At 38.9% G+C, this 288,358-nt stretch overlaps 2 protein-coding genes across 5 annotated transcripts; one reads left to right on the top strand and one right to left on the bottom strand.

Moving 5' to 3' along the window:
• Positions 1 to 68,158: 68,158 nt before the first annotated feature.
• On the top strand, positions 68,159 to 201,651 carry PDE7A (phosphodiesterase 7A). 4 transcript variants are annotated; one of them, XM_064267758.1, is made up of 14 exons: positions 68,159 to 68,334; positions 83,340 to 83,393; positions 148,204 to 148,264; positions 151,571 to 151,654; positions 174,699 to 174,850; positions 176,593 to 176,656; positions 181,487 to 181,582; positions 183,455 to 183,555; positions 186,229 to 186,360; positions 186,560 to 186,651; positions 191,538 to 191,682; positions 192,287 to 192,383; positions 193,411 to 193,491; positions 198,884 to 201,651. In XM_064267758.1, exons 1-14 carry the CDS (start codon positions 68,197 to 68,199, stop codon positions 199,090 to 199,092), a joined length of 1,506 nt encoding a protein of 501 aa, XP_064123828.1. In that variant the 5' UTR covers positions 68,159 to 68,196; the 3' UTR covers positions 199,093 to 201,651. The 4 variants fall into 4 exon arrangements, with proteins under 4 accessions (XP_064123828.1, XP_064123829.1, XP_064123830.1 ...); XM_064267760.1 differs by lacking the exon at positions 68,159 to 68,334 and adding an exon at positions 86,109 to 86,179 and having other exon boundaries at positions 83,312 to 83,393; positions 198,884 to 201,650; XM_064267759.1 differs by lacking the exon at positions 83,340 to 83,393 and having other exon boundaries at positions 68,160 to 68,334; positions 198,884 to 201,649.
• A 426-nt stretch (positions 201,652 to 202,077) lies between these two features.
• MTFR1 (mitochondrial fission regulator 1) lies at positions 202,078 to 283,217 on the bottom strand. The gene is made up of 8 exons (XM_064267762.1): positions 282,548 to 283,217; positions 254,987 to 255,129; positions 230,858 to 230,956; positions 220,377 to 220,492; positions 216,017 to 216,252; positions 213,954 to 214,194; positions 213,187 to 213,343; positions 202,078 to 211,977 (listed from the first exon to the last, which is right to left on the bottom strand). The coding sequence occupies exons 2-8, from the start codon at positions 255,050 to 255,052 to the stop codon at positions 211,909 to 211,911; spliced, it is 984 nt and encodes a 327-aa protein (XP_064123832.1). The 5' UTR covers positions 255,053 to 255,129; positions 282,548 to 283,217; the 3' UTR covers positions 202,078 to 211,908.
• Positions 283,218 to 288,358: the final 5,141 nt, after the last annotated feature.

The raw sequence follows: 288,358 nt of genomic DNA, 5'->3' as shown, positions 1-288,358 counted from the left end.
TCTCTTTATCTTTGGTTTTGGCAAGCTTGATTATAATATGTCTTGGTGACTTTCTTTTAACATCTACCTTATGTGGAGTTCGATGAGCATCTTGGATAGATATCTTCTCATCTTTCACAATATCAGGGAAGTTTTCTGCCAACAAATCTTCAACAATTTCCTCTGTATTTTCTGTTATCCCTCCCTGTTCTGGTACTCCAATCACTCATAGGTTATTTCTCTTGATAGATTTCCACATGATTCTTAAGGTTTCTTCCTTTTTTAAAATTCTTTTATCTGATTTTTCTTCAAATATATTAGTGCCAAGTGATTTATCTTCGAGTTCAGAAATTCTAGCTTCTACTTGCTCGATTCTGCTCCTCTTTAACTTTCTATTGAGTTGTCTAATTCTGTAATTTTATTGTTAATCTTCTGAATTTCTGATTGCTGTCTGTCTATGGATTTTTCCAGCTTATTAAACTTTTCATTATGTTCCTGAATAATCTTTCTGAGTTCTTCAGTTGCTTTATCTGTGTGTTCCTTGGCTTGTTCTGTGTATTGCCTCATTTCCTTCCTGATGTCTTGAAGGGTTCTGTATATTAAACTTTTGTATTCTGCATCTGGTAATTCCAGGAATCCACTTTCATCTAGAAGATCCCTGGATTCTTTGTTTTGAGAGCCTGTTGAGGTGATCATGGCCTGTTTCTTTATGTGACTTGATATTGACTGTTGTCTATGAGCCATCTATAAGTTATTGTATTAGTTTATGCTTGCTTACTGTGTTGTAGCTGCTTGTTTTGTTTTGTTTTGGCATACTCCTATGGGTTGCTTGAGTGAGCTAGCTTGATTATTTTCACCTTTGGAGCTCTGTTGTCCTGTCCTTAGCTGGCTAGAGCTGTTATCAGGTCTATCAGTCTAGGAGTCCATTCAGTTTTCTTGTATGAATTTCGCCCAGTTTTCCAGGTAGCTGATCATTCAGTGTGTGGTACAGGCTCTGTCCTACAGTCTTAGAGGGGCAGAGGTGATTGGCGTATATACTGGTACCTGATTGCAGCCGGGGGTCATGCTCTGAACAAGGCAGGGGGCTGAGAACCAACCCCCAAGTGTCTCTGAGGAAAATATCATCTCTGTTCCCTAGAGCATGCTGGTGGGTGGGTTCTGCAGAGGGACCATGGGCACCCAAAGTTTTTGGTTGTAAGGACTGGGAGGTACCAGTTATCTTTGGATCCCTGTCATGGGTGCCTGGGTGACCTGAGTGGAGCTACCAGTCCTGAGGTCCCTGATGCAGGTAAGTGGGGACCTTGTTTAATAGGCAAAGGAATGTCAAACATCAAACACCCAGGAGACTCTCTGGTTTGAGTGTGAATCTCTTAGGATTGACCCATCTTTCTTGTGGGCAAGAAGTCAGGTGAGGAACTTAGAGCCTTCCCACCTAGTTAGGATTCCTGTCACAGTTGAATGAAATCTCTGCCTGTCTTTGCTGGGTTAACTCAGGCCCTTCAAATGCATATCATATTAAACCACCAAATGGGCCTTGTTAGACTCACTAATTAAATTTTTTTTAATGCATATATAGAAATCCATTATTTAGTGTTCAACATAAAACCAGTTAAACCAAACTCATTGCCGTGGAGTTGATGCCAACTCATAGCAACCCTATAGGACAGAGTAGAACTGCCCCACTGGATTTCCAAGGCTGTAATCTTTACAGAAGCAGACTGCCACATCTTTCTCCTGTGGAGCGGTGGGAGGGTTCAAACCACCAACATTTCAGTTAGCAGCCAAGCACTTAACCACTGTACCAACAAGGTTCCTGTATTCAACATACCCATTGCCATCAAGTTGATTCCAATTCATAGTGACCCTACAGGACAGAGTAAAACTGCTCCATAGGGTTCCAAGGAGCACCTGGTGGATTCGAACTGCTGACCATTTGGCTAGCAGCCGTAGCTCTTAGCCACTATGCCACCATAGTGAACATAAAAATAAATTTTGAGTAATCAGAGCACAAATAATGACAACAGGAGTACTATTGGTATAAAACTTTACAAAAATATTTTCACATACATTAAAAACACATTATTGAAATCTATTGTCTTACTCAACAAAAGTTTATTGAAAAAAATTTTTTTTTTTTTTTTTTTTATTGTATGTTAGGCATGTGTCCTAGGAGGGACTATATAAAATATAACATGGTTCTTGTTTTCTCAGAGCTTACTGTTCAGTGGGGGATGTTATACCTTAAAGAAATGATTACTCAGATAACTAATGAAATACAATTGTGATAAGTGCTGTGTTGGAGACTGTCTTAGGCTGGGTTCTCTAGAGAAGCAAAAACAGTAAAGCATATAAATATGTAGAGAGAGAGATTTATAGCAAGGAAATGGCTCATTCAGGCTGGAATGTCCCAAGTCCGTGGATCAGGATAGAGGCTTCCCCTGATTCACGTAGCCTCAGGGGCTGGTGAACCCAAGATCAGCATGTCGGAGAGCAGGGCTGTTGCTCACAGGCTGTGAAGATCGATGAATCCCAAAATCAGCAGGCAAGACTGCAAGAAAGCTGCTAGCTCAAATCCCAAGAACCGGAGGTCAGGCAAACAGGAGATAGCTGCAGGATCCAGTGAGTAACAGCCCTTGAGCCTTGCCAGAATATCCACTTACATTCAGTGCAGGCCACATGGTGAAGGAAACTGATTGGCTACTCATAGCAGACCCCATCAGGTAGGTGATCATATTATATCAAATCTCATCACGGAAGTGATAACAACATCATACAACTGCCAAATCACTGAGAATCATGGCCCAGCCAAGTTGACATACAGGGGATTATAAGAGTGTCCAACAGGGGAGCCTGACAGGGGTTAGGGAATGTTTCCTGAGGAAGTGAAATAAGATTGAGACTTGACGAAGGAATGAATACATGTTAGCCAAGCAAAAAAAAGAGTGAGCACTAGAGGCTAAAGAAACAGACCATGTAAAGGACCTGGGATGGCACAGCATATTCAAGGAAATGATGAGAGAATGCCAGGGTAGCTGAGCACTCAGAGGTAGGAGACAAGATGCATAAGATGAGGGAGAATAGGCAAGGAAACCTAGGGTCATAACATTAGACTTGTAGACTACACTCTCCTAAGGATTTGGTCACCAAAAAAAAAAAAAAAAATCCAAACCTGTTGCCGTCAAGTCAATTGCAACTCATAGCGACCCTATAGGACAGAGTAGGACTGCCCCATAGGGTTTCCAAGGAGTGGCTGGTGGATTTGAACTGCAAACCTTTTTGTTGGTAGCTGAGCTCTTAACCACTACACTATCAGGGCTCCAAGGATTTGATCACAGGCCCTCAAAAATTAGTAAGTATTGGTGGATAGCAACCAAAAAATCAAACCCAGTGGGATAGTGTGGGCCAAACCAAAATCCCAAACCCACTGCCATCAAGTCAATTTCAACTCCTAGCGAGCCTATAGGACAGAGTAGAGCTGCTCCATAGGGTTTCCAAGGAGCAGCCAGTGGATTCGAACTGCAGACCTTTTAGTTAGCAGCGAAACTCTTAACCACTGCGCCATCAGGGCTAGTGTGGGCCAAAGCTGGCCATAACGCAGTAGAATGAGTGATCCATTTGCTTTCACCATTCGTTGGGCTCATTTAGGGGTATTAATAAGAGCTGAATGCCCCAAATACCAACCCAGCTGGCTCCAAACTACAACAGCCATCAGAAGTAAAAGAAACACCTTCACTCTCTAGGTATATAAATGACTTCAGAGAGTAGTCCATTCGAGTATTGGCAGTTAACAGTTAAGTGTTCTCGCCTTAATTCCAATTCTGACTCACTGCTTTAACACTGCAGGCAAACCTTTAGCTACTCTGAGCTCCAACTTCTTTATTTATAGAATGGAGATAAATTTTGCCTCACCTGGTTATTGCAAAGATTAACAAAGGAAAGCACTTTGCAAAGATAAAATAAATTGCCAGTGTTGGTAGTTTTATGGTTTTAAGTCCTGCCATGTTTTCCTCAGTGAAATTCTTAAGTAATTCTTCATTCTAAAATCCACCAGGTGCTCCTTGGAAACCATATGGGGCAGTTCTACTCTGTCCTACAGGGTCACTTTGAGCCAGAATCGACTTGATGGCAATGGGTTTGGTTTGGTACAAGTTTTTAGAATGCTTTCTTTCATTTGTTTAAAAGGTGGTTCAGTGTAATACAGAAAGCTTTGGAGTTGGAAAGACCTAAAGTCAAATGCCTAGCTAGGTGACAATAGGACAGTTGCGTCTCAGTTTCTCCATCTGTTAAATGGGGACTAATTTACACCTAAATTGTTATTTTAACTATTAAATGAGATAACATTGATGAGACTCATGCTATAGTGTCTATTACATTGCAAATCTGCAGTAAATGTTTGTTAACTTCTCGGAGCTCTCTTCCTCCAGGGAGAATAAAATTCTATGTTGCGCTTAAAAAATTAGTGTAGATCAATGCTTCACAGACTTCAATGTGCTTAGGCAAAACCTGGGAATTTGTTAAAATACAGATTCTGATTCAGTATGTCTGGGACAGGCCCCAAATTAAGCATTTTTAACAAGCTCCCAGCCAATGGCATCACAGCTGGTCCATGACCACACTTTAAGTAGCAGGGGTCTAGATGATCTAGAAAAAGATGATCTAGCTAGCTTTAATGATATCATCATTGGAATGAGAGCAAATATTGGAACGTATCTCAGTAGGCTCCCTGTGTCCTGGAAGGATATAAAATCTAGCACTTCTTACAGTTTGATTTCATTTTGTATTTCTTGACCTGGAAATTAGGAGTATATTCCAACCATAAAAAAGCTAGTAAGAATTATTCTTAATATAGAGATTTTGATAATCATACATTACAGGGTCTTACAAGAATGCTAAGAAAAACTAAAAACGAATAAGAACAAAAGCCTGCCTATTGCAAGGAAAAAGCAAAGTTTCTCTTGCTTTTCAAGTAGAACAGTGATTACAGAGGCCAAGAAAAAAAAAAAAAAAACCCATTGCCGTAAGAGGCCAAGAAGTAACTCTAAATGTGGCATAGAAGGCAACATTGGTCAAAAATTCCCGTCTTAAAAGGAGAAAAATCATGTTTTGCAATAAACGATCATTTTTTTTTTATATAACTTTTATTAAGCTTCAAGTGAACGTCTACAAATCCAATCAGTCTGTCACATATAAGTTTACATACATCTCACTCCCTACTCCCACTTGCTCTCCCCTTCTTGAGTCAGCCCTTTCAGTCTCTCCTTTCGTGACATTTTTGCCGGCTTCTCTCTCTCTCTATCCTCCCATCCCCGCTCCAGACAAGAGTTGCCAACACAATCTCAAGTGTCCACCTGATATAATTAGCTCACTCTTCATCAGCGTCTCTCTCCCACCCGCTGACCAGTCCCTTTCATGTCTGATGAGTTGTCTTCGGGGATGGTTCCTGTCCTGTGCCAACAGAAGGTCTGGGGACCATGGCCGCCGGGATTCCTCTAGTCTCAGTCAGACCATTAAGTTTGGTCTTTTTATGAGAATTTGGGGTCTGTATCCCACTGATCTCCTGCTCCCTCAGGGGTCCTCTGCTGTGCTCCCTGTCAGGGCAGTCATCGATTGTGGCCGGGCACCAACTAGTTCTTCTGGTCTCAGGATGATGTAGGTCTCTGGTTCATGTGGCCCTTTCTGTCTCTTGGGCTCTTAGTTGTCGTGTGGCCTTGGTGAATAAACGATCATTTAAGAAAAAAGAGCCCTGGTGGTGCAGTGGTTTAGTACTCAGCTGCTAACCTAAAGGTGGCTGGTTTGAACCCACCAGAGGCTCTGTGGGAGAAAGATGTGGCAGTCTGCTTCCATAAAGATTACAGTCTTGGAAACCCTATGGGACAGTTCTACTCTGTCCTATAGGGATGCTATGAGTCAGAATCAACTTGATGGCAACGGAATTAATCATTTAAGAAAGATGCTATGAGATCGCAACTCCTTCCAAAGTTAGGCCACATTTTGGGGGCTCTAATATTTTTTTTTTTTTAATAAGATAAATGAGTTGGTTTTATGAGTCATTGAGTGCCACATAAAAAAAACTCAAAACCAAACCCACTGCCGTCGAGTCGATTCCAACTCATAGCAACCTATAGGACAGAGTAGAACTGCCCCATATGGTTTCCAAGGAGCAGCTGGTGGAATCAAACTGCCAACCTTTTGGTTAGCTGTCGTAGCTCTTAACCACTACACCACCAGAGTTTCCAAGTATCACATAAAACCAAAAAAGACCAAACCCACTGCTGTCGAGTCGATTCCGACTCATAGCGACCCTATAGAACAGAGTAGAACTGCCCCATAGAGTTTCCAAGGAGCGCCTGGCAGATTCGAACTGCTGACCGCTAGGTTAGCAGCTGTAGCACTTAACCACTATACCACCAGGGTTTCCAAGTATCACATACTTCCCTTAAATTCCTCTTTTGTTGTTGATGGTCTTTTGAAAGAGCCTCTAGACAAGGAAGAGGTTAGCATGCTATGGTAGAAAGAGCAAGGCATTTTAAGTTGTAGATCAGAAAGATTTGAGGCCATAAAATAGGAGTTCTATTCCTGGCTTGGCCTCTAGCCATCCAATTAGTCACTAAACCCCTCTTGGTTTCCTTAGCTGTGACCTAGGAACAATAGAAATGCCCTCCTTACTGATAAAAAGACCAAATGAGATAATACACGTCATCGGTTGTCGTTAGGAACACTGAGAGAGAATTCCTAGGACAGCACTCCCAGCTGCTCCCCCCCCCGCCCCCCACACACCAGCCCTCAGCAGAGCAGCTCCACTTTTGTTTTATGTATTAGGCTTCCCTGTAAGATTTGGTTTGAAGAAACAGCACTCTAGCTAACAGAGTTTGAAAGCTGCTGAAACGTGCAGAACTTGCTTCCTCTCGTATTTCTTTCTCATTTAGAAACTGTGACCTTTTTTGCTCTCTCCTGGCCGTCTTCATATATCAAGTTTCCTCTCTAAAAGCGGGGGAGAGAAACAAGGCAACTCTTCTTTTAACACCTGCTGCCCTTGCCAAATAACCAAGTATTTTTCTACCTTCTTTCATTATTAACTTCATATAACCCCATTCTCTCTTTTCCTTCCACTGCTCTCCTTTTATCCAGTTGTTGAGCCAACTCTGACTCATCATGACCCCATGTGTGTCAGAGTAGGACTGTGCTCCATAGGGTTTTCAATGGCTAATTTTTCAGAAGTAGATCACCAGGCATTTCTTCTGAAGCGCCTCTAGTAGACTTGAACCTCCATCCTTTTGGTTAGCAGTCGAGCATGTTAACCATCTGCACCACCCAGGGACTCCTTTTAGCCCCCCTGAATTCTGGCCCCAGGACTCCATTGTAACTATGTACCTGAAATCACCTTTTCAGTAAATCCAGTGACCCTTTTTCATTTCCCACTCCCATTGTCTCAGTAGGTTTTGAAATGGTTTACTCCCCCTTTTTCTTCCCTGAAATATTTTTCTTTGTGGTGTTCATAAATCAAAAGTGTACCATTAAGTGGGTTTTAATATAGTCACAAGATTTTGGACAATCATCACCACTATCTAATTACAGAACATTTTCATTACCCCAAAAGAAGCCCCATATCCATTAGTAGTCACTCCCCATTCCCTTCTTCCCCAGCCCTGGGAACCATCAATCTGCTTTCTTCTGTATGGATTTTCCTGTTCTGGAAAGTTCACATAGATAGAACTTACACGTAATTCCACATATGAGGAAGTATCTGACTCCTTTTACTTAGCATAATGTTTTCCAGGCTCATCCATGTTATAGCATGTATCATTACTTCATTCCTTTTTACGGCTAAATAATGTTCCATTGTATGCATATACCATATCATATTTATCCATCTACCAGTTGATGGACATTTGGGTTGTTTCTACTTGTTGGACATCATGAATAATGCTGCTATGAACATTCATGTATACATTTTGGTGTGGATGTATGTTTTCATTTCTCTTGGTTATATACCAGGAGTGGGATTGCTGGGTCATACAGTAACTCTATGTTTAACCTTTTGAGGAACTGCCAAACTATTTTCCAAATTGATTGCACCATTTTACATTCCCACTAGCAATGTATAAGTGTTTCGAGTTGTCCAAATCTTTGTCAACATTTGTTACAGTCTGTCTGTATTTTAGCCATCTCAGTGGGTTAGAAATGATATCTCATTGTAGTTTTGAATCATCTTTATTTTTTCCAAGAAGAAACTGAGGGCCTTGAGTCTCATGCTCTATGTCCAAGCTAGCCATGGGCAAAATCTGAACTACAGAGCTGTTTTGTTTTAGAGAAAGACGTGAGAGGATATTTAACTGTTACCCTTGGTTACTTGAGTCAGAGGAGGGATGGGAAAGGAGGAAACTATCAACTTTTTTCCTTATATTCATCTATTGTTAAAATGAGCAGTGTATGTGTGCATTACTTTAATAATTAAAACAAAAATATCAGAAAACAAAATTAGAAAATTCATGTTTTTTAGTAATCCTTTGGGTTAAAATATTTTTGTAAATAAGAAATATATATAGTTTATAGCATATATTTAGAATATTATACATATATAAAAATTTATATATAAAGTACTAGCAAGGTTAAACCCAGCCAAATAGAACTGAGTGTTCTGTGCCTAGTGTTACTCTATGGCCAATGATTTGCTGGAATGTTTGAATGAAAGCGTTACACTATAGTATTTTCAGATTAGGGAGCATTTGGCTGGAAGAAACTTGTTCTTCTGTGATCAAAATGCAATAAAGATATGGGTCAAATTTTCCTCACAATGCTTCTACCTGTTGCCATTGAGTTGATGGCGACTCATAGCCACCCTAAAGGACAGAGTGGAACTGCCCCCACAGGGTTTCTGAGGAGCAGCTGATGGATTCGAACTGCCGACCTTTTGGCTAGCAGCTGAGCTCTCATCCACTACGCTTATGACTGGATACGCTGAAGTAAGCACCAGGTTGTGACATTTGTCAGATATGCAGCCGTGCTTCTGGGGAGCGAGTCTTCTGATCTGGTATGACGTTTAGTCTATAGGAGATCATTAATCCTGGCTTACCAGTTCAGAATCCTCTATTGAGTCATTCTTCCAACACAAAGAACACAATTGATTTAAGCAATTTCAAATAATGACAATACTGGACTCCCTGGGTGGCACAGTTAAGTGCTCTACTGTTAGCTGAAAGTTTGATGGTTCAAACCCACCCAGATCACCTCGAAGACAGGCCTGGTGATCTGCTTCTGAAAGGTCACAGCCTTGAAAGCCTATGGACCAGTTCTACGCTGCACACATGGAGTTGCCATGAGCCAAAATCAACTTGATGGCAACTAACAACAGTGGCAATACTAACATTTGGATTAAATACAGCCCTTACAATGGATAAAATTTACAAAATGTTTAAAAAATGAAGTCCAATACATTTTCATGTATCTTCTCAAAACTTCTTGGATATAACATTTATTATACACATGTTGGAACTCTGGTGCCACATTAGTTAAGAGCTTGGCTGCTAACCAAAAAGTCAGCAGTTCAAATCCACCAGCCACTCCTTGGAAACTTTTTGGGGCAGTTCTACTCTGCCCTATAGGGTTGCTATGAGTCAGGATCGCCTCGATCATAATGGGTATACACACACGTTGCATTAGGATACGCAGAAAACATTGGAGATACAATCTTTGCTTTCCATAATTTAATTTGCTAAGGAGTATGCCATGTGTCTTTACAATATGAATAAAAATTTTTGAGCATAAAACCAAAAACTAAACCCACTGCTGTCAAGTCGATTCTGACTCATAGCGACCCTATAGGACAGAGCAGAACTGCCCCCATAGAGTTTCCAAGGAGCGCCTGGCGGATTCAAACTGCTGACCCCTTGGTTAGCAGCATAACACTTAACCACTACGCGGCCAGGGTTTCTGTTTTGAGCATAGCTCAAATTAAAAAAAAAGAAAAAAAAAAAACTGAAGCAGCAGACAGACCAAGATTTTAAAGGTCTCTCTATCCAAATATGGGGGCCCTGATGGCACAGTGGTTAAGCGCTTGGCTGCCAATCAAAAAGTCTGCAGTTCGCATCCACCAGCTGCTCCTTAGAAACCCTGTGGGGCAGCTCTACTCTGTCCTATCGGGTTGCTATGAGTCGGAATCTGCTTGACAGCAACGAGTTTGCTGTTAACGAGGGTGCTGTTAACTGAGGGTGGCTAAAACGTCTTATGAAAATTTTATAATAACTCAGGACATGTGAACACATGGCTAAGGCCCTTCACCAGCTTCAGTAAACCTGTTCCCAGTCTCACCTTGTTTCACTTACTGAATGCCTGCTATGTTGTAACACTGGGCTAGAAGTATATACATCTTCACACAGAAAGAAATCTTGTGATGGAAAGGGAGTTAGGTCTGCTTCTCCAGAAAAATAAAAATAAAAAACAAAACGCAGCAACAACAAAAACAACTTTTTGCTTCCTACTGTCGCTTCCTACACTTTACAGTAAGAGCTGTATTTCTCTGAATCTCTAGGAATCCTCAAAAAAATTGTCTGGAGATCAGTAAAAATGCCATGGAAATGAATCCCAGGCTCAGTCCGTCAGCGAGAAAGTACCGAGTTCCTGCTCCGCTGGCAGGCTTTGAGCGTTAGCACCGGGCTGCTGTCACGTGTGTGGGGCCACCAGGCAGCAGGTAGGGCCTGGAAGGAAGAGAGGCCTCAAAAGGGGAAATGGCAAACATAAAAGATAAACTGTGCTATCTTTACAGTTTATGCCTAGAAGGACAGATCTCACCAGGTGCCCTAAAATAAATCTAGATGTAGAATCTGAGCTGAGCCCAGTAAATTGTATTTACGCAACTAAAAGAAAAACAGGCACTATTAGAAAAGTTTTTAGCTCCCTGTATCAAATTTGTCCATCTGGATTATATTAAGACTTGTTTGTACCAGAAGGCAGAAGGAGCAAATAAATGACTTCTTAAGGTATTAATCACCCATCTATGATATAATACAAGAAAAGTTTGAAACTATATTCTTAGAGAAAGATTACTGACAAATTTTGCAGATTTGAGGACTATTCTTTTTATGCTTTCTGTAAATCATGTAGGCTATATAAAGCCTTTCAATATTAATATGTCATAGTTTTCTACTCATGTGAGATGTGTCTTAAAAAAGAACATAGAAAAATCCCCAAAATATTAAATAATTACCTGATATATTTTCTAATACATTCTCTTGAGTAATTTTTCCATTTGAATAAAATATGACAGAATTTTACACTAATGTACATTTGAGTAACATACAAAATCTGAATTCATAACAGTCAATTAAGCTAGGAAAACCAAAACTTTCTTTGCAGCAATCTCTAAATGCAAATTACAGATTTACTGACCCTTAAAACATGAAATGAGAAAAGTCACGGGACTTCAACTGTACCTAATACTTTCTTTTCCTAGGGTGTTCTACCTCCCGGTAAGTTAAAGTTTTCCTTTGCCTTTTAGCTCTCCTTTGTAAATGTGATGCTTCAGACAATTTTCATGCATTCATTGTCCTAGTGATGTCATACCTTCCATGGCAACACTTGCCAGTCTATTGTAAATAAGCTAATGTAATTCCTGGTTGCCTTTTCAAAAAAAAAAAAAAAAAAAGATTACATAGCTCCTTAAAAAGTCAGATGTTATATCTATTTATGTTTCCATGAAAATTGAATGAAATATTTTGGGGGAGGATATCTTAAAACACAAGCATAAAATGAAATTTAGGTCAGTCTGGGAAGGTCAGAAAATATTCTAGAGATTCTAGTAATCAGTGCCAAGATTATGTGATAACAAGGCCTTCACACAATGCTTATGAACTCAGGCTTAGTTAAAAGTCACCTGCAGAAGTACATTGTAAGAGTAGCCTTTGCAAGAGCAGCTTTCAAATTATTATTTTAAGAAAGAGGATCTGAAAATAAAACTACGTAAAAATGTATTTACCTACGCATAAGGACTGAAAAGTAATATGTAGAAGTGAAGAGCTAGAGTGCTTTGAAGTGAGATGTTGTTTTTTTGTTTTCTTTTTACAAAAGTTTTTAATATTGTTTTCTTAGCATATCAATAAAAAGATTTGAAAATGTGCATCATCTGGTTAGAAAAGGAAAGTCATGTAGTAACTCTTCTGGGAGGGGACTCACAGTGACAGTAAAATTTAGGAATTTATTTCAGTAGTTCATTATGAAGGAAAAAGCACCAGAAATAATTTCATAAGCTCAGCATCTCTTAAGTTAGAGGGCTAGAGGATAAATAGCTGAGTCTTTTCCCCCTCAACCCTCCCCAGAGGTTCCTTTTACTTGCTAGCCCTGAAGGAGAAGACAGTGACTGTTGTCTAAGACAGAGGCTCCATGCACCTTAAATGCAAGTGCTAGAGAGTCCTTGACAAGCCTTGGGAGTTGTGAGACTTTGGTAAAATAATAAATTATCAATTTCATTCTTCAAAGCTTAGAAAAGCAAGAACAGCACTGAAGAAGTAAAAATGGTATTTTTAGGGCAGTGAAACTATTCTGTAAAATACTGTAATGGTGGATACCAGACATTAAGCATTTGCCAAAACCCACAGAAGAATGGGAATTCCAGAACACTTAACTTGCACTCATAAAGAAACTGTACATGGATCAAGGGGCAGTCGTTTGAGCAGAACAAGGGGATACTGCGTGGTTTAAAGTCAGGAAAGGTGTATGTCAGGGATGTATCCTTTCACCATATTTATTCGCTCTGTATGCACAGCAAATAATCTGAGAAGCTGGACTGTATCAAGAAGAACGCGGCATCAGGATTGGAGGAAGACTCTTAACCTGCATTATGCAGATGGCACAACCTCGCTTTCTGAAAGTGAAGAAGACTTGAAGCACTCACTAATGAAGATCAAAGACCACAGCCTTCAGTATGGATTGCACTTCAACATAAAGAAAACAAAAATTCTCACAACTGGACCAATAAGTAACATCATGATGATCGTAGGAAGGACTGAAGTTGTCAAAGGTTTCATTTTACTTGGATCCACAATCAACATCCACTGAAGCAGCAGTCAAGAAATCAAAAGATGCATTGCATTGGGCAAATCTACTGCAAAAGACCTACTTAAAGTGCTGAAAAGCAAAGGTATCACCTTGAAGACTAAGGTGCGCCTGACCCAAGCCATGGTGTTTTCAGTCATATGCATGTGAAAGCTGGGCAATGAATAAGGAAGACCGAAGAATAATTGACACCTTTGAATTGTGGTATTGACAAAGAATATTGAGTATACGATGAACCGCCAGAAGAACGAATAAATCTGTCTTGGAAGAACAACCAGAATGCTCCTTAGAAGCAAGAATGGCGAGACAACATCTCACATACTCTGGACATGTTATCAGGAGGGATCAGTCCCGGCAGGACATCATGCTTGGTAAGGTAGAGGGCCAGCAAAAAAGAAGAAGATTCTTAATGAGATGGATTGGCACAGTGGCTGCAACAGCGGGCTCAAGCGTAATGATTGTGAGGATGGTACAGGACCAAGTAATGTTTCATTCTGTTGTACATAGTCGCTATGATTTGGAACTGAATCGAGGGCACTTAACAACAATAACACAGAATTGTACAACACAAAAAGTGAACTCTAATTAATAAGAATGTATCAATATTGGTTCATCAGTTGTAACAAATACACCACACAAATGCAAGATGTTAGTAATAGCGGAAACCGTGGGCAGGGAGAGAGGGAGTATTTGGGAACTCTTTGTACTTTCTGCTAAAACCTAAAACTGCTCTAACAAATAAAGTCTATTTTTAAAAAGTGAAAAATTGTATTTTACCACTTTACAAAATTATTAGTTTAATTGTGAATTTAAGAAATATAGTGTTATTGTGTCTAAATGCTTAGTGGTATTAATCAAGAGTTAAGACTTGGCACATGGGAATAATATCTGAGTTTAAAACATACTTTATGAATGAATAGAAACTTGACCTCACAAAAAACTCATAGCAGTGTTTGTAGTTTGCCTTCAAAGGCTGGAGTCCAGTTTCTGGAACTGGTCTAACGGTTTTATCTCCGGTTAAAATGATACACTGAATGCAGCAGCACAATCCTTGGATTCCTGTCTCTATTTATGTATTTATCTATCTATCTGCCTGTCTACCTGCCTGCCTGCCTGCCTACCTGCCTGTCTGCCTGCCTGTCTGCCCGCCTGCCCGTCCGCCCGTCCGCCCGTCCGTCCTTCCGTCCGTCCATCTATCACCTACCTACCTACCTACCTACCTACCTACCTACCTACCTACCTACCTACCTACCTACCCAACTTACCTACCTACCTACCATTTTCCCAAATCTTCTCTGAGGGACCAGAAAACCAGTAATGCTATGGCCATGTTAGGGGTTAAAGTCTATGACAGAGAGAAACTGTAATTAAACCCAAGAATTCTCAGATCTGACTTTAATCCAGACCCCACACAAGAACAACCACAACATAGTGATGCTAACTGACACTAGCTCTCCCAAAGATCTTCTAGACCAGGATGCTCGGTCAGAACTTCATTATGTACATAAGGGGAAATATATGAAAAGGTTTTTAGTTCCATATAACAAAAAAATCAAATAAATAAAAGATTGGAATTTCTTTTAATTTATCACTCTTAGATATTCAGTATTCTAGTCTAAGTAATCAATCTCCTGTCTCCTTTACTTGTATAAGCAACAAAAAGAAACTTAAGCAGCCCAAAGATTTCAATCTAGCATGCACTCCTGAACATAATATATATATAATTATTCTACACTGTCTAATTTATGAGTAAGGTAATGAACTAGAAAGAAAAAATGTAAGGAATTTTTGAGATTGATAAATTAGAGACTTGAAAGAAAACTTGAAGAACAGACTGTGAGAAAGGGCCTCAGGGGGAAAAAAATAGGGTAAAAATTAGGTGACAGAATAAATCCTCTATAGGGTGAGGGTGAGGAATAAAAAGTTGCTGAAAGGGAAAAATAAAGAAAAGATGATGTCCAAACAATTGAGGACTGATTAGCCATATGGGAAAAGTCCTTGAAAAGAAGCCAATTATAGCTTAATCCTGAGAAAAACAGCATCTATACATGCAGTGAAGTCCTTGGGTGATCAAACGGTTAAGCACTAGACTACTAACACAAAGGTTGGTGGTTCAAACCCACACAAAGGCACCTTGGGAGAGTGGCCTGTTGATCTGCTTGTGAAAAGTTACAACCCTGAAAACCCTATGAAGCACAGTTCTATTCTGCAACAAATGGGGTTGCCATAAGTCAAAATCGACTCCACAACAAATAGTTTGGTTGTTGGTTTATATGCATAATACTCAATAGATTCTCTTTCATGGAATTATCTTGTTGTAACTTGAAATATCCTAATTTTCCTTAGGATGATAACTTTTTAAAGGCAGGTTAACAGGCGGAACAATTTCAATAGTTTTTTTCCCATTAAAATAATTAATTTTTTGGCATTGAATCCTACTTGAAAAGAAACATCCCTAAATTGTTCAAATACCACTTCCAATGGATAATTAAAAAAAAAGGGGAGGGGACTTCTTCCAACACCTCCACAACAAAAAACAAGTAATCCAATTAAAAGCTGAGCAAAGGAAATGAACAGACACTTCACCGAAGAAGACATTCAGCTGGCTAACAGACACTTGAGGAAATACTCTTGATCACTTGCCATTAGAGAAATGCAAATCAAAACCACAATGAGATACCATCTCACTCCAGCATTACTGGAATGAATTAAAATATGTATATATAACAAAATAACAAATATTGGAGAGGCTGTGGGGAGATTGGAACTCTTAAGCACTGCTGGTAGGAATGCAAAATGGTACAACTCTTTTGGAAAATGACATGGTGCTTCCTTAGAAAACTGGAAATAGAAATACCATATGATACAGCAATCCCACTTCTAGGAATATATCCTAGAAAAATAAGAGCTGTCACTCAAATAGACATATGCACACCCATGTTCACTGTAGCATAGTTCACCATAGCAAAAAGATGGAAACAACCTAGATGCCCATCAACAGATGAATGGATAAACAAACTATGGTACATACACACAGTGGAGTACTATGTGATGATAAATAAAGAACAAGGATGAATTTCACAATATGGATGAATCTGGAGGGCATTATCCTGAATGAAATAAATAAGTCAATCACAATACAACAAATATTATACAAGATCACTGCTATAAAAACTCATGAAAAGGTTTACACGCAAAAAGAAACAGTCTTTGATGGCTGTCATCGATTGAATTGGGTCCCCCCCAAAATATCTGTCAACTTGGTTAGAACATGATTCCCAGTATTGTGTGATTGTCCACCATTTTGTCACTTGATGAGATTTTCCTATCTGTTATAAATCCTATGAGTAGGATGCTAATAAGATGGATTAACAGCAGTTATATTGATGTGATCTACAAGATTAGATAGCACCTTAAGGCAACCTCTTTCGAAATATAAAAGAGAAAAGCGAGCAGAGAGACAGGGGGACCTCATACCACCAAGAAAGCAGCTCTGGGAGCAGAGTTCTTTGTATCCAGGGTTCCTGCCCTGGGAAACAGCTGGTCCAGGGGAAGATTGATTAGAAGGCCCTTCCTCCAGAGCCCACAGACAGAGAAAGCCTTCCCCTGGAGCTGACGCTCTGAATTTGGAATTCTAGCCTACTAGACTGTGAAAAAATTAATTTCTCTTGTTAAAGCCATCCACTTGTGGTATTTCTGTTACAGCAGCACTAGATGATCAAGACAATGGTTATGAGGGAGGGAAGGGGTGGGGGTAGAAAAACGCTAAATAGACAATAGATAAGTGCTAACTTTGGTGAAGGGGAAGACAGTACACAATACTAGGGAAGCCAGCACAACTTGTACAAGGCAAGGTCAAGGAAGCTCCATAGATACATCCGAACTCCCTGAAGGACTGAATTGCTGGACTGAGGGCTTTGGGAACCATGGTCTCAGGGAACATCTAGCTCAATTGGCATAACACAGTTTATAAAGAAAATGTTCTACATTCTACTTTGGTGAGTGGCATCTGGGGTCTTAAAAGCCTGTGAGTGGCCATCTAAGATACTCCACGGGTCTCACCCCTTCGGGAGCAAGGGAGAATGAAGAAACCTAAAGACACAAGGGAAAGATTAATGAACCACAACTGCCATGGCCTCCGCCAGACTGAGTCCACTACAACTAGATGCCTGGTTACCACCACCGACTGCTCTGACAGAGATTGAAATAGAGGGTCCTGGACAGAGCTGGAGAAAAATGTAGAACAAAATTGTAATTCACAAAAAAAGGCTAGACTTACTGGCCTGACAGAGATTGGAGAAACCCTGAGAATCTGGAAACCCTGGTGGCGTAGTGGTTAAGTGCTACAGCTGCTAACCAAAAGGTCAGCAGTTTGAATCCACCAGGTGCTCCTTGGAAACTCCATGGAGTAGTTCTACTCTGTCCTGTAGGGTTGCTATGAGTTGGAGTCGACTTGACGGCAACGGGTTTGGTTTTTTTTTTTTTTTTCTGAGCATATAGCCTCCGACACACTTTAAGCTCAGTAATGAAGTCACTCCCGAGGTTCACCCTTCAGCCAAAGATTAGACGGGTCCATAAAACAAAATGAGACTAAAGGGGTACAACAGCCAGGGACAAGGACTAGAAAGCAGGAGGGGACAGGAAAGCTGGTAATAGGGAACCCAAGGTCAAGAAGGGAGAGTGTTGACATGTCGTGGGGTTGTAAACCAATGTCATAAAACAGTATGTGTACTGTTTAATAAGAAGCTAATTCTATAAACCTTCATCTGAAGTACAGTAAAATTAAAAAAAGGAACTTCTGCCAAAAATATCTTAACTGGCCAAAATGTAAATGAAATCAGGAAAGTAAAACTCGTAAAATCAAAACAAAGTTCATTTTATAAACAGAGAACAGAAACAATAACCATTTCCCACCAAAAGCAGAACGAAAACCTCTTTGACAGAAACTTTATGTTGAAGACCACTAAAACATGGGTTCTGGCAAATTAGCAATTGGAATGAATTCCCAAGGATAGAGAGGAGATGACGCTTGAGAATTTTGCTGTGCCATTTCTAGAAGGTTCCATCTTGGAAGACAGTGTCTAAAGTATATCAGTCTTCATTGCTCTACAGGAATTTAGATTTAAAGGCAGTCTGATGAAAACAGGTGCTGTGATCTGCCATAATAACCTTAATGATTATCGTTAGCAATACAGCAACTCTTTCCTTGAAGCAAAAAGGAAACCAGTTAGGTTTGTAGTGCAGGTCTTAGGGATATCTTATGGTCATTATTGGACTCTGCAAGGTCAAATTAAGGTAGCCAGATGTGTTTTTAAGCAGCCTAGCTTAGAAAAATGGCCAGTATTTGCAGCGTTTTATGTCTAATTTAAATAATATTAGGGAATCGTGGCCTTGGGCAATTTACTAAATCTCTTTGAGGCTTGTTTTCTCATCTGTAAAATGTGAATAAAAATACCTGCCTCACTGTGTGGTTATGAGAACTAAATGAGATAATGTTTACAAAGCACTTAGCAAAGTATCGAGCACGTATAACGGGTTTCAGTGAATGAATGACTATATTATGTGAACAATCAAACTTGGCTTCTCTCTGTCTTGCTCAGCCTGTTCTCTGAAGACAGTTTTTCAACTGTAGACTGCTCTAGGTCAGGAAGGGAATTTGCAAGAGCAGATCTAGGAAATTACTCGCAAGGTGAAAGGTCCGAATGGAATGATATAGTAGAGGAGAAAGAAAAAGGTGATGAATATTTTCAGAGCTCACACCTACATTTTGCTAAGGGATGCTGGCATAGTCTGGATTTTGATTACAGGTTTCAGACTTTTAAAGCTGACAGGGAACTTAAAGGGTAATTTATACGATCTTATTTTACAGGTGAGGAAACTGAGAGCTGGAGAGAGGAAAGAACTTTTCTAAAGCTACATGATTTGTTAGCAACAAACATGGGAGTAAGAACTGCTGAGTTCTATCCTAGTGTTTTTTCCATGACCTGACATCCTCTGTCACACAACAGTGTGCATGGCTTCAAGAGAGGTGTAGAAATGAGCAAAGAAATGCTTACTATTAGAAAAGGAGCGAGAAAGAAGAGCAGAAGCCTGGAAAATAGTAAGAGTTCACGTAGGCCCTAGTTCATTTCTCTATTTTTATGTTAGTGGAAAGTGCAGGGCAAAGCATTTCCAAGGGAAGGTCCCAGTGATAGCCAGATATATATATAAAAGGAGATGCACACTTGGTATATGTGATGGATTTACAAGGATAACTTTGTAATAATTTCAGTTCAAGAGGAATATGTAAATTTGCATAAATTTCAGAAGGAATTCAATACACAAAACACTTTGGAATAATTATCAGACAGACCTGAAAAATACTAAACAATAGGGAATTTGCTTGTTAGGAACTGGGAGTGGAAGCAACTTTGGAGAAAAAAATCTTAAATTCTATTTTTTATTACTTCAAATTGACTTCCAATCTTTTTCACCTTACAGGATTCATTTGTATGGCTACAATATGCTAACGTACTATTTAATATTATTTTCCCCTTAAATATTTTTTATATGTAGATTTCCCTGAATCAACCTAACCTATATACTTGTTAGTTTTAGTCCATCATATCCATCATATTGGTAGAGCACAATGTGTTTATCTTGTCCCCTATTGTTTCCAATTTTCCATTATTATTAATAGTGCTAATATAAATGCTTTTATTTTAATGCCTCCTCCCTCCTCAGACTTATTTCATTGTGGTTTATTCTTTGTGCAGAACCAGTGAGAATTACTGGGTCAAAACAATATGATTAATAATGAAAAAACAAAACCAGTTGCCATTGAGTCAATTTTGATTAATGGTTAACTGAGTGTTTCAGAGAAGAACTGAGCTCCATAGGGTTTTCAGAGTAGATTGGCAGACCTTTCTTCCGAGGCACCTCTGAGTGGATTCAACCTGCCAACCTCTCCATTAGTAGCCAAGCCCTTAACTGCTTGAGCTACCCAGGGACACCGTGAATAATAATAATATAATAGCTACTACTTATTATGTTCCTTCTATATGCCAGGCATTGTACTAGGTACTCCAGATATTATCACATTTATCTTAAAACCAACCCTATGAGGTTGTTACTATTATTATCCCATTTTGTCTACAAGGCAATGGAGGCTGAGGGAAGTTAAGCAGCTTCCCCAAAGTGATAGAGAAAATAAGTGCTATGCTAGAGCTAGAATTCAAAGACCACACTCATTCCACAACACTAGTTGTTCTTGAAAATTTTAACCTCAGGATCCCTTTGTGCTCTTAAAAATTTTTGAGAAAAAAAGAAACGAGGCCTAGAGAAAAAGGGAAAAAAGCCAAGTAATAACATGACTTTAAAAAAATCATGTTCAATTACAAAAAAAGGTAATAATACCTCAAAGAGCTTTTGTTTACATGAGTTATACCTATTAATACTTACCATATTAGAAATTGAAACTGAGAAATTTTTATTTACTTAAAAATAACTATAATAAATCTGTTACATAAAAAAAAAGTTACATGGTCACATATTTTTATGAAAAAGAACCATATTTTCAAAACAAAAAAAAAAACTAGTGAAAAAAGCAGCATTGTTTTACATTTTTGCAAATCTCTTTAATATCTGACTTAATAGAAGAAAGCTGGATTCTTTTATCTATGCATTCGGACTATTGCAATATGTTGTTCTGGTTGAAGTATATGAAGAAAATCTGATCTCACATACATATGCAGTTGAAAAAGGGATAAGTAATTTAACAGCCTTTTCATATAATTATGGATATTCTTTAACATAACTGGTAGCTTTTTAAATGTTAGTTGCAATGTGGAATTAGAAATCTCATCAATGAACTTTTCTTGCTTTGTACATTAAAATCCACTGGACAATCCTAAAGACCGAATGGATTTTTTTACCCTTGCATATTTTTGTAAATCATGCATTACAATGCCAGTCGAGTTGATTCCAACAAATAGCAACCCTATAGAATAAAGTAGAACTGCCCCATAGAGTTTCGAAGGAGCAGTTGGTGGATTTCAACTGCCGACCTTTTGGTTAGCAGCCATATCACTTAACCACTGCGCCACCAGGGCTCCTAAATCTTGCATTAGTCATTTGAAAAATATCGGTTCATTGTGTTATGCAGATTTTCCACATGATTTACGTATTTCATTATAAAATATACATCTATATAAAAATTACATTCATTAATATCACTACTGATCTCACCAGAAAAGTCTTTAAGGATTAAGCTCACAGGGGTGGATCAAGTTTTCCAAAATTCTAATATTCTTCCAAAAGCTTGAACTTAATCATCAACAAATACTGCCAATTGTTTTCCTTGAAGTAGCAGGCTCGCTTAGTTCATTGTAGAAAAAGGTCTGCCAGATACCCAAATCTTCATCATCATAGTTTGTCAGTGCAAATAATGGCACCAGTGTTTTTCCTGAGATAACCATCATACTTTGGAATGCCCCATAAGTGCTTATGCACACTACCAAACTCATCACACGGTGCGTTAAGTAGATGTGTACTCAAGGGTTGAGATTTGATGAAATTAATAACTTTTACTGCTTCAAGGACATGCTTCAAACTCACATTTTTATAATGGCAGCACATCGCAGTGAGGAGCACAATGACGAATAGCACAGTTGGCTTTGTGCTGAGGTGCCAGAAGTTAGACTGTTTCTTTCACATCGTCATTGCACATGTCAAAACAGTGAAAAAGGCAAATAACATTTTTCTATTTTTTTGTTTTAATTTTTATTGTGCTTTAAGTGAAAGTTTACCAATCAAGTCGGACTCCCATACAAAAATTTATACACACCTTGCTATATATACTCCTAATTGCCCTCCCCCTAATGAGACAGCACACTCCTTCTCTCCACTCTCTCTTTTCGTGTCCATTCGGCCAGCTTCTGACCCTCTCTACCCTCTCATCTCCCCTCCAGACAGGAGATGCCAACATAGTCTCATGTGTCTACTTGATCCAAGAAGCTCGTTCTTCACCAGTATCATTGTCTCTGCCATAGTCCAGTCCAATCACTGTCTGAAGAGTTGGCTTTGGGAATGGTTCCTGTCTTGGGCTAACTGAAGGTCTGGGGACCATGACCTCCAAGGTCATTCTTGTCAGTCAGACCATTAAGTCTGGTGTTTTTACGAGAATTTGAGGTCTGCATCCCACTGCTCTCCTGCTCCCTCAGGGGTTCTCTCTTGTGTTCTCTGTCAGGGTAGTCATCGGTTGTGGCCAGGCACCATCTAGTTCTTCTGGTCTCAGGCTAATTCTTCAGTCTCTGCTTTATGTGGCCCTTTCTGCCTTTGGGCTCATAATTACCTTGTGTCTTTGGTGTTCTTCATTCTCCTTTGCTCCAGGTAGGTTGAGACCAATTGATGCATCTTAGATGCCCACTTGCTAGTGTTTAAGAGCACAGATGCCATTGTCCAAAGTGGGATGCAGAATGTTTTCTTAATAGATTTTATTATGCCAATTGACTTAGATGTCCCCTGAAACCATGGTCCTCAAACTCCTGTCCCTACTACACTGGCCTTCAAAGCATTCAGTTTACTCAGGAAACTTCTTTGCTTTGGGCTTAGTCCAGTTGTGCTGACCTCTCCTGTATTGTGTGTTGTCTTTCCCTTCATCTAACATAGTTCTTATCTACTATCTAATTAGTGAAAATCGCTCTCCCTCCCTCCCCCCTCTTGTAACCAACAAAGAATATTCTCTTCTCTGTTTAAACTATTTCTCCAGTTCTTATAGTAGTGGTCTTATACAATATTTGTCCTTTTGCAGCTCACTAATTTCACTCAGCATAATGCCTTCCAGATTCCTCCATGTTATGAAATGTTTCACGGATTCATCATTGGTTTTTATCAATGCATAATATTCCATTGTGTGAATATACCATAATTTCTTTATCCATTCATCTGTTGATGAGCACCTTAGTGGCTTCTGTCTTTTTGCTATTATAAACAGTGCTGCAGTGAACATCAGTGTGCATATATCTGTTCGTGTAAAGGCTCTTATTTCTCTTGGATATATTCCGAGAAGTGGGATTGCTGGATCATATGGTAGTTCTATTTCTAGTTTTTAGGAAGGGCCAAATCGATTTCCAAAGTGATTGTGCCATTTTACATTCCCACCAGCAGTGTATAAGTGTTCCAGTCTTTCCACAACCTCTCCAACATTTATTATTTTGTGTTTTTTGGATTAATGCCAACCTTGTTGGAGTGAGATGGAATCTCAGTGTAGTTTTGATTTGCATTTCTCTAATGGCGATGATCTTGAGCATTTCCTCAAGAATCTATTAGCTACCTGAATGTCTTCTTTAGTGAAGTGTCTGTTCATATCCTTTGCGCATTTTTTAGTTGGGTTATTTGTCTTTTTGTAGTTGAGTTTTTGCAGTATCATGTAGATTTTAGAGATCAGATGCTGATCAGAAATGTCATAGCTAAAAACTTTTCCCAGTCTGTAGGTAATCTTTTTACTCTTTGGTGAAGTCTTTGGATGAGCATAGGTGTTTGATTTTTAGGAGCTCCCGGTTATCTGGTTTCTCTTCTGCACTGTTAGTAATGTTTTGTATACTGTTTATGCCATGTATTAGGGCTCCTAGCATTGTCCCTATTTTTTCTTCCATGATCTTTATCATTTTATATTTTATATTTAGGTCTTTGAGCCATTTTTAGTTAGTTTTTGTGCATGGTGTGAGGTATGGGTCTTGTTTCATTTTTTTGCAGATGTATATCCAGTTATGCCAGCACCATTTGTTAAAAAGACTGTCTTTTTCCCATTTAACTGACTTTGGGCCTTTGCCAAATATCAACTGCTCATATGTGGATGGATTTATGTTTGAATTCTCAGTTCTGTTCCATTGGTCTCTGCATCTGTTGTTGTACCAGAACCAGGCTGTTTTGACTACTGTGGTGGTGTAATAGGTTCTAAAGTCAGGTAGAGTGAGGCCTCCCATTTTGTTCTTCTTTTTCAGTAATGCTTTACTTATCCAGGGTCTCTTGCCCTGCCATAGGAAGTTGGTGATTTGTTTCTCCATCTCATTAAAAAATGCCTTTGGAATTTAGATCAGAATTGCATTGTATTTACAGATTGCTTTTCGTGGAATAGACATTTTTACAACGTTAAGTCTTCCTATCCATGAGCAAGGTAAGTTTTTCCACTTTTGAGGTCTCTTTTGGTTTCTTGCAGTAGTGTCTTGTAGTTTTCTCTGTATAGGTCTTTTACATCTCTGGTAAGATTTATTCCTAAGTATTTTATCTTCTTGGAGGCTACCGTAAATTGTATTGATTTGGTGATTACCTCTTCAAGGTTCTTTTTGTTGGTGTAGAAGAATCCAAATGATTTTCATATACTTATCTTGTACCCTGATACTCTGCTGAACTCTTCTATTAGTTTCAGTAGTTTTCTGGAGGATTCTTTAGGGTTTTCTGTGTATAAGATCATGTCATCTGCAAATAGAGATACTTTTACTTCTTCCTTACCAATCTTGATGCCCTTTATTTCTTTATCTAGCCCAATTGCTCTGGCTAGGACCTCCAGCACAATGTTGAATAAGAATGGTGATAAAGGGCATCCTTGTCTGGTTCTCATTCTCAAGGGGAATGCTTTCAGGCTCTCTCCATTTTGGATGATGTTGGCTGTTGGCTTTGTATAAATACCCTTTATCATGTTGAGGAATTTTCCTTCTGTTCCTATTTTGCTGAGAGTTTTTATCATCAGTTGGTGTCAAACTTTGTCAAATGCCTTTTCTGCATCGATTGATAAAATCAGGTGGTTCTTGTCTTTTGTTTTATTTATACGATGCATTACATTAATTTTTAATGTTGAACCATTTCTGCATACCAGGTATGAATCCCACTTGGTCACGGTGAATTATTTTTTTGATATATTGTTGAATTCTATTAGCTAGAATTTTGTTGAGGATTTTTGCATCTAAGTTCCTAAGGTACATACATCTGTATTTTCTTTTTTTGTGGTGTCTTTTTTGGGGTTACCTGGTTTTGGTACATTTCTGTATTCTTATGAAATTGTTTTGACCTCATAGGCACCTGGAAAGGGTCTCCAGGACTCCCTGAGGTCTGTGGACCACACTCTGAGAGTCCTAGCACTGCACTGTATTAATGAGGATAGCATAAATATAATTGTCACCATTGATGTACTCGATGCAATCATACCTCTAATTTCCGAAGATGTACTATTTCTTCTTTTTTATTGTACTTTAGATGAAGGCTTACTGAACAAACTAGTTTCTCATTAAACAGTACACATATTGCTTTATGACATTGGTTAACAACCCCATGACCTGTCAACACCCTCCTTTTTGACCTTGGGTTCCCTACTACTAGCTTTCCTGTCCCCTCCTGCCTTCTAGTCCTTGCCCTTGGCTGTGGTACCCCTTTAGTCTCACTTTGTTTTATGGGCCTGTCTCATCTTTGGCTGAAGGGTGAACCTCGGGAGTGACTTCATTACTGAGCTAAAAGGGTGTTCGGGGGCCTTACTCTTGGGGTTTCTGCAGTCTCTGTCAGGCAAGTAAGTCTAGTCTTTTTTTTTTTTTTTGAGTTACAATTTTGCTCTACATTTTTCCCCAGCTCTGTCCAGGACTTTCTATTGTGATGCCTGTCAGAGCAGTCAGTGGTGGTAGCTGGGCACCATCTAGTTGTATGAGACTCAGTCTGGCAGAAGCCATGGTAGATGTGGTCCACCAGTTCTTTGGACTTATCTTTTCCTTTTATGTATAGTGTTCTTCATTCTTCCTTGTTCCCAAAGGGGTGAAACCAGTGGAGTATCCTAGATGGCCGCTCACAGGCTTTTAAGACCCAGGACGCCACTCACCAAAGTAGAATGTAGAACATTTTCTTTATAAACTATGTTATCCCATTTCAGCTAGATGTTCCCCGAGACCATGGTCTCCACACCCTCAGCTCAGTAATTTGTTCCCTTCGGGAGTTTGGATGTGTCTATGGAGCTTCCATGACCCTGCCTTGTACAAGTTGTGCTGGCTTCCCCAGTATTGTGTACTGTCTTACACTTCACCAGAATTACTACTTATTTATTGTCTACTTAGTGTTTTCCCATCCCCACCCTTCCCCTCCCTCGTAAGCATCAAAAATTGTTCCTTTTTGTGTGTAATCTTTTCATGAGTTTTTACAGTAGTGGTCTCATACAGTATTTGTCCTTTTGTGATTGACTTATTTCACTCAGCATAATGCCCTCCAGATTCATCCATGTTATGAGATGCTTCACAGATTCATCATTGTTCTTTATCGCTGAGTAATTCTCCATTGTGTGTATGCTCCCATCTGGGACTTTGAATCTTGAGCAAGTGATGCAAAGATGAAGGATGGTGAGAAGAGACTATTTATTGGTCTCTGGTTTGTTTATCCATTCATCTGTTGACGGGCATCTAGGTTGTACCATAGTTTGTTTATCCATTCATCTGTTGATGTGCATCTAGGTTGTTTCCACTGAAGGCGTACTATTTCTTTCTGACCAATTTGTTCAACACATATTTTTTGTGTGTATGCTGAGTATTCAACGAACCCAGGGAATAGTCTCTGCGCATAAGTAGCATAGAAGCTGCTGAAGAAGTCATAAGTTTAAAGAAAACTTCAGAAATGTGATAAATTTAAAAATTTTAAGGTATTATAGGGTAGTTTTTGGAGGCCTAGTGGCACAATGGTTAACAGCTCGGATGCTAACCAAAAGGTCAGCAATTCAAATCCACCACCTGCTCCTTGGAAACCCTAGGGGCAGTTCTGCTATGTTCTATAGGGTCACGATGACTCAGAATCAACTTGATGGCAATGGGTTTGGGTTTTTTTTTATTTTTATAGAGTAGTTTAAACTAAAAAACTTTAAAACAAGATGGATATGATAAAGTAATTAGAAAGGAGTGCTTTTGACAAGGAGATGTGAGAAATTAAATGAAGCACCATATAGCTGGAGAGATTGATGTTTTCATTGCTAGTTATTTTATGTATTAAATGGAAATTTGATGTGAGAAAAATTATAGAGTTGCTTGGAGTGTAGAACTGAGGGGAGATAATAAAGATTTATGGTTACGTGGGGGAATTGAAACTGTATCTTTCAAGAACAGAATTTGAAAGTTTTATGCTTTTATAATTATATTAAATACTACAGTGGAAAAAGCTAATAGCCTGGTGAGAAATGAATGAGATAATATATGTAAAACATGGTGGCTTCTTGGCTTAAGAAAAGGCATCATTTATTCTTTTACTTGACAAATATTTATCAGAACTTTAAAGAATAAATCAGGAATTTTAAAAGTATGAAAATTTTAAAGTGGCATGGAGCAGCTTAAACTAGAAACTTTAAACAAGATAGATATGATAAAGGAATTAGAAAGGAGCCCTCCGAATAAGGTGAAGCACAAAGTGCCTTTCTAGGAACTGCAGTAGATAAAAAAATGTGTCAGACATAAATTCTGCCTTCATGGGAATCAGAGTCTTGTAGAAAAGTGAAGATATGGTCATTGGAGTATAACAGAATGTGTTGCTTTATTTTGGCTGCCCACCGTCTGAACCCTCTTGCAAATATTAGAGAATTTCCCATGATATGAATCTGTGTGAGACGCAGAATCTTACCACCTGTAAGGCAAGTCAAGGAGTCAGGGATTCCCTGTCCTTGGCCCCTGACATTTAGACTATGGGCATAGCCCAGGATTAGCCAAATGTATACTCCCACTTGGGACTTTGAATCTTGAGCAAGTGATGAAAAGATGAAGGATGGTGAGAAGAGATTGTATTGGTCTGTAGATCCAGTTACAACAGTGAGGCATGGTGCTAATAAAGGCGGTAGTATTCTTGTCAAATGTTTCTGTTTAGCCTATGGATTACCCTGTTCATTTTTCAGCATTCTGTAAGTCTCCGTTACATATGTTTGATAAATCCTTTTTGTTTTGATCTTTTTGTTTAAAATAATCAGAGTTGGCTACTGTTGTTTGCAATCAAGGACCCTGACTAATACAGAAATGTGAAATCTGAAATTTGCCCCTGTAGGAAAATTTCATGGAGGGTCTAGAATTTGGGTTGTCCAAGGATATTCCATGAGCAAAGACATTGGGGTGGGGAATTCACTAATTTACCCATTCATTATTTTAATTCATATTTATCGATTTTCCAGTCTAGGTAAGGCACCATTCTAGTTAATATAGGTACAGTGGTGGACAAGACAAATAATGTCCCTAGCCTCATGAAGTTTAAATTCTAGTTGTAGGGAATGAAACAAACAAAAAACAAACAAGTACATATAATTTCAAGTAGTAATAAATATCATGAAGAATTCTGAGTATAGGGGCGGAGCCAAGATGGCGGACTAGGCAGACGCTACCTCGGATCCCTCTTACAACAAAGACACGGAAAAACAAGTGAATCGATCACATACATAACAATCTACGAACCCTGAACAACAAACACAGATTTAGAGACGGAGAACAAACTAATACGGGGAAGCAGCAATTGTTTCCAGAGCCTGGAGCCAGCGTACCAGTCAGGTATGGCACAAGCACAGAGACCTGCTCCACCCTCCTGAACTAACCCCGGGAGGGGGACCAGCCGGTTCCACGGGCGGCGTGGGACGCAGCTGATAGGAGAAGTCCCCAGGAGGCAGTGACTGGTCTTGGAGCAGAAAGAGCAGCATCCGAGCCGGGGAACCGTATCGCAGGGATTTGGACTGGACGCAGGTACGCCATAAACACGGAGAGTTGCTCCACCCCCCTGAACTAACCCCGGGAAGGGGACCAGCCGGGTCGCACGGGCGGCGTGGGACGCAGCCGGTAGAAGTCCCCGGGAGGCAGCGACTGGTATTGGAGCGGGGAGAACAGCGTCCCAGCCGGGACACTCGGTCACGGCACAAGCACGGGGAGCTGCTCCACCCATCTGAACTAGCCCCAGGAGGAGGCCCAACTGGTTCTCGAAGGCGGCACGGCCACGCGACTGGAGGGACGAGAAGTCCCCGGGAGGCAGCGACTGATTTTGGAGTCGAGAGTGCACTGTCCCAGTAGGGGAGCCTTGACGCTGGGCGTGGGGCTGGAAGCGGAGGATCTGACTGTGACTCTAGCAGGCCAGACCCCCCGGGGGCAATCTCCACACAACCAGCACACATAGGCGACTCGCCCGCGGGAATCTCAGATATAATAGTCATTCCAAGCAAGACAAGCAACTCTGGCTATATTCTGAGGTGCTACTCTCCTATGTCTCTGTTCCCTCCCCCACCCTCCCCAGGCGGCTTCATTAACATCTGAATAGCCTGAGCCAGAGGGAGAACTCTGATAGGGATCTGACTGCATTTTTTTTTTAGCGGATTTTCTGGAAAAACTAGTTTCCCAGTGATGGCTCGGAGACAACAATCCATATCAAACCACTTAAAGAAGCAGACCATGACAGCTTCTCCAACCCCCCAAACAAAAGAATCAAAACCTTTCCCAAATGAAGATACAATCTTGGAATTATCAGATACAGAATATAAAAAACTAATTTACAGAATGCTTAATGATATCACAAATGAAATTAGGGTATCTGCAGAAAAAGCCAAGGAACACACTGATAAAACTGTTGAAGAACTCAAAAACATTATTCAAGAACATAGTGGAAAAATTAATAAGTTGCAAGAATCCATAGAGAGACAACATGTAGAAATCCAAAAGATTAACAATAAAATAACAGAATTAGACAACACACTAGGAAGTCAGAGGAGCAGACTCGAGCAATTAGAATGCAGACTGGGACATCTGGAGGACCAGGGAATCAACGCCAACATAGCTGAAAAAAAATCGGATAAAATAATTAAAAAAAATGAAGAAACCCTAAGAATTATGTGGGACTCTATCAAGAAGGATAACCTGCTGGTGATTGGAGTCCCAGAACAGGGAGGGGGGACAGAAAACACAGAGAAAATAGTTGAAGAACTCCTGACAGAAAACTTCCCTGACATCATGAAAGACGAAAGAATATCTATCCAAGATGCTCAACGAACCCCATTTAAGATTGATCCAAAAAGAAAAACACCAAGACGTATTATCATCAAACTCACCAAAACCAAAGATAAACAGAAAATTTTAAAAGCAGCCAGGGAGAAAAGAAAGGTTTCCTTCAAGGGAGAATCAATACGAATATGTTCTGACTACTCAGCAGAAACCATGCAGGCAAGAAGGGAATATGGACGACATATACAGAACACTGAAGGAGAAAAACTGCCAGCCAAGGATCATATATCCAGCAAAACTCTCTCTGAAATATGAAGGCGAAATTAAGATATTTACAGACAAACACAAGTTTAGAGAATTTGCAAAAACCAAACCAAAGCTATAAGAAATAGAAAAGGATATTGTTTGGTCAGAGAACCAATAATATCAGATATCAGCACAACACAAGGTCACAAAACAGAACGTCCTGATATCAACTCAAATAGGGAAATCACAAAAACAAACAAATTAAGATTAATTAAAAAAAAAAATACACATAACAGGGAATCATGGAAGTCAATAGGTAAAAGATCACAATAATCAAAAAGAGGGACTAAATACAGGAGACACTGAACTGCCATATGGAGAGTGATACAAGGCGATATAGAACAATACAAGTTAGGTTTTTACTTAAAAAAATAGGGGTAAATAATAAGGTAACCACAAAAAGGTATAACAACTCTATAACTCAAGATAAAAGCCAAGAAAAATGTAACAACTCAACTAACATAAAGTCAAGCACTATGAAAATGAGGATCTCACAATTTACTAAGAAAAACGCCTCAGCACAAAAAAGTATGTGGAAAAATGAAATTGTCAACAACACACATAAAAAGGCATCAAAATGACAGCACTAAAAACTTATTTATCTATAATTACCCTGAATGTAAATGGACTAAATGCACCAATAAAGAGACAGAGAGTCACAGACTGGATAAAGAAACACGATCCATCTATATGCTGCCTACAAGAGACACACCTTAGACTTAGAGACACAAACAAACTAAAACTCAAAGGATGGAAAAAAGTATATCAAGCAAACAATAAGCAAAAAAGAAGAGGAGTAGCAATATTAATTTCTGACAAAATAGACTTTAGACTTAAATCCACCACAAAGGATAAAGAAGGACACTATATAATGATAAAAGGGACAATTGATCAGGAAGACATAACCATATTAAATATTGACGCACCCAATGACAGGGCTGCAAGATACATAAATCAAATTTTAACAGAATTGAAAAGCGAGATAGATACCTCCACAATTATAGTAGGAGACTTCAACACACCACTTTCGGAGAAGGACAGGACATCCAGTAAGAAGCTCAACAGAGATACGGAAGATCTAATTACAACAATCAACCAACTTGACCTCATTGACTTATACAGAACTCTCCACCCAACTGCTGCAAAATATACTTTTTTTTCTAGCGCACATGGAACATTCTCTAGAATAGACCACATATTAGGTCATAAAACAAACCTTTGCAGAGTCCAAAACATCGAAATATTACAAAGCATCTTCTCAGACCACAAGGCAATAAAACTAGAGATCAATAACAGAAAAACTAGGGAAAAGAAATCAAATACTTGGAAAATGAACAATACCCTCCTGAAAAAAGACTGGGTTATAGAAGACATCAAGGAGGGAATAAGGAAATTCATAGAAAGCAACGAGAATGAAAATACTTCCTATCAAAACCTCTGGGACACAGCAAAAGCAGTGCTCAGAGGCCAATTTATATCAATAAATGCACACATACAAAAAGAAGAAAGAGCCAAAATCAGAGAACTGTCCCTACAACTTGAACAAATAGAAAGTGAGCAACAAAAGAATCCATCAGGCACCAGAAGAAAACAAATAATAAAAATTAGAGCTGAACTAAATGAATTAGAGAACAGAAAAACAATCGAAAGAATTAACAAAGCCAAAAGCTGGTTCTTTGAAAAAATTAACAAAATTGATAAACCATTGGCTAGACTGACTAAAGAAATACAGGAAAGGAAACAAATAACCCGAATACGAAATGAGAAGGACCACATCACAACAGAACCAAATGAAATTAAAAGAATCATTTCAGATTATTATGAAAAATTGTACTCTAACAAATTTGAAAACCTACAAGAAATGGATGAATTCCTGGAAAAACACTACCTACCTAAACTAACACATTCAGAAGTAGAACAACTAAATAGACCCATAACAAAAAAAGAGATTGAAACGGTAATCAAAAAACTTCCAACAAAAAAAAGCCCTGGCCCGGACGGCTTCACTGCAGAGTTCTACCAAACTTTCAGAGAAGAGTTAACACCACTACTACTAAAGGTATTCCAAAGCATAGAAAATGACGGAATACTACCCAACTCATTCTATGAAGCCACCATCTCCCTGATACCAAAACCAGGTAAAGACATTACAAAAAAAGAAAATTATAGACCTATATCCCTCATGAACATTGATGCAAAAATCCTGAACAAAATTCTAGCCAATAGAATCCAACAACACAGCAAAAAAATAATTCACCCTGATCAAGTGGGATTTATACCAGGTATGCAAGGCTGGTTTAATATCAGAAAAACCATTAATGTAATCTATCACATAAATAAAACAAAAGACAAAAACCACATGATCTTATCAATTGATGCAGAAAAGGCATTTGACAAAGTCCAACACCCATTCATGATAAAAACTCTTACCAAAATAGGAATTGAAGGAAAATTCCTCAACATAATAAAGGGCATCTATGCAAAGCCAAGAGCCAATATCACTCTAAATGGAGAGAACCTGAAAGCATTTCCCTTGAGAACGGGAACCAGACAAGGATGCCCTTTATCACCGCTCTTATTCAACATCATGTTGGAAGTCTTAGCCAGGGCAATTAGGCTAGACAACGAAATAAAAGGTATCCGGATTGGCAAGGAAGAAGTAAAGTTATCACTATTTGCAGATGACATGATTATATACACAGAAAACCCTAAGGAATCCTCCAGAAAACACTACTGAAACTAATAGAAGAGTTTGGCAGAGTCTCAGGTTATAAAATAAACATACAAAAATCACTTGGATTCCTCTACATCAACAAAAAGAACACCGAAGAGGAAATAACCAAATCAATACCATTCACAGTAGCCCCCAAGAAGATAAGATACTTAGGAATAAATCTTATCAAGGATGTAAAAGACCTGTACAAAGAAAACTACAAAGCTCTACTACAAGAAATTCAAAAGGACATACTTAAGTGGAAAAACATACCGTGCTCATGGATAGGAAGACTTAACATAGTAAAAATGTCTATTCTACCAAAAGCCATCTATACATTTAACGCACTTCCGATCCAAATTCCAATGTCATATTTTAAGGGGATAGAGAAACAAATCACCAATTTCATATGGAAGGGAAAGAAGCCCCAGATAAGCAAAGCACTACTGAAAAAGAAGAAGAAAGTGGGAGGCCTCACCTTACCTGACTTCAGAACCTATTATACAGCCACAGTAGTCAAAACAGCCTGGTACTGGTACAACAACAGACACATAGACCAATGGAACAGAATTGAGAACCCAGACATAGATCCATCCACGTATGAGCAGCTGATATTTGACAAAGGACCAGTGTCAATTAACTGGGGAAAAGATAGCCTTTTTAACAAATGGTGCTGGCATAACTGGATATCCCTTTGCAAAAAAATGAAACAGGACCCATACCTCACACCATGCACAAAAACTAACTCCAAGTGGATCAAAGACCTAAACATAAAGACTAAAACGATAAAGATCATGGAAGAAAAAATACGGACAACCCTAGGAGCCCTAATACAAGGTATAAACAGAATACAAAACATTACCAAAAATGATGAAGAGAAACCCGATAACTGGGAGCTCCTAAAAATCAAACACCTATGCTCATCTAAAGACTTCACCAAAAGAGTAAAAAGACCACCTAGAGATTGGGAAAGAATTTTCAGCTATGACATCTCCGACCAGCGCCTGATCTCTAAAATCTACATGATTCTGTCAAAACTCAACCAGAAAAAGACAAACAACCCAATCAAGAAGTGGGCAAAGGATATGAACACACATTTCACTAAAGAAGATATTCAGGCAGCCAACAGATACATGAGAAAATGCTCTCGATCATTAGCCATTAGAGAAATGCAAATTAAAACTACGATGAGATTCCATCTCACACCAGCAAGGCTGGCATTAATCCAAAAAACACAAAATAATAAATGTTGGAGAGGCTGCAGAGAGATTGGAACTCTCATACACTGCTGGTGGGAATGTAAAATGGTACAACCACTTTGGAAATCTATCTGGCGTTATCTTAAACAGTTAGAAATAGAACTACCATACAACCCAGAAATCCCACTCCTAGGAATATACCCTAGAGATACAAGAGCCTTCATACAAACAGATATATGCACACCCATGTTTCTTGCAGCTCTGTTTACAATAGCAAAAAGTTGGAAGCAACCAAGGTGTCCATCAACGGATGAATGGTTAAATAAATTGTGGTATATTCACACAATGGAATACTACGCATCGATAAAGAACAGTGATGAATCTCTGAAACATTTCATAACATGGAGGAACCTGGAAGGCATTATGCTGAGCGAAATTAGTCAGAGGCAAAAGGACAAATATTGTATAAGACCACTATTATAAGATCTTGAGAAATAGTAAACCTGAGAAGAACACATACTTTTGTGGTTATGAGGGGGGGAGGGAGGGAGGGTGGGAGAGGGTTTTTTTATTGATTAATCAGTAGATAAGAACTGCTTTAGGTGAAGGGAAAGACAACACTCAATACATGGAAGGTCAGCTCAATTGGACTGGACCAAAAGCAAAGAAGTTTCTGGGATAAAATGAATGCTTCAAAGCTCAGTGGAGCAAGCGCGGGGGTCTGGGGAACATGGTTTGCGGGGACTTCTAAGTCAATTGGCAAAATAATTCTATTATGAAATCATTCTGCATCCCACTTTGAAATGTGGCGTCTGGGGTCTTAAATGCTAACAAGCGGCCATCTAAGATGCAGCAATTGGTCTCAACCCACCTGGAGCAAAGGAAAATGAAGAACACCAAGGCCACACGACAACTAAGAGCCCAAGAGACAGAAAGGGCCACATGAACCAGAGACCTACATCATCCTGAGACCTGAAGAACTAGTTGGTGCCCGGCCACAATCGATGACTGCCCTGACAGGGAGCACAGCAGAGGACCCCTGAGGGAGCAGGAGATCAGTGGGATGCAGACCCCAAATTCTCATGAAAAGACCAAACTTAATGGTCTGACTGAGACTAGAGGAATCCCGGCGGCCATGGTCCCCAGACCTTCTGTTGGCACAGGACAGGAACCATCCCCGAAGACAACTCATCAGAAATGAAAGGGACTGGTCAGCGGGTGGGAGAGAGACGCTGATGAAGAGTGAGCTAATTATATCAGGTGGACACTTGAGATTGTGTTGGCAACTCTTGTCTGGAGGGGGGATGGGAGGATAGAGAGAGAGGGAAGCCGGCAAAATTGTCAAGAAAGGAGAGACAGAAAGGGCTGACTCAAGAGGGGGAGAGTAAGTGGGAGTAGGGAGTGAGATGTATGTAAACTTATATGTGACAGACTGATTGGATTTGTAGACGTTCACTTGAAGCTTAATAAAAGTTATTAAAAAAAAAAAAGAATTCTGAGTATAGAACTACCATTTCAGTATGCAAGTGTATCACTGAAATATTCCCACTAGCTGAAGTTCATGGTACAGGAAGGTGAGAAGTGGGAAGTAAGTTTAGGTTGAATCTACATCAGGTAGAGCCTTGAATGTCAGATCATAAAGCTGGAACTCTACTCACTAGCCAAAATGGAGTTATTAACAGCCTCTGATCTGAAGAGCGATGTAATCGAGGAAGGTTTCCACAAAGAGTCACCTGGCTTCAGTGGGTAAGATGAATTGGAAAGTGAAAAACTATGATGCAGGCTGTAGAAATACAACCTATCATGGTATGATGCTATTGGGTCCAATGCTATCTTTAGCCACCTCATCCTCTCCCCATGAAATCATGAAGAAAGTTTTATAAACTAGAGAAAGAAACTAAAGAAGGAAAAAGAAAAATAGAAGAAATTTATTAGCTGAGGCTTTATCTCCAAATCCAGTGCTGAACTGTATAATGCTAGGTGAGGCCGTAGGAAGAGTTCTTTATTCTAAGTGTGTCAACCTAAATCAAAGCAAGCTTCAAGGCAAATTGATTGCAAAAATGGCTTCAATTATTCAAGTGTCTCCTGTAAAGTGACTTTGCAACTGCTCCCATCAAAAGATGAAGTCTCTTTCCCTAGTCCTTAAATTTGAGCTGATCTAGTGGCTTTCTCATCCAATAAACTGTGGTCAATATCAGATATGTGAAGTTGGTCATCCCAGAGCAGTCAGTCCCCAGCCAATCCACCAACAGACTGTAGTCACATGAGAAAACCAGCCAAAATCAACTAAGTCTGGCCCAGATTAGCAGAACCTCCTAGCTACTGTATTTCAGGGAAGTTGGTTATACAGCAATAGCTGCTCAACTTTATTTGCACCGCTATCCAAACTGTATTTGGAACACTATGCATGTTTCATGTATTAGGAGGCTATTGTCAAAGTCCAGCTAAAGATGGGAGCCTAAATAAAATAGCAGTTGGATGGTGAGCTAAAGAGCCCCAGAAACCTGGGTTAAAAGAGTTAGTTAACAGAGAATAAAAATGTTTTGCCCCAATGACCAGTGCCAATCTGACCTAGGCTATTCATTCCAGGCCTTTTCAGCCCTGCACAGTCTAGATCTGGCTACTGTGTGGGAATACAAGAGTAGGAAGGAAAGAATTAGCTGGACCTGTTTTAAGGTAATTGAACTCAGGTCATCTTAATACTTAGACCTTACTACTTAAAATTAGACCAGGTAAAATTATCTGAGAAAGAAAAGATCTGTGTGTCAACCAGGCAAAATGGCACCACCTGCTAGGTTAGTAGCAGAGCTTCAAACTGGTTCTTCCCGGTTCAATCATAGCTTAATCTTCCTCTTAGAAAACAAGGGCAGCGCACATGTTGCATAGCAATCAAATCTTTTGCTCGTCAGATTTTGAGCAGAGTCAAAACAGCAGTGCCCTGCTCAAAAATGGCAGCCAACTGCACTGCTTCGAATGTGTGTCACTCTCCTCAATCCTGGCAAAAATCCAATATCACAATCAGGCTCCTGAAAGGGTCTGCTACGCCCTTTCTGAGTCTCCTGTTCCAGGGCTTTCACCCCTAATTTTTCCTGTTCCAGTTATGGTTCTGGACCACCTAAATTTTTTTAAATTTGAGTCTGTTCTGGTGTTGCTTCATCAGCTATGACTGAATCAGTTCAAATCAGTTCGAAGCCCTGGTTAATAGCCATCATTATGGTTTTTAGTTGCTGTGGAGTCGAATCTGACTCATGGTGGGTGACCCCATGTGTGCAGCGTAAAACCGTTTCATAGAGTTTCCAAGGCTATGATATTTGGAAGCAGATGGCCAGACCTGTCTTCCAAGAAGCCTCTGGATAGATTTGAACCACCATCTTTTGGCTAGCAGTCAAGCACTTAACCATTTACACCACCCATTAGTGTAAACTAAATAAACCAAATCACTACTTTCCCCATTGTGTCTACAGTAAATGATGAAGCAGTGAGAGGCAAGGAAAGGATATCTGTTTCCTGGAGGACAAAATAAGGAGAGTTAGTTTCATGTGACAGGGGTTATTGCCAAAATCCAGTTGAAGATGGGAGCCTAAATAAGATAGCAGTAGCAGTTGAGAGAGAGAGAGGTTGAGAAATGACTGAAATTACAGTGTTACAGAAATGAAATTGGCAGGGGTTTTTAACTGATTGGATGTTGGCAGTGAGGATGGTGAGGGGTTTTACACCCAGGTGACCAGGAAAGCAGTGGTGTCATTAACATAAAGGAAAACAGAGAAAGAAAATTGGGCAAGAAAGATGATTTCCGTTGCAGACTTAGTGAGTTTGTAGTATAAAGGGACAGCTTGGTGCTGAAGTCTAGCAGGCAGTCAAAAACAAGGAAATTTGAGAGAACCATAGGATTGAAGACTTAAATAAAGACTTTGGAGTCATGTTCATGGAGGTAATATACCATTAAATGAGATTGTGGAACAGTAGGGAGCATGGTCCTGGCAGAGGTGTGTGTGTGTGTGTTTGCGTGTAATGTACACTGACAAAAGAAGAGAGCCCAGCATTGATCTTTGGAGAACACCTGAATTCATGGGTGAAGAAAGATCATACATGTATATAAATAAACACAGTATAACACAGAAAAGAACGTGCCTGAAGAGAAGTACAGGTTAGTCACAGGGGACTTCATAAGAGAGATTGCTTCCAGCTAAGTAGTTCAGGAAAGGCTTCATTGAGGATGTAACATTTAAACTGGGGGATTTAGGCTTGGGGTTCTTAGGTGGGAAGAAATTGGTGTTCACTTTAGAGGGAACAGCATGAACAAAGACTTGGAGACTTAAGAGCAAGGCATTGTGGAAGTAGATTTTTTTAGGAAGTTTAATATGCCAAAAAAGGGCTTTTAGGATCCAAGTAACTCCAGAAGACTCTGGTATTAGATTAGTTTTCAAAAGCCAGAGCCTTCTCTTCTCCCGTTGCCATCTCTTTTTTATTATTATTATTATTTTTAATTGTGCTTTAGGTGAAACTTTATGGAGCAAATTAGTTTCTCATTAAACAATGAATACACACATTATTTGTGACATTGGTTACCAACCCGCAACATGTCAACATTCTCCCCTTCTCGTCCTTGGGTTCCCAATTTCCATTCATCCACCTTTCCTGTCCTCTCCCGCTTTCTCGTCTTTGTCTCTGGGCCGGTGTGCCCCTTTAGTTTCGTATACACGGTTGAGCTATGTGTGTTATTGTTTGTTTTATGAGCCTGTCTAATCTTTGGCTGAAGGGTGAAACTCAGGAGTGACTTCAGTACTGAGTAAAAAGGTGTTCAGGGCCATACTCTCGGAGTTTCTCCAGTCTCCGTCAGACCAGTAAGTCTGGTCTTGTTTTTGTGAGTTAGAATTTTCTTTTACATTTTTCTACAGCTCTGTCTGGGATCCTCTATTGTGATCCCTGTCAGAGCAGTTGGTGGTGGTAGCCCGGCACCATCTAGTTGTACTGGACTCAGTCTGGTGGCGGCTGTGGTTGTTGTGGTCCATTAGTCCTTTGGACTAATTTTTCCCTTGTGTCTTTGGTTTTCTTCATTCTCCCTTGCTCCAGATGGGGTGGGACTAGTAAACCTATCTTAGATGGCCACTCACAAGCTTTTAAGACCTCAGACACTACTCATCAAAGTAGGATGTAGAACACTTTCTTTATAAACTGTGTTCTTCCAATTGAGCTAGATGTGCCCCTAGAACATGGTCCCCAGTCCTCAGTCCAGTAACTCAGTCCCTCAAGGTGTTTGGATGTGTCTATGAAGTTGGAAACCCTGGTGGCGTAATGGCTAAGTGCTACAGCTGTTAGCCAAGAGGCTGGCAGTTGGAATCCACCAGGTATTCCTTGGAAACTCTATGGGGCAGTTCTACTCTGTCCTATAGGGTGGCTATGAGTCGGAATCAACTCGACGGCAGTGGATTTTTTTTTTTTTTTTTAATGAAGCTCGAATGACTTTGCTTTGTCAAGTTGTGCTGACTTCCCCAGTGTTGTTTACTGTCTTACCCTTCACCAAAGGTGCCATTTATCTATTGTCTAGTCAGTGTTTTTCTCTCCCACCTTTCCCTTTCCTTGTAACTACCAAAGATTGTTTCTTTCTGTATGTAGACCTTTTTGTGAGTTTTTATAATAGTGATCTCATACAGTATTTGTCCTTTTGTGATTGACTTATTTCACTTAGCATAATGCCTTCTAGATTCATCCACGGTGTGAGATGTTTTGCAGATTCATCATTGTTTTTTATCCTTTTGTAGCATTCCATTATGTATATGTACCATAGTTTGTTTATCCATTCATCTGTTGATGGGCATCTAGGTTGTTTCCATCTTTTTGCTATAGTGAATAATGCTGCAACGAACATGGATGTGCATATATCTATTCATGTGATGGTTCTTATTTCTCTAGGATATATTCCTAGGAGTGGGATTGCTGGATCATATGGTATTTCTATTTCTAGCTTTTTAAGGAAGTGCGATATTGTTCTCCAGAATGGTTGTAACATTTTTCATTCCTACCAGTAGTGCATAAGAATACCAATCTCCCCATAGCCTCTCCATCATTTGCTATTTTCCATATTTTTGATTCGTGCCAGTAATGTCAGGGTGAGATGGTATCTCATTATGGTTTTGATTTGCATTTCTCTAATGGCTCGTGATGGGGAACCTTTTCGCGTATGTCTGTTAGCTGCCTGAAGGTGAGGTGCCTGTTCATATCCTTTGCCCATTTTTTAATTGGATTTATTTGTCTCTCCATTGTAGAGGTGTTGGATTTTCCTGTAGATTTTAGAGATTATAATTTTGTTGGATATGTCAAATCCCAAACTTTTTCCCAGTCTGTAGGTCCTCTTTTTACTCTTTTGGTGAAGTCTTTTGATGATCATAAGTGTTTAATTTTTTAGGAGACCCCACTTATCTAGCTTGTCTTCTGGTGTTCATGTATTGCTAGTTATGGTTTGTATCCTATTTATGCCATGTATTAGGGTTTCCAGCATTGATCTTACTTTGTCTTCTATGATCTTTATAGTTTTGAGTTTTGGGTTTAGGCCTTTGATCCATGTAGAATTAGTTTTTGTGTATGGTGTGAGGTATGGGTCCTGTTTCATTTTTTAACAGATGTTCGGTTTTGCGAGCATCATTTGTTAAAAAGACTGTCTTCTCCCCATTTGATGGACTTTGGGCCTTTGTCAAAGATTAGGTAACCCTAAAAGGAGGATAGATTTACATCTGGGTTCTTAGTTCTGTTCCATTGGTCAATGTGTCTGTCGTTGTACCACTACCAGGCTATTCTGACTAACAAGCTGTATACTAGGTTCTAAGGGCAGGTAGTATGAGGCCTCCTACTTCCTTCTTCTTCTTCAATAGTGCTTTACATATCTGGGACCTCTTTCATTTCCATATAAAGTTAATGATTAGTTTTTCCATCTCATTGAAGAATGCTGTTGGTATTTGGATCAGGATTGCATTCTATTTGTAGATTGCTTTGGGTAGAACTGACATTTTCACAATGTTGAGTTGACCTATCCATGAACGTAGTATGCTCTTCCATTTATGTAGGTCTCTTTTGGTTTCTTGCAGTAGTGTTTTGTAGTTTTCTTTTTATAGGTCTTTTACATCCCCAGTTAGATTTTTTCCTAAATTCATTTTTTGTTTGTTTTGTTTTTTAGGGGCTATTATAAATGGTATTGCTTTTCTGATTTCCTTTTCACAGTTCCCTTTATTGGTGTAAAGGAATCCAACTTATTTTTATACATTTATCTTGTATCCTGCTGCTCAGCTGAATCTTTCTATTAGCTCCAATAGTTTTCTTGTAGAGTCCTTTGGGTTCTTTACGTAGAGCATCATATCATCTGCAAATGGGGATAGTTTTACTTCTTCCTTACCAATTCGGATACCCTTTATTTCTTTTTCTTGCCTTGTTGATCTAGCTAGGACTTCCAGCACAATGTTAAACAGGAGTAGTGATAAACGGCATCCTTGTCTTGTTCCTCTTCTCAGGGGGAATGTTTGCAGTCTCCCTCCATTAAGAATGATGTTGGCTGTTGGTTCTGGATATCCATAAAAAAAAAAAAAACATTGCTGTTGAGTCGATTCCGAACCATAGCAACCCTATAGGACAGAGTAGAACTGCTCCATAAGGCTTCCAAGGAGCAGCTGGTGAATTAAAATTGCCGACGTTTTGGTTAGCCACTGTACCATCTGGCTCTGTAAGAGATGCCCTTTATTATGAAGTGAAATTTCCCTTTTATACCTATTGTATTGAGAGTTTTTATCAGGAATGGGTGTTGAGCTTTGTCGAATGCCTTTTCTGCATTGATTGAGATGCTAATGTGATTCTTTTACTTTATTTATGCAGTGGATTACACTGATTGATTTTCTAGTGTTGAGCCATCCATGCATAAAAAAAATACCTGGTATGAATTCCACTTGGTAGTGGTGTATTACTTTTTTTTTTAATTAATTTTTATTGTGCTTTAAGTGAAAGTTTACAAATCAGGTCAGTCTCTCATACAAAAATTAACATACACCTTCCTATACACTCCTAATTGCTCTCCCTCTAATGAGATAGCACAGTTCTTCCCTCCACTTTCTCTCCTTGTGTCCATTCCGGTAGCTTCTGGCCTCCTCTGGCCTCTCATCTACCCTCCAGACAGGAGATGCCAATATAGTCTCATGTGTCTACTTGATCCAAGAAGCTCGTTCTTCACCAGTATCATTTTCCATCCCATATTCCAGTCCAAACCCTGTCTGACAAGTTTTCTTTGGGAATGGTTCCTGTCTTGGGCTAACAAGGGTCTGGGGACCATGACCTCTGGGGTCCTTCTAGTCCCAGTCTGACCATTAAGTCTGGTCTTTTTATGAGAATTTGGGATCTGCATCCCACTGCTCTTCTGCTCCCTCAGGGGTTCTCTGCTTTGTTCCCTGTCAGGGCAGTAATCAGTTGTGGCGGGGCACCATCTAGTTCTGATCTCAGGCTGATGTAGTCTCTTGTTTATGTGGTCCTTTCCGTCTCTTAGGCTCATAATTACCTTGTACCTTTGGTGTTTTTCATTCTTCCTTGCTCCAGGTGGGTCAAGACAAATTGGTGCATCTTAGATGGCCACTCGCTAGTGTTTAAGACCCCAGACGCCACTCTCCAAAGTGAGATGCAGAATGTTTTCTTAAAGATTTTATTATGCCAGTTGACTTAGATGTCCCCTGAAACCATGGTCCTTAAATGCCCACCCCTGCTACACTGGCTTTTGAAGCATTCAGTTTATTCAGGAAACTGCTTTTGGTTTACTCCAGTTGTGTTCACCTCTCCTGTATTGTGTATTGTCTTTCCCTTCACCTAAAATAAAACTTATGTACTATCTAATTACAGAATACCCCTTTTCCTCCCTCCCTCCCCTCCTCATAACCATCAAATAATATTTTGTTCGCTGTTTAAACTATTTCTCCAGTTCTTGTAATAGTGGTCTTATACAATATTTGTCCTTTTGCAACTGACTAATTTCACTCAGCATAATGCCTTCCAGATTTCTCCATGTTATGAAATGTATCATGGATTCATCATTGTTCTTTATCAATGCGTAGTACTCCATTGTGTGAATATACCATAATTTATCCTTTCATCTGTTGATGGTCACCTTGGTGACTTCCAAATTTTTGCTATTGTAAACAGTGCTGCAGTGAACATGGGTGGGCATATACCTGTTCATGTAAAGGCTCTTATTTCCCTAGGATATATCCCGAGGAGTGGGATTGCTGGATTGTATGGTAGTTCTATCTCTAGTTTTTTTAAAGGAAGCACCAAATCAATTTCTAAAGTGGTTGTACCATTTTACATTCCCACCAGCAGTATAAAAGTGTTCCAGTCTCTCCACAACCTCTCCAACATTTATTATTTTGTGTTTTTGAATTAATGCCAGCCTTGTTGGAGTGAGATGAAATCTCATTGTAGTTTTGATTTGCATTTCTCTAATGGCTAATGATCATGAGCATTTCCTCATTTATCTGTTAGTGGCCTGAATGTCTTCTTTAGTGAAGTGCCTGTTCATATCCTTTGCCCATGTGTAAATTGGGTTATTTGTCTTTTTGCGGTTGAGTTTTAGCAGAATCATGTAGATTTTAGAGATCAGGCACTGATCGGAAATGTCATAGCTAAAAACTTCTTCCCAGTCTGTAGGTAGTCTTTTTATTCTTTTGGTGAAGTCTTTGGTTTAGCATAGGTGTTTGATTTTTAGGAGCTCCCAGATATCTGGTTTCTCTTCTGCATTTTTAGTAATGTTTTATATACTGTTTATGCCATGTATTAGGGCTCCTAATGTCCCAATTTTTTGTTCCATGACCTTTATCATTTTAGATTTTATGTTTAGGTCTTTGGTCCATTTTTAGTTAGTTTTTGTGCATGGTGTGAGGTATGGGTCTTGTTTCATTTTTTCACAGATGGATATCGAGTTATGCCAGCACCATTTGTTAAAAAGACTGTCTTTTCCCCATTTAACTGACTTTGGGCCTTTGTCAAATATCAACTGCTCATATGTGGATGGATTTATGTCTGGATTCTCAGTTCTGTTCCATTAGTCCATGTATCTGTTGCTGTACCAGTACCAGGGTGTTTTGACTACTGTGGTGGTGTAATAGGTTCTAAAATCAGGTAGAGTGAGGCCTCCCATTTTGTTCTTTTTCAGTAATGCTTTACTTATCTGGGGTCTCTTGTCCTGCCACAGGAAGTTGGTGATTTGTTTCTCCATCTCATTAAAAAATGTCATTGGAATTTGGATCAGAATTGCATTGTATCTATAGATGGCTTTTGGTAGAACAGACATTTTTACAATGTCAAGTCTTCCTATCCATGAGCAAGGTAAGTTTTTCCACTTTTGAGGTCTCTTTTGGTTTCTTGCAGTAGTGTCTTGTAGTTTTCTCTGTATAGGTCTTTTACATTTCTGGTAAGATTTATCCCTAAGTATTTTATCTTCTTGGGGACTACTGTAAACGGTATTGATTTGGTGATTTCCTCTTCAAGGTTCTTTTTGTTGGTGTAGAGGAATCCAAATGATTTTCGTATATTTATCTTGTACCCTGATACTCTGCTGAAATCTTCTATTAGTTCAAGTAGTTTTTTGAGGATTCTTTAGGGTTTTCTGTGTATAAGATCATGTCATCTGCAAATAGAGATACTTTTACTTCTTCCTTACCAATCTTGATGCCCTTTATTTCTTTATCTAGCCCAATTGCTCTGGCTAGGACCTCCAGCACAAGATTGAGTAAGAGTGGCAATGAGGGGCATCCTTGTCTGGTTCTCATTCTCAAGGGGAATGCTTTCAGAATCTCTCCATTTTGGATGATGTTGGCTGTTGGCTTTGCATAAATGCCCTTTATTATATTGAGGAATTTTTCTTCTATTCCTATTTTGCTGAGAATTTTTATCATGAATGGGTGTTGGACTTTGTCAAATGACCTTTCTCCAACAATTGATAAATTCATGTGGTTCTTGTCTTTTGTTTTATATATATGGTAGATTATATTGTTTTTCTAATGTTGAATCATCCCTGCATACCTGGTATGAATCCCACTTGGTCACGATGAATTATTTTTTTGATATGTTGTTGAATTCTATTGGCTAGAATTTTGTTGAGGATTTTTGCATCTATGTTCATGAGGGATATAGGTCTGTAATTTTCTTTTTTTGTGGTGTCTTTTTTTTTTTTCTTTTTTTAGCTAGTTTTAGTATTAGGGATATGATGGCTTCATAGAATGAGTTAGGGAGTATTCCATCCTTTTCTATGCTCTGAAATACCTTCAGTAGTAGTGGTGTTACCTCTTCTCTGGAAGTCTGGTAGAACTCTGCAGTGAAGCTGTCAGGGCCAGGGCTTTTTTTTGTTGGGAGTTTTTTTTTTTTTTATTACCTTTTCAATCTCTTTTTTGTTATGGGTCTATTTAGTTGTTCTACCTCTGTTTGTGCTAATTTAGGTAGCTAGTGTGTTTCTAGGAATTCATCCATTTCTTCTAGATTTTCAAATTTGTTTTAGTATAGTTTTTCTTAGTAATCTGATTCTTTTAATTTCAGTTGGGTCTGTTGTAATATCGCCCATCTTATTTCTTATTTGGGTTATTTGCTTCCTCTCCTGTTTTTCTTTTGTCAGTTTGGCCAATGGTTTATCAATTTTATTGATTTTTTCAAAAAAACCAGCTTTTGGTCTTGTTAACTCTTTCAATTGTTTTTCTGTTCTCTAATTCTGCTCTAATTTTTATTGTTTGTTTTCTTCTGGTGCCTGAGGGTTTCTTTTGTTGATCTCTTTCTATTTGTTCAAGTTGTAGGGACAGTTCTTTGATGTTGGCCCTTTCTTCTTTTTGTATGTGTGCATTTATTGATACAAATTGACCTCTGAGCACCGCTTTTGCTGTGTCCCAAAGGTTCTGATAGGAAGTGATTTCATTCTCATTGGATTCTATGAATTTCTTTATTCCATCCTTAATGTCTTCTATAATCCAGACTTTTTTGACCAGGGTATTGTTCAGTTTCCAAGTGTTTGATTTCTCTTCCCTGCTTTTCCTGTTACTGATTTCCACTTTTATGGCCTTAAGGTCAGAGAAGATGCTTTGTAATATTTCAATGTTTTGAATTCTGCTAACCCTTGCTTTATGACCTAACATGTGGTCTATTCTAGAGAATGTTCCATGTGCACTAGCAAAGAAAGTGTACTTTGCAGCTGTTGGGTGGAGTGTTCTGTACATGTCTATGAGGTCAAGTTGGTTGACTGTGGCATTTAGATCTTCCGTGTCTTTATTGAGCTTCTTTCTGGATGGCCTGCCCTTCACCGGAAATGGTGTGTTGAAGTCTCCTACTATAATTGTGGAGTTGTCTATCTCACTTTTCAATGCTGTTAGAGTTTGTTTTATATATCTTGCAGCCCTGTCATTGGGTGCATAAATATTTCATATGGTTATATCTTCCTGGTAAGTTGTCCCTTTAATCATTATATAGTGTTCCTCTTTATCCTTTGTGGTGGATTTAACTTTAAAGTATATTTTGTCAGAAATTAATATTGCCACTCCTGCTTGTTTTTGATTGTTGTTTGCTTGATATATATTTTTTCCATCCTTCGAGTTTTAGTTTGTTTGTGTCTCTAAGTCTAAGGTGTGTCTCTTGTAGGCAGCATACAGCTGGATTATTTTTTTTATCCAATGTGCATCTCTCTGTCTCTTTATTGGTGCATTTAGTCCATTTACATTCAGCATAATTATATATGGGTATGAGTTTAGTGCTGTCATTTTGATGCCTTTCTTTGTGTGTTGTTGACCATTTCATTTTTCCACTTTTTTGTGCAAGTTTTTCTTTGTAAATTGTGTGTTCCTCTCTTTCATTGCAGTTGAATTTGTTTTTGCTGAGTCTTTATGTTTATCTTGGTTTTTATTTTGTAGTATGGGGCTGTTAGTCTTCTTTGTGGTTACCTTAATATCTACCCCTATTTTTCTAAGTATAAACCTAACTCATATCTCCCTATATCACCTTGATTTCTCTCCATATGGAAGATCTATGCCTCCTGTATTTAGTCCCTCTTTATTGATTATTGTCATCTTTTACATAATGATATCAGTGATTCCCTGTTTTGAGCATTTTTTTTTAATTAATCTTATTTTATTTTTGTGGCTTCCCTATCTGAGTTGATATCAGAATGCTCTGTTCTGTGTCCTTGTGTTGTGCTGATATCTGATATTATTGATTTTCTGACCAAAGAATTTCCTTTAGTAATTCTTGTAGCTTTGGTTTGGTTTTTTTGCAAATTCTCTAAGCTTGTGTTTATCTGTAAATGACTTAATTTTGCCTTCATATTTGAGAGGGTGTTTTGCTGGATATATAATTCTTGGCTCGCAATTTTTCTCCTTCAGTGCTCTATATATGTCATCCCATTGCCTTCTTGCCTGAATGGTTTCTGCTGAGTAGTCCGAACTTATTGATTCTCCTTTGTAGGTGACTTTTTGTTAATCCCTGGCTGCTTTTAAAACTTGCACTTTATCTTTGGTTTTGGCAAGTTTGATGATAATATGTCTTGGTGATTTTCTTTTGGGACCTACCTTGTATGAAGTTCTTTGAGCATCTTGGATAGATATCCTTTCATATTTCATGATGTCAGGGAAGTTTTCTGCCAACAAATCTTCAACAATTTCATTTTTTGTTATCCCTCCCTGTTCTGGAATTCCAATCACATCTAAGTTATTCTTCTTGATAGAGTCCCACAATTCTTTGGTGTATTCATTGTTTTAAATTCTTTTATCTGATTTTTCTTGAAGTATATTGGTGCCAATTGCCGTATACTCCATCTCCCCAATTTACCTTCCAATTCCTCAATTCTGCTCCTCTGAATTCCTATTGAGTTGTCTAGTTCTGTAATTTTATTGTTAATCTTCTGAATTTCTGAATGCTGTCTCTCCATGGATTCTTGCAGCTTATTAAATTTTTCATTATGCTCTTGAATAATCTTAATTTCTTCGACTGCTTTATCTGTGTGTTCCTTGGCTTTTTCTGTACATTGCCTGATTTCATTTCTGGTGTAGTCCCTGATGTCTTGAAGCATTCTGTATATTAATCTTTTGTATTCTACATCTGGCAATTCCAGGGATATATCTTCATCTAGGAGAGATCTCGATTCCCTGTTTTGGGGGTTTGTAGAAGCAATTATGGTCTGCTTCTTTATGTCATTGATATTGACTGCTCTCTCTGAGCCATCTATAAGTTATTGTAATAATTTATTGTATATTTGCTCATTGAGTCCTATCTTGTTTTGTTTTGTTTCAATATACCAAGATGGGCTACTTGATTATTGGAGTCTTTGAAGCACTAATATCCTGTTACCAGATGGTTAGAGCTGTTACCAAGTATATGAACCTATAAGTCCATTCACTATTTTGGAATAGAATCAGCTCCAATGTCCTGATAGTCGGTCACCTAGTGTGTTGTGTAGGCTCTCAACTACTATCTTAGTGGTGATGGTTGTATGCACTGGTTTCTGGTAGCAGCAGGGGGTCACACTCGGAGGAGGACAGGGTGCTCACAGCCTTCCCCCAGGTGCCAGTGAGGAAGGAGCATCTCTGTTCTCTAGAGCACTCTGGTGGGTGGGCTCTGCAGCTGTACCTTAGGCACCCAGTGCTTAAACCTGTAAAGACTGGTAGGCACCACTATCCTCAGACCACTTTCGTGGGTGGCTAGGTGGTGTGGATGGAGCCTCAGCCCTCAGATCCCTGTTGTGGGTAGGTGAGGGCCCTGTTTAATAGGTAGAGTGGTATCAGACCTCCAAAACCTACTTCTCCACTGCTCAGCTGAAACAATTTCAGTCAGACCTCTAACAGATTTGCCTTTGCATTATAATAGCCACCTGGTTCCACGTAGGAGTGAAAGCCAAAGTCTGTGGATTTCTTATGCCTGGACCGGAGCTGCTTCTGCTCTGATCTCCCAGTTTAGGAGAGTCGGGAAAGTATTCTTCCCCTGGTTGTTAATTTTCTGTTTTTCCCAGGCCAGGAGAATGGGTCAGAAAAAAGTAGGGCACTTCTATATCAGGCCCAGGGAATTCAAATGTTAATGAAGCCGGCTGGGGCACGGAGGGGAGGGATCAGATAGGTAGGAGAGAGTAGCATGGTAAAACAGACTAAATCACTTTTCTTGTATGGAGAGCGCGCTGTTTCATCTGATGTTCCAGAGGCGTTTGTAGCCTGTGTGCGCTGGCTGGGTCCCTGCTGAGATTGCCCCAGGGGTTAGGGCTGTGTCCCATGCTTGCTGTGTCTCAGGAAACTACCATCAGCCCCACCACATTTGTGCCAAAGAACAGCACCAAGGAATCGGAATTGGGGCATTGCACAGGCTCGGCAACTAGTCACTGCTTCTGCACGGTCTCTCGCTCCCCTGCCTCTGAGGTTGATTCTTTAGTACCGTGTTTCATGGTCAGGTTTCGTAGATTGTCATATATGTAATCGATTCACTTGTTTTTTGGGGGGTCTTTGTTGCAAGAGGGTTCAGTAGAAACTTCTGCCTAGTCAGCCATCTTGGCCCCACCCACTGGGTATTACTTTTTGATATGATGCTGAATTCTATTGACTAGAATTTTGTTGAGAATTTTTGCATCTATATTCATGAGAGATATTGGTCTGTAATTTTCTTTTTTTGTGGTGTCTTTGCCTGGTTTTGGTATCAGGGTTATGCTGGCTTCTTAGAATTAATTTGGAAGTATCCTTCCTTTTGTGTGTTCTGAAATAGTTTGAGTAGTACTGGTGTGAGCTCTTCTCTGAATATTTGGTAGAATTCTCCAATGAAGCCATCTGGGCCAGGGCTTTTTGCTGTTGGGAGGTTTTTTTTTGTTTTGTTTTGTTTTTTTTTTACTTACCTTTTCAATCTCTTCTCTTGTTATGGGGCTGTTCAGATTTTCGACCTCAGTTAGTGTTAATTTATTTAGGTAGTGTGTTCCTAGAAATTTGTTCATTTCCTCTAGGTTTTCAAATTTGTTGGAGAATAGTTTTTCATAGTACTCAGTTATGATTCTTTTTATTTCAGGTTGGATCTGTTGTAATATCCCCCATTTTATTTCTTATTTGGGTTATTTGCATCCTCTTCTGTTTTTCTTGTGTCAATTTGGTCAATGGTTTGTTGCTTTTGTTGATCCTTTCAAAGAACCAACTTTTTTTTTTTTTATATTTTAGATGAAGGTTTACAGAACAAACTGGCTTCTCATTAAACAGTACACATATTGTTTTATGATATTGGTTAACAACCCCACGATATGTCAACACTCTCCCTTCTGAAACTTGGGTTCCCTATTACCAGTTTTCTTGTCCCTCCCTGCCTTCTAGTCCTTGTCCCTGAGATGGTGTGCCCCTTTAGTCTTGTTTTGTTTTATGGGCCTATCTAATCTTTGGCTGAAGGATGAACCTTGGGAGTGACTTCATTACTGAGCTAAAAAAAGGTGCCTGGGAGCCATACTATCAGGATTTCTCCAGTCTCTGTCAGGCCAGTAAATCTGGTTTCAAAGAACCAACTTTTGGTTTTGTTGATTGTTTCTATTGTTTTTCTAGTTTCTATTTCATTTATTTCTGCTCTGATCTTTATTATTTCCTTTCTTCTGGTGGATGTGGGCTTCTTTGCTCTTTTTTCTATTTGTTTGAGTTACAAAGCTAACATTTTGATTTTATCCCTTTTTTCTTTTTTAATGTGTGCACACCTGAGTTAACCTCTGAGCAGTGCCTTTGCTGTGTCTCAAAGGTTTTAGTATGATGTGTTTTCATTCTCAATTGATTTTATGAATTTTTTAATTCCATCTTTGATTTCTTCTATTACTCAGTGGTTTTTAAGCAAGATATGATTCAGTTTCCATGTTTTTTTTTTTCTTGTTCTTCCTGTTATTAACTTGTACTTTGATAGCGTTGTGATCAGAGAAAATGCTTTGTATTATCTCAGTGTTTTGAATATTGTGGGGAGTTGCTTTGTGTCCTAAGATGTTGTCTACTCTGGAGTACATTTCATGTACGTTGGAAAAGAATAGATACTTTGCTGCTATTGGGTGGAGTGTTCCATATATGTTTATGAGGTCAAATTGATTAATCGTGGCCATTAGATCTTTGTTGAGTTTCTTTCTAGATGTTCTGTCCTTTACCGAGAGTGGTGTGTTGAAGTCTCCTACTACTCCTACTGTTATTGTGGAATTATCAATTTCTCTTTTCAGTGCTGTTTGAGTTTGTTTTATGTATTTTGGAGCCCTGTCATTGGGTGTGTAGATATTTATTATGGTTAAGTCATCATGGTGGACTGTCCCTTTAATCATTATATAATGTCCTTCCTCGTGTTTTATGGTGAATTTTGTCTTAAAGTCTATTTTATCTGAGATTAGTATTGCCACTTCTGCTCTTTTTGGTTGCTGTTTGTGTGATATATTTTTTTCCATCCTTTGATATTTAATATACATACGCTTTTGTTGTTGAGGTGTGTATCTTGTTTACAGTATATTGATGGGTCTTGTTTTTTTTTAATCCATTCTGTCACTCTCTGTCTCTTTATGGGTGCATTTAAGCCCCTTACATTCAGCGTGATTATTGATAGGTGTGAGTTTATTGCTGTCATTTTGTAGTGCTTTTTTGTGGTACTCATGTTTTCTTTGTTCCCTTTACTCTCTTGTCCTGCTGCCATTTCTGGTCATTATTTTCAAATAAATTGGTATGCTTCTTCATTAATAACTTTTATCCATGTATGTGAAGACTTTTTGACTTCTATTTCTTTGCGAAATTTTACTACTGTTGAATTTACAATAGGTCTAACAGTGTTGATGATTTTGTTTAAATTTGATGGAGTGAAGGAGGGTCATCTGAGGATTATTTGGCAGATAAAATTCTCCACAGATTAAGAAAACCTTTTTTTTCAGTTATCTCTTTCAAGTGACTGCACTCTATCTAAAGTTAAAGCAAATTTTTTTTATGGCTTTGCTCCAGAGGGTTTTTTTAAAAATATATATATGTACATTTATTTTAATAAATCTATTTGCAAAGTATTCATTTGGTTTAAATCTCTTAAAACTAATTTTGTTTGCTTTGTGGTTTTTTTTTTTAATCCGTTCCTTTGTACCCCTATGTGTGTACTATAATTTTACTTGTGCTGCTGACTTGTAGGTTTATGATAGCTGCTAACAGTATACATTGCAATTATATTATTTTGCCTGCTGTGGTTGGATAGATTGTTCAAACCAAGGCAAGATATACAAAAATTGAGTTGTCAGGACATATTGTTGCCTGCAAAGTGTTTAGGCTCTATTGACAACACTCAAATCACCTACAATAGACCCAATCTGAATTAAAGACTCAACATATGGAAACATGTTACAGAAAGTCATAAGTGTACAAAAAATTTTGGTTAATGACTCAATCTTTTTGGTTAACTCTGATAATATTTTAAATGAAAAGAGAAATTAAATGTCACAGAATACCTGAAAGGCTTTTTTCAAAGCTTTCTGGAAAAACAGTCGAGGATAAAAAAAATGTATCATAAGAATTCTGATAAGATATGTCAAGGGCTCTGGTACATTTCTGAGACTGCAGCCTCTGGGAGCCCTGGAAGGTGATGACATGCCTCATAGGAGTTTTATTCTAGAGCTTAGAGAGTGGGTGGCCACAGCAATGAACTCTCATAGCATATGTCTTATCTCTAGCACATCTACATCTCCTGGGAAAACTTTTCAAAGTTTTGACCTTGGATATTAGTTATTCAGTTTTCTAAAGCCAATGGCCAATATTATTAATTATATTGATTTATTCCCAAATGAACAAATGTCACTTTAAACTTAAATGGATTTTTAATTTTGACTTCTTCTACTCTAAGAATTGTGAACTTTTACTATTTCTTAGACAATGTTGAAATTCCTAAATACTATAGGTAGAATAATTATATTAAAAAAATTTGATACTGCTAATATTGACTACATCTAGTAAAACTTTGGTAGTATTACATAAGCCATTTACCTAAAAAATAAATTCATTCTAAGATTTTTCAATATTAATTTCATTTCTCTCCCCTCCCCCCAACTTTGGGGTTATTTTAAATTTTTGTTTTTGAGCTGTGACTAGATATTAACTGGTTTATTCAGAAACTCCTACCAGTTTCTAATCTAAAGAAGATCAGGGGATGTGGAAGCACTTTATGGCTGTTATTTTAATTTGAAAAGGGGATGATATTTGTAGGCTCAGATTGTTATCTGCAAATTTGCTGTATACAAATTTGCGTAGCACTACCTCCAAAGATATCAGCTTGCTGGAAGGCATCACCATCTCTCTTGCAGCCTATTTAAAAAAGCCTTTCAACTGATCTCCTTGCTCCTCACATCCTAGAAACAATTGTCCACACAGCACCAGAGACATGTTTAAAAATTATAAACCAGATAATCTTAGTTGACTGATTAAAAAAACAAAACAAAAGCAAGCAAACAAACAAAAGAACACTTTTCTAATGGCTTCCCATCATACTTAGAATAAAATCCAGATCCTTAACCAGGACCTCACTGATTTGGCCTCATCTCCTATCACTTCTCCTCAAATGCTAATCTCCAGCTTTACTGGCCTTACTCATGCACAGGGCATTTGTCCTTGTTCCCTTTACCAGGAAAGCTCTCTCCGCCAGTCTTTGTCTAGCTCACTTCTTCATTTCCTTTAGGTCTCTGCTCAAATATCTTCTTCTCAAAGAGGCCTTCCCTCATCACTGTACCCACTTCCTAACACATTACTCTGTTTTATTTTTCTTCATAGCACCTAACACACTAGCTTATTTTATGTCGTTATGTGCCATATTATGTTGTGTTGTATGTTAAATGTAATGTTATGTTACATTGTGCTGTGTAGTGATGTGATATATTTATTTGTTTATTGCCACTCTCCTCCAACAGTATTTAACTCCCTTTTTTAAGGCAGGGAATTTTCTCTATCTTATTTTATCTCCAGTGCCTAGCAAAGTGCCCAGCACGTAGTGGTCACTCAACAAATATTTCATGAATAAATAAATTTTCAATGGAAAAAATGAAATTAAAAAAAAATGTTAAGGACATTTTCTTCCCAGGTGTCTTAATATTGATAAAAAAAAAATCTGTAGCCAGTTTCCTTAAGATCTTAAGTATCTCAACACTTGAGATATTAAAGTGTATTTTGACCCTAAGATAAGGCACTAGAATAAAAAACGTAGGAAATGCAAATAATATAGGTACTTTCTTTAAACTGTTACTATTTAATGTGAACATAGACAGTTAAAAAGCTCAGAGATTTAAACTGTTACTATTTAATATGAACATAGACAGTTAAAAAGCTCAGAGATGCTTGTTATTGAGCAAAAGTGTTCAGGAATCAGCTTTCAGGTCCACTGGAAAAGACTTTGCTGTTCTAAGTAATATTCATTTTGTTCAACATTTTACATTGTTATTGTGTTCAGTGTGAGGGGAGGGGACCCTTGCTTCCTATAACTACTCTACTTCAGAGATAGTATGAAAGAACAGTGTTTTTAAAAACAGAAAGTACAGATGGGCATACATTTAGGTATCTATAACTAGGGGCTAAAATATGTGATTTCATATTTGCTAGTCCCCTATGGGTGCACTGGTGGCGCAGTGGTTAAGAGCTCGGCTGACTGGAATGTGAAAGTTAGAACCAAAGAAGAAGGAACAGTAGTTGGGAAATATGGCCTTGGTGACAGAAATGACGCCAGATATTGCATAACAGAATTTTGCAAGACCAACAACTTCTTCATTGCAAATGTCTTTTTTGAACAACATGAACAGTGACTGTACATGTGGATCTCACCAGATGGTCAACACAGGAATCAAATTGACTACATCTGTGGAAAGGGATGATGGAAAAGCTCAACATCATCAGTCAGAACAAGGCCAGGGGATGACTGTGGAACAGACTATCAATTACTCATATGCAAGTATAATTTGAGGTTGAAGAAAATTAGAACAAGCCCATGAGAACCAAAGTACAACTTTGAGTATATCCCACCTGAATTTAGAGACCATTTCAAGAACATATTTGACACACTAAACACCTGATGCATTGTGGAACGACATCAAGGGCATCATACATGAAGACCGCAAAAGATCATTAAAAAGACAGTAAAGGAAAAGACCAAAATAGATGTCAGGAGAGACTCTGAAACTTGCCCATGAATGTAGATTAGCTAATGAGAAAAGAAGAAATGATGAAGTAAAAGAGCTGAACAGAATATTTCAAAGGGCAGCTTGAGAAGACAAATAAAGTATTATAATGACATTTGCAAAGACCTGGAAATAGAAAACCAAAAGGGAAGAACATGCTCGGCATTTCTTAAGCTAAATGAACTAAAGAAAAGATTCAAGCCTCAAGTTGCAATATTGAAGGATTCTACAGGGAAAATACTAAATGACACAGGAAGCATCAAACGAAGATGGAAAGAATATGGAGTCTCTGTACCAAAAAGAACTGGTTAACGTGCAGCCATTTCAGGAGGTAGCATATGATCAAGAATTGATGGTACTGAAGGAAGAGGTTTAAGCTGCACTGAAGACAACGGGAAAAACAAGGTTCCAGGAATTGACAGAATACCTACTGAGATGTTTCAACAAATGAATGCAATGCTGGAAGCACTCACTTGTCTATGCCAAGAAATTTAGAAGACAGCTACCTGGCCAACCAACTGGAAGAGACCCGTATGTGTATCCATTCCAAAGAAAGCTTATCCAAAAGAACACGGAAATTATCAAACAATATCATTAATATCACACACCAGTAAAATTTTTCTGAAGATCATTCAAAATAAGTTGCGGCACTACATTGACAGAAAGCTTCCAGAAATTCAAGCCAGATTCAAAAGAGGACATAGAAGGAGGGATATCATTGCTGACGTCAGAGGGATATTGGCTGAAAGCAGAGAATATCAGAAAGATGTTTCAATGTGTTTTATTGGCATTCGACTGTGTGGATCATAACAAATTATGGATAACATTGCAAAGAATGGGAATTTCAGAACACTGAATTGTGCTCATGAGGAACCTGTACATAGACCAAGAGGCAGTCATTCGAACAGAGCAAGGGGATACTGCATGGTTTAAAGCCAGGAACGGTGTGTGTCAGGGTTGTATCCTTTCACCATACTTATTCAATCTGTATGCTGAGCAAATAATCCCAGAAGATTGATTATATGAAGAAGATCTTGGCCTTAGGATTGGAGGAAGACTCATTAACAACCTGCATTATGCAGATGACACAACCTTGCTTGCTGAAAGTGAAGAGGATTTGAAGCACTTACTGATGATGATCAAAGACCACAGCCTCCAGTATGGATTGTACCTCAACATAAAGAAAACCTAAATTCTTGCAACTGGACCAATAAGCAATATCATGATAAACAGAGAAAATATTGAAGCTGTCGAAGATTTCATTTTACTTGGATCCACAATCAATGCCCATGGAAGCAGCAGTCAAGGAATCAAATGACATTTTGCATTAGGCAAATACGCTACAAAAAGACCTCTTTAAAGTGTTAAAAAGCAAAGATATCACTTTGAGGACTAAGGTGGACCTGACTCAAGCCATGGTATTTTCAATAGCCTCATATGCATGGGAAAGCTGAGCAATGAATAAGGAAGACCAAAGAAGACTTCATGTCTTTGAATTGTGGTGTTGACAAAGAATAATTGAATATACCATGGACTGCCAGAAGAACAAACAAATCTGTCTTGGAAGAAGTACAGCCAGAATGCTCCTTAGAAGGGAGGATGGTGAGATTTCATCTTACATACTTTGGACATGTTATCAGGAGGGACCAGTCCCTGAAGAAGGACATCATGCTTGGTAAAGTAGAGGGTCAGTGAAAAGAGAAAGACCCTCAACAAGATGGATTGACACAGTGGCTGCAACAATGAGCTCAAGCATAACAATGGTTGTGAGGACTGTGCAGGACCAGGCAGTGTTTTGTTCTGTTGTACATAATTTTCATTTCCCCTCCTTTTCTCGTTGTTCTTCTGGGTTTATGCTTTTTTCTTCTTTCAGTGTCATTTAGTAGAGTTTGAGGAGGAAATAAGAGATGATTCTATGTCTATATACAATTGCTGTGTTTAACCAGAAGTCTTCTGACTATAAATATTAGTGTTCTACCCCGGAAGTTGCTTGTTGATAAGTGTTGGATTATTAAATAACGTATGGAATGGACCCGACGGCACACAACAATCATAGCAACTAACCCTCAGATGAAATTTTCCTTCATTACCCTTTTCTTCATTAAACAACCTCCACTGCACTGTAGGGGCCCTGGTGGCACAGTGGTTAATAACTTGGCTGCTAACCAAAAGGTTGGCCATTCAAATCCATCAGCCGTTCCTTAGAAACCCTATGGGGCAGTTCTAAACTGTCCTATCGGGTCACTATGAATTGGAATTGACTCGACAGCAATGGGTTTGGTTTTTTGGTTATTGCATTGTAAACATTTTTAAAATCACAGTTTATATATTTAAAAATAACTTTTTATTATAAAATAAATATACATTTATCTTAGAACATTTGGCAAACAGAACTCATCAAGAAAATATTTTAAAAGAAAAACCACAATCCCACTACCTCTAACATTTTGGAGATATAACTTGGAGACTATTTTCTTGGGACATTTAAAGCTTACTTTATAAGGTTTATCAAGTAAAGAAATTGAGTTAGTAACTAAAAACCTTCCCACGAAGAAAATTCCAGGTGCAGAGAGTTTCACCTGTGAATTCTATTGGACATTTAAGAAAGAATCGTACCACTCATACACAAACTCTTTCAGAAAATAGAGGAGGAAGAATTACTTCCTAACTCTTTTTATGAGGCCAGTATTACACTGATACCAAAGCCAGACAAGGACAACACAAGAAAACTACAAATTCTCCCTTATGAACAGAAATCCAAAAATTCTCAATAAGGTACTAATAAACTGAATCCAGTAACATACAAAAGGATCATATTTTATGACCAAGTGGAGTTTATCCAATAAATGCAATGTTGGTTTGACACCCCAAAGTAAAATAATGTATAAAACCCCCAAACCAAACCCAGGGCCGTCGAGTTGATTCCAACTCATAGCGACCCTATAGGACAGAGTAGAACTGCTCCATAGAGTTTCCAAGGAACACCTGGTGGATTCGAACTGCTGACCTTTTGGGTAGCAGCTGTAGCACTTAACCACTATGCCAGCAGGGTTTCCAAATTAATGTATACACCATATTAATTGACTAAATGCCCATCTCAAGAGATACAGAAAAAAGCTTTTGACAAAATCCAACGCTCATTCATGCTCAGTCAAAACACTCAGCAAACTAGGAATAGAAGAGAACTTCCTCAATCTGATAAAGGCATCTATTAAAATCTTCGGCAACATGATACTTCATAGTAAAAAAATGAATAATTTCCTTCTGGATTGGGAATAAGGCAAGGATGTCTTTTCTCACCTCTTTTATTCAACATTGTACTAGAGGTACAATAAGAGTAGTAAAACTGTCTTTATTCACATTCTGTGGAATGTATTAAAAAAGTACTAGAATTAATCATTGAGTTTAGTATGTTGCAGGATATAAGATAAATATACAAGAATCAATTGTATTTCTATATATTAGCAACGAATCATCTAAAAGTAAAATTAAGAGAACAAATCTATTGATAACAACATCAAAAGAGTAAAATCCTTAGGACTAAATCTAACAAAATAAATGTAAAACATATATACTGAAAACAATAAAACATTGCTGAAAGAAATTAAAGAAGACCTAAATAAACATAAAAATATATTCATGGATTGGAAGAAACAATATTATTAAGATAACAATTCTTTCCCAATCGATCAATAGATTCAATGCAATTTCTGTAAGATTTCCATCAGGTTTTATAGAAATTAAGAAGAAAATCCTAACATTTATATAGAAATGTAAAGGACCTACAGGAGCCAATTTTTTTTTAAAAGAATAACAAAGGTGAAGGATTTACACAACTTGATTTTAAAAGTTACTACAAAGCTATAATAATCTAAACAGTGTGATATTAGAGTAAGAAGAGACAGAGAGATCAACGGAACAAAATCAAGGGTCCAAAAATAGAGCCTTACATATATGGGCAATTGTGTTTTATCAAAGGTGTCAAAGTAATTCAGTGGGAAAGGGTAGTCTTTTCAATAAATGGGGCTGGAACAACTGCACAACCGCAACCAAACAAAAAACAAAAACTCCACCTCAACCTTACCTCACACTATACACAAAGTTTAACTCTAAATGGATCATAGGCTTAAATGTAACAGCTAAACTATTAAACTTTTAGAAGATAACCTAGGAGAAAATTTTTGTAATCTTGCATTTGTTATTAAAAAAAAATAAAAAAATATTTTAATTTTTTTATAAGGACCTATTAAATTTGAGAAGGAAAAAAAAACACGAACAATGAAAGAAAAAAAATGATAAACTGGACTTCACTAAGACTAAAAATCATTGCTCTCCAAAATACTCTGTTACGAAACAAAAACACATGTTATAGACTTGGAGAAATATTTGCAAGACAGGTATCTGATAAAAGACTTGCATCCATAACATACACAGAACTCTCACAACTGAATAAGAAGAAGACAAAAAACACAATTTAAAAAATGGGCAAAAGGTTTTAATAGACACTTCACAAAGAAGATATACAATGGCAAATAAGCACATGAAAAGTTGCTCAACATCACTAGTCACTAGAAGAATACATGATTAGCTACCACATGACACCCACTAGAATGGCTAAAATTATAAAGAATGGCAACAGCAAGCGTTGGTGAAAATGTAGAAAAAGTGGATCCCTCATATACTGCTAGTGAGAATGTAATATGGCACAACCACTTTGCAAAACAGTTTATCACTTTCCTAAAAAGTTAAACACACACTTAGCATACAACCCAGCAATCCAAATCATTGGTCTCTACTTAAGAGAAACAAAAACATGTCCATACAAACACCTGTAAACAAATGTAAAAGTAGCATTATTCTTAACAGTCAAAAACTGTAAATAATCTAAGTGTCCATCAACTGGTGAAGGAAGAAACAAAATGTGGTATATCCACAATACACAGCAATAAAAAGGAATGAAATTCTCATACACGCAATAATATATATCCGTCTGAAAAATCTGATGCTAACTTAATCCAGACTTAAAAGAATACATATGATTCCATGTACATGGAATTTCTAGAAAAGACAAAACCTTACAGACAAAAAGCAAATCAGTGGTGGTTTGGAACTAGGGTGGGAGTGGAACTTGATTACAAATGGACATGAGGGAACTTTGGGAGGTGTTTGAAATGTTCTTGGTGATGGCTGCATAACTATATAAATTTACTAAAACTCATCGTACTGTGCACTTAAAATGGTAAATTTTATGGCATGTAAATTATACTTCAATATAAGTCTTTTTAAAAACGCTTTGCATTTATATTAACAGAAACCCCAAGATCTTGCATGAGAATGGCTCCTATAGATGTTGGATCAGGATGAAGAGATATAACACAGGATTGGGCGGAATTTGAGTTGATATGGGTGCATTAGGCGGAGATTCTGTACAACATGTTAGTTTTAGTGGCTGGGAGTGGCTCTAAAAGTTTGACTGGTTAGCTGACTGAAACCTGGACCCAAAGGTAGCTTACACTTGTGTGAAGTTGAAATGCTAGATCTTGATATACTGTAGAGGTCAATATTAAAAGGCTTAGAAAGATTAGAATGCTGTGGTGGATCTATTGCACAAAACTTGCATACCTACTTTGAGTATGCCCCCCAAGAGGACCAGTGGACCAAGGCTTTGAGAAATATATATTGAGGAGAACTTTGGCATTTCAGAAAATGTTTGTGGTGGTTATTCTCTGGCAGTAAGGAATGACAGTGGGAATTACTGCTATCAAACTGGGTTCCCTGAACTCAATAGGGATGATGCAATCTTGGAGTGGCAGAGGCCAAATGGCAGCACTTACTGGATAAAGACAAGGTAGTGTGGGCAGTGAAGTCCAAGCAGTATGTAATGAAAATGGTTCGATTCACAGCTGTTCCTGGTATCCCTAGAACTGAAATATGAAATATATCAGCATCTTACTAAAGTCTTGATTTGTGTAAACAGAAAAGCTCCAAATCTGGTGAATAGAAATCTGACTTGAACCACATTCAAGCGTGATTAGAGAGTTCCAAAAAACCAAACCAAACCCATTGCTGTCGAATTGATTCTAACTCAAGCGACCCTATAGGCAGGGCACAACTGCCCCATAGGCTTTCCAAGGCTGTAAATCTTGACAGGAGCAGACTGCAACATCTTTCTCCCTCAGAGCCACTGGTGGGTTCAAACTGCCAACCTTTCAGTTAGCAGCCCAGCGCTTAACCACTGCGCCCACCACCCCCCCCCCCGCCCCGGGCTCCTTGATTAGAGAGTTATAGTCCCTCAATCAATTCCCAGATTTGAGGCAGTTCATAGACCCAGAGGAGCCTGAGCTGCCTGGGCCAAAACTCTGCTTCATAGACAAAACATTTATCCTGCGATTGTTTCTCTAGGCTCCCCCAAAGGGAACTGAGGCCATTTACCAGGGTGATTGTGAGTTTACCAGAGGATTACTGGACACTGGCTCTGCAATGACATCAACTCCTGGAGACCCAAGATGCCACTGAGGTATAGTAGAAAGGGCTTAAAGAGATCAGATGATCAGAGTTTTAGCTTAATTGCATCTCATGGTGGACTTAAACAAAAAAGAAGAACCAAACCCATTGCCGTTGATTCTCACTCATAGCAACCCTTTAGAACTGCCCCCATAGTGTTTCCAAGGCGCGGCTGGTGGATTCGAACTGCTGACCTTTTGGTTAGCAGCCGTAACTCTTAACCACTGTACCACCGGAGCTCCATAGTAGGCTTAGTGGGTCTCTAAACTTATCCTGTGGTTATTTTCCCAGTGCCAGAATGCGTAGTTGGAATAGACAGTCAGCGTCTGGCAGAATTGCCCACACTGGTTCCCTTATTTGTGGAGGACCAGTTATGGTAGGAAGGAGCCCTGGTGGCACAGTAATTAAAGCATCCAGTTGCTAACCAAAAAGTTGGCAGTTCGAATACAACCACTCCCCTGGAGAAAGATGTGGCAGTCTGCTTCTGTAAAGATTTATAGCCTTGGAAACCCTATGCAGGGGTGGCAGTTCTACTCCATTCTGTAGGGTCACTATGAGTCGGAAATGACTCAACAGTAGTGGGTTTGGTTTGGATTTATAGTAGGAAAGATCAAGTGGAAGCCACTAGAACTGCCTGTACCTACCAAAATAATAAACCAAAAGCTATACTATAGTCCTGGAAGGAATGCAGAGATTAGGTCCACCATCAAGGACTAGAAGGATGCAGGGTGGTTATTCTTACTACATCCCCATTCAGCTTGCCTATTTGACCTCTGCAGAAGATATGGGGATTACGAGAATGACAACAGATTAGCGTAAATTTAGTCACATGTAACTCCAATTGCAACTTCTGTTCCAGACGTGGTTTCACTTCTGGAGTAAATCAATACAATCCCTGACACCCGATGAAGCTGTCGAATTGATGAATGTCTTCTGCTTTATACCTGTTGGTAAAAACCACCAGAAGCAGTTTATTTTCAAGGCCAGCAACATACCCCCACTGTCCTATCTCAGGGCTCTATCCACTCTTCAGCTGTAGTCTGCAGGGTGATTGATCACCTCTACATTCCACAGAATATTACATTGGCTCATCACATTGATGATATCATGCTGATTGACCTAGTGAGTAACCAAAAAAAACCCAAACCCACTGCCATCGATTCTGACTCATAACGACCCTATAAGACAGGGTAGAACTGCCCCGTAGAGTTCCCAAGGAGTGCCTGGCAGATTCGAACTGCCTAGCCTTTTGGTTAGCAGCCACAGCACTTAACCACTACACCACCAGGGTTTCCACCTGGTGAGTAGGAAGGAGGAATTTCTCTAAACACCTTTGAAAGAGCACAGCATGCCAGAGGGTGAGAAATAAATCCCACAAAAATTCAGGGGCCTGCCACATCAGTAAAGTTTTCGGGGATCCAGTGATCTGGACATGTTGAGATATCCCTTCCAGAATGAAACCAAGTGGCTGCAACTGGCTCTTTCTACCATTTAGAAAGAGATACAATGCCTAGTGGTTCTTTAGGAATTTTGGAGGTAAACTATACCCTATCTGGGTGTGCTACTCTGATCCATTTACCAAGTAAATTGAAAGGCTGCTAGGTTAGAGTGGGGGCTCAGAATAAGAGAAGGCTCTGTAACAAAACCAGTCTACATGCAAGCTGCTCTGTTATTTGGGCCATATGATACAGCAGATGTGGTGCTGAAATGTCTGTGGTAGATAGGGGTACTATATGGAACATTTGGCAGGCCCTTATAGGTGAATCTGTGCAAGCTTTTAGGACTTTGGACAAAGATATGCTATCTTCTATAGATTACTACTCTCCTTTTAAGAACTTGTTTCTGGAAATCCCCTTCTGGCAATCCCCTTAAAGGGATATCCCTGAGCCCTAGTAGAAACTGAACACTTGACCATTAGCCATCAAGTTACCATGTGACCTGAGCTACCCATAATATACTGATACATTCTGACCCTCTAAATCATAATGTTGGTTGTGCCCAACAACACTCCATCCTTAAGTGGAAGTGGTATATATGAGATCAGGATTAAGCAAGTCTTTGAAGGCACAAGTTTTATGAATAAGTGGTCCAGATTGCCTCCTCCCTCAGTTCACATGTAGGGCCTCATGGGAAGCTCCCTATGACAAGCTGACTAAGGGGAAAAAACATTTATGCATGTTACGCTGCAGAAAGTGGATGGCTATAGTCCGTCTCAGGGGTGTTCCTAAACAGAAATACTCCTAGGGAGGAGAACTTGGAGCCATTCACCTCATTTTTCATTTTGCTTGAAAAGAGAGATAGTCAGATGTGTGGAACTATACTGATTCATGGGCAGTGTCTGACTGTTTAGCTAAATGGTCTGGGACATGGAAGGAATATGAGAAAATTAGTGACAAAAGAGGTCTAGAAAGAGGTATGTGGACAGATTTCCCTTAATGGGCACAGAATGAGAAGATATTTGCACCCCATGAGATGATTCAAAAAGAGCATCCTTGGCAGAGGATGAAAATAATCAGGTAGATAAGATGACCCCTGTGGATGTCATTTAGCCTCTTTCCTTTGCTACCCCTGTCCTTGTCCAATGGGCTGGTGAACAAAGTTGTCACGATGGAAGGATGGAGGTTAGGCATGGGCTCAGCAGCATAAACATTCACTGAAGAAGGACAATCTGGTTACAGCTGTTGCTGAATGCCCATCTTGCCAGTAGAGGGGACCAAGACTAAGCCTCCATTCTCTGGAGGTATCAGTCAGCCATCAGGTAGCTTATATTGGGCCACTTCTATTATGAAAGGGGTGGGGTAGCACTTTTTTCTCAATGAGTAGATACTTATTTTGGAAATAAATTTCCTGCTTGCAATACTTCTGCCAAAACCACCATCCACAGATGTACCAAATGCTTTATTCACCATTATATTCTACCACAAAGCATTACTTTAACCACAGAACTCATTTTAGAACAAATAAAGGGCAGCAATGGGTGCCTGCTCATGGAATTCACTGGTTTTATCTTGTTGCCCATTACCTTCAAGTAGTTAGCCTGATAGAATGTTGGAAAGACCTTTTGAAGATTCGATAATGGTGCTAGCTAGGTGATGTCACCGTCTATCATTGGGTAGTGTCCTTTGAGATTTGAGAACATATAGCCATCGTCCAAGAATGAGGTAGTGGGATTGGGAATGGATCCTCTCACTTTCACCCCTAGTGAACCACATGAAACTTTTTGCTTCCCATCCATGCAACTTTGGGATTTCTTGGTCCAGAGGTCCTCCACCAAGGGAAACAGTAATTTTCAATTAAATGTTGAGACTGTGACCCCACCACTTTGGGCTCCTTATGCCATTTAACCAACATGAAAGGGGGTTACTCAACTCACTGAGATGACGGATCCTGACTTAAAAAACCAACCAAGCCCACTGCCGTCAAGTCAGTTCTGACTCTTAGCGACCCTATAGGACAGAGTAGAACTGCCCCACAGGGTTTCCAAGGAGCACCTGGCAGATTCGAACTGCTGACCTTTTGGCTAGCAGCCATAGCACTTAACCACTACGCCACCAGGGTTTCCTGATCCTGACTATCCAGCAGAAATTGAGTTGCTACTACACAGTGGAAGGAGGGAATACGCCTAGAATGTAAGAGATTCTCTTAGTCCTCTCATGCTCTGTGATATGAGTTAATGAAAACCCAATATAACTGCTAATGGCCAATGGCCTAAACCCTTCAGGAATGAAGATTTAGGTCACTCCATTAGGCAGTATCAGTCAGTGTGCTTGCTGAGGATAAAAGCAATCTGGGAAGAGTAATGGAAGAGAAAGAAGGTAGTTTTAAGTACTAGCTACAATCATGCTACCAGTGTAGAAACAAGGATTGGAACAGTTATGAGTAATTCCTCATTTTGATATGAATATATTGGCACACATATTAACAACTTTTTACCCCTCTCTTATTCCCCTAAAATACATTGATAATGAGTAACCTTATATCTCAGTATTTAAATTACAGGATTAGAAGGAATAATGTGAATATCATGCAAAGAAAATCTGTACTTTTGGGGAGAGGATGAGTGTGTTTTTGGTTTATCAGGGATAGTTGCAACATGATGTGTAAAAATGTGATTTTACTATCATCTTTATTTGACAATTGTTGCTAGCTGCCACTGACTCGGCTCCAACTGATGGAGACCCCTGTGTATAACAAAAAAAATTGCCTGGTCCTCCATCATTCTGACGATCATTGGTGTGCTCTGTATATTCTAAGTGTCTTCCAACCCAGGGGTCTCATCTTCCAGCACTGTATCTGACAATATTTGGTTGTGATCCATAGGGTTTTCAGTGAATCGGAAGTACACTGGCAGGCTTCCCATGGAAGCTCCACTGAAACATGTCCACTACGGGTGACCCTGGCGGTATTTTAAGTACCAGTGGCATATCTCCCAGCATCAGAGCAACATGCAAGCCACCACAGTATGACAAATTGGCAGACAGGTGGTGGGTTTTGAAATTAAATATGGTTAAAAGAGGTGTGTATGGATATCAAGTTGACAAAGGCTGGAGTGTGGTGGTTTTGTAACTGTGTCAGCTTAGCAAAGTCAGAACCATATTTCCCTGAAGTCCCTTCGTTTATGGTTCTGTGTCAGGTTATCTACAACAGAAATTTGCAAAAGATTTGGTTGGCAAAAGTAAACCCCCATATTTTTAGAAAGTCAATGCGGGGTCTCAAGCACCACTGCAACTTGTATACATTGTTACTGACCTGCTGAGTCACCTCATTGGCAAGGGGCAGCAGCAGGGCCTGCAGCTTCTCCGAGCTCTGGGCCAAAGGAACAATTTTGCCAGCAGAGGGGAACTTGCTCAGGCTGACTTCTCAGGGGCTGCAATGCTTAGAAATGAGCTGCAGCTAAAAAGATTTGACAATTTGGGCGAATGTTACAAAACGAACAAGAAAGCCACATGCCCAGTTTACAAAACAGGTCATATACTCTTTACTTTCTCCTCTTTCTGAGAAACAAGTCAACAAACTTGTTACGGGGCAGGCAGTCTTTTTTTTCCCCTCCCTTTGTCTTTTCAACAGCATCCTTTCTTTCTCATTTTCTCCACTGCATACCCGCATTTCTTCCTCGGTCTCGTTTTTTCCCCCAATTCACTGCCGAATTCAACCCCTGTCTCTGCTCCTCTGGGTTCTCTGCTCCCCGGGCCGGGTATAGCGCCGGACCGCACCTGCCAGGCAGCGCGCGAGCCGCAGGCCGCCAAGGAGCAGGCGGTGACGTAGCGGGGAGGACGGTGCCCACGCGGCCTGCTGACGTCATTACCGCAGCGATCCCGAGCGAAGCCCAAAAATGAGGATTCAAGTTGGCAAAAACGTTGGTGACCCCGCGGTCAGGGCTGAGCGTTGGAGCGCCCCGAGCGCCTTGGGTTTTGGGGGTCAGAGGGCGGTAATCGCACCTCTCCTGCAGGCTGAGCCCACCCCACACCGTCGGTGCGCTAGAACGCAACAGTTGAGCAATGAGGGGGAAAATGTCCCCAACGGTGGGAACCTCCTGCGCACGCGCCTGAGGGGGCACTGGAGGGGACCGGGGAGCTGCGGGATGAGGTTGGTGAGGAGGAGGGCTGTGTGTGGCGGGAGGGGACTGTGCAAGAGCTGCCAGGCTGCAGCCCAGGAGCACGGACGCTCGCCCCCTCTCCGCTGGCCAGTCCCCCGGGCGCTGCGGCGGCGGGGACAGCGGCGCGGGGCGCGGGGCCTGCGGCGCGGCGTCGTGACGTCACGGTGGCGGCGGCCGTGGTTGGCGCAGGGTCCGCGGCTGCAAAGTGTGAATTACGCCGGGCTCGCGCCGGCGGCGGAGTGAAGTCAGGCTCAAGGGGAGGGGAGGGGCAGGACTCAGGCGGCGGCTGCGGCCCGAGCTGGTGGCCGGTCCCGAGCCCCGCGCGCCCTGGGTCTCGCCGCTGGCTCCAGCCGTCTTTTCTTGCCACCGGTTTGCTCCATCCCTACTCCGCTCCTGCTCTGCTCTCCCCCGGACCCGTTCCTCCCGGCCGAGGAGCCCTGGGGCGGCGGGGTTCCCCATCCGACTTTGCCTGTGGTGACCCCGCTTGCACCCCGTTCCCCCGTGCCCGGAGCGGGCGCGCGCCGGTCCTCGTTAACTGTCGCTGCGGCCGCCGCAGCGCCTTCCCGCCGGCGGCCGGGGCGAAGGAGCGGGTGGGGGAGGCGTGAGCGCGGCGTCCCGGCCCGGGGTCGGCACCCCGCCCTGCCCTCGCCTGGGCCCGGCGCCCCTGAGCCGCGGCCCCCTCGCAGCGCAGGGGCCGGCGGCCGCGGCAGGGCGGGCGCCGCGCGGGGGCAGGGCGGGCGTATTCAATGGAAGTATGTTACCAGCTGCCGGTGCTGCCCCTGGACAGGCCGGTCCCCCAGCACGTCCTCAGCCGCCGAGGAGCCATCAGCTTCAGCTCCAGCTCGGCGCTCTTCGGCTGCCCCAATCCCCGGCAGCTCTCACAGGTAATCGCCCCGCCGCCGCGGCCGGGGCCCACACTTGGGGGCTTCTCTTTTGTTTCCTTCTGCCCACCCCGCTTCACCTCCGTGACGCTCCGTGTTCTCGCTGTTTACCCCAGACCCAGCCTTGCCCATTGTTGGCGGGTTTTTAGGTTGCTTCTTCTGTTCGAGACCCTTTTCTCCTAGCGGCGGTCCGCCCTCAATCCCCCGGCCTCCTCAGACCCTTCCCAGGCCTGTCACCCTCTGCTCCCAGCGGCTTGAGCCTCACGGAATGACAGTTTTCCGCCTTTCCTCGTCATAGACCTCGGGCCCCTCTTCCTTGGCAGTGGCCCTCGGGCACACCTGTCCCCCGTTCGCGCCTCGCCTCCCCGCTCTCCGGCGCGCCTCGCGGTGCTCGGACGGTCCGGCGGCTCCCGGGACAATAGGCCGAGATGCCCCGCTGCAGTCTTCTCCCGACCCCTTGATTTCTGTGGGATGGGCATTAAGCGGGATCAGAGAAACAAGTATGGGGAGTGCCTCCCTGAAGCTTGTTTCTGCAAAGTTGGTAGCCAAGAATCAGTTTTGTTTTTAATTTGATAAAGAGGTTTTAGGAGACAAACTACTGATGAGCACTCACAGGAAGATATTGTTTTGAACGGTCCAATACCAGTTGCTCCTGAGATTTTTTTTTTCTTTTTCTCACGGTGATGCTGTTGGCCCAATTCCTTAGTTCTGGCTGATTTTGATTGCCAGTTTTAAAATAAAAAAAAAAAGGGAGGCAAAAAGAATCTGAACGTGTACAGCTGAACTGAGTGCCCTTTTTGCTGCAAATGTTACATGTCCATGATCAGTTTTTTATTTTTTCTCTTAGTGGTTAATATAGTCTGTTGTTACAAGCACCTTGAACTAGGTCTGTATTTTTTTTTCCCCCAGATCGTGTGGACAGCACCTAGTCAGAGATTTTGCTTGTGATAGTTGCCCCGTAAATATTTGTCATTTGTTTCTTTTTCCCTACATTGTAGAGAGAGCAAGAGCCTATATTTGGGTTTCGCTCTGAATCCTTTTTATTTAAAATCAAACTTCTTTCCAAAGCACAAAGTGGTATGCTTATGAGATCAGAGCAGGCTTGGAAAAATTGCTATAATATTAAGTAAGATTTTAAATAATATTACTTATTTTGAAAATTAGAGCTGTGACCTGCCTTAATATTACCACCTGAAGCATTTTCAGTTTCAAAACTAATGTTTAAGAGATATTAATACACTTCTGAAAGAGGTTTTTTAATGGTAGCAATCAAAGGTTTCTAATGGCAGTAACTTTTTTCACTTCTAAATAGTATTTTCCTTCCGCAGATCAGCAGGTGTATGACTAACACCCGTTTCCAGTTCAGTCTGTGTGATAAGGCAGTCACTGATCGTTTATAAAATATGAGTAAAGTTACTTGTGCTCCCTGAGGAGAAGATGAGTGAGGGGGGAGAGTCCAAGGGAATTGAAACAAGTTGATGCCAGAGTTTTTACCTGATGTCCTAATTAATCCACAGAGAACAGTTTTAAGCCCCAGTCCTTCTTGACTCATTTCCTAGCCTCCATTTGGGTGATGGAATTTTGAAGATATAATTGTGGCAGAAAAAGCAAATGTTAAGAGTTGTACCATATTTTATTAACTCAGAATCTTTTTTAAAAGTTTCTAAATCCCAAACTGAAGTAGATAGGAACTTCTGAAAATTCGGACAGAAATTTGCCTGAATTAACCCTTTTTTTCCTAATCAACATTGCTTAATATTAAAATGATGGGAGACTTAACTGTGGTGCTGAGATGGGGGAGTTTTTATCATTATCAAGACTCTGAGTTTCGTTTTATAACAAGGCATATGTTGATAGTGATTTTTTGAGGGCCAGATGGGGATTTGTAATGGAAAAAAGCAGGTAGAAAATCATAGGATCTTATTCAGAGCTCTATAAAATAAATGCCTGACTAAATCAAAAACTTTATTTACTTTTGAATTTTCAATTCCTAAGCCTGGTGATGCAGTGGTTAAAGCACTTGACTGTTAACTTTAAGGTCGGTGATTCAAACCCATCAGCTGCTCCGTGAGAGAAAGATGTGACATTCAGCTTCTGTAAAGATTTACAGCTTTAGAAGCCCTGTGGGTTCTATTCTGTCCTGTAGGTTGCTATAAGTTGAAATCAACTTGATAGGCAGTGGTTGTTTGGTTTGGTTTAAGCTTAAAAGTGCAGAAATTATAAAAAATGTAGGTTATTTTGTAGTTTCATTCAAAAGACTTAAAATTTTTTTAAGGTGTTAAGCAGAACAGTTACTTTTATTGGTTAGATTTTTCTCTATTTTAAAGTATGTTCAAAGCAATCTTTTCAATTCTTTATTTTCACCATAATCTAGGAGTCTAGTTCATAGTAGGCACTTAGTAAATATTTGTTGAATAAATGACTAGGTAGTGAAATTATCTCTCTGAGCATCAGTTCTAAACATGAAGACAATGCAGGGACTTCCGTGAGGTAGAACAACGGTAACTCTTTTATCCAGAACTTGGTTTGGAACTTGGAGGTACAGACTGTAACATCCAGGAAATAAGCTGAAAAGACTCTTAAGAATAGATTTGGAGGTCCTTTCAAGCCTGTATGTTTTAAACAAATTCTGACACATTTGTTTTCCAAGTAGCAGCAAATTTGAAAGGGAATGGGAGGCAGCCAGAGTGAGGTTCACACTGATAGCCCCGAAAGTTGACAGCTGACACACTAGAAGCCAGGCATCAGAAGGAAAAACTGTTTGAAGCCAGCAACTTTAAAAAAGGTACCCTGGGGACATGTAGGTTACATAAGGCTTGAATGTTGTACAACACAGTATTAGTCAAAATAAGTTTAATAGAGTATGCTTCAAAGTTGAAAGATTTGTACTTTTTTCTTTTGTAAAGATGTTCATGCCAAACAGTTCAAGTGTTGATGCCTAAGTGGACAAGTTGAATTATCTGGAAAATTCATTTAAGTGGAACGCTAGCTCTCCGAAGGGCGCCAAATAAATGAAATATTAACTTTTAAAAAAAGCCAGGGCATGTAGTACTTTTTCAGATGATTAATATGAGCTGATATGAGTAATAAGGATTATACAAAAAGTCTGTTTTTCCCGTTTTGGGATATCTAAGTCTTGTAGAAGAAAGTATTTATCTGGAAAAAAAAATTATTGTGAAGGCAGAAATTGTTAATCTTGTTCACCGGGGTGCTTTGCATACGTAGGTAGGTACTCAGTAAATATGAAAGTTGAGTTAGTGTTTAGAATTGGTAGTTAAAGAAAAAAAATTACATGTAACTCTGCCAACTGAACTAAAATTTTTTTATATGCGTTGCCTTCCTTATACATACACACTTTTCGGCAGTAGTCATACTTTCTTGTGATCAACAGCACTTCTTTTTTTTTTTTTTTTTTCACTTAGTATATGACAAATTATCAAGGTCCTATATGTGCCAGGGAAACCTTGGTGGCATAGGGGTTAAGAGCTAGGGCAGCTAATCAAAAGGTCGGCAGTTCGAATCCGCCAGGCGCTTCTTGGAAACCCTATGGGGCAGTTCTGCTCTGTCCTGTAGGGTTGCTATGAGTTGGAATCTACTCAACAGCAACGGGTTTGATTTTTGGTTTGTATGTGCCAGAGCAGTTCAGAGCCCCTTGGATAAAAGTTGGTTCCGCTTTGAAGAAGCTTACAGGTTTGTGGTGAGAAAAAAAGATATGATTATATAATGGTGTAATTACTGTATTAGAGTTGCCATGGTGTAATGAGAATATATGGAAGGAATACCCAGGGAAAGACCCACCTAGTAGTTGAGGCTTAGGCTAAGGCCTGAGGGTTAAATAGATGTTTCTAGATGAATAGGTACATGCGGGGAGAGGAGGAGAGAGGATGGCCCAAGTACATCATCACTGACTGGTAGAAGTTCCTGTGATGAGGAAGTGTTTTCTGCACTACCCAATATGATAGCCACCAGCCGCACATAGCTTAGTGAGCACTTTAAATGGGGCTGCAGTGACTAGCTAAAATTTTAACTTAAGTAACTACATATGGCCGCTGTGAGTCAGAATCCACTCTATGGCAATGGGGTTTTTTTTTTTTTTTTCCTTCATATGGCTAGTGGCTACTGTATTGGACAGAGCAGATGTAGCTAGTGTTATTTGATTCATGTTCATCTCTTCTCCAAATGTTAAACATTTGTGTTACTTCCAGGATTTTGCTGTTGTATGTAAAGCTTCATTTAATATCTTCATACATGTTTGATAAAGTTCTTAGGATAAAATTACTAGCTTGGGCAAAAAGGTAAGAGCATTATTTTGGCTTTTTTAAAAGGTTCTATCATTTTGTAACACCAAGATGAGTAATATGATTGTATCACTTATTAGATACTATTTTATAAACTTTTTGCTGTTTTTAGTAGATGCAGTGCTGTGCCCTGAGTTTGTTTGAACTTGCAGTAAGCAAGGGTGTATGCTTTCTGTGATTTTTTTTTTTTTTGATACTGTTTGCATTTCTTCTTTTTGTGAAATTTCATTTGCATATCCTGTGCTTGTTTACAAGGGCTTTTAGATATCCAGCATTAGTTTGTAAATTTGCATCATTTCAAGTTATTGTTACTCTAGTAGTTGCCTCTTCAGGAATCTCTGTGGAAACTGACACAAGGCACAGGGTGGACAGTGGTAGCGGATACCCCAGTGGGGGTGGTTTTGTTCCTGAGACCTTACCTGCCCACTTCCAAAATACTTATTTTATTGGGACCTTGATTTCATTTTTGTTTTCAGAAATACTTCATACTTTGATTTAAATTTAATGCTACAATGTTTTGTTTTAACTTTCACTTTGGAACTAATGTATATTTATATTTCAGATATGTGCTCAAAACAATGTTAATATAAATTTACAGTGTATTTGGAGTGTAATTCTGATTGAGTAATGGGGTTTCAAATTGCTAGTTTATACGTTGTTTTCAGAAAAAGGTACAGTGTATAGGATGTGGTTTGAAAAGTTTTCATATGTACCTGTTGGCCCCTGGGTGGTGTGTACAGTTAAACACTCGAGTGCTAGCTGAAAGGTGGGCAACTCAAACCTACTCAGAGGTACCCCTGAAGACAGGTCTGGCGATCTGCTTCCAAAAGGTGACACCCTTGAATGTACCCCAGATTTTACTGTTTTGTTCCTATGCCTAGAGTACCTTCAGTTGTATGTGCTGCCTACTGCGGATTCTTTTTAAAATGCAAATGTCCTGCAAGAAGTGAAATATTAAACCCTTGACAGGAGTTAAAGATTAGGGCCCTCACTTTGGGTGGAAAGAAGGAAGGTGCCATTTGTTCTTTTAGAGGCAATTTGATAAGACTTCTGCTAACACTTCTCAGAGTGAGTTTTAACTTTTTAAAAAAAAAAAATACAAAAAGGACTAGAACAGCTTTAGAGAATTGAATTCTTTTCTGGAGATGGACATAGGGACAAGTTTAGGAAGTGTCTTAGTTACCTAGCTATAGCAGAAATACCGCAAGTGGATGGCTTTAACAAAGAGAAATTTATTTTCTCACAGTCTAGTAGGCTAGAAGTCCAAGGTCAGGATGTCTGCTCCTGGGGAAGGCTCTCTCTATTGGCTTTGGTGGAAGATCCTTGTCATCAACCTTCCCCGGGACTAGGCGCTTCTCTGCACAGGAACCCCAGGTCCAAAGGATGTGCTCTGCTTCCTGTGTTGCTTTCTTGGTGGTATGAGGTCCCCCATCTTTCTACTCACTTCTCTCTCTTATATCTCAAAAGAAATTGGCTTAAAACACAATCTAATCTTGTAGATCTCATCAATATAACTGCTGCTAATCCATTTCATTAACATCGTAGTAATAGGATTTACAACACGTAGGAAAATCACATCAGATGACAGACAAAATGGTAGACAGTCACGCAATACTGGGAATCATGGCCAGCCAAATTGATACATGTGTTTTTCGGGCAAACAGTTCAATCCATGACGGGAAGAGAAGAGGTGAAGAAGTGGACAAAGCTTATCTTAATTGAGATTTTTGTCTACTATTAATAGTCATTTAATTGGACTAAAAAATCTAGTTATTTTAGATCATAAAGAAGCCTCATTGCATGCAGATTTTCTTAAGGATCCTTCTTAAGGAATTAAAAAAAATTTTTTTTTAATATGAAACACTGTGTGTAGCACAGTTTTTTATGTTCGTATGTGAGTTTATGGAAACCCTGGTTGCACAGTGGTTAATGCTACGGCTGCTAACCAAAGGGTCGGCAGTTTAAACCTGCCAGACGCTCCTTGGAAACTCTGTGGGGCAATTCTACTCTGTCCTGTAGGGTCGCTATGAGTCGGAATCAACTCGACAGCAACGGGTTCTCTTGGTATGTGAGTTTATATAAAATGTATTTCTAATTTTACTAGAAGTCTCTTGACTAAAAGTCTTTTTCAGATCCGAATATTCTTAAATTCCCTTTAGGCTACCCCAAGAAAATCTCAAAAAGTTCAAAACTCCTTTATTCTGGTTTGGAATTGCTCATATTTTATTAAATTGAATTGAGAGAAAACACAGGGTTTTATTCTCTTCCACATTTAAGCGGCCAGTTCTTGCCTAAAAGTAACATAAACTTTGTTGATTTTTATATTGTCAAAAAATGCCTTTCAAAGTGTTAATTACAAACAAGTGATACTTTTGCATGTTTGCATTCAGGTTTAAGTTCTTGTGATCAGCATTTGAAGAAAGGAACAAAATCTAGGCTTGTAGATGAGCATTCTAAGCTTGCAGGGATTTATTTTGGCTGCTGGCAGTTTCCCTTCGTAAGGGTCCTGTCACACTGGTTTTGTGGTTGACATCAAGAGCATCTCCTGCTTATAATTTTGAGTAGGAATTTTGGATCACTGCTCTGTGTCTCCATCTGCTGGTAAGGATGGCTCTTTTATTTTCTGAGGAGAGGGAGCAGAAAAGGAGGCAGAATTTGGTGAAGAAAATAATCATTAATGGATTAACAAAGTTTCAGCAAAGTTGGCTCTTTTACTAGGAATTTTGAGTAGTTCATACTAGCTCAGGACCACGTAAAGTACTTGGCAAATGGTGCTTAATAAAGTTGCTAGTTATCTTGCTTCAGTAATAATTATAATTATTGGTATCCATTTTTATTGAGCACCTCCTACATGCCAGATACAGTAAGTGATGCTTTAAATCTTTACAAAAACTCTGTGAGATAAGTAGTATTACCCCTGTTTTTGCCAGGGAGGAAACTGAGCTTTTAGAGATGTTAAATCACTTGCCTGAGGCATCACAGGAATTTAGTCAAGGGCAGAGTTCAAGCCCAAGCCTGTCAGGTTCCACCTCGCCTTCACTTTTAATTCGGCCTGCCTCTTTGGTGAAGGTGAATGGAATATAGTTAGGTTTATGTTATTTAATTTGTTGGCTCATGGATAGAATGTGGATAAGGAAAACAAATTTGACTGATTATTGGAGGTTGTAACCTGTTGCTCTGGTTTTTTCAAATCACACCTGGAGTATTTTGTTCTAGATACGTTTTAGGAGGACCTGCCTAAATTAAATCATACTCTGAAGAGAATGGCCAGAGCGTAGGGGGATTTGAAACCACATTGTTTGATAAGTGACTAAAGAAATTAGAGATGGTTAGTCTGGAGAAAAGAAGATTCAGGATAGGAAGAGTAGTTGACGGTACTGGGTTTTACTGGGTTAGGAAGAGAAGAGGAGGCCTTCCTTGGTGGGAGAACCCTGCTGTCTTTCCGTATTTGAAGGATACCCTGTGAATGAGAGGAAGAAGAGAATTTAAATAGAGATTTTGATTGGTTGTCTGTTCTGCATTGCTGTGCTCTGTTCCTACCTTGTGTCAGGCATTATGAGGTGAGTGGTTTACCTTAATTTACAGAAGATACAAACTTAAAATTGTCATCTATCCAAGGTAACACAACTAGGTAGTAGAAATAGGTTAAACTGCGGGGCATTCTGACTCAGAAGGCAGTGCATCCTCTTCTACTTCCTCTTACCGTGTGAGAAAAGGATGTTACCTCAGAGGTTAGAACAAGAAGCAATAGGTAGAAACGATAGGAAATAGAAAGGGAGAATGTATGTTTAACCACACTTAGAATCAAATACATACTGAAACAATGTGATAGCGTTGTTGTTGTTGTTGTTTTACCTGTCAAATTGGCGAATTTAAATTTTAAAGAGTGAGTGTATGGGTAGCTCACTTATGCAATGCTAATAGGATTATTAAATTGTTAAAAGTTTTCTGAAAAGTAATTTGTCAATTGAATCAAGAAATTAATACTTAGAAAATTAATACTTTTGTTTTATAAGTTACTTTTGGGACTCTTATTGTGAGGATTAATACTCAAGGATATTAATCTTATTACTTATCATTGTGAAAAATTAGAAGCAACAAGTAATTTACAAAAGGTTAAGTAAATTATAGTATTTCTGAATTATGGAGTGTAGTGTTTATTATTTCTATATGATGTAACCAATAAAATGCTCTAAGAACTTGAAGTAATGACATAAATTACAAATGGCTAATTATAATATTTCTGTATTATGTAACTACTAAAATACTTTAAAGAATTGAAGAATATTTAACAGCATGATGAAATGATTACAGCATAATTAAATGGAAAAACAAAAACAACCCGGGTTCCTATAGATTATCTCAATTTTGTTTAAAAATAAATCACACAGGTATATCCATATTTACACACTGTGCATACTTTCAAAAAAAAAGCAAGAGCTAGACCTATCCCCAAATAAAAAGGAGCCATGGTGGCACAGTGGTTAGAGCACTTGGCTGCTAACTGAAAGATTGGCTATTCAGACCTACCCAACAGCTAGCTCCGTGGGAGAAAAGACCTGGCAGTTGCTTCTATAAAGATTAAAAAAAAAAAAAAAAAAAAAAATTTTACCTAGCAAACCCTATGGGGTAGTTCTACTCTGTCCTAAAAGATTACTTTGAGTCAAAATCTGTTTGACGGCAACATCCCCAGACGGCAACATCCCCAAACAACAACTTCCCAAAATGCTAGCAATAGCTATCTCTGGATGATGGAATTGTAAGTAATTCTTAATTTAGGATTTTTTGTAATTTTACCAGTGTTAATCCTATTAATGTGAATTTCCTTTTTAACCAAACAATTTAGGAAGAAAAAATCACACAAATTGTATTTGGGCTGAGGTCTTTAGCAGAGCTGGCCAGATAGAGTAGGCTGCTTCAGAGATAATAAATTCCCTATCAGCGAGTTTGAGACAGCCATTTGAAAGATACTTGGATAAGGATATTGTCTATTGATTCTTGTGGTTTCTTCCAACTTTTTGATTCTGTAATTCTGTAATTATAATTCTTTGTAACTCATTTATATGCATAACAGGCATATAGCTCTGATAATTACAGTTTTCATCCTTTGTGGGAGGTGCTGGGAGGTAAAGCTAAGTATAAACTTCTTGTTTTGAAGGAGAGCTATTTGATGGCAGCGGATGAAGAGATCTTGAACAGTGGCAGTAATGGAAGGAATAGAGATATTGGAGTTAGGTCCTAGGAACAATTTAATTTGGGAGGTAAAAGAAAATTCTCACTTTTTTGGTTTGTGAGACCAGGTATATCATGAAGTTAGTATCAAAAACAAAGCAGAAAGAGGAGGCAGATTTTGTTTTGTGTATGTATGTGGGGTGGGGGTGGGAGGGCATAGATAATAACTTTATTTTGAGTATGTTGAGTTGGAGTGCCGAGAGCATCCAGTGGGGATGTTCAGAAGGCATTATCTCAGGAGGAAGGTTAGGACCGATGGTGTATTCTGACCTTTTACTACCGCGGTTTTCAAACATTTTTGCTCACATACCTCAAAGAATTTGAAAAACAAGCAGACAGAAAACCTCACACATCTAAAATTGTTCATCTGAGTTTCAGTATTTGTAAATGATGTTATTTCTGGTGTATTGTTTAAATCACGTTTTTAGATGTATCCAAACCAAAAAACCATACCCGTTGCCATCGAGTCATGGCAACTCATAGCGACCCCATAGGACAGAGTAGAACTGCCCCAGAGGGTTTCCAAGGAGTGGCTGGTGCATTCAAACTGCTGACCTTTTGCATACCAGCTGTAGCTCCCAACCACTGCGCCACCACGGCTCCAGATGTATCCAAGGGAATGTTAATGAGTTGATAATCCTCAGCGTCCATTAAAAAAAAGTATTATGAACAAACTCCTAATTTTAACGGTCAAAAATTTTATACTCCTTTTTTTCTCTTTGAACTCCTTTTTCTATTTTACTTACTTTACATATTATTATCCTAATCTTTTATACTTGAAATATTTTATCAATCACCTTATTGTTACTTTCTGCAACAAAAGTAAATTCGTTCACAAATTTAGTAGATGGAAATAAAAAGTGCTTTTGTTTTAGCAGCGTCATGCAGTTCTTCTGAGTCCTTTGCAAATAACAATTACAATTAAAAACTTAAAATTTCCTGTGTCCTTAAGGCTCTGTGTTAAATTTATCCTGGACTGAGTTATCAATACAATAATGTTCAGGAGATAGTTGGTCACAACACCCGAGAATTACAGATTTTAATAAATATCAAAGAAAAAAATTTTTTTTATTGAGAATATATTTTCAGTGGCATGGTTGGAGATGATTTTTTAAAAATCAGTTCATCTATATATTTATAAATATCTTAATAAAAAAGATAGGTTCTGCCTTGATTCTGTTCCTTTTTTACTTTAATAGTAAAACTATTGAGAAACCTCATTTATGAATTCAGTAGATGGTAACAAAAAGTGCTTTGTATTAGTAGTGCCACGCGTTCTTCTGAGTTTTATGTATAAAACCACAAAGTGATTCGAAATCAATTATTTTTAATGTTTTGTCGGGTAACATCTGGATTTAGTTCTGTTTTCTTGGAAACAAAAATCAGTGACACCTTGACTTCTAGAGGATTTCATACCCAGTCTTTAGAGTAATTAGCTTTCTCAACACTAATATTTTGAACTATCCTTTTGGCTCCCCAGATGTTGATCGAGCCCAGGATGTTGTCCACAGTGTTAGGTGTAAGAGTTAGGATTTTCTTTTAGGAAGGGTAATTGATGGGGGAAGAAGTAAAGGAGAATTGGCCTGCCTTATCAGCAGAATGGTTCTAGAAAACTGTACGTATGGAAATTGAAAACTTAGAAATCTATTCCCTTGAAATTCCCCATGTTCGTGTGTACCTTCAGGGGTATGTATAACCCAGTTTGTAGACCCCTGGTTTACTATAGTCTACCTTGTCATTACCTTGTTCCTGTATTTTACCATTCTTCCTCAAAACCGAACCAAATCCATTGCCATTGAGTTGATTCCAACTCAACAACAACCCTGTAGGACAGAGTAGAACTGCCCCATAGGGTTTCAAGGAGTGACTGGTGAATTCGAGCTGCCAACGTTTTGGTTAGCAGCTGAGCTCTTAACCATTGCACCACTAGGGCTGCATTCTTCATAGCAGTACAGAAAGAAGACCTACACATCTATCTTTGTTTTTTTCTTCTTCTTTTTTGATTGCTCCTAGCCCTGGGTCTCCATACTTCATCACCGTAGGCCACCTTTGAGAATTGAATCAGAATACTAATGCTTGAAAGGGATCTTCTAAGTAACTTATTTCATCTGCTACGTTGTAAACATTTGGCAGCTGAGACTCAGAATGTTTAAGTACTTTGTCCAGGATCACACAGTAGAAAGTGGAGGAGTGAGTGAGGGCTGTAAGCTTCAGTCTTCCAACTTTTAATCTATTGCTTTTCTCACCGTACTCTCCGCTTCTGTATAAAAGGATCTGTAGGATTTCTTTAAATAGCAACCTTTAATTAATATTCCTTTGAGTAGCAGGTCTTTTTTTTTATTATTTTTATTGTGCTTTAAGTGAAAGTTTACAAATCAAGTCAATGTATCATGTGAAAACTGATATACACCTTGCTATTTTTTATATATATACTCCTAATTGCTCTCCCCCCATGAGACAGCACACTCCTTCCGCCCACTCTCTAGCAGGTCTTCTTTAATAAAACAAATCATCTGTTTATAGGCCAGTGATTATTTGAAAAAGTTAGAGGGCAAACACAGTCCTGAAAATATCTGTGTTCATTCTCATTAAAGTATAATCAGAGATAAAGCAAAACCATTACTGAAAGTATAATGGGCTAGTGGAGAGATACAATTTGTTCCATTGTGATTTATGTGCAATTTAACAGGAATAACCTTTAATAAAGAATGGTGTATCTCACTGGTTCTCTAACAATTAACTTATGAATGAAGCCTTTTATCCCTTGGGGAAAAAAGTTAATATTCCTAATATTTTCGTTAGAAAATATTAGCCTTTTATGTGTATACCATGTATGGAATGGTGGGTGGTGTAATTATCGGTAATTTATTTCATTTCCTTTTTGTTTGAATTTTTTATAATGAACATGTATTTTGAGAAGAGCAATAAAGTTATTCCAAAAAAAAAAAAAAAGAAAAAAGATTATTTACTCTTAACAAAGACAATGTAAATCAAATCTATAAGAAAAATAAGACGTGGAAATTTGGCAGAAGACTTAAGCAGTTCCAAGAAGAAATACAAATGTATGAAAAAACTTTCAGCTTCACTAGTAATAAAGGAAATGCAGATAAAAGGTTTTTGGGGAGGGAATGCTTTCATATTGGCAAAGACTGACAAAACTCAATCTTGGCAAAGTGTGGGAAAATGAGTATTCTTATGCATGGAGTGGGAGTGTCATTTGATTCAGCCTTTTGCAAGGACTGCAGGTCTGTACTCTGTGAATCAATATTTTAAATATGAGTAATATCCTTTCTCTCTACAGTTCTGAAATTTGTCCAAAAGGGCAGTTAGGAAAATTTAAGTAATAATGTGCAACATATTTAATCATGGTCATTTAGATTATTTCAGTGTTTATCAGTAGGAGAATGGTTAAATTATGGTATCTTAACAGAAGGTTCTGTATCCAATAAAATTATGCCATAGATCCACAGTTTTCATGGAAAGGATTCCATAAATATTCAAATGGGAAAAAAATTAGCTGTAAAATGACATGTATGAGTCTATTAATGTAAATTTCAACATAACATTTGTATTAGTGACTAAAACATGCAAGGTATTATATTCACAAATGTACGAATACTTATAAGCCTGGAAAGTTGCTCAGTACAGTGTTAACAGTGGCTATCTTTAGGTATGGGATTTCTGGTAATTTTTACAAACGATTTTTTTAGCAATGAAAATGTATCATTTTTGTAATCAGAGGAATCAATAAAGCTTTTTTTGAAACCTTTTTATTAAAAACTTTGTGTTTCTTAACCAGCCAACCAACCAGCCAACCAACCTGTTGCCGTTGAGTTGATTCCGACTCATAGCGACCCTGTAGGACAGAGTAGAACTGCCCGATAGGGTTTCCAAGGAGCGACTGGTAGATTCAAAGTGCCATCCTTTTGGTTAGCAGCCGTGCTTTTAACCACTGTGCCACCACGGCTTGTGTGCCTGTTAGGTAGCCTGTTATTTAAGTAGAGTTTTAAAATATTGAAGACACTGAAGTCTGATTAGTTAGTAATTTAATAAGTACAAGTAGGTAGTCAGAAGTGGATTATTCACTGCTGTAATCATGTGCCTGGTGTAAATCAAATATAGGTGTTCACAGTAGTTTATTAAAAAGTGTTTTAACGTATGGGGGAATACACTGCATTTTCAATCGAAAAATGAAGATAAATTGAAGTGAATGGTGGTGGAGGATAGTCTATGAAAAAAAAATTTTTTTTGACTATTTCAAAGCTGAAGCAATAAATAGCTTTCAGCTATAATTTCATTTACTGAAATATTTGAGGGTCTCTATATCACCCATGCATGCACACACACACCACATATAGAAAATGTAAAAAATTCTCAAGAAAATTTATGATGCAGAATCAGAACAGTAGTGGTAGATAAGACTGTAGTGGTCTGTCTCTCTTTAACATCACATGTAGATGAGCAAAAAGAAGCCAGAGAGGCAACATAGAAATCCTTTCTGTTGAACATCCTGATTTTGACGGTTCAGACTTTGCTTAAACATTTTTGGATTGATATTTCACAAGGCAGTCTGTTGTGGTGTTGAATAGCTTTGCTTGTTTTAAATTGATTTGTTCGTTCTTTCAATGAGCAGACATTTATGGAGCACTTTTTATGTGCCAGGCACTCTACTAGGTGTTACAAAGATAAATAAGACATAGTTCCTGCCTTATTCTTGAGTTTGGCCCAGTAGGAAAAACAGCCTTGTAAATACATAATTGCACTACACCTTGATACGTGTTCTGGTTAGGATAATGTATGAAGTTCAGTGGGGGTACAGCTCTGCATGGAGCTGGAGAACCAGGGAAACTGCACAGAGTCTTTGACCTTGGTTTGAAAGACAGAGCTGAAATCAACTACCTTGTGAATTGTATTCTTCTATCTCTAGTGGTGTCAAACCTAGTCCATGCCATGATCAACTCTTGTTTGATCTAATGCAGTGGTCTCCTGCCACTAGAATTCCACAGATCAGTTGAAGTAATTTTTTTCAAATGCAGTCAGGTCATGTCACTTGGCTGAAAACATCAGTGGGTTCTCATCATAGTTAAAATTCAAACTCCTTGTCAAGATACCACCCCATGTAATCTGATGCCTGCTACCTTTTTAATCTCATCTCCTTCCACAGTAGTGTTGCTGTCTGTGAACATGCAAAGTTTATTCCCATCTTTGGCTTTGCCCTTGCTCTTCCATCAGACTCAGGATTTTCCCACGGCTCCTTATTGTTCAAGTCACAGCTCAGTCTTTGCAGAGGAACCTCCCTAGATGACCCTGTTTAAAGTAGCACCTCCCCCCCACCCCCTGAATCTGTTCTATTAACCTTGTTTTGTTTTATGCATTTTTTTTTTTTTTTTTTTTTGTAGTGCATACCACTAACTTGATTTGTTTGTCTCTGCCTGGCCTCCACCCCCCACCTCTGCCACCATGGAATGTATGGTCCAGGAAACAGATCTTATTTACCTTATTCACTCCTGTGTCCCCAGTGTACAACACACAGTAAGTGTTCAATATAGAACAATGAAGGAAACTTAGCTTTTAGTCTCATGCTTATTGCATCGGATCACATGTCTCAATAACTCTGTTTGGGATGAATCTGAAATTCTTAAAATTTCATTTTATAATTTCACCACTTCCTCCCTCCCCCCGCAAAAAAAAAAAAACCTCACCTTTTTATATCCCTTCTGAACTGCCATCTGTGAAATTGAAGCTGTCTGAATTTCTAGACATATGGAAGTCTTATTTAAGAATTCATTGAGGTTTAGAAAAGTAAGTTGCCTGGAGTAACATGGCTGTAAGTGGTGTTTCTAGGATTTGATTGCTGACTAGAGCTCCTCTCTGCTCTGTGGTGTGGGGGCTGGTGTTAGTGTTGAGTGGGAGGTATAAATCCAGAATTAGAATAGGGGCCTTGTCCATTTGGAATAGAAATAGCAAACACTATATAATAGTTTCTATAAGAAGAACTGGGTGACATTTGTTAAAAGGAACTTTAAAAACTCATTTTTTTTTTCTGACTAAACTGAGTGCATGCTTTTTATAATTGGAATGTACTAAAAAATAGAAGAAAGTAAACACCCATAATCCTCATAAAAAATACTCAGATATAATTAACATTTCAGAATGTTTTCTTTCAATATTTTTTCTGTACATAAATAAAATATTGTGATGGCCATTTTCATACATAAATCTTTAACTTTTAAAATCATTTCCTAGTAGGATTATAGATCAAAGCATATTGTCAAATTTCTTTACAGAAAAGTGGTACCAATTTACATCGCCATGAGCAGCATGTGAGTGCCTTTTCATGCCTTGCTAGAATTTTTAGTTTCCATTCCATGGATTTTTTTTTTGATACTAAACTTGTAATATATGTTTATTATTGTCTGCTATCTATTTTCTGTGAGATGTATTTCTTGCCTATTTTTCTGTTGGCAACTGCGTATTTTTTAAATCAGTTTTTGAATTAGTATTAATAATGAATGTTTTATTCTTGTGGCAAACTTCCAGCTTTTTCCCTGCTTTTTAATAAAGTGCTGTTCTATCTATAGTGCCAAACTTTTATCTAGTCAGCTTTAAGTTTATTTAATGATGTAGTCATGGGAGTAAAATTAATATTAATGAAAGTTTTCAGTATTTTAAATTCTTCCACATGTAAACATTTCAACATACTAATTTGATAAAAATCTTTTAATGTATGATTGGCTGTTCACACTGTTTTTAATATTCAGTAAAAGGAAAGGTAAAGGACTGAGTGTGGAATTGGAGAAAAAAAATTTATGCTTGGTAACGACTGTCGAGAATGAATGAGTGAGAGCTGGATGCACAACACGAGCGCCTCACTGCTAAAGCAGCTGGGACGCCATTTCTCCCCCCAAGCTAATATTTTTAATTTTGTGGTAATACCTCCAATTTTATAGTAAGAAAAATAGAAAATAGGACCCATTGTATATAGGCAGCTTTTCTAAAATCTTTATTTTTAAAGATAATTTATATCTTACATTTTAAAGGAGTTTTAATGGCTTATGCTATTAACATAGAAGAGGATGATTTGAAGATAAAATGCAGAGCACAGAAATGTGTAGAACCAAGATTCTAGTTTGATCTTTTCCTGTCTCTTTATGAAAATGCTTCAAATTAATTTTCAGAGAAAAACTTTCTGAAAGTGACCTGAAGGATTTTTTTTGGTGGCCTTTGCCCATTTTCATTTGAAGTATAGTTCTGATAACTTTGAAGAGGTTCTCCACCCTTTTTTCCCCCATGAGCAAGTGCTTTTTAATTGCTTTTAATGTTAGAACACTTTACAGCAGGGTTCAAGTGGGCTATATGAGAAGATCCACTGAGATAGGAAAATATTCAGACATCTGTATTTATTTTTAACCTTATCATTTTTTAAACTTTAATCTTATATATGATACATAGAGTACGTAATTAAAAAACCAAAACCAAACCTGTTGCAGTCGACTCGATTCTGACTCATCATGACCCTATAGGACAGAGTAGAATTGCCCCATAGGGTTTCCAAGGAGCGCAAGGTGGATTTGAACTGCCGACCTTTTGGTTAGCAGCTGTACTCTTTATCACTGTGCTACCAGGGCTCCGGAGTACATAATAGTATGTGTATATGATTTATAAATAAATATATTAACAGTTTGGAGACCACTGCCTCAGAATCTTTTGAATGTTCCATGCCATGGACTTTCACCACACACACAAAAAAAATTCAGAAATGTACGTAGCATTGCAGAGTTCTTGGAGTCCATTTTTCGTACTCCTAGAGTGCTTGGATTCTCATTTATTTATAACTTTCCTTGTTTCCTGAGTCCAGTGAGCCTCAGATTTTTGTCTACTGATTCATATGCCTTTATTAACCAATTTTGATTTTAGTCCTTAAGGTTGTAGCCCAAGACTAACTCTTAGAATGGCTGACCTTGTACTCTGATCTGCCCTGACTTCAGTATGTTTTATTAGACTGTGAACTTCTGAGGAGTAAAAAGGAGTAGACACTGTTTATTTAGCTCTGTTCAGCCCAGTGCTAGGTACAAAGTAGACCTTCAGCAAGTGTGAAACAAACATCAAACCTTTCTTAAGTCCCTTCAGTGATGCAGTCCTACTGAGAATCCAGCTTTCTTCTCTACCTGCTCTCCTCCTTTCCCCTTCTGGCAGTGCTGCGACAGGGGCTATGGTGGATGGCGTCAAGTCATTTCTGTGTTTCAGGATCTTACGCTGTCTCAAGATGGGCACAACTGATTCTTAAAATGCTGACTAGAAGATTTCTGGAGAGCCTTGTAAGTTAATAGTATTCACATTCGTTCATATAAAACTAGTAGATGACATGGTCAGAATGAGAGGTTCCCAGCCTTTAAGGAATTTATAAAAAGCTTCAATTTTTCCTGGGGCCTTGGTTGTCTTAATAAGTTGGACTCTGCTGTTGAGTAACCAGGTGACTGTAGACAGCCCTTATCTTCGATACCCTGTGTGACATAACACCAGGTCAACAAACCCTCTTTTCAGCATAAGATTATGGAGTTAGAGATTAAACTTTTCTGTAGCCACATTTTAAAAAGATGAAATTAATTTCAGTATATTTTACTTAATCCATTAAAAATATTAATTTAACATAATCAATATTTAAAATGATTAATGACATATTTTACATTTTGTAGGGGTACTGAGTCTGCAAAACCGAGTGTGTATTTCACACTTACAGCACATCTCAATTTCATGTGTTTTATAGCCACATGTGCCTAGTGATTCTCTCATTGGATAACGCAGCTCTATAAATAGTGACTTTTTTATGGTGCATGTTATAGGGAATCAGGGTACCTCCTTTTTCTGTAATTAGACAGATTCGTGGATGTGTAGGGTTCTGCACTTCTCCAAGTCCTGAATTTAATCACTAGGAGGCTTGGATCAAGATACTGTATAAATTATATTTTTAGAGAGATAATGTAGTTTCAGATATGAGAGAACAACAAAGATTTAAACAGCTTTATTTGGGCTGGACTGTTGGTTTCTCTATTTGGGGGAATAATTACATGAAATTGCTGTTTTATGAGAAGCTATGCTTTTCATGGTGGGGCTAGCTCTTATAATTTCTAAGAGTTGTAGAATAAGGGAAGTTGCTGAGTGAGAAAAGGTATCAAGCTTCTTGATGGGTCAGGTTCTGATATATCCTTTTGCTTTTAGGCTCTGTTTTCTCTAACAAATAGAAAAAATAGAGTAAAAAAAAATTATTATTTTCAAAGTGTTAGGTGCGGTTGAGTCAATTCCAACTCATAACGACCGTAAGTACAACAGAAGGTCCTGCACCATCATAACAATCGTTGCTATGTTTGAGCCCATTGTTGCAGCCACTGTGTCAGTCCATCTTGTTGAGGCTTGTCCTCTTTTTTGATGATCCTCTAACTTACTAATCATGATGTCCTTCTCCAGGGACTGGCCCCTCCTGATAACACATCCAAAGTACATGACATGAAATCTCACCATCTTCCCTTCTAGGGAGCATTCTGGCTGTACTTCTACCAAGACAGATTTGTTCCTTGTACAGGCAGTCCATGGTGTATTCAATATTCTTTGCAAAAACCATAATTCAAAGACATCAATTCTTTTTCAGTTTTCCTTATTCCTTGTTTAGCTTTGGCATGTGTATGAGATGACTGAAAATACCATGGCTTGGGCCAGGGCCGCCTTAGTCTTCAAGGTGACAACTTTGCTTTTTTAACACGTCAAAGAGGTCTTTTGCAGCAGATTTGCCCAGTGCAATGCATCTTTTGATTTCTTGACTGCTGCCTCCAGTGGCTGTTGATTGTGGATTCAAGTAAAATGAAATCCTTGACAACTTCAGTTTTTTCTCTGTTTGTCATGATGTTGCTTATTGGCCCATTTGATAAGGTTTTTGTTATCTTTATGTTAAAGTGCAGTTCGTACTGAAGGCTGTAGTCTTTGATCTTCATCAGTAAGTGCTTCAAGTCCTTTTTTAGCAAGCAACGTTATGTCGTCTGCATATCACAGGTTGTTAATGAGTCTTCCTCCAACCCTGATGCCACATTCTTCTTATAGCCCAGCTTCTCGGATTATTTGCTTGGCATACAGATTGATTAAGTATGGTGAAAGGATACAGCCCAGACACACACCTTTCCTGATTTTAAACTACCCAGACCCCTTGTTCTGTTCAAAACAATGCCTCTTAGTCTATGTACAGCTTCTGCATGAGCACAATTAAGTGTTCTGGAATTACCATTCTTCGCAATGTTATCTGTGATTTGTTGTGATCCACACAGTCGAATGTCTTTGCATAGTCAATAAAACAGGGTAACCGTTTTGAATGATCTTCAGCAAAATTTTACTTGTGTGTGATATCAATGATACTGTTCTATAACCTCTGCATTCTGTTGTATCACCTTTCTTTGGAATGGGCACAAATATGGATCTCTTCCAGTAGGTTGGCCTGGCAGCTGTCCTCCAAATTTCTTGGCATAGATGACTGAGCATCTTCAGTGCTGCATCTGTTTGTTGCAGTGTCTCAGTTGGTATTCTTTCAGTTCCTGGAGCCTTGTTTTTTGACAGTGCCTTCAGTGCAGCTCGAGCTTCTTCCTTCAGTGCCTTCAGTTCTTGATCATATGCTACCTCCTGAAATGGCTGAACATGGATGGACCAGTTCTTTTTCTTACACTGACTCGGTGTATTTCTTCCATCTTCTTTTGAAGCTTCCTGCATTGTTCAACTTTTTGCCCATAGAATCCTTCAGTATTGTAACTTGAATTTTACAGTTTTTCCTTCAGTTCTTTCAGCTTGAGAAATGCTGAGTGTGTAGTTCCCTTAGGTTTTCTAACTCCAGGTCTTTGCATGTTTCGTTGTAATACTTTGTCTTCTCTAGCTGCCCTTTGAAATATTCTGTTCTGCTCTCTTTTGCTTTATCATTTCTTCCTTTCGCCTTAGCTGCAGAGTCCCTTTTGATATCCACTTATTTACAAAGTAGAGAGTGTTTATTTCCTTACATGGAAAACACTCTTATTTGGCTATTGCTGCTAGCTAGAGGAACATGGGAAACCCTGGTGGCATAGTGGTTAAGTGCTACGGTTGCTAACCAAAGGGTCAGCAGTTCAAATCTCCCAGGTGCTCCTTGGAAACTCTTTGTGGCAGTTCTACTCTGTCCTATAGGGTCGCTATGAGTTGGAATTGACGGCACTGGGTTTGCTGGGTTTTTTTTTGTTTGTTTGTTTAGAGGAATATGAGTAGATACTTCTTAATTTATTAAAGAAAGAACACAAATAGCTAGATTGCAGTCTAAGCGCCCTAGATTTGTAACAGTTGCTAGAGGATTCCATGTTGGATAGGATAAAAATTCCTTAAGCCTATTTTGAAACTGCGTTTCACTGTTTTAAGAATTGCACCTCCGTTTTAATTCAACAGTTTCAATTTTTTAAATTATCAAAGTAATTTAACAATATTTTCAAAAGTTTTTTTAAAAAATTATTCCTAATCCCACAACTATAATGTTTTGTGTATTTGCCATGTTTGTATCTGTATATTTTGAGATATTTGTGATCAATAATGAAACCAGAAACCAAACCTATTGCTGTCGAGTCGATTCCGACTTACAGCAACCCTATAGAACAGAGTAGAACTGCCCCATAGGGTTTCCAAGGAGCGGCTGGTGGATTTAAACTGCCGACCTTTTTGGTTAGCTCTTGACCACTGTACCACCTGGGCTGATACTTATAACTGTGTAGCTTTTTGAAATGTGCTTTTTTAAATTATGAATTTGCAATGGTAGTCTTTAAAATAACATTTTGCTGTCATGTAACAGCCTGGAAATAGGTATAGGCTGATGAGGTGATTCTGTCCCACTTGTCATGGTTGTCTGTGAGTCACTACCAATCCACACACCAGCCTGTGGGAGGGAAAAGAGAGAGGAAGTTCAGGGCAGTTTACCAGTGAGGAGGTGAGCAGGAAATTGTGCCATCTCTCCTGCTCACGTTGCGTTCGTGATAGCGTAGTCACATGGCTACATCTACCATAAGGGAAGCAAGAAAATGGAGCCTTGCTCCATTTTAGGGGGCAACTAGTAGTCTGTGACAAGTACATAAGTCTTAGCAACCATCGTCTAAAAGACGAATTAGTCAGAAGCTTGAAGTGGAGTAATTTTTGTAATTTTAACTTCTAAGATTGTATAATTCTTCATATATATCCACCATAGTTTAACTAATATCCAATATACGGTTATTTAGATGGCTTTAAAATTTTGCTTTTAGGAAAAAAAAAACATTCTAAGAACGTGCTATGCACAGCTTCCTCCATATTTTGGAATTTTTTTTTAGGATTCTTTTTTTTGGGGGGGTAAAAGTATACAACAAAAAGTTTTCTGTTTTAACCATTTTTAAGTGTACGAGTCAGTGACATTAATTGTGCATTCATCATGTTGTGCTCTTCATTTCCAAAAGTTTTCACCACTCCAAACAGAAACCCAGGACCCCTTTAGCAATAACTGCCCATCTTCCCCTCCCCTAGCCCCTGCTAACCACTAATAAACTTTTGTTTCTATACATTTGCCTAATCTAGCTATTTTTATGTAAGTAGGATCATATAATATTTGTTCTTTTGTGTCTCATGTTTCACTCAGCATGGTGTTTTACGGCTCATCCATGTCATAGGGTATATCAGGATTTAATTTCCATTAATCTGGATAATATGCCATTGTATGTATATACCACATTTTGGTTTTTCATTGATTTAGGATGGTTTTTGTAAAAGTGGGATTACTGGCCCAGAAAGTTTGAGCATGTTTATAGAATTTGGATATGCACTTCTAGAATACTTTTCTAAGACATACTGCTCCGTCACCAACATCATGTGACTAGTTTTCCCACCCCTTCTGTACGTTGGGTATCATGATTACTATTTTACTACATCACTTCTTATTTTCTTTGCTTGTTGTTGGGTGTTACTGAGTCAATTTTGACCCATAGAAACCCTACAGGGCAGAGTAGAACAGCCCCGTATAGTTTCCTAGGCCATAATCTTTACGGGAACAGATCTCCAGGTCATCTCCCACGGAGCCACTGGTTGGATTTGAACTGCCAAACTTTTTAGTCAGCAGCTGAGTGGCTAACCATTGTGATCAACCAGCGCGATTTAGCAGTTTTGCCAAGTTTGATCACTAGTAGTGGTTTCTCTTTTGTACATTATTGCTCTTGTTCTTTGCTCATTTATCTGTTTAGAAAGGGCTTGGTCACTTTTTATAAAATTCATCTAAGAACTTTTTTGGTAATATCTTAATCTGTTTTGATGTTTTTAAAATATTTTCTCTGATCCTTTTTCCTTTAACTTTTTTTTGGGGGGGATGCATCTTAGTTATCTAGCGCTGCTGTAACAGAAATACCACAGCTGAATAGCTGTAGCAAATGGAAATTTATTTTCCTACAGTTTAGGAAGCTAAAAGCCCTAATTCAAGGCAGACTCCAGGGGAAGGCTTTCACTGTCTGTAGGCTCTGGGAGAAGGTCCTTGTTCCTTGGTTCCCTGGTGATCTTCACGTACTGTGGCATCTCTCTTCCCCCATCTCTGCTTGCTTCTCTGTCTAATCTGTCCTTTTTATATCTCAAAGGTGACTGGCTTAAAACACACCCTATACTGATACAACCTCTTACCAAAGAAAACCCATTCCCAAATGGGATCATAACCACAGATATAGGGATCAGGATTTACAACACATTCTGGGGGGACGTAATTCAGTCCATAAAAGGGGTATCTGGAAGTTTTCAAATTTTCACTTAGTAACATTTGTAGTCCCTGACTTACAACCTATTTGAGTTACAATGCAGAGGCACCGGTCTTATCCTTAGTGATATACTGCATACAATGTTGCAGTGCATAATTTGCTTATGTTATCATTCTCAGATGTAATGTTTCTAACCCCCAAAGACAATTAAGATTGGATTTATGAAGATACTGATAATAAAAGGCAATAATAGCGAAAACTAAAAAAAAAGTGCTATTCAGTTTATGTCAGTACCAATTTATGACGGAGCAGTCTTCAGAATGGAGCCCTGTTGTAAGTTGGGGACTACCTGTATATTCTTTCTTTCATGAATTAATGACTTTCATGTTTAGACAATTATCTCTGAAGCAATGTGTTAAATTATAACTTCAAGAGTTTGATATTTCTAATTAACAGATTTGGCTGGTCTCACCATCTGAAATTTTTAATACCTCTGGTATCAGAGAATAAGGAGCCCTGGTGGCAGTGGTTAAGTGCTTTGCTATCAATTGAAGGGTTGGCTGTTTGAAACCACCAGCTGCTCTTCAGGAGAAAGATGTGACAGTCTGCTTCCATAAAGATTACAGCCTTGGAAACCCCATGGGGCAGTTTTACTCTGTCCTCTTGGGCTGCTATGAGTTGGAATTGACTCAATGGCAATTGGTTTGGTTTTGGTGTTGGATTGGTAGCAGAGAGACTGTTATTTTTTCCAGCACAGTTATTTTGAATAGTTTAATATGAAATACTTCATATTTACCCACTATTCCACTTAATAAATAAAACATTTGCCGGTATCTTTGAAACCCACTCTGTGTTCTTCCCAGGTTCCATCTTTTGTCCTCTGCCAGAGGGGACGCTGTTGTATTTTTATGCAGATAACTCGCACCTTCTATGTTTGTTTGGCAGCCACTCCCTCCCCCCATCCCAGGTATTTTAAAAGCGTGCTATGCTGATTTTTTTTTACAGCAACATGTTACTTGCTTTAAAAGGCAGTATTATGAATTTGTCTTTATAATTGAGAATTTTTCCTTTTTTAAAATTTTAAACCTAAATCAAATCGTTCCTGATCTTTGCTTTCTTTTATAGAAATAAAACATTAGACATGAAGTTGAAGTTCCCTGTGTTCCTGTCCCCAACTTTATTTATTCCTTCTTTTCTGTCACGATATAACCACTGTCGAGAATTGGGTGTATATCTGTGTTTTCATTCTTTTATGACACATATGCCTTCATAAACAGTATACAGAGTTCCGTGTACACCTACTCTAACTTATCAACTATCTTGTTATCTGGTATTTTTGTATTTACAACAATAGTAAAAAATCTACTACCTGACTTTTGCACATTAACAACGTATGTCTGGCAGTAATGAACATTGAGGTGCAAGGTGAGAGTAACACTGGCTGTGATAGTTAAGATTATGGGTCAACCTGGCTGGGCCATGAATCCCAGTAGTTTGGCAGTTACGTAATGATGTAATTTGACAGTTATGTAATGATGTAGTCATCCTTCATTTTTTATGATCTGATGTTGTCATCCTCCATTTTTGCACAATGCCAATTTTCACTTAATGACCTGGTCTTTGAAACCTAACCATGTTGGTAAGTGAGGAGCAAGTATACTAATATTTTTACATAAATAATATCGTCATGTATACAACATTCTAAAGCTTGCTTTTATTCATGCAATGGTACATTCTTGAGGCTTCTCCAAAAGCTGCCTGTCTTCAGTTACAAAGTCAGGAAAAGAGAGACAGTTTAGAAGTAATTCTAAATTAGAAGATGTGATTTTTGAGAAACTGCATTTTATTTCGAGGTACTGGAATACTAAATGCTTTTGAAGTATTTTTATAAGTGAACAATTCAAGGTTCTACCTTTAAAAAATAAGCATGACTGATGATGGAAGCATTGAGTTGTTTTATTGACAAAGATCAATAGAATGTCCACAACAGTATGTAAAGTGAGCGTGCACATGCAGATGTTTGTTGGATTTGATAAAACAGTACTAATCACAGAGTCTGGATCCTTGGCGTGGAATCAAAATGGCTAATAGAGTAAGCCAGTTGTGCAAAGTTTTATATTTTAATCATTCATTCATTTTAAAAGGCTTAATTAGATAAGGCCCTAGAAATGGCAAAACTTGAAGAAGTTAATAGTAGAAATATGGACATTTTGTTGGACACTAAATAATAATTTCGTGAAAAATTCAAATTCTGTAAAATACAGTTAATATGTTCATTTTATAGTTAGATAAATACTACTTATATATTTTCTTTCTTCAGGTATTACTAGAAAACCATTGAATTCAGAGGGTAGATTTCTACCTATGATGGAATGAGTAGATTAGCAATCTTCTTAAAAAGCAGCTATATAGCTGGGCAAAAGTGAAAAAAAAACAACCCTGCCAGTGGAAATTGACCAGAGGCCAGTTGAAAAGTGTTACGCTGCTGAGCTTGGGATAAGAACAATGGAAATTTCTGGAATTCTAGAATGGTGCTGCTCACATTCCATCTCCTCTGCCCCAGCTTGGTTGACATGGAGATTCTGACAGGGAGAAGCAGTCATAAGGACCTCAGTTGAAGGGGGCCTACAACACATGGAGCGATGATGATACCCAGTGGCCTTATCTGTGGGTATGAATTTTTAGAGGTGCAGGGGAGGTCTAGTGCCTCATCTCAAATAGCCTGAGGTTGTGGTAGTGTTAGGGACAAGAATATTCCTGAATGAGGCTGTGCACGTACACGGGAAAAACCTGAGAGGGCCCAAGCTATTCACATACTTTCAGCTGACCTGAAGCTGCATGCCTGTGCTTAGGAGACTTGAAAGGGCCCTATAGAAAGTTAAACCCAGTGTAAACCTGGAAATGGACTGAACTTTGAATTTGTTCCCCTACCCACACACATATCTATCAGCACACACTGGAAACCTTACTGGCTTCTGTTTGCTCAGTACCTCTGTCCAATCACTGATGGACCACTAAGTTACACAGACAGAGGGGCAAGTCCTAGGAAAGTGGACTTAAAAAGAGAGATCAGTGAGTCCATATCACAGGGGAGACAGATTTTACATATTGTGCCCAGGCAGCTACCAAACAGACACAAAACAGTAACAACAGCATCCTTCAGGGAGAAGAAATTAGAATCCAGAGTTTCTACAATATATTACCTAAAATGCCTAATTTCAACAACAGAAAAATTACAAAACATACATAGAAACAGGGAGCATGGCCCATACACAGGGAAAAAATTCAGTCAATAGAAATGGTCTGTGAGTGTCCTTGAACACTGGAATTAGTAAAGACTAAAAAAGTTTTTTTTTTTTTTCAAGAACTAAGAGAAACCATGTTTAAAGAATTAAAGGAAAGTATGACAATAAACCAAGAAATGGAGATTCTCAATAAGGATATAGGAATTTGTTATACAAAAAAAAAAAAAAAAAAAAAGACTCCTTCATATAATGCAATGAGAAGAGCACTTGACCTTTGTAGTGTTGGTCTCCAGAGTCCATAACCTCAGTCTAATGATGAGAAAACAACAGACAAAGCCAAATTCCATGTTATTCTACAAGATTGCCTAACAAGTACTCTCTAAAACTGTCAAGGTCATGAAAAACAAGTAAAGACTGAGAAACTGTTACAGATCAAGGGGTCTAAGGAGTCATGATAATTAAATGCAATCTGATATCCTGTATTGCATCTTGGGGCAGAAAAGGGGCATTAGTGGAAAAACTGATGAAATTTGAATAAAGTCTGTATTTTAGTTAATTTTTTTTTAAAACCAGTGTTTTCTTGCTTTTGACAAATGTATCACGGTTATGTAAGTTGCATTAACAGAGCCTGAATAAAGTATATACAGGAACTCTCTGTACTATATTTACAACTTTTCTATAATTTAAATTTATTCCAAAGTAAAAACTTAGAAAAAAAAGCATCAAATGAAATTCTAAAGTTGAAGAATATAATAACTGAACTGAAATATTCAGGAGAATAGCTCAGTAGAAGATTCAAGGAGCCAGAAAAAGAAACTATCCAGTCTCAAAAACAGGGAGGAAAATAAAGAAAAACGAACAGAGCTTCAGAGATCTGTGGGAAACATCAAGTGTACAGCCTATGTATGATGTGAATCCCAAAATGCCAGGAGAAAAAAACAGTCTTTTGGAAAGGTTTCCAAATATGAAAAACATTAAACCACACATCAAGAAGCTCAGTGAACTCCAAGTAGAATAAATACAAAGAAACCTACACCTTTGTTGTTGTTAGGTGCCGTCAAGTTGGTTCCAACTTACAGTGACCCTGTACATAACAGAAAGAAACACTGCACGGTCCTGAGCCATCCTTACAATCGTTGTTATACTTGAGCTCATTGCTGCAGCCACTGTGTCAGTCCACCTCATTGAGGGTCTTCCTGTTTTCCGCTGACCCTGTACTCTGCCAAGCATGATGTCCTTCTCCAGGGACTGATCCGTCCTGACAACATGTCCAAAGTATGTAAGATGCAGTCTGGCCATCCTTGCTTCTAAGGAGCATTCTGGTTGTACTTCTTCCAAGACAGATTTGTTCATTCTTTTGGCAGTCCGTGGTATATTCAATATTCTTTGCCAACACCGCAATTCAAAGGCATCAATTCTTCGGTCTTGCTTATTCGTTGTCCAGCTTTCACATGTGTATGATGCGATTGAAAATACCATGGCTTGCGTCAGGCGCACCTTAGTCTTCAAGGTGGTATCTTTACCCTTCAACACTTTCAAGAGGTCCTTTGCAGCAGATTTACCCAATGCAATGCATCTTTTGATTTCTCGACTGCTGCTTCCATGGCTGTTGATTGTGGATCCAAGTAAAATGATATCCTTGACAACTTCAGTCTTTTCTCCATTTATCGTGATGTTGCTCGTTGGTCCAGTTGTGAGGATTTTTGTTTTCTTTCTGTTGAGGTGCAATCCATACTGAAGGCTGTGGTCTTTGATCTTCATTAGTAAGTCCTTCACCTAGATACAGCATAGTCAATCTGTTGAAAGACAGAGAAAATCTTGGAAGCAGCAAGAGAGAAACAGCTTATCATATACAGAGGAGCATCAATACAATTAATGGCTGACATATCAGAAACAGTTGAGGCCAGAAGGCAGTGAAATGACATATTCAATTGTTGAAAGAAAAAAAAGTCCATAAACGATTATGTATTTAACAAAGCTATCTGTTCTGGGTTATCCTTCAAAAATCAAGGAGAAATAAAGACATTACTGTACAAAGATTGAGAGTATTTGTAGCTAACAGACTGATCTTAGAAGAAATAATAAAAGAAGTCTTTCAAGCTGAGAGTAAATGGCACCTGATGGTAACTCAAATCTATAAAATGGAATGAAGAGCACTGGAAATGTAAATATGTAGGTTTATATATATAAAAGACTATACTTTTTTAAAATATCTTTTCTTCTTTAAAAAACATTGAATTCTATTTAAAAACATTTAGTAGTGGTAACATTTCATGCTCCCCGAGCTCTGGTGGCACAGTGGTTAAGCACCTGACTGCTAAAAACTGAAAAGTCAGCAGTTTGAACCCACCAGCTGCTCTGTGGGAGAAAGATGTGGCAGTCTGTTTCCATAAAGATGTACAGCCATTACAAAATGCTCCTGCAGTGGAGTCTGCTCCCATAGTCAGCATTCTACCTGCCTCCGTGTGCACCTCACAGCTCTGGCCTCTGAAACCAACAGGACATACCTGTCCAGCGGACAATTAGGTTTAGCCTGCCCCCACTTCTGGTATGTGCTGGGGACTGCTGACTGAGGCTTACATGTGCCAGGAAACAGGAGCCTTGAGTGGAGGCTGCACTCACAGCCAACAGTGTATCGGGGGACTCTCTGACAGCAACAAGACAGACCTCAATGAGGATCTGACCAGAGCATGACACCCCCCTCCCACTTGGTAATTGTTGGTTTCCAGGCTGTTGCAGACTGCTACAGAAGGCCCCTGAAATAGAATCTGTTCCCATAGTCAGCACTCTACCGGCCTCCCTGTGTACGCCATAACTCAGGCTTCTGAAACAAACAGGACAGACCTTTCTAGGGATCAATTTGGGTCTGTCTATTCACTTTTTTTTTTTTTTAATTCACCTTTCAGTTGGCACTGAAGACTGCTGACTGAGGCTGTTATGTGCTAGGAAGGAGACATCCTTAGTGGAAGCTACACCCACAGCCACCGTACTACAGGGGGGCTCTGATAGCAACAAGGCAGACCTCCCTGGGGGTCCATTCAAAGTGTGTGACAACCCCTCCCCAACCAGTATCTTTTGGCTACTGGACTGATACGGACTTCTGCAGAAAGTTCCCTTCAGTGGAATCAGGAGGTAGGTCATCTAAGTGGAGACTGCTCCCAACCACCCCAGGGCCAATTAGCTCTGAAATCAACAAGACAGATCTCTTGGAGGTCCTTCTGGGAAGTCGCAGCCTCTCCATCTCCTGCAACAGAGGAAAATTGGCCTGTGCTGCTTCTTTATGCCAGCTCAGATATAAGCAGCCCCCACAGAACAGGGAAGGAAGCCTTGGGCAAAACCAGAGGAAAACACCCAGCCCTGAAGGGGGCTCACTGGGTATGGGTTTTCTGACTGAAAACACGGTTGCAGAAACAGAGAGGAATGGAATAATAATCAGAAAGAGAGGTCTGTGTCCCCTGGTGGACAGATTGGTTAGTACACGATACCTTGCCAGAGTGGTGTTGCCTACTAGTGAACAGATTGACTACAGCGTGTTCTGTTCTCTGTTATGTGTGGGAGAGATTGAAAGTTGAAAACCGAAATCTGGAACTTTCAAATCCTAATTAAACCAGTGAGGGAGAAGGAGCTATCACAGAAATGGACAGGAAATGGTAAGTTAAAGGTGAAGGTTCTGGTTGCCTAAGAGTATTTTTGCAGAACATAGTGTAAGCAAAAACACCGTATACTAGGGAAAACTGAGAACGTTAACACTTGTAAATTCCAGTGCCTCAACAAAAAATCACAAGACACACAAAGAACAGAGAAATAATGGCTCATTCAAATGAACATGATAAAGGGAGTAGTAGCACATCTAGGGATGAAAAGTAATGAAAAAGAGAAAGAATATAATACAGCAACACTAAACATAATTGAAGAACTAAGGGAAAATATACTACGTGCTGTTATCGTTGAGTCAATTCTGACTCATAGCAACCCTGTAGACAGAGTAGAACTGCCCCCTCTGGTTTCCAAGGAGTGGCGGGTGAATTGGAACTATTGACTTTTTGGCCAACCTTTTGGTTAGCAGCTGTCTTAGTCATCTAGTGCTGCTGTAACAGAAATACTACAAGTATGGCTTTAACAAAGAGAAGTTTGTTATAGTCTAGTAGGGTAGAAGTCCGAATTCAGGGCATCAGCTCCAGGGGAAGGCTTTCTCTCTTCCAGCTCTGGAGGAAGGTCCTTGTCATCAGTCTTCCCCTGGTCTAAGAGCTTCTCAGGCACAGGGGCCCTGAGTCCAAAGGATGTGTTCTGCTCCTGGCACTGCCTTCTTGCTGGTATGAGGTCCCCATGTTTCTCTGCTCACTTCTGTCTTTCATATCTCAAAGGAGATTGATTTAAGGCAAAATCTAATCTTGTAGATTAAGTCCTGTCTCATCAACATAACTGGCACTAATCCTATCTCATTAACATCATAGTGATAGAATTTACAACACATAAGAAAATCACATCAGATGACAAAATGGTGGACAATCACACAATACTGGGAATCGTGACCTAGCCAAATTGATAAACATGTTTTTGTGGGGCACAATTCAATCCATGACAGCAGCTGGGCTCTTAACCACTAAGTCACCAGGGCTCAGGGAAAATATAGACAGAGCTAAAAAGGAATAAGTAAAACAATGCATGAGCTTAATGAGGATCTAAAGAGATATTGCAACTGAAAGGGACTATAGCTGGAATGAGAAACACAGAAGGATTTAGCAACATTTTTAATCAGGCAGAAGAAAGAATCAGCAAATTAGAGGGTAAGATAGTTAAAATTACTGACACTGAAGAGCAGCAAGAATGGAGGCTCAAGAAGACTGAACAGAGTTTAATGAAATTACAGGACAACCACAAGAGACCTAATATATGCATCATGAGAATTCCAGAAGGATATGAGAGAGAGAAAGGAACAAAGAATATTTAAAGAAATATTGACAGAAAACTTCCTCAGTTTAACAAAGAACATCAATTTACAAATCCAAGAAGCTCAAAGTACCCCAGGCTGTATAAACCCAAAGAGCTCTACACAAAGACACATCATAGTTAGGCTCTCAAAAAGTAGAGAATCCTGAAAGCAGTGAGAGAGAAGCAAACAGTCAGATACAGTCTTATCATCAATGAGACTAAGTGTCGATTTCTCCTTCAAAACATCAGAGGCCAGAAGTCAGTGGAGTGAAATATTTAAAGTCCTGGAAGAAAAAGGTAAAAAAAGGAAAACAAACAAACAAAAAAAAACACTGTCAACCAAGAATACTATACCCAGCGAAACTACCCTTCAAGAATGAGGGTGAAATTTAAAACATTCCTAGATAAACATACTGAGAGAGTTCTTACCCACCAGACCAGCCCTCCAAAAAGTACTAATGGGAGTTCTGTAGATGGAAGTGAAAATACATTAGAAAGTGATTCAAAGCTATACATGAAAAGAAAGATCTTTGGTAAAGGGAAATGAATAAACAAGTATAAGGCCTAGTAATAAGGTATTCATTGATAATTCTGAATGTTTTGTCCTTCATTTAACAGAACACAATTTAGTAGCAAATATATAAAAAGCAAGGATAAAATTGTTAACAGAGCACAAGAAATCTGAAGACATAATTAGTGATAACAACAACAAAAGAAGGGGGAGAGAGGAATGGCATGGATATAGGATTTCTTGCACGTTACTGAATCTAAATTGGTACCAACTTACCCTAGAATGTTATAAATACAAGCTGTTAAATGTAATCATTGGAATCACTAAGAAAGTATATTTAAAAACATACATGAGAGGAGAAGGGAAGTAAAAAAGCTCACTACAATAAACTAACAAACCACAAAAGCAAGCAGTAGTAAAGAACAAAGAAAGCATAAGACACACAAAAAAGGCACAAGCAAATCACTTCTTATCAGTAATTATAGTGACTTGAAAATAGGTTGAGGACCTAAATGGGCATACTAAAACCATAAAATTCTTAGAAGGAAAAGCAGTGGCAACGTTTTCAGGCCAAGATTTTAACGATGGATTACCTAATAATAAAAGCACACACAGCAAAAGACAAATGAGACCGCATGAAAATTAAAGACTTGCGTTCATCTAAAGACTTTACCAAAAAAAGTGAAAAGACAAGCTACCGACTGGGAGAATATCTTTGGAAAGCATATATCCAGAAAGAATCTAGTAACCAAAATATATGTATAAAACTTTGACAACAAGAAGACAAATAACCCAATCATAAAATGGGCAAAGGACTTGAATAGACATTTCACTGAAGAAGACATTCAAATGGCCACCAAATACATGAAAAGATGCCGAGTGTCATTAACCAACAGGGATGCAAATCAAAACCACATTGAAATACCATTTTGCTCCCACTAGGGTGGCTAAATTTAAAAAAAATAATGTTGGCAAGGATATGGGGTAGTTGGAACTCTTACTCATTGCTGGTGGGAATACAGCATGGTACAGCTGTTGTGGAAAACAGTGTGGTAGTTCCTCAAAAAACTAAAAATAGAACTACCATATGACCTAGCAATTCCACTCCTAGGTATACACTTGAAAGACTTGGAAGCAGAAACTCAGAGACTTGTACACCAATTGTCATTGCAGCACTGTTTACAATAGCCAAAATGTGACAACAACCTAAATGCCCATCAGCAGATGAATGGATAAACAAAATGTGGTATGCACATACATTGGGATACTATTCATCCAGTACCAGAAATGAAGTCTTGGTACATGCTACAGTATGGATGGAGCTTTAAGACATTATGCTGAGCGAAATAAGCCAATCACAAAAGGACGAATATTGTATGACCTTACTTACATAAAAAACAAGAAAAGGCAAATGTATAGAGACTAAAGTTTATTAGTGGTTACCGGGGACGGAAGGGAGAGGGAAAGGGGGAGCTTAATAGTGATGGAAATATCGTGTTGTTTAAGGGTAGGGTTGCACAGCTGATTATTGTAATTGCTGTCAGTAAGTTATACACCTGTAAAAGGTTGAATTGTCAAAAGTGTGTGATATATTTACAACAACAACCAAAAACAAAAAAAAAATAGCTGCTGAGGCTGCTTATTTACAACCAAATATCTCATGGAATTTTGTTCCTTGGTTTGGAGGTTTAGGGCCATGGTTTCATGGGACATGCCAGTTAATAGGACTGATAACATGTTTAGTGCTTCTATTCTATCTCCTAGTCTGTTGCATAGTGCCTGGAGTCTTAAAAGCTTACAATTGGCCATGCAAGGCCCAACAATTGATCTCTGTTCACCTGGAAAAACAGGAAGAAAGAGAGTCAGGAATAGGTGGAGGATATGTAATGTTGACTAATTGCCTCCTTTGCCATGAAACAAGAAGTGGATGGTGCCTGGCTACCATTACTGAACATTTTGATCAAAGATTCCGTAGAAGAATCCTACTGAAAAGAGGGAAAATGCAGAACAGAATTTCAAAAGCTCATGAACTCCAGACATACTGAAACCATGAAGGTTATATGAACTCCTGAAACTATTGCCCTGAAATAATCTTTAAACATTAAACTGAAAATATCATCTTAAAACTGAACAGTAGCTTAGCTTGACTAGTAAAAAAATCTCTGCCTTGAGAATTATGCTCTTTTAAAAATTAACTATTTTTTTGAAAATAATGTGCCCATATAAATGAAACACCCACATATATAATGCACATAGCACGCCTAGGAAAATAATACGCGAGGGGGTTGCATGGTTGGCAGAAAACATATAATGCATGTGTTATTCATGTAAAAATATGGCATCTACATGGGATCAAATTGACAACAGCAACTTGAAAGATCAGATAAGAACCTCAGGGGGGCAGTGGATTTTTGTTAATGAGGTAGGAACAACTCAGAGAAGGAGGGTGAGAATACTCAATTCGAAGAATGTAATCAGTGCCACTAAATGGTACATGCAGAAACTGTTGAATTGGTGTATGTTTTGCTGTGTATATCCTCAACAACAGCAACAATAAGTTATGTAAAAGGAAAAAAAAAAAAAAAAGATTTTCTGTGGTTTCCAAACCAGTCCCATAGGGTTATCAGGAGTCGAAATGGACTAGAGAGCAATGAGTTTGGGTTTTTGTTTGTTTTTGGTCTATGTCCCAGCTGTTTACGAATTGTTTCCACCTGTTTGTCTTTTGGTCTTTAGGATAGACTGTGATGATAGTTCTCAAAATTGTTGATTTCAGCACCCCTTTCCACTTTTAAATAGTATTGAGGACTCCAAAGAGCTTTTATTTATGTGGGTTTTATGGATTGATATTTACTGTATTATAAATTAAAACAAAAATTTTAAGTATTATTCATTAAAAAAAATACTGATTACATGTTAACATAAACGTCTTTTAAATGAAAAATAACATTTTCCGAAGCAAAATAAAAAGAGAATGGCATTGTTTTACATTTTTCAAGTCTCATTAGTGTGTGGTTTAATAGAAGACAGCTGAATTTCTATATCTGCTTTTTCATTGAACTTGTTGTCATTTGTTGCTTTGGTTGAAGTGTACAAAGAAAATCCAGCCCCACTTAGATGTAGTTGGAAAAAAGGGGTGGGGGTCCTTAGTAGCCTTTTCATGTAATTGGGGATATTTTTTGATTTAACACCCAAACTCAGGCAGTAGTAGTTTTGTAAAGGTTAGTTGCATTGTGTAATCAAAAAATTATATTTATATAATTTCACTTTTTTGTACTTTATTACATTAAATTCCATTGTCCTATCTTGCAATTTCAATGGCTCTTTTAACAACTGCATAATTTTGTCTCTTGAACCTCAAGATAGGCTCTTGGTTGCCTGGACCATGCTTTGAGAATTGCAAAACCATTTTATCATTTTAATTTTACTGGAATATTAGTCTGAAATGATATATCTTCTTTTAAATAAAAAGGTTTGGAACACTTTAAATTGCATCTGTCAGAAGAGGTTTTTTTTCGTGTCATAATTGTGAGTTACTTTTGCTACCTTGTGCCTATTTCTTTCTTAAATCTTATTTTGCGACTTGGTAATCAAGTTTATCTCTAAAGGATAGTGGGGTAAACAAAGGCCCTCTGTCTGAAGTAATTGCATTTGTGAAAATTGGTGCAAAGAATGTCTGTTGAAAAGGCTTTTAGTTAATTAGAATTTGAGATTTCTAAACTTAATACCTCTTGTAACGTAGAGCTTAATTTAAACTGAAAGATGGAATCACCAATTTTTTGTTATTATTATGCAATTGATATAAAACCTATCTATATCATCATTATCATTGTAAAAATCATACTTCCATATCAAATAATTTGAAATACTTCCAAATCAAATAATTCCAGAGGACATAAAGTAGAGTTAAAGACACCTCTCCTTGCCAATTCCTTAGAGGTATACAATGTTCATAGTTTCTCATATGCTTTTCCTGAAAATTCACCTGTAAAGATAGATGTCTTGAGATGTGTTATATATGTGCATGTGTGTATACATATATGCTGTATCTGTGTATATATATGTATGCCATATACATATGAACATCTCTTTTGAGCAAACAAAATCACTGTAGATTGTTCTGTAAATATGTAAATCTTGAATGTTTTCACATCAATAGAATTGACATGTCATTTTAAAAACATTTTATTATACAAAAAGAAATGTAAAATTTGTTGTTTTAAATTTTTAAATGATTTTTAAACGTAAAAACCGGAGGCATTAATTACATTCACTATGTTGTGCAACCATCACCACCATGTGTTTTGAAATGTTTTTCTTGACCCTCAGTGGAAACTCAATACCTCTTAAGTAAAAACTCCCCATTTCCCTTTCTTTCCAGGTCCTGGTGACCACTAATAAACTTTTGTCTCTACCCATTTGCCTAACCTAGATACTTCATCTAAGTGGGATCATGTAATATTTGACCTTTTTTGTCTGAGCTTATTTGACTCAGTATGTTTTTCAGGTTCATCAATGTTGTAGCATGTATCAGAATTTCATTTCTCTGTGTACCTGAATAATAATCTGTTGTATGCATATACCACATTTTGTTTATCCATTCATTCATCTGTTGATGGACATTGGACTGTTTTACCTTTTGGCTGTTGTGATAATGGTGCAATGAACATCGATGTACAAGTATCTGTTTGAGTCCCTGCTTTCAGCTCTCTTGGGTATAAACTAAGGAGTAGAATTGCTAGGTCATATGGTAATTCTTTGTTTAAGTTTTTGAGGAAATGCCAAATTGCTTTGCACAGCAGTTGCATCATTTTACAATTCCACCAGCAATCCATGGGGTACCAATTTCTATGCATCCTTGCCAACACTTGTTATTTTCCATATATGTTTTTAAAATAATAGCCATCCTAGTATAGTGAAGTGGTTATCTCATGGTGGCTTGGATTTCGACTTGATGGCAGTGGGTTTTTTTTTTTTTTTCTTAAATGACTAATGACATTGAACATCTTTTCATGTGCTTATTAGCAGTTTGTGTATCTTCTTTGGAGAAGTGTCTATTCAAGTTCTTTGTCCATTTTTTTAATTTAGTTGTGTGTCTTTTTGTTGTTGAGTTGTAGGAGTTCTTTATATTCTGGATATTAAACCCTTAATCAGATATATGATTTCCAAATATTTTCTCCCATACTGTAGGTTGTCTTTATTTTCTTGGTAGTGTCCTTGATGCACATTAGCTTTTAATCTTGACAAAGCCCAATTTATCTTTTGTTGCTCGTGTGTTTGGTGCTATCCTGTGTTTTCTAGGAATTTATGGTTTTAGCTCTTATATTTAGTCTGTTCATTCATTTTGAGTTAATTTTTCGATATGGTGTGAGGTGGGGGTCCAACTTCATTCTTCTGCATGTGGAAATCCAGTTGTCCCAGCACCGTTTGTTGAAGAGTCTGTGCCATTCATTTTTAGTGGATGCTTATTGTCTGTCTTACTAGGTTGGTTATAAAAGCAAAAGATCCTCAGTGGAAGAAAAAAATTCACAATGAAGCACTGCTTTTAAAACTAGTTCCCATTGCTTGCTAATCCTTTTATTAACATTTTTATTGGTCCAATACAATAAAAGGAGTTGCAAAGTGAAATTGTTAATTTTACAAAGTGTTCAGGTTTTTATGAAGTTCATGGGTGTGATATTACAGAACTCAAAGTTGTTGACAAAGTGTGATCTCAGAGACTGAGTTGAAGAAGAGAAAATTATGAAAGCTGATGATGATGTAATAGATGCTATGTGAACTTTGATTTGGTTATCAAATGATTAAAGAGATTTTTGCAAAAAGATCTTTGTGATTATTCCAAAAGAGAAAAACATGAAAGGTGTCGTATTGTGCTATCATACAATTTTGTTGCAAAGATTATACCACAAAATAAAGTCAATGCTTGACTTATTCTTTGTTCATTCTAAAAATTTGTGAATAGTTGAAATTATAACTTAAATTTTGTTAAATATGAGAAAACTTAAACACTTTTTTTCATATTTTATTTTTATTTTTCAAGTCAAGATTTTGAAAATCAGATACCATTTTCAATAACTATACTTAAGTTGTGGTTCCTATTCTGAGGGGTTTCACTAAGTGGTCTTTTCTCAGTACCAGTCATCTCTGGAAAATGAGGATCTCATGAATTCCACTGTATACAGTAATTTAATCAAGTCCCTATTGATCAAGACATTTAGACTGTTAACAGTATTTTTGTGGCTCATAAATAATAATGAAACAGATATCCTTGTGCATGCATCTTTACATTCCCAAGGAGTATATCCACGGTACGCCTTTCTAGAAGTAGAAGAATTTGGGTCAAAAGTTATGTGCACTTACAATTTTTTATATTTCTAAAAGGGTTACATCACTTTACATTCTTATTCACAGGCATCCTTGCTTGATTTTCCAAGCCTTTTCTCTTCTTGAATTAGCACAGTGAGAGTTTGTATAGTGTATTCGGATAGTGAGGGATAATGGTATTATCCAAATCTCTTTAATTCCTGAAAACCGGATAGTGACAGTAGGGACAGTCCAGATCATGAGGGATTCATTTGAAAACTTACCCTACTCTACTTAGTTCCTGAGTTGGATAATGAGAGTTTGAATAATGAAGGGATATCTTTAATTTTAAGTGAGGTTGTGCACATTTTTATGTTAATGATGTGTATTTTTAAAAATGTGGTGTACCTTCCAATGATCTTTTTTCTTATTGTATTGCAAGAGTAATATTGCAATAATAGGGAATAAGGCTTTGTTCCAGTATTACTAATATTTTTTGTAATTTCTTGTCTGTCCTTTGACCTTTTTATGGTAATTCTTTTCTGTTTAGCAGTTTTATATTTAGTCAAGTGTGTAATTCCACCCCCCTCCCTTTAAGGCTTCTGGTTCTATATTATACTTAGATTATCTTCTCTGACTCGAGATAACAAATATATTCACTTTTGTATTCTTCTACAATGCTTTTTGCATTATTCTTTTTAATGATCCATTTCCGCAGTTCATTCTTCATGTGTCAATATTTGCTCCATCTGGAATTTATTGCAGTGTAAGGAATATTGCAGCGATCTAGCTTTTTTCATTTTTTTGGTCTAGTTACTAGCCCAAACAAAAAAAAAACAAACCCATTGCCATTGAGTTGATTCCTACTCATGGCAACCCCATGTGTTACAGAGTAGAACTGTTCCATAGGGTTTTCTTGGCTGTAATCTTATGGAGGCAGATCACCAGGCTTTTATTCCGTGGCATTGCTAGGTGGGTTTGAACTGCCAACCTTTCGGATAATAGTTGAGTGCAAACCATTTGCACCACCCAGGGACCTTAGTTTCTAGCCATTTTCTCCTAAATCATTTATTTAATAACGTATCTTTCCCCCCACTTATTTGAAGTACGATAGCCTAATAATACATTTTAATATTTTGTAGGGCTTGTGCCTTCCTTTTTTTCTACCTGATATTCTAGTAGTAGTTTTTTATTGTGTGTCAAAACTTCCCCTTCCCTCCAACTGCCCACAAAGTAATCCTATTGGTATTTTTACCATGATCGTTTGAATTTATAGCTTGGAGAAAATTGGTATTGTGAAACCACATGAGAATTGAATGAATTAATTCAAGTGCTGAGACCAGTACCCTGCAGAGAGTAAATATTCAAACTGGCTGCTGTGCTGGATATTCTTTTTGTGCCTTCAGATTTATTCTCCACTTTTCTCCATCCTGCTCTCTGCCTCAGGCATCTGATGTCTGTGTGCATCTGTCCCCTGGGCACTCTTGCTGGATTTGGCCAATGGGAGATCCAAGATGGGAGGGTGGGAGGAAAGAGAGGTCAGGATATACTTTCCAGGCTTTCTCCCTGTAGGGCTGTGTTTCTCTACCTAAGGCCACACTTCCTGTCAGATGGCCTTTTTCCCATACTGAGAGTCCTCACGGGGTCCAGTAGTAACAGCGGTAACAGCTTCTTGTTTCCTAACCCCTGGGTGCTTCACTGTTTCTTGATGGAGTCCCTTAACCTACCCCGATCTTTGTAAATAGTCCCTTTACAAATTTCTCTTCAGTTACCCTCTGAGTGTGCCGTCAGTGCCCTGCTGGGACCCTGACGGATAGACCTGTTTTGCCCCTCCTCCTCATTGTAGTTGTCATCATCTTTGTCCTTACCACTAATATTGACTCTGACTATTCCAGTTTTATTTGAGATCCTTCAATAGAGATTGAAGTTTTCTTTAGATTCCTTTAAATCTTTAATGTTTTTAACCAGGTTTACCTCTATTTGGTTGTGAGTGTAAATGTAATCTTTTCTCATGTTTTCTAACTAGTTACTGTTTGCATGTAGGCAACTATTGATTTTCGTATGTTAATTTGGTAGTTTTTCAGTACCTTTTCTTTTTTCATAATCACCTGCAAATAATGCATTACCTGTAAATAATGATAATTTTTCTTTTTTCTCTTTGCTTCTTTAGGAGTATTTATTTTGCAAAGCCCGGGTTTTGCAATGGCTGATTATTTTATTCAGATGCATTTTTGGACATCTGTTGAGATGCCTCAAGTTTTTCACCTTTGACCTATTAATACGGTAAATTATTTTAGTAGACTGTGCTCCATAGGGCTTTCAATGGCTGATTTTTCAGAAGTAGTCCACCAGGATTTTCTTCCAAGGTGCCTCTGGGTGGACTGAAACTTCCAGCCTTTCAGTTAGCAGCTAAGCATGTTAACTATATGCACAGTTTTACTCTTGACACACGTGGGGACACTGTGAGTCAGAACTAACTCAACAGCCAGTAGTGGTTATCTTGGTAGATATCCTAATATTAACCTATCCTTCCATTCTTAGAATGATTCTTATTTCGTTAGGGTATATTATTCTTTTAATGGTTCTACTTGCTAATATTTTATTTAGGACTTTCGCAGCAATATTCACTATTGAAATTAATCTGTAACTTTCCTCTCCCCATCCAGTGTCATGTTGTGGTAATCATACTCTGTTGATATACTTAACTTTTTTTTTAAGGTAAATTAAAGGGTATAAAACCAGTAAAGGAAACAGTTTTTTTTTTCCTTTTTTTTTTTGAATACAAAGGTCTTTAAAGCAGTGAAGACGTTAACTTGTTACCAAGGAAACTGGCATCTACTTTGCTGGTTATAAAGCTGTCTTTTGTATTAAAGTGGAACAAAGTACAATTGTTAGGAGAGTTAAGATGTGTATTTAATGAAGTAAGGACATAAAATACCATCTTTCACTTGCTAGTTCTTTCACCTACTTTATCTCATCCTGTGAAGAGGAATGGGATGGTATTATTAGCTCCATTTAACAAATGAGAAGGTTTAGGTGTAGAGGGATTGCTTTTTGCTAGAAGTCACAGGCTAAATAATAAATAAGGCTTAGCTCTAGAACTAGAACCCAAATCTGACTTATGGTTCAGTGGCCCTTTATTTTAATACACCGTCTTTAGGAATAGAGTTAATGCAATTTCACATGTGTATTTCAAATAGGAAAGACCTTGGCTCAGATTTTATTTTCAAGGTGATTATGTGTGAAGAATTCAGCACTCTTCTTATAACTGCCGTCAAGTTGATTCCAACTCATAGTGACCCCGTAGGATTTCCAAGGCTATAAATCTTTGGAAGTAGACCGCCATATCTTCCTCCTGTGTAAGCCACTGGTGGTTTTGAACTGCCACCCTTTTGGTTAGCAGTTGAGCACATTAACCACTGTGCCACCAGGGCTCCTTCTTATAATGCAGAGTCTAATTAAATTTATGTCTGTAACATCTTTTTGAGGTGGTCATAGAACAGGCTTATAACTTTGTACTGTAGATAGCAACACTGAATCCTCCAGTTTGAAAACAAGTTACCTTTCTACCTGCAAAGGATTATGTACATAGTACCTAGACACAAATGGAAGAAAAATTAGTATCATCTTATTCTCATGAACAAAAGCCGTTATATTTCTTCCTTTTAGAAATACGTATTTTTCTTTAGTACTGTCTTAGTTATCTAGTGCTGCTATAATAGAAATACCACAAGTGGGTGGCTTTAACAAAGAGGTATTTATTCTCTCACAGTCTAGTAGGCTACAAGTCTGAATTCAGGGTACCAGCTTCAGGGCAAGGCTTTCTCTTTCTGTGGGCTCTGGGGGAAAATCCTTGGCATCAATCTTCCCCAATCAAGGAGCTTCTCAGCTCAGGGGCCCCAGGTCCAAAGGATGAGCTGTTTTTCAGGCTCTTGTTTCTTGGTAGTATGAGGTCCCCATGTCTCTCTGCTTGCCTCTCTCTTTTACATCTCAGAAGAGATTGGCTCAAGACACAATTCAATCTTGTAGGTTGAATCCTGCCTCATTAGCCTAAAAAAAAAAACCCAGTGCCATCGAGTTGATTCCGACTCATAGCAACCCTAGTACCACTAATCACATCTCATCAACATCGTAGAGATAGGATTTACAACACATAGGAAAACCATATCATGTGACAAAATGGTGGACAATCACACAATACTGGGAATCACGGCCCAGCCAAATTGATACACATATTTTTGGGGGACACAATTCAATCCAAGACAATTACTAAATTAGTACGTACTCATTGTGAAAACTTTAGGTGGAAAAACATGCAAAAATATAAGAATCACCTGTAATCTTACCACCCAGGGATAACAGTGTGAGCATACTGATATTTATCCCAACAATTCTAAAACCTATACATCTCAGCTCATTCTCTCTGTGTGTCTCTTACTATGTATAAAGTTTTATAATCATTTTTTTAAATTAACAGTATATTGTCAGTAAATTTCTATATTATTAAGTACTCTTTTATAGCAATGTTTCAGACACTAAAGCCTTACGAGAAGCCCAAATAGTCTGTCTCTTGGTGTGCATTGTTTTACAATCAGTTTTTTTACAATTGACAATATATTGTCCGTAAATGTCCATAATATTAAGATCTTTTATAGCTGTGTTTCAGATACTAGAGAGTTTTTCTTAAAGTTTTACAAGAAACCCACATGTATTATATACAGTATTTTATTGATACAGTTTCCACTTTACTAATTTGTAACTTTAGGAACAATAAGATCAGTGTGATGACCAATAAAATCAATTTGATGAACAATAAGATCAGTTTGAGGAACAGGAAAATGCGAAATTGGGTTCTGTCCATTGATGGGCTGGTAAATGTTTTAACAGCTGATCTCTGAAGGAAAACAAAAAGAAACCATGATCTGTACGGTTTGCCAATTTCTGTGGTGTACATACTCTCACTCTGGCTGATTTCAGGCTACCAGTGGGATGGCACTGACTGAGGAGAAGAGATGTATATATAGAGTTGGCTCTCGTGAGCCAGTGTGAACAGGCACCAGCACACCAGTGGTTTTATCAGCTAGAGTATTTTTAATTGCAAGTAGCAAAAAACTTATTCCAAATTGCTTAAACAATAAATCTTTAACAAAATAGTCAATGCTGAGTGACCCCCAGATTTGGTTAATTCAGCATCTTGGCATTATCATCATCAATGACCTGGTTCTTTCCATTGCTCTTCACTGTGTTGGCCTTGTCCTCAAACTAGCTCCCATCATGGTTGCAAAGTGGCTTTTATGTTTCCATGCATCCAGATATGACAACTTCCAGAGGAAGCGAGGCCTGTCTTTTTGCTTTTGTATCATTTTAAGTTCAAAGAAACCTATCCTAGAGGTTCCCCCAGGAGACTTCCTGTCACACCTGATTCACATGGCCATTTCTAAACCGTTGCTGGCAAGAGGGATGGAATGGTGATGATTGAATTGAACCAACCAGAGCCTGCTCTCCAAGACGGAGGCTGTAGCCAGACCCTCCTGAGGCACATGGCTGCCCAGATACCTGGAAACAATTTTCCTTCTTTTAGGAAGGGGAAAGTCTGGGGTGGCTGTTTATTATGCACAGCGTTTGGGGATAACACAATTTTATTATCAACTTCAATATTTAACTTATTCTTCCATTTTATTTTGATTGGTAAAAAATTCCATTCATTCAGAAAAATTTCAATGTTAACAGTGTTTAAAAGCTTTTTATGCAGTTTCAGGATACACTTAAATTAGTAATTCAGAAGCTTGAAGGAGTACTAGTTGGAAAATTTTGTTTCACCATATAATGAATAATAATACCTACAATGCTGTTCATCTTGTTTATCATAAACAGAAAAGTCTCAGAAAAGTATCTCAAAGTTGTTGTTAGGTGCTGTGGAGTCAGTTCCGACTCATAGCAACCCTCTGTACAACAGAAAGGAACACCACCTGATCCTGAGCCATCTTTCACAATCATTGTGCTTGAGCCCATTGTTGGAACCACTGCGTCAGTCCATCTCATTGAAGGTCTTCCTCTCTTCCACTGGCCATCTACTTTACCAAGCGTGATGTCCTTCTCCAGGGACTAGCCCCTCCTGATAACATGTCCAAAGTAAGTGAGGTAAAGTCTCACCATGCTCACTTCAAAGGAGCATTCTGGCCATACTTCTTCCAAGACAGATTTATTCATTCTTCTAGCAGTCCACGGTATATTTAGTATTCTTTACCAACACTGTAATTCAAAGGCATCAATTTTCTTCAGTCTTTCTTATTCATTTGTCTAGCTTTTGCATGCATATGAGGTGATTGCAAATACCATAGCTTGGGTCAGGTATTCTTTAGTCCTCCTTTGCTTTTTAATGCTTTAAAAAGATTTTTGCAGCAGATTTGCCCGATGCAATACATTGTTTGTATTCTTCACTGCTGTTTCCATAGGCATTGATTGTGGGTCCAAGTAAAATGAAATCCATGACAACTTCAGTCTTTTCTCTGTTTATCATGATGTCGCTTATTGATTTAATTACGAGGGTTTTTGTTTTCTTTATCTGAGGTGTAATCCATACTGAAGGCTGTAGTCTTTGACCTTCATCAGGAAGTGCTTCAAGTCCTCTTCACTTTGAGCAAGCAAGGTTGTGTCATCTGCATATTGTAGATTATTAATGAGTGTTCCTCCAATCCTGATGCAATGTTTCTCTTCATATAGTCCAGCTTCTTGGATTATTTGCTCAGCATACAGATTGAATAAGTATGGTACAAGGATACAACCCTGATGACACGTTTCCTGACTTTAAACCACACAGTATCCCCTTTTTCTGTTTGAATGATGGCCTCTTGGTTTATGTACAGGTTCCACATTAGTACAAATCAGTGTTGTGGAATTTCCATTCTTTGCAGTGTTATCCATGATTTTTTGTGATCCACAGAGTTTAATGCTTTCGCATTGTCGATAAAAGACAAACTTTTTTTTTTTTTTTTTTGGTATTCTGTGGCTTCATTCAAAGATCCATCTAACATCACCAATGATAGCCCTTGTTCCATGTCCTTTTCTGAATCCGACTTGAATTTCTGGCAGTTCTGTCGGTGTACTGCTGCAACCTGTTCTAGATTATCTTTAGCAAAATTTCATTTGCATGTGGTATTAACAATATTGTTCGATAATTTCTTCATTCTATTGGATCATCTTTCTTTGGAATGGGTGCAAATGTGGATCTCTTCCAGCCGGTTGGCCAAGTTTCTTGGCATAGATGAGTGAGCACCTCCAGTGTTACACCTGTTTGTTGAAACATCTCAATTGGTATTTTTTCAATTCCCAGAGCCTTGTATTTTGCCAGTGCCTTCAATTCAGCTTGGATTTCTTCCTTCAACACCATTCGTTCTTGGTCATATGCTGCATCCTGAAATGGTTGAACGTTAACCAATTCTTTTTGGTACAGTGACTCTGTGTATTCCTTCCATCTTCTTTTGATGTTTACTGTATCATTCATTATTTTGCCCATAGAATGCTTCAGTATTGCAACTCGAGGCTTGAATTTTTTCTTCAGTTCTTTCAAATTGAGAAATGCCAAGTGTGTTCTTCCCTTTTGGTTTTCTAACTCCAGGTCTTTGCACATGTCATTATAATACTTTGTCTTTTTGAGCCGCCCTTTGAAATCTGCTATTCAGTCCTTTTACTTCATAATTTCTTCCATTTGCTTCAGGTGCTCTGCATTCAAGAACAAGCTTCAGAGTCTCTTCTGACATCCATTTTGGTCTTTTCTTTCTTTCCTCTCTTTTAGATGACCTTTGCTTTCTTCATGTCTGATGTCCTTGATGTCATTCCACAACTCCTCTGGTTTTCAGTGATTAGTGCTTAATGCGTCAAATCTGTTCTTGAGATGGTCTCTCAATTCAGGTGGAATATACTCAAGGTTGTACTTTGGCTCTTGTGGACTTGTTTTAATTTTCTTCAGCTTTAGCTTGAACTTGCATAGGAGCAATTGATAGTCTGTTCACAGTCGGCCCCTGGCCTTGTTCTGACTGATATTGAGCTTCTCTATCATCTCTTTCCACAGATTTAGTCAATTTGATTCCCAAGTATTCTACCCAGTGAGTTTCACGTGTATAGTCACCATTTATGTTGTTGAAAAAGGTATTTGCAATGAATAAGTCAGTCTTGCAAAATTTTATCTTGCAATCTCTGGCATCTTTTCTATCACCAAGGACATATTTTTCAACTCCGGATCCTTCTTTGTTTCCAACTTTCGCATTTCAATCATCACTAATTATCAATGTGTCTTGATTGCATGTTTAATCAATTTCAGACTGCAGAAGCTGGTAAAACTCTTCAATTTCTTCATCTTTGGCATTAGTGGTTGGTGTGTAAATTTGAATAATAGTCATATTAACTGACCTTCCTTGTAGGTGTATGGATATCATGCTATCACTGACAGCAGTGTACTTAAGGTTAGATCTTGAAATGTTCTTTTTTATAATGAACGTGATGCCGTTTCTCTTCAATTTGTCATCATTTCTGGCATAGTAGACTATATGTTTGTCTTATTCAAAATGGCCAATATCAGTCCATTTTACCTCACTAATGCCTAAGACATCAATGTTTATGCATTCCATTTCATTTTGGATGACTTCCAATATTTCTAGATTCAAATTTCATACATTCCACGTTCTGATTATTAATGGATGTTTGCAGCTGTTTCTCATTTTGAGTCATGCCACATCAGCAAATGAAGGCCCTGAAAGCTTGACTCCATCCACGTCATTGAGGTTGACTCTACTTTGTGGAGGCAGTTCTTCCCCAGTCGTATTTTGAGTGCCTTCCAACCTGAGGGACTCATCTTCTGGCACTGTATCAGACAGTGTTGCACTGCTGTTTGTAAGGTTTTCACTGGCCAGTTTTTTCAGAAGTAGACCACTAGGTCCTTCTTCATAGTCTGTCTTATTCTCAAAGCTCAGCTGAAACCTGTCCACCATGGGTGACCCTGCTGGTATTTGAAATACTGGTGGCATAGCTTCCAGTATCACAGCAACAGGCAAGCCACCACAATAGGACAAACTGACCAGTGAGTGGTAAACTTCAAACTTACAACATAAAAATTATAATATACGATCTTAATGCATTCTTACGTATTCCTGTGTTAGTATCCAAACTGCTTTGTTTGATGAAAGAATGTGCTAAACAGATGATGATTTCAGTTTATTGAGTACTCAGTGTACTTTTATGTTGTCTGTACCATAATAGTAACATATGGATCTGACCTCCCTGGGTTCTCAGCAACCTTCAGATTTAATCCTCAATCCGTAGTCAGTTTGTGCTGATTTTCCAGTGTGATGTGGCCTATAATTTGTCTTTCTTAATCTGCTTCAAGAGCCCAGTTTTCAACAAGCAGTAACTCCTGGGTCATTCCTCCAGGAACTACTGAAAATGGCTAATGGAAAGAATACTGAATGGAAAGTAGATTTGGTTTTTAATACTAGTGGTGACACAAACTAGCATAGTGACTTTGGTCAACCCATTTGATCTTTCAGTGCCTCATTTTCCCCATTTATAACATGAGGAGGGTGTTAAGCAAAATAATCTCTAAAGTCAAAGGCATGAAACAGGGTGGAGAAGGATGGAGTGACTGAGATTACCGAGCCCTGATAGCATGTTTTTGGTGTTAGTAAACATTACTTAAGTTAAAAAAAAATGTATTTATTTACATGCATTAGATGAAAAGCCAGCCTGACTGCTGGTGCTCAGAGAGCTGCAACTTTCCATGATATTCTCAAAACTGGTGGGGAGATGTGAGGAGAAGCAGTGGGGAGTGGGGGAGAAAGGAGGGCCTGCGCTGGTATTTCCCACTTTTTTCACCTGTGTTTTTAATTGTAACTTATTTTGAGTAGGAATTTTTTTAAGGGCATGCTGTATTTTAAGGGTCTTTCTGAAACTATAAGTTGTTAGCCCCAAGAATACACTATGAATTTTGCAGTGAAATGAGTAGTGAGAATTATGGCTTCTATGCTTAAATGTACTTTAAAGCAAATATAGTCAGCATAAGTGGGCAATAGCAAGTTACCAATAAAAACTTAGATATTAAGGATTTCTAAGAGAAAAAAATACATTTCATTTAAGTGTTGAAAGTTAAAAAAATATATTTATTTTGTTTTTTTTTAATTTTTTTATGCTGTGTATTGAAATAATTATTCATTTTACTCATGATTTAAAAAATTTTGTTGGTAAGCCTATTTCTGTAATTTTGGATATACACGTTTATATGTGTAATTTTAAAAATGCCCAGGATCTGTGAATTTGTGTTTAAAAGTAATGATCTTATTTTAAAATGTGACTAGAAGCTCCACGAGGACAGTGACTGCATCTCTGTCACTCTGCTGGATCAGCAGCACTTAGCTTAGTTCCTGGCGTAGAATAAAAAAAAAAAAAGAATAAAACAAGTGGAAAATTAAGTAAGGAAGTAATCAGTATATTGAGTGGACTTACTCTGCATAACTAAGTTTTAGAAGCCATGATGAGTGTAACAAAAACATAAACTTAATCAGCTGTGTATTTGCTGGAGATAGATTGTGAGGACGATCTCCATTGCACCTACAGATGCTTACCCAGTTATGGCGAAAGACACTCCTATGGGGCAGGCACTCAGTAGACTCCACCGTGATCTGATGGTCTGGATGAAATGTCTTTTGATATAATTGAATGTTGGACAAAAAATATCTAGGTCACTGAGTCAGTGTATTGGCATTCAGGTTCATATATCAGTTTCTTCTGTACTGGGTTCTTGTGAGTAAATGAGGCTAGCTGATAACTACAGGGTTGCAATGAGTTTGAACCGACTCAGTGGCAATGGGTTCGGTTTGGGTTTCAATAACTATGGTTGCAAGAGAAAATCAAGTGTCTAGGTGTATAGCCTTTGGACCTTGGCCCACTATCAGATCAACTCCCAGTTTATTGCCTCACTGTGAGGATCTTACTAGGCAGCAAGCTGGGTCCATAACATCTTTGATAGTCTCTCTCTAACTCTACCATTAGCCTTTAAGGAATGCAATAAATTTGTATGTAGAAGGACATTTTGGAATAAGGGTGAGTGCCTGCATTTTTTTTCTCTTGGTCAGTTTATTTTTTTACCCCGAGGAATTCATGAAAGGTATAATTGATTGAGATTATTTTCCATCCTTCTGGCCAATTACATTTTTAACCCAAAACTCAAATGTTTCATTCCTTTTTTTCCTTGTAGGAAACTTATATTCCTAGTTCTAAACAAGGAACTCTTTAAATATATGGTATTCATAAGTGGTGAACTGCCAGTACTGTATCCAACTGGCTCTTAATTGTCAATAGAATTAAAATTTTCAGTTTATCAAATTACTATTTTAGCTTTTTTTTTTTTTTCAGTGTCTTGAAATAAGAAATCCTCATGGCCGAGAATAGTGAATTTTATTTTTTTCTTTATAGTCACATGCTGGAGGTGTTAAAGTTGGCATGACTCTCCTGGAAGGCAGGGAGGGAATTCATTCTAGATTGAGGAATGAAATGGGTAAAACTGTGGCAGCGGTAGTGCCCAGGTTGTGTTCAGGAACTTGCCAGTATTTATTTGTCTGGAAGTAGGGTAAGAATAGCATGAAAATGAGATAATAGGGTTAAATCTGTGCTATAAGAGATACTTTTTATATCTTCTTGGTAATAGAAAATGTCATGTTGTAAGGTCTGGAAGGATGTATGGTAAGATGCTATAGATAAAGTTTAATGAGAGGGTTAAATATTTCCTGCTCTTTGGTTGTCCCCAAATAGACAAACTATATGGAAAAATCCATATAGGTTTTTATCATATCAGTTTTTCTTATATCTGCTTTTTTTCAGAGATATGATGGTGTACTTAATGGTATGTATATTTTCAAGAATTGTGTGTTTGTGTGTCTGTGTGTGAGAGAGAGGAAAAAAAAGAAAGATTGAGCAAGAGAGTACAAACATGCCTTGCTTTAGCCAGAAACCTAAACATACTCTGGCCAGTGGTTCCCAACTGATGGCTGCAAATCCCAAGAGAATCTGGGGATCTGGCAAGGGATTCATGAGTTTATGTGTATTTCAAACGGTAAACTTAAAAAGAATAAATTTTATACATGTAACTACTGTTGTTGTTAGGTGCCATCAAGTTGATTCCGACTTATATGACCCTATGTACAACAGAAAGAAACACTGCCTGGTCCTGTGCCATCCTCACAATCGTTGTTATTCTTGAGCCCATCGTTGTACCCATTGTGTCAATCCATCTCATTGAGGGTCTTCTCTTCCACTGGCCCTCTACATTACCAAGGATGATGTCCTTCTCCAGGGACTGGTCCCTCCTGATAACATGTCCAAAGTACTTGAGATGAAGTCTCGCTATCCTCATTTCTTAAGGGCGTTCTGGCTGTACTTCTTCCAAGACAGATTTATTCGTTCTTCTGGCAGTGCATGATATATTCAGTATTCTTTGACAACACCATGATTCAAAGGCATCAATTCTTCAGTCTTCATTATTTGCTGTTTAGCTTTCGCATGCATATGAGGTGATTGAAAATACCATGACTTGGGCCAAGCACACCTTAATCCTCAAAGTGACATCTTTGCTTTTGAACACTTTAAAAAGATCTTTTGTAGCAGATTTGCCCAGTGCAATGCATCATTTGATTTCTTGACTGCTGCTTCCATGGGCATTGATTGTGGATCCAAGTAAAATGAAATCCATGACTTCAGTCTTTTCTCCATTTATCGTGATGTTGCTTATTGGTCCAGTTGTGAGGATTTTAGTTTTGTTTATGTTAGGTGTAATCCATACTGAAGGCTGTGGTCTTTGATCTTAATCAGTAAGTGCTTCAAGTCCTCTTTGCTTTCAGCAAGCAAGGTTGTATCATCTGCATATCACAGGTTGTTAACGGGTCTTCCTCCCATCATGATGCCCTGTCCTTCTTCATATAGTCCAGCTTTTTGGATTATTTGCTGAGCATACAGATTGAATAAATAGAGTAAAAGGATACAACTCTGATACACACCTTTGCTGATTTTAAACCATCCAGTATCCCCTTGTTCTGTTCAAATGACTGCCTCTTAGTCTATGTACAGGTTCCTCATGAGCACAATTAAGTGTTCTGGAATTCCCATTCTTCACGATGTTATCCATAATTTGTTGAGATCCACACAGTCAATTGCCATTTTGTAGCCAATAAAACACAGGTAAACATCTTCCTGGTGTTCTCTGCTTTCAGCCAAGATCCATCTGACAGCAGCAATGATATCCCTGTTTCATGTCCTCTTCTGAATTCGGCTTGAATTCTGGCTGTTCCCTGTTGATGTACTGCTGCAGCCACTTTTGAATGATCTTCAGTAAAATTTTACTTGTGTATGATATTAATGGTATTGTTCGATAATTTCTGCATTCTGTTGGATCATCTTTCTTTGGAATGGGCACAGATATGGATCTCTTCCAGTTGGTTGGTCGGATAGCTGTCTTCCAAATTTCTCGGCATAGGCAAGTGAGCCCTTGCAGCCTTGCATGGTTTGAGACATCTCAGTTGGTATTCCATCAATTACTAAGTACTAGCGTTTTTCAAATGTATGTAGATATTGTTGTGGTTAACTAATTAAATTTCACTTAAGCATAACTACTGACTTCACAATGTTGTTAGCTGCCGTCAGGTTGGCCCCTAATTCATGGTAACCTTTTGCACAACGGAACCAATCACTTCCTATCTGGCACCATCCCAGTGATCCTCTTTTGATCCATAGGGTTTCCATTGGCTGATTTTTGGAAGGAGATCACTGGGCCTTTCTTCCTAGTCCCTCTTAGTCTGAAAGCACCGCTAAAACCTGTTCAGCATAATGTTATGATATTTCGTATTTTCTTAATCAGTCAGTACCAGAAGAATAACTCCTATTGTGTGGAAGTGCACAAACTATTTTAAAATTAAAAAGGTTTTGTCATTCTTCAAAGGATTTAACATCACCCACGATAGTCATGTCTGATGTCCTAGAAGAGTAAGATGCAGATTCGGACTCTTAGCCACTTGGGCAAATTTCTGCCTGGTTTAACATTAAATGCAAGCCTAATTATTGATGCAGATGGCAGAAGATTGGCTCTTACCATTGGGTACCCTGGGAACTGGCTGACAAATACATGAAAAGAGGAGCCTCGTGATCAAACTTCTGCAAAATGATGAGCCTTGGTTTGGAAATTCCATGGTTTATCTCAAATTGTTGTTTAGAGAATCTGATAATTTAAATAGGAGCAAGGGAGATTAATTATTTCTGTTGTGTAGAGAGGGAGAAAAGCATTTTAAATAATTTGGATCGAGGCTTTGCTGTGCCCAAAGCTTTCATTAAAGGGCATTAGATAAGTTTTAATTTTTATAATTTTTAGTTAAGGACCTCATTTGGAATATGCGGGACAATTTAATTGTAATCTTAGTTACGCTCCTTCGTTGTGTTTATGCTTCCATCACTATCTCTTTTAATCCTTAGGACAACTCTGTGTGTTAGTACTTTCCCCTTATCCAGGTGGAGCAAACTGGCGTTTTTAGAATATAAATTGTACCAAGGCTACATGACGTGTAGTTTTGGGATTTGAATCCTTGAGCAGATGATCTAAAGTCTATGCTCCCTTGGTCCAATTTGAAGAGGATGTTTGTTTGCATGAATTTCAGGCTTAAGAGAACTTCAAACTTTAAGGAATTAGGTGAAAATATTTTTTTATGAAAGTTTTGTTGATGTTAAGTGATGTAGATTAAGTTTTAAAATTTCTCTTACTGTCTTGATTATAAATGCATTTCTTTTGAACAAGAAGTACCATGTACTTCAAGGTAAATTAAAAATTATTTTTGCCTTCTTAATTCTTTCTCTATTCTGTTTTAAACAAAGCATTATAATTATATCTGCTAAACACAGAAGCTCAGTGTTCTCTTCATTTTCTTAAATGTAAACAAATGATGTTAATTTATGAGAAAATAGTTTTCTTTTTTGAATTTACCAAGCTGCTTTTTGTGCATTATTCTAGTTAGAGCTTCAAAAGAGAACATTACAGTCAATTTTAATCGACTTTGCAATAAAGTTCATTAAAATGGTAGCAACCTTAGTTAGCTTGGTTAAGAAATCCAAGAGATGGCCATCTTTTTGCCAACCAGCAATAATTTGTATCATGTTCTAGCCAGTGGTTGTCAAATTGCACGTGATTTGATTCAAACTTTTTTTTTTTAATGAGTATAGAATGCAATTATTGCTCATTTTATTTCATTAGTAGTAGTTACTGGAATGTTCTCTGTACCTTGGGCAGAGAACATTCCAGTTCTTTGTTCCATTTACTTTGTCTTTTGTTCCATATACTCGTGTGGTTGTGAAAGCCAGCTTTAGTACTCTGCTTGCCTCCTTGCATTCCTGCCTTTACTTAGTTTTTGGCCTGAATATTGCTTGTATTCTTACCAACATATGGTTTCATTTCAGAAGATTTCTCTATGTTTTCCAGCATTTTTTGTTTTTTTCCAGTGGTAAAAAAAAAAAAAAAAATTTTTTTTTTAGGGTCAGGTCTCCTAACTAGTCCACTATTGGAAATAGAAGTAATCTCAAATACATATCTAAGCAGGTTCATTTACCCTGCTATAAAAAAAAAAAAAAAAAAAAAAAAAATTTTTTATAGTACACAATAATAATAGGAACACAGATTTTTGTGTTGGTTAGCCAAAATTTATTCTTGGCTTCTTCCAAATCAGTATCCATTGCAGAGCTGGATGGAAGAATTTTAAATTTTCGCTCCTATTTCTTGTTTTTGTCTTCTGAAGGAATGAAAGGGCTGTCAGTGGTGTGTGTTGGGGTGGAAGTAGAGAGGGTGGAACCCAAAGCCCTTCATTCTCTAGCCTAGGACTGGAAGAAAGTTTAACCCCTAAAAGGAGATTTAGTTTGATATTTGCTGAACAGTGACATTCTTGTCACTTTTTTTTGGTGGGCTTTTTGCATTGTTTTTTTTGCATTGTATTCAAAGCTGCTTCTTTCCTACGTTTAACATTACTGAGGTGTGAGAGGAAACGGAATGTTATTTGTGTACGTGTGTGAGAGAGAGAAAACAAATAGGTTGTATAAGGGTGGGGAGTGCCCTCCCACCCCCCATAAGCTCCTGTTTATGATCCTAAAAGTTTTGACTTTCCCCATCTTCTCTCCTTGGATAGTCTTACCATAGATTAGTAGAGGATTCTCAAATCGCCTCTTCAGCTCAGCTTTCTTTGAAGACCTTTAGACCCGTATGTCCAGCTACCAATTGGACATTTCCGTTTAGTTGTCCTTGGGACACTTAACTGTCTCCTGAAACATTTAAGCAAATCCATCCCTTGAATCTCACCACTTTTCTCCATTCCCATGACTACTGTGCTCATCTAGGCCATCATCTCCTTCTGGATTAAAGCAGCAGCCTCCTAACAGATCTCCTAACAGACTGAAGTGCACACACTGCAACCAAAATATTTTTTCTAAAATGCAATTTATGTATCACTGTCCTGTATAAAGTCTTCCAGTGGTTTCCATTTGTCCTTTGTGTACAATTCAGACTCCTTAATACAATTGACAGTCTTCTAATATCTCACTCCAACTCTATTAAACTTCCTTTGGGGGGAGGTTAGATTTTTAAAATTCTATTTACTGAGGCATGATTTATACACAGTTTGATGCATTTTAGCAAATATATATACCCATGTAACCAACACCACAATTAAGATATTGTATCGTATCACTACAAAAAACTTCCTTTGCATCAGTCTCCCCCAGTCCCAGGCAATCACTGGTCTGATTTCTATCACTATTGATTAGTATCGTCTATTCTAGAATTTTATATAAGTGGAATCATACCACATGTACTCTCTTGTATCTGACTCAAGATTTATCCATGTCGTTGCATTGTATTGGTAGTTGTTCCATTTTATGGCTAAGTAATATTCCATTGTATGGGTATAATGTTATTTATCCATTCATTAATTGGATACTTGTGTTGTTACCTGCTTTATTAAGAATAAAAAAAAAAAAGAATAAAGCTGCTATGAATTCATGGTCAAGCCTTTTTTTGGACATAAGTTTTCTTGTGAATGAGAGTCCCACTTGTTCTACATCATTGCCAACCAGCACTTGGTATATTCAATCTTTTTAATTTTAACCATTTCTGTGGGTAGGTAGTGGTATCTCATTTTGGCTTCAATTTGCATTTCTGTAATGTTTAAACATTTTGAGCACCCTTTCATATGTGTATTGGCAATTTGTATTTCTTCTATTGTGACTTGTCTGTTCAAATCTTTAGCCCATATTTTTACTTGTATTTTTGTCTTCATAATATTGAGTTAGAGTAGTGTGTGTATATTTTTTTTTTAGGCATCCGTGGGTGGTGCAAATGGTAACGGTTAAGCTCTTGGCATTCGAGTCTACCCAGAGGTGCCTTGGAAGAAGGGCTTGGTGACCTACTTCCAAAAACTCAGCCATTGAAAACCCTATGAAGCATAGTCCCCCTCAACACACATGGGGTCTCCATGAGTTGGTACTGACTTGACAACAACTGGTTTGGTTTTTTAGATAGAAATCCTTTGTCAGATTCATGCACTGCAGATACTTCTTTGAATTTGTGATTTACCTTTTCATTTCTTAACATTTTTTTGAACAGCAGAAGTTTTAATTTTGATGAAGTCCAGTTTTAATTCATTGTTCTTTTATGGTTACTGCTTTCTGTGTCCTGTCTAGAAATCTTTGCTTACCCCAAGGCTATGAAGATATTCTTACATATTTTCGTAGAAATTTTATTATTGTAGCCTTTATGTTTAGATCTGTGAGCCATTTTGAGTTAATTTTTATGTGGTGTGAGGTAGGAGGTTGAGGTTCATTTTTTTTCTCATATGTTTATCCAGTTTTTCCAATACCATTTGTTGAAAAGACTGCACTTTTCCTTGAATTACCTAACCTTTGTCAAACATCAATTGACCAAATGTGGGTTTATTTCTGGACTTTTTATTTAGTTTAATTGATCTATGTGTCTGTCTTTACGTCAATACCGTACTGTCTTGAATAACTTGTACGTTTATAAACCAAAACCCCTTGCTGTCTAGTCGATTCTGACTCATAACGACCCTGTAGAACAGAGTTGAACTGCCCCATAGGGTTTCTGAGCGGCAGCTGGTGGATTTGAACTGCCAACCTTTTAGTTAGCAGCTGAGCTCTTAACCACTGTGCCAGCAGGGCTAACGCTTGAAATCAGGTTGTGTAAGTCCTATAATCTTTTTCTTTTTTATCTCAAAATTTTTTGGCTATTTTAGGTCTTTTATGTTTCTGTATAAATTTTGGAATTAGCTTGTCAATTTCTACAAAAAAGACTGCTGGAATTTTGATTGGGATTACATTGAATCTATAGGTTGACATTTTTAACCATACCGAACTTCAAATCCATAAACATGGTCTATTTTTCCATATATTTAGATTTTCTGTATCTCAGAGTGTTTTGTAGCTTTCATTGTACAGATCTTGCATATATATTCTGTGAAGTTTATTCTTAAGTATTTTATGTTTGTTGATGCTTATTGTAAATGGTATTTTTAAAGTTTCATTTTTCATTTGTTTTTTTCTAGTATATAGCAATCTATTGATTTTTTTGTATTGACCTTGTGTGCTGTAACCTTGCTAAATTTTATTAGGTCCTGTTGCTCTTTTTTAGAATCCTTAGCATTTTTTACATAGATAGCCTTCCTTTCCAACCTATGCCTTATGTTTCTTTTTCTTGTCTTGTGTTGGCTCTAACTTTGAATACCATGATGAATTAAAGTGGTAGAGCAGACATTCTTACCTTGTTTCTGATCTTTGGGCAAAAGCATTTAGTCCTTAATTACTTAGTTTGATATTAGCTGTAGGTTTTCATAGATACCCTTTATCAGATGAGAAAGTTTCCTTTTATTCTTAGTTTAGTAAGAGTTTTTGTCATAAATCGATACAGGATTTTGTCAAGTGCTTTTTCTCTATCAATTGCCATGATCATATAGTTTTTATTTTATTAATATTTGAATTACATTTATGGATTTTTCTAAAGTTAAACCAATTTTGCATGCCTGGTATAATCTCCACTTTGTCATAATATATTTTCCTTTTTATTTATTGTTGATTTAATTTATTAATATTTTCTTAAAGATTTTTGCATCTATGTTCATGAGGAATATTGGTCTCTGGTTCCCTTTTCTTGTAATGTCTTTGTCTAGTTTTAGTATCCTTGGTTTTCAGTAGTTTGATTGTGATATAACTTGATGTGGTTTTCTTTGTGTTTTTCCTACTTGGGGTTTATTGAGCTTCTTCCATGTGTAGATTGATAGTTTTCATCAAATTTGGAAACTTTTTGGCTATTTTTGTTTCAAGTATATTTTTTGCCTTTTACCTTTGTTTCGGTAGTCTTGATTACTTGGTTAGACCACTTTTTAGAAAAATAATTTATTTTATTATTTTGTTGTTGTTGAAAATATGCACAGCAGAATATACACCAGTTCAACAACTTCTGGAGGTATGATTCAGTGACATTGATTAAATTCTTCAAGTTGTGCAGCCCTTCTCATCCTCCCTTTCTGAATTACTCCTGCCCCATTAACATAAACTAACTGCCCCCGAAGCTTCTTATCTAACCTTTCAAATTACTGTTCTCAGTTTGATCCCATAGAGATAGTTCACTCTGTTAGATCACTTAATATTATCCTACAGGTTCACTTTTTTTCCAGGGAGCGCTTAGTGGATTCGAGCTGCTGACCATTTGGCTAAAAGCTGTAGCTCTTAACCACTACGCCACCAGCGTTTCTTTTTGTGCATTAGTTTAGGTAATTTTTATTGATCTTTTTTCTGCAGTGCTTAGTCTGCTGCTTACCTGTTTTTTTTATTTTAAATATTTTATTTTTCTTTACCAGATGATCCATTTTTTTAAACTTTCAGTTTCTTTTCTCATTATGTGCATGTTATCCTTTGAATCTTTGAACTTATTTACAATAACAATTTTAAAGTCTTTGTCTACTAATTCTGTTATTACTGCCATTTTTGGATTTGTTTATATTAACTATTTTTTCCCCTGTTTTGGGGTCATATGTTCTTATTAATTTTTATGATCTGTAATTTTTGCTTTGTCATCCTTGAAAGAGTATTGAGTTTTGGTTTTGGCAGGCAATTAGGTTACTTGAGTATCAACATGATCCTTCTGGGCTTATTGAAAACTTTGTTAGAGTGAATCTAGAAGAGTGCTTTCCAATAGGACTTCCCGCATTGGTGTGTTTTTTAGGCCTCCTCCTAAGGCATGGGTTTTCTGGGGACTTTATTGAATGTCTTGAGTGTTTCTGTCTCTTCACTGTGGTTGGTTGGGACTTAAATGTCTGTCAACTCTGGACAATCTCTGATAGTTGTTTAGTTTACAACCCCCTTGTAGTTGTTCTTTCCCAGGTATTTGCTCTTTTTCCGTGGAGTCCTACCTGGTCAGTTTACGATAATCCACTGTTATTCTCCAAGATCCATCTGTTTTTTTTTTGCACAGGTCAAATAGGCAAGTTGAATGGGAATGTGGTGATAATCACCACCCTTGCATCCTGCAAGTCTGTGATGGTGGAAGTAATCTCTGCAATCCCTACAGGAATGCAGTATTGCTTTTGGTTTACTATTTTCCTAGGTAGGGGCAGTTCCAGTGGCTTCCACTTGGCTTTTCCTACCATGATAGCCCTTAACTGTACTTGTCAGGAATCCAGTGTGGGATTCTGCCATTGCTAATTATATCTATTCCAATTATGCGTTCTAGAACTGGGGAAATCACTAGAGGATGGGTTCAGGGACCCACTGGACCCACCGTGACATGAACCTGAGCTAAGACTCCATTTGTAACCTGACCTCTGTATGCCCCCACTCTGATTGGTGGGCCTCAGTGACATTTTGGGTCTCCTGGAATTACTGGCAGTTCACAGCCAGTATCCAGTAACCTCTAAAAAGTCTGATTATTTCCTTTTCCCCAATGAACATTCATTCTTGTAAAAGGCTGTAATTCCCTTTGAGGAAAGCTGCAAGAAAAATTAACAGTATGAATTTTTGGCAATGTAGTGGGGTTCTTCCTCAAGGGAACCAGCCTCCCCTTCATTCAAGGAGTTGTCAGTCTGGTCTGTAAACTGGCTCAATTTTGGGAACTGATTGAGGGGCTGTGACTCTCTATTCTGGTGATTTGAGTTATATTGCCATTCACTTGACCTAGAATTCTTCTGCTTGTATAGATGAAAAAAAAAAAAATAAATGAAGTAAATATTTAATAGACTTTCCATCTGGTTCACTCTTAGGGACACCATGACTAAGAAGCCAGCACTGTAAGTCCATATGAGTTAGACTTTCTGATTACTGCTTTGACTCTGCTGTCTATTAGAGTAACCATGTCCATCTTCTTTTGTTAATTGAGTACTGCCACTTGGCCCCTACCATTACAGGGTCCAGTCAACCCCATTGTAGTTAGGTGTCTTAATTCAGTTAGGGCCATTCTTACTGTTAAATCTGATTTCTATAAAGTAGCGGAAACCCTAGTGGCATAATGGTTAAGTGCTATGGCTGCTAACCAAAGGGTCGGCAGTTCAAATCCACCAGGCGCTCCTTTGAAACTCTATGGGGCAGTTCTACTCTGTCCTATATGGTCGCTATGAGTTGGAATCGACTCAACGGCACTGGGTTTGGTTTTGGTTTTATAAAGTAGCAAATAAAGCAGTCTTCAAGGATACTAGGGCTCCCTTCACAAATTTGTTCCTCACCGTTGTGGTAAAAAGTGTGTCCTCTGGGCACTCCATGTATAGGTCTTTGGGTCTAACCTCATAAATCCCCTGTAATATGCCAATTTGCCAAAGCTTTTGGTACTTTACCTTGATTTAGTGTAGGCCACTGCATAATCCGTGCTTCATTGAACCAACCGAATAAAGTATTAGAGCCTTTTCTGACCTCTCGAGCTGAAAAATTGAATGATGAATCTGTGCTTTGTAGGCCCATATCAATAAACTCAGACTGATCTAACTTTACATTCCTAGCAGCATTATCCTGCCCCCTTAATAGCCATTCACACACACATTTCCTCTGGTTTTTGTTTGTACATACTAGAAAAGTCAAGCAGTTCTTTTGGGGTGTAGTGTTCCTCCTCCTGGGTCACACTTTGTAATTCACCTTTTGGAACTTGCTGGGACTTAAACCTAGTTACAGGTCCAGAAGCAAAAATGGGTGGTAAGGGTTGGTTCTCGTAGCATCTGGCAATGTCTTGAAAGGCATCTCCCTTAGGCAATGACCCACACAAAGTCTCTTCAGACGAAGCTGGGTTAATCTCATCAGATGGGGTTAGAGGGGATAATGGTTTTACCTGGGAGGGTGGCTTCTCAGACAAATGTGGAGTAATCTGTTCAGATGGGCCTGTGAGGGTTTCTTCTGTTGGCAAGAGTGATGCAGTGGAATTTAAGGGCTCAGTGTCCCCAGCTTCCTGATTATCTGCCCATATGTCCTCATCCCAAGTTTCAGGATCCCTTTTCTTCCCAATCAATGCCCTCACTTTAACTTCAGACACTACTCGAGATTGGGAATTCATTAGTGTTCTAATTTAGCCACTCTTACTGTAAGACACTGGGTTTGGTTTTTGGCAGTATCAGTACTGTTAGCACAAGAAATAAGGCTTTCTTTCAGGGCACTAATGGCAGTTTTGAGGATTTTATATATGTCACTTGAGCTGTGATTCTGAAGCCCTGAACTGATGCCTGTCTTTTATCACTTTGTCTAGTGAAAGTAGGACCAACCAACCAGCTTCCCTATACTTCTCATTTTGTCAAAATTTTAGAAAAGTATCAAACATGCTGTCACTTGGAGCCTCGCTTCTCACCAGTACTTTATCTATTTTTGGTGATATTTTGGGTATTGGTATTGCCACCTCATGCCATGCATTGGTGACGCCCTCTTTACTACTGGAGGCAGAGTCATCAGCGCCTTTAATACTAGTCAGAGTTGAGAACCAACACTTGCTACCAAATATCTTAGGCTGGATTTTCTAGAGAAGCAAAATCAGTGAAGTATATATATATATATATATATGTATTCGTATATGTATGTATATGTTTGTGTATATATTATGTATGTATGTGTTTGTGTGTGTATGCGTATATATACATATGCACACACACACACACACAAACACACAGAGGCTGATGAACCCAAGATTAGCAGGTCAGATGGCAGGTTGCTGGATCACAGGCTGCAGAGGCCGACAAATCCTAAGATCAGCTCACAGGTTGTGGAGGCTGACGAATCCCAAAATCAGCAGGCAGTACTTCGGGCTGCTGGCTCAAGGCCTAAGAACCAGAGAGGTCAGATGATGACAAGCCAGAGGCAGAGTTTAGAGCATGTGAATGAGCTTTGCCAGATCATCCATGTGTATATTGGATGCAGGCCACACCCCTGAGGAAAGTCCCCTTACTGATCACATCATATCACATCTGAGGATGACTAACTGCCAAATTATGTAGTGTATTATTACATAAATGCCAAACCTCTGAGAATCATGGCTCAGCCAAGTTGACACACAACCTTACCCATCATAACCACCCAGGGACTTCTATGTACAAATAGATCTCACTAAATATATATATATATATATACATATATATATACATATATATATACATATATATATACATATATATATGTATATATATATATATATATGTATCGTAGGTTTGAGGAGGTCAGTATGGTTGGGTCTTGTGTGGGCTGTTGTGGTAGATGTACTATCCCATTGAAACTATAACCCACTGCTGTTGAGTCAGTTCCGACTCACAACAGCCCTATAGGACAGAGCAGAATTGTCCTATAGGGTTTCCAGGGAGCAGCTGGCGGATTCAAACTGCCGACCTTTAAGTTAGCAACCAAGTCCTTCACTACTGTGCCACCAGGGCTCCATTCCAATGAAGAGAATTGAAAAGGCCTCTTTCCCAGAAAGCTTTTCTTTGATTGTTAGATGTAAAAAGATGTGTTCATGGTCTTATAACCTTATTTATTTTTTGTTTATAGGAAAAGAATCTTTCCATTTCACTAAGTTGTGACTGATTGCATTTTGTTTCTAGACTGCTGGTAGAAGAAAAATTGTGTATTTGATTCAAGTTCTCTTTAGTTTAAAGTTAAAATTGTTGATCCACAAGCAAATTTTAGTATTGCAGAATCTTAGAATTGGCAAAGACATTAGAAGTTATTTGTTAGCTTCCCACACAGCCTTCTTGACAGGCCACTTTCAGGCAACACCTTCCATTTTACATGGCTGAAATTGTAGAAGGTTCTTAGAAAGTCATTTTGAGACATTCTGTTTTCCATAAACTTTTTCTCATTTGTATTAATTTCGGTGAATAAAACTAAACTTCTCCCAGGTTCAGCATCCCCCACCCCCTTTTCCTTTCTTTGCCTAAAGCATTCAGGTTCTAAAACCATTCCTCATATAGTATTCCTATCTGTGTTTTAAAATGTATTATATTCAGCTTCCACCGTGCCATTGGAAAGTGAATTCAGGCTTATACATGTGGCTTGTATTCAGGATAGTGGCACATTCTTGATTTAAGCACTTCTGTGACTCTGAATGCCTCCCAAGATAATCTACACCTATCATCCCTTATTAAAATTTATATTTCCTGCATTTTTAAAAAAAATTTAATATATATATATAGTGCTTTAGCTGAAAGTTTACAGAGCAAATTAATTTCTCATTCAATGATTAATACACATATTCCTTTGTGACATTGGTTACCGGCCCCACAATGTGTCAACACTCTCCCGTTTTCAACCTTGGGTTCCCAATTTCCGTTCGCCCAGCTTTCCTATCTCCTCCTGCCTTCTTGTCCCTATGCCTGGGCTGGTGTGCCCATTTAGTCTCATATACGTGGTTGAACTATGTGTGTTATTGTTTGTTTTATAGGCCTGTCTAATCTTTAGCTGAAGGGTAAACCTCAGGAGTGACTTCAGTACTGAGTTAAAACGGTGTACAGGAGTTTGAATTTTGTTTTACATTTTTCTCCAGCTCTGTCTGGGAGGGACCTTCTGTTGTGATCCCTGTCAGAGCAGTTGGTGGTGGTAGCCGAGTACCGTTTAGTTGTGCTGGACTCAGTCTGGTGGAGGCTGTGGTAGTTGTGGTCCATTAGTCCTTTGGACTAATCTTTGCCTTGTGTCTTTGGTTTTCTTCATTTTTCCTTGTTCCAGACAGGTGGGACCAGTGGAGTATTTAGATGGCTGCTCACAAGTGACCCCAGAAGCTACTCACCAGAGTAGAATATTTTCTTTATAAACTGTGTTATGCCCATTAAGCTAGATGTCTCCCAAGACCACGGTCCCCTGCCCTCAGCCCAGTAATTTGGTCCCTCAGGGAGTTTGGATGTGTCTGTGAATCCTCTAGGACTTTGCCTTGGTCAGGTTGTGGTGATTTCCCTGGTATTGTATACTGTTTTACCCTGTGGCTGGAATTTTTATGAGAATGTTTGCATCTATATTCATGAGAGAGATTCGTAGTTTTGTTTTCTTGTGGAGTCTTTGCCTAGTTTTAGTATCAGGATTATGCTTGCTTCATAGATTGAATTCAGGAAGTATCCCTTTCTTTTCTATGTTTTGAAATAGTTTGAGTAGTACTGGTATGAGCTTTTCTCTGAATGTTTGGTAGAATTCTCCAGTAAAGCCACCTGGGCCAGCACTTAATTTTGTTGGGAGTTTTTTAAAATTACCTTTTCAATCTCTTCTCTTGTTATAGGTCTGTTCAGATTTTCAACCTCAGTTTGTGTTAGTTTAGGTAGATAGTGTGTTTCTAGAAATTTGTTCATTTCTTCTACATATTCAAATTTGTTGTAGAACAGTTTTGCATAGTATTCTGTTATGATCCTTTTTATTTCAGTTGGGTCGGTTGTAATGTTCCCTGTTTCATTTCTAATTTGGGTTATTTGCATTCTCTCCTGTTTTTCTTTTTTCACTTTGGCCAGTGGTTTGTCGATTTTGTCGATCCTTTCAAAGAACCAACTTTTGGTTTTGTTGATTCTTTGTTTTTTTATATTTTATTTATTTATGCTCTAATCTTTATTATTTTCTTTCTTCTGATGGCTGTGGTCTTCTTTTGCTGTTTTCTTTCTATTCTAGTTGTAGAGCTAAAATTTCAATTTTATACCTTCTTTTTTTGATATGGCAAGTATTGCTATAAATTAACCTCTGAGCACAGCCTTTGCTGTGTCCCAAAGGTTTTGGTATGAAGTGTTTTCATTCTCCGTTAATTCTAGGAATTTTTTGATTCCGTGTTTGATTTCTTCTAATTACCAAATAGTTTTTAAGCAAAGTGTTATTCAATTTCCATTTTTTTCCATTGCTCTTCCTGTTATTAAGTTCTGCTTTTACAGGGTTGTGATCAGAGAATATGCTTTGTATTATCTCTGTTTTGGATTTTGTTGAGGGTTGCTTTGTGCCCAAAGATGTGGTCTATTCTGGAGAATGTTCTATGTGCGTTGGAAAAGAAAGTGTACTTTGCAGCTGTTGGGTGGAGTGTTCTATATATGTGTATGAGGTCAAGTTGGCTGATTGTGCCCTTTAGCTCTTCTGTATCTTTGCTGAGTTTCTTTCTAGATGTTCTGTCCTTTACTGAGAGTGGTGTGTTGGAGTCTCCTATTATTACTGTGGAACTGTCGGTTTCTCTTTTCAGTGCCATTAGTTTGTTTTATGTATTCTGGAGCCCTGTCACTGGGTGCATAGATGTTTATTATGGTTAAGTCTTCAGGTTGGATTGTCCCTTTAATCATTATATAGTGCCCTTCTTTGTCTTTCGTGGTGGATTTTGTTTTAAAGTCTATTTTATCTGAGATTAGTATTGCCACTCTTGCTCTTTTTTTGGTAGTTATTTGCTTGATATATTTTTCCATCTTTTGATTTTTAATATCTTTATGTCTTTCTTTTTAAGGCGTGTCTATTTTTTTTTTATTGTAGATAGCATATTGATGTGTCTTTTTTTTTTTTTTTTTATCTGTTCGGTCACTGTCTCTTTATGGGTACATTTAAGCTATTTATGTTCAGTGTAATTATTGATAGGTGTGCGTTTATTGCTATCACTTATTTTCTTCATTTATTGATTGTAGGTTTGTTTGTTTCACCATGGTTTTTTGTTTTATTTGGTTATGTCTGGGTGGCTGGGCTAAGCACGTTTTGTTGCTTGCTCATCTGTGGGCACGATAGTTCTCACCACCTTGTCCAGGTGGGCAGGACCGGTCACTCTATTATGGTTGGGGTGGGGGGTCGTTTGCAGCATTAACTGGGGTTGGTGGGTCGGGTTCCCTAGGGTGTATCAGTCCCACACATGGGCATTGCTCTGCAGTTGTGGCGAGGGGCAGCATAGGGTCCCGGTGTCCGAACCAGCCTTGCACAAGGATTGGTGCTTGGTGGGGGGAGCCATGGGGTGGGGCAGGGCAGGGTTCGGGGGTCCAGGGGTCCATGCCGGTGCTGCTCAGAGGTGCAGTGCTCAGCAGGGCAGGGCCAGAGGTCAGCATGGAGCAAGTCCTGGGGTCCAGAGGTCCATGCAAGTGCTGCTTGGGGGCAAGGTCTTCTATGCACTGTGCAGATGTAGGAGGGGGTCCCGGTGTCCGAACCAGCCTTGCATAAGGATTGGTGCTTGGTCGGGGGAGCCATGGGGTGGGGCAGGGCAGGGTTCGGGGGTCCAGGGGTCCATGCCGGTGCTGCTCAGAGGTGCAGTGCTCAGCAGGGCAGGGCCAGAGGTCAGCATGGAGCAAGTCCTGGGGTCCAGAGGTCCATGCAAGTGCTGCTTGGGGGCAAGGTCTTCTATGCACTGTGCAGATGTAGGAGGGAAGGGAGAGGGTGTGATATGTGGAGCTAAGTGGGAGAAAAAATAGAGAGAAAGAGAAGCAGAAATAATGAAGAAAAGTAAATGATAATATAAATAAATTAAATGGCGACGTGGTTGGAGTCAGCTGATGAGTGTGGGGCAGACCTGGGGAGTACATGTGCCTGCTGGCAGCTTTCTATCCAAGTGGTGCGGCACAGCTTGTCTAGAGGGGATGGGGCGGTGCAGGGGGCTAGGTGAGCTGAAGAAAAGAAAGGAAGGGAAAGACAGAAGAAACAAAAACAAATCAAAACATCACCGCCACGACCAACAAAATGACACTGAAGGAACTGGCTGTTGGGGGTGGGGTGGAACTGGGATGGTAGCGAACTGTTGACTCTCTCACTGGGCAGCACAGCACGGCCCACCAGTAAGGGGCAGAGGCACTGCAGGTCCTATGTGGGAGGAAGATGGAAAAGAAACGGAAAGAGAAAGAAAAATAAAAAACATGGTGCTGAGTGAGCTGGCTGGTGGGGGCGGGATAGACCTGGGGAGGCGATGTGCTTGTGGTTCTCTAGTCCAGCGACGTGGCATGGCCCATCCAGAAGGGGTGGAGGCAGTGCATGGGGCTAGGTGGGTGGGAGAAGACAAAGGAAGGCAGGGAGAGAGACAGAAGAAACAAAAGAAAAACAATATGGCACCGAAGGAATTTGCAGTTGGGGGTAGGACAGAACTGGGGTAGCGGCGAGCTAGTATCTCTCTCACTGGGTGCTGCAAGATGACCTGTCAGGAAGGGGCAAAGGCAGAACAGGGCCTAGGTAGAAGGAAGAAGGAAAAGGGAGAAAGGAAAAGATAAAGACAAAAAATATGGCACCAAGGGAGCCAGCTGGTAGGCACGGTGCAGACCTGGGGAGGCCATGTGCTGGTGGCTCCCCAGCCAAGTGGTTCGGTATGGCCCATCAAGAAGGGGTGGAGGCCGTGCACGTGGAGCTAGGTAGGCAGGAGAAAAAAAAGCAAGAAAAGGAAAGAGAGAGAAGAAAAAAAAAAGAAACACAAAGTATGGTGCTGACAGAACTGGCTGTTGGGGATGGGGCAGACCCGGGGCAGCAGTGCATCAGTGTCTTTCTGGCTGAACGACTGTGGCCCATTGGAAAGCGATGAAAGCAGTGAATAGGGTAGAAAGGTAGGGGGTGGGAAAGCGTGTATCTCTGGTTCCCAGGTGCTCTGTCTCCTGTTGGGAACTCCATGAAGTTGCCTTCCCATACTCCCTGTCCAGGGTTGTTGGCAGTGCTCCAAGATGACAAATCCACCCCACATTAGCTGGCAGGGGACCTCCACTCTGTAGCCCTTCTCATTCTCTGTTTTATGTCAGTTTCTTCTTCTTTTGGTGCTTGATCTAGTTCTTTACCCCTTCATCTGATGCTTGGGGTTCCAGGATTGACGTTTGTATCTGTTTAACTTAGTTTTTCTGGTCTTTGCTGCAGAGAAATGCTCGCGGTACATCTGTCTGTAGTGCCATGTTGGCTCTGCTGCCTCCCTGCATTTTTTTTTTTTTTTAAGATTTCTGTTGTTCTATACCCATGCAATTTATTTTTTATATCAAAATGCAGAAGTTACCTTTTCTTTAATTTGGTCATTGAGCATGCTGATTCACTCTTTGAGTTTTATTTGCAGATTCGATATGCATTTGTCTGATCAGCACCCAAATAAATGTGGAACAGGACAAGTTCAAATGTAGAATTCTATTATTTGCCTCTAGAAATCTTCCACTAGGTTGCTATCAAGTAGTTACTTAATCTTTCTATGTACGTTTGTTCAGTTAGCGGGGAGTCTGCCTGTCATATAGAACTCACATTGCTCTGTCTTGTTCTTAATATCGCCAGAGACTTTGTGTGCAGCCTTGGTGAAATCCAGGTGTCCAGTGTCTGTTACATTCTCTTGGTCTAACATAGTAGTAACCTTGTGCTTAAAGTAAACCCATTGTGTTCTCCTTTTCCAAGTATAAACTCTCCAGTTGTCAGGTTTACAAGACTGGTTTGTTCCTTTTGGAAGCTGAGGCAACGTTTGCCAGTGTTTTGTGACCGCTTTTTACTTCTCCATGATTTTTAAGTATTATGAACAGATAAACAGATAAAAGTTCATTTAGTATCATAGGATGTAGTTTTCTGGACTGGAAGACTTGAATGTTTGTAAAATGTCAAGGTGTTTTCATTGCTTCCTTCTTAACAGGAAGAATCACATGTCCATTGTCGTCAAACACTGGTATACTATATTTCAGAAAACTTAACTGAGAGTTATAAATCTGTGACAGAAAGGTCTTAATTGATGGTAGAACTCTACCATAAATTTTTTAATAGCTTTTGTTAGTTCCAAAAGCTTAATTTTAGTTTTATATCTCTTGAAATTCACACATTTGAAAAATAATAAGCCCTGGTATATGGTTTTTAATAAAATGAACAACAAAAACCAACAAAACTCTGACTTATTATTAAAATTGACTGGAATTCAGAACTATAAGAGCACAGTTGGAGGGTTTTCATTATGGTGTTTGTTTTTTCTGCCATAGATTTTATTATAGTTTCCTCCAGGCACTTCATTTGTATAAAGAACTCAGTGATACGCTATTTCTGTCCATGGGATTCGAAAATTATAGACACTGATGTCAATGCAGATGAGGTTAGCCTAATTTGGTCAAGAGAGGGACATGTTGACTCTCTGTATGGATAGCTAAAGGCTATTGCCAAGACTGACAGGTGTCCTGTGGGTGGCAGAGAGCCCCAGGGATAAAATTTGCTCTTCGGTTATTTCCCTAAGAAACAGTGATCACAGTCATACCTTTTCTTTCTATTGATTATACTCATAAAATTACAGCACTTGATTTTAATTTACTTTTTCAGATATTAGCCTTATAAAGCCCAGAAAGGTAAAATTTTTATACATTCTTATAATATCAACTTCTGTTTTCAAAAGTTTGTGTGTATTCTGTGCATTGTTTTTTTTAGTTAACTGATCTCTTGCTACCTGGCCATGTTTCACTAAAGACTTCAGACAGCTGAGAAAATGGTTAATGAAAAGAATGTATTTGTTAATGTAAAAGAGGCCACTATTTCCTTGTAGAACAATAAATTATAATAAATCTGAAAAGATTAATTTTTAGGGTACTTTTCTAAGAAATAAGCGTAAGGCTATAAAGGAGAATTCATAGTACTTTGACAATAGCCTTTGTTTTTATTTCATCGTATTGAATTTTTTTTTTTATTTTTAGGAGAAATCTTGCAGTTTATCAAGATGAAGTAGTACTAAATATGTCATATTTCAAAATAAGAAAAAAGTTTTAAAGCCATTAGGTTCACACCATTAAGAAAGTTGAGTGTAAAATGTTTATCAGGAATTTAATTTTTTGAGATATTTTCTGTTATCTTTTCCTTAAGATTTCAAAGGGAAATCTGTGGAACACCAAAAAATATCTTTAATTAATTAGTGGAAGATTTTTTTACAGTTTGGGCAGTAGATAGATTTTGGGAGGTGATCTTTGAACATTATGAAAAAGTGTGAAATATGAAATAGCATTCCAAATACAAGTACTGCTTCAAGAAAAACTAGATTGCCTGAGATTTTATAAGTTTTGAGTGATATAAATGTGTCATTAGTAATGAAGGCTTTGTGATTTTAGGCGTAAGCTCAATAACTATATCTATTCAAATAGAACATTTTCTGATCCAGGAGGATTGTGTCTTGATTATCTCTGTATTTCAGTATCAGACGTATAGTAGAAGTTTAAGAAGTAGATGCCAGGGGAAACTATTTTAAGGAGCCCAACCTATTAGCTGGTATGAAAATGAAAACCAAGGCCCTAGCCCTATTATGGGGCAGAGAAGGCTTCTCTAGGGCACTTGGCAAGCAGTGGTGCCAGGTTGTCTCCTGGACAGTTGTGATTTCAGGTAAGCCTGGAGTTAAGGGGAAGAGTGCTTAGGGCATGGCGTTATCATCCTAGGTCTTAAATATTTCATTCCAATCCAGCTAAAATTTATCGAGAGCTTACTGTGAGCTAGGTATTCTTTTATACATATCATTTAACTCCAGTGAAGGAGAGGAAAATAAGGTGGTGGCTTACCCAGGGTCACTCAGCTCACGGCGGTAAAGCTTGGAAATAAACCCAGGTTCTTGTCTCCAAGCACGATAAAGTTTGGAGACGGTGGAAGTAGTCTTGACACAAAATCACTTAAATGAGTGAGCTCTTTTTCTCACTGTCTCTGTTTTTTTGTGTGTGTCTCAGGTCTGGTTCTTCCAGTCCCTCTCTTTTAGGTTAAAGGAAAACACAGATTCTAGAGTTCACCATTACCCAAAAGGACATTTATTAAAAATATTTAAGTACTGTACCAAAAATAGCAGTCTTGTATTTGTCTCTCAAAACTTGACTTTTTTTGAGCAGCTGATTGGAAGGGAAATGTGAAGATGAAATGAAGGGAAGTGTTCTGGGCTAAGCAGGTGGTGGTGGGCTAATAATTTGGAGAGCACAACTCAATCCAGAGCAGCAGATAATGACCAAAGGCCGGCATCAGCCACCAGCCCAGGCTGCCTGGCCTCTTACAGGTGACTGCCGGCATTTCTCCTGCTCCTCTCTTGCTTCTGCTCTGTCCCATTCCTGGGCATTCTTCAAGTTTGGTTGCTAGAACTTTACTGGATTTCCAAGAATAAATAAAGACCCGATACTCTGAGGCTGCGCCTAGTCCCACGACAAAATAAAGACGTTACCTCCACTAGTGCAGAGATTGTCGTTGCAGTGGTACACACAGCTTGTTGGTGCAGTAGGGATGGGGAGGTCCATAACTTATATGTTGTGGGGTGGCAATTTTTGGCCATGTTTTATGAATGATTTCAGTTTAGAAAAATTTTTATTTAGACCTGTATCTTTAATTTATGCTTTGTTTTGATAGGTCTAGAATTAACTTGGAAAAAATCATAAACTCTTTGTACCAAGGATTGGCTAATGAAAATAATATAAATATTTAAAGTATTTGGCCCATTTTCCAATATTTAGGACCTTCATTTGTGTGCCATTGATGTGGAGATGACATTGCCTTGCCAGGGACTGCCATACTTTGCACAGTCCTGTCGCCCCCTAAGTTTCTGCTCAGTCAGTCCATTATCTTCATCTCCACCACTGCCATCCCAGTCCAGGCCACCTAACCTCTCCGCTGGACCCTGCAGTGGCCTCTGCAGTACCATCCAGCCCCTACACCGCAGTCTGTACTTGACCAAAGTGGTTTTCTTAATATACAAAATCTGCTAAAATTCTTTAGGAAGTTGGGATTAATTTAATAAACTTTTTTTTTTTTTAGAGCAGTTTTAGGTTTACAGACGAATTATGCAGAAAGCACAGAGCTTTCCTTTTTGCCCCTTTCTCCCCCCTCAGTTTCCCCATTATTAGGATTAACTTTTAGGATGAAGACAGAACTCTGTCACATGGCCTCCAGAGAGGCTCCTATGTGGCCTGGCCTCTTCCTTTGCACCCCCCAGCCTCATCTGGCCCCTCTCTGACTTGCCCACCTTCCTGCACTGTAGCTTCCTATCTTTTTTCCATCTCTTCTCCTTTTGTCTTGTTCCTTGGCATGTCTTATTCTGTCTGTGCGGGTGTCGTGGATTGAATTATGTGAATTATGTCCCCCCAAAAAATGTGCGTATCAATTTGGCTGGGCCATGATTCCTGGTATTGTGTGATTTTCCTATATATTGTAAATTCAGCCTCTGTGATGTTAATGAGAGGGGATGGGCAGCAGTTGTGTTAGTGAGGCAGGACTCAATCTACAAGATTGGATTGTGTTTTAAGACAATCTCATTTGAGATTTAAAAGAGAGAAGCTGTCAGGGGGACCTCATACCACCAAAAAAGCAGTGCTGAGAGCAGAGCACATCCTTTGGACCTGGGGTTCCTGTGCAAAGAAGCTCCTAGTCCCCGGGAAGATTGATGAGAAGGCTGACAGAGAGAGAAAGCTTTCCCCTGGACCTGATGCCCTGAATTTGGACTTTTAGCCTACTTGACTGTGAGGAAATAAACTTCTCTTTGTAAAAGCCATCCACTTGTGGTATTTCTGTTATAGCAGCACTAGATGACTAAGACAGTGGGTCACTCATCTTTATGTTCTTGCCCCTTAACATTGCAGCTCAGGGACATTTCAGGGGTTCTGGGAGGCGGGGGTCCCTCAACTCTTGACTAGGTCGGACTCAGGCTACATCCGCACCTCCTATCCCTGCTTCATCCCACTTGTGACAGTTGCAATTTTGTATTTGTTTGCATAATTATTTGACTAATGCAGACTCCTTAAACTATGAGCTTCACAATAGCAGGAGCCATGTCTGTTTTTACTCAACAGTTGTATCCCTGGCACATTGTAGCAGCTTAATAAATAGCTGCTGAATACGTGAATGAAAGTTTCCTGAAAGGATTTTCCTCAGCAGTACTACCTGCAACCTGCTGGCTGCTAGGAGAGGTCATAAAGGTGATGAATACAGGCACACTTAGCTCTTAAGAGAGCGTACTCATAGTCAAGAGACGTGTAACAAGAAATGATAGTGTAAGTTAGATCGCAGTTGGGGCTTGAAAACAGTATACTTTTAATTACTTGAAAATGTACTGCTAGACTGTCCTTTTGTCAGTAAATTCACAGTGAATGAATTACAATGTTAAGTAGCTCAGACCTTATTTATGGCAGCCTCTAACGTTCATAAAGTAATCCTAGCTCTAAAGGAAATAGAAAGTTGAACAAATTAAAAGGTTATATTTGAAAAGGTAGAATAAAATATATTAATGTTTATAAATGCTACGACATTATGCCTGTGAAGCCCTGGTGTATGTGAAAAGAATGAGTAAATTTTTAGTACTGCCAACATTTTTTGGAAGTTGGTTCAAAGCAATCTGCTAGTATTAAGATTGTAGAAGTGATTTGGGCTAGTCAGAAACCTCTTTAGTCTACATACTGTGAGACTGTTAGGTCAGCCCTCTGAGGTTTTTTTTTTCTTCCAACTTCACTTACGTTGTTTCACCCCAACCCTGGTGTCATGATGTGAAGCCAGTGCTCGGCAAAAAGGCTGGCTGGGCCATGCATTCTCAGAGAAGTCAGGTGGTTGTTGTATGAAGGCAGCTGCTGGAGGTTCAAATCAGTCAGTGTCCCCTCTCTGCCTCCAGACGGCTGGTGATTTACCAAACTTCTCAGAAGTTCTTGCTCGCTGCTGGAGGGAAGGGATTATGTAACGGGTTTTTGGTTGATCCAATGGGAATTGCATTGATCTGGTGTCTGGCCTTGGTTCTTATCAAGTGGATCGCCTCTAAGGTAGGCCATCTTTATTTTTAGGACTGTGACGTTAATCATGTGTTTATGAATTTGATAGGAATAAAATAGTTCTTTTCTCCTTTTACTTCGGTTTTTATTTCTTTAATTAAAAGACCTTAGGTTTGCCTATCAGCGGAAAAGCTTAAAATTACTAGTTTTAATTTTTATTCTTATTGACCTCTTTCCTCCTTAAGGGCTTTTTGTGGTATCATTTTTTGATTTTGAAGTAGCTTTTTCCTCAGTATTTTTTTTATTTTAAAGATTATAAAATAAGTAGACTTCAGGATATACATATTTTAAACATTCTCTTTTGGAGAAAAAAATTTTTAATGCTTAAAGTAGGAAATATTTAAGATTATACTATTTGAAGTTATATTTTCTGTACTTGTATAAAAATTATCTTTCATCCAGCCACACTATACTAAGAAATTGAATAGTCTTAATTTAAAATTTATAAAGCCATCACTATTTGCTGAGCAGCACAAAGCTTCTAAAAAGTTAATTTTCTTCTTCAAGCAAGATTTTAATCCCTGATATGTAATTTTTCACATTTAAGCGTAACATTTTAAGCAGCATTGTCTCTGCTTGAAGTGGCCCTCTGTGAATAACTGAAGAGGCTCTTAAAGAAAAACAATGTTTTCCACATTTAAAAAAATCCTTGTGTTTAATAAGAATAAATTTTATGCTGACAGCTTTTATTTATATTACTCATTGTTTTTAAAGGGTCAGCTTGCCAAGTTATTGAATGAAGGTCAAGTTAATGTTAATAATGCATTATTGAATATGTGAATGTTTTCAGACTTTATTTTTTTCCTAACCCCCAAAAATTTAAATTAAGTTTTTAATTTAAATGCAAATATTTTTACTTTGTGATTTTTTTTTTTTTACGAATAAAAAAGCCTATTGTGTGCATAGGAAAGGACAGGATGCTATTCCATGAAACGATGCAGTATTGAAATACTTTTGGCACCCAAACACAAGTGAGTCTTTGTGTAGCATATGTAAGACGACTACATTCTGAAAAGACTTGTTTTGCTATATTAGAGAAAACTGCTTTCCAAACTTAGGCAAGGCTTCAGTTTTTGCTGATATGTTATCATTTTTTGGTACTGTTACCAAACATTTATTTAGTTCTGTGTATATGCTCTCTGACCACCAGTTTACTGATCTGCAAAATGGGGCCAGTAAGACCTATCTGAAAGAGGTGTTATGCGGATTAAGTGAGATTATGTGAGAGATCCCCTGGAACGTGTTCTGGCACAGAGTAAGAGCTCAACAAGTGTTAGCTAATATATATTACTTCATGCTCTTACACATACGTCATTTAGTGGAAAAACTTGGAAGATAGAAACAAGGGCACTTTAAAAATCTTCACTCAGCTTTAAAACATGGCTGTTTTTTAATAACGGGAACAACTATTATATCCTTTGTCATTTACCTTGTAAGTAAAATCAGTTGTTGAAGAGTGACTCACCCTGATTCAAGATGAATGAGGAGTATCATACCAGAGTGCTCAAAACCCTATTAGTGTGGCTGCCGATCCTTTGGAGTCCTACAATTTAACTTGTTTATGCTGTGGCAGTCAGTTTCTGATTAGCTCAGCCTCGCCCATGTTTTGACCTATACTGGTTTGCTTTACAAGCTGTTCCCAGGATAGCTAAATTAGAAAAGTCACGAGTAGAAGCTACTTAGTTATTTCCATTCACTGGTGAGGTGAGGTGGGAATGTGTTTTGTGACTAACGGTGTGACGCAGGATTTTGATTAAATTCGTTGTACTGTTTTTATTAAAAATGGAATCCTAATATATGGGTTTTTTAAATGATTATCTTTAAAAAATATATATTAAACCCATGCAGCACTCTTGGTGGGTAAAACACATATAACTATTTTTGAAAATAACGTTTCTAACATGAAGGTCAAGTTTTCATAGTTGCAATTCATAATTTTTTTTAGTGTGTTTTTTGAAAATGAGTTATTTTAGATTATTCCACCTAGATTGTTTAGTGGGAAAGTTAATATTCATTTTTAATCAGTACTTAGGATAGAGGAATGAATTATTTTGTTGTTGATGGAGTCAAATATATTTTTAAAAGTTCGTTCTTTAAAGAAATATTTTTTTGCTTCATTCAGATTTATTTCATAAAGTTATATTCTTGTAACTGGGTATAGCATTAAAGCTAAGAATTTGTAGACCAGAATTAGTTAAATTAGTACTTTATAATGAAGCGCTTGAGTATTCTGCCTGTCTCTAAGTAATTTATTCATATATATTTAGAATTAAACTCTACCTTTTTGCCAAGTTTTTTAAAGTTAACTAATAACAGACTGTACCATTTTACTATTTAAATTAGTGCCTCTATGAATAACTAATATAATTGATTACTTTGAAATAAATTAGTGTGTCCTGGGTTCTGGGTAGTTATAAACTAATCTATATTATGTTCGTTACCCAGTTTTTTACTTAATACTGTTTTACTTAACAGAGAACTAATGTTACTCTTTCTCAGTCCTTAAGATGTGAAGTGGTAAATTAGATTTTACCCTTCTAATAAATGACCATTTTAGTAATACCCTTTCTACATTAAAAGAAAAAAAAAAAAATTATGCCAGCCACTTTCCTAACGAAGACTGTTAGAGATAACAGGTTAAAAACTGTTTTAAGAAGCTCTTTATCCAAGTTGTTATTGGCCAATAACAGGTTGATAGATGTCAGCTGCAACAAACTGCTACATAATGATATCTGTGTTTTCATTAATACAACTTGACTGATAGAAATACTCCTTTCCACATATGTGCTCTCTAGGCTACAAGGTTTTCCCCTAATATGGTAGTATTAAGGGGATGTTTGTAATCCAGTAGGAGCCCTGGTGGCACAGTGGTTAAAAGCGCTTGGCTGCTAACCAAAAAGTCAGTAGTTTGAGCCCACTAGCTGTTCTACGGGAGGAAGATGTGACAGTCTGCTTCCGTAAAGACTTACAGCCTTGGAAACCCTATAGGCAGCTCAACTCTGCCCTACAGGTTCACTGTGAGTTGGAATTGACTCGACGGCAGTGGTTTTGGTTTGGTTTTTGGTTGTGATCTAATAAACTAAACATCCTCGGCTGGGGCTTGGGACAGCAGGTGTGAGCGCTGCCTGGTAACCACAGAGCGATTGCAGTGGTGGTTTGCTGCAGAATAGTTTACTCTGAAACGCTGTAGCTTACCTCCTTAGGATAGTCTACCGGTGGGAGAGACTCCAAGGGTGATGGCAGGAGTGTGTTCTGTAGGGTTTAGTCCTTTGGGATTTGAGATCATGCTTTTCTTTGTAGTAGATTTTTACTTTAATTTGATTTATTTTGTGAGTATATAATAACTACACATGCCACGAAATTGAAAAGGTACAAAGAATACCAAACCTGTTTTTGTCAAGTCGATTCTGACTCATAGCGACCCTGTAGGACAGGAGTAGAATTGTCCCATATAGTTTCCAGGGAGCGGCTGGTGGATTCGAACTGATGACCCTTTTGGTTAGCAGCTGAGTGCTTTAACCATTGCATTACCAGGGCTCCTGTGTAGCTATACCACATTTTATTTATCCACTTACCAGTTGGTGGACATTTGGGTTGTTTCTTCTTTTGACTGTTATGAATAATGCTGCTATAAGATATATTTTTAAATTTGTTCTTTTTCAAAATGAGCCAAATTTTTGTTTTATACATTCAGCATCATCTCAGTTCTCTTTGAGTGCACTAATTAACCCATTGCCATGGAGTTAATTCCGACTCGTAAGCTCTCTTATTTCTTGCTAACCTCTAGGGCATTTGGTTTTTCATTTGTTCTGTTTTTTTCTAGTTACTGGGTTTCTTCAAATGTCTGATTCTTGCTTATCTGCTTATTCATTCAAGTTTAAATGAAAGGAATAGTAAAGTGAGTGGAACATACAACTTCCTTAGTTGTACAGGTCTGCTTCTGCAGAAGGCCTCTCCCCAAGTGGGCTCATAATTTTCTGTGAATTATTTTAGATTTTCCAGGTTTGTGATCACACCATTTTAGTAGATTGCTCATTCATCTCTATTGTCTTTCCTTTTCCAATCTATCCCTCATATTGCCACCAAAGTTAACTTGCTAAATATTTCACCTGCATTTAAAAATCTCTTATGGCTTCTTATTGCCTACATGATATGGTTTAAATATCCTTCCGTGCCTCCTCCTTGCTCTTTTGCTCCAGAAAACCAGATGACTTAGCAGTCTGTAACACATTTGGGCTTCTTGGCTGTACTTTTGCTATTTGTTTTACATGGATTGCCCTTTTCCTTGCTTTTCAATTTGGCCAACTCCTATTAGTCCTTTAAGAGTCAACTCAAATGTCATCCAAACAAACCTTTTCTGTCTTACTGAGAGCAGATTAAGTTCATACCTAAGGCATGTTCCTCGCTTTGTATCCACTTTTATGATAGTACTTAACCATATTGTACTGCAATTATTTCCTTCCCCCCATCTAGGGATTCCAAGAGCAAATTAGTTGTTATATGCTGTCAATTCTAACTCACAGTGACCCTATATACAACAGAACGAAACTGCTGCCCCGTCCTGCGCCATCCTCACAATTGTTGCTGCGTTTGAGCCCATTTTTGCAGCCAGTGTGTCAGTCCATCTCGTTGATGGTCTTCCTCTTTTTTGCGGACTCTCTACCTTACCAAGCATGATGTCCTTCTCCAGGGACTGGTCCTGCCTGATAACATGTCCAAATAAAGCCTTGCCATCCCTGCTTCTAAGGAGCGTTCTGACTGTAATTCTTCCGGGACAGATTTGTTCGTTCTTCTGGCAGTCCATGGTATGTATTCAATATTCTTCACCAACACCATAATTCAAAGGCATCAGTTCTTCTTTGGTCTTCCTTATTCACTGTCCAGCTTTTGCATGCATATGAGGTGTTTGAAAGTACCATGACTTGGGTCAGGTGCACCTTAGTCCTCAAGGTGACGTCTTTGCTTTTTAACACTTTAAAGAGGCCTTTTGCAGCAAATTTGCCCAATGCAATGTGTCATTTGAATTCTTGACTGCTGTTTCCATGGACGTTGATTGTGGATCCATGAAATCCTTGACAAATTCCGTCATTTCTCTGTGTATCATGATGTTGCTTCAATCTCTTCCAGTTGTGAGGATTTTAGTTTTCTTTATGCTGAGGTATAATCCATACTGAAGTCCTCTTTGCTTTCTGCAAGCAAGGTTGTGTCATCTGCATATTGCACGTTGTTAATGAGCCATCCTCCAATCCTGATACTGCTTTCTTTCTCATATAGTCCAGCTTCTCAAATTATTTGCTCAGCAGACAGATTGAATTAGTGAGAGGATACAACCCTAACGCACTCCTTTCCTGATTTTAAACCACACAGTATCCCCTGGTTCTGTTCGAACAACTGCGTCTTAGCCTATGTACAGGTTCCTCATGAGCACAGTGAGGTGTTCTGGAATTCCCATACTTCACAATGTGATCCATAATTTGTTATGATCCACACAGTTGAATGCTTTTGCATAGTCAATAAAACACAGGTAAACATCTTTCTGGTATTCTCTGCTTTCAGCCAAGATCTATCTGACATCAGCATGATATCCCTTGTCCACGTCCTCTTCTGAATTCAGCTTGAATTTCTGGAAGTTCCCTGTCACTATACTGCTGCAACCATTTTTGAAGTATCTTCAGTAAAATTTTACTGATGTGTGATATAATGATATTGTCTAATAATTTCCACATTCTGTTGGATCACCTTTCTTTGGAATGGGCACAGATATGAATCTCTTCCAGCTGGTTGGTAAGGTGGCTGTCTTCTGTATTTCTTGGCAGAAATGCGTAAGCACTTCCAGCATTGCATCTTTTTGTTGAAACATCTGTTTTGGCATTCTGTCAATTCCTGGAGCCTTATTTTTCATCTGTGCCTTCAGTGCAGCTTGGACTTCTTCCTTCAGTGCCATCAGTTCTTAACCGTATGCTACCACCTGAAATGGTTGACCGTAGATCATCTTCTTTTGATGCTCCCTGCATTGTTTAATATTTTCCCCGTACAATCCTTCACTGTCGCAACTCGAGGCTTGAATTTTTTCTTCAGTTCTTTCAGCTCGCGAAATGCTGAGCATGTTCTTCGCTTTTGGTTTCCTAACTCCAGGTCTTTGCATACTTCATTTTAATATTTTACTTTGTCTTTTCGAGCCTCCCTTTGAAATCTTCTGTTTAGCTCTTTTTACTTCATCATTTCTTCCATTTGCTTTAGCTACTCTATGTTCAAGAGCAGGTATCATATTTAATATCATTTATATATCCAGTTTCTCTTGCACAGTGCTGTACAAATAATAAATGATAAATAATAAGTACATATTGAATTTTACATCGAATGTAATTGTTCTGTATTAAAATGCATGTGTCTTGTTTTTATTTCTAGAGGCGTGGAGCGATCTCCTATGACAGTTCTGATCAGACTGCATTGTACATTCGTATGCTAGGTAAGCATTGTTTATTTTGTACCAGTGTTAGTTAATTTTGCTATCGTATATTGTTATTTGAAGCAGAATTATCTTTTATAAGGTAGCTTTTCATGACTGTTTGTAGCAGAAATAATCTATTACATTGAAGTTTGGAGTCTGGAAACCAGTATTAATGTGAGATGAATACAGAGGCGTATTTAGAGTTTTACGTAATTGAGACCTGTGTGGCTTAATAACTGGAACACATTCATTAGTACACGTTTTTAAGTTGCATCTTGAGGATTCTTCATAGAAAATAAAGAGCTTTCCTTCTCGGAGTTATTAAATATGAAAGAAATGATTACGAACATGGACAAAGATGAGACTGTGAAATAACTGATCAACTCATCCTATCACTGGGTGTATTTTGTTCTCATTTGGCTGGTAAGGAAGACCGTTGTCTTCCTCTAGTGTTGGTACTTATTAGTGATATTTTACTCAATTCTACATGGTAAAATGACTTTGGCTGTGTATATATGTGTATAGTTTTTTCCCTCTCTTCCTCTGTTTGTTGCCAGATTATCTCTCTATTCACACACTCTTTAATCCCTTCCATAGTATTGATAGTATTGAAAATGTCCTATTAAACTTTCAGCAGACAAATTTACTCATCTTTTTTTTAGCTGTGTCTTCCATGACTACCCTCCTCATGTTCAGAATTTCTCCTTCACCTTCTATGATATTGAGCCGTCCTTATTCTTCACCTACTTCTGTTTTTTTCTTTGCCTCCTTCAGTAATTCCTTTTCCTGTCCTTAAGCCTAAGTGTTCCCCAAGGCCCTGTCTTTGTTCTTCTTCATTCTCAACCCCCCCGCCCCTTTAATTTACCTTGTGCATTTTATCTGCCTTTGCAAGGTCAACCCTCAATTCTGCTCAGTACCATTATATATTTTCCCCATGTCTGTTCACCCTTTTCCTCTTCATTGTCTTCGTTTCTCTCTTCAGACATGTTCAGGATTCCCCTCTCTTTAAAACAGAGCTTCATACTCTTATTTTTAACTCTGTAGAATATCTCTGGAGCCCTGGTGGTGCAGTGGTTAAGAGCTCAGCTGCTAACCAAAAGTTCGGCAGTTCAAATCCACCAGCCACTCCTTAGAAACCCTATGGGGCAGTTCTGTTCTGTCTTGTAGGGTTGCAATGAGTCTAAATCCACTTGACGGCCATAGGTTTGGTTTTGGTTTTTAGAATATCTCCACCTGGGTGTTTTATGGCCCCCTCAAACTTAACATGACTAAAAACTAAAGTCTGATTTTGTTCCCAAATATGTTCATTTTATAGTTTTTTGTTGTCTCAGAGAATATAACTCCATTCTTCTAGCTGTCAGGTCAAAAACTTTAGAGTTACCCTTGACTCCTGTTTCTTACACATGCCATGTCTAATTCTTCAGCGAGTCCTATTGACTGATAACTTCAAAATACATCCAGAAACTCACTACTTATACTGTTACCACCCCGAATGAGGCAGCAGTGTTTGCCATTTATTGTAGTCGCCCCTCAGAGTCTCTCTTTGTCTTCCTGTGTGCCTCTCCACTATTCTGGTCAATGCAGGAGGGTGAACCTTTTCAAACATAAATTATATCATCTCATTCCTCTGTTGAGAATTCTCCAGTGGTTTTCCATGTGACTCAGAGTACAATTTAAAGTTATTACAATGGCCCACAAAGGCCCAGTCTGATCTGGCCCTACCACCTCTCTTGCCTCACTTCCCACCAGTTTCCCTCACCTCAGTCTAGCCTTGCTGGCCCCTTTGTTTGTGCTTGAATGTGCCAAGCATGTTCCTGTCTCAGACTATTTATGCTTGCTCGTCCTCGTGCCTGGAAACTTCTTCCTCCCAATACCCGAATGGCGCACTCCTCACTTCCTTCAGGACCCTACTCACATGCTGCCTTTTCAGTGAAGCTTGCCTTGAACACACTAATGAAAAACAGGTCACCCCTCCCTCATGCCTCACTCCTCTTACCTAGCTTTGTTTTTCTTGGTGTCATTTACTATTATCTTATATAGAATGAAATTATTTGTTTATTATTTGTCTCATCCAACAAAAAGATAAGCTTCATGAGGACAGGGACTTGATGTATTTTGTTCACTGCCATATTTCCAGTGCCGGACATGTAGTGGGTGCTCAGTCAGTATTCACTGTGGTGTAAAGAAATTACCACCTGCGAGAGGTGATTAATCTTTGTGGGATACAGTCATGGTAAATGAAACCAGCCTTGAAGGAGATGATGGCCTTGCCTAAAAGGTAAGTAGGAGAGTTTTCTGGGCAAGAAGAATTGTAAGAGCACAGGGCCAGGCACTGAAGACTTAAAGGTTATAAACTTGGAGACTTGGGAAGTATATGGGAAAAGCACTGAGCTTGGAGCCCAGAGAGCTAGGTTTGAATCCTGGCTCATTCCTTACACTAAGTTTGTGACACGGGGCATATAACCTAACTCCTCAGAGCCTCAATTTTTGCATCTGTAAAATGGGAATTAAGAAAGAGTAAAAAAAATAATTCCTATAAGGCACTTGAAGGAGTGGTTGTTACATGGTTGCTGTGGTTATGTTGCTGTTTAGAGAAATAGATCTGAAAGTCATGTGGGTACAAGTAAGGACATATTGAGCTTCTATCTGTAAAGAACAAATTTTAAGAACCAACTGAAGGTCTTGAGTATAATGAGAAAAAAAATTGATCAAGTTAAACCCTTAGGGCAAAACATTTAACATTTTATTTAATTTTCTACTCACTTATGAAATCATAAACTGCATGAGAACAGGTAAAGTATTTTCTATTTCCCCATATCCCTTATAGCCCCTAGTATAGTGCTAGCCACAGATCAGACACCTAATAAATATTTGCGTCTTGTGGTGGCTTTAAAATTTTTTGCACTGGGGATTTTCTGTCTTGTGTAAGATAGATTTTATTTCCCAGTGGCTTTTTTTTTTTTTTTTTAATTCCATGTGAGTAATAAGATGTTAAATTGATTTATCATACACTTTCGTAATCTTTCAGGTGCTAACTTTAAAGTATATATTATAATTCTTCTTATTATTGTTGGGGACGATTAAAAAAACCTCCTTGTCCAGCCTTACCACTCAGTAGTGAACATTTGTAAATCTCTTCAAATTTTATGCTAATGTAGCTTATACTTGTAAGCAACATAAATCAGCTCTTAACTACCTGTCCCATATATATTGTTAGTGGGCCATGACTTCTGAGTATGATACCCATAGATTTTTGTTGCAAATGGAAGCTTCTTCCAAAATGATAGCTCTCTAAACGTATGTTTTATTCTTGATTCTGCCCAGGAGATGTACGTGTAAGGAGTCGAGCAGGATTTGAATCAGAAAGAAGAGGTTCTCATCCATATATTGATTTTCGTATTTTTCACTGTAAGTGTTGCAAACACAGTACTTCTCTCAGACTTCCACTAAACTTCAAATCTTCATAAAGTAATATAGTTTTCCAAAGGAAAAAAATAACATGAAAAAATTATATATTTGGAATGTTTTTAAGAAAATAACTGGGTTGTGATAAAATGATATTTTATTCCTAGATAAAGTTTGTAAGTGTTTAGATATAATTAAAAGAGAAGGACATTAAAGCATGAAAACTTATGTAGTTTTCATTCTCCTAATTGAAATGTGAAATTACTTTTGTGTTTTTTTCTTCTTTAAAAATATTTTAAAATTTTGTTTTATTCCAAATGCTTTGCACTACTACCGACAATTTTTTTGGTAAATGGTATTTCATAAAGGTATTTCTTAGTCTAATAAATCGTTATACTTTTAGTTTATTTGAAAATGCAGATCATCTTTAAAGATGATTGGTGGAATGCATATACCAAAAACCAAAAACAAACCTAGTGCCGTCAAGTTGATTCCAACTCATAGTGACCATATAGAACAAAGTAGAACTGCCCCATAGAGTTTCCAAGGAGTGCCTGGCGGATTTGAACTGCCAACCCTTTGGTTTGCAGCCATAGCACTTAACCACTACGCCACCAGGGTTTCCACAGGAATGCATATAGTGAATGCATAATGGAGCAAAAAGGAAAACAAAAAACAAAACCTTTAAAACTCTTAAACATATTAAATCTGTTTTTGGAGAAGTTCCATTTCTGGTAATGCTGAGTAAAGTAATTTGGTTAACACTCCAACTGAAAAGAATTAGAAAAACTGGACAAAGTGTACGAGACATATTCTTGAATGTATCAGAATGCTATTAAGGCAGAGAGATGAGCCCACATTTCGGGCCACTTTTACCCTCATAGCATCTACTGATTTTGGGAAAGGTAGATGAGAATCTGAGCAGAGCTTTTAGCTGACTCTTAAGGTTAGAAAAAGAAAAACAGGCATTCAGAGCCCACCAAGGTTGGGGGCTTGGTACTGCTTAACCTTTCATGCTTAACTTTTAGCCCCAAAGTGCCGTACTTTAAGAAATAAATCCCAACTTTGTAATAGCTCAATCACTGATTGGATTAAGAGGTCTATGGCTTTAGTACCTTGAGCCACATGCTAGAAGTAAATATAAATACTCCTTTGGAGGAAGGTGACATTATCCTAAGTCTCAAATTTTTTATATGCATTGTCAAGCACTCATTTAGAAAACAAAAAGGCAGAAGGAGACAAGATGATGTGACCAAAAATGAAGAGAAACAAGAGACAATAGAAACAGATCCATGGAGGATCTTGATAATGCAGTTATTGTACAGGGGCTTTAAAATAATGAAACAGCTATGTTCATGGGAGAAAAAAAAGACAGGATACAGAATTGCAACAGAGAACTGGAAACCAAAAAAAAAAAAAAAAAAGAATCAAATGGAAATTCTAAAACTGAAAAATATCATACCTTAAATAAGAACTCAATGGAAAAAAAAATTAACAGCAAATTAGAAATAAATGGAGAATTAGTGAACTGGAATATAGATAAGAAAATACTTAGAATGAAACACAAAAAGGCAAAAGGATGGAAAATGCAAAAATGACCTATGGAATATGTTCTGATTATTTATTGACATACCTTTGAAGAATTTTGAAGGATCTGGGATTTTATTCTTTTTGCAAGCTAATATGTTAGCCTATCAATGCTTCTGATGCTTGCAGAGGACACAAGACTCCTGGGTCAGAGACAAGAGACTTTATTATTCATGGCAAAGCAAGCAGCATGGGCATCATATTGTGTCAGTTCCCCTTGCCCTTTAGGCCCTACAGCAGCAACACCCGGGGGTCCAGGTGGATGCTGTGCACACAGTGAGCTTTTATTGCAGCTGAGGAACAACAAGCTTGGGGAGTTTACTCCTTCTATAGTAAGTCTACTCTTTGTTCCAGACAGAGATGTTTCCTTACCTCTCGAGGTTGCTAGCTCCAAACACAGCATTAAGAAATGGTTCAGGTAAACAGCAATCAGGGTCTTGCATTCTAGGCACACCCAGCAAGAATGTACAGGACACTCAGGGCCTATACCTATATGGCAGATTAATGTTCCCAATAATAACAATCGATCCTAAAACTTAACTGGCATAAAACAGCAACTTTTTTAAAAAAACGCTCATAATTCTGAGAGTCAGGAATTCTGTCAGGGCATATCAGCTCTGGCTTGTCTGTGCTCCACAGTGTCTCAAACCTAAGGGCTTAAACAGCTGGGGATATCTGGAATGGCTCAACTGGGGCCATATATCTGGAGCCTTTGTTCTTTTCCACATGTCATCTCCTGGGGCTGTGATACCCAAGATGGCTCCTGCACTCACATGTTTGGTGCCAGGGCTGGGGTGGTTGGACTTTCTGGGCTGGCAGCATTTGTCTCAAGGTAGCTGGGCATTTTAGATGTAGCTACCTCCCCCCCAGAGCAAGTATATTCCTAGAGAGAATGTTCCAGAGACAGGAATTGTAAGAGCTTCTAGTCTCTTAAGGTCTGAGCTTGGAAACATGCACCGTCTCTATATTCTTTTGACTAGTTATACTACACAGCTTGCTTAGATTTAGGGAGAGAAAACATAGCCCCCACCTATCAAGGAAATGTTGTTGTTAATTGCAGTCAAGTTGATTCCAACTCATGGTGACCTCATGTATACAGAGTAGGACTCCATCCTTGTTTCATAGAAACTATAGGAACAGTTAGCGTAGTTAGTTTAAGAACAGAAAGCCAAGGATGTTTCAATATTTATGTGTTTCCTGTAACAGTGCAGTAGAAACTGATAACATTGGTTGCTTCCAGAAACTGGATGGCGCCATAGGTGGGAAGGAGCCTTTGTTGTATACCTTTTGAATTTTGATTCATGTCAATATATTACTTTTTGAAAAGTTTAAATAATATAAAATTTTTTAATATTGTAACACATTAGGATTGGCTGTGAGTAGGGAAATCAGTAAAAGAGTTAGGTCTGAATATTGGTATTAATGTAAAGAAAAGCATAACTGTATTTGGATTCTGTAGTATACACCTGTCTTTTGCTGAATTAAGTGAAATAGAAGATTTGTAAAGTACTGTTAAATAGGGAGACATAATGGTGCCTTTTGGTTGGGTAGGGGAGTTGGAAATAATCATATTGCTGGAAGTAATCTCTGTTGTTGTTTGTCGATGCTGAGTCAACTCCAGCTCAGGGAGACCTTATGTGTAACAGAACGAAATGTTGCCCAGTCATGCGCCATCTCCATGACTTTTGTTTAATATGTCTGACCCCATTGTTGAGGCTGTTGTGTCTGTCCATCTCATTGAGGGTTTGACCCTCTACCAAATGTGGTGTCCCTTTCTAGCAATTGGTCATTCTTGATAATGGCGTCCAAAGTACACAAGACAAAGTCTTGCTATCCTTGCTTCTAAGGTACATTCTGTTGTATTTCTTCTAAGACTGATTTGCCCGCATCTAATTGAGTTAAAATAGGATGTATACCTTCTAGATCATTAGGAAGCCAGGAGCAAACAATATAAAATCTAAAGGACAAGATGGAAACCCTGGTAGCGTAGTGGTTAAGTGCTACGGCTGCTAACCAAGAGGTCAGCAGTTTGAATCCGCCAGGTGCTCCTTAGAAACTCTATGGGGCAGTTCTACTCTGTTCTATAGGGTTGCTGTGAGTCAGCTTCGACTCGACGGCAGTGGGTTTTTTTTTTTGGGAAAGGACAAGATGATAGAAAACCAAACATACCATGATAGTAATAAAGATTATATGGGTTAAATATTCCTTCTAAGAGATAAAGATGCTTGGATTGGATAAAAAATGAAATTTAGTCAGAAAGAATGGTTGAATATAACATGAAAAAGTACCAGGCTTGAGCGTCTGGGGACCTCCACTTACTTCCTGATCCACCAGTGTGGATCCTTTGTAGTACCTTCTGTAAGAACAGTGGAGGCAACTCAGCTGTGAGAACAGCGGACAGTGCTGTCTGCCTCACGGAGCTGACTGTTTATGAAAGGTGAGAAAAGCCTAAGACTCTTAAGTTGTAGTTGGAAATTGACTGTCACTGTATAATTGTTCCTATAGTTACCATGAAACACTAATATCTCTCTTCAAGCCAAGGCAGTAATAAAATTGATAGTTGTTTTTAATAGACAAAAAAATGATTCTTTTTTCCTCATGGTATAATAAGTTCTGTTTATGAGACTGCTCAGAATTCTTAAAAGAAAATGGTTTAATATAGCGTGTCTTGTGAGATGTGATCTACTCATCGAGTGAACATGTGTTCCTCCTGTGACTAAAGGTCCTGTGAGCCATCTTCAAGCCTCCTCTTCTTCAGCCGCCTTCTCGGATTGTCCTACCCTGCCTGAACTTGCTCTCTGCAGGAGTCAGCTTATAAAGCTTGTCTTTAATTTAACCTGAGGCTTGACTTTATACTGTAAAGAGTGAGCTGCCAGGGACTTATGACCAGCAGGACTGTAACTTCTTTCCAGCTATGAGTCTCAAGGCTTCCTGCTATTGAGCATTTCATTTCCCCTTGAATTAGTTGAGGCTATAAGGACTTCATTTAGGTGAAGAGTAAGGTTGTTCTTCTGTACCCCTACTTTCCCACAGAGTGCCTTTGGATTAGGAGGCTTTGTGACTCATGCCACAAACTCATTCACCTCCTATAACATCTGATTTGGCAAAGGCACCCGTACTTACACAACTCGACAGGATGGGTTTAAACTCCAGGGACACTGAAGCATTGAAAAGATTATTATGTGTCCTTTCCCTTGTATATAATTCAAAATAAGGTTTTATTTTTCATAATGACACCAAACTTACATGCATGCAGAAATTAAGATAGCGCTTTCTAGATTTTCTGATGGTAAATCTGAGTAAAGGGGATATGGGGAAGAGCTAGGTAGTGCCCGGCTACAACTGATGACTGCCCTGACAGGGAACACAACAAAGGATCCCTGATGGAGCAGGAGAACAGTGGGACACAGATCCCAAATTCCTGTAAAAAGACCAGGCTTAATGGTCTGAGACTAGAGGGACCCTGGAGGCCATGGTCCCTGGACCCTTCGTTAGCCCAAGACTGGAACCATTTCCAAAGCCAACTCTTCAGACGGGATTGGACTGGACTATAAGACAGAAAATGATACTGGTGAGTAGTGAGCTTCTTGGCTCAAGTAGACACATGAGACTATGTGGGCAGCTCCTGTCTGGAGGCGAGATGAGAAGGCAGAGGGGGAGAGGAGCTGGTTGAATGGACACAAGGAATACAGGGTAGAGAGGAGGAGTGTGCTGTCTCATTAGGGGGAGAGCAGCTAGGAGTACATAGCAAGGTGTGTGTAACTTTGTATATGAGAGACTGACTTCCTTTGTAAACTTTCACTTAAACCACAATAAATAAATTTAAAAAACATCAGCTCATATGCATGCAAAAGCTGGAGAATGAAAAAGGAAGGCAGAAGAAATGCGTTTGCATTGTGGTGCTAGCGAAGAATGTTGACTATAAACATGGACTTCCAGAAGAATGAACGAATTCATCTTGAAGGAAGTATGGCCAGGATGCTTGTAAGAAGTGAGGATGGTGAGACTTCATCTTGCTTACTTTAGACAAATCAGCAGGGAAGAGCAGTCGTTAGAGAAGGACATCACGTTTGTTAAAGCATAGGGTCAGCGAAAATGGGAGAACTCTCAATGAGATGAGTTGACATAACAGTCACAATAATGGGCTCAGACATATCAAAGATCATGGAAATGGCGCAGGATCTGGTGACATTTCGTTCTGTCATATGTAAGATTGTGTGAGTCAGAGCCTAGTCAAAGGCAAAAAATGACAGCAACATTCATAAACACAGAGTGAAAATGTCAACTGGATCAAAATGGTGTGATTAAAATATCTTGCACAACCTTTCTAAAAATAAAGGGAAGTAAATAAAAAAAAAAGGTATATGGGTGTTCTTGTATCATTTTTATTTTTGCAACTTTTTATAAATTTGAAATCCTCCAAATAAAAATTTTAAAAGTATGGTATTATTAAATTATGCACTTATTAAAAATCATGGGTTTGTGTCCAGATCACTTATTTGCTAACAAACTGGTTGTTTATACAGAACTGAGTTCAAACTTTGGGAAGACATTTTGAAACTTGTATTTGCGTTACAGAGGGTGGAGGGATTTTGATGATTGTCAATTCTTTTTGCCAAGAAGTGTCTCTCAAAGATCTGGTATAAATCTGCAGTCAGGGTTAGTCTGGCAGGTGAGTTGCAAGGACTCTGGTTTAATCAATAAATTCTGTAATTTTTTAAAATTAAATCTTTCCTGAAATGATATGTAGACACTTTCCATTCTTAACTAGCTTTTTGTGTCTCTCTGATATTTTTAGTAGACTGTCATGCTGATCTCTTTTGAATTTAGCTTTATCTTGACTCTGTGGGACAAGAAATTAAAGAATTTCCCCAGATATTCTTTCTTACAAAAGAAGTTTCCTAAAACATTCTTTTTATCTTTGTATTCTTATTGGATTGACCATATATTTTGTATTATAGTGCAAAGGATAATATTTATCATACATATTTATATAGTTTATGAATTTGAGGAAGGGATTTTTCACATAAGACAGTCATGTGGACATCCTCAAAGGATGCCATATTTCATTTTAGGATGATCAGAAAAATTCCTTGGGGTGTAGTTTCAAAATAGTGTTTTTTCTCTCTGGGGAATGTTCTGTTTTGTGACTTAAATAGAATATACATATCAGTAGCAGTTCTTACAATCAATCTTTATTTATATGTTTTCTGTAGGTTAATAATATGAGGGGCTTGTGTTTATTAAGAAATTTGGGAGATAGTAGTACTGCTAATTGTACTGCTGAAATTTTCAGATGCTCACATGACATTTTTATTCAACCTGAATAAAGTACTGTGATTGCTTATTGAACAGAAAGTATGGTTTCTGGTCATGCAGTTGAAAAGTGTCACAACTAATCCATAAGTACTTACACTGTGCTGGTCATTGATGATTTATTTTGGTAATAAAAATCTAAGATCATGTTCCATGTTTAACTGCTTAGACTTTTGTCTGTGCCCCAGAGCCATACATGGAACCAGAGGGCCACAGTATTGGCAGCAAATCAAGTAGCTAACTCTTCTAAGCATGTGATCATTTTATATACATTATTTTTTTTTTAAAGCGTTGGTCAGACTTTAGTTTTACAGTTTTTATGTGGATAGGTGGTTAGTTTCTGACAAATATTTAAACTGAAAATTTTGGCATTAACACTTCGACTCTTAAGACCTGCTGAGAAACTTCTTCAACTCTTACTGCCTTTTCAAAAGATTCCTAGCCCTCAGACCTGCCCTCTGTCTGGTTGTATTACTAACAGTAAGCGACAGATTTCTGGTCCTGCATTTAATAAACTGATTCTTGATGGTCTTCATTGAACTGATTTTAGCCTATTTAATCTCCTGACCATATGCTGTGAAAATGCTGGTACAGTTTCAGACACCTAATAGCGATGAGCAACCTAGCGCTAACAAATTTAGAGGAAAAGGTAAGAAAGGGAGAGAAGAGAAAGGGAAAGAGAGAGGAGGTGACTGATTAGAGAGAGTGAGAAACTGACAGATGCTAGGCTTACCCCAGCTTATACCGGTGTAGAGTGGCTTGTACCCAAAGGTGACCTAGAGCCTGTGTCTCCCTGTTTGCTTCTGAGCATCAGTCCTAAATGTGACAGCTGCTCCTCGCCGTGCATTCTCACGCTTCTGCTTTCACTTTGCTCTATAGAGATAACCAGGAGACTCCCTCATTCCAATTTCCCTCTTTGGAGTAACTTGGCTTACTTTTCAGCCAGCTGAATTAAGACCCCCAAATATTCGTGCAAAAATTTCTGTCTGTTCAATTGGCTGTATACATGGTCTCTTGAAATGAAAGATTTTGAGTGTTACATTGTACTTGATGAGATGTTGTCAAACTTGTCAAAAATTCACCTCTTGTTTACTCTAAATTTATATCCTCAAGTTTAATAAAGCATTCTTTCACTTACTATTTTTAGCTTATAGAAATAACAAATATTAATATCTTTAAACACGAAATAAAATTATAATTCTACTCCACATGTCCATTTAGAAAATCTGATGTGTTCTATTGAAAGAGTCTGGCAGCTTATTAAAAAGTAGTGAAAGCTGTCAGCTTGACAGTTAATTCTGTTCATGGAATTTGCCAGAGCGTGTTGACATCAGTCAGACTGGAGGGCACCATTTTTCTGCCAACCCAGGACAAGATATAATACAAGAAGTATATTTCTTTACAATATTTTTCATGTCTACACAAATACAGTTTTTTCCATTTCTTTTCCTTCTGGCACATGGTAATGTTCCATTCCACATAAATGTGTTTTGCCCATTACCTTGAGCTTGTTATTCATTTTAGCATTTCACTCCACCCCATGCTAATGCAGCAAGGAACTCTTTCAGGATATTTATATTGGAGCCTAAAAGCTCTCAATCTTAGGCATTTTGTCCTGTTTTTTTTTTTTTTTTTAATTCCTCAGCTCTGGCAGCCTGTGGTTCATGGTAGAGATTTAATATATTCTTCTTGCATTGAATTGAATAAAGCTGTATATTTTCTACCAGTTTGATTTTGTAGGGTCCCATTTGTAGTTCTCTAAATATAATCTGTATTAACTGTCAGCTAACCTCAGGATGGTTGCTTCCCTTCTGTCAAGTTTCTCACGCCGTCTTTATTATAATGACCCACTGTGAGACCATTCAAAACTCTCCCTAAATTTCTCCTTAGATCCTCTTCCTAAAAGGACTGTGTTGAAATTGGATCACTGGTTTCATGCTTAGTTATATGACCAGAAAAGAAATCTGTTTGCATATTTTGAGTTTAAAAGCTCATGCCATACTGGTTTTATTGTGTTGGCTTATGTCAGTCTTTAATATATAGTAACTCTCACACAAGGTGTCTTAGTCATCTAGTGCTGCCGTAACAAAATACCACAAGTGTGATGGCTCTGACAAAGAGAAATTTATTTTCTCACAGTCTAGTAGGTTACAAGTCCAAATTCAGGGCGTTGGCTCCAGGGAAAGGCCTTCTCTCTCTGTTGGCTCTGGAGGAAGGCTTCCTTAGGTCGAGGAGCTTCTCAGGCACAGGGACCCCGTGTCCAAAGGACACGCTCTGCTCCTGGTGCTGCTTTCTTGGTGGTGTGACATCCCCAACTCTCTGTTTGCTTCCCTTTCCTTTTCTCTCTTAAGAGATAAAAGGTGGTACAGGCCACACCCCAGGGAAACTCCCTTTACCTTCGATGAGGGGATAGGGAGGTGATCTGGTGAGGGTGGTGTTACAATCCCACCCTAATCCTCTCAACATAAAATTACAATCACAAAATGGAGGACAGCCATACAACACTGGGAATCATGGCCTAACCAAGTTGATGCACACATTTTTGGGGGGACATAATTCAATCCATGATGCATGGGTTGTTGTTGTTGTTAGGTGCCATATAGTTGATTTCGACTCATAGAGACCCCATGTGTCATAGTAGATTCTATTATATCATGAAGCTTTTAGTGCTTTTCTTCTTCACTTGAGTAGGAAGAACACTTGCTTGAAATCTCCTCCAGCTATACAATTTTCTTTTTTACGATGTTTTCTTCTTAACTTGCCTACTTGGCCTGATCATTACTTTCCTATTTTCAAGCGTACTTCATTTCAGCCATTATTTGTTTGGTCTACTTAAGTGACTGTCCATCATTTGTAATTTAGTCATTTGTTCAAACTTGAGCATGCCAGCCTGCACTTAGAGCTGTGGTATTACAGATTAAAGTCATACTCTGTCTGGAGTTTCTATTACATTTTAGTTTGTTCCCAATCATTCTTTTTGTCTTGGAATAATTTCTGGTTGTTTCAAAACAACATTTATTTAATAGTTCATGTAGCTATCACAATGCAAAATTCGCATGTCCTTTTCCCCCGTCTTCTCCATTGCCTGTGCTCCCACTGCCTTCCTGTAACATCCCCTTAAAGCTGGCAAAGATTAGCATTGCTGTGTAGAATCCCACTAGAAAAGAGCATCCCCTCTGCCCCCAGCTATGTGTATTGAAAAAAAAATTTAATTTCCAGGTGATTCTGAAACTTTTACACTTGAAAACCACTGATTTTTGTTTCTTTTTTTGCCCCAAAGTTGGAAGAATAGAATATTCTATCAGCTCTCTGTCTTTTATAACATACATTAGGGACTGGTACAGATTGGACCTTAATCTTAATACAAGTTTTTGTTGTACATGTTAGTTGCAGCTGAGTTGATTCTGACTCATGGCGACCCATGTGTTACAGAGTAGAACTGCCCAATGGGGTTATCTTAGCTGCTGGGAATCTTAACAGAAGCAGACTGACAGGCCTTTTCTTCTGTGATACGTTTGGGTGCGCTCAAACCACCATCCTTTAAGTTAACGGTGGTTTAATACCATCTGGAATGGACTTGACAGCAATGGGTTTCGCGCTTTGTAAAACTGGAGAATTGGAACCTTGTTGAGATTTAACATAAGGTTCAATTTTGTATGTAAACTTTTGAAGGAAGTGCTGCATTACGGCCTTGTGTACTTTCTTTTCCTTCTTTTTCAGTTCACTTATAGGGGAATTAAGAATTTAATGAATAAGGAGCTATGTTCAAATCCTGTCTTTAAGCATAAGTGGGATCCAACATATCCCAGCTCTGAAGAGTGGAAATGCCTAATCCATAACAGTAATTAGAATACCAAAACCAGAACAAACCATTGCTGTGGAGTTGAATCCGACTCGTAGCTACCCTGTAGGACAGAGTAGAACTGCCCCATAGGGCTTCCAGGATGCAGCTGGTGGATTTGAACTGCTGACATTTTGGTTAGCAGCTGAGCTCTTAATCATTGTGCCCGCAGTGGTCCATAATTAGAATAGACTTTTTAAAAGGCTTTTACATCTCTCTGTCTCCTTTTCTAAAAAAATACTTCATTGTGTTTTAGGTGAAAATTTACACAGAAAATTAGGTTCCCATCTAACAATTTTTATACAAATTGTTCCTTGACATTGGTTACAGTTTTCACAATGTGTCAGCATTCTCTTTTCCATTCTGTTTGTCCTATTTCCATTGATCTAGTTTCCCTGCCCCTCCTTGGCTTCTCATCTTTGCTCTGGGAGATTTTGTTTATTTTATAAGCCAATCTATTACTTGGCTGAAAGGTGACGTCCAGAAGTGGCTTCAGTTCCAAGTGCATAGGGTATCTTCGGGCGATAGTCTTGGCGGTTCGTCTAGCCTGTAGGTCCAGTAAGTGTGGCCTTTTTTAGGAATGTATATTTTATTCTACATTTTTTTCCCCATTTTCTCCAGGAACTTCTATTTGTCCCTGGTCAGAATGGTCAGTAGTGGTAGCTGGGCATTAGCTAATTCTGGTCTCAGGCTACGTACATCTCTTATTTTTTCAAATTCTGTCAAAATAAATACTAACTTCTGCAAACTAAGGTTGTAAGAATTGCTTGAGGGAAAATTGGTCATACATTTTATTCTATTAACATTGGTCTAATCTTAAATGAAAAATAGCTCTTTAATTTTTTGTTTTATAAGAAACTTTGGACTATTTATATATTCATTTTAAGATAATGGGACTTTGTATACATATTAATTTTGAAGTCTTCTAGATATGTGTGATTATTTCTACAGTATCAAGTCAGTGGTTTTCACTATGAAGTTAGGCTGTCATAAAAAATAAATCTGATTTTATTAAAATAGTACATACTATTTAGTCACTATTATAGTCAGCCATGTGTTTAAAAATATTTGATATCTATAATAATAACTGCAGCCATTAATTTTAAGTGCTTATTCTTTGCCCAAAATTGTGCAAAGATATGCTACATGTATTATCTTATTTTCTCTTTACGACAGTCCTATTAGGCCTATGTCTAAGACTGGGTTCTCTAGAGAAGCAAAACCAATAAAAGTGTATAAATACATAGAGATTTATGTAAAGAAAACTGCTCACGTGGTTGTAGAGGCTGGAACGTCCCAAGTCCGTGGATCAGGCTGGAGGCTTCTCCCGATTCATGTAGCCACAGGGGCTGGTGAACCCAAGATCAGCAAGTGAGACAGCTGGGCTCTGGCTCACAGGCTGTGAAAACCGGTGAACCCCAAGATCAGCAGGCAAGACGGCAGGCAGACTGCTAGCTCAAGTCCTAAGAGCTGGAGGTCAGACGAACAGGAGCCAAGCTGCGGAATCCAGGGCAGACAAAAGCCCACGAGTTTTGTTAGACTGTCCACTTATATTGGATGCAGGCTGTAACCCCAAGGAAACTCCCTTTCAGCTGATTGGCTACTTGCAGCAGATTCCATCATGGAGGTGATCACAGTATATCAAATCTAATGGAGGTGATCACATCATTATATGACTGCCAAACTACGTCATAACTGCCAAACCACTGAGAGTCATGGCCCAGCCAAGTTGACACACAACCTTAACTGTCATGGCCTGTTTTACAGATGAGGGAATCGAGGATCAGAGACCTTAAGTTACTTGCCTAATGTCACACAGCTTGTGAAAGAGGCAGAGCTGGGACTCAGTCTCGTGTGTCTAACTCAAAGCCCAGTTTTTAAGCATTCTGCTATACTGCCTCTGTGTATCAGCACATGCTACTCTACTAAAGACCATTACTCTAAGCACCTAATTTTTTTACTACCCATGCACGCTAGATGTGAAAAGTCTTCCAAGAAAGCTTGTCCATAGACGTAGAATAAATTTAATTACTTAGTGTTAGCAATAAGCCTTTAGATAGGGCTCTCAAACCTTTTTTGAGGGAAACTGGGAAAAAGAAGAGGTATTGGTGGTTCAGTAGTAGAATCCTCTCCTTCCACGTGGGAAACCTGGCTGCGATTCTTGGCCGGTGCTCCTCGAGTGCAGCCACCACTGGTCTGTCAGTGGAGGCTTGCATGTTGATATGATGCTGAACAAGTTTCAGGAGAGCTTCCAGACTAAGATGCGCCAGGAAGAAAAAGCTTCGTGATCTACTTCCAAAAATCAGCTAGTAAAAACCCTGTGGATTACAATGGTTCAATCCCTTCCACTGTGCTTGGGGTCGCCATGAGTCAGGGGCAGATTTGAAGGCAGCTAACAACAGGAGAGAAAGGGAGGCTTATTAAGAAGAATTAACAGAGTATAGAATGTCTGCAGGTTTTTTATTTCATTACCATTCAACATGACCTTTCCTTATACTAGTGGTAAACCTTAGAGCACTGAATTAAAAAAAAAAAAAAAGAAAAGAAAATTAACCTACAAGGGAAATTCATGATTATATGCCCCTGTATTACTTCTATGGCGCTATGTGGCGGATACAGTGGCTGCAGGGCTCCCTCTTGTGGACTGTTAAAGCCAGTGGTGGTCAGAGCCGAAGATTCAAAGACTTTTCTGTTAAAGACCTTTTGCCTATTAACTAAATATCAGTGAAATCTTTTGTGCCATTTGGATGATAAGAGAGAAGCAAGTTTGTGAGAGACTTGGGACTACTACTGCTCAAGGTGTGATGACTGCACCCCTTTTGTTTTCTTAACCTGGAACCCACTTGCTAAAATGAGGAGGAAAAAGCAAGAGAAAAGCATTGCTTCTAAGTCCTCCTGCTATTACACAGGTTTTTGGGTCAGAGGAACCAAGAATGGATAACCGGAATAATGTTACGAGAAATAATTTCTGCGTTCATTAAGTTACAACATTGACTTGATTTTGGTGGAGACTGATGAGCTTGTTCATGGTCACACAGTGAGGTAATGTGGTATTTTAGAAAAGAACCAGCAGTGCGAGCAGCTCTTTAATAGTAACTTGATTAATTCGCTGAGCCATGTTGGCTTTCTAAGCTGGATTGGAATGTAGGTAACCATGTAAACTAGAACTAGCCTGGGACTTAAACAGTATGAGCCTGACAGAAGCTGGGTGTTACTAAAGACGAGTTTAATCTATTGTATATTATGCTATAAAGTAAATAATAGTGTGCTTCGTGTTGTAGAATGAGCTCATGAGAAAATGGATAATAGGGTCAGACTGCGACATTTTTAGTAGTTGTCTAAATGAAAGTACTTGTAAAATTCTCAGAGTCACTTTTTACTCCTCCCAGTCCCCTGTACATCCAAATGAAACTAGGAGTCCCTGGGTGGTACAAATGGTTAACACTTGGCTGCTAACCAAAAGGTTGGAAATACAAGTCCACTCAGAGGCACCTCCAAAGAAGGACCTGGAGATCTGCTTCAGAAAAACCAGCCACCGAAAACCCTACGGGGTGCAGTTCTGCTCTGACACACATGGGGTCTCCATGAGTTGGAATCAACTCCGCGGCAACCGATACTGGTAAATGGTCCTGATTATTACCCCGGATCTCCTTTCCTCTCTCTACTTGCTTCCATTAGTTTCCTTTACTCAGGTTCCGTTCTGACCAGGCTGACTGAAAATTTGGGGGAAGCCTTCCCAGCTGTACCCTTTGTTGTCCCAGAAAATAAGTCTATAGACTTTTTCTTTTAAAAATTTAAATTTTAATCACTGTAGGGAAGCAGTGGAGAGAAAACGCAAACTAAATGAAGAAGCTCAAAATTTCCAGCAATTTAAAATGATCTCATCATGCTTTATCCTTGATTTATAGTTTCTGATCTGTTTTGCTAGATCATATGTGGGAAGCTATTCTAAGACAGTTCTGGAAATTTCTCTAGTTTTCTCTTAGAATACTACTACTCTAGTTGGGCAGTGTGCTTTAGAAGCCATTGGTATGTGTTTCAGTTAATTGTTCTGTCCCTGAGAATTTATTTTAAGGGAATCAGGATGTATGTAAAGGTTTAGTTACAAGGATGTTTATTACAGAATTACTTGTAAGAAAAATAAAATTTAGGAACAGTCTAACAGCAAAAAGGTGAAGTACATTATGATAATTGCATACCTTAGGATATAACATGGCTGGTCAAAATGATGCTGCATAAGTGTATTTATTGACATGAAAAGATGGTCACAAACTCCTAAGTGAGAAAAACATATTGTGAACTTTCTTGGATAAAAGAAAAACTGTATGTACACCCTAGGATGTAGTTGTTGTTAGCCGCCGTTGACTTGGCCCCTGACTCACGGAGACCCCATGTACAAAGGAACAAAATGGTGCCCAATTCTGCACCATCCCCACGATCAGTTATGAATCAGGCATTTGTGATCAAAGGGTTTCACTTTTTGAAGTAGGTAGTCAGGCCGGACTCCCTGCTATGTATAAAAATTATGTATGTATACATATATAAAATAATTCATAGGGAGCTAACGATGGTTGTTTCTAGACAAATAAGCCCTCTTATGCTACTTCTCTCCATTCTCAGCCCTGGATTGAGCAGAAGAGAAGGCTTGGAGCTGCTAATCCCAGAGGAGTTAATATATCAGATAATTTAATCAAGCAAAGCAATGGGAGAGAGCTGCAGAACTTATCCATGATTGAAGTGCACTGAAGAGAAAAATGGTGCCTTGGAACTGATGAAAATTGTGACCAAATTTTTCTCCCACTCATTTAAAAAACGAAATAAAGCAACAGCTTCTCCACAAAGCACAAATTCAAAAACTCAAGGAAGGCATAATCAGACGAGACAACAAGTCGAAACATATACACTCAGAATTAGGAAATAGTAGAGGTAAATTTCAAATATATCACAGAAATGAAGACAGATTTGTAAGGGGCACATGATAGGATGTACACTGCAGTAAACAGTAGGAACACAGTGGATAGAAATGAAAAAAGCCAACAAAATAAATAGTTAAAAAGGATTCAAGAGAAAGTGAGATAAAGGAGTTTCAACACTGGCAGTTTGAAGTCTTTGAATAAGAAAGCTAATAGAGTAAAAAAAAGTAGAACAGGGTAAATATTTGAAGATGTAATTCAAGAAAGCTTTTCAGAAATAACAGAAAATTTGGATTTATGTATTGAACTAGCACACCATGTACCAGGAGAAAAACAACTCAGAGTGGTTAACACTAAGCTGTGTCTTAGTAAAGTCACTGGACTTTATAGATACAGATAATTTGGTGGGTGTCCATGTTAAAAAAAAAAAAAAAAAAACCAAGTCACTTATAAAGGGGCATCTGTCTATCAGATTTGCCTCAGATTTTGCAGATCTCAGTGCCAGAAGTCAATGAACCGATACCTTCAGTAAGCTCAAGGAAGGAAAATGAGAGTCAGACAAGCTGTCCTTCGTGTACAAAGACTATGGAAAAAAGTTTTGAACATTTAAGAACCGAATATATATTCTTTTCATGAACCTTTCTAGAGAAAACTACAAGAGGGCGAACCTAATCAAACCAGATGATAACTGAGGAACCCGTGGTAAAAGGATTTGCAGTATTGAATATATTTAATTCTAGAAATAAATCTAAAATGAAAGTGGGTGTAGGGTGAGAGTTAAAAATGTGAATGTTACATGCTCTGACAAATAACAAAAATTGGAGGAGGAAAAGAGATTGAGTGATTTCCTTGTGTGTAATAACTAAAAATTAAAGGATAGTATTTAATGGTGGCAGATCAGGTAGTAGAAATATGAGCATTTTGACAAAGTACAGTTTTTTTGTGGTAAATATATGTGTAACAAAACAGGCATTTCAACATTTTCTATATATCTACAATTCAGTGGCATTAATTACATTCATCATGTTGTTCAGACTTCACCATTATCCCTTTTCCAGATTTTTCCATCACTCTTAACAAAAGCTTATTGTCTCCTAAGCATCGAGTCTCCCTTTCCTTCTCCCTCCTGCCTGCCCCTGGTAGCCACTATTAATCTTTGGTCTCTATACACTTGCTCAGTCTAGTATTTCAAAGCAGTAGGGTCATACAATATTTTTATCTTTATGACAGACTTATATCATTGTATCATTTCCATACTTATTCAGTCTGTATGCTGAGCAAATAATCCGAGAAGCTGGTATATATGAAGAAGAACGTGGCATCAGGACTGGAGGAAGACTCATTAACAAACTGTGATACACAGATGACACAACCTTACTTGCTGAGAGCACCTGAAGCACTTAGTGATGAAGATCACAGACTTCAGGATGGATTGCACCGCAACATAAAGAAAACAAAAATCGTTGCAACTGGACCAATAAGCAACGTCACGATAAACAGAGAAAAGATTGAAGTTGTCAAGGATTTCATTTTACTTGGATCCACAATCAACTCCCATGGAAGCAGCAGTCAAGAAATCAAAGGACGTTTTGCATTAGGCAAATCTGCTACAAAAGACTTCTTTAAAGTGTTAAAAAGCAAAGGTGTCACTTTGAGGACTAAGGTGGTTGAGGACTAAGATGGGCCTGACTCAAGCCATGGTGTTTTCAGTAGCCTCATATCCACGGGAAGGCTGGGCAGTGAATAAGGAAGACAGACCAAGGAAGAATCAGTACCTTTGAACATGGTATCATGGACTGCCAGACAAACGAACAAATCTGTCTTGGAAGAAGTACAACTAGGATGCCCCTTATAAGTGAAGATAGCAAGACTTTGTCTCAGGTACTTTGGACATATTATCAGGAGGGGCCAGTCCCTGGAGAAGGACATCATGCTTGGTAAAGTAGAGGGTCAACAAAAAAGAGGAAGACCCTCAACAAGATGGCTTGACACAGTGGCTGCAACAGTGAGCTCAAACATAGCAACTATTGTGATGATGGCACGGGATTGGGCAGTGTTTCGTTCTGTTGTACCTAGGGTCACTATGAGTTGGAACTGACTCTACGGCACCTAATAACAACAACTAATGATGTTTAGCATCTATTCATGTGCTCAACTTTTCATGGCCATTTGTATTTCTTATTTCGTGAAATGCCTATTCAGGTCTTTTGCCCATTTTTTGATTGTCTTTTTGCTGTTATACGAGTTCTTTATATATTTTGTATGTTAAGCCCTTATCACATATATAGTTCCCAAAATTTTTCTCCTAGTCTGTAGGTTGTCTTTTCACTTGGTTTATAAAGTCCTTTGATGAACAAAAGTTTTTTTTTTTTTCATTTACTCATCCTTTTGTTTATTCAACTTTTTTTTTTATAATTTTTATTGTGCTTTAAGTGAAAGTTCGAAAGTTTTTAATGTTGATCAAGTCCCATTTATCTATTTGTCTTTTGGCACTTGTGCTTTCGGTGTTATATAAGGATCCAGTGTTAAAAACTAAGTCCTGAAGTATTACCGTTGTGTTTTCCTCCAAAAATTTTATGATATTAATTCTGATATTTATGTCTTTGATTCATTTTGAGTTTTTGTTTGATGTGAGGTATGGGTCCACATTCATTCTTTTGTTTTTGGAAATCCAGTTGTCCCAGTACCATTTATTAAAGGGACTATTCTTTTCCCATTGGATAGACTCAGCACCTTTGTCGAAAATAAGAGAAGTGTTTTTTGCACACTGTGAAATTGTAGCACATGTTCTTTAGAAAGAAGCTGGTTAAATAGATTATGGTTCATCTATATGATGAAATACTTCACAATCTAGTAAAGGAATGAGGAAGCTCTTTATGTACCAATAGGGAAAGAGCTCCAAGATAAATTAAAGAGCAAGATACAGAGCTGGTTTTATAGCATGCTACCATTTATGTATATGAAGTAGAAAAATAATACATAGTATTATTTTCATTTTTGAATTGTGTGAATGAATACATTATCTATTAAAAAATTAGATTAATGAGAAAAAAAATCAAACTAGTCCTCCCCCTCACCCCAAGTTCTGGTCCTGTATTAGGTCTTCAGCAACGCTTTGAGGTAGTTTTAGTTGGCATATCTGTAAAGTCTTAGGGGATTTTCAGTCTTTTCCAGAATATAGTCTTCTTAGGTATAGTTTCCCCATATGAGGTCCTGGGTAAAGGAAACACTTCTCTCTGGGTAATTTATTGTTTCCTCTAGATAGGTTCTCTGCCTTTCTTAGTTTGTCTGAAATATCCAGTTTTGTTAAGGCATCTGTCATTAAGTAAAGGCTTACTTTGTTTCTTATGTTGTATAGGTTTCTATATGGAGTTAGTCTCACTGGGAGACGTTTGGCTTCTATGATGAGTGAGCATTTTCCCCTTGTTTCCGTGTCTTATATTCATCGCAATATGGTCAAAACAGAACTCTTGATAATGAGTTTCAACTTCAGTACTCTGTAAAAACAGGAAAAAGACATGAACTATTGTTAACATTTTCCATTAACGAAAATGAGATATTGAGGGGTTGTGCCTTATGAACAGTCACCAAGAAAATAGGAGTAAGACGGGGGAGAATACATGCACTCTGTGGAGGCCCTGGCTCACAGACAGTGCCAACAGGCTTAAACACTGACTGCCCGGTGGACATAAGGACTTAGCATAGTAGATCAAATTGTTGAGTTTTCCTGCCTCAAATGGGCCTAGTTCATTTTTTGGGGCCTTATGCACTTGCCCTCCCAAAGAAATTCTCAAATTTACTTTAAGGCTGCATTAGTTTGGACTTACCATTTGAAAGCAGTGATTCTACTATTAGTATGTATTCATACACATAGACACACACTGCAATGTACTTACCAGTGCCAAAATTGTTACCTTTTGTGTGTGGTGTAAGATAAATTGAAAGAATGCTCATGAAGCCATGCTCGTGACTTTGAACTCTTTTTTAGGTAACTTTTCCATAATGAAGAGAGAACATGCATTCTGCAACATTTTTTAGAAGTGTTTTAAGTGCCTTAGCTCTAATACTTTAATTGTATTGCATTTCTACCTTCCTTTCTAAGGTTATGTTTGTAAAATAGGGATGGTAATCCTCACTGTCTTCACAGGTTGTGATCACCAAATAGGATTGTGGATGTGAACTTGCATTTGTAAAATGATAAAGAACCTTACAAGTACAGGGATGGAGGTGCTAGTATTATATTAATTCAGTTTCATGTCCTCCCCACATATCTGTGCATTCCACACTGTGCCTTCCAGATATTTCTTTTCTAGGAGTAAGGCTGTAAGGGTCGTGTAATGTTCTTATATTCCTGTACATTAGCATCTTTCCCCTGTTTCCTTTTGTGCATACCTTCATCTGAAGTAAGGACTTTTGAATAATGGTATACACAGAATGTTTATAATAAGCAGTAAATAAATGATATTGTAGAGAAACTGTAAAAAACATATGAGTAATAGCGTGCACATAGGCTTTGTAAACGGGGTTATCTGTGTTTTAGAATCCTGGTGTCACTCTGTATAGATATATGTCTTTGGAGAAGTTACTTAATCTCTTTTCGACTTAGTGTTGTAGTGTGTAAAATGGGGGATAATAATATTTATCTTTTGAGATTGTCGAGGACTAAATGAGCTGTTTTTTTTTTTCTTTCTTTCGCAAAGCACTCGAAACATTGCTTTCATGGAATTGTAGTCTACCCTCGTTTCTTCAAACACCTAGTTCAGAAGTTATCACTTGAGATTAATGAGTTTACCATCCTGGTTCTAGTCTTTTTTATATAAGTTACATTGGTAAAGATCAGAAAGTTAATCCCACAATTGTTCTAGATATTTTGTACTTTAGACGCACTGGTACAAAAAATGAGGGACGTAAACCACTTAACAGTGTACATTATTTTACTTCTAGTTTTTCTGAATCAAAACTCATCAGGTATTTCAAAAGCAGTATGCATTTATTCAATAAATTTTACAAGTACTTGACATTTACCTGGAGTCCCTGGATGATGCAATTGATTAATGCATTTAGCTGCGAACCAGAAGTTGGAGATTTGAGTCCACTCATAGGTGCCTCGGAAGAAAGGCCTAGAGGTCCACTTCCAAAAACCTGGCCACTGAAAACCCTGCAGAAACAGTTCTGCTCTGACACACATGAGGACACCATGAGTTGCGGTCAACTTGATGGCAACTAGTACCGGTAAAATATTAACTTGGCACTGTGTTCGGCTTTGGAGTACAGAGATGAAAATAAGTAGTTCATGCCTGTACTGGAGGTCATCCTCTGTGGAAGGAGACAGAAAAATAAGCAATTATAATAAAATGTCAGAAGTAGTATAATAGATACATGTGCAGGGAGCTTTGGGAACCCAGAGGAGGTGCCTTCCAACTCTCCCGGATGGGAAGTGTGTGAGGACATTCACTTGTGCTTCCCGGGAAAGGTGACACCTGAGTCAAGTCTGGAAAGAGGCAGAAACTGGAACATGAAGCTTTCTCTTCCAGGCTAAGGAGGTGGATTTTATTTTTTAAGATGGTGAGGAGCCACTGAATGCCTTTATTTAGAGCAACGTGAGCAGATTTGGAATTTAGAGTAATTACCTGGAAGCAAATCTCCAAGCAGTGGGATCAGCATCAATTCCATCATCACCTACATTGTTACTGTTTATTTAAATACCTACTATGCATCTTTTTTTTTTTTTTTACTATGCATCAGACTCTTGTATCCATTATTTTATTTAATCCAGCACCTGTTGAATTAGGTACTATCACCCCCATTTTATAGATAAGGAAACAAAAGGTACTAGAGGTTAAGCAGAAGAATGAGTGAGTAGATACATGAGAGAGAATATGTTCAATTACCTATCATTCTACTTGGTGATTATAAGTTAATGCAAGTCAATGAAGGTAAAAGATGGTGATTTGTTGATCCTTAGTCTTTTAAGTTTTATGTGTCTTATAGTGTGAACATTTCACTGAGCTTACTTGGATTCTAGAATTTAAAGATAGGTATTTTCCTTGTAAGTTAGCTCTTAACCTAAGTTTATGATTTCCTCTGGTGCTCAATCAAAGAAACTTCAGTTTATCCTAATACTAGAGGGGAAAATGGCTTGTTATACATATTGAAAGATGTCATATTTGTCTGTAACATAGAACCACATATTTTCTAGTGTTTTCACCATGCACAGTTTTTACCAGTATCCTTTAGAACCCTTTAGGATACTTTGTTCCATGTACCATCTCCTTTTCCTCTAAATCAAATAATCGTAAGGGAAGATTTGAAATGATACCTCATTAGGATTTGAAATGTTTTAATTGTGTAGTAGTTACAGTCTCATGTATAACTTGGGACCTGTCTTCTCAATGCAAAAGGCAATATGAAACCTGATTTTGTCTTTCTGCTCCATAATGTTCCTATAGTGTATTCAAACAGTAGCATGATAGATGATAGTTCTCGGAAGGTAAAAGAAAACTGATTGTTATTCCGAGCACACTCTTCTTTAGATTTGTAAGTGCTTCAGGATTGGCCATTTAAGGTACAACAATTGGTCTCTGTTCCCCTCGAGCAACAGGAAGAAGGAGAGTCAGGAATAAGAGGAGGAAGTAGAATATGTGGCTAATTGTCTTCATGAATAACTGCCTCCTTTGCCATGAGACCTGAAGAACTGGATGGTGCACAGCTACTATTACTGAACATTTTGATCAAAGATTATGTAGAAGAATTCTGATCAGAAGGGGGAAATGCAGAATAGAATTTCAAATTCCCGTTGATTTGAGACATTCTTGGAGCTTTGGAGGTCAAATGAACTCCTGAAACTATTGCCCTGAAATAACCTTTAAAACTTCAGCCAAAAATATCCCCTGGAATCTTCTTAAAACCAAAGAATAGTTTAACTAGTAAAGAAAGTCTGCCTTGAGCATTGTGCTCTTTTAAGATCTATCTATATGGGATCAAATTGACAAGAGCAACTCAAAAGACTAGATAGAAAATTTAGGGGGCAGTGAGTTGATGTTAATCGGGGGGGAACAATTCAGAAAAGGAGGGTGAGAATGGTTGTACAACTTGAGGAATGTAATCAATGTCACTGAATTGTACACGTAGAAATTGTTGAAGTGGTGTATGTTGTGTGTGTAATTCTCAACAACAAAAAGAAAATACATTAAAAAAAAAAGAAAAAAATTGGCTGTTCACTTTTTCATTCTTAGTTTTTCAACTGAAAAAATTAAGTACCTGTTCTAGAAATGTGGTATAAAGATTATTTTTTTAAAAATACTTTTATTTAACTAGAAGGAGTATCTCAAAGATAGCATATGCACATTTGTGACTTGGTGTACTCACCTTTTACTCATTTTATTTTCAGCTCAATCAGAATTTGAAGTTTCTGTCTCTGCAAGGAATATCAGGAGATTACTAAGTTTCCAGAGATATCTTAGATCTTCACGGTTTTTTCGTGGTACTACAGTTTCAAATTCTCTGAACATTTTAGATGACGATTATAATGGACAAGCTAAGGTGTGTATAGCTTTCAGAAAACATTACTTTTTTGGGATAAGTTTAATGAAGACCTTTTTTTCCCATATGGTACAATTTATAAAATTTTTTTTTTTCTACTTTATCTGTAAAAATAAGTTGGGCCCATTTTTCAGGTTTCTCCTTTAGAGTAGTTGTTCATTTTATAATTTAGCATAAGTTATAATTAATTAAATAATTAATTGAAATGATGAAAATATTTTCATTTATTTTGACATTAAATAACAAGTAGATCGATAGAACATTAAGCTATATGTTTACAAAGAATCTTAATGTTGGACAGAATATTAGCGATTACTCAATCTAACATTTGTGTTTTATAGATAAGGAAACTAAAGCCTAGAAAGCATAAGGGACTAGTTTGAGCTCACTCAGCTGGTTAGAGGTAAACCTAGCAAAGGAAGTCTGGTCTCATGGCTTTCAGTCAAATGATTTTTCATAGTCTCTTGCATCAGTATGGTATTTTGAGAATTTGGACATGATTTTAATTATATCCAGTAATTGTGAGCATTATTTACTTCACCTTTATATAATAAAAAGAATGTCTTAATGAAGGTGGAGGTTAGATGAGCTTAGTTTTGAACAAATGAGACTTCTTGCTATTCTTAAGTTTTTAATGTATTTTAAATTATTCTTTGGCTTAATATTTGTAGACCAGATTTTGTGAATTTGTATAGATGGGGTACCATCTTTACAATTACTATTACATTCAAGTGAAAAATTTTGCTTCCCTCTAAGAAGAAACAGTTCGCAAGTTCTGTTTTCTAGGATGAGAATATAGGTCTGGAAATCACTGGTTGTTACTAGTATTATCATAATTTGGTAATCACTATAGTAATATCTTAGTGTTGCTCATTCATGAATGTATGTAACACTAAATTTTTGGATACAAAATAAAAGTTTGTTCCTTGAAAACAAGATCCACAAAATTTTCAGGTTAAGAATATATGGTATAGAAATATAATCTACTTGGAATTTAAGGCTTTTGTGGGGTTTATTTGCTTGGCCAAAATACACACTGTCCTAAAAGTTAATGTACTAAATGCTATTAATTATTTTATAAAGATGTTTAAAGAATGTAAATGAATTCTCCATAAGTGTAGAGTGTTTTTTAAAAAGATAGAATAACAAACAAGTATGGTATAGTATAGATGTCATACAGCTAGGTACCAGAATCAGACTACCTGATTTAAGATCCCAGTTCTGTCACTTTCTAGCTGAACAAGGTAGTTATTTTTTGCCTCAGTTTCCCCATGTATAAAATGAAAATTGCAAATAGCACCTGCTTGATAGTGTCGTGAGTAGTAAAGAGTGAGTAAAGCCTGGAATGTAGTGAGCACTTAACAGCTATTACCTTATTTTTAGTAGGTTTTAAAAATCTGGCTTCTAGACCATGCTGTGTACGAACCACACTAAATTGATGTTAAATTATATTAAGATTCTTGAAAGTTCATGGAATAAGTTAAATACTATCCTTACCTATATATCCATTAACTGAAAAATAAAACAATGTTTTGTTTTTCAAATGGAGTTTATTCCTTTGGACTGTATTCTTTTTTGGAGCCCATTGGAAAAGTCATGATTAAAAGGAAAATGATAATTGGCATTTCTTAAAGTAGTTCAATCACTTTCCATTTTCCTTAACTTCTCTGTGGACCATCTACAAAAGATAGAGAATGTTATTGAAATTAAATTACAGTAGGAATGTTTGGTTTTCATTTCAGTGTATGCTGGAAAAAGTTGGAAATTGGAATTTTGATATCTTTCTATTTGATAGACTAACAAATGGTAAGTGAAGAATTTGACTTATTCAAGTTACTGTGGTTTTTGTGGATGATTGCACTGACGGAAGAGCTGCTGGTGGTCTGCTGCTTTCATTTACTTAGGGGAGTGGACCCTCTGCTGGACCAGAGCATCGTTTTGTCCCTTCTCGAGTGACTGATCTTTAGTCTAGAGAAGTGTTCTTACAATTTTATTTTTTTTATTATTACTTTTAACATCAGTCAGAAGTAATCATCATCATCACTTGGCTATCCCTAATTAATGCTGTTATTATTTTAATGATTCAAAACGAATATTTTTACTGTTTTTGATTTTTTTTCTTTTGATTGTGACCACTGATCATGGCATTTTCTGGTATGGCACTTCAGGTTTTGTTTTTGTTTTTTTTTGAACATTTTATTGTGCTTTAGGTGAAAGGTTACATAGCAAATTAATTTTCCAATCAGCCATTCTTATACTAATTGTTCTGTGACATTGCTTGCAATCCCTGCAGTGTGTCAGCACTTTCCACATTTCCTCCCTGGGTGGTTCCCTATTTCCATTAGTCCTGTTACCCTGTCTCTTCCTGCCTTTTCATATACAGTTTTAGGCAAATGTTGCACTTTTGGTCTCATATAGTTAATTGTTCTAAGGAGCACATTCTTCACGGGTATAAAAACATAGTAATGATGGTGTGGGTAACGCAGGACCCAGCAGTGTTTTGTTCTGTTGGATGTAGGGTCACTATGAGTGGAACTGACTCGATGGCACCTAACAACATTATTTGGCTGAAAGGAGACCTCCTTTAGTGTCTTAAGTTTCAAGTTAGAAGGTTGTCTTAGAACATTAGTCCCAGCAGTTCCTCCAGTCTTTTTCAGACCAGTAAGTCTTTTTTGTTTTGTTTTTAACTTCATTTATTTATTTATTCTACATTTTTTACTCATTCTAACCAGGATCTTCTGTTGTGATCCTGGTCAAAGTGGTTGGTCAGTAGTGATAGATGGGCACCATCTAGTTCTTCTGGCCTCAGATTTTCTTCATTTGCCTTTGCTCCAGGTGAGAAGAGACCAATATTTGCTTCCTAGATGGCCGCTTGCAAGCTTTTAAGACTCCAGACACTACTCACCAGGCTAGGATGTAGAACATTGTCTTTATGCACTGTTTTATGTCAATTGACCTAGATGTCCCCTAAGACTATGGTCCTTAGCCTTCAAGTACAGTAGTTCTAGTATTTCAGTTTTGATAGCTACAGATGCATGGTGGTTAAAGACCTTTTGAGAGGCATCCTTGCTTGTAGCTTTATGGTTCTCAGGCTTCTCTTTCTCTGCACACTTGAGTGACATTGCATATTGTGATCAGCAGTGCTTCTAAAGGTGAGGCGTGGGAAGAGCTCGCTGCTTTAGGAGAGCTTATCAGAGTCTACAGGAGTATGAGTAGTTTGAAAAAAGGCCCACAAGTGAATCTGACCCCTTTATTCCCTCCTGGGTTTTTTTTGTTTTGTTTTGGTTTTTTTTGTGGTAGGGGGTAGGGTCTTGTTTTCCTATTCTCTCTGAAAAAAGGAACATGTTCTTTGGGAACAGACACAGGATTCCCTTTGGGGATCATTTTTATGTAGGATAAAAGTTTTGTCATAATTCATGGTGGTACATGTAGTTTAGCTAGTCTTTGTCCCTTTTGTGTCTAAATAGCTTTTTAATAAAATGGAGCAGAGTGGAGAGTACTGAGTGGAATTCAGTTCTGACTGTTTAGAATGATGAAATAAATACATGAGTCACGGCTATACTTTGATATCACCTGCTTTTTCTTATTACACTTTGGAATGAAGGTTCTTTTGTAAGGAAGCCAAATATGTAAAACAAAGAAGAAATATAACTGTATTCATCTTGAGAATCACCGTGTTCCTCCTTGGCTTTGTGGCCATGCATAGCAAGATGGCTTTGTATACACCTTCAATTTGTCTGCACACTGTTGAAAGAAAATAAATTGGATCAATCCTAGACAAAAGTGTGAAAACAATGAAGTATGCCTTTGTCAGCAAAACCTCCCTTCACCTTTCCGGCTTTTTTATTCTTCCTCTTTTCTATTTCCCTTCCATCTCTCCTTTGTTCTTTGGTGACCAAGTGTCTGCTCCTCTCCCTGCCCCACTGTGGCCTGTTTATACCGGAAGGGCTCTGATATCATTTACACACTTGTCCTTCCTCTCAGCCCTCCCTTTTTAAAAAATATGGGGAGTGAAATATCTGGCGGCCCAGCCTCTTCTAGATCTGGGAAATTTCCCTTTCTCCAGGCAACACGAACATTAGTTATTATATCAAGATAAATATAGATGAAACAGTGCCACTCTTAACACCTTCGAAGTTTAGCCTCATTTAAACTCTAACAGCTCATGGCCTATTATTAGTCTACTGGAACACTTGTCAGTCATTGAAATAGTTGATTGTTCTCTAAATCTTATTTTTAAAAAGTACAGACCCTGCTAGTCAGGAGAACTTGGCGTATTACCGAGTGAAAGTGGAGTGAGATTGACAGTGTGTCGGATGGGCAGAAGCAGTAGCCACCAGTCCACATGAGTTAACTGAGCACTTTGATTTCCTTTGATCACCTCACCCCTTAAAATGGATTAGTGAAGAGGATGGCTGAATGGTTTCTTCTTTGGGTTGATTCCAGATCATTACGGGTTAGTAGAAACCACTGTGGTTTTACAGCTCAGTTAACTACAGCTACCTGGAAGTCACAGGAATTCTCTACACAGAGATTATTGGGAAACAAATGGGTAGAAGAAGAAAATTCATTTAACTCAAATTATGTAATTAGATCTGTTTTCCTTTAAAAAATGTTTTAACCTGAAATGAATTTTGGATGATATATGTAAACATAGTATCCAAAGAGTATAGCCCTCCTTTCTTGCCTGTTCATCCAGTGTTTTCTGTGTTCCTTACACTGGTCATTTTCCAAGTAATATGGAAAAGGGGACAAAAATCAAAAGGTCCCCAGCTTCTCTCCAAGAAGGAAAGTATTGTCTGGTGGAATACATTTGATGTTCCTTTTACAGGGGAGGAGAGATGGGGTACTTGAAATAGCAGTATACCTCTTGCCTCCCCAAAAGCGATCTGGTGCGGGACACCACTCCCCTGGCCAGTGCTGTGGCGGCAGCTGATCCTGCCCGGCTCCTACCCAGAACTGCTTTCTAAAAACTATCCAGGGCACTGTATTATAGGCAATTCTATCCTTTGATAGAGTTTTATGAGGGTAGCTTTTCTGTCAATACAGTTTTCTTATCTAAGAAAGCATGTTTCCATTTCCATAAAAAGTTCTGTGCTTGTTTAACACATCAGTTAAGCATTACTTGTTTTGAAATGTTTCATTGATTTGTGTGAAAGGTGAGCTATATTACGCTCTACATGTTCTTATTCACTGAAACTAAAATATTCAGTTCGTATCTTGTGACCTAAGAAGGGAAATCTGTCGCATGCAGTTTCTCCTTTTGAGGCGGGTAGTGCGCTCCTTCAAGGTTTTCTGTAAAGCTCTATTGGGAGTAGGTCTTCTGCAGTCTCTTCCTGCAGTTTCTCTGAATCCCCAGGAGAGGGCATTTTCACCATTAGATTCTAGCTTTCAGACCCTAGAAATTGGTAATTTGTTTACCTAGGTTTGGAAAATGATTTCAGAAGAACCCTATGATAACTTTAATATACAGAATGAATATATATTCTGAAATTTCTGTCTATGCCCAAAGAAAAGTGGGCTGGTACAGCAGTAATAGGAGGAAAACAGCTTAACCTCCTCACAAATGTGTCCAGACCACGTGGGCTCACGTTTGTACCAGGAGAGTGGTTAGTGCTATCAGTACTTGAATGCATTTTACCAGTGAATTTCTTAAACATAAACTATTTTAACTTTTTTTTTTTTCCTTTCTATTTGGAAGAGACATGTTAGGTAGGTTTTTAAAAGAACCTCTTTCGGCTTGCCACATCCTTTTCAACATGCATTGCTCATGCAAATATTGCTCCAATTAATTAACTTTATCCTTAGCCGCGGGCTTCTGCGAAGAATTATTTTAGGCAGTTTTGGATAACAAGTTCAGCCAAATAGTCATTTATTATTCTTTGTACATATTGTTACTGCAAATTTCATTGTGAGACTAGTTCTATCCTTTATACATTTTAGTAAGATGCATAGACTTCTTTAGAGAAAACTAGAATCATGTTGATATTATCCAAATGCTGGCAGTAATTTATGAGCTCATACCCCTTTAAAATATATGGTCTGTTAAATTGTCAAAATAATATAGTATTACGTGTCCTGTAGGATATATGTTGATAAACATATGTGTCCACAGTTTCTATTTTGAGAAATATAATAGAAGGTTTAAAAAATGGAGAGTTGTACCATGGAAGGGAAAACCAAGCATTATAAAAATGGTAGCTCCCCGCCCCCCCCCCCAATTTAATTTCTAGACTTTCTGTAACTCCAGTTGTCCTTGACAGACAAGTGGAAGTTGGGGAGGAAGATGACCCCCATTGCATGAACTGTTTCAGGAAGCTTAGCTGTGACTGGAGGGACCAAGAGAGTACACTGTTTTTCTTACTGTTATTTGTTATTTGAAAATACTTATCTTCCAATTCTTTACTTGTGGATAACTGAAATAATAAAGAATAATTTTTTTCTTAGAATGGAAGAAAGCTGTTATGTTTGGTGCTCATAACTGATAAAATAGGAAGATGCAAATTTTAGACAGGTAAAAAGTAGGGGGTTAGCTTTCCTTCTCCATGTTTTATATTCACAATCCATGTTTGGAGTGCAGTGCAATCACGTTAGCTCGTTCTTCCTACTAATGTAATATCTCTCCTTTCTTTTTAGGCAATAGTCTAGTAAGTTTAACCTTTCATTTATTTAGTCTTCATGGATTAATTGAATACTTCCATTTAGATATGATGAAACTTCGTAGGTTTTTAGGTAAGTGATTCTAATCCATTTAACAGTAACGAGATTTTGTATAAGAACTTGTTTAAAAGTTTTATCAGTTGTATCAGTTAGGTATTGCTGTATAACAAACCTCCCCCAAATTTAGTGACTTTGAATAAGAAGCATTTGTTGAGCTCCTGAGTCTGTGGGTCCGCTGAATACTGCTTCTGGCCTTGGCCAAGCTCACGTTGGCATGTGTAGTCAGCCAGCAGGTGAGCTGCAGCTTGGCCTTGCAGGTCTGGGCTGGGGCCTCGGCGGGAACTGGCCTGACTTGTCTTTGTGCTATGTGGTCTCTTATTAAAACTCAATTAAAAAAAAAGACAGAAGTTTGGCACTATAATAGATTGACATTAAAAACAAAAAAAGAAAGAAGTATTTATTCATTTTACAACAAGCTGAGCTGGCACCACTGGCCTCTTGAGACTCCAGCTCAGGCTGGCCACCTTCATTTCTGTCGCCTTCTGTGGTCAAAGTAAGTCATGTGCGAGAGGGTGCTACCTCCTGATGGAGGAGCTGCAAATCACCATGGCCGTGGATACCAGGAATGGCAGAAAATTAGGATAATTTCCCCATCAGTCTCTTACATTGGTTGTAGCTTGTGACAAAGATGATGTGTTTTCTGTACTGTTCTGGATTTTTGAAGGCTGAAACTTGGAAAGTACAGTGCAAATAGGTCTCTCCTTTAATCCCTGAAATTCCTTGACATCAGATTTTAAAGATTACTTTGAAGGTTAAATTTTGAAATTTTCATAACAGAATATGTTTAAATGTGCAGGATGATACTTAGATCGTATGGGTAGGAAAAAGTTACAGTGTTTCACCAAGTAAGGAAATATCTTAGAAAAAATTAGCAGCGTGAGGATTCTTTTTTAGCATTTTTTGCAGAAGGTGATATTTTCATTCCACTTAACCACCAAACTAAGATAAATTTATTACCTAGAGCTTTTGAAAAACTTTCAAATGCATGTTTAATTATAAATCATATGCCTATATTACTGTCCAAATATATACATCATAAAACACGTAAAAATAGATGCTAACAAGGATATTTAAAAGCCTGTTTAAAGGATGGAATAAAAGTAGATTCGGAATTCTAATAGTGTCCCCCACTCCCTAGCCGGGGGTGTCTCAGTCACCTTAGGGTAGGCTTGCTTTGCTTGGGGACCGCTGGATTTGAGTGGTAGGCTGCTCGACCTGTAGTGCAGGCTGGATTGCAGCTAGTTCGTGCTATTATGGGGACAGCTTACACCCCTAACTGCAGTCTGCTTTTTCACAGTGACGTAAAGGAAACTGAGCAAGAGAGGGCATGATTAACAGAAAACTCGTCCCTACCACCGAAAAGTAAATTCCAGATCAACCCTTCGCTAACTGATTGCACGCCAACAGGATTGCTTTTATGTACCTCTGAATCTGTAATATGGTAGCTTTATAAGGGCTGTGCTACCTTTTGTTCACTGCCAAATTTCTAGCACCTAGAACCCAGTGCCTGGCATAAATATTTGTTGAATGAACCGTACTGCTTTTATTAAATTGAGAATTCTCTTTCAATTTAAAAAGAGTCAAAGGAGTTTGGCACCATATTAGACTCACATTTAAGAAAAGGAAAAACAAACAAAAAAAGAAATATTTATTTCACAATTTTGACATGAAAACATTCCCAGAGGTTCAAAGTCAAATTGATATTGATTCTTTGGATATACCTGTGAGTTATAAGGTGGTTACCACCTCTCTGAGTCTGGACAGTTTCAGCTTGTATTATCTACATGAAAAGTATAAGTCGATAACTCATAATCATCACAATTTTGTGTTTGTACATGTCCACCATTTGCAATTAAATTGGGGATCTTTTTTTCTTGGATGCAGTTATGATTCAAGAAGATTACCATAGTCAGAACCCTTACCACAACGCAGTCCATGCTGCGGATGTTACTCAGGCTATGCACTGTTACTTACGAGAACCCAAGGTAAGATGTTGACATTTACTTCAAGTAAAAACCCTAAGAAAATTTCTTTCTATTTACTTTCAAGTATTTTCCCTTGATTGAAGTATTCTATTAAATGAATTAGACATTCGAAATAACTATTAACAAGGAGCCCTGATAGTGCAATGGTTAAGTGTTCGGCTGCTAACCAGAAGGTCAATGGTTTGAACCCACCAGCAGCTCCAGCAGGCCTGGTGATCTGCTCTCAAAACAGAGCCTAGGAAACCCTATGGGGCAGTTCTGCTCTGTTCTGCTGGTTCGCTATGAGCCGGAATCGACTCGAGGGCACACAACAACAGTTAATAATAAGCTTTTATTTACTGTGATTATTTTATTTTAACAACAGTAACCATTACAGTGGAGAATCAGCGTAATGCTAGCAAACAATGAAAACAGTGAGATTTTTCGTTGAACTCAGGGGAAAAAAAAAAAAAAAAAAAACAGGAAAACTCAGCCACTTACTGACTTTCTGTTTTACTGAAAAAGACTGTCGTGATAGCTTTGCTGGCACAAGGGCAGTCTGACTTTTTTATACATTTAATGATTTGCAGTTTCATCCTTACTTTACACAACTCTTCTATATTGCCAAGTATTGCCAGATATAATCATGAGAATTAATCCACTTTAAAAGTTGTATTAATGCCATTGAATTCCTTGTTATTTTTTATGATACTCGTTGAGTTTTCTTTCTGGTTAAAGTTTCTTTTTTTTCACAAGAAGAAATGTTACATTTTACACAATCACATTTTTGCAGGGGTGGGGGGGTTTGCATGTGTGTTTTCTTTGTTTTCAAATGTACCACCTACTTGCCCTTCAAGAGCTTTTAAACATTCCTTTAGTCCTCACTTTTCTGTGTGTTTAGTGGTTAACTCTTTAATCCACCTGAGATGGTTTGATGTTTCATGTTGTCATGCATCAGTTGTTTTTAGTTAAGTCTAATTCTGGATTGTTTTTTCTCCCAGGATGGTTTATATCTTTTCTTCTGCCACTCTACTCAGTTTTAGCTATCAGTGATGAAAATAATACTTTTGCCTGTTACTTAATAAATTACATGTTCATACAGCATACACACGCACGCCTGACCATGTCTGTGGTGGTGGCGGGTCGCTTTATATGCTCCATACAGTGTGCCTTCCTGCCTTCTGTTCATCTTGATTACTAAGTCCTTTTAAAAATCTTTATTTTTAAAGTGCTTTTGAGTCCTGAAGACAAAGTAATTTTCTTCACTATTTTCTCACCATTTACTGAGCTTCTCCATGTACCAAATATAGGTAATAAAAAAGTAAATAAAGCACATTCTCTGCCTTCAAAAAGTTTACAGTTTTGCAGGGTTTTCAAAGCCCCAGACAGTGATTTTTCAGACCGAGGAGAAACCAGCCTAAAAACTAGTAAACCAGTTGCCGTTGAGTTGATCCCAACTCAGGAGCCCCTGTGTGTGTCAGCGTAGAGCTCTGCTCCACAGGGTTTCCAGTGGCTGTGATCCTTCGGAAGGAGGTCACCAGGGCTTTCCTCCATGGCACCACCGAGTGAATTCACACTGCCAACCCTTCAGTTGGTAGCTGAGCACTTAACTGTTTGCCCCAATTCCAGGGACTCCTAAACCCAACCTTGAGGTGGAAAAAGATGATTGATCCATCCTGACGCAAAAGTAGCATAATTTAAAAATAAACATACACAAATTGGTGATATATGCTCAAGATGTTTACTGATAAGGGTACATGATAATGAAAGTTCAGGAAGGGTTGCCCTAACGTAAACCTAAATAAAGAGAAGCGCTGGTGAGCGTTATCATCGCGAGGCTCGTGAAGCGTGAGCGTTAGCATCGCGAGGCTTGTGAAGTGCTGTAGAACACGACTAAGTCACTTGGCTGTGGGAGGGGCCGGAGGCAGCGGCAGGGCCTTCAGTGGAGTCAGGTGGAGTTAGAGGCGTTTGATTTGACTCAAGGCAATTGTTTTTTATTATTGAAAAACTTTAGTAAGTAATAAACTTTTATTTATTGTGATTATTGTATCAAATAAGCTTAGTAATGATTATCAGGAGTAGAATTGTAATTACTAGCTTAACAAGATGGCATTTTCTGGTATGAATATCTAGTGCACACTTGTTGTGAGCATGTCCATTTGTTCAGAGGGTTTAATTACAGACTCGACATTGACCTTCACTCACATGATTACTCCAGAGCTTCCTTAAACACTGGGACTGCAGTAATTATCTCACATTTTAGATTACGTTATTAATGGCAGTAACCAATTTGGTGATAAAATAAGATGTATAGGTCTCAAAGTTATAGGTCCATATATTGTAATTGCTACAGTAATAGAAATAGAAGCAACCCTTTGTGGTTTAATTTTGAAATGAAAACTATCATTTCAAAGCCATTGTGTTTGAAAAAGAATGATCTGTACTTTAGCTGCTATCTTAATTAAGCTTATCAAGAATGAAACAGTTGATGAGGAGCTCTGTAGACTCCATGAGGACAAGGACATTGCTGTAGTGTCTCTCCTGTCCCCGGTGTTGTGATGAGGCCAGCACTGGGCAGTTCATGGTGGCATTAACAACAGTGTACCTGAAAAACTCCGCTGTGGCCTGCTATTGTAACGTAGAGATATATATCAGTTATATCTCGTGATTAGTTGTTCTTTTGTCACTTTCTAGCTTGCCAGTTCTGTAACTCCTTGGGATATCTTGCTGAGCTTAATTGCAGCTGCCACCCATGATCTGGATCACCCAGGTGTTAATCAACCTTTCCTTATTAAAACTAACCATTACTTGGCAACTTTATACAAGGTTAGTGAAATTTTATTGTCCACATTCACTATTTTTGAATTCTAGAAAGTGTTGCATGTTTTGAAAATATGAAAGTAGTGAACATAAATTCTCAATGAATGATAGAATTTTAACAGGATTGGTATTACCAACAAGTAATTCCATATGTTCAGAAAGAGACCTACCATTACCTAGCTGAGAAATGCACCTTTACTTGTAGAATACCTCAGTCCTGGAAAATCACCACTGGAGATCCGCAGTGGGGCTACTGAGAGAATCCGGCTTGTTCTCACATATGCCACTAGAAAACAGGTATGTTGGATTGAGGCAAACTTAATTTGTTATGAACTATGGAAACAAAAAGTTGGCAAAGCAATTTTATAAAGTTTAAAAGATTGTTATTGTATTCAGGTGTTCCACAGTTTTCGGTTTTTGTTAGAATTAATAGATAAATTATAATATTTAAAAAAATTATATGAAAATTTTTGTTCTAAAGTACAGTCAGTAGTATTATAGTGAATGCTTATTTTCACGAAAGGCCGTTCCATGGATTTGAGTACAGTAAGATTCACTTCACTTGGTGATTCACTTGGTCACAGTTTACGATATGTTTACGTAAACCAGTACTACATACTTCCGTTTTACACTCAGCTGAAAGAACCTATGTAAAAGCAAATTGGATAGAAAGTAAACATTTTGTGTAATAAATAGAGTCATTAAAAATCTATTTCAAGAAGTTTTCAAACTAATGAGAAAGTAAAGAGAATGCTTTATATCCTAAATAGCATAGTCCTAGAACCACTTCTGAACGGGTAGGATAAATTAATGAGTGGAAAGAACAACAGAAAATACTAATATTTTAGAAAAAATAAAGTTAGGCCAGTTTGAGAGCTTAATAAAAAGCACTAATGTAAGTGAGCCCCATATGATGGTTGGAGGGTAACAGAAATCTCCCATCATTGCCGTAGTGTGGTTCACAAACAGGCTTTTAACGTTGCCTCGTTGAGAGAAGGTGCCCTTAAGGAGATCATGTAAACCATCTAGGTCTGGAAAAATTGTTAGAGTACGGTTTGAGTATCAAAAATTAAATTACTATCTTTGTTCTTCTTTCCTTTTTCCCCTCTTAATTTAAAATAACTATAAAAAACTCAGTGCTTTGTGTAATGACCATAAGAAAAAAGCTGGACTTTATTTTTTATTTTTTAAATCTTTATTCATGGATACCATTTGGCGTTATGACAGTAGGATGGTACTTCTGGTAAGTGAAATTATTTCTTGCTGTAGTACAAATGTAAAAACTGTGTGAAGCATACAGTGTTTGTATATATGAATTACCTTTCTCTTGATTAAGGCAGATTGTTTGCTTCATTAAATTCCCTTTTCATCATGTTTTGCATTTGATGATTAACCCTGTTGATTCTCAAGATTTTTAAGCAATAAAAACTGGAAATGAGGAACACTACTTCATAGCATTCTTTTGTATTTTCTTCATTTAGGGTTTGTTTTATTTAATATTCAGTATTGTGTGCTTTGGAAACCCTGGTGGCGTAGTGGTTAAGTGCTACGGCTGCTAACCAAAGGGTTGGCAGTTTGAATCTGCCATGTGCTCTTTGGAAACTCTTTGGGGCAGTTCTACTCTGTCCTATAGGGTCGCTATGAGTCAGAACTGACTCGACGGCACTGGGTTTGGGTTTTTTTGGTATTGTGAGCTTTACTGATAACATCTTAATTGGTTTTTCACTGATCATTATGCAAAGATTTATGCAAAGATAATGTTTGTCATGACCCATTGTATTAAAAAAAAGAAAAAAGGCAGGAATTATTTTAAAAAGTGTATTTCTCTTGTTATTTGCATTGAGGCAGTTTTTAACATGATATAATGTGTTTGTTATTTGTATGAACAGATTACCTTTTCCCTTCCAGACAATTTGGATATCTATATAAAAATAATTAGTTTATTCTTGAATTTGATCCAGAAAATGTGGTTGAATCTAAACTTTAAAAAAAATTGTTTAGTGGCGTTTCCTCAGGATTTAATCAGGCATTTCAGTCAAAATGTGTATAGAAGTCAGTTGTTGAATGGCTATTCTTTCCATTTGAATTTTCCTTCTGCATTTCAGAACTTGGGCACTGAAAAAGAAACTAAAGTTGTTTACTCTTAACATATCCCAGCAAAGAATTTCCTCAAACAAAATACCAATCTTCTATTGGCTTTTCTTTTTTTTTAAGTTGGATATATAAAGTACTATATTAAAACATATGTATTGTATTAGGTATTAGAAAGCTAGTAAACTTATTTTTCATATTTTCTATTGTTTAGATGAAGATTTACAGAGCAAATAAGTTTCTCATTAAACAATTAATACACATACTGTTTTGTGACATTGATTGCCAACCCCATGACATGTCAACACTCTCCTCTTCTCTACCTTGGATTCCCCATTACCAGCTTTCCTGTCCCCTCCTGCCTCCTCATCCTTGCCCCTCGGCTGGTGTGCCCATTTAGTCTTGTTTTCTTTTATGGGCGCCCTAATCTTTGGCTAAACAGTGAACCTCAGGAGTGTTTCATTACTAAGCTATAAGGGTATCTGGAGGCCATACTCTTGGGGTTTCTCCAGTCTCTGTCAGATCAGTTAGTCTGATCTTTGTGTGTGTGTGTGTGAGTCAGAATTTTGTTCTATAGTTTTTCTCCAGCTCTGTCCAGAACCTCTATTATGATCCCTGTCAAAGCAGTCAGTGGTGGTAGCCAGGCACCATCTAGTTGTGCTGGACTCAGTCTGGTGGAGGCTGTGGTAGTTGTGGTCCATTGGTCCTTTGGATTAATCTTTCCCGTGTGTCTTTGGTTTTCTTCATTCTACTTTACTTCAGATGTGGTGAGACCAATGGAGTATCTTAGATGGCCGCTCACAAGCTTTTAAGACCCTAGATGCTACTCACCAAAGTAGGATGTAGAACATTTCCTTTATAAACTATGTTATGCCAGTTGAGCTAGATGTTCCCTGAGACCATGGTCCCCATAGCCCTTAGCCCAGCAATTCAGTCGCTCAGGAGTTTGGATGTGTCTTTGGAGCTTCCATGACCTCGCCTTTTACAAATTGTGCTGGCTTCCCCAGTATTGTGTGCTGTCTTATCCTTCACTAGAGTTACCGCTTATCTATTGTCTATTTAGTGTTTTTCCATCCCCACCTCTTCCCTCCCTTGTAACCTTCAAAGATTGTTTCTTTTTGTGTGTAAACCTTTTCCTGAGTTTTTATAGTAGTGGTCTCATACAGTATTTGTCCTTTTGTGATTGATTTATTTCACTCAGCATAATGGCCTGCAGATTCATGCACATTGTGAGATGCTTCTCAGATTCATTGTTGTTCTTTATCCTTGCTTAGTACTCCATTGTGTGTATGTACCATAGTTTGTTTATCCATTCATCTGTTAGTAGGCACCTAGGTTGTTTCCACCTTTTTGCTATTGTGAACGGTGCTGCAAGGAATGTGGGTGCGCATGTGTCTATTTATGTGATGGCTCTTATTTCTCTAGGATATATTCTCAGGAGTGGGATTGCTGGATCATATGGTATTTCCATTTCTAGCTTTTTAAGGAAGCGCCATATCATTTTCCAAAATGGTGTATCATTTTGCATTCCCACCAGCAGTGCCTAAGAGTTCTAATTTCCCCTCAGCCTCTCCAACATTTGTTATTTTCTGGGTTTTTTTTTTTTTTTTTAATTTGTGCCAGTAATGTCGGGGTGAGATGATATCTTATTGTGGTTTTGATTTGCATTTCTCTAATGGCTAGTGATTTCAAGCATTTCCTCATGTATCTGTTAGCTCTTTTTACAAAAGCAAATAATTTCACTTTGGCTGGCAGAATAAAGGCATTCTTTTTGGGATGTTTACATATTGGCATTTTCCTACAGACTGCCTTGGCTTTAGTTTTGATTATTTTAATAGCTTTTTTTTCTTTTAACATTCTTTAAATTCTTTTTTTTTTTTAATTGCCTTGTGTTTTAGGTGAAAGTTTGCAGTGCAAATTAGTTTTTCGCTGAACAATTAATACACAAATTGTTTTGTGACATTGGTTGTAATCTCCATAATGTGTCAGCATTCTTCCCCTTTCCCTTTCCACCCTGGGTTCTCCATGTCCCTTGTCCAGTTTTCCTGTCCCTTCCTGCCTTTTTGTCTTTGCTTTTGGGCAGGTGTTGAGCATTTCATCTCCTATACTTGGTTGAACTAAGAACACATTTCTTACATGTGTTATTATTTGTTTTATAGGCCTGTCTAATCTTTGGCTGAAAGGTCGACTTTGGGGAGTAGCTTCAGTTATGAGTTAGCAGGGTGTCCAGGAGCCATAGTCTCAAGGGTTACTCCAGTCTCTGTCAGACCAGTAAATCTGGTCTTTTTTTGTGAATTTGAATTTTGTTCTATATTTTTCACCAGCTCTGTCCAGGACCCTCTATTATGATCCCTGTCAGAGCGGTTGGTGGTGGTAGCCACGCACCGCCTAGTTCTTCTGGGCTCAGGCTGGTGGAGGCTGTGGTTCATGGAGTCCATTAGTCCTTCAGGCTAATATTTTCCTTGTGTCTGTTTTTTTTTCAATTCTCCTTTACCACAGACGGGGTGGGACCAATAGATGTATTAGATGGCTGCTCACAAACTTTCAAGACCCCAGATATTACTCACCGAAGTAGGATGTACAACATTTTCTTTATGAACTATGTTATGCCAATTGACCTAGATGTCCCCTGTGACCATGGTCTCCAGCCTTCAGCCTCAGTAACTCAGTCCCTCAGTGTGTTTGGCTGTGTCTAGGAAGCTTATATGACTTTGCCTTGATCAAGCTGTGCTGAATTCCCCTATACTGTATGTTGTCTTTCCCTTCACCAGAGTTCATACTTGTCTACTATCTAGTTAGCGATTTCCCCTCCCTACTTGTCCCCTCCTTTGTAACCATCAAAGATTGTTTTTTTCTGTGCATAAACCTTTTCTTGGTTTTTTATAATAGTGGTCTGGTAAAATATTTGTCCTTTTGTGATTGACTTATTTCACTCAGCATAATTTTTGGTGATAAATTAAAAGTTGAATGGTAATTAGAATACCTTAGGGCTTTATAAAGCTTTCCAGGTATTAAGTTTAAGAAAAAAAAGTTAAGGATTAACTATTTAATTGAAAGTCTTATATTTTCTCTTTGTATTTTTCTAATTCCAGGCAACAAATGGAGACTCAGATAGGTGCTTTGATACTTGCCACAGACATCAGTCGCCAAAATGAGTATCTGTCATTGTTTAGATCTCATTTGGATAGAGGGGACTTATGCCTAGAAGATGTTAGTCATCGGCATTTAGTTTTACAGGTAAAACGGGGCTTGGAAATATTCCGTTTCTAGGGTAAATCACCTATTTGGACTAAAATGAAATATTCTTGCAGGGTAGGTTTTCAGAGTTGGTGAAATCTTGAGAGGAACCTGAGGAGGTTCCTTCAGTTCATGTAGACACTTTCCCCAGAAGCTCACTGGAAGTCTGTGCCCTAGGAAGGGACATACTGCTTTTGCATTTTACACACTCGAGATTTCTGATGAAAACATCTTTTGCAAGCAAGGGTACCAATCAGAAAAGAACATTTCATTCTAACTAGTTCTCACATCTAAAACATGGGAAAGAGAGTTGGTTCATTTATCTGTAGCTTTATAGTTGATCTAGAAACGTCCTTGTGCTTGGCTGTGTTGTATTATCAAGCAAATACAATTCAGTCAGCAGTCTTACAGCTTATTCCTCAGCTTCTCTGCAATAATGATTGATAATAACATAAAACTAATACAAAAGATAATAAATTTTCTGTCGCCATCTTTTTTTTCCATTTAAAGTGCTCTTTTTCCCACTATTAGAATATATTTAAATTCAATATGATTGAGATTTGCCTTTTAAAAAAAAAATCATTTGTAATATTTTGTTTGCTAGATGGCTTTAAAATGTGCTGATATTTGTAACCCATGTCGGACCTGGGAACTAAGCAAGCAGTGGAGTGAAAAAGTAACAGAAGAATTCTTCCATCAAGGCAAGTTACAGTAGTGAGTGATAATTTTTCAGTTCAGTTTTTAGCATCATATGAATAAAATAAAGAACTCAACCATTACAGGAACCTAGCAGTAGATGCTTGACACTTTTAGTGATAATGCACAGTAGACGTCTGTGTAATCAGTAATATCTAAATTGAGCATCTGTTGTAAAAATTAGTAGGTCTCTTTTGGAGTGATCCAAAAAACAGCATTTCATTCTAACTAGCTCTTGCATCTAAAACATGGGGGAGAGAGTTGGTTAATTTATTTGTAGCTTTGTGGTTGATCTAGAACTATCGTTGTTCTTGGCTCCTTGGTATTATCAAGCATATATAATTGGGTGTGCATTTAAAAATCTACATAGCCCAGGCTGGAGTCTTAACTGTTATTGTGTGCGGTGAGTCAGTGCCAACTCATAGTGATCCCATTTGACAAAGTAGGACTGCCCCATACAGTTTCCAAGACAGCTGTCTTTACAGAAGCAGATCCCCAGGTCTTTTCTCGTAAGGAGCCACTGGCAGGTTTGAACTGCCAACCTTTTGGCTCGCAGCTGAGCACTTAACCATTGTGCCATCAGGGCTCCTTGAATCTTGCTGTATAGGTACAGAAGAGTCTCCCTACTTCACTGACCAGTGCTGTGCTTGCACTATCCTTGTCGTTGTGAAGGCCATGGCCCTGTGAACATGGAAAACATTTTTGTGACTCAAAGCTGGGAAACTGGATCCTCATTTCATCTACTTTCATTTTAGAAATTAAAATGACGACCAAATAACAATCTTAGGGTAACACCTAGTAAAAGTTTTCCACCTCCTTCATTTAAAATAGGATCTCAGCTTCGCAGCCCTTTCTGAGTGTGAATAACTTAAAATTAAAAAAGAACTAATTTAGAAGCCGTTCATCCTCTCGTGAGGTTTAATAAGTATGTGATATTTTCTCTAAAGAATTTACAGGTAAGATGAAGACTTTAATTTTATATTTAACCAATGGATATATTCATATTAATAATTCTTTTTTTTTAATTTATAGGAGATATAGAAAAAAAGTATCATCTGGGTGTGAGTCCATTTTGTGATCGTCAGTCCGAATCCATTGCCAACATCCAGATTGGTAACTATATATATATTTAGATATAGCTGGTTAGAAAAATACTACTGATTTTAATTGTGTCAAGAGAAATACATTTAAAATACAAAATGTTAAATTTATGCTCATTTCTTTTTTAAAATTATTTCAGAAATTTTACCTTTGTCTTTCCTTGTTATAGCACTTATATTCTTATTTGAACTTGGGTCATGAAAAATATGATTTTGCAGAGCAGGCAAGCAGTAACTTTGTTGCTGCTCTATAACTGAAAGAATACATTACTTGCCTATGTGAAAGTTTCTTTTACATTATTCTGAAATTGCCATTTTAAATTGAAAAGGGTGACCCACCGAGCATGATCATCATGTAAAGATCAGTTCCCACTACTACTTAGTTTTCTGACAAGATCTTTGATCACAGCCTGTTAGATTAAATCTGAATTCTTCATCCTGTTATACAGGCCTACGGGAAGAGAAGCCTCAACTTCTCTTCAGTCTTCTCTCCTACACTTCCCTATCATTTACCTGCAACAACTTGGCACTCCTCCCCAAATAGGTGTTGCCCCTTCACTCTGTGCCCTGTCAGTCATTCCCTTCTGCCCAGTGGACTCCTTTTCTTGAAGACCCAGTTGAGATGTCACCCCCTCTCCTCCAGAAGCCTCTGTCCACTCTCTCCAGGCAGTTAGTCACTCCTCTTCCAGGCTTCTGCAGCATTTGATATGCATCTCTCAGGGCTCCAAGCACATCACCTTGCCCTTGTTTGTGTACTCCTCAAGTAAAGCATAGCACCTAGAAGCAGTAGGCACTTGAGAACTAGTTGTTGAGTGAATTAGTAAGTGTAATAGAAAGTAGACTGAGACGTGCTGTGATGGAGTCCGTGCAGCTTGCTATAGACTAGCATGGGAAGGACGGACTAGGATTGTGTGTGTTAGGGTTTGGGGATGACAGAGGGGCAGGAACTCAGCAATGTGTAGAAGAAGGAGTGTAATTTTGCCAGCTAGTGTTAAGTAGGGCCTTTGTGGATTGGATTGAACATAGTCAAATGTGTACACAGACTTTAGAAACATAAGGTTTCTGGAAATTCAGAAGATACTATGCCGTAATACTCTGAAAGGAGGACAGTGCTGTAGGGTCAGAAATTCAGAAATGTGGGTAATTCTGTATTGGAATGTGAAGGGTCCTCATATAGAAAAAAATAAAGTGGGTAGTAACTGGATTGCAGAGGGACAGGTACAGAGGATGCAGCAAAAAGCTCAGAAGACTGTGACAAAGGCCTATTGGATGGCGTCAAAGACATCCAGTGTCCAAGAGCAGAAAGACCTCTGCTGAGTTCACAGAAGAGACAGGCTTCTGTTTTGGAGGATAATAAAACAAGAAGTCCCTCTGCTTCTGTTTTGATTCTTAAATAGAATAATCTTCAAATGCAAATTCGTAGATGAAATACTGGCAAAAAGGAATTAAATTGAAGATGGGTGAATGGGTAGTTAACTCACACTAACTACTTTAAGTAAATGTCTTTTCGCCTGAGCAAATTACTCTAATTTAATGAGAGAACTTTCCAATGAGGTCAGAGAACCTCTTTTGGTGGCCTTTAACAAATTGCAGAACTGAGGCTGCCATGAAGTGGACAGTGAACAACTGTAATTGGATTTTTAAAAGTAAAAAGAAGCTGTGTGCTGCAAACTGCAGATCTTATATAGTTCTCGATGTCAGTGTTGAACACAGGTCTATAATGGATTATCATAGGGTGAGGGATGAGGCAAAGGATGATAATGGTGATAACAATTGACATCTACTGACTTCTCACAGCAGAACCATGAGGCAGAAAACTATTTTTCAGATAGTTTGCCCAGTTTATATAGTTGACAGGTGTTGGTATTGGCTTCAAATCCAGGTCTTTCTGACATTAAATCCCAGGTTCTTAACCTGTACGCTAAGTAGGGATTACTAGGTGCCAGCATAGGTTCAGTAAGTAAAGTCATGCTCGATTAATACAATTCACTTTTTTGGTAGAATACTGGTTTTGTTGAATGAGAAAATACAGTGTAGTGGAGAAGAGTAAGGCATTTGGCAAGATGTCCTGTGATATCTGTGAAGATAAGACAGGCATGTGGGCTCCTACAGTTACATGGAGTAACCGGTGGTTGAACAGCTGTGCTCAGAGCTGAGTAGTCACAATTATCTGAAATAAGACTTTCAGTCATTCATTCATCCATCCACTCCACACATACTTGCTGTCCTCGTGTTCCTGGGGATACAGCAGTGAATAAGACAGACAAGATCCCTGTCCTCAAGGAGCTGGCACTCTGGTGAGGAGAAAGATAACAAATGCGGGCGCTTCCTCACTGCAGTCAGAGATCACATCAGAGCCTTGTTGTCTTAGAGGGTATCGAATGGCTGTGTCCATGGCCCTGACTTACTCATTTTGATCAGGTACTTAAATTAAGAACTAAAAGAAATTTTAGGTTAACATGGAGCCAGAAAGGATAGCTAATTTGTTGGATGTTAGAGGCAGGATCCCAAAAGATTTTGACCAGTTGCAATAATGGGAGGAATCAAATATGATGAATCATGTGAAACCTATAATAATAAGGGTCTGCATTTGGGTACAAAACTCTAGCTGCTCATGACTTAACTCTGGCACATAGGTGAGATAGGGCGTTTGAGTGAGCGGCTCAACATGACACAGCGGTGTGGGAGGGCTGCCAAAAAGCTGATGTGTTCTCTGACTGAAGTAACGAAACGCTTGCAGTTGTTATTTCTCTCCTCGCCAGAATGTCAGCTCCTTAAGGAAAGGGATCTTGTCTGTCTTATTCACTACCATATCCCCAGAAACACAAGGACAGCAAGTATGTGTGGAGTGGGTAGATGAATGAATGAAAGTCTTATTTCAGATAATCGTTACTATCCTTTGGATACCATTATTACTTAAAAAAAAAAATTCAACCATCAGACCATATATGACTTTTCTAATTAAAAGTAAAAAAGTTTCAAAATAAAATAAATTTAAATTAAATTAAATTAAAAGTAAAAAAAAATTAAAAGTAGCAGGTGCTAATTTGGGGCCCTGGTGGTGCAGTACTTAAGAGCTGGGCTGCTAACCAAAAGGTCAGCAGTTTGAATCCACCAGCCACTCCTTGGAAACTTTATGGGACAGTTCTACTCTGTCTTATCCAGTCCCTGTGAGTCGGAATTGACTAGGCAACATTTAATGGGTAGGTTCTAATCGCTTTAATTCCAGTGAGATTTTTATGTTGGCTGAATGGAACCAATATTATCTGTGGTCCACATGGTCTTTTGCTGCAAAGAAAAAAATCTTTAGGATGGAAATAATTTGAAAACTGTTACACAAGCACTACTAGAATTTGAATGTACATTCCCTTGTCCCTAACAGATCAACACTTTAGGATGGTAATATTATTTGTTTCTCCTAATATATAATATGGTTTGATTGACAAGCTATTTTCTAGAAGGCTTTTTTTGACCCTGTATCAGATACTGTGGTATTAAAGCTGATATAAATAGTGTGCAGTTGAGTGCTGTATAACCTAAAGATGCAAAATAACTCTTAAAATGATTGATCTCTCTTAATTCACAGCCATAAAAAATAAATTTCAGGCTATAAATTAAGAGAGATCAGTTATTTTAAGCATTCTTTATAAATTAGGGCCAGAGTTCCACTAATCATCTTTCTTAATCTCCCCTGTTCCTTTTAGACTCATTAATTCTTGTCGTAAATGTTGGCCTTATAGATTGAGTTAAATAAAATGATCAATTGTAATCAGGACCAGGTGTGAAGATTATCATCACTGAGGGGATGAAGCAATAAACCCCCCTCTGCTCATGTCGGTTCAGGCCCTCTTCAGCTCCTCCTGCTCTCCTGAGGCGACCCTGTCTTAGCCTGCAGTTGTCTCGGTGGAGCATCCATGAACCATGTGCTGCCCTGGTCTCCTTAGAGAGCTGATATGCCACTGCATGTTTCCTGAAGTAGAAGGGCGTGGTCGTGTAGCTGAGAGGAATAATCAGAAAGGATTTGATATGCCTGTCAGTTCACCTTTACTTAAAGTTGCATTGAGCACTAAGTTTCAGTTTAAGGTGATGAAAAAAATCACATTGATTAAGGGTAGGGTTGCACAGCTGATTAATGCAATTGCTGTCAGTAAGTTGTACCACTGTAAAAAGCTGAATTGGCAAAAGTTGTGTAGTAGATATATTTACAACAATAACAGCAAAAAAGAGCAGCTGCTAAGTCTGCTTATGTACAACTGAACACCTCAGGGGATTTAGTTTCTTGGTTTGGGGTCTAGGGTCATGGTTTCATGGGACGTGCCAGTTAACTGGCCTAATATCGTGTTTAGTGCTTCTGTTCTATCTTCTAGTTTGTTACATAGTGCCTGGGGTCTTAAAGACTTGCAGGCAGCTATCCAAGGTAAAACAGTTGGCCTCTGTTCACCTGGAGCAACAGAGGAGGGCGTAATCAGGAATAGGAGGAAGAAATGGATGTGTGGCTAATTGCCTCCATGAACAACTGCCTCCTTTGCCGTGAGACCAGAAGAGCTGGATGGTGCTTGGCTACCATTACTGAACATTTTGATCAAAGATTCTGCAGGAGAATCCTGATCAAAAGGGGGAAAGTGTAGAACAGAATTTAAAACTCTCATGGACTCCAGCCTTTCTGGAGCCATGGAGGCTGGACAAACCCCTGAAACTGTTGCCCTAAGATAATCTTTAAACCTTAAGCCAGAAGTATCCCCTGAAGTCTTCTTAAAACCAAGCAGTAGTTTAGTTTAACTAGTAAAGAATGTCTGCCTTGACCGTTGTGCTCTTTTAAGACCTATCAGTATGGGATCAAATTGACAACAACAACTTGGAAGATGAGATAGGAATCTTAGGGGGCAGTGAGTTTATGTTAATGGGGGAGGGGACAGTCCAGAAAAGGAGGGCGAGAATGGTTGTACAACTCAAAGAATGTAATCAGTGTCGCTGAATTATTCATGTAGATATTGTTGAATTGGCCTGTGTTCTACTGTGTATACATTCTCAACAACAACAACAAAAATAAAATAAATTAAAAGAAATAGATTCTTCAGAGAAGATAAATAAATTACATATATTAGAATCTTTGTAAAAATAAGATTTAGGTAATACTGGAATAGGACTTGGAAGCCCTGGTGGCGTAGTGGTTAAGAATTTGGCTGCTAACTGAAAGGTTGGCAGTTCGAATCACCAGGCACTCTTTGGAAACCCTATGGGGCAGTTCTGCTCTGTCCTATAGGGTTGCTATGAGTTGGAATCGACCGATGGCAACAGGTTTGTTTTTTTTTTTTCTTGAAATAGGACTGAAGAAGGTAAACACTATAGATCTTTTAGAGAGAAAGTTTCAGAACATACGTTAATAACTTTTTTCTTGTGTTCAGGTTTTATGACTTACCTAGTGGAGCCATTATTTACGGAATGGGCGCGGTTTTCAAATACCAGGCTCTCGCAGACAATGCTTGGCCACATGGGGCTGAATAAAGCCAGCTGGAAGGGAATGCAGAGAGTGCAGACCAGCAGCGAGGACCCGGAAGCTGCATTAGAGGAGTTGACCTCACAGTTATTACCTCAGGAAAACCGGTCATCTTGACCCCCAGAATTGGGGACATACTGCCTCCTAGAGGGTTTTTAGAAATGTGAAATGGGTCTTGAGGTGAGAGAACTTACTCTTGACTGCCAAGGTTTCCAAGTGAATGATGCCAGCATTATTTATTTCCAAGACTTCCTCTGTTGGATCATTTGAACCCAGTTTTTAATTGTGAGACCTGAACACATAGCAATATGCATTTGGCTTTTGTGTAGAACCTTGAATATGCAAAGCCCAGCAGGAAAGAATCCCAATGGACTAACAATGAAAGTATCACAGTGTGCCACGTGTTTTTCAAAACAAACTAGAATTTATTCTTCAAACCGTGAAACTTGAACTGAATCTTTCAGCAGAAATCTCTTGGAATTTAACCAGTCTGATGCAACAGCGTGTATCTGTACCTTCCACTAAGTTCTCGCTAAGAAAACAGAAATGTGAAGTGCCCAGCCTCTGCTGCCTCTGGCAAGACCCAATGTTTACAAATCAACTCTGAAAATACTGGTTCTAACTTTGCCGTGGAGCATGATTGTGACGGAACCACTAGCGTTTTTAAAGATCAAACTTTAGACTGCAGCTCTCTGACCCCCCTGGTTTGCCTTCTTTCTTCTTTGGATGCCACCAAAGCCTCCCCTTCGCTCTGGTTTTATCGTGTGCGCTGGAAACTGAGCATTTATCCTGGAGTCCCGCCAAGCTTCCACTCCAGTGCTGTTGGCGATGCAGTTTATTTTTAACTCTTAGGTTTTCATTTGGGGTAGGAGGGGAAGAACACCAGTGTCCCAGCTGTATTATGATTTTCTGCAGTGAAGACATTGCATGTTGTTTTCACTAGTGTACACTTGACCCGCACATGCAAGAAAAAGGTGGAATGTTTAAAACACCATAATCAGCTCAGGGTATCTGCCAATCTGAAATAAAGTGGGATGGGGAAGTGTGTCCTTCCGATCGAGGGTACTAAAGTCCCTTTTGCTGCAGTGGGTGAGAGGTATGTTGTGTGTGAATGTCTGGATGCGTGTTTGCGTGCATGTTTGTGCATGTGTGACTGTGCATGTGTTATTTATCCACATAGGGAAGGATCTGAAATGTAAGCTATTTATTATTTTAGAATGTGACATAGTGAGCAGCCACACCCGGGGGAGGGGAAGGTAGGTCAGCTGAAACAGATCGCTCCAGTTGCCTTAAACTATGCACAAAGCTAAGTGACCAAACTTCTTGTTTTGATTTGAAAAAAGTGCATTGTTTTCTTGTCCCTCCCTTTGATGAAACGTGACCCTTTGATGGGCCTTTTGATGTGAACAGATGTTTTTTAGGACAAAATTTAAGGACTAATTTTAAACTTAAAAAACATTCCACTTTTGTAATAATTTGTTTTAAATTGTTTTATGTATAGTAAGCACAACTGTAATCTAGTGTTGAGAAACTGGTGCTTTCTTTTAGTTCGTTTGTATTTCCCTTGTTACTGTAAAAGACTGTTTATTATGTTTACAGTTTGTCGCAACAGCCATTTTCTTGGGAGAAAGCTTGAGTGTGAAGCCATTTGTAAAAGGCTTTGCCATACTCATTTTAATATGTGCCTGTTGCTGTTAACTTTTGATGAATAAAAACCTATCTTTTCACAGTTTATCTTTGATATTTACCTTACAACTCAATCCTTAGGAAATCTTAATGCTAAATTACTAGGAAATCGAAGACTTAGCTTCTTGCCTTTTGCATTCACTCATCAGATATTTACTCAGTCAGTGCTGTGTGCGGGCACCGTCCGGGGTACGGGGTTTGCCGACTCCGGGAGAATGCACAGTAGAGGTCAGCTTTGAGCCCAGGCCTCTTGACTCTGATCTTCTGTTACCACAGTTGGGGATTACATACCACATCAGCACCTCTTGCAAATACTAAAATACTAATCACATTTATTCCTATCATTGGCTTTCTAAAAGTAAAGTAATAAGAAATGTCCACTTAAGTCTATTTGATTGTCATCAATGTAAGAAAGATACCACTGGGCCTCCTGACATCTTCCCAGGTCCAGTTCATTAGAGGGAAATAGTGCGAACTTTAATATCATATTGGCATTATTTCTGTAGAAGAGTGCTATCCAATGGAAATACAGTACATAAATGATTGTCCATTTTCTAGTAGCCATATTAAAAAAAAAAACCAACAGAATAGATTTTAATATATTTATTCCAGTATATCCAAATTATTTTATCATTTCAACATGCAATCTGTATAAAAACAATTACTGTGATATTTTACATTTTTTTTTTTATTCTAAGTCTTTGAAATCAGCATGTATTTTACACTTACAGCACACCTCAGTTTGGACTTGGTGTATTTCAAGTCCTCAGTATCCCTATGTGCTAGTGGCACAGAGGATCTGATGTAGTGGAGTTGAGTGTTACCTGTGGAAAGCCGATTGGCCGCTCATATGAAGGGGCATCACCGAGGCAAATTTGATGTGTCAAGTCTGATGAGGACCTGATTTGTCAGCACATGGAGAATGGACCCATCTCATGCCTCGCTTACATTAAGCAAGCTCACAGTAACTTGATGTTTGAACAAATGTATCAGTATTTAATTTAAATAATAAGAAATATTACTGTCATTCTCTCCCTTTAGGCAAATCTTGGAAAGCCAGAGTGTGATCAGACGGCTGCTTGGTGATCACAGAGTCTGAGCAAGGGAAGCCAGTTCCCCCTGCACCCTGTGGGATGTGCCTGCCGATACTCATGCTTGTGGACCAGGGTGCCCTCGTCCCTGGATGATGTGAGATTTTCTGCCACTAGTTGTTTCTCCACATCAGCTTCTGATGGGCACATCATTAGATATTCCAGTACCTTCAGCCTTGTTCCAGCTGAGTCTACCTGGGCTCCGTTCCACCTGTTCTGACCCATTGCTGTATGTGTCTTACACTTTAACACTAAAACAATTGTCTTCTTTTCTTATTACCATTTTCTCAGAGGGAGACACCTTGGTGTTGCTCGTCTTTCCTGCCTATAATGTAAACCCATAGCAAAGTTGTATTTTTTTTTTTTAATGTATATGTGGGAATCACCTTCTCTAGCCCTTCTTAATTTGACCTATATTCTTTGAACACTGACTTACTAGAAAAAATTGGAGGAACAGTTAAATAATTTAGGAACTTGGGTTTAAAATAAGTGAATTGTGGAACGGAACGCAAAATTCAAATGAATTTTTAAGAAAAAAGCAGGGAACTTAAAAGAATTCCTGGGCATCTCCCAGCTCTTTGGGGGTCAGTGCCGACTCTTGGTGGTGAGGGTGTTCTACAAGTAAAGAGCTTTTGAGAGAAAAATTTGCAAGCCCTAGCTTAAAGAAAAACCAAAACAAAGCCTAGTTTCTGGTCAATATTTGTACTCATTGTAAATGTGATGATTTGTAATTGTTCATCTTTGTATAAAGTTGTAAAAATTTTATGTCCTTTGCAAATCTGGGAAATATATTTTTACCTTAGGTACAGGTTAGAGGTGCTAATTATTCCTTGAAAATTCCTAAAGTTGGTCTCCTTTTCTGAAATGCTTTCTTGGCTCTTACAGCTTTCTATTTTCTTAGAACTTTAAAACTTTCACATGAGAGGTTCCCTTCTGAAGGTATATACATATTTTGTTAAAACCCCCTCCTAATCAATATCTCCTGATTGAGAAAATACACAATGACTAGTATAAATTCATACTGTTTTTAAATAATGTGCATGTTAATCACCGTAACATCAGCACACACTGGAAACATACAGCAGTACAGATGTGTACCAGACCAAGCCTGCAGCCATTCTTTGCCAAGGATTTGCAGAGGCGCTGCCTCATTTTGAGGGCCCCCAGAGCCCATGGTGCCCAGGTGGAACCATCACTATTTGGTGGTGTGCTGACAGAGGGCACACAGCACATCTCCCCCATCTTCAGTGCCCTGTGCTTAGCACAGAGCGGCTACAAACTGGGCCATCAATAAATGTTTGTTGAACCAATTTATGTGGCATTAATGTGTTGCCTTTGTGATTGGCTGCTGATGTAAAAGTTGGTGGTTTGAACCTACCCATCAGCTCTGCAGAAGATAGTCTTAGGAAACTGCTTCTGTAAAGACTGCTGTTGTTGGGTACCGTCCAGTTGATTCTGACTCAACAGCCACCCCCTGTGACAGTAGAATTGCCTCAGGGTTTTCTGGGCTGTAATGTTTAGTGAAGCAGATCACCAGGTCAGATCACCAAGTTTTTCTCCCACAGAACTGCCACAAGGGCGCCTTTTGTAAAGATTACAGCCAAGAAAACCCTATGGAGCAGTTCTACTCTGTAACACAGAGTCGTCAGGAGTCGGGCTGACTTGATGGCAGCTAACAATAACAACATATCACTAAGAGAAATTATAAAGAAAGTAGTCTGTCTCTATGCTCAAGTCATGCAGTAAGCAATATTTGAGTTCCTGTTAGTACGGAGCACTGTACCAGACACAATAAAGGGGTATTAAAAATTAGAAAACAGGCTCTTTTCTCAAAATGTTTGTGTGAGATAATGACTTTTGAAAAGTGTTACATAATGACAGGTTTCTATATTGTACAAAAGAAAAGGAATGTGTTAGGCAAAATAATAAATGTTGGAGAGGTTGTGGAGAGACTGGAACACTTATATACTGCTGGTGGGAATGTAAAATGGTATAACCACTTTGAAAATCGATTTGGCACTTCCTTAAAAAACTAGAAATAGAATTACCATAGGATCCAGCAATCTCACTCCTTGGAATATATCCTAGAGAATTAAGAGCCTTTACACAAACAGATATATGCACACCCATGTTCACGCCAGCACTATTTACAATAGAAAAAATATGGAAGCAACCAAGGTTGCCCATCAACGGATGAATGGATAAATTATGGTATATTCACACAATGGAATACTACACATCAATAAAGAACAATGATGAATCTGTGAAACATTTCATAACGTGGAGGAATCTAGAAGGCATTATGCTGAGTGAAATTAGTTGCAAAAGGACAAATATTGTATAAAACCACTATTATAAGAACTCGAGAAATAGTTCAGAGAAGAAAATATTCTTTGATGGCTATGAGGGGAGGAGGGAGAGGGGTCTTCACTGGTTAGATAGTGGACAGGAATCATTTTGGGTGAAGGGAAGGACAACACACAATACAGGCGAGGTCAGCACAACTGGACTAAACTAAAAGCAAAGAAGTTTCCTACATAAACTGAACGCTTCAAAAGGCCAGCGCAGCAAGGGTGGGGGCTTGGGGACCATGGTTTCAGGGGACATCTAAGTCCATTGACATAACAAAATGTATTAATGTTCTGCATCCCACTTTGGTGAGTGGCGTCTGGGGTCTTAAATGCTAGCAAGCGGCCATCTAAGATGCATCAATTGGTCTCAACCCACCTAGAGCAAAGGAGAATGAAGAACACCAAACACACAAGGTAATTATGAGCCCAAGGGACAGAAAGCACCACATAAAGCAGAGACTGCATTAGCCTGAGACCAGAAGAACTAGATGGTGCCCGGCTACAACCGATGACAGTCCTGACAGGAAGTGCAACAGAGAACCCCTGAGGGAGCAGGAGAGTAGAGGGATGCAGACCCCAAATTCTCATAAAAAGTCCAGACTTAATGGTCTGAGACTAGAAGGACCCCGGAGGTCATGGTCCCCAGACCTTCTGTTAGGCCAAGACAGGAGCCATTCCCAAAGCCAACTCTTCAGACAGGGATTAGACTGGACTACGGGATAGAAAATGATACTAGTGAAGGATGAGCTTCTTGGATCAAGTAGACACATGAGACTATGTGGGCAGCTCCTGTCTAGAGGGGAGATGAGAGAGCAGAGGGGGTCCGAAGCTGGCCTAACAGACACAAAAATAGAGTGGAGGGGGAGAGCAATTAGGAGTATATAGCAAGGTGTGTATAAATTTTTGTATGAGAGACTGACTTGATTTGTAAACTTTCACTTAAAACACAATAAAAATTAAAAACAAAAAAAGCAATGCGTTAGGGTTGTTTAGTAGGAGAGTGAATGGCTCAATTCTGTTAATGATGAAAGTGACACCATTTCTAGTCATTCATGGACTTTATTGCTGTTAACATCCATAATTTGTAAAATATGTAGCTTTTAAGTTTGATTCTAAAATATAGTTATGCAAGTTCAGTATGCTACCTTTAACAAAATACTAACATCTTTTATCAATCACAATAAAAAATTTTAGTTTTATACCTACACTTTGTAAGTTGTCCTGAGACCCACCTTGGTTGAATGGTGGTGGAAAGAGAGAAACACCCTCATTTTCAATGTTAGATTTCTTGTTGCGGTTTAAAACTGAAGTGCAGTTGACTCCTTGGTCTATTGCGGCTTCCCTCTGGTCCCACCAAGAGTCTTTGGGGTAGGAAATTCTGTCTTGTGTTACCACCTTTACCTGTCAGCCCTGCTGCTGCACTGCACTTGTATGGATGAGATTTGTCAAGCATAGACTTGAAATGTCTCTTTACTGACTTGAAATGTCTCTTTACTGTTGGGGTCGAGCCATATCCTGTAAAGAATTGAGATTACATGATTTCCCAAATTCCCTTATCTTAGTTGAAATGTATAAGTTAGTTATATATCTGAAGACAAACGTTTTGAAGGAAATATCATAAGGGAATGTGCTCAAAGTCCCTAGTTGAACATTTGCAGAAAACAGAACTTTCGAATTTCTGAGAATCGTTACCACATCGGGGTTAGATTTTTCCACTGCGGGCTTCAGCTGAAGGATTCCTGTTCATGATAATGGAGTATGCATCTCAGGAACCCTGGTGAGGCCGGGCTGTAGGGAGCAGAACCTGGGCTGTCTCATTCAGAGACGCAGCTTCTTGCTGCATCAGCCTTTTCTCCCACACTCTGGTGCTCCTGGTACCCTTTCTGGCTTTTCTCTACCTTGCAGTTTCTGCTTAGAAAAGCGCTATAATATAGTTTTAAAAAGCACTGTCTTTACAGCCAGATCTTGGTTTCAGTCCTTTGTCACGTATTAACTGTGGACCCTTGGACAAGTTAGTGAACTTTAGACTTGCTTCCTAACCTGTGAAATGTCCACCTCTCACAAGTAAAATAAAATCAACGGCTGCTGTCTAATTAATTTCCTCATAATCTCTGCTTTATTGCTTCATGGATTCAACTGTACCTTGTGGCACAGTGTTTGAGCTGCTGCGGCTAACTACCTCACTCTCTCGAGGTTTCCTATTTCAAATCCTGACAGAGAATCTGATGGGACCAGCTTATCAAGGCTGTGTCCTCGGTCACAGGCCAATCTGTGGGTTCCCAGGTGTTCCCACCTGCAGAAGGCAGCAGAGGTTCAAATGCTGGGAGGATTGACCTGATCCCTGATATCAGTGCTTTATCTACCTCTCTACCCTTGTTGCTGACACCGTTACCAAATGACTTCCCCGACCATCATCTAGGTCTCTTCCTTTTTTACTCCTTAGTTGATATACAGATTCCACGTCTTAAAACCTGGGAAAGCCATCTCTTTCACCATTAGATAAAAGCATGTCAGCCAATGAAGAGGGAAGGCCCTTAGGCAACATTAACAGGCTTTTTGTATCCTTGGTAAAAATCCTCTTATGAAGAGCCTGGTCCTTCTCCCCTGCGCTTCTCTCCAAATTAAGGCCTTCCCAGCTGGGAACAAAGCAATTAAGAGGGACTGCCCTATGGTGGGCGTTTGGTATGTGTTATGGATTGAATTGTGTCCCCCCAAAATGTGTGTTAACTTGGCTAGGCCATGATTCCTAGTCTTGTGTGATTGTGCACCATTTTGTCATCTGATGTGATTTTCCTGTGTTGTAAATCCTACTTCTATGATGTTTATGAGGTACGATTAGAGGCAATTACAGTGAGTAAGGACTCAGTCCACAGGGTTAGGTTATATCTTGAGTCAGTCTCTTCTGAGATGTCAGAGAGAATCAAGTAGACAGGGGAGGGTCCTCATGCCACCAAGAAAGAAGCACCAGAAGCAGACCGCATCCTTTGGACCCAGGGTCCCTGTGTTGAGAGGCTCCCAGAACAGGGGAAGATTGATGACAAAGACCTTCCCCCGGAGCCAACAGAGGGAGAGAGAGAGAGAGCCTTCTCTGGAAGCAGATGCCTTGAATTCAGAATTCTAGCCACCTCAACTGTGAAAGAATAAATTTGTTAAAGCCATTCACTTTTGGTATTTTTGTTACAGCAGCACTAGATAACTAAGTATGGAATGGGAGGCACTATTTGGGTTATAAATTACCCGATCCAATCCCCAACGATCATGGGAGTGGTGCAGGACAGGGAAGCATTTTGTTCCATTGTGTATGGGTTACCATGAGTCAGGGATCAACTTGACAACAGCTAACATCATTTACCCTCCTGAGAATGTCTAAATTATACTCATGTTCTACTCTAACCTTATGGAAGGGCCCTCTGTGACCTTTAGAAGGGGCTGGAGCATCTGTCTCCCCTATTATCTTGCTCTTCAAGGTGCAGCATCCCATAGGATTCTTAATATGTTAGGTTAATGGGGAGACAAACCGAACTAAAGACTCTTAACTCTGACAGGAGCCCCAAGCTCATGTAAAATGATGTAACAGTGATAACTTAGTGCTCTACCATTAATAGAGTGTGTTCAAAATTCATTACTTCATTTAAGCCTTAATTTTTGAGCTGAGTTATTATTCCCATTTTAAACAGGTGGTGACTTGTTCAGGATCACATACACGAATCATGTAACCCCATGTCCAGCATTCTCTGGCTCTGACACTGTATGTGAAAAGTACTTTGTATACTCTACCAAAAAAGGACTATCTACATGGCTATTGAAAACTTGCTTGAATACTTTCAGCTTTCCAGTGTGTTTTCTCTTCTGGTAAATTATAGATTAACCAGTGTTTTCCCTTCTATTGTTTCAGATCCTAGCTACCTGATCTTTCTATTAGATTAATCTTTTGGGTCTCATAAATTATTAAAAGCTACATTAACAACCTTGATACCATTTCTTATTTTCCCACCTAACTCTGCAGTAGCCTTCAGTCTCCTTGGCCTCTCCGACACTAGGTAGCATATAGTAAACCTTCTATAGCACAGTTATTTACCACACATTTTCTGAGCGAACACCTACTAGGTGGTAGCAACCAGAGATACAAAGGTAATTAGGACCTGGTGCCTACCCTCAAGTCACTTCACCTAGTAACAGATGACTTGCTACATGGACAGCTATGGTGTTAGGTGCATGGTGGAGGTACAGAATGTTTTCCAATCCAATCAAATATGTGCCCATGTATACTTTCAAAAACCCAGTGCCGTTGAGTCAATTCCAACTCATAGCGACCCTATAGGACAGAGTAGAACTGCCCCTTGGAGTTTCCAAGGAGCGCCTGGTGGATTTGAACTGCCGACCCTTTGGTTAGCAGCTGTAGCACTTAACCACTACGTCACCAGGGTTTCCAATGTATACTTTACCACATCTAAATTGCAGTATACTAACACATGCTTCTTTTCTGTTAAAGCAGGGTCTTTTTTTTATTATCAGTTCCAGAAACATGCTAGCTCCTTCCTATTTACCAAGTTACAACTGGTTCCTCTTCTTCACTAAAGAGACGGTGGTAGCAATTTTGTTTAGCAGTTTGGTTGCTAATTTTAATCAAGGAGCCATCTTTAGGAGAGTCCAGGTTCATGAGCATTTAAATCTGGCCACTCTGATTAACACAGGCTCAAACCTTGTGTGGGACATCAACTCCAAGTGGCTCCCGATTCCTAAGATAGTTTCCTTACTTAGATTAGCATTTTAGTAAGTTTTGGAAAGCTGCACTTCTGATTCAATTTTGGAAATGTTTGTTTTACAGCTTTAAATGCTGGTAAGAACTTGAATGTTAAAATAATTGCTGGTTTCTTCACGGGATAAAAGCTGTACTGACCCTGGGTAATTGTAGAAATGACCTGCTGCCCTCAAAAATTCTGCCCTGCACAAAGCCAGAATGAAGTACATCTCCTTGGGAGCTCCCTGACAGTAGGGACCTGTCTTACTCATCACGAAGCTTCCGCTTTGTGGAATAACTAACCCACTTGTAGCACAGTGGCTCGTAATCTTTTCGGACCATGAACCTGAGACTCTGATGAAAGCTGACAACCCTCTCCGCAGAAATATACATTTAGGCACATATACGCCTAGGAGGCTCACTTAATAACAGATCGCAGGTTAAGAACCACTGCTCTGGAGTGGGAAGTGGGCTTGGTTCCTTTTTTCCCACCTGGTGCTGGATATTCTTCCAGGACTGTTGGGCGTGGATAGACTACAAGCTATCTTGATTGCACACCACATCCTGACCTTGTCTTGGCACTGAATGGGGCCTGTAAGTTCTTTGGTAACCTTAGGACTCAAAAGATACAAGGAAACCATAAACGATATTAAAATCACCATTGAGGATTATGGCCTAACTCCCTGGGTGCCTTAAGATACATAAACTCTCATAATGTATCCTAAGGAAAAACAGAAACATATTTTCAATACAATGGCTAGGTTGTACTATATATTACTCACTTTCAACTGCAACAGAGAGTGGAACAGCATTGCTTCTGCCTAACGTCTTGTGATTGAACCTACCTTAAAATATTGTGAGGACCCTTGTTTTTTTTTTCTTGTTTATATCCCAGACCTACCACGGAACAGCTGTGTGACCTTGGCCAAGAAGCTACCTCGTGAGGTTGATGTGAATATTAAAGGAGATGCTTCTGCATGTAACATACTGAACACTGTGCTTGGCACACAGAAAGTGCTTGATGAATAACTTCCAATTTTTGAAACATAATTATAGGTGTTCACAGGTGTGTGTGTGTATAGTGAGGGTCTCTGAACTAGTAAGAACTCATAGTCGACTAAACATCATACCAAATTACTTACCTTTCTGAGCCTCAGCTATAAAATGTAGAGCTCGACTATTTTTACGATTGTTCACTTCAGGTATTGATGTTGGCTGGGGGAACCAGAAACTGAGTGAAATGGGATGGAGAAAGAGATTTCACCAATGCCAAAAGTGGATTTAGGGCTTGAGGAACCTAAGGAAACTCCTACCAAGTGACTGTCCTCCTATCCCTCTTGAGAGCCATTTAATAGAAATGGTGAATGAGTTACATGATGTAAGTTCTTTTAAGGAACATGTTTCCACTTCCTTAAAGCAAATTATCCTGAAAGAAGTCACATGTACAATGTAAAAGAATCTTACGTACTGTAAAAAGGGAAATGTATATATATAATAGGACTATGGTCTGGGAAAATAAAAGTTTGCTTTATTTTAAAACAGTAACTTCCTTATATTGGAACATTGGCCAAAATTCAATACTGATAAAAATATAAATTGCTTAGGAGGTCAGAATATTATCACGTGAACTGTCTAAACTTCTTTTTAAAGGCAGAATTTTTAAACCATATAAAACAAACAGAAAGAACGTATATCAACCACATGTATAAAATAAGCCACAGTTCAAATTTAAGCTGGATAACCAAACCATGTCAGTTACCTCAACTAATTTGTGTTATTAAGAGAATGTTGTGCATATTTTCGATAACTTAAAAGTGAATGTTTATCTACTCTTCCCATCTTTTAAATCCCACAGGAAGTATAATATTTTTTTCTAGATTTAAATAATAAATCAAAATATTTACTCATGGTAGGAGATTCTGGTATTAACTGTGGCTGAATTTATCAGAAATAGAAAACCATGAAGATTTATTATGCACCTAAAAATTATCACAGAAGCAATTCCTTACAAGTCTTAGATGAGAAGGGCAGCTCTCCACTTTCCAACAGTATCTAAGGTTTATACCACATAATGTAATTGAACAGAACAGCATTCTGACCAGTGATAAACAATTTATAGGACATTCTTTCACCTATTCAATAATGTTTCATTACGAAGCTAATATTTTGACCAATATTAAAATTTTAAAACTCCATTATGTGCTGACATTTCCAAAAGTGTTATTAACTTGGAACAAGTCTCCTTTATGAAGCCATTTATTAAACTGCAAGAAAAGAAGATGGTATATTCTGGTTTTTATTGACAAAGGATTTAGTTCACTAATTTGATTCCTCACCATTTGACAACTATATTTCCTTCCTCAGTGCGATCACACTGAGGCAAAAGCAACTCTCCTGGTCCTCTACTTCCCTTAAAAAAAAACCATTGTGGAATTTCATCAGTGAACATCATCTTGTCCCTACTCAAACCCCACCTCCAAGGAAAAGGTGAGAGAGAATCTAAGATATAAGTTCCGTTCGAGGCAAGAAGATTCCCATCTCAAATTGAATATTTCACTGCAACAACTTACGCTACACCAGCTGTTCCATCATTGTATCATAAATTATCACTGGACACAAATGAATATAACAACAGTACCCTCACTGCCGTCATCACTAATTTAACATAAACTTTTATATCCAAACATATGCATATAAAACATTTGTACAGATAAATTAGTGTTTGGGAATTTAAAACCTCACAATAACACCCACAAGTGTCCCTTCTATGTTCTGAAACCCATACAACTGTTTTCAAGACTAATACCCCGAACATGCCAACTATACGTTACAAACATGTCAGAATACACCTGTTATAGATAGTTCTAGAACTGACCACCTTATAAAAAGCAAAAAACAAAAACTCAGTGCTTTTGTTACTGCTTAATCCTCTATTTAGATTTAAAAGGAGGTCACTGAATGCTAAAGTCAGGTATTTACTAAATAGTGTTGATTTCTACTAGCCAGCTTAGCCCTAGTAAACCAGCAGCTGAATGAGGATAGTCTTTCTCAGCTCACTGTCTATTTAAGAACTGGCAACATTTTCAACTAAAGTCTTCATTTTTCCTGTAGGCTTCAACATGTGTGGTCCAAACTGGAAAAGAAACAAACAAAACATATGAATAAAGATACTGATTCACATAACAATAATATGCTTTCATCTCCTCCCCTGAAATCATGGATCAGAGGGGTGGGTATTCTTGCATGGAAAAGCAAGCAGTAATTGGTAACATCAACACCTTTATGAACTGACAGATCTGTATAAACACATGACATTATCAACACAGTGAAAGGCAAAAGCCCACGTGAAGGCTAGTGAAGGCGATTCTGACTCACAGCAACCCTACAGGACATAACAGCACTGCCCCCATAGGGTTTCCCGGCTTTAAGTCTTTATGGAAGGAGACTGCCACATCTTTCTCCTGCGGAAGGGCTGGTGGGTTCGAACCGCTGACCTTTTGGTTAGCAGCCAAGCACTTAACCACTGAACACCAGGGCTTCTTCATTGAAAGGCAAAGAGGTAACCAAATTACTTCCTAGAAAACCACAATCATATTAGCAATACACTAGGTTAGCCTAATTTTACCTTTCTGAATAAAAAAAGGAAGTACATAGTTTCTTTTCCAATCTCTAAGGAGTTTCAATGGTGCTGGAATTTGAGATCCCTGCCTCTCTGGAATAGATAAGCACATGTGCCCTGTGGTAGTAATTTGGATAAAGCAAACTTCGAAATTAGGATTTGAGAGGTTTTTTTTTTTTTTTTATGCAATCTACTAAATCTTCAACTATGATATCGCACATATCCTTCAAGGCCCAGGACATATCTCACCCTCTCAGAAAGCTTTCAGAGGGTGTCCTGAGAGAAACTGATCTTTCTTTAGTTTGAATTTCTACATCATGATACATTTGGCCCTCAGATATAAATTTTATCATAATGCATTTCATTTCATTATATTTAAATATAACAAGGTGTGGAAAATTTAACATTGGAGATTGCTAAGCAGTGTGATCAAGGGCTAATTTTTGTTTTCTTCTTTGTACTTTTCTGTAAGTTCCAAACTGCTACTATAAACAACTATTATTTTATATTCTATAAGTAGGAAAAAAAAAACATAAGTGCTAAACAAAGATGCCATCTTTTATCCAGCTAGCTGTGATCTACTTTTTGGCAGGGACTAAATCTCTTATCACACACCCTCTGGTTCTCCCAGGGGACACAGTGGAATATCTCGAGAAATGTAGTCGTCTAGTGGTTGGGTCACTGCTGTGCTGTAGCAAGACAGAACTCTGCGCTAATACTCACCAACGCCGTTTCGGAGGTGGCCTCTGACTCAGACCTCGGAATTACTTTTTCAACCTCGCTTCGATACCGAAATGCAAACTTCTTTTTCAGAGCCTCTGCGATGAGGGCGGCAGGGTCAGTAGTGTCCGCGGGCTTGGGCCTGGCATCTTGCTCAGACCTGAGATAAGTGAACAGAAACCAAGGGCACGTTTCAGTACGCTGGCGTCCCTCAGGGGGTGCTCTGTCTGCCCTTCCAGGCCTCACAGCACCTTGCGAGCATCAGGACACGCCAGAAAGATAGTCTGCTATGCTAACAGCAGTGAGATGAAACCTTGGGTTTAGGTTCCACAAAAGCACACAAAAGTGCCCAATTCATAGCCACTCAATGCATCTCAAGAGCACGTACGATTTCATTCTTCTCAGAGTACCCAGGGACTAGCATAAAACCTAAAAAGTCAAACTGCTGCCATTGAGTCGATTCCAACTAATTGTGACCCTACGGTAGGTACATAATATATCTCTATCGAATGAATGACTGAGCAATAATACTAGGCTTTCTACGAAAGGGCTGATATTTAAGTAAGATGAGGGAAAATTAAAAAAAAAAAATCTGGAGCTGTTTATTCTGCTAATCTCTTAGCTACTGCAACGCATCTGTTTTAACTAAAAACTTAAAGAACTGTTCATGGTAGGCATTTCATAAAACAGTTTCTCAAGAAGCCTCGTAGTTTATGTTATAAGATATAAAACAATGAGGAAAGTGAGAAAGACGGGAAATGTGTCCTCACCTCTTCACTGACCGAAGTTTTACACTATTCATGTCTTTAAGAATTTCTAGCATATTTGGCATGTCAGGTTTCTTTGGACTGTTTTTAACCAAAATCTTCCCAGCATTGGCTTTTTGCGCTCTTCGCTCTTTAATCAGGTCGATGGCAGATCTGCTTTGGTGGAGCCCTGCTGAAGGGAGCGGAGGGGGCGGCGGGACGGAGGGTAGGGCCACGGTCACAGACGTGGCAGAGTCTGAGTCGCCTACAGAAGTAAGGAAAAATACATTCAGTCCCTTGGCAATATACAAACACCAGTTTTTAACAGCAAAATCTGTTAAGGACTTCTGTATAACTGAGGACAACGTCCTGAAGAAGGGTCTCAGCTACGTAAGTAGAAGGGCAGTTTCAGTTACTTCGTTGGAAACGCCTGAGTCTCGGTTACTCCGTCACTCGATCCAACTCTCAGCAGATGGAAAAGTTCCACTGAACTCAACAGGAGAGTTTTTCTAATACTGAATGTTTGACTGGGGCACGGTTTGTAAGTACTTTCAGCAGAAGTACAGAACAGTCTATACTTCGTAAATATCCCTACTGTCAATAAATACAGCTTGACATTCAGTACTACTGAACGATTTGAAAAACCTAAGATTCATTTTCAGTATACTTTACAGACAAGATTTATTAAGCATTAAAAGCCTGCACTGACTAGAATGTTTTTAAATGAAAAAGTTTTAGATTTATTGTTGAACAAATTTCTGGAGGAAAAAGGAGTATTATACTTAATTTCCAAAAAAAGTAGTTAAGAGGTAATTAAAAAAAAGAACTATGTGGTTATGGAATAAACTACCCACCAATCCACTGCCGTCAAGTCGATTTCGACTCGTTAAGGAATAAGGACCTAAAATTCACCCTTCTGCATAACTGAAGGTTAGAGTTATTTGTTGGGTGAACGATATTGGCTGGGGGGAGGGGTGGCTCTTGATGCAAAAAGAGTTTCATTCAAATATTTAGATTATAAATAGAACATCTAAACGTAAACTCCAAAACTACCTTCCTGCTTATGGCAGTTTTCCTGGTCTGCCAGAAGAGGGGGGTAAAGGAAAAGAAAAATGCAATCTAAAGTTTAAGAAAAAGGGCTTTAGGTTTTTAAAAAGTTCTATGTTGTTCAGATTTCGTTCAGGTAACACCTCCACATGGTGCACTCCCCTCTCTGCCCATCTCTGCTACATCCGGGCTGGACGAGGTTTCACGGTGGATTAAGTTACGCTCCAGAAGCAAAGAGGCGCAAGGCAGGGTAGCTGTCCTTATCCCTTAGACAGACTGGTGGTGAACACCGAGTCCAGCCAGGACTCAGGAACAACAGGAAGAGCCACCACCACGCACCAGCAGGTTAGTAGGCTAGAATTTCCAGCTGTGGTTCTTCTCCAAAGGGACAATGCCCCACTAATAACGGCAACAATCTTGGACCGGCCGTCAGAAGACCTGAATTCGGTTTCTACTCTGGGCAAGAGGGAGAAAAATGACCATTACATAGCTACTATGTGCTAGAGGCATCTGACACAATTCCCACATTAAATCTCATAATAGGCCAGTAACATAGGTACTGTTATCTCCACTTTCAAGATGGAAAGGGAGGCAGAAAGGCCAAGGTAACCTGCCTCAGGGAATGTAGATGAGTAAACAGCATTCAACCCCAGTATGTTTGCTGAGGGCGGAAACCCAGGCTGCGTTCACTACATCGCAGTTTTGGGATTGCCTCACGTCTGTTCTGACTGGTGCCATTATCACAGACAACTAAGTTTTCTATAAGAAAGGAAATCACTTACAGCAGTAGCAATTCAACTGTATGAATTTCAATGTTTTCCAAATATATTTTCTAGCCATACTCTAGTGTCAGGATCATTCAAAACAAACAAATACATTTACACTTGACTGGGCTCTGTACCAGACTATGCAAACGAGGACTGACAGTTGGTTTACTAATGCTCCCAATAGTTGCTACATATTAATGAATTTTAAAATAAGTGATGTTCTCCTAATTCTCGGTCTGCCTGTGAAAGCAAGTGGATGCAGGACGTGCACACCTGCGGTGAGAGTTTGCTGCTCCTGCAGGGTCACGATTTTGGCGATCTGGGCTCGCAGAACTGCAAGCTCACTTTCCAGAGCAGAGATCTTCCGCAGGGCTTCCTCATTGGCCAGCGCCACAGTCCTCGGCAGAGCCTCTTCCTGAGACGGGTTTGGTAAGGAGACCTGCCTGCTTGGAGGATTCTCAAAAAGAGGAAGGTCCTCCTGAAGGGGCTGTCTGGACCTGACTTCTGTCCTGCGAGAAGACATAAAGGTACAAAAGGTGGGCTGTCATAGGCCCCATGAGGGGACATGAAAAACCATCACTGCCAGTTCACAGAGTATCAGAACACAATGCCTGGGATCACCTTTTCAGGTGACCTTACTTAAATCCCCTCCTACAAGTTTCAGATCAACAAAGCACTTGTCAACCTTATTTAGACACCACATCTGGGGTTCTTACTGCCATCATCTTTCTCAATCTTAGCCGCTATATAAGCCAACGAGCCAGCAATATCAGGAGGCATCACAGAGTCCAACAATGTTTTTGCTAAATTCATGTTTTCTTTTGAGGTAAGGAGAAGAAACTTTTAATGCTCTTAAAATACAGCAAACTACCTACAAGTAGTCCCCGACCTATGGCGTATCCCAGCTGCAAGGAACCACATTTAGGACCATTTGTTTTTTTTTTTTTTTGGTAGCTCTTGTTAGTAACATGTACTACATACAATGTCATGGTGCATAATTTGCTGACGTTGAGATTCTCAGGTGTTAACCTGCAGATGTCAAAGATCAGATTTATAAAGATACTGAGAATAAAATGCAATCATAATGAAAATTTAAAAATATTCGACTTATGTCAGGATGGAAGGAAGGACAAAGGAGAGAAAGGAAGGGAAGTAAGGGAAGGGAGAGGGAAGGAGGAAGGAAGAAAGGAAGGGAGGAAACCCTTACTTAGGGCAGCAATATGCACAGCTAAAGGACACTTCCCAGTTTTCCTTGTAGTTTTGCACGCCTGTGTGACTGATTTTGGCTAACAAGACGCAGGCAAAATGTCAGCGAGCCAGACAATCTAGTAAGGCTGCTTTAAAGGGAGGCAACTCCATGGAAAAGGAAGTCCTATCATCTCCAGCCCCACTTCTCCTCCTGCTGAGTGCCTTCAGTAAATGCGACGTGAGGACTGGACTCCGTTGTCAGAGGCCCAGAGCTAACCTCCAGTATGGAAGCCCACACCGAGGCTGGCAGAGGGGCTGGCTAGGTCCCTACACTACGGAGCCACTATAAGCTCTAAACCATCTACCCTTGGATGTCTTTGAGAAAGAAAAAACTACTTTGAAAGGAAAAATAAACTTCCATCTTGTTTAAGCCACAATTATTTTGGACTCTCAATTATGTGCAGTCAAACTTAATCCTAACCGTTAGGACATTCAACTACATTAAATTCTCTTTCAGTTTTCCTTTAACTGTTGTTAGTTGTCATCTAGCTCATTCCAACTCACAGCAATCCCATGTTAGTATTTTATTTTTGCTTAAGAGTTGTGATAATTCTTCATTGTTTTGACTCTATTTTGAATGCAGGTGTTTTTCTTCATATCTAATTCCATTTATGCCCTTGTTAATTAAACTATCATATACAGAGGATGTCTGCATTTTTTTTTTTTTTTTTTTTTTTGCCTATAGCCCTTTTTAAACAAAAAGATTTGGAGAATAAATGTCCTGGCTCTTACCTTGCCCTGGCATTTTTTTTTTTTTTTTTTTGCCTATAGCCCTTTTTAAACAAAAAGATTTGGAGAATAAATGTCCTGGCTCTTACCTTGCCCTGGCATGGATAGTAGCAATAATCCCATCTTTATTTAATTTGGAGTATTTGTGCGATAGGGAAATATGTTTGGCTTGCAAAGACCCAGTTACCATTCCCTTTCTAAGCCCCACACTAACCAGACAGAGCTGATGGTATTTCTAAAAACTGTGAAAACAGCAAATGCAGATAATGGCGAGGCTAAAGCAGACTATGTGGAACACTCGGCCACCGCTGGTGGGAACATTACATGGCACAGCCACTCGGGGAACTAGTAGGTCAGTTTCTTAAAAAACAACAAGTGCACTCGTGGGCATTTATTCCAGAGACACAAGGTTGAAATTTGCTAGCTCTCTGATTTACCTAGCCTCTAAGTACTCGACACTGATGACTAGTTTACTTCTCTTCCATGAAACCTTCTCCTCCTTTTGCTTCCATGACCACCTTCTGCTGGTTTTCCTGCCTCTTGAGCTGTTTCTTTGGGAGGCTCTTTTCTTTTCCTTACAACTCCCAAATGCTGGCTTCATCAAGGATGTAAATGCTCTTTATGTTCTACATATGCTCCTTGGGCACCTCCCTATCAGCCGTTCTATCTACACGTGTCAGTATCTATCCACATAAACTGTTTCTAGTCTAGATGAGTGTGAATGTCCCATAAGCCAAAACCCACTGCTGTCAAGTTCATTTGGACTCATAGGGACCCTACAGGGCAGAGTAGAACTGCCCAATAGAGTTCCCAAGGCTGTAATCTTTACAGAAGCAGACTGCCGCAGCTCTCTCCCTAGGAACAGCTGGGGGGTTCAAACCACTGACTGATTGGTTAGTAATCAAGTGCTTAACCATTGTGCCACCAGGGCTCCTTGATGTTCCATAGGAAACTCAAATACAGCATGTTCGAAGCGGAACTATTTCCTTCTATATCCACCAAAAAAAACCCTAAGTATTCCTATATTCCTACGAATTATTCTACCATCTTCATAATTATCCTAGACCAAAACGTGGGAGTTAAACCAGAATTTTCCTTTACCTTACCTCCCATATGTAATAAAGATTCTAAGTTCTTTTAATTCTTTTGAATTCCTCCTGACTCTGCCCTTCTGCTCTAGCTCTGCTGCCAGCTGCTTAATTTAATCAAACTCTGGTCATCTATTACCTGGTCTAGTTCAACAGTCACCTTCTGATTCCCCTTTTCTCCTCCAAGTCCTGCTCCCTTCTATTCTTCATGATGTTTACAGGGAAATCTTACTAAAACACAAATATGATCATATTACTTCAATGGTTCCACATTACTTTCAGGAAAAAGTCCAAATGTCCTAGTATACCACGTACTACCTTTAAATCTCTACCTACCTTACACCTTCATCTCCCACAGCTTCCCCTTCTTCTGATACTGTCTAGCCTCAATGAGACATTTGGAATTTCCTCAACTAGTTATGTTGTCTCATAACTGGTACCTTTAAATAAGTTCACTTTTCTTGGAATACAACCTTCCCATTTGATTGGCTCCTATTAATCCTTCATCAGGCAGCTCTAGCACCCAATCCTCTAAGAAGCCTCGCTGAATCTCTCTAGTCCCACAGTGGCCCTGTGCATTTACTTGTTAGACTGTACAGTATCAATAATATCAATTTCCTTTTTAAGCTCCTCTAGAAAACCAAGTCAGAATCAACCTGACGGCAATGGGTTTGGCTTTTGGTTTAGCATACCAAGTGTCCTTGGAAAGCAGGGATTGTGAGTTAATTTTATCTCTGTATCCTTCACGCCTAATAAGAATGAAGAGTGTATGTTGAATGTTTACTAGATTGAATGTGTAGTCAATACTTTATTCAGGCTCTTTCAAGTAAATGGATGCTCCTCCCTAACCCGTACACATTGTTTCCTTTGAATCACAATTCATCTTGACTCACAATTTTTAGGAAACATTGTCCAATGATTACACAAATTCTTAATATGATCCAGATTGATTCCTCTTCCCCAATGAGACTACTGTAATTATTGTACTTAACTAAACACTTATGATAATTATTTCTGGTCTCTCCTATTAGAATGTAAACTTCTAAACATTTACAATAATTATTTCTGGTCTCTCCTATTAGAATGAAAACTTCTGAAGGGCAGGAAACCCAAAACCCACTACTGCTAGCTGGTTCCATCTCACAGTGATCCTATAAGACACACCAGAATTGTCCCATAGGGCTTCCAAGGCTGTAAATTTTTTTGGAAGCAGACTGCCACATCTTTCTCCCATGGAGTGGCTGGTGGGTTTGAACTGCCAACCTTTTGGTTGGCAGCCGAGTGCTTTAATCACTGCACCACCAGGGCTCTTCTGAAGGGCAGGTAATTCTGTATTTTGATAATGACTTAGGACACAATTATGTCTGTTCAAGAACTTCTGAGTCTTAAAGATGAAAAGGAGTTTCGTTTTCTGCTCAAGAACTCTTCAAGTCAAGAAGACTCCTCAACAAAAATAATTGGGCTAATTATTAGAGATCAAATTAGGTATTAAGAGAAAATACTGCAAACGTATCATCCTTTATATTAATAAAGATTATATCTTAGATTTGATAGCCTTTCAAACAAACCTTAGCCTTGTTGAACATTCTCCTTCTTCTTCGGCTACCCATCCAACATCAGCAAAAGATGCCACTGCATCCTCTCCTGGGTGGTTGGGACTCCATTCTGTTTCAGGGCTGGTAAGCTATAAGTTATACAAATAGAAAAGTTATTAATGTGGCACCAAAATGTTAAGAGTAAATAAAGGTCTCCATGAAAGGGACTGTTATTCCTACCACATTGTTTGCATAGTAGTATATTACAATCTCTGAATTATAATTTAACTTTGTTTGATTTTTACATAACAAATGAGAATGGGTTCCTCCCCCCTCGCCTCCCTCCTCAAAATCAACTTTATCCATCCTAAAACATTAAAAAATTCTTCTCGAAGAGAATAGTTAAATAAAAAAAAAAGGAAGAAGAAAAGTATAAAACCAAGCAAGTGGACCAATGTGTGCTAAATTTGGGAGTATACACACACACAAATATATGCTGTTATAAAGTTTAAAATAGGTATTTTTAAAAGCTTAAATCTTCTGATTTTTAAATAAAAGTAGTAAATATCTTAAAGAACAAAAAATCCAATAGTGGTAGAACATAGTTCTCTAGCCAATCTTAAATCTATAGATGAATGAGAATATTTTGAAACAAGTACAACGGAGAAAAAGTACAGATATGCTGAAATTTATCTAGAAAATGTGGAAACATAATTGAATTAAATTTGAGTTTTGTTATAATTCCTCAGAGCCAGAAGGTCAGTGAACAATAATTTTTAAAGAAAAAGTTGAAGAGACAACCTGCAGAATAGGTGAAAATATTTGGGAACCACACAGCTGATAAGGGTCTAATATCCAGAATATATAAAGAACTGCAACTCAACACCAAAAAGACAACTCACCTAAAAAATGTGCAATGGACTTAAATAGACATTTGTCCAAAGAAGATATACAAATGGGCAACAAGCACACGAAATGATGATCAATGTCATTAGTCACCAGGGAAATGCAAACCAAAACCGCCATGAGATACCACCTCACATCCACTAAGATGGCAATTATCAGAAAAAAATAGAAACTAGCAAGTATTGGTGAGAATGTGGAGAAACTGGAATGTGGAGAAATTGCTGGTTGGGATATAAAATGGTGCAGCTGCTATGGAAAACATTTTGATGGTTCCTCAAAAAGTTAAACATAAAATATGACCGAGCAATTCCACTCCTAAGTACATACTCAAGAGACTTGAAAGCAGGTACTTGTTTTAAACAGTTACTTGCACACCACGGTTCACTGCAGCATTATTCACAACAGTCAAAGAGTAGAAACAAGCCAGTGTCCATCAACAGATGAACGGGTATCCCTACAATGGAATATTATTCAGCCATAAAGAGAAATGAAGTTCTGACACAAAGCTATGACATGGATGAACCTTGAAAACATGTTGAGTGAAAGAAGTCAGACAAAAAAGGGCAAATATTGTATGATCTGACTTGCATGAAATATCTAAAATCGACAAATGCATACGGACAAAAATTTATTAGTGGTTATGAGTTGGAATCAACACTTGAAGGCTACTAACAACAGCAAACACTGAGGCTGGGGGGAAAAAGGAATGAGAGCTATTGTTTAAGGGTACCGAGTTTCTGTCTGTGGTGATGGTAACACAACATGGTGAATGTAATTAGTGTCACTGAATGGTACACTTAAAATGGTTAAAATTGCAAACTTTTTGTTATATATTTTAGCACAATATAATAAACTTATCAGATATTAATTTAACCAACATCATAAAATTAATATAATATTATAAAATTAATACTTCCTGAAAGTTGGGGCAAAGCTCAAGAAAACACCCTAGCTAAATGTTTTAGTCGAAGAAAAAATTTAAAAGACCAGAGATTTACTTGTTAACATGTTTATCAGAAAGCTAACACAACCCATGCTTTATTTGAACCTTCTTAATGTTATCAGGGAGCCCTGGTGGCTCAGTGGTTAAGAGCTCAACTGCTAACCAAAAGGTTGGCAGTTTCAATCTATCAGGTGCTCCTTGGAAACCCTATGGAGCAGTTCTACTCTGTCCTATAGGGTCACTATCGACTCAACAGCAACAGGTTTGTTTGTTTTTGGTTTTAATGTTATCACAGCTAAGCTAAGTTTTAGAAACTACACTTATATTTAAAAAAAAAAAAAAAATCTTCTTCCTGAAATGCAAAATGTACTATGTAAACACATAATATAGCTAAAAAGTTTAAAATTTCTTTAAAACTACATTATGAATAAAATTTTAACTAAGCAGATCAGCTGCTGGTATGTGTATCCATTCTGGAATCATAATTAACTAATATTATCAATGTAATAAGGTGCATTAAAACTGACATTTTAACAAGAGGGGGCAGTCAACAAACAAAGGCAGAGATTTAAGAACCTAACATTAGTCAAAAAAACTAATAATGGAATTAACATAAAAATCTTTCAAAATACTAATGTTTTACATGTAGTAAAAACAATTTGTGGTCCGAAGAGAAAATATAAACTTAGGAAGTAAATCAAGGAAAGCGAAAAAAGATTTTTATATTTATCAATATGTATTCCAGAAATTTATCCAAATGGTAATATACAAACAGATATTTAGCAAATCGATATACAACTTAAATAAACGTTTAACCGAACTGGACATCACATTTGATGTCAAGGGCCTGAGAAATCTGGTAATATTCCGCCCATATCCATTACCAAAAACAGAATGATGAATGATATATTAATATTCCTAAATCAGTTGCATTCGAGTTGATTCTGAGTCATGGCGACCCATATGTGTCTCAATATAACTACTGTATTTTTACGCAAATAGTGCATACCTTCTATGTTTGTTTGCTTGCGAACTGCGGCCTCCCCGTGAGGTATTTTCCTAAGCACAGCTATGCTAGTTTTGTTTTTACATGTTGCTGTAAAAAAAAAATTAGTACAGTGTACTTACAAAAATACCTTGCCAGGGTGAAGGGAGGGCATGGTTGGCAAACAAACGTAGAAGGTGCATGTTATTTGTGTAAAAAAATACAGTATGCTCCATAGGGTTTTCAAGTGCTGATTTTTTGCAAGTAGATTGCCAGGGCTTTCTTTCAGGGTGCCTCCGGGTGGACTCGAACCACCAACCTTTCGGTTGGTGGCAGGCATGTTAACCATTTGCACCACCCAAAGACTCCTTAATATTTCTAGAGCCATTAAAACAGGGAGATTCTAAGTCAGTTATTTGGAGATCCTTAAGCAGGGAAGTTGCAGCTCTATGAAAGCTCAGCTTGTATTTAATGATCTGATTTGTAGCAAAGTGAGACAAATCATAAGACTAAAACCTAAACGGTGCCTTTCAAAGGTGCTATTTCATGAAGATCAATCTGATTAGAACTCTTTGTTTAGAAAATAAAACTTGGTTTCAACTGTCACTAGTTGGTATGGAGTTAATATATTTAAGACAGGTAAAATCTATTTTTGACCTTAACATCTTTTACTTTCCCATAAAAGTTATAAAAATTGTTCTCTTCCAAATATTTTTTAGAAAATAATACTTTCCTAAAAATACTCAAAGATATAAAAATTAATCCATATTGTGGCAGCTTTTCAGGGTACATTATATGGTAATTTTTTTTATATACGGTAATTACAGATCATATTCTCAATATTAGATCTGTAATACTTCATATACTACATATAAAACGTTATTTTTTGGACAAACCTTAAAAAAAAAAACACACATAAAAACAAAAGGTAACAAACTATTCCACGGATTTAGTCTGCAGTCTTCACGAGCACACCATGCCCATTGTGCGTGCTCAGTCAGATGAAAATGTTAATGTTGTCAAGAACCAATTCCAAAATTGTTAAGATCTGCATCATTTCTACTCGACATCCTGCCTCACAAAGCAGTTTTGACATTTAAGTCACACATCTACATGATACAGTGATGGGTGCGCCAGTAACAAAGACCTAACCTGAATTCTCATTGCTGGAGGGAACGTGCACTGAGCGACATAGCACGGAGCGGGAGGACAATCCAGTCACTTGGTAAAGTACAAGTCAAGGTGAAGTCAATGCTGACAAGGCGGACTGAGAGCAGGGGGGTTTGGAAGTATGATTTGGATGTCACTACTGACATGCATGGACAACAGATGAGAATTTTGAAAAAAGAAAGGGCAACTTACTGAAGGTTCCCAGCAAGATCCTGTCCTATAGCTATTGTTAGTAGAAAAAAAAACCAAAAAAAAAAAAAAAAAAAACAATGAAGAGAGAAAATTTCAATACCAATGGCATTATAAAATTCAAAATTAGTATTTAATAATTTATAAGTATTCAAATTCCTTTTAAAAAGTATAAAAAGCTCATTCGGAGCAAAAATTCCACAGTAGCATTGCATTGTCTTTTGCACTTCAGAAGGTCAATCTCACATTTGATAAAACTTACATTATCCAAAATGCAATTATACTTTAGGAATCATACTAAAGCAGTTTTAGTAAATTTAAAACATTCTGATAATACGAAACTGTACCAAGGAAATGAATTCATTTAAATAATATGCATAAGAGAAAATAAGCAAGACTGTAAAAAGCCGAAATATTTAGAATAAAAATATTAGAAGAGCTAACTCTGCCCCCACATGACTTTTCATTAAACGGATAGGCCAGTGCTGCGAAATCAGGATTCTCTTAGTTTCTTGACAACAAGAGTGTAAAAGATAATAATTTTCTATATTTCAGCCTTTCAAATAAACCAGTAATGTTAGCTGAGTACAGACTTGGTTGGCTCGGCCTATTTTACCACCATTTGTTCACAGTCAAATGTAAAACATACATATCTAAAAACAAACACAGTAAAATGATAATCTCTAGCTTTTTATCAACGGAATTATTCCTTCTTTTTCTACCAATTCCTACCATTATGGGAGAAATTGAAGAAGAATTTCTGTATTTTAATACAGTGCCAAAGCCCTGGTGGTGCAGTGGTTGAAGTGCTCATCTGCTAACTGAAAAGTCTGTGCTTGGAACCCACCAGCCGCTCCACAGGAGAAGGATTTGCAGCCTTGGAAACCTGTGAGGCAGTCCTGCTCTGCCCTATAGGGTCACTATGAGTCAGAATCAACTCGACGGCAACAGGTTTGGTTTTTTTGGTTTAATATAGTGACATACAGTGATACCAGTGTAAAGAGCACCAGTCTGAAAGCTGGCACACTCCAGTATTCTAACCCAGATTCAACAACTAATGTTTCTGAACGATTGGTTACCTTTTTTTTTTTTAATTGAACATTTATTACATACATCTAGTATGGGGGAGGGGAAAAGCAAGGGGTGGAAGTACAGGAAAAAGAGGAAGAAAATGTGTTATGTCTCAAAATAACCTTAGAAGGTTGTAATGGTGTCCCCATGGAGAAACAAGTCTTTAAAGAGATCCATCTTTTTTGTGTGTGTGTGCTTTAGTAAAAGTTTACAGCTCAAGTTAGTTTCTCATACAAAAATTCATACGCACATCGTTATGTGACCCTAGTTGCTATCCCTATGATGTTACAGCACACTCCTCCTTTCCACCCTGGATCTCCTGTGTCCATTCAACCAGCTCCTGTCAGCTCTGCCTTCTCATCTTGCCTCCGGACTGGAGCTGCCCATTTAGTCTCATGTATCTACTTGAACTAAGAAGCACACTAAGAAATCAACTTTTAAGAGAATAAAATGGTTCAAAATGTTTGTTACAGGGTTAGGATTGAAATTACTATGCCACACTGCCCAATTTATAAAACATAATGTAAGTAGCTGGACCTGATTATCCTTAAGGGCTCTTTTATAGTTAAAAATACCAAAAAATGGGTATCACGAACAATGTAACATAATGTTAACATGTTTTAGACTGTGAAGTAGTAACAGAAAAAACAGGGTTAAATTTAACAGTTATTTTGAGTGTTAATCCAGGTATTTGTCCATCTTCAGGTGGCTCAGACACCAAAGACCTCGTCTGTCCCACCTCACTAGGTCTTTTTAGGCTGGCCTTCTCTCAGTTCCTGCAACAATAACTTCTATCTTGCTTTAGGATCTCTGTGCAGGCTTTTTGTCCTGCCCGGGACACTGCCCCCCTCACTGTTCTCCTCAACTCTTTGGCAGGACCGGCTCTTTCTAATCCTTAATCATCAGTCCTTCAGAGAGGCCTTCCCTGACCACTGCTGTTATTCTCCCCACTGTATACTATTTTTTCCTTCATGGCATTTATCACAACTTGTAACTTTACATTTATTAGCATATTTACTTGTTTAATCTCTCTCCTACTGAATCTTATACCCAATCAGGGGCAGCACTGACCACCAACACCTAGCGTAAAGTGGCCATTTTACTTCCAGATTTTTTTTTTTTATGTGAACTTTAGGGGGAGATTCAGTCATTACCTGTTTGCTTACAGAACATACCCTCCACCAGCAATTCCAACAGCCATGACGAGCAGTTCAAGAAATGGTTAATGCGTCTGGCTGCTAAGTGAAAGGCTGGAGGTTCAAGTTCACCCAGGGACACCTCAGAAGAAAGGCCTGGCAAATCTACTTCCAAAAAACCAGCCACTGAAAACTCTATAGAGTTCTACTCTGACACAAAGGGGGTTGCCTCTCCATGAGTTGGAATCGACTTGACGGCAACTGGTTAGGGTTACTAGAGGGAAAAGGTAATCTAGGTTAAATTACTCAGAAGTCTGTCAGTTATAGAGTTGGGACTCAAACTACTATACCACGCTGCCAAGTCCCCAATCTCCACCGCAGGTTATTTCAAAGTACCTTGTCTTGTAGTACTCAGGATCACCTTCTAAAAAAAATTTTTTTTATGCATTAGATGAAAGTTTACTATGAGTAAAGTATTTCCCACTCAATAGTTTGTACATAAAGTGTTCCATGACATTGGAAAGGGCAGCACTGACCACTGGCACCTCGCATAAAGTGGCCACTTTACTTCCAGATTCAGTCTTTTTTTGGCCTTTGTTTCTTTTTACCGTAGTATCTAATATTACCCCAGTAAGCTGCACTTACATTCCATGTTTTTCCTTAGCTTGTACAATTTAAAATCAATACATTATGTACCCCAAAAGTGTTCTAATGATTACTTTCATAATTATGCTACTGCTTTAAAGAAAACCTTCTTTCGCAAAACACTGAAATACAACCTACACCTGAGGTCCTCAAGCTTAGCTGAATAAGAAGCTCCTGAAGAGGTTTTAGAAAACAAATGTATGAAATTCAGATTTAGCAAGCCTTGTATGAAACGGAATTTTTAAATTAAAGCTCCCTAAATGTTTTTGTAAGGAATTAGGGTACCCAGAACCACACTGGAGGATGGGGCCTGAAGCATGGACATTTTGTTTTGAAAAAGCTCCCCATGACTCACATCTGCACCCAGTGCTGAGACCTTTTTTAATCAAGACTTCTGCCCCCCGTGCCTCCCCATGCCTCTCAACCCCTCAACCTCACTGCTCCTGCAAATCCCTCTAGGATCTGAATTTTCTCCCTGCGTAAGTCAACTATACTTTCTTTTGATTTCATGAATTTGGAATAACTAGGAGACAAAGAAGAGACTATTCTTGGAGTTTGTCTTAAAGTGGGTTCCTTCTTCCAAGGGGGGGCACGACAACCAAATGTATAAAATGTTTATGGCCAGAATTGTGTAGTTGTGACTCAGGGCTGAAATGTACGTATCTGAAAGGTGTGAATGGGCCGAAGGAAATTATTTTCTTCAATTAAAGTAAATGTGAACGGTCCAGAGATTCTGTTTTGCGTGTAAAGTAACCAACTCATTGATTAAAAAAACAAAAGCCCGCTGCTGTTGAGTTGATTTCAGCCCACGGCAGCCTGTGTGTTGTTACGGAGCAGGCCTGCCCCATAGGGCTGCTGGCTGTCGTCTTCACGGAAGCAGAGTGCCAGAACTTTCTCCCGTGACACCGCTGGGTAGGTTCAAACTGCCAACCTTTAAGTCAGTAGACAAGCGCAAACTGTGCCACCCAGGGACTTGAACTCATGGGTTAGAGCTCACTAAACGAAGTACAGAGAAAGCCAGTGAAGCCTATAAGGTTAAAGGCAAGTCTTCAAATAACATATAGTAAAGGAACATTTATTGAGTATTTTTTATATGGTTTCTTACATATATGTCCTCATTTTATTCCCAGCACAGTATTTGTTGTCCCCATTAACTAGATGAAGGCGTGACTAAATGTGTTGGTCTGTATTCTGATTTGTAATTCTATGAAAACACAGAAACCCAACCTGTAAAATCAGGGAGTTGCATTGGACAGCCAAACAAGGTAATTCGCTATACACCTGTAAAGTGATAACAGCAATTACAAAAGCACCACAAGCACCAGCTCTTTTACTGTGCACTCATCATGTACCAGTTATTACAGCCAGGGCTTTCCGTGGATTATCCCATCTAACCCTCACAACACGAAGCAGTGTGCCTATCTTGCCTAACACTCTAAAGAAGTCTTACTGACCACAGACGCAGTCTGGCCGGGCCAGTGGAAAGATGCTGCCACCTACGATAAACAGTGAGGCTCAGATTTCCAAGGTGAAACCATTTGGGGGATGATAGAGTTGACGCGTGGGCACATGGAATGGAACTGAAAGTCAAAAGGAACAGAGGAGCTAAAGACTCCATGGGGCTCAGTCATGGATTGTTCCTCCCAAAGCCACTGAAATCACCCGGACAACAGCTGAAACTGGCAAACTTCAGGAGGTTACCAACGTTTTTCTTACCTTACTGTTCTGCTTATGTTAATCCATCTTTTCTCAATGCAGTTCCTGCACTAAATGTAATACTCTTGTTTTGCTTCATACTCTGTTAAGTGACTGATAACAACGCTTAGAAAAAGAGCCCTTCCAAGGAAACGTATGTGGCTGGGTTCCTTCTGCCCACTGGCTGTCAAAGCAGACTTGTGTTGTAACCAGAAAATGCTAGATATCTCCACGTCCTCTTACACGTCTGTAGCTACATAAACACAAATGCTGAAGCAGCTCTCCTGCAACTAGATGGGATAACCCATTGCCACCGATTGATTCCTACTGATAGAGACCCTACAGGACGGGGAAGAACTGCCTCACGGGGTTTCCAAGTCTGTAATCTTTTTAGAAGCAGACTGTCACATTTTTCTCTCGTGGAGCGGCTGGTGGGTTCGAATCACCAGCCTTTTGATTGGCAAACAAGTGCCTTAACCACTGCACCACCAGGGCTCCAGGCGATTGGAGAGATGGGGAAAAAAAAATTGATGGAGATGAGCAATCAGAAAAAAGTTAATAAGCCATAGTTAACACAATAGTAATTTGAAGGAAGTTGGCAAGTAAAGCTATCAGCTATCTAAATGTGTCTAAATGAACTGAGTTCTTGGAAATTGTGCCTGAGACACTAATTACCACAGATTTCCTATATGTGATTTAAAAAAAAAAAATTACTTCTTGGAACATTTCAATCTGTCAGTTTCTAGATTGAGGCACAAGGTTTACCCAGTCAATTTGCAAACAGGATTATGAACACAACAATGAACAAGCTTGTTAGTCAAGCTGAACACATGCTAATTTGTATTTATTTAGGAACAGATTTTTACCTCTGTACCAAGAGGAATAATTTATGAGTAGACATGATACCAAGTAAGCGAGCAGGGGATCTTTCGAGCTTCTGATTTATGACTTATTTAAATACAACTTCCATAGCTCTACATGTTAATCCATTATTTAAAACTGCTATAGGTATGTGCTGAACTTTATATTATTAAAGTTGACTGAAAGGTTTTTGTCATATTGCTATTGTAGAGAATTACTGAAACATAAGAACAGAGCTATGTGATATATGTCTAACACTATAACAACAATAGGAACAAAATCCCAAATCAAAGAAAATAGCAATTTATCTCTAAGTATACAGCAGAGCTGCTCTTAATTTGATGTGAGAAGAGAATACTAAGACCTGAGCTTCCAAAAGTATTGCTAATTCAGGATTTGACTATCACACCCAGAGAACCACAATCACCTCTTTGTCTTGACAACATCATTGCCAAGGCAGCGGTTCCCACAATTACTGCTGAGCTGTAAACCAATGAAGGAGAAAGCAACTTTTATGGCATCTACAGCAACATCCAAAAATAAACTAGGGGAACAGAGTGGCTGTCCAAAGAGGGGGATGTAACAACAGGAGAAAAAAATGGTGGTACCTTAGCCTCCTGAAGTAATACCAAGGCCTATCTATGTTCAAGGACACCTGGGAACTAAACATGCTTAGCTTATTATTGTATGCTTCTAAATCTTCACATATGCATTATTAAGAAGGATAAATGTCTTAAAGATTTTGAATAATCACTTAAAAGAGAAAATAAAATTAGACTTTACTGTGATTTTCAATCCTCTTTTACTGCTAAATTGTTAAAAAAAAAAAAAAAACAACGGAACTACTTCTAAAATTGTCTTATCTATATTTCTAATGCACATATCAATTTTTGAAATATATAAAAAATATTACCTGAAACCGAACTCTTGGACACTGAATCAGAGATAAATTAGTACCAATTTTTCTTATGATACTTCGAGATGAACCATATGGCTTCCCAGACCAAAGTACCTGAAAAAGTAGGAAACACCAAATGTTTAATTACAAGACTTACAGAACTACTAATATAAAGCACTCAACAATTAATTCCATGACATGATAACACATGAATCCCAAGACCTGAAGTATTTTCAATGTTATGGGAAATTCAAAATTAAAGAATATATACCCACTGAGTTGATTCCGACTCACAGTAACCCTATAGGGTGGAGCAGAACTGCCCCACAGAATTTCCAAGGATCGCCTGGTGGATTCGAACTGCTGACATTTTGATTAGCAGCCGTAGCTCTTAACCACTAAGCCGCCAGGGTTTCCAAAGAATATATAGGTAGTTTACTATTAATGAAATAAAGTTTACTATGAGGCATTATATAAAAATAAAGAATAACCAGTAATTTTAATTAGTACCACTTTTGGAATAAAAACTTTATTAGGTTTTCATAATCTTCAAAGGAAATATTTTACCTTTTCTGCTATATTTTAGCATCAAAATTCTATATACATAAAATTTTAAAAATATTAACGACTTTTGCTACAATGGACTTTTTAAAATAAATACAAATCAGTACAAAGTTTAGAAACAAAATTTGTCCCACACAGTGTGGTGCTCCAGGCTGTTCGCTGCATGAGAGCGCCAGGCCAAGGGTGAATAGAGGCTGCGAGCCAGTCACATTCTGCTCACCAAGGACTGCATCTTCTTATCAGGCCTTCCCCCAGAGAAAAGGTTCCTGTTCCTTATACGCACAAAGGCACTAAATGGGCAGAGGTGGCCCTAATGAGCAGAATTTCTCAGGTCAAACCATCATACATGCAAGGCATTATGCTATGTTTACAGCAAAACCAGAAATGAACCCCCGAAGCAAATATCAAACAAAAAGCACACACGTAGAATGTCAGGTCATTACAAATTGTACCTTGAAACTTCTCCCTAAGTATATGATCTTTCCTTAAAGAGGAAAACTATCCATCTGTTTTGAGTGCTAGACTTGAAAGCCTCAAAACAATTAAAAGCAATTTTAAAAGAAAAAAAAAAAGAGAGAGAATGATATGACTATTACATTTATTCACTAATCTCTAACGTTCAATTATATCCTAAAACTGAACAAGCAGTACCAAATCAGCTGGGCAGGTATTCTGAGCAATGAACACTGGCCATTCTAAGTTAAAAATGTAATTACCCTAACATAAACAGTTTGACCAAACACTAAATGTCACAGCAAACAGCAATGTCTCTAACATCTAACCCAAAGTAGACATCTAGAACATTCTACAAGCATGCACAATTTCTAAAATGAGCATAGAAGCAAACTGATTTATTAGATTTTAGCAACCAAAGCCAAAAAATTTTGGGATGACAAAATTAGAGCGAGTGAGATATCAGAGAGACCTCTCATCATCTCAGCTTTTATATAATTCTCATTATCAGTATGTTCAAGGTTTCACTCACTCTTACCTGAGAGAGTTCCCCAAAGTACTATAACCTACGCTGGAACTATAACTCGTGTTTCATAAATGTAAATAAAAAGTACGGTACAAATCTGAACGTTTCGTTTTAATTAGAAAATTGGTCAGTGTAAAGATAGGAAGATATTGATACTGAGGTCTGAATATTATACAAAAAAAATACGAGGCAAAAGTTACCCTAAAGCTTAGATGAGAATTTACCTATCGTTAAAAAACATCATTCACACCAACGATCATACATACAGAGGATTATCACATGCATAGTTTTAAGAACACATGGGGAGGAGTGGGAAGGAAAAGCAGCAAGTAGACAATAGGTAAGTGGTAACTTCAGTGAAGGCTAAGACAGTACACAAGACAGTACACGATACTGGGGAAGCCAGCACAACTTGTACAAGGCAAGGCAAGCTCCATAAAAAAATATTATCCAAATCTCCTGAGGGGCCAAATTACTGGGCTGAGGACTCTGGAGAACATGTAGCTCAACTGGCACAACATAGTTTATAAAGAAAATGTTCTACATTCTACTTTGGTGAGTAGCACCTGGGGTCTTAAAAGCCTGTGAGAGGCGATCTAAGATACTCTACTGGTCCCACCCTGTATGAAGCAACGAAGAATGAAGAAAACCAAAGATACAGGAGAAAGATTAGTCCAAAGGACTAATGGACCACAACTACCACAGCCTCCATCAGACTGAGTGCAGTACAAGTAGATGGTGCCTGGCTACCACCACTGACTGCTCTGACAGGGATCACAATAGAAGGTCCTGGAAAGAGCTGGAGGAAAATGCAGAACAAAATTCTAACTCACACAAAAAAAAGACCAGACTTACTGGTCTGACAGAGTGGTGAAACCTCGAGAGTATGGCCCCTGGACACCCTTTTAGCTCAGTAATGAAGATTCTTCAGCCAAAGATTAGACAGGCCCATAAAACAAAACAAGACTAAAGGGACACACCAGCCCAGGGGCAAGGATGAGAAGGCAGGAGGGAACAGGAAAGCTGGTAATAGGGAACCCAAGGTCTAGAAGGGGAGAGTGTCGACATATCAGGGGGTTGGCAACCAATGTCACAAAACAGTATGTGTATTAATTGTTTAATGAGAAACTTGTTTGCTCTGTAAATCTTCATTTAAAGTACAAAAAAAAAAAAAAGAACACATGGGAAAAACATCTGACTAGAGGGATATGGAAAGCATCAGTTTTATAAAATCAATATAAGAGGTCAAGAGAAAATAAGAACATGGGCAAGTAATACTAAGAGAGATAACATTTAGGCAAACTCTTTATCTTATCTACTTTAACAGGTCTTGCTCTTTTAACAATAAAGCCATAGGGTAACAATAACTACACCATTCAGTCATTTCTTGAGTTTCTTGTGATCAGTAACAAATCAAAACTACTATGGTGTAGGAGCAAAGCTCTGTGTGCATCAGGACGTGATAATTACATAGTCTAAAGTGGATCTTCCTCCCCTCCAGTAAGGAAGGATCTTGCCTGGAGATAAAGAGGACAAAAAGCTGACAAAGAATTTAGAAAAGATCTGCCAAGGTCAAGAACTAGTATTTCTGCCAGCTTTTAGCATTTCTCATTATGCATGCTGCAAGGGCTAAGCTTCAACTATTATCTTCCCATCTGTTTACTATTAGAAGGAAAGAATACAAGGTGCCATCTACAAGAGAAAGTGGCCAAAGATTCAGCTTTTACTTAGAAGGAATAAGCAGACTATTTAGGTTTCTTTCACAAAATTATAGGAAGTAAAAGAACTGATTGCTTTTGGTGATTATTTTTCAAGTATAGACAGCAGACTAACATAGTATTCTTCTGTTACTAGTGAACTGCATAGCACATACCACCAAGAAACATGAAGAAAGGGTCTATGTAAGTTGATGATCGGAATATTTGGAAAGAAGAGCCATCGCCTTTACCGAATGGTAGAAAAAGCAAGGGGAAAGAGCAGCTAACACCCAGGAACTCTAAAACTAGGCCTTACTTTAGGTTTTTTTTTTTTTTTTTTCTATTCAGCCCTCATGGAGAGGGAGAAATTGTAAATGTCTTAAAGAAATAGTGAACAGATGGTACTGAAGTCACCATCTGTGCACTAGGAGGCTGTGTGACCCAACTGGATCTCCTACCCTTAACTTGTGGCTGAACCGAGTCTTGCCAGTGTACTTGTTTGGATAGGAGAAGACTTCCTCTAAAGATAAACTGTTATTAGTATTTTTTCAGCTGTTAAGAGAGAAAGGAGGAAGAAAAAATACCACTCTAGACAATTTCATTTCATTAATACACAATTCAATTCTGTTAGTAAAGAATTAAATAGAAAAACTATGCTTTATCTATAAAAACTGCTTATAAAATATAATTAGTATATTATAAAATATACTAATAATGAATCCGTATGTGCATTTTTGAGTGTGTGTGTGTGTATATGCATGTCTGGGTCTAGTAATGACAGTCCATAACATTTAGCAAGAGTGTTTGAAAGTGTTGACAGCAAGGAGGAGGATGACAACAGGAAAGCAATTTGTTCTTTTTTAGCATTGTGAAATGCTATTGTAGAAGTGTTAATGTGTGAGGGTTGAATCTGAAGCTGTCATCTGTCTCATCCATGTTGACTACACCCAAGTTTTATGTGGTAATTCATTTGTTATAAACTGGCCTGATCTGTATCATTATTTGAGAGAAACTACTTAGCAGGAAAAACTATAAATGCAACTCTAGTGAACATATTCTTTTCAAGATAAATTGTTGAGCCAGTTCTGACTCATAACAACCCTATGTACAACAAAATGAAACACTGCCAGGTCCTGTGCCATCCTCACAATCGTTGTTATGCTTGAGCCCGTTGTTGCAGCCACAGTGTCAAGACAAATTACGTGATATTAATGCAGAATTTCTTATTCTGGAGTTCATGTACCCCTTAAATTACATGCAAAATTTAAAGTATATGTAACATTTTTCTGGGAAGAAGATCCATACCATTAATCAAATTTTCAAGCAGCCTATGAGCCAACAAAGCGTAAATTCTTAATTCCTCGGGGGCCAGGGTAAAATTAAAAGCTTGTTTTGAGGGTGTGAGGGTAAGAAGACTAAATTCTATTGACAATTTCAAAATCCCAAACCAAAGAAAACACACTCCTCAGTTCTTTTTCTCCTTGCTGTAAACTCATCACATTCATATTCCTCCAAAGCACAAAAGGAAAACAAGGGTACAATTGTTAAGTAATACTGGAAATGTGTTACTAACACAAATTAAATATCAGCAGTAAGTTTTTCTCAACGTAAAACAGTGACATTACTAAGAATTAAATGTTGTTCTTGTTGTTTTTAGGTGCTGTTGAGTTGGTTCCGACTCAAAATACCATGGCTTGGGTCAGGTGCACCTTAGTCTTCAAGGTGACATCTTTGCTTTTCAACACTTTCAAGAGGTTCTTTGCAGTAGATTTACCCAATGCAATGCGTCATTTGATTTCTTGACTGCTGCTTCCATGGTTGTTGATTGTGGATCCGAGTAAAATGAAATCCCTGACAACTTCAATCTTTTCTCCATTTATCATGATGTTGCTTATTGGTCCAGTTATGAGGACTTTCGTTTTCTTTATGTTGAGGTGCAATCCATACTGAAGGCTGTGTGGTCTTTGGTCTTCATTAGTAAGTGCTTCAAGTCCTCTTCACTTTCAGCAAGCAAGATTGTGTCATCTGCATAACGCAGGTTGTTAATGAGTCTTCCTCCAAGCCTGATGCCTCATTCTTCTTCATATTGTCCAGCGTCTCCAATTATTTGCTCAGCATACAGACTGAATAGGTATGGGGAAAGGATACAACCCTGATGCACACCTTTCCTGATTTTAAACCAATCAGTATCCCCTTGCTCTGTTCGAACAACTGCCTCTTGATCTATGTAAAGGTTCCTCACAGGCACAGTTAAGTGTTCTGGAATTCCCATTCTTCCCAGTGTTATCCATAATTTGTTATGATCCACATAGTCGAATGCCTTTGCATAGTCAATAAAACACAGGTAAACAGCCTTCTGGTATTCTCTGCTTTAAGCCAGGATCCTTCTGACATCAGCAATGATATCCCTGGTTCCACGTCCTCTTCTGAAGCCAGCCTGAATTTCTGATATACTGCTGCAGCCGTTTTTGAATGACCTTCAGCAAAATTTTGCTTGCGTGTGATAACAATGATATTGTTCTATAATTTTTGCATTCGGTTGGGTTGCCTTTTGTGGAATAGGCATAAATATGGATCTCTTCCAGTCAGTTGGCCAGGAAGCTGTCCTCCATATTTCTTGGCATAGATGAGTGAGCACCTCCAGCACTGCATCTGTTTGTTGAAACATCTCAATTGATATTCCGTCAATTCCTGGAGGCTTGTTTTTCGCCAATGCCTTCAGAGCAGCTTGGACTTCTTCCTTCAGTACCATCGGTTCCTAATCATATGCTACCTGTTAAAATGGCTGAACATCTACTAATTCTTTTTGGTCTAAAGACTCTGTGTATTCCTTCCATTTTCTTTTGAGGCTTCCTGTGTCATTTAATATTTTCCCCATAGAATCCTTCAGTATTGCAACTTGAGGCTTGAATGTTCTCCTCAGTTCTTTCGGCTTGAGAAACATTAAGCGTATTCTTCCCTTTTGGTTTTCTATCTCCAGCTCTTTGCACCTGTCATCATAATACTTTGTCTTCTCAAGCCGCCGTTTGAAATCTTCTGTTCAGTTCTTTTACTTCATCATTTCTTCCTTTTGCTTTAGTTACTAGACGTTCATGAGCAAGTTTCAGAGTCTCCTCTGACATCCATCTTGGTCTTTTCCTTCTCTCCTGTCTTTTCAATGACCTCTTGCTTTCTTCACGTATGATGTCCTTGATGTCATTCTACTACTCATCTAGTCTTCGGTCATTAGTGTTCAACGCGTCAAATTTATTCTTGAGGTGGTCTCTAAATTCAGGTCTCTAAACTCATATTTTGGCTCTTGTGGGCTTGCTCTGACTTTCTTCAGTTTCACCTTGAACTTGCATATGAGCGATTGATGGTTTGTTCCACAGTCGGCCCCGGCCTTGTTCTGACGGATGACATTGAGCTTTTCCATCGTCTCTTTCCACAGATGCAGTCAATTTGATTCCTGTGTGTTCCATCTGGTGAGGTCCATGTGTATAGTTGCCATTTATGTTGGTGAAAGAAGGTATTTGCAATGAAGAAGTCATTGGTCTTGCAAAAGGCTGTCATTCAATCTCCGGCATTGTTTCTATCACCAAGGCCATATTTTCCAACTACTGATCCTTCTTCTTTATTTCCAACTTTTGCATTCCAATCATCAGTAATTATCAATGCATCCTGATTGCACGTTCGATCAATTTCAGACTGCAGCAGCTGATAAAAATCTTCTATTTCTTCATCTTTGGCCTTAGTGGTTGGTGCGTAAATTTGAATAATAATCATATTAACTGGTCTTCCTTGTAGGCATATGGAAATTATGCTATCACTGACAGCGTTGTGCTTCAGGGTAGATCTTGAAATGTTCTTTTTGGTGATGAATGCAACACCATTCTTCTCCAAGCTGTCATTTCCACAGTAGACTATATGATTGCCTGATTCAAAACGGCCAATACCAGTCCATTTCAGCTCACTAATGCCTAGGATATCGATGTTTATGCGTTCCATTTAATTTTTGACAATTTCCAATTTTCCTAGGTTCATGCTTCATACATTCCAGGTTCTGATTATTAATGGATCTTTGCAGCTGTTTCTTCTCATTTTGAGTCACGCCACATCAGCAAATGAAGGTCCTGAAAGCTTGACTCCATCCACATCATTAAGGCTGACTCTACTTTGAGGAGGCAACTCTTCCCCAGTCATCTTTTGAGTGCCTTCCAACCTGGTGGGCTCATCTTCCAGCACTATACCAGACAATGTTCTGCTAGTATTCATAAGGTTTTCACTGGCTAATGTTTTTCAGATGTAGGCTGCCAGGTCCTTCTTCCTAGTCTTAGTCTGGAAGCTCAGCTGAAACCTGTTCTCCATGGGTGACCCTGTTGGTATCTGAATACCGGTGGCATAGCTTCCAGCATCACAGCAATATGCAAGTCCCCGCAGTATGACAAACTGACAGACACGTGGGGGACGTTGTTGTTAGGTGCCATCGAGTCGGTTTCAACTCATAGTGACCCTATGGACAACAAAATGAAACACCGCTCGGTCAAGAATCACCACAAAACTTCCTACTATTCTTCCTTAGTTTCAAAGCATTTTTGCTTAGGAATGGAAATATAGATTCAGGAGAAAGTTTGGACAGGTGTGACCACACAGTTTTAAATGCAAACAACTGTTGAAGCAAAATGGAAGACAGTGAAGAGAAAACATACAGGTCATGGTGGCATATGGATCGGGCTATGACAGTTGATTCTCGCATTTGCTACCTATATAAAACTGGCCAAATCATTGATCCTTCTATGCTTCTATTCCTCATCTATAAAATGGGGACAACATCTACTTCATGAGTCGATACACATTAAATGAGTTAAGGTACTTATAAAACACCTTTAATAGAAACTAACAGTCTTCTTCTCCTTCTGTTATAAGAGGTAGCAACAGTACACTAAAAAGAGGAGTGATTTTGGAATCAGACAGGGGTTCGTATTACAGCTCTGTCACTTACTAGTCTTGTAAGTTTGGCTAAGTCAGTTAAACACTCTAGACCTCAGGTTAGATATGTGTAAAACAGAGCTGTTCTAGCAAACATGCATAATATATATAAAAGCATTGTGCACAGTAGGCACTGGCAGAGTAAGCCAATCAGCGGTACTTTTTTTTGTTTGTTTTTAACAGTAGTTTGGTAGTGATTACGGTAGGGATGATACGAACAGTTAAACAAAAAAAAGAGCTGACCGTCACTGGTTGTCCTAACAGCCAAAACAAAACAAAAACTTGTTCTCAAAGCTTGTACCTTTTTTTAATTGTAATAAAACATATATAACAAAAAAGGTGTCATTTTAACCATTTTTACTGTGCAATTCGATGACATTAATGACATTCACCATGTTGTGCACCATCACCATTAGTCATTTCCAAATATTCATCATCACCCTCAAGAGAAACTCAATGTTCTTTAAGCAATAGCTCCCATTTCCCCCTCCCCTCCCAGCCCCTGGTCACCACTAATATACTCTAGTCTCTATGCATCTACAAACTAATTTCACAGACGTGGGATCATACAATATTTGCCTTTTGTGTCTGACTTATCTTCACTCAGCATGTTTTCCAGGTTCATCCACATCATGGTGCATATCAGAATTTCATTTCTCTTTATGGCTGAATAATATTCCATGGTATAGATATACCACATTTTGTTTATTCATTCATCTGCTGATGAAACACTTGAGTTGTTTCTACCTTTTGGCTGTTGTGAATAATGCTGTAACGAACACTGGTGTACAAGCATCTGTTTGAGTCCCTGCTTTCAAGTCTTCTGGGCATATACCTAGGAGTGGAGCTGCTAGGTCATACGGTGATTCTACGTTCGACTTTTGAGGAACCGCCCAACTGTCTTCCACAGTGGCTGCACCATTTTACACTCCCAGCAGCAGTGTATGAGGGTTCCAATTTCTCCACATCCTCATCAGTTGTTAGTTTCTCTTTTTCTGGTAATTTCCATCTTAGTGGATGTGAGGTGGTATCTCACTGTAGTTCTGATCTGCATTTCCCTAATGATTATTGACGTTTAGCATCTTTTCATGGGCTTATTAGCCATTTCTCTGAAGAAATGTCTATTCAAGACTTTTGTCCACACTTTAATTGGGTTGTCTTTTTGCTGTTGAGTTGTAGGAGTTACTTATATATTCTGGATATTAAACCCTTACTAAATATTTTCTCCCAGAGGTGGAGCCAACATGGTCCTATAGACAAAGCCATCCCTCCACAGCAAAGACCTGAGAAACTAAGTAAAACAGAGACAAACACCAATTCTAGAACCCTAAGCATCAGATGAAGAGATAAAGAACTCAACCAAGCACCGAATGGAATAAGAAACTGACGGAGAACAGAGACTGAGGAAAGATATGAGCAGAGGTCCCCTACCAGTTAAGGCAACATGGATTTGCCATCTTGGACTCCTGTCAGAGATTGGCGAACAAAGTATGGAAAAGCAGATTCATGAAGCTCCCAGCAGGAGACAGAGCACCCAGTAACTAGAGATATATGCTTTCCCATCTCTTATCCCTCCTCCCCTGCTAAGCCCTTCCCATTTCCCAGAGGGCTGGCCTGCTTCCCAGCAGGCTGAGGGACCATTTCTCAGCAGACTGAGCAACCATGACCTGGGAGACGCTGGCTCCATGCAGCACGGATTCACCCTGCCCACACTAGCGGGCTCCTTCAGTGCCATTTATTTGTTGCTGGTGTTGCTTTGTTTGCTTCTTTTGGTTTCTTCCCTGCCTCTCACCTCCTCCCCCTCCTATCGCTCGAACACCAGATTCTGTATGCCATCTTTGCTTCTTCTTGACAGGCTATGCCCCATGGTGGTGGGGCCCCTGGGGGCTTTTTTTCTTTCTTTTGTGTTTGTTTTCTTTCTTTTTTCCTTTTTATTTTTCTTCATTTCTTGGTTTCTCGTCTCTTTCTACTTACCCTCTTTTCCTGTCTCCTGAATACCTGGCTTTGTGTGCCATCTCCACCTCTTCTAGCCAGATTGTACTGTGCAGAATGGGAGCCACTTCCTCGGTGTGTGCAGCCGCACCGGTGGGATCCCTGGAGCCATTTCTTTAATCTAATTTTTTTTATTCTTACTTTTTCCTTTTTCTTCATTTCTCAGTTTCTCTTCTCCCCACTCCAATGGCAGGCTCCCTCAGAACTTTTTTTTGGCAACTGTTTGTCTCTACTCTCTCACTTCTTTCCCATACCCAGCCTAGCTCCACACATCACAACCTCTCCCCTCTCCCACCCTCTTGCCTATCTGAACCGTGTGCTGAACATCACACCCCCAAACAGCACAGGCACGGACTACCGGGACCTGCCCTGCGATGACCCCCGGCCCACCTTGTCAGCCTCAGTACATGCCATTAACAACCTACCCCAGCCCTTCCTCTTCAGCTGGACCTGCCCAGCTGCACCATAGCTGAGTGACTAGCCCTGCCCATTGGACAAGGAGATGAAAAACATCATGCCCAAAGACGAACAAACAAAAAACACATAGCCCACATGCTCAGACATAATAACCAAAAACAAAACAAAAAAAAAAAACAGAACAAAACAAACAAATCTGCAATCAATAAATGAAGAGAATGTTGTTGTTAGGTGCCCTTGAATCGATTCTGACTCAGAGCGACCCTATGCACAACAGAACAAAACACTGCCTGGTCCTGCACCATCCTTACAATTGTTGTTATGCTTGAGCCCACTGTAGCAGCAATCCATCTTATTGAGGGTCTTCATCTTTTCTGCTGACCCTATACATTACTAAGCATGATGTCCTTCTCCAGGGACTGGTCCCTCCTGACAACCTGACCAAAGTACGTAAGATGCAGTCTCGCCATCCTTGCTTCTAAGGAGCATTCTGGTTGTAATTCTTCCAAGGCAGATTTGTTCATTCTTTTGGTAGTACATGGTATATTCAATATTCTTCGCCAATACCACAATTCGAAGGTGTCAATTCTTCTCCAGTCTTCCTTATTTATTGTCCAGCTTTCACATGCATATGATGTGACTGAAAATACCATGGCTTGGGTCAGGTGCACCTTATCCTCAAGGTGACATCTTTGCTTTTCAACACTTTCAAGAGGTCTTTTCCAGCAGATTTGCCCAATGCAATGCGTCTTTTGATTTCATGACTGCTGCTTCCATGTGTGTTGACTGTAGATCCAAGTAAAATGAAATCTTTGACAACTTCAGTCTTTTCTCAGTTTATCATGATGTTGTTCATTGATCCAGTTGTGAGGATTTTTGTTTTCTTTATGTTGAGGTGCAATCCATACTGAAGGCTGTGGTCTTAGGTCTTCATTGGTAAGTGCTTCAAGTCCTCTTCACTTTCAGCAAGCAAGATTGTGTCATCTGCATAATGCAGGTTGTTAATGAGTCTTCCTCCAATCCTGATGTCCAGTTCCTCTTCATATAGTCCAGCTTCTCACATTGCTTGCTCAGCATACACACTGAATAGGTATGGTGAAAGGATACAACCCTGATGCACACCTTTCCTGACTTTAAACCACTCAGTATCCCCTTGCTCTGTCCGAACAATTGCCTCTTGATCTATGCAAAGGTTCCTCATGAGCACAGTTAAGTGTTCTAGAATTCCCATTCTTTGCAATATTGTCCATAATTTGTTACGATCCATGCAGTTGAATGCCTTAGCATAGTCAGTAAAACACAGGTAAACATCCTTCTGGTATTCTCTGCTTTCAGCCAGGATCCTTCTGACATCAGCAATGATATCCCTGGTTCCAGGTCCTCTTCTGAATCCAGCCTGAACTTCTGACAGTTCTCTGTCGATATACTGCCGCAGCTGCTTTTGAATGATCTTCAGCAAAATTTTGCTTGCATGTGATATAATGATGTTGCTCTATAATTTCTGCATTTGGTTGGATCACCTTTCTTGGGAATAGGCAAAAATATAGACCTCTTCCAGTTGGTTGGCCAGGAAGCTGTCTTCCGTATTTCTTGGCATAGGTGAGTGAGCACTTCCAGCACTGCATCCGTTTCTTGAAACATCTCAGGTGATATTCTGTGCATTCCTTGGGCCTTGTTTTTCATCAAAGCCTTCAGTGCAGCTTGGACTTCTTCAGTGCCATCGGTTCCTGATCATATGCTAACTCCTGAAATGGCTGAATGTCAACTAATTCTTTTTGGTATAACGACTGTGTATTCTTCCCATCTTTTGACACTTTCCGCATCATTTAGTATTTTCCCCACAGAATCCTTCACTATTACAACTTGAGGCTTCAATTTTTTTCTTCAGTCCTTTCAGCTTGAGAAACGCTGAGTGTGTTCTTCCCTTTTGGTTTTCTATCTCCAGCAATTTGCACATGTCATTATAATAAATTACTTTGTCTTCTTGAGCCACCCCCGTGTGCGTCAGTTTGTCATACTGTGGGGGCTTGCGTGTTGCTGTGATGCTGGAAGCTATGCTGCTGGTATTCAGATACCAGCAGGGTCACTCACGGAGGACAGGTTTCAGCTGAGCTTCCAGGCTAAGAAAGACTAGGAAGAGGGACCTGGCAGTCTACATCTGAAAAGCATTAGCCAGTGAAAACCTTGTGAATAACAGTGGAACACTGTCTGATATAGTGCTGGAAGATGAGCCCCCCCAGGTTGGAAGGCACTCAAAAGATGACTGGGGAAGAGCTGCCTCCTCAGAGTAGAGTCGACCTTAATGACGTAGCCGCAGTCAAGCTTTCGGGACCTTCGTGTGCTGATGTGGCAGGACTCAAAATGAGAAGAGAGAGCTGCAAAGATCTATTAATAATCAAAACCTGAAATGTATGAAGTATGAATCTAGGAAAATTGGAAATCATCTAAAATGAAATGGAATGCATAAACATTGATATCCTAGGCATTAGTGAGCTGAAATGGACTGGTACTGGCCATTTTGAATTGGACAATCATATAGTCTTCTATGCCGGGAATGTGAACTTGAAGAGGAATGGTGCTACATTCATCGTCCAAAAGAACATTTCAAGATCTGTCCTGAAGTACAATGCTGTCAGTGATAGGATAATATCCATATGCTTATAAGGAAGACCAGTTAATACTCTCTTGTGTGAAATTCCTTTTGTTTCTGAATTTTTTTTCATTTCTTTAGTTTTTATTGAGACTTTATGTTTTTCTTCTTCTTTATTTTTATGAGCAGGTTTGTTTACTTTCTTTGTGGTTACCTTGAAATTTACCCTTATTTCCCTAGGTTTGAACCAGTCTATTATTACTTGGCATCGCGATGCCTTCCTCTCCATTAGAATGTTCTATACCTGCACCGTTTAGTCCCTCTTTTATTGTTCTGACGTAGTTGTCATTTACAGATTAATTCCCTGTTGTAAATCTTTTGGTTTCGAATAGCCTTTGAGAGCTCATTACCTAGGTTGGTATCTGGCTGGTGAAATCTTGTGTCCTAGATTCAGGGTGTTCTGAAACCAAAGGACTCCCTCTAATAATTCTTGTAAGTTTGGTTTGGTTTTTACATATTCCCTTAATTTCTGTTTATCTGAAAATGTCCTTATTTCACCATCGTATGTGCACAAGGGTTTTGCAGAATATATTATTCTTGGTTGTCAGTGTTTTGATTTCAAGATTTTATACATGTTACTCCATTGCTTTCTTGCCTGCATGGTTTCTGCCATGTAATCAGAGCTTAGTCTTTTTGTTTCCCCTCTGTATGTGACTTTTCATTTTTCTCGAGGTGCTCTCAGGGTTCTTTCTTTGTCTTCAGTTTTAGTGCGTTTGATTATGATATTCCTTGAGGTCTATTCTATATGGGGTTTGTTGAGCTTCATCGTCAGCTTTTCATCTTTCATGATATTAGGGAAGTTTTCTCTCAGCAATTCTTCAGTGATCCTCTCTGTGTTTTCCTTTTTCTCCCCCTGTTCTGGAACTCTGATCACTCACAAATTTTTGCTTTTGATTGTATCCCACATCACTCTCAGGGTTTGTTCATTTTTTTTCATTCTTTTTCCTCAAAGTGGTATCTAAATATTTGTCTTCAATTTCACTAATCCTGTCTTCCACTGTTTCAAACCTGCTCCTCAGACCTTCTGTGTCACTGTCCATTTCTGAAACCTTGTTTATATTTTGGATTTCTAATTGTTGTTTTTGTATGATTTCTAGTTGTGAATTTATTTTGACATTTTGTTCCTGTAATATTTTCTTGAATTCTTCTATTATTTTTGGGCTATATTTTCCACGAATTTGTCTATTTTTTCCCTCATTTTTGTCTACTTTTTGCTTCAACTCTTGGACAGCTCTGAATATTAGAGATTTGAATTACCTATTAGGTAGTTCCAGTGCATTTTCTTCTACTAGACAGTCATCTAGTGTTTTATTTTGGATGCCTACTGGAACCATCCTGTCTTTTTTTTTTTTATGTTTTGATGTTGTCTGCTGTATTTGGAATATTCAGTAGTTATTTTCTTCATCTTCCTTTACTTCATCATCTCTTCCCTTTGCTTTAGTTGCTAGACATTCATGAGCAAGTTTCAGAGTCTCCTCTGACATCCATCTTGGTCTTTTCTTTCTCTCCTGTCTTTTCAATGACCTCTTGCTTTCTTCACGTATGATGTCCCTGATGTCATCCTACTACTCATCTAGTCTTTGGTCATTAGTGCTCAACGCGTCAAATTTATTCTCGAGGTGGTCTCTAAATTCAGGCCTCTAAACTCATATTTTGGCTCTTGTTTGAGCAATTGATGGTCTGTTCCCCATTTGGTTCCTGGCCTTGTTCTGACTGATGATATTAAGCTTTACGCTCGTCTTTTTCCACAGATGTAGTCAACTTTGTTCCTGTGTGTTCCATGTGGTGAGGTCCATGTATGTAGTCACCGTTTATGTTGGTGAAAAACTGTATTTGCAGTGAAGAAGTCTTTGGTCTTGTAAAATTCTATCATTCCATCTCCGGCATTGTTTCTATCACCAAGGCCGTATTTTCCAACGACAGTCCTCCTTCTTTGCTTCCCACTTCCGCATTCTAATCACCAGTAATTATCAATGCATCGTGATTGCATGTTTAATCAATTTCAGACTATCAGCAGCTGATAAAAATCTTCAATTTCTTCACCTTTGGTCTTAGTGGTTGGTGTGTAAATTTGACTAATAGTCGTATTAACAAGAGAGTAACAGGAACAAAGAAAAAGTCAGCACCATAAAAAAATCACTACAAAATGACAGCGATGAACTCACACCTATCAATAATTACACTGACTTAAATGGCTTAAATGCACCCATAAAGAGACAGAGAGTGACAGAATGGATAAAAAAAACAGGATCCATTAATACGTTATCTATAAAAGATACACTTTAGAAACAAAGACATAAATTTATTAAAAATCAAAGGAGGGGAAAAAATATATCAAGCAAACAGCTCCCCAAAAAGAGCAGGAGTGGCAATGTTAATCTCACATAAAATAGACTTTAAAACAAAATCCAACATAAAAGACAAAGAAGGGCACTATATAATGATTAAAAAAGGGATGATCCATCATGAAGATATAACCATAATAAGTATCTACACATCCAATGACAGGGCTCCAAAATACATAAATGCCAACAGCACTGAAAAGAGAAACTCACAGTTCCACAATAATAGTAGGAGACTTCAACACACCATTCTCAGTAAAGGACAGAACATCTAGAGAGAAATTCAACAAAGATACAGAAGATCTAAAGGCCACAATCAGCCACCTTGAACTCACAGACATATATAGTACACTCCACCCAACAGCTGCAAAGTATACATTCTTTCCCAATACACATGGAACACTCTCCACAACAGACCACATCTTACGCCACAATGCAACCCTGAATAAAATCCAAAACACTGAGATAAAACAAAGTATCTTCTCTGATCACAATGTCATTAAAGTAGAAATTAACAACAGGGAGAGCTAAGAAAAAAAAAAATCAATTACATGGAAACTGAATAGCATCCTGCTTAAAAACCACTGGGTAACATAAGAAATCAAAGATGGAATAAAAAAATTACTAGGATCAAATAAGAATGAAAACACATCATACCAAAACCTTTGGGACACAACAAAGGCAATCCTCAGAGGTCAATTTATAGCAATAGATGCACACATCAAAAAAGAAGGGACAAAATGAAAACATTAGCTACACAACTCGAACAAATGGAAAGAGAACAGCAAAAGAAGCCCATAGCCACCAGAAGAAAGGAAATAATAAAGACCAGAGCAGAAATAAATGAAGTACAGAATAGAAAAACAATAGAAAGAATCAATGAGAGCAAAAGTTGGTTCTTTGAAAAGATCAACAAAATCGACAAACCACTGGCCAAACAGACAAAGTAAAGACAGAAGAGGATGCAAAAAACTCAAAAAAACGAATGAAACACAGGACATTATAATAGACCCAACTGAAATAAAAAGGATCATAACAGAGTATTATGAAAAACTATACTCCAACAAATTTGAAAACCTAGAAGAAATGGACAAATTTCCAGAAACACACTACCTACCCAAACACAAAATGATGCTGAAAATCTGAACAGACTCATAACAAGGAAGAGATTGAAAAGGTAATAAAAGAACTCCCAACAAAAAAAGTCCTAGCCCAGATGGTTTCACTGGAGAATTTGACCAAACATTCAGAGAGGTGCTTACATCAGGAGTACTCATACTATTTCAGAACAAAGAAAAGGAAGGGATACTTTCAAATTCATTCTACGAAGCCAGCATAACCCTGATAACAAAACCAGGCAAAGACACCACAAAAGAAAATTATAGTCAAATATGTCTCATGAATCCCCCATGAATAGTGACACAAAAATTCTCAACAAAATTCTAGCCAACAGAATATAGCATCATATCATAGGCGAAGGGAAAGACAACACACAATACAGGAGAGGTCAGCACAACTGGACTAAACCAAAAGCAAAGAACTTTCCTGAATAAAACGAATGCTTTGAAGGCCAGTGTAGCAGGGGCGGGGTTTTGGGGACCATGGCTTCAGGGGACATCTAAGTCAACTGGCACAATAAAATCTATTAAGAAAACATTCTGCACCCCACTTTGGAGAATAGCATCTGGGGTCTTAAATGCTGGCAAGTGGCCATCTAAGATAAATCAATTGGTCTCAACCCAACTGGAGCAAAGGAGAATGAAGAACATAAAAGACACAAGGTAATTATGAGCCCAAGAGACAGAAAGGACCACATAAACCAGAGACTACAGCAGCCTAAGACCAGAAGAACTAGATGGTGCCAGCTACAGCCGATGACTGCCCTGACAGGGAACACAACAGAGAACTCCTGTGGGAGCAGGAGAGCAATGGGATGCAGACCCCAAAATCTTATAAAAAGACCAGACTTAATGGTCTGACTGAGACTAGAAGGATCCCAGAGGTCATGGTCCCCAGACCTTCTGTTAGCCCAAGATAGGAACCATTCCCAAAGCCAACTCTTCAGACAGGGATTGGACTGGACTATGGGATAGAAAATGATACTGGTGAAAAGTGAGTTCTTTGGATCAAGTAGACACATGAGACTATATGGGCAGCTCCTGTCTGGAAAAGAGATGAGATGGCAGAGGGGGGCAGAAGTTGGCCAAATAGGCATGAAAATAGACAGTGTGAGGAAGGAGTGTGCTTTCTCGTTAGAGGTAGAGCCACTAGGAGTATATAGCAAGGTGTATATAAGTTTTTGTACGAGAGACTGACTTGGTTTGTAAACTTTCACTTAAAGCACAATAAAAATTAAAAAAAAAAAATATAGTATCGTATCAAAAAAAATAATACACCACAACCAACTGGAATTCACACCAGGCATGCAAGTATGGTTCAACATTAGAAAATCAATCAACATAATCCACCACATAAATAAAAGAATCACATGATCATCTCAATTGATGCAGAAAAGGCATTGAACAAAGTACAACGCCAAGTCCCGATAAAAACTCTCAGTAAGATAGGTATTGAAGGGAAATTCCTCAACAAAATAAAAGGCATCTTTACAAAACCAAAAACCAACATCATTCTTAATGTAGAGGGGCTAAAAACACTTCTCTTGAGAACAGGAACAATACAAGGATGACCTTTGTCACCACTCCTATTTAACATTGTGCTGGAAGTCCTAGATAGGGCAATAAGGCAAGAAAAAGAAATAAAGGGCATTGAAACTGGTATGGAAGAAGTAAAACTCTCTGTTTGTGGATGATATGATACTATACATAGAAAACTCAAACGACTGCACGAGAAAACTACTGAAACAGAAAGATTCAGCAGAATAGCAGGATACAAGAGAAACACACAAAAGTCTGTTAGATTCCTGTACACCAATAAATAGAATAACGAAAAGGAAATCAGGAAAACAATACAATTTATAATAGCCCCTAAAAAATTAAATATTTAGGAATAAATCTAAGTAGGGATGTAAAACACCTATACAAAGAAAACTATAAAACACTACTGCAAGAAACCAAAAAAGATCTACATAAATGGAAAAACATACCATGCTCATGGATAGACAGACTCAACATTGTGAAAATGACAATTCCACACAAAGCAATCTACAAATACAATGCAATCCCAATCCAAATACCAACAACATTCTTTAAAGAGACAGAAAAACTGATCATTAATTTTATATGGAAAGGGAATAGGCACCGTATAAGTAAAGCACTATTGAAGAAGAAGAATAAACTCACACTATTTGACCTCAGAACCTACTATACAGCTACGGTAGTCAAAACCTGCTACTGGGACAATGACAGGCACATTGACCAATGGAACAGAATTGAGAACCCAGTAGTAAATCCATCCACCTATGGTCACCTGATCTTTGACAAGGGTCTAAAGTCCATCAAATGGGGGAAAAGACAGTCTTTTTAACAAATAACACTGATAAAACTGGATGTCCATCTGCAAAAAAAATGAAACAGGATCCATACCTCACACCACACACAAAAACTAACTGAAAATGGATCAAAGACCTAAATATAAAACCAAACACTATAAAGTTCATAAAAGAAAAAATTGCATCAGCGCTAGAAGCCCTATTATACGGCATTAACAAGACACAAACCACAACCAACAACACACAAATTCCAGAAGACAAGGTAGATAACTGGGATCTCCTAAAAATTAAACACTTATGCTCATCAAAAGACTTCACCAAAAGAGTAAAAAGGGAACGTACAGAATGGGAAAAAATGTTTGGCTATGACAAATCTGACAAGGGTCTAATCTCTAAAATCTAAAGGTAAATCCAACATCTTTACAACAAAAGGACAAACAATCCAATTCAAAAATGGGCACAGGAAATGAACAGACACTTCACCAAAGAAGACATTCAAGCGGCTAACAGACACATGAGGAAATGCTCGAGATCACTAGGCATTAAAAAAACAAAACAAAAAAAACCCAAACCCACTGCCGTCGAGTCGATGCCGACTCATTAGAGAAACGCAAATCAAAACCACAAGATACCATCTCACCCTGGCATTATTGTTACAAACCAAAAAAAAGGAAAATAACAAATGTTAGAGATGCTGCGGGGAGATCAGAACCATTATGCAGTGCTGGTGGGAATGAGAAATGGTACAACTACTTTGGAAAACGATATGGCATTTCCTTAGAAAGCTAGAAATAGAAATACCATATGATCCAGCAATCCCATTCCTAGGAATATATCCTAGAGAAATAAGAGTTGTCACATGAATAGACATATGCACACCCATATTCATTTTAGCATTGTTCACAATAGCAAAAAGATGGAAACAACCTAGATGCCCATCAACAGATGAATGGATAAACAAACTGTGGTACAGACACTTGATGGAGTACTACGCAACGATGAAGAACAATGATGAATCTGCAAAACACCTTACAACATGGATGGATTTGGAGAGCATTATGCTGAGTGAAATAAGTCAATCACAAAACAACAAATATTGTATGAGACCATTACTATAAAAACTCATGAAAAGGTTTACACAATAAAAGAAACAATCTTTGATGGTTACAAGGGAGGGGAGAAGTAGGGATGGAAAAACACTAAACAGACAATAGATAAGTGGTAACTTTGGTGAAGGGTGTCTAAATTATCCACGGAATCGACTCGAGGGCACTAGGTTTTTTTTTGTTGTTGTTTGTTTTGGGTTTGGTGAAGGGTGAGACAGTACACAATACTGGGGAAGCCAGCACAACCTGCACAAGGCAGGGTCATGGAAGCTCCATAGACACATCCAAACTTCCTGAGGGACCCAATTACCTGGCTGGGGGCTGTGGGGACCATGGTCTCAGGGAATATTTAGCTCAACTGGCACAACATTGTTTATAAAGAAAATGTTCTACATTCTACTTTGGTGAGTAGCATCTGGGGTCTTAAAAGCCTGTGAGAGGCTGTCTGAGATACTCCACTGGTCTCGCCCCTTCGGAAGCAAGGGAGAATGAAGAAAAGTAAAGGCACAAGGGAAAGATTAGTCTAAAATACTAATGGACCACAACTACCACACCCTCCACCAGTCTGAGTTCAGTACAACTAGATGGTGCCTGGCTACCACCACTGACTGCTCTGACAGGAGTCACAATAGAGGGCCCCTGGACAGAGCTGGAGAAAAACGGAGAATAAAATTCTAACTCACAAAAAAAGATCAGACTTACTGGACTGACAGAGACTGGAGAAAGCCCAAGAGTATGGCCCCCGGACACCCTTTTAGCTCAGTAATGAAGTCACTCCTGAGGTTCACCCTTCAGCCAAAGATTAGACAGGCATATAAAACAAAACGAGACTAATGGGGTACACCAACCCAAAGGCAGGGACTGGAAGGAAGGAGGGAACAGGAAAGCTGGTGATAGGGAGCCCAAGGTGAAATGGAGAGTGTTGACATGTCGTGGGGTTGTTAACTGATGTCATAAAACAATTATGTGTACTAACTGTTTAATGAGAAGCTGGTTTGTTCTGTAACCCTTCATTTAAAGTACAATAAAAAACAACAAAAAAATAAAAACACAGAGAGGAGAAAAAAATGTATATTTTCTTCCATCCTGTAGGTTGTCTTTCACTTTGATAAAGCCTTTTGATGCACAGTTTTTAGTTTTGATAAAGTTCAATTTATCTTTTTTTTTCCTTTGTTGCTCATGTTTTTGGTGTTATATCTAAAAATTATTATAAAAAATTAGTTTATTGAAGCTTTACCCCTATGCTTCTCCCTACAAGTTTTAGTTTTCATTCTTACGTTTATGTCATTGATGCATTTTGAGTTAATTTTTGTAAATGGTGTGAGGTATGGGTCCAACTTCATTCTTTTGCATGTGGAGATCCAACCATTTATTGAAGAGACTATCCTTTCCTCCACTGAATAGACTTGACACCCTTGACAAAAATCAATTGTTCACAGATGGATAGATTTATTTCCACCATTTTTTTTTTTAAAGCAGATGAATAAAGTAAAGACAATTTCTGCCCTTGGAATGCTTTTAAATACAGAGCTTCATTTATTTATCAGGCCAGTGGGAAAATACACATTTATCATTGAAATGTAGAGCTAAGAAAGTTGCTTTTGTTTTCAGACACCAAAAGATAAAATCTTCACTGACAATATACCTTTGTATTTTTACTCTTAGGCAGCAGGCTAAAAGATCTTAGAAACTAAGATAAAAGATTATAACTCTAAATGGTCAAGTTGCTTTAGGTTAAAAGAAAACTTGTTTTTGTATAGATTTTCAGCTAACTGGTTAAAGTGGATGATTATGTTACCCTCAGTACATACAAAAAACAACCTTGCTCATCCACTATCAGTAAGAATGGGCCTGATTCTGATTAGGATGTTGTGAGCAAGTTAATGCTCTCTCAGTTGGTCCATTCTCTGATCAAAGGTACCCATTTTACAGACTAAGATATTTAAACAAAGCTTGTTCCTTGTGTAATCCCAACCGAAATGAATTCTGCACTTTGGCCTCATTAGCACTAGTCACATTAGTCTGACCTGAGAGTGAAGTGGGGGAGAGAGAAAAATACAGGAAACTAACCATTATTGAATACACCTTTTACACTATACAGAAGCCACTGCGCTAGGTGCTTCACAGAGACTATCATTTATTTAATCTGTAGGTTAGCCGTGCAGGAGTTCTTCTTATCCCTCTTTCGTAATGAAGAAATTGAGGTTCAGAGAGATTAAATGACTTCCACATTCTTCTACACCAATAACTGGCAGAAATAAATTTAAATGAAGGTTTGCTTAAATCCAGAACCCACAATCTTTCCACTCAACTATACTTCTTACAAAAATTATAAACAAATAGGAATTACAGACAAATAATTGAAGTTCCCTTTTGGAGAATCAAAAATAACAAAAGCATCCCTTCTTTCTGGAAGCAAGAGAAAAAAAAAACAATTTTGCTGTGAGTACTAAAATGTTAATTTACCCTATTATACAAATAGAGGTAAACAGCAAACAAGAAAGGAGGTATAACCATAACTGATGGCTGCCCTGACAGGGTACACAACAGAGAACCCTGAAGGAATAGGAGAGCAGGGGGATGCAAACTTCAAGTTCTTGTGAAAAGACCAGACTTAATGGTGTGGCTGAGATTAGAAGGACCCCGGAGGTCATGGTCCCCAGACCTTCTGTTAGCCCAAGACAGGAACCATTCCCAAAGCCAACTCTTCAGACAGGGGTTGGACTGGCCTATGGGATAGACAATATGTGAGGAGTGGGCTTCTTGGATCAAGGAGACACAGGAGACTATGTGGGTAGCTCCTGTCTGGAGGGAAGATGAGAAGGCAGAGAGGGGGAGAGAAGCTGGCTGAATGGACACTGAAATAGAGGGTGGAGAGAAGGAGTGTGCTGTCTCATTGGGGGAGAGCACCTAGGAGTATATAGCAAGGGGTATATAAATTTTTGTACAAGAGACTGACTTGATTTGTAAACTTTCATTTAAAACACAATAATAATTAAACAAAGAAAAAAAAAAAGGTGGTATATGCATTAAGTGAAGTCCAGAATATAGGAACATGTAACCAAAAGAGATAAAAATATTAAGTGTACAAGCCATTTTCCTATTGCTTATCCTCAGCTTATGATCTTAAAATTATGTAGTTGTAAACAAAGGTAATTCAGTTCTTTGCTTTTTACTTTTGAAGACAACAGATGCAATATTGAGGAGGCTGGAGTTGAGGAGTGGGATTCTAAGCTTAATTTACTCTTAACAAGAAGTGAAAAAGGTGCAAAATAAAAACAGAAGAGTGAAAGTAATACATTAAAGAGTATAACTATATTCAAATTATGTAACCTGCCTATATTTTTTTGGAAAAATTTAATTTCATGTCACAAAACATGAAAACACTGAATATGAAAATGAAAACAAATATTCCACAAAATATGCTCTGCACAGCAATTGCTTTAATACCTGTATATTGGATCTGAACCAAAATTTATATATCAGTAAAGAATTATTATAAAAATGTCAAGATCAAAACTAACATCTTTGACACACAGTAAACCTATCCTACTAAAACTTTTTTCTCCATATACATATACATAGTTGCTATATTTTAGGAGACTTGACTTACCTCTTGTTTTTTAAAAAAATGTGTATTATATCACATTGTAACAATATTTAGTATCAATTCTACTACATTCAGTGCTGTCAAGTGTTAGTCAAACATTTTATTCACTGATTTCCATATATATTTAAGATTCTTCCTCACTGCGTTTAATGGCCACATTCAATGTAACCTGGAAAGTAACCCCTTTAACTCAGTATGCTGGGTAAAAATTTACTTCTATGATTTAAATAGTAAGCAAATTAAATAATAGTACATAACCATACTGAATTCAAAATGTTGCTCGTATATAAATATATGTACTTTTTCCCAGACAAATTCTTTAAAATAAACAAATGTCTAGATTTTAAAAATGAATTCTGTGCACTTACCGACTGCATGCTTACTCCAACTTGTTGAAACACCATTCTAACTAGGCGCTTAATCCGGCCAAGCATTTAGATGGCTTAATCGCTCCAAACGTGCATTTCAAGTATTTCAGGCATACGTAGCAGCACATGGTCCATAAGGCACACTGAAATTTTTAAATATAAGTGTTAGAATGAAATAATTACTATTTAGAATCATTACTGTTTACAATATATCTCACAAAGTAAGTCTAAAGCACGCTAAAACTTCGTGTGTAAATTTACTTGAGCGAATAAAACATTTGCTTGTAATCAGCATGAATTTATATACATACATACTATACACACACGTTTCCAGTCAGGGTTCTCAGCTGGAAACAAAAGCTTCTGTTTTTATTTATCGAAAGACTTTATCAAGAAAGCGAAGAGACAACCTACAGAATGGAAGGAAATATTTGAGAACCATATATCTGATAACGGTTTAAAATCTAGAATATATAAAGAACTCCTACAACTCAATATCAAAAAGTCAACCAACCTAATTTAAAAAAGGGCAAGTCTCACGGACTCTAGGCTTTCTGGAGCCATGGAGGCTGTATGAATCCCTGAAACCATTGCCCTAAAATAATCTTTAAACCTTAAGCCAAAAATATCCCCGGGTGTCTTCTTAAAACCAAACAATATTTTAGCTTAATTAGTAAGAAATGTCTGCCTTGAGCTTTCTGCTCTTTTAGGAATTATCTATATGGGATCAAATTGACAACAGCAACTCAAAAGATTAGACAGGAACCTTAGGGGGCAATGAGTTTATGTTAATAGGGAGGAATGACTCAGAAATGGAGGGTGAGAATGGTTGCACAATTCAAAGAATGTAATCAGTGTCAATGGGTTATACATGTAGAAACTGTTGAATTGGTGTATGTTCTTCTGTGTATATTCTCAAGAACAACAACAAAGGCAAAGGGCTTGAAGAGACATTTCTTCATAGAAGATATACAAACAGCTAATAAGCCCATGAAAAGATGTTCAATGTCAACAGTCATTAGGGAAATGCAGATCAAAACTACAATGAGATGCCATTTCACATCCACTAGGATGGCAATTACCAGAAAAAGAGAAACTAACAAGCACTGGTGAGGATGTGGAGAAACTGGAACATTTATGCACTGCTGGTGGGAAGGTAAAATGGTGTAGCCACTGTGGAAAAGAGTTTAGGTCCTCAAAAAATTAAACGGAGAATCATCACATGACCTAGCAGCTCCACTCCTAAGTATATACCCAGAATCCTTGAAAGCAGGGTCTCAAACAGATACTTGTACACCAGTGTTCACTGCAGCATTATTCACAACAGCCAAAAGGTGGAAACAACCCAAATGCTTCACTGGCAGATGAATGGATAAACAAAATGTGGTATATCTACACCGTGGAATATTATGCAGCCACAGAGAGAAATGAAATTCTGACATGCACCATGATATGGATGAACCCGGAAAACGTGCTGAGTGAAGATAAGTCAGACACAAAAGACAAATATTGTATAATCCCACTTCTATGAAATTATCTAGTTTAGGCAAATGCATAGAGACCAAAGTTTACTAGTGGTGACCGGGGGCTGAGAGGGGAGGGTGAAATGGGAGCTATTGCTTAAAGGAGACTGACTTTCTGTTGAGGGTGATGATAAACATCCGGAAATGGCTAATGGTGATGGTCCACAACATGGTGAATGTCATTAATGTCACAGAATTGTATACTGAAAAATGGTTAAAATGGCACCATTTTGTTACATGTATTTTCTACAATAAAAACTACTATGGCTAGTTTAGGAGCCCTGGTGGTACAGTGGTTAAGCACTCGGCTGCTAACTGAACCCACCAACTGCTCCATGGGAGAAAGGTGTGGCAGTCTGCTTCTGTAAAGGTTTACAGCCTTGGAATCCCTATAGGGCAGTTCTACTTTGTCTTACAGGGTTGCTAGGAGTCTGAATTGATTCGAAAGCAGTGGGTTTGGTTTTGAGTTTGGTGTGCCTAATTTAGTAGAAAATAAATTTATGAAAAGATATCTGGTAGATAATAATCTTCAGGATGGCACAGAACTAGACTTACTGCACACACAACCAGAAAAGATACCCAAAATTGCAGCAGAATTTGGTCCTGTGACGATATCACTGAACTGCCACTGCCACCCCTGAGAGAACCAAGTCCATGCAGCTCCTACTTTTCTGTAGGAATTTCTACTTTTCTGTGTCATTAGCTCCAGAGTTCCTGTGTGCACTGGTGCATCTGTTTGCACCAAAATATAAATCAATGCACTGCTCCCTTCATCAAGAACGTATAGCTTAATAGAAAAAAAAAAAAAAGGCTGAGCAAAACAGCGTGCTTAGTGATATAGCTGATTTACGTTCTGATATAAGCTTTGTATCTCATGGTGGACCACAGACAAATAACTTGTGATTCACATTTTGAGAAGAACTTTATGAACCATTACAGAGAACAGAGGGAAAAAGAAAAGTGCAACAAATACACCAGACACTGGGTGAAAAATTAACTGAAAAGAGCCGAGCCCCAATGCTGGAAAAGTGGAAAGAAGGAGAATGAGCATTATAGGTTAAAGGGGAAAAAAAAAATCAAGGAAGACAGGGGTGAGTATGGGATATGGATTTATAATGAGAACAATCTGAGCTGCAAACTCTGGGGGAAAAGGGATAGGCTTGAACAAACCCTGAAACTAGGTAAAAGAGTTTGACTCAACAGGGATAGGAGGAGGATGTGGAAAGTGTGGCTAACTGCCTCCTTAGCTGTGAGACCAGGAGAGCTGGATGGTACCCAACTATCATTACTGAACATTTTGATCAAAGTTTCCATAGAAGAAACCTGACCAAAAGGGGGAAAATGCAGAATAGAATTCCAGTTCTCATGGACTCCAGACTTCCTGGAGCTATGAAGGTTGGGTGAAGCCCTGAAACTACTGCCCTAAGATAATCTTTAAACCTTAAACCAAAAATATTCCCTGAAGTCTTCTTAAAACCAAACAACAGTTTAGCTGAATTAGTAAAAAAAAAAAAAAATGCCTTGAGCATCATGCTCCTTTAAGAACTTTCTATATGGGATCAAATTGATAATAGCAACTCAAAAGATTAGACAGGCACCTTAGCGGGCAGTGAATTTACGTTAATGGGAGAGGAACAACCCAGAAAAGGGGGTAAGGATGATTACACAACTCAAAGAATGTAATCTGTGTCACTAAACTGTCCATGTAGAAACCGCTGAATTGGTGTATGTTTTGCTGTGTATATTCTCAACAACAAAATAAAATTGTATTAAGAAAATAATTTGACTTGATAAGGTAGGAAGTTGCTTTCAAAAGTTTGCAGAATACAACTGGTACATACACAATGGAATACTACACAACGATAAAGAACAATAATGATTCTCTGAAACATCTCACGACATGGATGAATCTGGAGGCCATTATGCTGAGTGAAATCAGTCAATTACAAAAGGACAAATACTGTATAAGACCACTATTATAAAAACTCATGAAAAGGTTTACACACAAAAAGAAACAATCTTTGATGGTTATGGGGGAGGGGAGAGAAAAACACTAAATAGACAAGAGATAAATGGTAACTTTGATGAAGGGTAAGGCAGTGCACAATACTGGGGAAGCCAGCATAACTTGTACAAGGCAAGGTCATGGAAGCTCCATAGACACATCCGAACTCCCTGAGGGGCGGAACTGCTGTGCTGAGAGCTGTGGGGACCATGGTCTGGGGGAACATCTAGCTCAACTGGCATAACATAATTTATAAAGAAAACGTTGTACACTCTATTTTGGTGAGTAGTGTCTGGGGTCTTAAAAGCATGCAAATGGCCATCTAAGATACTCCACTGGTCTCACCCCATCTGCAGCAAAGGATAACGAAGAAAATCAAAGACACAAGGGAAAGATTAGTCCAAAGGACTAATGGGCCACAACTACCACGGCCTCCACCAATCTGAGTCCAGTACAACTAGATGGTGACTGCCTACCACCACTGACTGCTCTAACAAGGATCACAACAGAGGGTCCTGGGCAGAACCGGAGAATAATGTAGAATAAAATTCTAAAAAAATAGACCAGACTTACTGGTCTGACAGGGATTATGGCCCCGGAGCACCTTTTTAACTCAGTACTGAAGTCACCCTTCAGGTTCACCCTTCAGCCAAAGATCAGACAGGCTATAAAACAAAATGATACTAAATGGGCACACCAGCTGAGGCGCAAGGACGAGAAGGTAGGAGAGGACAGGAAAGCTAGTAATGGGGAACCCAAGGTTGAGAAGGGGAGATGGTTGACACGTTGTCAGGTTGGCAGCCAATGTCACAAAACAATATGTATATTAATTGCTTAATGAGAATCTAATTTGCTCTGTACACCTTCATACAAAACACAATAATAAAAAAAGAGGGTAATTACGAGCCCAAGAGACAGAAAGGGCCACATAAATTAGAGACTACATCAGCCTGAGACCAGAAGAACTAGATGGTACCCGGCTACAGCCGATGACTGCCATGACAGGGAACACAACTGAGAATCCCTGAAGGAGCAGGAGAACAGTGAGATGCAGACCTCAAATTCTCATAAAAAGACCAGACTTAATGGTCTGATTCTGACTAGAAGGACCCTGGAGGTCATGGTTCCCAGACCTTCTGTTAGCCCCAGACAGGAACCATTCCCAAAGCCAAACTCTTCAGACAGGGATTGGACTGGACTATAAGACAGAAAATGATACTGGTGAGGAGTGAGCCTTTTGCATCAAGTAGACACATGAGACTATGTGGACAGCTCCTGTCTGCATGGGAGATGTGAAGGCCGAGGGGGACAGAAGCTGGCTGAATGGACACAGAAATACAGGGTGGAGAGAAGGAGTGAGCTGTTTCATTAGGAGGAGGGCAACTAGGAGTCCATAGCAAGGTGTATATAAGTTTGTGTATGAGAGACTGACTTGATTTGCAAACTTCCACTTAAAGCACAATAAAAATTTAAAAAAACAAAAGATTAGGTAGGACCTTAGGGGGCAGTGAGTTTATGCTAATGCAGTGGGGAACAATTCAGAAAAACAGGCCGAGAATGACTGCACAATTCGAAGAATATAATCAATGTCACTGAACTGCACATGTAGAAATCGTTGAATTGGTATATGTTCTGCTGTGTATATTCTCAACAAAAACAAATAAAAAAAATTAAAAAAGAGGACTAAAAAAAAAGTTTGCAGAATACACCAAAGCTTAAATATTATTTTTGGTCCTTTGAAAAACTGTAACAAAAAATAATACACACATTTTAATGCACTCTACACAAATGTAACATATTGGAAAATTCCAAACTACTAATATGTTTCACTAATTGTCTTTATAATAAATAAATATATAAATAGATAGATAAATAAGTAAATAAATTTGAACTAATGAAATAATGCTTTTTATCTCCTTTACATATCAGTGTTCGAAACAGGAGACCATAACTAAAAATGTCCGAGCCGCTAAGCTATGCAATGAGAGCGAACCTTCCCTGGGCATTTACTATGTTCCAGGCATCAGACCGAGCATTTTTGTGCTTAGTAACCCATTATATACAAAATCTCATGTGATTATCACAAACAACTTTACAAAGGTGGATACCAAATTATCTTCCACTTGTAGAGGAGCAAACTGAAGCTTAGTTAATGGCTTGTAAGCTGTAAAGTTAGGATTTAAACTAGATATTTAACTTGAGAGCTTGTGCTTTAATGCCCTACACCATGCTTCTCCCAAAAAGGAAGTGGTAATTTGGGGAGCCTATTTGAAATTTTGCAGGAGAAAGATGTGGCAGTCTGCTTCCATAAAACCCTATGGGGCAGGTCTACTCTGTCCTATAGGGTTGCTACGAGTCGGAATCAACTGGATGGCAGTAGGTTTTGGTTTCATTTGAAATTTTGAGTGATTATTTTTTATTTTTTCAATTGTGATCATACTCAACTTTCAAAATGTTTATATCTCAAACTACTCAGATGAAGTTGTGGAATTGGATTTATACACCTGGTGTGCCACGTACGAGCTGGTAAATATGAATAAGATAATCACACCACCTCTGAGAGCTGTTGTGCAAACTGAACGAAATAATGCATAAGCCACCTTAGTAAAAATACTAAATGTAGGTTGATATTAGCAGGAATGGAAAAAGAAGAGATGGGTTCAGAATACCGATACAAATAATAATCAACTAAAACAAAAAAACCAAACCCGTTGCCATCAAGTCAATTCTGACTCATAGAGACCCTACAGGACAGAGTAGAACTGCCCTGTAGAGTTTCCAAAGAGCACCTGGTGGATTTGAACTGCCGACCTTTTGGTTAGCAGCTGTAGCACTTAACCACTATACCACCAGGGTCTTGGGCTTGGTAAAATGACGGGCTAGAGGAACAAAGAAGAGGGAAAAAATCAAATGACTCAGGTTTGAGAAGAGATGGAAATTATGGCTCACAGATAAAGAAATGTTGGAAACCAAAGGCCTCCAATGAAGATGAGTCCAAGGTGATAACAGTATATCTAGGTGAAAATACATAGTAGAGTGCTAAGCACTGGCAGGAATATATGTTTATTCATTACTGTGAAATGTCCATGATGAGACAGACATATTTTAATGTTACCAACATCTATTATTAGTTTTAAGAATGAATAATTGCTTTGAAAATAATGGGAATAAAAAGAGCAAAAGGTGAAAAATACTGTCAAAGTTTTAGAAACAAATGGAAAAAAAAGGTCAGGGAGAAAGCACAATTATATGCGGGATTTGGAAACACCACCTTTTCTAAATACCTGAGGTATAATTTAGACACAGAAAAATACAGAAATTAATTGTCCAACTCAATAAACTTATATACATAGTTGCACAGCCACCACTCAGAACATTTCCGGAACCCTAAAAGGCCCCCTTGTGCCCTTTTGTGGACTGAATTGTGTCTGCAGAAAGACACAGCAGTCCTAACCCCTGTACCTGTGAATGTGACCTTGTTTGGAGAAATAAAGTTTTCCTTTGCAATGTTATCAGTCAACCACATGATACTGAAGTAAGGTGGGTCCTAATCCTATAATGACTGATGTCTTATAAAAAGAGAACAGTCACAAAAACAGGTGAAACAGACACCATGTGATGATGGAGGCAGATTCATCTAACAGCAGCAAAGGAATTGCCAGTAGCCGCCAGACACTAGGAGACAGGTATGCAACAGTTCCTTTCTCGAAGCCCTCAGAAGGAAATGACATGGCTGATAGTCTAATTTGGACTCTAACCTCCAAAATTGTGAGAAAATAAATGTTTCCTAAAGCCACCCATTTTGTAGTATTTTGTTATGGCAGCCCTAGGAAACCAAGACAGGCCCCCTACTCACTCAATATCCACCCCCACCTATCCAGCCATTATTCTAACTTTTACATTCATACGTGACAGCTGTATGTACTCTTTTGTGTCTGACTTCTCAACCCTGTAAGGTTAATTCATGTTACCCGAATCAGTAGTTAGTTCTTTTTCATTGCTGTATACTATCCCACTGCAGCATTTACAATTTACTTATCCCTTTTATTGTTCATGAACATTTGTACTGTTCCCAGTTTTGGGCAATTACAAACAAAGGTGCTAAAATAATTTTGCACATGTCCTTTGGTAGGCACATGCACTCATTTCTCTTAAGTATATAACCCAGTGCCATCAGGAGTAAAACTGCTAGATCATAAGCTATAGGAAATAAGTATGCATGTATGAAACCCTGGTGGCATAGTGGTTAAGTGCCACTGCTGCTAACCAAAGGGTCAGCAGTTGGAATCCGCCAGTCGCTCCTTGGAAACTCTATGGGGCAGTTCTACTCTGTCCTATAGGGTTGCTATGAGTTGGAATCGACTCGACAGCACTGGGTTGGGTTTTTTTTTTTTTTTTAAATGTGTACCTTGCTTTAATAGAAACTATTTTATATTTTCCCGAGGTTATTGCACCAATTACACTCCCACAAGCAAATACAAGAGCTCTGGTTGCCCCACATCATTGCCGACACTTGCTATGGCATCTTTTGAATTTTAGCAATTCTAGTGGGTTCTTCACATGTTTTGGGGGGTAACCTTCTTTTGTCAAGTGTCTGTTAAGTATTTTGCTAATTTTTAAGTGGATAGTCTTTTTAAAATTATTTTTAGTTTCCAGGAAGAGATGTCTTGTAAGTCTAGGTTAGAGATAAAGAATAGGGAGTAAATGACTTAGATGAAGGAGATCATATGAATGGATGGGTTAACTCACACAGAGGAAGAAGAGAGGCTGATGGCTAGAAATCACAGAACTAATGCTTAAGGAGCAAGCAGAGGAAATAAAAGGCCTTGGGAAGGAATGATCAGAGTGGTGTTTTCACAAAAAAAGGGAAAATTTCAAGAAAGGGAACGGTCCTTGTTAAACACAGAATCAAGGCCATACAGTTAGTGGCCTCCTACTGCTACCCTTTCCTCCAGACTTACCCACTGTGCTCTCTGGAACCCTGTTTGACGGCAAACACCTCCCCTCCCAACTCCATATCTTCAACATACTTTTTACTGAGCTCTTCTGACCTAACTCCTTTCCTTAACTGAAACCTGGCTTTCTTTCTAGAATTTTGCTTCTTCTGCAGCTTTCTCAAATGGTTGTTACTTGCTTATTCTCCCACATTTTATATCAATACTATTTCCAATCAATTACCTCTTCATGCTCTTAAAAAAACTTCCTCAAAATAGAACAGTGGTTGCCAGTGGAATTGGGGGAACACAGAACTATTCTGTATCTTCATTGTGGTGGTAGTTACATGAGTATTCATCATAGAAATATTCACCAAAAGGAGTGAATTTTACTATATGTAAATTACACTTTCATTTAAAAAAAAAAAAACCATAAAACTCTCCTTTGGAGGTACTGATCTACTCTCGACCTCTAGCTACGGCTGTCACTTACGGACACGTCACCATTCCTCATCACTCAGCTATGATTTTAGCTGCGTCTTCGCCACTCCAAGTCCTGCCTGAAACAGAATTCTGCACTCTGGCTTCATCAGCACTAGTAAATCAATAAATATATCTTACATTCCTGCCAGTGCTAGGTGATTTCAACATTCACATGGTAAGGCATCCAATGGAGTACTATATGAGTCCATTTACACAAAGATCTAAAACAGGCAAAACTAAACCAGTTTTTTTTTTTTTTTTTAATTTTGTTTTGATCTTTGGAGACGGGGTAGTGCCAGAAAGGAGGTATGAGAGGGATTTTGGGGTGTTGGCAATGTTCTGTGTCTTGATAATAGATGGATATTTGAGTATGTTCACTCTGTGAGGAAACCCTGGTGGTGTGGTGGTTAAGAGCCACGTCTGCTAACAAAAAAAGGTCAGCAGTTCAAATCCATGAAGTGCTCCTTGGAAACTCTGTGGGGCAGCTCTACTCTGTCCTATAGGGTTGCTATGAGTCAGAATCAACTTGGCAGCAATGGGTTTGGTTTTTTTTTTTTGATTTTTCACTCTGTGAAAACACATTGCATTGTACACGTTTGTATTTACTTTGTATGTATCTTTTAATGAAAGTTTTAAAAACACACTGTCTTAGTTATCTGGTGCTGCTGTAACGGAAAAACCACAAGTGGATGGCTTTAACAAACAGAAATTTATTCTCTCACAGTCTGGGAGGCCAGAAGTCTGAATTCAGGGGACCAGCTCCTGGGGAAGGCTTTCTCTGTTGGCTCGGGGGAAGGTCCTTGTCATCAATCTTCCCCTGGTCTAGGAGCTTCTCAGTGCAGGGACCCCAGTCCAAAGATGCACTCTGCTCCTGGTGCTCTTTCCTTGGTGGTAGGAGGTCCCTCTCTCTTCTCTGCTCGCTTCTCTCTCTTATATCTCAAAAGAGAATGACTCAGGATACAACCTAATCCTGTAGACTGAGTCCTGCCTTAACACAACTGCTTCTAATCCTGTCTCATTAACATCATAGAAGTTAGGATTTACAACACATTGGATAATGATAATCACATCAGATCACAAAATGGTGGACAACCACACAATACTGGGAATCATGGCCTAGACAAGTTGACACACATTTGTGGGGGACACAATCCAATCTATAACACACACAGCCTTTGACCAAGTTATCCAACTTTCAGGAGTTTCTCTCTCAGATGAAGATATTTTCCACAGTGTTTTTTATACTCATAGAACTGGGATCAATATGATAATGTTAAAAAAATTACAGTATATCCATATTATGGAATTTACATATTAAAACTGAGTCTGTATAGCTAGAAGGCATGTACATGATACACTAAGAGAAAGAAGTATGATTTCATTTTTAAAAAATCCTACATCTTTTTACTTGTAGAAAGAATGCATTAAACTATTAAAACTGGCCTGAGTGGGTGGAGGTAAATATTTTTCTTTTACAGTTTGTAGCCAATGCTATGAAGCATGTTTTACTTCTCATTTTAAAAGAAAATCTGAAAGTAAAAAAAAAAAAAAAAAAATTCATCCTATAGCTTTTACTCAGATACTCAAGTAACTATTATTGACCATACTGAGACCTTAAGTATCTTCTCCCCTCTAATTTTTGTCTATTTTTTTTTTTTTTTTAATCAATCTCTTCCCATCTTCACTGTCTTCTACCCCATTCGGCCTAAAATCACTTGAACCATTGGGTTGCCAGTATCTTCTTTCTGTATTCTAGAAGTCAGAACTTGATGAATCCAGCAACGTACATTCCCTACAACTGGGCTGTAGAAAAATTACTACGCTTCGTATTTTGATGTTGCTACAAATGTACTATCTCCAATCTCAACTAAGCTCTCACTGCTGAATAGCAACTTAAACCAAAAAACTCAAACCTGTTGCTGTTCAGTTGATTTTGACTCATAGCAGCCCAACAGCACACAGTAGAGCTGCCCCATGGTTTCCAAGGCTGTACTCTGTAGGGAAGCAGACTGCCACATCTTTCTCCCCTGGAGCAGCTGAGAGGTTTGAACCGCTGAGCTTTCGGTTAGCAGCCAGGCGCCTAACCACTGTACCACCCATGCTCCTTTGATTAAGCATACTACTTCAAATAAAGCAGAGCCCTGGTAGCAATGTGGTTAAGAGCTCAGGATGCTAATCAAAAGGTCAGCAGTTCGAATCCACCATCCGCTCCTTGGAAACCCTACAGAACATTTCTACCCTGTCCTATTGTGTCACTATGAGTTGGAATCGACTTGACAGCACATAACAACAACTTTAAATAAATCCCTCAGCTTTCTGCCGCTCCCTTCCCCAATCCATTTTCAATACTGACGCCAAAACAGAGCCCTGCTGGTACAGTGGTTAAGAGCTACGGCTGCTAACCAAAGGGTTGGCAGTTCAAATTCACCAACTGATCTCCAGAAACCCTATGGGCAGTCTACTTCCATAAAATAACTGCCTTAAAAACCTTATTAGGCAGTTGTGCTCTGTCCAGTAGGGTTGCTATGAGTCGGAATGGACTTGACGGCAATGCGCTTATTCAAGAAGTACTGAATGGAAACATATGTTCCAGACTAAAGTTCAAATCTGATCACAGTGCTCCACTAGCCCCTCGCTGCCTGTTATACCCAATACTTCAGCATAGTAAGGTCCATTATGATCTGGCCTCTGTTCTATCTACCACACTCTACCTGATGATACAGTCATACAAACTCAAGAAATTCAACATGCTTTCTTCATGTCTGGGCTTTTCTTCGATCCAATATTCCACCTCCCTACTGTGGTAGCAGAGCAGTTAAGCGCTTGGCAGCTAACCAAAAGGCTGGCAGTTTAAACCCACCCAGCGGCTCCGTAGGAGAAAAACCTGGCAATCTGCTCTTGTAAAGACTGCTGTTATTAGGTGCCGCCAAGTCAGTTCCAACTCACAGAGACCCAATGTACAACAGAATGAAAAACTGCCCAGTCCAGAGCCATCCTCACAATCATTGCTATGTTCGAGCCCACTGTTGCAGCCACTGTGTCAATCCATCTCTGACCCTCTACTTTACCAGGCATGATTCCCTTCTCCAGGGACTGGTCCCTCCTGATAACATGTCCAAAGTACATGAGGTGAAGTTTCACCATCCTCACTTCTAAGGAGCATTCTAGTTATACAGCCTAGAAAACTCTATGAGGCAGTTCTACTCTGTCACATGGGGTCAGTATGAGTCAGAATCAAGTTGACAGCACCTAACCACCACCACCACTGTACACCTATACAAAGCTTGCTTTTATTAATCCTTTGTTTCAGCTTAGGTATCACTTCCTCTGAGAGGTCTTTCCTGATCAACTAGCATTTGGGCCTTCCTGTATGTATTCCCCCACACAGCATGTTTAAACTATTTACCTTCTCCACTGGACTGTAATCACATTATGGACAGAAACTGTATCTCACTCATCGCAGTGACCCCAACACTTAGCACAGTGTACGAGATATGATAGTTGCTCGATCAACATTTGAATGTTAAATGAAAGGAACCTAAGTCCAAAGCCAGTGCCTTCCCCTCACTATTTCAAATGTAAAGAGATATACCTAAAAGGGATTTGCTTTCATTACCGATGAACTAGATAATTTTGGACAAACCCTCCACACTCTGAAGCCAAATAAATTATTAGCCGGACGAAATATAAAAATCATCTACTTGTAAGCATCGAAGAATTATCAAAGCACAGAAGTACAACAAAACTGGAGCTGGCTCTTTCAAAAGACAAATAAAACAGATGTCTGTTGAGATTGATCAAGAAGAGAAGGCACACACTACCAACACCAGGAAATGAAAAAGGGGACACCACTATAGATCTTATAGGCATTAAGAAAATCATAAAAAGCAAAATAGGCCTTAGTGGGTATTAGTGCTTCCCAAAAGCAGTCTACTTTCCAGTGCCAAACAACAATACAAAAGAAAAATAAGGACCATAAACCAAAAACAACCAAACTGGTTGCCGTCGAGTCAATTCCAATTCATAACTACCCTACAGGACAGAGAACTGCCCCATAGGGTTTCCAAGGAACGGCTGGTGGATTTGAACTGCCAACCTGTCAGTTACCAGCCGTAGCTCTTAACCACTGCACCACCAGGGCTCCAAACACCATGAAGTCAGAAAACAAAAACAAAAAAACATATTCGATTTAAAGTTACTGTCACCTTTTGATCAAAGACTCTATAGAAGAATTTTTGGTCAAAAGGGGGAAAACGTGGAAACAGAACTTAAAATTCTCATGGAATCCAGATTTTCTGGAGCCACTGGGGCTGCATGACCCCCTGAAACTATTACCCTGAGGAAACCTTTAAACCATTAACCGAAACTATCCCCTGATGTCATACTTAAACCAAACAATAACCCATTGTTGTAAACTCAATTCCTACTCACAGCAACCCTACAGGACAGAGTACAACTGCCTAATAAAGTTTTTAAGGCAGTAATTTTTATAGAAGTAGACTGCCACATCTTTCTCCCACGGAGGGACTGGTGGATTCAAACTGCCGACTGTCTGGTTAGCAGCTGGGCGCTTTAACCGCTGCTTGGCCAGGGCTCCTTAACCAAAAAATAGTTTAGCTTAACTAAAAAAGAACCTTAGCCTTGAATATTGTGTTCTCTTAAAGAATTATCTACATGTGATTAAATTGACAACAGCAACTCGAACATTAGATTAGAAGTTTAGGGGGCAGTGAATTTGTGTTAACGATGGTTAAATAATTTGGAGAATTGATATTTAGAATGTTGGCACAACTTGAAGAATGTAACCAATGTCACTGAATTGTACTTGCAGAAATTGTTGAATTGGTGTGCTTTGCTATGTATATTTTCACCAGAAATAAAAATTTTAAAAAATAAAATAAAGTTACTGTTCATTATTCTGAGACTCTATCCTTCCTACCTTTTTGGTGGAAAAAGGCTTTGTATTTTAGGATATAGGGACAATAGAAGTTATTATTTTGTTGTTGTTGTTAACGTTCTTGCCATAATGAAAAGTTGTCAACCCTAAGTCTTCCCCTACCTTACTTTTTAGAAATTAAACTTCAAAATTCATGTCTACTAACCACTGCTAAATAACATCAGTCTAGTTGAAACTGTAGGTCAGGACACTTACAATACTATACAATAGTATTCAACCTGTTGGGATAACTAAGTGGCAACAACTTAGAATTAATATTCTATACTGTCCAAGCAAAATTAAGGACAGTACTGTATTCCTGGGCTCCCTGGGTGGTACGGTTAAGCACTTGACTACTAGCAAAAAGGGTGGCAGTTCTAACCCACCCAGAGGTGCCTGGAAGACAGGCCTGGCAATCTGCTTCCAAAAGGTAACAGCAACTAACACCACCACCACCCACATTCCCAATGCCTGCTGCGTTCTGACATATAAGAAGTGTCATTTTTTTTTTTTTTTCAGTCCACAAGCGAATAAATCTCATGACCTGTACTACATCTCTCAGCAAGAAAGTAAGACTGGTTGGACAAGAGGTCTATGGATACAAGCTAATTAAAACTTGATGAAAATCTTTTCAAGTTAATGGGCTTTAGATGTGAAACTAACGTTTGAAGGACACTTGCAGTGACATTTTAGAGGTTTTCTTTCTCACTGTATAATATAAATGTTTTATTGACTATGCAAAGGCATTCAATTGTATGGATCATAACAAATTATGGGTGACATTGTGAAGAATGGGAATTCCTGACAATTGTGCTCATGAGGAACCTGTACATAGGCTAAGAGGCAGTTGTTCGAACAGAACAAGGGGATACTGTGTGGTTTAAAATCAGGAAAGGAGTGCGTTAGGGTTGTATCCTCTCACTAATTAAAGTCAGGAATGGTGCGTGTCAGGGTTGTAGCCTTCCACCATACCTACTCAGTCTGTATGCTGAGCAAATAACCTGAGGAGTTGGACTATATGAAGAAGGACGGGGTATCAGGATTGGAGGAAGACTCATTAACAACTTGTGTTATACAGATGACACAACCTTGTTTGCTGAAAGTGAAGAGGACTTGAAGCACTTACTGATAAAGATCAAAGACTACAGCCTGCAGTATGGATTACATTTCAATATAAAGGTGACAAAAATCCTCACAACTGGACCAATAAACAACATCACGATAAAATGGTGAGAAGACAGAAGTTGTCAAGGATTTCATTTTACTTGGCTCCACAATCAACACCCATGGAAGCAGTGGTCAAGAAATAAAAAAATGCATTGCACTAGGCAAATCTGCTGCAAAAGACCTCTTTAAAGTGTTGAAATGCAAAGGTGTCACCTTGAAGACTAAGGTGCACCTGACCCAAGCCATGTGTTTTCAATCACCGCATATGTATGCGAAAGCTGGACAATGAGTAAGGAAGACCAAAGAAGAATTGATGACTTTGACTTGTGGTGTTGGCAAAGAATACTGAATATGCCATGGGCTGCCCAAGGGTCTGTTTTGGAAGAAGTACAACCAGAATGCTCCTTGGAAGCTATGTCTCACATACTTCGGACATGTTCTCAAGAAGGATCAGCCCCTGGAGGACATCATGCTTGGTAGAGGGCCAGTGAAAAAGAGGAAGACCCTCAACGAGATGGATTTACACAGTGGCTCCTACGATAGGCTGAAGCATAAAAACAACTGTGACGATGGCGCAGGACTAGGCAGTGTTTCGTTCTATTGTACACAGGGTCACTATGAGCCAAAATTGACTCGACAGCACCTAACAACAACAAAAACAACATAAAGGAGGTTAGAGGTAGTCTTATATTATTATTTGAACTAAAGGTCTGCCATCTGAGGGTCTCTGAAATATAATCCTACACTGAATGACATAGGTATTTTGTTAAGCATTCCCATGAAAATGAATTAAGCACTCTGGGAGCAATTTTAAAACAATCTTTTGAAATGGTTGTTCAAATATCATTAGTGATCCTGAACATCAGTAGCAGGAAACACACTACTTGGAAGTCAACAATATTTTTTGCTGACTGAAACTGCTGTCCTTTGGGCCCAAGAAAGTGATAATTTTGATAAGCTGTGTAATATTATTGTCCCTGGTAAGGATATTCATTGAGGCACTTTACTTGTAAAAGAGAAAATCTAGAGATAATCTAAATGTCCTTCAAGAGGGAAATAGTTAAAATAAATTTAGTATACCCATTCTAAGTGTGTGGCTGTAAAAAAAAAAAAAAATGGAGCTATTCATGAAAGAGTTTTCATGATGAACTGTTAAATGCAAAAAAAGCTGCAAACTAACATGTGTATATAATTCCCTTAAAAAAAAAAAAGTAGTGAAATAGGTGCTTTATGTATACACATAGGAAGAGATCTGAAAAGATACCAAAACTTACAATTGGCTGTATCTGTGTCTTGAAGGTAGAATTTTCCTTTTCTTAATTAGTTGTTTATGCATATGCATTTCTATATTGTTCATACAGTTTTTATATTATTTTTATAATTTTTAAAGGCCAGTAACATTTTTTTAAACTACATAAATGACATTTAAATAGATGTAAAAATTATTCAAACTTTGGACCATATAAATAAATAATAAACATTAGCCATAAATAAACTTCAGGGCAATGTTATAGGCTATGTTGTTGTTGTTAGGGTCTGTCAAATTGCTTCTGACTCATAGCGACCTATGTACAACAGAACAAAACACTGCCTGGTTCTGTGCCATCCTCCCAACTGTTGCTATGTTCGAATCCATTGTTGCAGCCGCTATGTCAATCCATCTTGCTGGGGGTCTTCCTCTTTTTCACTCGCCCTCCACTTTACCAAGCATGATGTCCTTCTCCAGGGACTGCTCCCTTTTGATAACATGTACAAAGTATGCAAGACAAAGTCTCGCCATCCTCGCTTCTAAGGAGCATCCTGGCTATACTTCCTCCAAGACGGTTTTGTTTGTTCTTCTGGTAGTCCATGGTATATTCAATTATCTTCGTCAACACCATAATTCAAAAGCATCAATTCTTCTCAGGTCTTTCTTATTCATTGTCCAGCTTTCGAATGCATACGACACATCTGACAATACCATGGCTTGGTCCAGCACACCTTAGTCCTCAAGGTGACATCTTTGTTTTTAACACTTTAAATAGGTCTTTTGCAGCAGATTTGCCCAATGCAAAACGTCGTTTGATTTCTTGACTGCTGCTTCCATGGGTGTTGATTGTGGATCCAGGGTAAGTGAAATCCTTGAAACTTCAATCTTTTCTCTGTTTATCACGATGTTGGAAACCCTGATGGCATAGTGGTTAAGAGTCTGGCTGCCCACCAAAAGGTCAGCTGTTTGAATCCACCAGGCATTCCTTAGGGCTGCTATGAGTTGGAATCTACTTGATGGCAGTGGGTTTGTTTTTTTTTCCCCCCCGTAATGTTGCTTATTAGTCCAGTTGTGTGGATTTTTGTTTTATGTTGAGGTGTAATTCATACTGAAGACCGTAGCCTTTGATCTTCGTCAGTAAGTGCTTCAAATCCTCTTCACTTTCAACAAGCAAGATCGTGTCATCTGCACATTGCAGGTTGTTAATGAGTCTTCCTCCAATCCTGATACCACATTCTTCTTCATACAGCCCAATTTCTTGGATCATTTGCTCAGCACAGAGATTGTGTAGGCTATACTTTATACTAACTAATCCACACCTGCCGAGTCTGGGATCCGCTGGCTTTGCAGCAACGTGGGCTGGCTGCCTATTGTCTGACCTGATTTTCCAGCTTCTGCAGCCTTGTAAGCCTGCAGCCTGCGGTCTGACCAGCCGGTTTGGGTTCGTCAGGCCCTGCAGCCACATGGGTCAGGAGGAGCCTATGCCTGACCCATGGATTTGGGACTTGCCAATGTCCACAATCACGAGAGCCATTTTCTTGATACGGTTCACGAGCTCTGTGAGACACTGCAGTGAATTACAGAACGCCAAAACGGGAGGGAGAGCACTGAGGAGAGGAGAAGTAGTTGATGTTGGAGATGACGGAGTAGTACAGCGATTTTGAATAGCTGCACATTAAGAACATCATTAACCTCTGCCTCATAGTAATGAGCTTTGTGCTGATCCTTATAAAAGGAAGTATTCATTTAGTTGGTGTCAGAATGGTAGGTTTTGTTGCAATGGCCCAGGCTCACTGGAATACGTGGTTTTGGAAAAAAGGGTATAACCAGGATGAAAAATCTTTTGTTTCTGGATTGGACAGAAATACCAGTGGACTGAAGCAGCTGTTATGTTGCAATCAGTGACCATGGAATTTAGAAGTGGTGAGTCTAACTCCTGAGGAATTGGCTAGTTGGATGCATATGGAAATACAAGGTGTTAAGGAAATGGTCAAACATAAAATTTCCTGGTTTCTGTTATAATAGCTGTAATGGTAGGGAAAAAGAATGCAGGAGCTAATTTTAGCAATGAATGCAGCCCAGGACTGGGCCATTGAGAGCTAGTCTCAGGGTTGACCCAGGTAGGAAAAATCATTTTTGAACAACAGGAAGTTCCCCTATGACTGCTGTTCACCAAGAAGATAGTCTGGGAGGGAAATAGGCAAAACCAAGAAACTACAGAAACCAGACAGTGTAGTGCAAATGTGCTGCTTCAATTTGTAGATCAGTATTGTCAGCTTCCTCAGGAACTGTTACTAAATTGGATTGTGAGAGCAACTAATTTAGTTTAGAATGCTGCAGAATGGGAGAGTATGTTTGGGCTGGTGCATAACCCACAACTTACTATGGAACAGTCACAAAACACAAGATCCATTTATACAGCAGGTGTGATGATTAGTATTTTGTGTGTCAACTTTCCTGGGCCATGATTCTCAGTGTTTTTGCAATCGTATAATGTTGTGATCACTTCTGTGCTGAGATCTGACACATAATCACCCCCACGATGGGATTTGCTGTGAGTAGCCAATCAGTTGAAAGGGGGAGTTTCCTTGGGCATGTAGCTTGCACTGAGTGTGGGCAGATGTTCTGGCAGGGAGGGGGGAGCCTTTTGCTCATTCTGGATCTTGTAGCTGGCTCCACATCTTTCTCCCACGGAGCCGCTGGTGGTTTCAAACTGCTGGCCTTTTGGTTAGTAGATCACTTTAACCACTGCGCCACCAGAACACGAAACCTGGAATACTTGTAATGTCTTGAGTGATGTCAGTGAAACACTCTTAAGGGAAAGCTGGTGCCCAAAACAGTTCCATAATGAAATGGAAATGATTCATAAAAGAACAAGCTGCTGGGGGTATGCAGGGACTCACGCACCATATTCAAGAGCAAGTAGCGTCTTTTCCCACAGGTCCTACCCTGGAACTACTTGAAAGCCCATTGCTACATGGACAGTGCCCTATGAACAACTTTCTGCTGACCAGCAGAAGGCTGATTGGTTCACAGATGGCAGTTCCAGGGTACATGGACAACATGTGATACGGAAAGGTGATGTATTAAGACCAGCAGATGGAAACACTGTGATTGAAGAAGGTAAGAATAAGTCGGCTTAATGAACTGAAATGCATGCTGTCTCCCTAGCTGTGATGGAAGAACTGTGCAATGGTGAGTGCCCACGTTTGGATTTTTACTGATTTATGGGTAGTGACCAATGGCTTGGCTATATGGTCAGACAAACGGGCGATGGAAAATTAGACTATTAAGGGGACAGCTGTGTGGGGCAGGGGCCTATGGAAAACACTGGGAATTTGGAGGGTACATTAAAGTAGGACATGTCAATGCCGATCAGAAAAAGCCCCTTCCTGGATAAGAAGGCGACTGGAATCAGCAAGTGGACCTGTTGGTACACTCACTTGAGGTATCCAATTTTTCCATGAAATGAGCGGGCACAGGCATGCTGCAGCAATGCAGAAATGGGCTGAATCTAGACACATCCCCTATGTCCCCTCTGAGGCACAAAATGCCAATAAGGACTGCTCTGCCTGCCAGCAAGAAAGACAGAGGTTGCAAATGGGTATGGGACAGACTCCTCAGGGGGAATGCCCTGCACAGAGCTGGCAATTATATCAGACCAATGATGCTGGTGGCACCAGGTGGTTATAGATGGGTCCTTATGGGAATAGATACTTACTCTAGACTGGGCTTTACATATCCCGTGACAGATGGAATTGCCAAAAACATCATTAAAAGATTGGGACAAAAGATATCGTATAAATCTGGGCTATCAAGTTATAGTTCATCAGACCAAGGAATATACTTTTAATACTGGGCCGAGAAACATCACATTAAATGGACATACCATGCTGCACACCACCCTCAGGGTAATGGTTTCATAGAGAAATGGAATGGGCAATTGAAACATTTGTTATCTCAAACAGGGAGATAAAGGTATGAAAAGCTGGTTCACATGCCTTCATGAGCGTGTGTTCACACTCACCACGAGGGGGACAAAAGGAGGATCACCACTGGGCAGATTTCTATGCTTCTTTGGGGGACCTGGGGAAGACAGAGTGGGGGACGATGCTGGTGCCACTGTACAGTTCTTCCCCATATCATCTAAAATTGCTTTTTTCCAGTTGGATGCTGTGGTCCCAGGACCGGGATGCAGCTGTGGGTACTACAAGCAGGGATGAACCCTAAGCAAGAGACTGTAACTATACCCCTGAATATGTACACCAGGATTCCCAAGGGCCTGATGGGATGGACTGTACCTTCCCCCCATCTGGCAAAATTGAGACTGACAGTGAATACTGCCATATTTCCTAGTGGGTGAGAAAGCCCACTAGGACTGTACCTATGTAACCCAACCCAACATGAATGGGAGTGGACTGAGGCAGAAGCACTTGCCAGACTGGTCTTGCTACCAGCAATCTGGACTAGCACAGCAGCTGAATCTGATGTCCCTTACCAATGTGGAAAAGTTAGGTAAAAATAAATGACAAATGGAAGGAGAAATAGCTGAAGGTAAAGGAATGAATAAATGGGTTATGTAGTGAGGGGAATCTAACATTATGCTGATACCCTGAGAGAGACTCAGAGCAAGGGAATAATCTTCTCTCAGTTAAATTTTGTCAGAGGCCAGAAAAGGTGAAGATGAGACAAACTACTGGAGAACCTGACCAGATCAGACGGACACCTGCAGCAGACCTGAATGGCTGGTACTTGAGTAACCATACCTTGGGACTCTTTGGCCCTACTGAAGGACTGTTAATGACTGTTTTGGACTAGTAACATGATCGGGAGGGGGAAGTTAATCCTTGAAGTATGAAAGGGTCACTGGCTAGAAGAGCCAGGAGCTGGACTGTGGTGTAATTATTTAATACGGCTCTTCCAGCCATGGTCTTTGTGATCCACACACAAAAATTGAGTGGGACTATACAAATGAGGTCTATTTAACCTATGATTGTGGGGGTTATGTGTCAAGTTGGCTAGGCCATGATTCCCAATATTGTATGGCTGTCCTCCTATTTTGTGATCTGATGTAATTATCCTAATGATTCTCCATTTTATGTGTTGTAAATCCTGAGCTGTACATGTTCATGAGGCAGGATTAGTGTGGGGTGTATCCTGAGTCACAGTCTTGCAGGAGGGCATGACTCAAGTCTCACTCTTACTCAAGTTAAGCCCTTCCCTGGGGTGTGGTTTGCATTCAATGTATATATGTAGGTGCTCTGTAGGGGCTCTCTCTCTCTCTCTCGCCCTCACTTTGAATGTAGCATCTGGTTCGTGATCATCTGACCTCCAGTTCTTGGGACTTCAGCCAGCAGCCTGCTGTCTGACCTGTCAATGCTGGGATCCACCAGCTTCCGCAGTACTGTGGGCCGTCTGACCTAATTTGCCATCTTCCACAGCCTTGCAAGCCTGCAGCCGGTGGTCTGACCTGCCAGTCTGTCAGCCCCTACAGCCATGTGGGTCGGGAGAAGTCTGCACCTGACCCACAGATTTGGTACTTGCCAGCCTCCACAACTGCATGAGGCATTTCCCGGATATGGTTTGTGAGTTCTGTGGGACATTGCCGCGAATTACGGAGCCCAAAGAGAGGAGGCATGGTACCGAGGGGAGGGGGAGTAGTTGATGTTCGAGATGCTGGAATGGTATATCAATCTGGAAAAGTTGGACACTTGGGACACCTTTAACCTCTGTCTCATAGAAACCAGCTTTGTGCCAATCCGTGTAAAAGAAATTGCTCACTTAGGTGCTTACTAGTACAAAAGAAATTCATTTCAGAAGTCACTGATAGATTTTTTTAAAGGCACACACACAAAAAATCTTGGTTATACTTCTTTATATATCAATATATTAAAAAACATATTACTTTATACCCCCAGTCTTGGGATTTAATTTGTTTTAAATTTCCTATTTAACTTGACTTTTTATATTTAATCAACAACCAACTCACACGAGTCAGATCGAGCTTGTATAAATTAATCTGTTAAATGCTACAGATATTTATACAATTTATTAATGATAACCTGCAGACTGACTAGCTACTAGCAACAACTTCAGTAGCTTCAATGAAGGAACTGGTGTTTCAGAGGCGGAATGTTTTAATCACTAAACCTGTAGGCCTGGGTCTGTTCCCAGCTGGTACAAATATTTCATTTTCCGAGCCATTTGGCAGTTTTAAAAGGGAAGGATAAGTAATTGAGAAACCTATCTGCAACCTGCACATAACAAATGATTGCTTTTCTAATGAATATAAAGTGCTGTAAATGAAGAAGGAAAAAGATGAGAAGCCCAATTTAAAAATAGGCAAAGGACCAAAATAGATATTTTATAAAGTGGAGCCATAAATGGAAAATAAATATTTGAAAAAATGCTTAATAGTCTCACTAGTAATCAAATAAATGTCAACTGAAACAGCTCCCATGTTCTCACTATTAAATTAGCAAAGATGAAATTCCCAATATTGGTAAAGGCATGGGGAAAATGTTACCTCTCTACCATGCAAACTGACAATATGTATGTAATCTTTTGATGCAGCAATTTCACTTCTAGAAACATATCCTAGAGGAAGAACCTGACAATGAAAAAAATATGAATAGAAAAAACCATTTGCTGAGGTATCATATTTTCTGCCAATAACATGCCCATGTAAATAACACACGCACACGTATTGCCCACGGCATAGCTTGCCTACAAAAATCGTGGGGTGGGGGGGTATGCGCTTGGCAAGAAAACATACAATGTGTGTTCTTTTCGTAAAAATATGGCATTATGAATTAATAAAAAAATGGGCAAAGAAACCAAAATATCTAACAAAAGGGAATTGGTTAAATACACAGTGGTACCTCATTCATTAAAAGTATTAGAGTTTTATGCATGAAAATGAAAGATGCTCAACATGTAAAACAGACTACAAAATACTGTACAAGCTCATGTTTGTTTAAAAAAATGTATAAACACATTTGTTAAAAAGGTTGTAAACACAGGTAAGCAAGCTTATTCTGTAAAGGGCAAGACAGTAAATATTTTAGATCTGCAGGCCATATGGTCTGAGTCACAAGTTACTCAGCTCTGCCCTGTGGCATAAAAGCAGCCACAGACAACATGAAAATGGGTAAGTGTGGCTGGATTCCAATAAAACTTTATTTATGGACACTGAAATGGGAATTTAATATAATTTTTGCATGTAACAAAATATCCTTTAAAAAAATTCTAATTCAACATCTTACAAATGTAAAAACCATTCTTAGCTCCTGGGCCATACAAAATATAGGCAGAAGGTCAGTATAGGCCCTTGCACCACAGTTTGCAATCTCTGATCTAGAAGGATATACATCATCAGTGGTTATCCCCAAATGGTAGGGTTACAGTGACATTTTTATTGCTTATCTGTATTGTGTAATGAATACCTAAATTATGTATCAACAGTACATAATATAAAAGAATAGGTGAATAGCTGAGCAACAGTTAACATTTCAAAGTGCAGTGATACAGTAATAATACTCTTCACCAAGATGGTCCAAGAAAACAAATGCGTGGGAACTGAAGTTTATCAGCACTGCTATGAGTTATTTGTTGTTGTACCCCTGTACTACACTGTCTCTCCTTCTCTGTTTTTCAGGCTGTTTTTTCCTCCATTCCTTTCCTTATATTCCAGTAAGCTCATCAGTTACCCATATATACTCTCTTTGTATTCTTCAGGTCACTGAACTAATCTTTTCACATCTCAGGTGATCAGATAGGCTTGCCTCCAATCTCTTCACATTATCAAGCCATTCTTGAAAGCGCCACTATCTGACATGAGATTGTTTTGATCATGTGACTTTTTTACTCATTGAGTTCAAACACCTTACACTTGGCACTACAATTCTTTTATAAAGGGGCCTAACCTTACTGTAGGAATGGACTTAATGGCAGTGGGTTTGGGTTTTTTTGTTTTTTTTTTAACCTTACTTCAGAGCCCTGGTGGCACAATGGTTAAGAGCTCCTGCTGCTAACCAATAGGCTGACAGTTCGAATCCACCAGCCACTCCCTGGAAGCCCTATGGGGCAGTTCTCTGTGCTATAGGGTCATTATGAGTTGGAATCGACTCGACGGCAACAGGTTTGGTTTTTGGTTTTGGAACCTTAAAACCAAAACCAAACTGACTGCCATCAAGTCGATTCTGACTCAGAGCGACCCTGCAGGACAGAGTAGAACTGCCCCATACGGTTTCCAAAGTTGTAAATCTTTACGGAAGCTGGCTGCCACATCTTTCTCCCAGGGAGCAGCTGGTGGGTTCAAATCACCAACCTTTCAGTTAGCAGCCGAGTGCTTAACCACTGAGTCACCAGGGCTCCATTCCTTGCCTACAAAAAAAAAAAAAAAAACCGAACCTGCTGCCCTCGAATCGATTCCAACTGACAGCAACCCTATAGGACAGAGCAGAAATGTCCCATAGGCTTTCCAAGGACCACCTGGTGGATTCAAACTGCCGACCTTTTGGTTAGCAGCTATAGCTCTTCACCACTGAGTCACCAGGGGGCTCCATCACCTGCCTACCGGAACCCTAAACTCCCACTTAATTGGCCTTCCCTGTAGTAGTCCCCTAGATAAGCCCAGGTATCTCCTTCTGGCTAAGGGGCCCCTAGTTAAGGGTCCCTCTAACACTCTTTGGATGAAGATGCTGTCTTAGAAAGAGTGTAAGATTAGGAAGATGAGAGACACAGATAAAAGTACTCAGTCCTTTCTGACAACTTCGTCTTAAGTCAGTTCTGACATGACTCAAATAACCTTTTTTTTTTTTTTAGTTTTCATCACTATTGCCTTTCATTATCAGTATTTTTATAAATCTGATCTTTGTCTTTGAGGGTTGGAAACATTACATATAAATATACACATATATTTTAATACATTCGTGTCTTGTCATAACTTGAATACGTTGTTCAGTTGGGAACTATCTGTACATACATCCATTATATGCTAAGTGCCCAAGGAGTGGTAGACTATTCACTGATGTATATATTTTTTCCCTTTCCCCTTTAAGCGGCACATATTATGGGATAAAAACGTTTAACACTTATACTTATTGAACTATATATACTTTGCTCATACTTTAAATTCTGCTGGAAAAAAAAAAAAAGACATCCATAATTTTGGTAAAGTGGAGTTTGTGAAAGCAAACACTCAGTGAGATGGACTCAAACATCAACAATCATGAAGACGGTGCAGAACCAGGCAACGTTTTGTTCCGGTATACATAGGGTCGCCTAACTTGACAGCAACTAACAGAATTAGAAATATACACACCTCTCTTACAACTGTTTTGTACTCCTGTAAATTTCCCTCTTTTCCCCCATTATGGATGTGTAGCTCGATAGAAATAATTTTCCACAGCAGTTCCATGAACTCCAAAATGCTTAGGGCATTCAATTATGGTTAAAAGAGCAAGAAATTTGCAGCGACAAAGACTTGGGTTAGCAATTTTGAAACTTTCCCCGTTTTACTTCAGTGTGATCTTGGACAACTGCTTAACCTTTTTTTCCCTCACCTGTAAAATGGGGATGGAAGCCCTGGTGGTCTAGTGGTTAAGTGCTACGGCTACTAACCAAAAGGTCGGTCGTTCAAATCCACCAGGTGCTCCTTGGAAACTCTATGGGGCAGTTCTGCTCTATCCTATTGGGTCCTACCAGTTGGAATCAACTCAATGGCAGTGGATTTTTTTTTTTTTTTTTTGGTTAAAATGAGGATAACACCTACTTCACGAGGCTGTTGTAAAAATTAAAAAAAGGTGGAAACGATTTCACAGTGCCTCATGTGTAAGAATTCCATAAACAGAAATTATCAATACCATTTGGGGCAGTTCTACTCTGTCCTATAGGGTCGCTATGAGTCGGAATCGACTCCACGGCAGTGGTTTTATTATTACTCAAAAGCAATAATGCTACTGCCAAGACTACAGATTTTTTGGTAACTTTCAGTGATTTAGAAAACCTGAGCACGGGGTTGTGAAACTGGACCGTCGGAGAAGTGCCTACATTCTCATAGTACGAACTGAATTAGAGCTATCTAGGAGCTCTGGTGGTGCGGTGGTTAAGCGCTCCACTGCTAACCAAAAGGTCTGAGGTTGGAACCCACCAGCTGCTCTGCAGGAGAAAGATCCGGCAGTCTGCTTTCGTAAAGATTTACAGCCTTGAAAACCCTATGGGGCAGTTCTACTTTGTCTTACAGGGTCGCTATGACTCGAAATCGACTTGACAGCAGTGGATTTTTTAAATTAATCTTTATATTGTGCCTTAGCTTACGCAACCTCTCCGGGAAGCAAACGATCAGAAAAGAGGTATGACTACTGACCATGTGGGAGCCATAGAAATGTGTACGTTATGAAATGATATGCCCAGAACTTACTTCAAAATAACCCGGAGAGGGAGAGCAAGACTGGCTATGCAGCGATAATTGCTGAAATTGAGTGATGGGTCGGAATGGACTTGAAGGCAACCGATTTGGTTTTTTGGTTTTGGGGTGATGAGTACGCGGAGTTCATTATATTCTTCTCTCTAATTCTGCATAGTTTGAAGATTTCCTTATTTAAAAAAACTTTTTTTTTAATGTCTAAAGGTCGACTTTTCTTTGGGGCTTAACCGTGGTCAGGAAGATACATTTGGGATTTCAGCGAGGCGGAAAGTGAACCAGCGACACAAAGCCTGCTGAAGCCGGTTAAACCTCCTAGGCAGACCAGTGGGTGTAGTGCTCCTCCCGGGGTCCCGGAGGCCGGGGCCTGGAGCTGCACCCGCAGTCGTTTGGCTCCCCGAGTCCCGGGAAAGAGAAACACCCAAGGGAACCAGCGCAAAAGGCGGCCCTACTGGGACCGCCGCCTGGCGACCAGCGCGAGAACTGCGGACTCCGAAAAACGGGGCGGGGCGGAGGCGGGGCGGGGGCGGGGCGGGGGGACAGGAGATATAGGGGTGCACGGGTGACCCCACCCTTCGGAGCCACTCAGGCCACGTCCCTCCGCGCCCGCCCAAGCTCCAGATCCACAAGGGCCCTCGGCCACCTGGCTGCCCGAAAACGTCTCCGCCTCCTTTCAGCCACGGGGCAGACACCCAACCGCCGGCCTCCGCGCACTCTAGAACCCCGCTCCTTCAGCTCCTGGCCTGCCTGTTTGCAGGGCTTCCCACAACCGTCAGGCTCGAGGGCGCTTCCTCTACCCCACGGCCAACCGCTTGCCCGAGTCCCCAGGCCCACTTACCCGGACCGCGCGGCAGCCAGCGCCTTCTTGAGCTACTCGGGTTTCTGGCTTGGCCGTCCGGGTGCGTTGCTGCCAATCATCCAGCCCCCGCCCCCAGCCGGGAAAAGATTGGCCAATCAGATGCTTCTAGTGGCTCGGAGGCGGGCACAGGGCGTGGCGAAGAGGCGTCCCTGGCGGAAGACCGGCAGACTGGCCAAAGCGTTGGCAGCAGCCTCCGAACTGGTGTACGCGTGCGCAGAGCTCGGCGCGCGGTGTGAGGTTTCGCGCAAAGCTTGCGTCGTGGCTTTACTGCTCTGCCCTGGGAATACTTTTGTCTGAAAACTTCATGTTGTAGGTGTGTAGGAAGACCTACGTTCTGAATGTAGCCGCAAGTGTGTATTACCCTGAAAGAAGCTGTTAACCTAACACACGTGAAACCCAGTTTATGCGGACCTCACATCCGGTGTGTGTTTGTATGGGAGTGGGGGTGCGGAGCAGTACAAAAGTCCCTGGAAGATAAGGGTTGGGCCTTACCGCCTTCAGTTCCAGCTTTTGTTTAGCACGGTTGGTTCGGGGCGCATGCTTTTTTCATAGTTCAATATTTTAGAACACTCTTGATTTCAAATAACTTGTGAAAATATTACATTTATAGCTAGCACTATATTTTGCCTGGTAGTATTAGGCGTGATAAAATGAATCATGTCTAGGGTGAGAAGCCGGTATTTGTATATCGCGTTTTAAGAGGCTATTGCTGATTGGCTGTCTCTCTTACCCGCCCATGGCTATTGATCTCCGAGGTCTCTAACCATCCACCAAAGCTCTGATGTTCTTACTTGGGGTTGCGCAAGTCTCTTCCTGGCGAGGGTATCCCTCTTTCAGAAAGGGCATTAATTTATTTACTCAACAACGGCTTTTTGGGCACCCACTATGACAGTACAGAGATAAAAAAAAAAAAAAAGCCTTGAACCACGCCCATAGTGAGCCAAAAGGCTAATGGGGAGATAAAATAAATGTTACCATGGAAGTAGTGAGGAAGCCTGAGAGAAGTGCCTGAGCCGGCCTGGGGACTCAGAGAACACTTCGGGGAGGAGCTAGTGCTTGGGCTGAGGCTTTATGCAAGAGCAGGAGCTTCTGAGCTGGACGCATAAGAGAGAAGAAGGGCATTTCAGGCAAAGGCCACTTGTTTCTTCCTTTGTCATCTTTATAGGGTAGATTTACTGCGAAGCTGAAGAAGCTTCTGGTACAGGAACCCTGAGTTGCACCAACCCTTTTCAAGGCCAAGGAGAGAAACTAGCACTGAGTTCACATGCTCGTGTATTGTTTTTTACTTTTTAAAAGAGAGGTGTCTTAAAGCACCCCTCAAGTGAGTTTGGAGGTTATTGTTAGGTGCCATGGAGTTGGTTCCGACTCACAGCGACCGTATGGACAACGGAATGAAACACTGCTGGGTCCTGCACCATCCTCGCGATGTTGCTATGTTTGAGTCCATTGCTGGCGGCCACTGTGTCAATCCATGGGCGCCCTGGTGGTGCAGTGGCTGAAGCACTGGCTGCTAATCGAAAGCTCTGTGGTTCCAACCCACCAGCAGCTCTGCAGAAGAACAATGTGACAGTCTGCTTTCATAAAGATTCACAGACTTGGAAACCCTATAGGGCAGTTTTACCCTGTCCTGTAGAGTTGCTGTGAGTCAGAATCGACTCATGGGCAGTGGGTGGGTGTCAATCCATCTCCTTGAGGGATTGGTTAAGATCTGTCTTTTTTGCATTCCAACTTGCCTTCCTTAAAACTTAAGGCCCTGAAGTGGCCCTAGACATGCTTGGGATCTGGCTGAGGTAAAGTGCTGAGTTGAGCTTGGGCCACTTCACGTTGCTGCTGGCTCTCCTGGTGTTGGGATGGCTTCCAGGAATACTAGCCGTGCTCCATGCCAGCTCACTTAGCACGGTGACACAAAGGTCTTATGGACATGATCCATGGTGTCTGGCAGTAGAAGTATGTGGCTAGTGGGGGAGAAACAGTTTGAAATGTGCTGAGCCAAAAGCTAATCTAGGGCAAAGTCTCTAGCCATCACACTTTCAAAATTGTAAGCTGGCTGCTTTATTTTTTTTAACCCCTTTCAGTAATTTTTTAATTTTAGAATCATTTTAAATTTAGGAAAAAGTTGCAAAGATGATACAAAGCGTTCTCATATACTCCTCGCCCTAATGCTTTTCCTAATGTTAACATCTTACATTGCGATGGTACATTTGTCAAAACTTAAGAAACCAACTTTGGTACCTTATTATTAACTAAACTCTAGACTTTATGCAGATTTCACTGATGTTCTTTTTCTGTACCAGAATCCAGTCCAAGAGCCCACATTGCATTTAGTCATATCTCTTAGTCTCCTTTGGTCTTTTACAGTCTTTCCGTATTTTTCATGGCCTTGACAGTTTTGAGAAGTCCTGGTCTGGTGTTTTGTAGAATGTCCGTCAATTTGGGTTTGCTGATGTTCTTCTCATGATTAGACTGAGGATATTGGGTTTGGGAAAAATACCACAAGGTGAGGTTTTTATATCAGCATGACTTGTTGCTAGTGGTATTAACTTTGATTACCTGACCATGGTAGTGCTTTTAGGTTCTCCACTGTAAAGTTGTGGGCATTTCTACCTGTCCCATAGTCTGTTCTTTGTAATCAAGTAACAAAGGCCTCCCCATACTCAAGGAGAGAGAGAATTAAGCCTCAGCCCCTAGAGAAGAGAGTACATAAATTATCTGAAATTCTTCTGTAAGGGAGATTTGTCTCTTCTACCTCATTTTTTAAAAATTTATTCAATCAACATGGACTCATGTATATTTACTTTATGTTTTGTTTTACATTTTATACTCTGCATTTTATATTGTTGCTTAAATTGTTCCACCTTTGGTCACTGGGAGCTCGTTTAGGTTGACTCCTGGGTCCCTTTGATAAGCCACTATCCTTTTGTATTTTGATCACCTTATTTTCTGGAGCTACAAGATGCCCCAGGCTCATTTTGTATTTTTCCTGACCCTAGAACCAACCTTTTCTCCAAGGTGTCATGGTTTTAGAAACCAAAATCTAGGCACTAAATGTACTTATTGCTACTGGAATGTCTTTCCATCTTGCCTCTCTCAGTGAACAGAGCTAGGAACTATATTATGTTGCTTTTTAATTCTCTGTATACAACTCTATGATAGGCAGTCTCTAAGATGGCTTCCAGTGATCCCTGCTCCTGGTAGTCATGCCTTGTATAATCCCTACTTCTTGAGAGTGGGCTAGACTGTCATGAATAGGAGCTCACTTTTCACCAGTATCATATTCTATCCCATAGTCCAGTCTAATCTTTGTCTGAAGAGTGGGCTTTGGAAATTCTTTTAGTTCTGGATTAACAGAGGGTCCAGGGCGCCATGACTTCGGGGGTTCCTGCAGTCTCATCCGGACCATTAAGCCTGGTCTTTTTACATTTATTTGAGTCCTGCTCCACACTTTTCTTCTGCTCTGTCAGGGGTGCTCTGTTGTGTTCCCTGTCAGGGCAGTCATTGGTGGTAGATGGGCACCATCTAGTTCTTCTGTTCTCAGGCTGATAGAGTCTCTGACTTATGTGGCTCTTTTGTCTCTTAGGCTGATATTTTCCTTGTGCCTTTGTTGTTCTTCATTCTCCTTTGCTCCAGGTGGGTTTGGAGCAATTGATGCATCTTAGATGGCCAGTCACTATGTCTTAAGACCCCAGATGCCACTCATCAAAGTGGGATGCAGAACAATTTCTTTTTTTTTTTCCTATAATTTTTATTGTGCTTTAAGTGAAAGTTCACAAATCGAGTCAGTCTCTCACATAAAAACTTATGTACACCTTCCTACATACTCCCAATTACTCACCCCCTAAAATTTTTTTTTTTTAATGAGACAGCCCACTCTCTCCCTCCACTCTCTGCTTTTGTGTCCATTTCACCAGCTTCTAACCCCCTCCACCCTCTCATCTCCCCTCCAGGCAGGAGATGCCGACATAGTCTCAAGTGTCCACCTGATCCAAGAAGCTCACTCCTCACCAGCATCCCTCTCCAACCCATTGTCCAGTCCAATCCATATCTGAAGAGTAAGCTTTGAGAATGGTTCTTATCTTAGGCCAACAGAAGGTCTGAGGGCCATGACCACCGGGGTCCTTCCAGTCTCAGGCAGACAATTAAGTCTGGTCTTTTTATGAGAATTAGGGGTCTGCATCCAACTGCTCTCCTGCTCCCTCAGGAGTTCTCTGTTGTGTTCCCTGTCAGGGCAGTCATCGGCTGTAGCCGGGTACCATCTAGTTCTTCTGGTCCCAGGATGATGTAGCCTCTGGTTCAGGTGACCCTTTCTGTGTCTTGGGCTCATAAATACCTTGTGTCCTTGGTATTCTTCATTCTCCTTTGATCCAGGTGGGTTGAGACCAATTGAAGCATCTAGATGGCTGCTTGCTAGTGTTTAAGACCCCAGATGCCACTCTTCAAAGTGGGATGGAGAATGTTTTCTTAATGGATTTTATTATGCCAGTTGACTTAGATGTCCCCTGAAATCATGGTCCCGAAACCCCTGCCCCTGCTACACTGGCCTTCAAAGCATTCAGTTTATTCAGGAAACTTCCTTGCTTTTGGTTTAGTCAAGTTGTGCTGACCTCCCCTGTATTGTGTGTTGTCTTTCCCTTCACCTAATGTAGTTCTTATCTACCAACTAATTAGTGAATACCTCTGTCCCACCTTCCCACCCTCCCTCCTCTCATAACCACAAAAGAATGTTTTCTTCTCAGTTTAAACTATTTCTGAAGTTCTTTTATAATAGTGTTTTATACAATATTTGTCCTTTTGCAACTGACTAATTTCACTCAGCATAATGCCTTCCAGGTTCCACCATGTTTTGAAATGTTTCAGAGATTCCTCACTGTTCTTTATCGATGCGTAGTATTCCATTGTGTGAATGTACCATAATTTATCCATTCATTTGTTGATGGGCGCCTTGGTTGCTTCCAGCTTTTTGCTATTGTAAACAGTGCTGCAATAAACATGGGTGTGCATATATCTGTTTCCTATTTCTCTAGAATATATTCCGAGGAGTGGGATTCTGGATCGTATGGTAGTTCTATTTCTAGCTTTTTAAGGAAGCACCAAATCAATTTCCAAAGTAGTTGTACCATTTGACATTCCCACCAGCAGTGTAGAAGTGTTCCAATCTCTCCACAGCCTCTCCAACATTTATTATTTTGTGTTTCTTGGATTAATGCCAACCTTGTTGGAGTGAGGTGAAATCTCATTGTAGTTTTGATCTGCATTTCTCTAACGGTTAATGATCGTGAACATTTCCTCATGTATCTGTTAGCTACCTGAATGTCTTCTTTAGTGAAGTGTCTATTCATGTCTTTTGCCCATTTTTAAATAGGGCTATATTTGTCTTTTTGTAGTTGAGTTTTTGCAGTATCATGTAGATTTTAGAGATCAGACGCTGATTGGAAATGTCATAGCTAAGAGCTTTTTCCCAGTCTGTAGGTAGTCTTTTTACACTTTTGTTGAAGTCCTTGGATGAACATAGGTGTATGATTTTTAGGAGCTCCCAGTTATCTAGTTTTTCTACTGCATTCTTAGTAATGTTTTGTACACTGTTTATCCTATGTATTAGGGCTCCTAACGTTGTCCCTATTTTTTCTTCCATGATCTTTATCATTTTAGATTCTATATTTAGGTCTTTGATCCATTTTGAGTTAGTTTTTGTGCATGGAGTGAGGCATGGTTCTTGTTTTATTTGTTTGCAGATGGATATCCAGTTATGCCAGCATCATTTGTTAAAAAGACTGTCGTTTCCCCCATTTTTAA

The sequence above is a fragment of the Loxodonta africana genome, chromosome 14, assembly GCF_030014295.1.
Source record: "Loxodonta africana isolate mLoxAfr1 chromosome 14, mLoxAfr1.hap2, whole genome shotgun sequence".
Lineage (NCBI taxonomy): Eukaryota > Metazoa > Chordata > Mammalia > Proboscidea > Elephantidae > Loxodonta > Loxodonta africana.
Note: the sequence above shows the minus strand (reverse complement) of the source record. Positions and strands in the feature narration are given on the sequence as shown.

Bases quoted from the DNA above. Each gene is read 5' to 3' on its own strand.
- MTFR1 (XM_064267762.1), bottom strand. From the start codon at position 255,052: ATGCTTGGCCGGATTAAGCGCCTAGTTAGAATGGTGTTTCAACAAGTT. The intron at 230,957-254,986 runs GTAAGTGCACAG...CTACTTTTTCAG, and splicing joins TTGGAGTAAGCATGCAGTCG to GTACTTTGGTCTGGGAAGCC. The intron at 211,978-213,186 runs GTGAGTATTAGC...TTTCTTTTCCAG, and splicing joins CCACCTCCGAAACGGCGTTG to TTTGGACCACACATGTTGAA.
- PDE7A (XM_064267758.1), top strand. From the start codon at position 68,197: ATGGAAGTATGTTACCAGCTGCCGGTGCTGCCCCTGGACAGGCCGGTC. The intron at 68,335-83,339 runs GTAATCGCCCCG...TGTATGGTCCAG, and splicing joins ATCCCCGGCAGCTCTCACAG to GAAACAGATCTTATTTACCT. The intron at 151,655-174,698 runs GTAAGTGTTGCA...TTTTATTTTCAG, and splicing joins TGATTTTCGTATTTTTCACT to CTCAATCAGAATTTGAAGTT.